Source organism: Canis lupus, chromosome 6 (genome assembly GCF_011100685.1).
Source record: "Canis lupus familiaris isolate Mischka breed German Shepherd chromosome 6, alternate assembly UU_Cfam_GSD_1.0, whole genome shotgun sequence".
Lineage (NCBI taxonomy): Eukaryota > Metazoa > Chordata > Mammalia > Carnivora > Canidae > Canis > Canis lupus.
The window spans coordinates 63,461,326-63,688,463 of record NC_049227.1 but is presented as its reverse complement, the minus strand read 5'-3'; the positions used below and the strand labels follow the sequence as shown (position 1 = coordinate 63,688,463).

The 227,138-nt window shown below is 42.6% G+C and overlaps 4 protein-coding genes, 3 long non-coding RNA genes and 1 other non-coding gene across 21 annotated transcripts; 3 read left to right on the top strand and 5 right to left on the bottom strand.

Annotated features, from left to right (window-relative positions):
• The first annotated feature begins 24,305 nt into the window (after nt 1-24,305).
• Nucleotides 24,306-31,605, top strand: LOC111096423. Its single transcript, XR_005361336.1, has 3 exons — nt 24,306-24,589; nt 30,387-30,573; nt 31,457-31,605. It is a non-coding gene; the product is annotated as an uncharacterized LOC111096423 (long non-coding RNA).
• LPAR3 (lysophosphatidic acid receptor 3) lies at nt 31,074-109,469 on the bottom strand. Of its 5 annotated transcripts, none has more exons than XM_038541540.1 (3): nt 109,448-109,469; nt 83,893-84,664; nt 31,074-32,859 (listed from the first exon to the last, which is right to left on the bottom strand). In XM_038541540.1, exons 2-3 carry the CDS (start codon nt 84,641-84,643, stop codon nt 32,531-32,533), a joined length of 1,080 nt encoding a protein of 359 aa, XP_038397468.1. In that variant the 5' UTR covers nt 84,644-84,664; nt 109,448-109,469; the 3' UTR covers nt 31,074-32,530. The 5 variants fall into 5 exon arrangements, with proteins under 5 accessions (XP_038397468.1, XP_038397465.1, XP_038397470.1 ...); XM_038541537.1 differs by lacking the exon at nt 109,448-109,469 and adding an exon at nt 108,734-108,862; XM_038541542.1 differs by lacking the exon at nt 109,448-109,469 and adding an exon at nt 108,734-108,862 and having other exon boundaries at nt 83,908-84,664.
• On the top strand, nt 53,909-59,819 carry LOC119872283. The gene is made up of 3 exons (XR_005361338.1): nt 53,909-54,159; nt 56,998-57,166; nt 59,704-59,819. It is a non-coding gene; the product is annotated as an uncharacterized LOC119872283 (long non-coding RNA).
• LOC111096424 lies at nt 63,289-69,663 on the bottom strand. The gene is made up of 4 exons (XR_005361337.1): nt 69,072-69,663; nt 68,174-68,282; nt 67,743-67,942; nt 63,289-63,887 (listed from the first exon to the last, which is right to left on the bottom strand). It is a non-coding gene; the product is annotated as an uncharacterized LOC111096424 (long non-coding RNA).
• LOC102151293 (mitochondrial carrier homolog 2-like) lies at nt 69,905-70,942 on the top strand. Its single transcript, XM_038541543.1, is given in 2 exon segments — nt 69,905-70,319; nt 70,322-70,942. Coding segments are annotated over 2 exon segments (951 nt in total). The 3' UTR covers nt 70,858-70,942.
• Nucleotides 80,110-80,213, bottom strand: LOC119872388. Its single transcript, XR_005361485.1, has one exon. It is a non-coding gene; the product is annotated as a U6 spliceosomal RNA (small nuclear RNA).
• Nucleotides 109,470-136,481: 27,012 nt separating the features above from the next.
• On the bottom strand, nt 136,482-188,086 carry MCOLN2 (mucolipin TRP cation channel 2). 4 transcript variants are annotated; one of them, XM_038541520.1, is made up of 14 exons: nt 187,860-188,086; nt 172,204-172,363; nt 165,812-165,985; nt 163,652-163,805; nt 160,301-160,376; nt 160,099-160,195; nt 158,142-158,241; nt 152,656-152,768; nt 151,151-151,300; nt 149,305-149,406; nt 149,076-149,198; nt 141,375-141,581; nt 139,899-140,020; nt 136,482-137,320 (listed from the first exon to the last, which is right to left on the bottom strand). In XM_038541520.1, exons 1-14 carry the CDS (start codon nt 187,934-187,936, stop codon nt 137,284-137,286), a joined length of 1,692 nt encoding a protein of 563 aa, XP_038397448.1. In that variant the 5' UTR covers nt 187,937-188,086; the 3' UTR covers nt 136,482-137,283. The 4 variants fall into 4 exon arrangements, with proteins under 4 accessions (XP_038397448.1, XP_038397451.1, XP_038397450.1 ...); XM_038541523.1 differs by lacking the exon at nt 187,860-188,086 and adding an exon at nt 187,361-187,460; XM_038541522.1 differs by lacking the exon at nt 187,860-188,086 and adding an exon at nt 187,178-187,407.
• A 3,124-nt stretch (nt 188,087-191,210) lies between these two features.
• Nucleotides 191,211-221,218, bottom strand: MCOLN3 (mucolipin TRP cation channel 3). Of its 7 annotated transcripts, none has more exons than XM_038541512.1 (13): nt 220,946-221,217; nt 216,722-216,951; nt 212,784-212,960; nt 208,351-208,504; nt 206,232-206,316; nt 206,054-206,150; nt 201,995-202,094; nt 198,467-198,579; nt 198,234-198,383; nt 195,564-195,665; nt 195,332-195,454; nt 194,262-194,468; nt 191,211-192,374 (listed from the first exon to the last, which is right to left on the bottom strand). In XM_038541512.1, the coding sequence occupies exons 2-13, from the start codon at nt 216,947-216,949 to the stop codon at nt 192,240-192,242; spliced, it is 1,671 nt and encodes a 556-aa protein (XP_038397440.1). In that variant the 5' UTR covers nt 216,950-216,951; nt 220,946-221,217; the 3' UTR covers nt 191,211-192,239. The 7 variants fall into 7 exon arrangements, with proteins under 7 accessions (XP_038397440.1, XP_038397441.1, XP_038397446.1 ...); XM_038541513.1 differs by having other exon boundaries at nt 220,980-221,217; XM_038541518.1 differs by having other exon boundaries at nt 212,793-212,960; nt 220,946-221,216.
• Between the last annotated feature and the right edge of the window lie 5,920 nt (nt 221,219-227,138).

Here is a 227,138-nt window from a genome sequence, read left to right as displayed (position 1 = left end):
GGAAACACAGGAAGAGCCTGGGTACAGAGGTCAATTCCTGTCTCCTAGATGTGAGAAGTCTGGATGCTATAAAATTGCCCTGGAGTTTATCCATGCTCCAATGGTAGTTCTTTGTGTTGGCTCTTCTGTCTTGGGGAGGCAGATCAAGGTCATTGAAGGATATCCCACCAGGCAGAAGTAGCACTGATAGCACCCTGAGTCAAGATGCATGGGAAACCATCTCAATATACACATTTTAAAATTAAGAAGCTCAAAATGACCCCCAAATACAAATATATCTATGGGTAGCTATAGATCTGATTAGTGGTTAAGATATGGATTTTGGGTCAATCTCTTTGAGTTCAGATCATGGCTCAGTCACTTACTAGCTATGTGACCTTAAGTGACTTAATTGCCATTTCTGTACCTTTAGTTTACCCTTTGTAAAAGTTGTACATGTAAAGATGAAAGCTGAAAAAGGTAAAATGGGAAATAGCAGCACCTACCCCAGGATTATTGTGAAATTTATTAAGCAAATGGCTACACACACACACACACACACACACACAAAGTCCCTGACAAATGAAGCAACATTTAAATGTTGGCTATTAGTAGAAAGAAGGGACCGATTTAGGGGTGGTAAATGGGGAAATTCCAGGCCATGAGAAAGATGCTATCACTTAATTATCCAGGGAATGGCATGCCCTAGGAAAAGCGGTCCAAAATGTGCCAGAAAAGGCAGCTCCATGGCCAAAGATGTGTGGTGACTCTTGGTTGGGTGGGGATGAAAGCAATGCTCCGTGCCGTTCCAGGCACAGAGAGGAGGAGGGATGTTAAGTGTACGCTGCATTGTCGTTAATTAATTTCTCAAGGGCTGCAGTAATCAGGAGGCTCATTAATGTGTTTCAGGCTGCCTTTCATTTAGAGAACCAACGAGTAGTAAATGTAAATGTGGTGTGCTTAGAAACCTTAGAAATCATTCAGTGCTGTAGTAGGAGGGGGGAACCCCTACTAATGTCTCTAAGGAAAAGGAAAAAAAACCCACAAGAGTTTCTTTAATCACATGAAAGAGGAGCAATTCTAACTGAACAGCAGCAGAGGCTCCCTGTGGCTTTTCAAAATATTATCATTTGGACCTGGTTGTCCCTCTGCTCTTGTACCATGTTTAAAGATGCCATGCTCTATCCATATTTATATTCTCCCCAGCAGGGTGCCAAATCCTGACAGGCAGACCTAGGGGCCAGGGCTTGGCAGGGTCCTGGCAAAGGAGCTGTCCTGAGCTCATGGGGATGTGCAGCACAAAAAGTCCCCAAAGGCCCCAACTACTGGAGGCTTGGCTGCTGAATCACGTTGAGGGCACAGGTTGGTGGCTTCTCTAATTGTTCAAGGCCAACCTCAAGGCTACATGAGCCCCCTTCACTCTAATCTTGACCTCCCCTGAGGAGATTCTTGAAACTATGCCAATTCCTGCTCTGAGAAGTGAGCAAATTTCAGAGGATCCCTTTCATGGACCTGGACCTCTTCTTCCCTAGCTCTTCCCATTAAATAAAGTGCTTAGAACAATGCCCTGCTCATAGTAAGCCCTCTCTAAGTGTTTATTATTCTCACTGTGATTCTTATTAACTGCTGGCAGACAGTGGGCCACAGTTTTGGGGGGTTCTGTCCTTCCAGTGTTCCACACTGGGTTTCCTGACAATAATTGCAACACAGGTTGTCCAACTGGGACCAGTCAGCCATAGCACCTAAGATTTTGACACAGACCTCCATCCTTCTTCTTTCTTCATCCTCATGTTTGATCCACTTAGGTCAGTGACACCTACTCTCATTTTTACTCTCCCCCACTATAGGGAAGGGGGCTGGGCCTAGATCTGCATACCCCCTTTCAAGTAGGTCATGCCTCCAGGGGGCATGGAGGTTAGCCCACAGGAGGCAGAGGTTGACAAGTGATATGTGACAGACCACACTCTTCTCTGGGGAAAGCAAACATCCAGTCACTTCCTACCCCCCACCTTTCCCACGGAACTTTGAATATAAACCCTCAAATGGGACCCCAACCAACCTTTCGTCTGAAGTTCAGTTCAACATCTGTTGAGTACCTACTATGTGCCAAGTTTTATGCCAAGTGCTACTACCCTTAGGGAACATAGAGTCTAGGGATTAGGTCACACCCAGAAACACAACTTCAATAAATGGAAGCACAGAGGAGGGCATGTAACTCAATCCTGGCTTCCTGGAGGATATGCGGCCTGATTTGAACTTTAAGGACAAGAGTCTGAAGCAAACAGGTGATGTGCTCAGTTTTACAACTTATTTGCTCCTGACTATACTACCCAAGAGGGAGCCTTTTGAGAACACTAACAAATCAAGCTATAAAGATCATAATTTTATACTCTTGTATTCCAAGGTATGTTTGAGCCATATTAGATCCAAGTTGCTTCTTTATTAAACTAATTTGACAATGGGGAACACCTGGGTGGCTCAGTCGGCTAAGCATCTGCCTTCAGTTCAGGTCAAGGTCTCAGGGTCATGGGATGGGTCCCTGCATCACATTGGGCACCCTGCTTAGTGGGGAGTCTGCTTCTGCCTCTCCCTCTGGCCCTTCCCTGCTCTCGTGCTCTCTCTCTCTCTCTCTCACTCTCACATGCTCTTTCAAATCTTAAAAAAACAAAACAAAACAAAACAAAAAACCCTAATTTGATAATGGATATCTAATCTTGATACTGGGTCTAAAATTTATAGGGTGAAATTATCAATCTCTACCTTAGTTCCTAATCTGTAAATACAGCTTTAAACTTCTCTCCGAAATGCTTTCTCTTCCATGAAGCTTTCTTATAAACAAGGGTTTGTTGCTACCTTCTGCCCTTAGCCCCCTACAATGCAATGTCACAATTGGGAACATGTCCCAGCACATTGGAGTACATAATCATATTTGTACACTGATGGGTCTATATCACAATTATGGCCTACTGGATCAGCTTCTCAGATGCAACATGCATCATGTTATAAGATAAAGAGGAATCTTAGTTCCAGGCTTTGACACAAATTGGTAAGGCTAAAGTTCAGTGTTTACTGTAACATCTAGGTTTTTGTTTTTTTTTTTAATTTTATTTATTTATCCATGAAAGACATAGAGAGAGGCAGAGACACAGGCAGAGGGAGAAGCAGGATCCCTGGGGGAGCCTGATATGGGACTCAATCCCAGGACCCTGAGATCATGACCTGAACCAAAGGCAGATGCTCCAGCCCCTGAACCACCCAGGTGCCCCCGTAACACCTAGTTTTAAACCTGAATCATGTTTCACTCTTAAAGATTTTTAATGATTTTTCTAAAAATGAAATAAAGTAATGAGTAAAGTGCTTACAAATGTTCTACCTATAGTAAACCCTCAGTAATGTCGCCTGTGTTCATCATTACCAGAGGAAGTTCTGTTGAGGATTCAAGTCATTTACACCTCTGGAAGTGGACAGAAATTGATCTATTATGAGAAATGAGTTTGGCATTTTCTTAATGGTCTCTCTGAACTCTCTTAAAGTTCTTTAATGTTTTGTGTTTATGTCTGCACCCCCTACTTAGACTAAAAGGAGTTTGAGGGCAGTGATCTTCTTAGATTTCTATTTTATTTCCCTCACAGCACTTAGCACCATTCCTCGCATACAGCAGATGTTTAGTAAATATATCTAGATGCACTGATTGGCTAGATGAATACAAGGCTGTATAAATGAATATTAAAGTGTTAATTACCACAATAGTTGGCATCATGTGTGCCATAGTCCTTCTTTTTGCCACTGCTTTGAAGTTCAGAAAAATGAGTAGGAGGAGGGTCCATAGGCTATGTGGCTGACCAGTTCACATACCTCAGCGTATCACTGTCTCTTCCTCACACTATACACTGTCCCTGCAAAACTGACCATCTCTGACCTCCCGGCTCAAAGGCACCAAATGTGGCATTGGGTTATTGCACTAAAGGTGCAAATGACTTCTTCAAAGTTCAGGAGAAATACTGGAGAGGTGGCCTGCTTCCTAGGTCACCGCAGCAAGCTGGGGCAAACTGGGTTGGCTCCATCCTCCCTTTCAAATAATAGGCCATTCAGTCTTAAGGAGAGAAATGAATCAGCAACCCCAGGGCCATTCGAGCGGCCCAACAGCTGCCAGCTGGACAGCCCATTTCAAACAACCAATTAGTATGAGCACCGCAAGTTGATTTGAGCAAATCCAGGCAGCTCTCCGTGCAAAAACTAGAAGGGCCCACATGTCTGTGTGGAAAATGAAGTTGTTTCACCTTCCCTGGCACTGTTCCACTCCAAGGAACAAGCTTTATTTCTCTCAAAACTTGGCTTCCCTTGACTTGCCAGATGAAAAATGATGTGAAGTTATTGAAATCATCTGCTAAGGGAAATGAATCCAAGCTCAGTGAAAGAGGTTTTGCTGCTTTTTCAAAGCACATCAGTCAGTCTGTCTTATAAGCAAAATAGAATGTTGCTACCGGGTAAGGACAGTAATTACTTCAATTAGCAATTGTATTCGATGTAGAAGGTAATGAGGAATAAAGCTGCTGGACCCAGCCCAATGACTCATTATATATGTTTCTTTTTCCTGTTCTAAGGTAGCAAATGAACAGAGTGAATTCAGCTGTGGGATGACAGAGGCTTCCGCCAATGTGGACTGACTCCTAATTCATCATTTGCTGCCTGATGAAGAGGCAGCACAAGCCTGGAGAATACACAGATATGAGATGCCAAAGGTGTCTGGTCCACCTCTGATCTAATACTGCCTTTGTTGCACAGTGACCCTTGTGGACAATGGCAAACCATGAAGTGGTATGGTGGTTAGTGAAACAAGAATTTGCTGATACTTTTAACTCTATTGCTGAAATGAAGTAATGAAATCTGAAGGATCTAGAGTAGTTTTATTCAACGTCATCTTAGACTATTCTTTTGATTTTAAATATATGCACTCCTGGAATGGGAGGAAGGAAAAGAGAGGGAGTGGGAGACAGAGTGACAGCAGGGCCACCTTGTTCTGGGAGGACTTTGACCAAACTGGGTTAATGTGGCAGAAAAGACTGAGGCAGCTGAGAAGCTTTCTGCAAATGTAGCACATTTGAAGTTTCTGCTTTGATTAGTGCCTCTCTGTGTTATCTGAGAAGTCTATCATGAAAGCAAAAACTGACAGTACTTCAAGGAGGTAATTGACAATTCCTTGATTAGAGTGAGAGATTTAACACATATTTCTTAGTAACTGATAGATCAAACAGCCAAAAATATTCAGCAAAGTTATAAAGATTTTGAACAATATAATTAACAAGTTCGATGTAACGGACTTATATAGAGAGCACTGCACTCAACCACTGGAGAATACACTTTCTTTCCCAGATCACATATTACATTTATGAAACTGATGATGAATTAGGACATAATATCAAATCTCAACAATTTCAAAGAATCAGTATAAGATTGCATCACCATTAAGCTAGAAATCAGTAAAACTTGTATCTTAAAAGCCTCTATACATTTAGAAATTTAAAAGCACAATTAAAATTCAGAGGCAGAAAGCAGGTTGTGGGTGCCAGGGGCTAGGAGGAGAGAGGAACGGAGTGGGACTACTTAATGGGTATGGGGTTTTCTCTGGGGGTAATGAAAATATGTTGGAACTAGACAGAGGTGGTAGTTACACAATATTGTGTGATAAATTGTACACTTTAATATGGTTAACTTTATATGAATTTCCACCTCAATAAAAAAATGCTCATACCTCTGTGTTTAAATCCTAATCTATGGGAGGCCTGGGTGGCTCAGGGCATGATCCTGGAGTCCTGGGATAGAGTCCCACATCAGGTTAGAACCTGCTTCTCCCTCTGCCTGTGTCTCTGCCTCTCTCTGTGTCTCTCATGAATAAATAAATAAAATCTTTAAAAAAAATAAATTCTAACCTATGGATATATGGGTGTGTACAGTTTGTGAAACTTTTTCAAGCTAGTGTATTTTTCTTTATTGTATGTATATGTTTACATTTTCTATATTATGCTTCAAAAAAGAACTTCAAAATAAAAAACATCAACTAGAAGAAGTCATAAAGTATGAAAAATAAGAACTGCACGACACTTCACTCAAAATTTACAGAATGTACTGAACTCATTCAGATCAAGGGAAATAAGCTGCAATAGAGAATGATGATTTGTCCAAAGTACACATAAAATAATTTATAGCTTTAAATATTTCTTTGGAACAGGGAGAAAAGTTTAAAATTAATAAGATGAGCATCAAATGTAAGAAAGGAGAAACAAAATAACAGAATATTCCCAAAGAACGTAAAAAGGAAATAATACCGTTAAACAAAACAGAAACAAAAATGGTATAAACAAAGCCAAAGACTTGGTGTCTAAAGAGACTAACCCCTACAAAGATTGAATAAGGAAATAAAAAATATATACAGAGAGAAGGCACACATAATATTAGAAATAAAAGAGAATAATACACAAGAATCACAAATATAATAGGAACATAGAAAAATGCCAATAAGTTTCAAAATGTACATTTTAGATGGAAAACTTCCTAGAAAGATATATTTACCAAAACTGACCAAAAAAGAAATAGAAAGCCTGCATAATCGGCAGTAAAAATCTTCCTATGAAAGAAATCCTAGGCTTTGAGAGTTGTTTTTTAAAAAATATTTTAGGGGATCCCTGGGTGGCGCAGCGGTTTGGCGCCTGCCTTTGGCCCAGGGCGCGATCCTGGAGACCCGGGATCGAATCCCACGTCGGGCTCCCGGTGCATGGAGCCTGCTTCTCCCTCTGCCTATGTCTCTGCCTCTCTCTCTCTCTCTCTGTGTGTGACTATCATAAATAAATAAAAATTAAAAAAAAAATTTTATTTATTTATTCATGAGAGACACACGGAAAGAGAAAGAAAGAGAGAGAGAGAGAGAGAGAGAGAGAGAGAGAGGGGGGCACAGACACAGGCAGAGGGAGAAACAGGGAGCCTGACGTGGGACTGGATCCCGGGTTTCCAGATCAGGCCCTGGACTGAAGGTGGTGCTAAACTGCTGAGCCACCGGGGTGCCATACTTTGAGAGTTTTATTTGTGAGTTCTAGAAGACATTTCAATTTAGCCTCAGATTATAAACAGTATGTTAAATAAGAAGGATTCATAGAATGCAATCAAGAAAGTTACTACATTCTGTCTCCTACTGTCCCTTTAAATCGTCTCAGTGAAGGTAATCCTTCCTCTGCCATTGGATGAAAACTCAGGCTAGCCTTCTGACTTTTAAGGTTATTACTGAGTAACAGAAATGCCTATAATAACTTATAGACATAAACCCAGATTCAAATTAGTAACTTAAAATGTCCAGTACAATATGAGATAGGCTTTCAATTTAAAAGTTAGGACTTCTCTTCCCCCAGCTCAGGCTTGTGGCAGACTCACCACCTGTCTTGGGGGAAGGAAATGGAGTCAGCTTCTTCTCTTTTCCTCTCTCCCCTTTTCAATCACACACATACCACCACCACCACCACCTCGTCTTAAGTCAGAGTTCAATCAAGAAACTGAAAATAAGGACACCTGGGTGGCTCAGTGGTTGAGCGTCTGCCTTTGGCTCAGGTCGTGATCCCAAGGTCCTGGGATCAAGTCCCACACTGGGTTCTCCACAGGGAGCCTGCTTCTCCTTCTGCCTATGTCTCTGCCTCTCTCTGTGTGTCTCTCATGAATAAATAAATAAAATCTAAAAAAGAAAAAAGAAATTGAAAATATACCAGTGATTTGAGAAAAAAATAATGTAAAACATTAACTAAATTGAAGTTACTAACCAGGAGACTGATGAGACAAGAACATTCTAGCAGAAGCTACCATCCCCAGGGCTGAGGAAATAAAGATGTTAAAATTCTCGAAATTTCAAACCATAGACAAGGGACCCTACAGACCTGAAACTCTGGATCTTGAGGAGGAAGTGATGCTTGGCTGGTGCTGGTGTGTGTGAACTCAGAGGAAGGAGCTCATAAGGCTGGACCCAAACTCTGAAGAGGATGTAACCCTCTTTCAGGATGAAGGAGTGGATGTGATGAGATTGACCTTACAAGTCTTGTTGAAACTGTAAATTGGACTGGCTGCTGCTATGGAGGGAATGGCCCTTGATGGGGTGAAGAAGTTGTGCTAGGGTGATACTCAGAGGGACCAGGCAGGAAGGAAAGCAGGGAGGAACACACTGCTTCCACTCTTCCCGCCTCCTGGTCTCCCTCCAGCTCTTTGACTGTCAGAGCCCATCAGAAACAGCTGGCGAAGCAGAAATGTGGTTTGCAGGATTGTGGCCCTAGCATCACAGAGAATAAAAGGGCTGGACTTTTAATAAATGACACACCCTATTCACTCACTGCTTTTCTGATCTTCTCCAGCTTGGGAAGATTGAGAAGGAAGGGGATGGAAAGTTATTACTTAATTGGTACTATTATTAGAATGCTTTGCTCTCTCTGGAACTGCTGGGTATTTGAATCTGATTCTTTCTCTCTTGGAGGGCTTTCATGTGAACTTTGGAAAACCTATTTTCTTACCCCATCACTGCTGATTTCCTTTGATCTAAATGAATATACTGTATTCTGGGAGTTGCTCATTAACCTCCATTTAATGCCCAAATAAGCAGCATCCAGCTTCCCCTGTAATGAAACCTGTTTACCTCTCCAACTGATCCAACACGACTTGAGACAATATCAGATGACCCTGTGCCAGCTCCTTTGTATGCATCTGGCTGTATGTGAGCCAAAGAAACACACGGTTTCTTTGCCCAGGCAAATTTGGGGAATGCAGATTGACTCAAGCCAGGAGCACCTTTCTCTCACACAATCACCAAAGCAGCTAGCCTGCCCTGTTATTGCCTTTTATGTTTCAGGTGAGAGCCAGACACAAGTCCACTAGACTTGCCTAGTTGCAGAGGACTAAGAGGAAACTACTGAATCCCTCCTTAGCTGTCTCACTTCATAGCAGTAAAGTTTACCAAAGAAATCTTCTTGCAAAATTTCCATCACATTCCCTCTGTCAAGCCATTTACATGCTTGAAAGGATGAAGAGTTGTTAATGTCAAGGAACTAATTCCTAGATGTATCTTTAAAAGGCTATCTTGGCCTATCATCTCACTTTGGAAGTTTGTATCTTGAATCTTGGTGCTTCAGTCAAAACTTAACTGAACAGCCTCTTGTACCAATCTTTTTTTTTTTTTTTTAAGATTTTAATTTTTTTCATGAGATACACAGAGATAGCGACAGATATACAGGTAGAGACATCGGCAGAGGGAATAGCCGGTTCCCCACAGGGAACTCAATTAAGGACTTGATCCCAGGGCAGCCCAGGTGGCTCAGCAGTTTAGCACCTGCCTTCGGCCCAGGGCGTGATCCTGGAGACCTGGGATCAAGTCCCACGTTGAGCTCCCTGCATGGAGCCTACTTCTCCCTCTGCCTGAGTCTCTGCCTCTTTCTCTCTGTCTCTCTCATGAATAAATAAAATCTTTAAAAAAAAAAAAAAAAAAAGGACTCAATCCCAGGACCCTGAGATCACACCCTGACTGGAAGGCAGATGCTCACCCACTGAGCCACTCAAGGGTCCCCTCCTGTAGCAATCTTAAATTCTTCCAATTCATCTTATGAGATTAGTATAACACTGATCCTAAAATCAAACAAAACAGAACTAGAAAGGAAAATTGCAGGTTAAATTACCAATCTAGCAGAGTATAAAAAATATCATACTAAGTTGGGTTTATCCTGGGAACGCAAAGTTGGGCTCACATTATAAAAATAATTTAATTCATTACATTAACAGATCAGATAAGGAAAACCACCTGATAATCTCAGTAAAAGCAGAAGAAACATTTGAGTAAAAGCAACCTAATTTGTGATAGAAATTCTGAAGATTATACTTAAGAAGGTAACTTTTTAACAAGATAAAAGCCAAAAACAAACACTTAAGGCAAATATTCTCCCCAGTAAAACTTACAAGTCTTCCTTTTAAAATTAGGAACAAGTTAAGGATGCCCAATGTCAATATTATATTCAACATCATTCTAGTTTCATGAGTAAAATGTAAAAAAGAAAAAATAAAAGGTCTACAAATTGGAAAAGGACTAAAATAATTAGCATTAGCAGATTGGTATGATTGCCCATAGGGAATATTCAAAAGAATCTATAGTCAAATTATTAGAATTGAGAAGATAATTTAGTAAAGTGGCTAACTATACAAAAATAATTGCATTTCCATACAATAGCCATAAAAACACAGTAACAGAATTTTTAAAGATACTATTATGGTGGATAGAAAACTATAATAAAATAAAATAAAATAAAATAAAATAAAATAAAATAAAATAAAAGGCAAGACTTTATGGAGAAAAACTTTACTGCAATACGTTAAAGAAGATATAAAGTAATAGATATACCATGTTCATAGGTAGAGAGACTCAATATGTCAACTCTCCCTCAAATTCAATGTAATTAAAATCCATTTCTCAACAGTTTATCACAGATCTTATTAATCTGATTCCAAAATCTGCACAGAAAAGCAAAAGCCCATGAATAGCCAAGATACTCAGATATTCTTGAGGAGTAAGAACAAGGGGTGTGTGTAAGATGGGGGGGCCCTGCCAAACGGTGAGGTTGATAAATTTATTTAAATACGACAATGTGATATTGGGACAGGGATAGACAAACAGACCAAAGGAAAGAATGGTGAGCCCAGAAATGGACTCATAAATATATGATGATGACTGATCTACTGGCACAATAGAGCAGCTGGCAGAGGTAGAGGGGATGGCAGGAAATGAAGTGTTTAATAGTATGGGAACAAGAGTTTATCCATATTGGTAAAAAAATGATATTGGATTCCTCCCTCACGGCATATATAAAATAAAGTCCAGGTGAAATGAAGACTTAAATATGAAGAGAAAAGCCTTAAAAATTCATGTGTCAATACAGAAAAATATTTCTAACTTTTGGTAAGGAAATATTTTCTAAAGAAGACCCAGAAAATGCAAACCATAAAGGAGAAGATTGATAAATGAAAAGCTTTTCAAAGAAGAGGAAACATGAGTGGCCAATCATTATACAAAATGTAGTTTAATTTCATTAGTAATCAGGAAAAGCAAAATGAAATCACAATGAGAGATATTTTTACACCTACCAACTGGTACAAATATAAAGTCCAACAATTTTAAGCCATACTATGAGATCTCCTAAACAGTTACAATGGGTGATAGATACAATCACTTTGGAAAACACTTCTGACATGTCTAGTATAGCTGAGACAGCACATCTCCTATGACTCCCAGAAACATGCCTTAGAAGAACTTCTGCATATGAGCACCAGGTGATACATTTGAAGCAGCACTGTTTATATTAACAAAAAACTGAACACAACTCAAAGGAGAATAGATGAATCAACTGTAGTGTATTCATAAAATGGTTGTAAGAGTAAAAATGAATCAACTACATAACTGAATTTTCAGAAACAGAGTGTTGAGAGGAAAGGAATACATGATATATGGTATTTTAATAAAACAAGCAAAAGTAACATTTTGTTGGAAAACAAGCAAAGTAATATTTTGTTTAGGGATATATATATTAAACTATAAACTGTAGCAAAGGTATGATAAAACCAAGGTTAAAAGCAATGGTTATCTGTCAGGGAAGGGCCATGGGGCTGTGATTGACAAGATAGTGTGAGATAAAATTAGGTGGGGTCAGGTAACTGTGAATTTAAATAATGAATAATGTTTTTAGTATAACTATACCCCCAGATATCTCATGGAACATACTTATACTAAAAATTATTATTTACCTGAAATTTAAAATTATCTGGGTGTGTTTTGTTGTTGTTGCTTGTTTTTGGCTAAATCTGGCAATCCTACTCACAGGGAGATTCGGTGATATTTATAACATACTATTTCTTAGGTTGTGTACTAGGGTCATGCTTGCTCATTTTATTGTTTGGTTTTTTAAAAGCAGACACCAAAATTGAATACATGTCTGCCACTGTTTATAATTCCACTTGGAGGATCCAAAGCTTTTGCTAAAGGACCAGCAATACCAAGACTCAAGTGTCAGGTGCTGGCCCTCCATGACCACCTGAGGATACACCAAATTTCTTGTGGCTAGCCTTTCTCCTTACTGCTCTCCATGTTCCTGTTAGGTATAATTTCACCTCCTCCTACAACTAGATAGGGCTTTCTGACTCAGTTAGGTAGAGTATCCCACCATCTTCCTTCCACAAAGTCTGTAAGTGTGGAGTGTTATGCAATGCATGACCCACTTTAAGCTCATGTTCCAAGCAATAAAAGATTTTTTAACCATCAAAGGGTCTTATTATCTCCCCAGTTCCTCAAAGAAAACATCAGAAGAGAGATCACAAAGAACATCCAGATTAAAGAGGCTATTAGTTGCAAAATCACTTGCCTAGTCCCATGGGGAAAAGCTTACTGGAGGGAGAAGAACCTTCCACAGAATTTAATTGATGAAGACTCAACATATAAAGACTCTTCTAGAAGCAAGTACATAAGCAAAGCATAAAGACCACAAAGAATACTAAGGACCCCCAAACAAGAGTAGAACATTCCAGCACAGCACAAATAGCAAGGAGGGGGGATGGTGCTCAAGACATACAGAAGAGGTTCCAACCAGATGTGACATTAATGAGCCCTAGGATCGTGAGCAGCTGTTCGGCTCACTGGTGTATTCCCAGTGCTTACACCAAAGACTGGCACGGAGTTGTCCTCCATAAATGTTTGTGGGTGGAATACATGAATGCATAATGAATGAAAGAAGTAGCAAGGGGAGTGTTAAAGATTATTATCAGATATGTAGAAAGGAGGAATTTAAAAAAGTCATAGCAGAATCTGCTGATTCTCCTATATTTCTTGCCCAGGCAGACCTCAGAGATATTGCAGATTTGGTTTCAGTCCACAGCAATAAAACAAATACTGCAATAAAGCAAGTCAGATAATTTTTTTGGTTTTCCAGTGCATACAAAAGTTATTTTTTACACTATACTATAGTCTACTAAATGTGCAATAGCATTATGTCTAAAACAAAAATGTGATTTCTTCATTAAAAAATACTTTATTGCTAAAAAAGTATGCTAACCATCAACTGAGCTTTCAGTGAGTCATAATCACTGATCACAGACCACCATAATGAGGAAAGTAATAAAGAAAACATTTGAAATACTGTGAGATTCACCAAAATGTGACACTAAGACACAAAGGGAGCAAATACTGTTGGAAAAATAGTGCTGATAGACTTGCTCAACACAGGGTTGTCACAAACCATCATTCACTTTGTAAACAAAAAAACCCCAAAGAATCTGTGATGTGCAATAAAGCAAAGTACAATAAAATGAGGTACACCTGTATACAGGTATGTAAGCTCTTTATTGCTCTCAATAAAGGATTCATAAAACCTGAATAAAAGATCTCTGGTTGAAACCCACATATCTATTACAGTCAAGAACCTGGTATCCAGAGTAGTCAGAACCAAAAAAGTAGCTCTCAAAAAAACTCCACCTTAACTAGGTTTGTTCCTGCCTGGCTTTGCTCAGTCACCCTGACACCACGGTTTTATACATCTTTGGTTCCTTCTGGCTGACCTTCATGACAGCCAAACTTCTGCTACTTTTACTACTGCCATAAGGTACTGATATGCTGGCCTTCTCCATCAGTTCTTACATCTAACCACTCCTGCACTAAACATTTATAAAGCATGCACCAGGTGCTGCACAAAGCCCTCAAGATTGAGAGGTAGTATTTAGTGCACATTACTAAGGTAGGCACCGTGTTAAGAACATTGCTTAGATGATCTAACTTGCAGCCCTAAGTAGTAGGTACTATTATCCTCTTTTATAGATGAGGAAACTGAGGTAAGACATGGTCTATGGCTTCAAGAGGGAAGACAAACATTTACAATCCACCATTCTGAGGATTTTCCAAAATGCCATTGGAACACAGTGGGTATGGGACCTGAGATGCTATCTATTGCTGCATAACTGTATCATTACCCAGTTAGCAGTTTAAAACAACACATACTTATTTTCTCACACTGTGAAATCAGGGTCCAGGCATGGTGTAGCTGGATCCTCTGCTTCCAGGTCTCTCATCTGAAAACTTCCAGCTCCTTGTGGGCTGTCAGGCTGAGGGCCGCAGTTTCTTGATGGCTGTCAGCTACTGGCTGCCCACAATTGTTGCCAGTTGCCCTCTCCGAGGGGAAGCTCATAACATGCAGCCTGCTTCTTCAAAGCCAGCAAAGGAAAGCCTCTCCTAGCAAAAGGGATATTTTAGTCTTATGTAACCATCAGGAAAGGACATCCTACCACCTTTGCTGACGTATGTTGGTTAAAATCAAGTCACAGGTCTGGCCATACTCGGGGCGGAAAGGGTTACAGAGGGATGTGAATACAGGCAATGGGAAGCACAGGAACAGCTCTAGAGCCTGTCCGCCTTCCTTTCTTCTTCATCAACTCAGGTTAGCTGCCCCTCCTGTCTGCCTTCAGAGCTAGCACAGCTGCCACACACTGCTGTGCATTCATCCGACTGCAACCTGAAAGGCACCCTGCCCCACCTAGGGTTCTGCAGTGCACAGTTTGCATGATGATATACAGCAGCCCTGCCACTTCCATTCTAGTGTTTATAACACTGCATTATGATTATGTTTATATTTTTCCCTCTCTTCGCTATACTAAAGGCTCCTTGAAGTCAGAGACTAAAACTTTTATTTTTCTATGTCCAGTACAGTAAGTGCCAAAAAAGGGTTTGTCAAGTAAATGGAAGAGAGATGGTGGCACAACTAGCTGACTTGGGGTAGCCAGGAAGAGGCATTGGGAAGACTTCGCAGAGAAGGCACATGTATGCTCTTCCTCATCGTGCAGCTAGAGCTGGACACTGAACTCCTTTAAAGAGACTTCAGGAACAATTTCCAGTGAGATATAATAATAAAAAAAAAATCTTGGTTTACTGTGCTCTGCTTTCCTGCTGAGTAATCTCCATGGAGATAAAAACAAAAACACCCAGCTGATTCAACCCAGTAAAAACCAGTGTTCTTATTCTCATAATATGGTAGTGGGCGACAGCAAGTAGAATGTTTCCTATTTTTCTGGAACTGGCAAGTAGAGCCCAGAGCAGAGAAAGAGTGCTAAGCTTTCTGCAGTCCAAATAAGGACAGCATCCAGCACAGGGGAACACCTCTCTGTAGGGCAACGCCAGCCACGTGCTCCTCTCTACCGCTCTGCTTCCCCCACTGTCCCCTACAAGCCCCTAGAGCACCCTGAGAGCTTTGAAGTGAACAGAAGATGGGAGTGAACAGAACTAAAGATAGTCTTAAAATGGTTATACGTTTAAGATCATAATCCTCTCTCATTTTCTTCATTTAAAATAATTTGTTTCTTTATGGTTTCCATGTTACAGTTCTTCGGTCATCTACTATAATTATTCTGACTACTGATAATAATAAAGTGAAGACCAACACCATGTATTCCAGGTCAGGAAAGCACCTGCAGAGTGCTCTACCATTCGGATCTGACCGATGGCCCAACATGGAAGCAAATGGAAATTAGGATCAGCAGCTGCACATAAGGAAACCAATGACACATGCAGCAATGAATGAGAATTTAAGTACTAAACCCAAAAATAGCTACCATTTCAAAATGATCATTCTATGGTTTTCTCTGTGGGGACAGAGCTGGTCCCTCAAATTAAACTAATAAAGAGGGCAGCCCCGGGTGGCCCAGCGGTTTAGCGCTGCCTTCAGCCCAGGGCGTGATCCTGGAGACCCGGGATCGAGTCCCACATCATGCTTCTTGCGTGGAGCCTGCTTCTCCCTCTGCCTGTGTTGTGTCTCTGCCTCTTTCTCTCTCTGTGTCTCTCATGAATAAATAAATAAAATCTTTTAAAAAAACTATACTAATAAAGAAAGACAAAATCAAAAGCTTGCCTGAATGCCACACTCACTGCACTGTCTTGGGGAGGAGAGGCAGGGATGAGCGGAGCTGAGCTTTGATGGAACTCACATTATCTGTTCAGTCACTAGAGGCCTTTGGACCTGATGTTCCTCCGCGTGTCAAGGAACGCTTTGACTCAGAACAAAGGCACCCACCAGCGAAGTTCATGGCCTTCTGCTGTTCCCACCAGAGCACAGATCACCTTCACACTGTCCGGACACTGATCACTCCTGCTGACTGCCTCCCCTGGCCCTGTTCCTGAAGGATGACATAGTTAGAAAGTTTCTTTTATGTTGCTTCTATTAAATGTGAGCTTTTTGGTGCCTTCGAGTGGTTCAGTGGCAATAAAAACTATTCAGAGGTTAATGTTGTTTTTAAAAATTAATATTCAATCTATTAAAGTTACAGATTAAAAAAACTAATTTTTCCTGAAGCTTTTAAGCTCTGCATCAAATCTTACTGTTCTTTGTATATTATATATAGCCTGTCATATATTTTTAAACTACGTTAAAGGCATTTGAATAATATGTGATCCTACTTCTAAGCTAATACCTTCAAGCAATTTAAATTGCATTTATAAATAAATGCATTCTATTTTTTGTATTACTTCAATGTTTTGATTGAACTAACACAACTTCCTGAGTACTCAAACAACAAAGAACACTAATAAGTTAAACTTATAAGGAGGGCTAACCTTAACTTATTTTAAATATTGCAATATTGTAGATATAAACAATAAAAGTATAACTTAAAAATCTAAGGCAATTATTCATACATTATAACTTGAAGCTTAAATTCTGTTCATTTTAATATTAGGTCAAGCCGTCCTAAACATTACAGGCACATGAAATACTAAATAAATGCTTCTCCTTCACACAAAATATTAATACAAAACAAGTTGACTTCCTTAAACACATCCGTACTAAAATCTAAGCACTGGGGGCAGCCTGGGTGGCTCAGTGGTTTAGTGCCTGCCTTCAGCCCAGGGCGTGATCCTGGAGACCTGGGATTGAGTCCCACCATGGAACCTGCTTCTCCCTCTGCCTGTGTCTCTGCCTCTCTCTCTCTCTCTCATGAATAAATAAATAAAATCTTAAAAAAAAAAATCTAAGCACTGTACTGGTTCCCTAGGGCTGCTGTGACAAATTACCACAAACTGGGTGGCTTAAACAGCAGAAGTTCATTATCTCTCAGTCTGGAGACTGGAAGTCTGAAATCAAGGTGTCAGCAGGCCCCTGCTCCCTCTGGAGACTTGAGTGGAGAATCCCTCCTTGCCCTTTCCAGTTTGGGTGGCTCCAAGCATTCCTTATCTTCCTTGGCTTGTGGGAGCCAAACCACTCCAAGCTCTGCTTCTGTCCTCGCATTACCTTCTCTGTATGCCTCCTCTTCTGTCTCTCATAAGGACATTTGTCACTGGATTTAGGGACCATGGGGGATGATCTTATTTTAAAATCTTTACTTTTATTGCATCTGCAAAGATCCTTTTTCCAAAGAAGGGAACATACACAGGTTCCAGGGATTTGGATGTGGACATATTTTTCAACCCACTCTACCCACAAAGGGGGCCTGAAATTCCAGTGAATCATGGTAACACTCAGAGGTGGGAGCTGAGTGCCTTTTTGGTAGCAACACTGCTGGGACATACTAGTTCTATTTATAGCAGCACTATCAGTGCCTTTCAGAGGAGATTCTCATAGTTACAGCTCTGAGTTCACATTCTGCTTTACTGGATTTCTTTTTGGGGAGGGGAAGGGGGTTATCTTTCTTTATTTAAATTCAATTAGCCAATATATAGTACCTTTGTTTCAGATGTAGAGTTCAAGAATTCATCCATTATGTATAACACCCAGCACTCATCACACATCACGTGACCTCCTTAATGCCCATCACCCGTACCCCATCCCCCTGCCCTCCTCCTCTCCAGCAATCCTCAGTTTGTTTCCTATAGTTAAACGTCTCTTATGGTTCTTCTCCCTCTCTGATGACTTCCCATTCCCTTTTCCTCCCTTCCCCTATGATCCCCTGTGGTTTCTCATATTCCATATAAGAATGAAACCGTATGATAATGGTCCTTCTCTGACTTATTTCATTCAGCATAGTGCACTCCAGTTCTATCCACATTGATGTAAATGGTATTTATCCTTTCTGATGGCTAAGCGATATCCCAGTGTGTGTGTGTGTGTGTGTGTATACAAACAAAGTCTGTATCCATTCATCTGTCAATGGACATCTCAGCTTTTTCCAGTTTGGCTATTTGGACATTACTGCTATAAACACTGAAGTGCAGGTGCCCCTTCAGATCAATAAATTTGTATCTTTTGGATAAATACACAGTAGTACAATTGCTGGGTCACAGAGTAGCTCTATTTTTAACTGCTTGAGGAACCTCCATACTGTTTTCCAGAGTGGCTGCACCAGCTTGCATTCCCACTAACAGTGTACAGGGTTCCTCTTTCTCCTCATCCTCACCAAAATTTGTTGTTTCCTGTCTTGTTAATTTTAGCCATTCTGACTGGTGTGAGATGGTATCTCATTTGTGGTTTTGATTTCCCTGATGCCAAGTGATGTGAGCATTTTTTCATGTATCCATTGGCCATTTGTATGTCTTCTTTGGAGAAGTGTCTATTTATGTCTTCTACCCATTTCTTGACTGGATTATTAGTTTTTTGGGTGTTGAGTTACAGATCTTGGATACTAGCCTTTTATCTGATATGTCATTTGCAAATACCTTCTCCCATTCTGTAGGTTGCCTTTTAGTTTTGTTGACTGTTTCCTTTGCTGTGAACAAGCTGTATATACTGTTGAAGTTCCAATAGTTCATTTTTGCTTTTGTTTCCTTTGCCTTTGGAGATATGTTTAGCCAGAAGGTGCTGTTGCCAAGGTTGAAGTGGTTGCTGCCTGTGTTTTCCCCTAGAATTTTAATGGATTCCTCTCACATTTAGGTCTTTTATCCATTTTGAATTTATCTTTGTATATGGTGTAAGAAAATGGTCCAGTTTCATTTTCTACACGTGGCTGTCCAATTTTCCCAACACCATTTGTTGAAGAGACTGTCCTTTTTCCATTGGATAGCCTTTCCTGCTTTGACAAAGATTAGTTGACCGGAGAGTTGAGGGTCCATTTCTGGTTATTGGATTTCTTTATGTCCTCACAGAATTCTGTACTAACTTCCTCCCACCTGGACTGTGTACTTTATTTGAATAGGTTTTACATTTATTGACTCTTAACATGTATAAATATATTGTATAGTTATTTCTAAACATGTTTGTACTTGACAGAATCCTGGATTCTTTTCACATCTTTCCAAACTATTAAAATCATAAACATCTAGGGATATTAGAACATAATAACTGAATTTCTGGTTCTGCCCAGCAGAACAATTTCAAACAACTGGTTAGGGATTCTGTTAGGACTTTGAACAAACTGTTGAAAAATGAATCTCAAAAAATTCAATAGTAGGTCTTTATTTAAAGGAGGTGGTATGTAGAGTGGTAAAGAAACTCTTCTGTATATAAACTTAAGGCTTAGGAAAACTCCTTAGACTTTTTGAGTCGGTATACCCGTTTATAAAACATTGGTAACATCATTCCAAGTTACTTCATTGGGTTGTAAGGACTAAAAGAGTTGGTGCACGTAGAGTACTTTCCATAGCGCCCAGTTTTATAACAAGCACACAAAAAGTGTTAGTGATTTGAATACTAGAAGAGTGTTTCCATATTTCCTTAGGGACTATTTGAACACAAATTTGGTATAGATAGAAATATTCCCTAAAAGGAGGTTCGCTCCTTCCTGCATATTTTATATTTATTTTTATTTAGGGAGCACCTACTATTTGCTAGGCATTGTTCTAAGTGCTTGGGATGATGACTGAAGAAAACAGGCATCAATCCCTGTTTCATGGAGCTTAAATTCTAGTTGAGGGAGCCTTATAGAAAGTGAAAAGTAGGGCAGCTTGGGTGGCTCAGCAGTTTAGTGCCGCCTTCAGTCCAGGGCCTGATCTCAGAGACCTGGGATTGAGTCCCACGTTGGGCTCCCTGCATGGACCTTGCTTCTCCCTCTGCCTGTGTCTCTGCCTCTCCCAGCCCCCCCACCCCCCCGCTGTCTCTCATGAATAAATAAAATAAATAAAATCTTTAAAAAAAACAAAACAAACAACATCAAAAAGAAAGTGAAAAGTACTGTGGAAAGAATGGAGCAGAGGAAGAGGGCAGGACGGTGCCAGGAGCAGGGTAGGTTGAAATCTAGATAGGGTGGTCAGGATTTCGTGGGGAAGGAGGCACTGGAGTAAAGACCCGAGGAAGGTGAGGGAGTAAGCCATATGCAGATATATGGGAGACAGCACTGCAGGTGGAGGAAGCAACTGTGCAAAGGCCTTGAGGTGGGAGTACCTCTGACATGTTCAAGGACAAGCAAGACAACAATATAACAGGAGTGCTGTGAGACAAGGGGAGGGTAAAAGGGAAAAGGCAGAGAGATGACAGGACAAGATAATGAAGGTCACTGGCATCACTTTAATAAGATAGGAGGCCATCACAAGGCCAAGAGCAGAGGGTTGACAATTTGACCTGAATTTTAAAAGGATCACCCTGGCTACAGTGTGAATAGACAGTAGGAGGGGAAGGGTAAAAGCAGGGAGACCAATCAGAGGGTACGTAGGAATCCAAACAAGAGACAAAAGTAGCTCATACCAGAACACAGTCCTGGAAGTGGTGAGAAGTGGTCAGATTTTGCTTTTATGCTGAAAAGCACTATTTGTAGATATATATAGGATGTGGGAAGTGAGGAAAAAAGAAGTGAAGGAAAAAAAAAAAAAAAGAAGTGAAGGAAGATGCTAAGATGTTTGACCTGAGCGACCTGAAGGACTGTATTACCATCAACTGAGATGGGCAGAGCAAGTTTGGGGTGAGAGGGAACAACTACTAGACATGGAAGGGGAATTATCTACATGAGTTTAAAGTTTGAAAGAGACAGAGAGGTCCTGGGTAGAGACGTACAATTGAGAGTTCCCAGCATCTAGATTTGATGATACGACCAAGAGAGAAGGTAGAAGGAAAAGAGAACTGGACCAGTGGCAGTCCCTGCCAGGATTAAGATGCCAGGGAGAAAAGTGAAACTAGCAAAAGAGACTGAGAAGGGACAATGAAGAAAATGTGCGGCCTTGGAGGCCAAGGAGCTGTGTCCTCCATGGTGCTAGCAACTGTATTTAACTTTGGGAATGTCCTCTCTGTGATGACAGGGAGCCCCTTCGGGTTACATCTGTTGTAGCACCCTCCCCACCCCACCCCACCCCCCCAGTTTCCTCTGCCTCTTTCTCTCTAGCTAAACATCTTTTGCCTTTCTGCACAGACTTTTCTATAAGGAAATCAGATAGATTTCAAGGATTAAAAAAATTAAAAAGGAAATAAAAAATCAAGAAATACACCTCAGGATAGCAACGATAATTTTTTTAAAGTATGCCTATAACTTATTCACATAATCTACATAAAATAGACAAATCACATGCAAATACCCTTGCAGTCATTGGTTCTTAGGAAGATTTCTGTTGATCCCACAGCTATAGTGAATTTTAGACCATACCTTGCAAGCTGTACAAAGGCAATCCAAATGGCATTCTCAATAGCCATAAGTATGGTCACACATTTTGGACAGTGGGGGCAACTTCTGAGTATTAGTCCCTTTCTTGTCCCATGAATATGTACTGAAAGAACCTCAGTCACTAGAGTAAGCTGTTTTTGAACTCAGGGTCCATTTTATTTCCCCTGGCATTTTTCTCAATACCCAGCACACTGTCTGGCTCACGGTAAATACTCTATAAAAGTTTGCTCAGGGAATGAATGAATAATGCCTGCTACCATTGATGAATGACTTGAACCAAACAGACTTTCTTGGTTGGAAACTTGAAACACAGACAAGGATAGCAATTATACTTAGAAGTTGGCTTTTTTGTTGAATTTACGGCATTTTTAAAAATTGGACCATTTATATTTCTTGCCCCGCCACCCCCTGTGCCATAACATAAAAAATTTCAAATTGTAGACATGCAGACTTTCTACCCCAGGAAAAGACACTTTCCACCTTGTTTGAACCACATATATTTCTAAGAAGAATACTAGGCAGAAAGAGAGTGGACTTAGCTTTTTAATCAGCAGCACTGCTGAGGACAGATGTTATTCTATTTTTCATCTCTCTCTCTCTCTCTCTCTCTAGCTACCATTTCAGGAACTATGATTTTCCATATTCTTAAAGTGAAAAAAGTCGCTGATGGAGGGCAAGCAAACCAATGTCATCACTGAATATACCACACAAGTGCATATGAGAAGCTGTATCACAGGCCAAAAGGGGCATAAAACAGAGTTAGCCTGCAAACCAATCAAAAGGATCATTTCCATGAGCAGCCACCTTATTAGATGCATAATCAACAGTCTACCTAGGGCCTCTTTCCATGGGAAGAATCGAGGAGATAAAGATTCATTTTGTCAGAGTGTTCTAGTTTTTCATGTGATTCTTTGCTGTCTCCAGAACTTTTTTTTCAGCACTCAAACAGACAGCTATAAAATTGATTGGCTTGAAAGCCAAATAAAATAAAACACAGTAGCCTACTTTATCATTTACTACTAGCTATTTATTATGAGCAGTGCTGTGTTGGGATATCGACCCTGAGATTAAAGCTAGAGAAATATAGATTCTGAGATTCTGTGGACACATAAACCTCCCCAGCCATGGTGACAGATGATAATGAGATTATACTCAGAGGCCATCTTTTATCTCAATGGAGCCCAACAGCTATCATTTTTTAAAAATAATGAATTGTACAAACAATGCAGGGAACATTTGCCCAGCAGTCCTGCAATGCAGCTTCCACGAGCCCCAAGTACATTGGCAGGCTGCCCAGCTGTCCAGCCACTGAAGACAGACACTCCCCCAGTTCATTTATTTGCTGGTTAGTGGAATCATTTGCTCTCTTATTCACTTCAACCTGGCCACAGGAGGCATCCTCCTCCCTGGATATTCCTTGTATTCACCACGTTCTTTCTTGCCCTCCTGGCCTTTTTTTCTGGAGTCTTCCTCCAGCTGAGAAAGCCCTCTTACGTGTCCAAAATCAAAACCCACTTCCTCCTTGAACACACGGCTTTAGTTTCACATCTTTCAAAAAACCTTCAGCAAAAACTTTAGAGCAAATTGGTCCAGATTCAGACCCTACTTACTAGCAGGGTTGCTGAGGGCAACTCACATCCCGGTCTGCTCCAGGTTATTTACTGTGGAGCAGAGGTTAAAAATTCTTATCTCCCAGGTCCTTCCCTAATTCCTACCTCATGCAAGATTAAGCACGTGAGGTGCACCCCACTTCTCACCAGAGTATGCACTCACTCCACCTTAGCTTCCCCTCTTGGGCTCCCTTTCTCAGTTCAATTTTCAGCCCACTCTTGGTAATTAAACAGACGCTGAATTTTTCACAGCAGGATGTCCCTGGATCTCAGGCTCTTCTGCGAACCTTCCCTTCACCTTCTTGCTTTAATCCGTGGTTCTGAAAGCCTGGCTGAGCGTGGCAATCACTTCAGATACCCGCCCTGGTTGAGCCCAAGCCCCAGAGGTTCTGATTTAATTGGCTGGGACGGAGCCCGGACGTGGCCTGACAGGGAATTCAGGTCTCTGTCTGCACCATGACTGCAGCCAGGCAGCTAGACAGGCGGAAGGGAAGCATGAACTGTCTGAATGGTCTTGGATCGGTGCCCGCGAGCCTCGCGAGGCGGGCCTGGGTGTGGCAGTCCGACTGAGGTCCCCGGTCCACTCACCCTCGCGCTCTCCTGGACGCGACTTCTCACTTCCTCTTCCCCCTTCAGCCCCTCAACTCCTCTCCCCTTATCACCACCCTCTGCTAACGGTCAGGTCCGCAGCCCTCACCGATAAGACAGGAGGAGCGCCGGGCACACCGCAGCAGCACATCCGCCGACGCCCCGGGCCTGCCCTGCCTGGTCTCCTCTCGCTGTGCTCGGGAAATGTCCCTGTTGCTGCGAAAGACAGGAGTGTCCACTCAGACCCTGGAGCTCCCTCCTTCCAGCAATCGTCACCACAACTCTCCTGAATCATCACTTATTCCCTCTTCACTGGATCATTCCCACCAGTAACCACATGCTGTAATAATTCCCGTGTAAAAATAAGCAACCTTCCCCCCCCATCCCCCCCGTTACTGCACATGCCCCTCCAGCTACAGGTCCCTTTTTAGGAAAGAAAACAAGGTAAAACTAACTAGTCCTCGCTGGCCTCCAGTCCCTTCCTCCCGGCGCCGCTCCGGCTTCCTGCGGGCAGGCTTCACCCCGCGGCTGCGCGGCACCAGCGGGCTCGAGGCGCCAAGTCACCGGCCCACGCTCAGGCCCCCGGCGGCACGGGTCCTGCTCCTGCTCCTGCTCCTGCTCCTGCTCCTCCATCGCCGGAGCTCCTCTGCCTTCTTAACTCTCTTCCGCGACCGCCACCGCAAGCCCCCAGGAGTCAGATCTCCGCCTACGCTCCCCGGCCACGGGCTCCAGCCTAACCCCGCGGCTTCACGCGCCCTTCAGGTCCTGTGTGTGACCCCGAGATCAAGCTCTCCGGCCCGACAGCGCTCGGCCCAGCCAGCTCCTCCCTGACATCACCTGGCTCTGTCCCTGCAACGTCAAAGGTCACACTGCCGCTGAATTCCGGGAACCCCCCCCCCCCCGAAATCTTGGGCTCCTACCAAGGTCTCCATCTCCGCGAGAAGTTCTACTGTTGGAGGCTGTTGGTAGCGGTGCTCCTCGGGCCCAACACCCCGTTCGCGGCTCCGCGGGGTGGCAGCCGGAGGGCCGGCCCTGGGCACTGGCTGTCGCCGCCTGAGGCTCTGTCCGTGGCCCCGCGGGGGGGGGGGGGGGGACCCGGCTCCCAGGCCCGCAGGGCCCTCGGCTCGCCCGGCTCGCCCGGCTCGCCGCCCACGTCGTGTGGGAGAGTGAAAGCCGCCGCTCTGGGGCCCCACGGAGCATGCGCGTGCTCGTGCTCTGGCCTCTGACCCTTGACCCGCGGCCCCGTCGGCCCTCCGGAGGCCCGGATGTCCCGCTCCTGGGGCCCAAGCTGCCAGCACCGCTTTCGACGTTCAACCAAGATATTGGTCAAAAAAGAGAGAGAGAGAGAGAGAGAGAGAGAGAGAAAGGAATAGAGAAAGAAAAAGAAAAAGAGAAATAAAGAGAAGAAAAGAAAAAGAAAAAGAAAGAAAGAGAAGGAAATAAGGAAAGAGAAGAAAGAAGAAAGAAAGCCTCCCTAAGCCAAAGACGCCAGCCCGAAACGAAAGAAAAGAAAAGAAAGCCGCCCGGCTTCCAGCGAACCACCGATTCAAGGGCTGAAGCCGCCGCCTCGCCCTCGCCTGGCCCCTCCGGCCCGCCCTCCCCCCCCTGGCTCCCGCCCGCTCCGCCCCCCCCCGTGCCCGCCCCTCCCGCACCGCCCCTCCCGCCCCCGCCCGCCCGCCCGCCCCCCACCCCGCCCGAGCCCGCCCCGCTCCCGCCCGCCAGAAAAAGCCGCATCCCTCCGCGCCCGCGCGGCCCGCCGACGAAAGAAGAAGAAAAAGAGAAGCTCCGAGAAAAAGCCCGACGAGAAAAAGAAAAGAAAGAGAGAAAGAAAGAAAAAAGGAATTCTCCATTTGTACGTTTGTAGTAGTCCAAGCCCAAGCCTTAGAAGTCTCTTTAGGACACGACTCTCACTACCACGTCCAATCCATCAGCAAATCCTCCGTTGTACGCGTCTTTCAATACCACTAGCTGAACCACAGCCATAATTAAAATTTGCTGAACAGCGTTCCATCCGTAACAATAAGCACACACACAGAGCGCCCCAGCACTGTGTTAAATGCCTGACATAACTTATTTATTGTCCATAACAAGCCTGTGCTGGGTGGAATTGCCCAAAGAGGACCTGGCCCAAAGTCCCATAGCTAGTGAGTGAAAAAGCTGAGATACCTAAGCAATAGGATTCCAAGTCCACGTGCTGGACTACAATGCTTTACATTGATCGCGGTGCTTGGGTAATTGCATTGTGTAGAAGTTTCCAGTGCTATACATGTTGTTTTGACCACCTTTGTGTACAAAGCCTTTTCCTCATTTAGAACCATTCTCAGAAGTTGAATTGCTCAAAAGAGCATAAACATTCTTAATCCCTAAAGTGGCTAACCTATTATCAATGAACATTGGCTTTTTGAAATCTGAAGTCATATGCAGTTACTAAGGGCTGTTTTCTGAGTAGAGAAGAAAATCTAACGTTGAACGTTAGCTAAGTTTGACCCTTGATTTAATCACCGTGTATCTTACATATTCGTTCAATCTTGTGGTCTTCAGTTTCCCTATTTGTAAATTCAAGATAATCCCTACATTACAACTTCCTCACAGAGATGCTTTTATCAGGCTCTAATTTCTGTAAAAAGAAGAAATTTTAGTGTTTTTTCTCCCCAGCAAACTATAAACTCTGAAACTTAGATCTATGACTGTTCTACTCCAGAAAGGGGTTGATCTGTTGCATCTTTTAGACCATGAAACACTGAATTCTGACTTTAAATGGCTTTGCAAATCTGAATTTTACACCGACCTTGGCTCACTTCTTATTGTTTCAAGATCCTCTTCTACACACTATCTGGACCTGAAGGAAAGATTGAATGGCGCTATATTTGTCATGATTGTATATCAACTGTGACACACATATTTTATTTCTCATGTTCTAATCTTAACTTTGATATCATAGGTTTGGATAATGAATAGCCAATAATAAGCTTTTATGTCCTTTTTGTTTTTTTTTTTTTTCATCTTATTCCCACTCAGTCTTTGGAAGATCCATATGCTAAAATGTGGAACCTGTAAATTATATGTACCAACACTTTATTTTTTACAAAATTTTCACCCCTTTTTCCAGAACTAACTGTATCTTCTACCCTCAGTCAAGAAAAACTAAAAGACACGTATTTGAGAAAGGGGAAATTCTCAGAAGCCAAGAAGTCCTTTCTCCTTTCATTTTCCTTTCTCCATGTGCTGAATTGGCTATTTGCAGTTGGTTGTATTGCTGATCTTTTCTATCTCTCCTGAATCTGAAAGGTTGGAAGCCTGGGAACCATATTTCTCAGAATACGAAGCCAGCAAATATCCCAGTCTAGAGTCTGGCAGTGCCAGACAACTATGAGAGATGAGGAAGGCAGAGGGAAGCCGGAGCCGTATTCTTCCTCTAGCAACAGATCTGAGATTTTGTTGTGGCCTCTGGGTGTCCTGTCACAAATGGTTTGCCTCAGGAGGCAGTTTCCAAAAGTTCCTGACCAGTGTGGCAATATATCCCAGAAAGTTAGCTGCAAACCTGAGAGCCAATTATGGGCTCTCCTTCCTTACCTTTGCTCCTCTAGCCTTTCCAACTGTTTTATAAGTGCCCAATTGCCTATTTTAAACACCTTCCTGCTTCGAGTACCCAGAATGGTTTCAGTTTTCCTAACTGAAGCCTGGTTGATGTGTACCATCTCCCAGTTTATATAAACCCATAATCAGGCATTTACCTAAAAGAAACACAAGTCTGATTTAGATTACCAGTAACAGATCACTAACCCATAAATTGTAAACGGATTTTAACCAAAAAGTAGCCCCTTTACGTGATTTCTTTTTCTACTACTAGGTCTTGGGGAATTCTATATCAAGAATTACACCACAGAGGCCAGATCTAAAAAACATAATACCAGTATCACCAATGTTTCAAAGTGATACCTTGAGGATGACTACATCCATTCATGCCCCTCCTTAATATTTTCAAATATTTTATTTGTTCCTTAGCACCTAGGGAATGTTCAAAGTTTTGGTTAAATGTAAAAATAAGTGTGGAGTTTCTATTTGCCTTGGAGTAAACAGTTCACACACTTCACATTTAAGTTCACTTTAGCACACATAAACAGGTCATCAAGTCTCTTAGGTTCCCATTTTGATGAGCAATTCAATTTTATTCCAGAAATCCTTTCCCCCTGTATTGATGATGGATTTATAACTACACATTTCAGAGCTACTTTAATCTCATGGATTTTATTTTTTAGAGATTTATTTATTTGAGAGAGCACATGCATGAATGGGGGGGACAGGGGGAGAGGCAGAGAATCTCAAGCTGACTCCCCACTGAGCAGGGAGCTGGATGTGGGGATTGATCCCAGCACCCCGAGATCAAAACCTGACTTGATATCAAGAGTCAGATGCTTAACTAACTGGGCCACCCAGGCGCCCCTCATAGATTTTAGATGGTCTTCCTAGTGTACACTAAAGCTTGAGAACCACTTTTTTTTATTTGAGAGAGAGAGCTAGCGAGCGCATGCATGAGCTTGGGGGGAGGGGCAGAGGGAGAGGGTAAAGCAGGCTCCCCGCTGAGCAGGGAGCCTGATGCAGGGCTCAATCCCAGGATCCTGCTGAGATCATGACCTGAGCTGAAGGCAGATGCTTAACCAACTGAACCACCCAGGCTCCCCAACCTTCAGAACCATTGTAAAAAGTGAAAACAGAGCTCTTTCTCTTTGAAATCCCTACAAAAGGAGTGTAATCCAGAGAATCCAAAGACTTAGGGTTCTTTCCAGGATTCCTATGTGGGAGGTGGATGTATAGAATCACAGAATTTTGGGAGCCCTACATTTAGTAGGCCAGTGATCATATCTAGGGTTTTATTGACAATTTAGGGCAGAATAGAAATTGGAACCCAGGTATTCTGAATTTCGATTTACTGTTTTAAGATGGATGTCATGTACATTTGTGTGAGTGGTGAACTGAACAACTCTAGGTATGCCAATCATACTGTGGACATGCATATATATTAGTATAGTTTTCTGATACATAGTAGTAAAGTTCTAACGAAATTAATGTATCAGATGATTTTCCAATAGATGCAAGCTGATTATCTTGAGGAAAGGAGAGTATTTTCTAATGTGCACAAAGATAAAACCTGGGCTTGTGACAGGTGGCCTCCCCCCTTTCACTTTTTCAATATAACCGTGTGACTAATATGGAATGTGCAGGCTCTAAACTCAGTAACAAATACAACACAGATGGTTTATGGAAATTAGAATTGTTCAAACTTGAAGTTGCTGATACAGAAAAAATTTATGAAGTTTTGCTGTACAAAACTGCAACTCTCTAAAAAGCTGGCAAGATTTGCACACTCCAAGATTGGCTGACCCAGTGAATTGCAAACCGTGTTCATGGATTGGCATGCAAAGGTACTGCATTGTATCCATAGCACAATGTGACTCACATTCTTACTGATGTCCACTGGAATCTTCACATGTGATTTTGGTAACCATTTTACTATCATTTGCACTAGAAACCTTTAGTTCACAAATTATATCTGATAAAACGCTCTGAATTCCTAATCATTGCCATTAATAGTTTACCATCTGCTAATTTGGGAGAAAGCACACTCTAAAAAGTACTGGAGAGAATGCTGTAAAAATATAATACACCATTAGGGCCCCCAAAAAAACCCAACCCCCAGAATCTCCCACCCTGACATTATTCCTCTGTGAAAACTAGTCTTAAATCATGAATATTTTCAATTAAGTGATGTGTTCAAGAGAGCCTCACTCACAAAATGCAGCTTCCCTTACTTTAAAAATCTGTCATGTTTTTTTAAGTGATTCTAACCCCATGCCTATGCCTGAAAGACAATGTATAAAACTGGAAGGAGCCCTAGGGGTTTCCAATTTAATATCACAGTTAGCAGTCCGCCAAGGAGATATAATTCTGAGGTAAGTATCCCAGAGGTCAGATCTGTGTTTGCAAGTTTTGGATTCTTTTTGGTACACAGTGAGATGGATCATGATGTAGAACAAGACTTTGGTTGTTTTTACTCTCGGTTCTAATAGGGCTAAGTCACCTTCACGGGTGTCTTCACAGGCTTACCTTCGTTATGGCTATTCAATCAATTAAAAGCATTCTTCTCCCCCATCGCAAATGATTAAAGGATTAATGGGCTCATAATACAAAACACTCTCAACCTCATGAAATTACTGACCTGGGACATGGCACGCCCTGTCGTACGTGGGGTGGTGCCAGCAGATGAACAGAGCTATACCGCCTGTTCCCAGGTCTCCCCCATGGCCCACCAGCTAATATTGATGCTGCTGACTTCACCCAGTCCTGGACCCTAGGCCTTCTGACCATGGGCTGTGCAGATGCTCAGGATGTCTGGGGAAACAGGGGCAGCGAAATTTCTAAATTTTGATTATCGGTATGTACAAAACGCATCAAAAGGCTGATTGTGAGGGTAATCAGAGCTCTGTTAGAGGCTTACATTTATTCTCTGATTTAGTACTGTTTGTATTTGGAGTTCCACAGTGGGGGCCATGATCATTTCAGGGCTCAGTGCTTGTAAAGATCACATGATGGCCCCAAGTCTACCACTCACTTAAAAAAAAAAAATTCAACAATGTATTTCCAAAAATTCTTTCCTTCCAGGCAGGCAGTTTTCACAAAGAAGCAGACTCTGTCACCAGCACAGATATATGAGAACACCTCGGGCGGTGCCACAAATCCAAGAAAATTAAATCTTGTTTGGCTCGGGAGTAGCCCATGCCTTGAGTCAAGGGTTGGTCTGAAAAGGTCTAGATCGAATTTTTAGAACCATCACCTCAATGACTTGAAGGTAAGTTTGGGGTCCTAGGATTTGAGGGAAAATATTCTTTCTTCATCTTTTCTCCAACTAAGAGATGGGTTTGCCATGCTCTGGGCAAGTCCTGTGACCCCAGCCACTTGTCATTTCCAAATATACACAACTTCTCTACTCTTACACCATCTCTGAGATATGTGTGCACACATAAAAACAAAAGCTATATATTTCCATCACAAATTTCCACACTTGGATCCCCTCCAGACACTATTCTGAATACAAAATTCTGCTGCAGGGTACTAAAAATGGTTCTTACCTCAAAATAAAACCTTTAAAGATCCCTTAGTAGCTATTCAGGGACTGGAATTCAATTTCAATCCTCCACCCTTTGGCCAGCTGTAGATTCAAAATGCTTACATAAAACATTGCAAGTATGTACTTCATGGCAAACCTGATTTTTCTTCTGCAATAGAAATGTGTGTTATACTTACCACAGACTATATTTTTACTTAGAAAATACACAAAGCAATAATGCATTCAACAAGAGGGAACAAATTATTTTATTTTATTTTATCAGGAACTTTGACATAAGCTTCAGATAGACCCACTTACTACATGGAGTTTGTGAAATCTACACCTTCAAATCATAATACTCTCTATTTTAGGCCATTCCATCTAAAAAGCATGACTTCTCAAATCCTTTTATTCCAAGTAGTTCTTGCACATAAATGTTACATCACAATAGCAAAAAAAATGTAAACTTCTTTTGCAAACTACATAAATAGTATAATAACTGCCTTGAAGTTATTCTTATTTTAAAATCAGAATATATTCTAAATGCTTTACATAAAAACTTTGGTCAGTAGCCTATGTGTATGAAACTTTTTTTTTTACTGACTTGCCTTTCATGTTTACTTAGGTCTTTGACAGAGATGATTTTTAAATAGGACTCAGATCAAAATTCATTCCATACGGAAGACAAGTACCGGAAATATGTCGATAACTCTGGGCAAAATATGAAATGTGACAATTATTCCACATACTAAGTCTGACAAGCCACCAGTGATATGGAGGTAAGTGAAAATAAGGACTCAAGTCAAGCTCATATGTGATCCTATATGAAAGGAATTCAGCCCACTTATCAATATACCTTCTACTCTGCTCTGTGTCTGTTTGCAAATGAGTCACTTCTTTTTCTTTTCTTTTAGAGCATGACAGGTCATTTCTACAGCTATAGTCCTAGACTGAAAGTCTAGGTGGCCAGTGAATTTACTTCACCATCACTGTCCTTGAGGTCTTTAAATACAAATTAGAAATGTATAAACATACAGGAGTGTATACACACCCATGCACACTTAAGACGACCACTTTAAGGCCTTTTTTGTGTGTGTGTGCTGCTTCAAGAGAAGTTTCTAACATGTACCTGTTTTTGTTATTTAAGTAAATCTTGCTCAGAATGTTCTTTCAGCTAAAAACCAAGTCAAATCTGGAGTCCTTACTGATTTGCTATTCTGAGATTCCTATGGAACAACTAGCTACTGGCCATGGTTTCTTTGAGGAAACAAATATCATAGCTGAAGCATTTTCAAAATTTTAAATGCATGCAGAAAGAACTACATAGGCTTTCCAAGCAGCTATATCAAGTGGCTCAAGTAACATTATTATTTATCTTGGCCTAAGGCCCTTTATCAACATCCTTTTAAAACACAAAGAGAATGGCTACAAGATGGTGACAGGGCCCAGAATGGTCCTCCAAGCAGTTCCAAGGACATCACTGAGGATTCCACTGTGCTGTCTCTCTCTTTTGTGCATTTTCTCCAAATGCACTGTGTCCCCTCTTTACTGCTCATGCTTTGAAATTATGTAATTTTAAAAAATCTACCAGTGATTCATTTAGACCTGAAATAACACTGTAGGTGGGTGTAGTTAGAGACAGGTAGCCATTCTTAACAGCTCCTCTCCCAGAGGAGGCCCTGGTAGGCACACCCACAGTTTAGGAACTGCTCTTGTTGCAGACTGTGCCTTGGCTGATACTGTCTTCCTTATACTGGCTGCCTGTGTCGCTCCGGCTGAGGATGGTGGAGGTGATGCGGGAGGGGCGTCTCTCTGAGTTCTTCTCCTGAGAGAAGCAGCAGATCATCTTCTTCATGGTGCTGTACATGTCCTCATCTTTGTAGGAGTAGATGATGGGGTTCATGACTGAGTTCAGCAGTGCCAGCAGCAGGAACCACCTTTTCACATGCTGCACACCACACTGCGTGCAGTTCAGGCCGTCGAGCAGCAGAACGACCAGGCCTGGGGTCCAGCACACGACGAAGGCCCCTGCGGGGAGAGAAAAGGAAGCGGGCTGCTCAGTTAGGTTTCCTCTTGCCCTGCTTTCAGTCAGTGGCAACAATGACCTTGAGGATTTGTTTTTTGTTTTGTTTTTTGAGGATTTGTTTTGACAACTGCAAAGCCCACTTACATCCATCCTCTGAGCACTTGAGTCCTGGGCTCGTTAGGGGTGAACAGCTGGCCACCTCCTTGACTGTTCTCTGTGTTCTATTTCAGCTCCTTACCTGCTTTCCCAGGACTCGTAATTAGGGGCTCACATTTACCTCATGTTTACTAAGCACTCCACATCCCTCATCTCTGTCAGCTCTCTAATCCACACTGGGAGGCTCCTGCAGTCATCACCCATGGTTGGCAGATGAGAAAACCAAGGGCAAATGCCAGGAGTGCGTGTGGGAAGGCCTTACACCATCAACCCTACACTCCGCTGTGCTACAACTCAGATGTTCTAAATGTTTTGCTGACAATAAGACCCATGGCATCTATAGCATTCTCCTGGTCTCTTAGCTAAGTCACCTGCTCACACATTTCACTCTATAAATCCATGTTGATGCTGAGGAAGCCCTGTATTCTTTTTGACATATTCATAGGCCATCTGCTTGATTCTCTGCTCTCAATTTTTTGTTCCTGTTGGTTGTTGTCAGAAATAAATCTTTCTGTTTAATGATGAGATAGAGATGTGCTTGTAGCAGGTCTATTTATTTAGCACAATTTTAGCACCAACTGCACATGAAGGGTAGTCTCTTCTGAGTCACCAGACATCTGATCATGCCTAGCTTACCACTAAAGCTTTCTGACACATTTTTCCTAAAATATGAGACATAGGTTCAATATTCCCCTATTCTATCACCATCACCTTGGATAACAGTGATAGCTCACATTTATACAATGCTTACTATGAGCCAGGCACTAGTGTAAATGCTTTCCTTTACTAACTCATAGAACCACACTAAGAAGTAGGCATCCCCAGAAAAAGGGGGCACAAGAAAGTGAGGTAACTTGTTCACCATTGAACAGCTGGTAAGAAACATCTAATTTGGAGTGTTGGCAGTCTTTCTCCAGAGGCTGTGCTCTTGGCCATGATATAGGTGACCTGTCTCTATAATGTGATATGGTTTCTTTCCTCCAAAGTCCTTATCATGTCTAAGCAACCTTGCTTATCCATTCCATAAACATTCATCATGAGCTTACGACGTACCAGGAATGCACTAGACAGTAAATGAGGCGAACTATGCACTCCAAGAACTAAGTGCTAGTGGGGAGATAGAATAAACAAGCAAGTCTATAAATCACATCACCAACTAGTTATTCTTATTGGTTAGAATTAGTCCTGGACAGTATTCCTCTTGTCCCTTCGCCTTTATTCTGAGAGATATAATAATAAGCAAGTCAAATCAAGAATTATAAAAAAGGCCATGTGAGGCTGTAAAATGCCATGTGCCTCAGGGTCAGACAGGTGTGCCCAGCTCCTCACTTTGAGCTACACAAATGAGGCAAATCACTGCATTTCTCTGAGCTCCCATTTCCTTGTTTTATTACTATCACTTTTTTAGGTTTTATTTATTCATTGGAGAGAGATAGAAAAAGAGAGAGAGAGCATGAACATGAGTGGGGAGAGGGGCAGAAAGAGAGGGACAAGCAGACTCCCCACTGAGTAGGGATCCTGACACAGGGCTCCATCCCAGGACCCTGAGATCATGATCTGAGCCAAAGCTCAACTGACTGAGCCACCCAAGCACCACCCTCATTTCTCACTTATGAAATAAAGATAACAATCCCGACTCTGGATGGTTGTGAGGGGTCAGAAGTAATGAAAGTGATGCCATTCCTTGAGTTGGGTTCACTAATTAGTGGTTATCATGAGATGTTCTGTCAAAGACATCGGTCAAAATTAGATGTTTAGGAGTTATCAGGAGGGTTTAATTCTCCATTTCATAATTACAGCTCATCAATGGTTCCCTTTTCACCCCTTTCTGTATTATTTTTGGTCCAGCTGGCCTATATGAATAAAGAACTTGGAGATAAGAGGTCAGAGATTGGGTCCTAACCTACACTTACTGTACAACTCTGGCAGACCCATGTCATCTGTCTGGGGTTCGGCTTCCTAAACTATAAATTGAGGACTTTAGGAAAGTTCTGGGTTTTTCCAATTTGGGGCTAGGACACCTTAGTGTGTATGCAGTCAATTTAATGGGTTTGGACAAGTCTGGGGATTTTTAAATGCAAGAATGGAATGGAATAGCTCAGAGTATATTGCATAGACCAAAGGAAGTTTTGTTTCCTGCAATTTTTGTTTCAGTTTTATACACTATGTTTATGTGTGTATTGGTTATGAAGTAAACTATTATTTCTTACTGTTGGGCTTTGCCAAAAGTTTGGAAAACACTAGTTTAGATAAACTTGAAGGCCCCATCTGGGTCCAGTGGTCTATATTTCCCTTAACAGTAACACTTTTGTTCTCTGCTCTTCCCGAGGGAGGGTTACTATGTTGTCAAGAGGCAAGAACTAAACAAGCCAGACATCAAAAGCTGTTGCTGCCAATTTTGATGCGAAAACTCCTTTCTGTGTGAAATTGCATGATTCCAAAGAAATCCCGGTGGGAGAGTTCCAACGTCCTTGTGTTAATGAGGAAAATATCGATTAACTTTATACTTTGTTAAATATGCATGTCAAAATTTAATAGAGTATATAACTTCCAAATTAATGGAAGGGGAAGGATGGAACCAAAGGAAAGGAAAACAAGATCTCAATATTAAAAAAAGGAGAAAAAAATAAAAATAAAAAATAAAAAATAAAAAAAGGAGTTTGGGGGGAGAGTCAAACATAGGAAAGTAGAACAAATAAAGAACAAAAGAAGATACTGGAAATGAATCCAAATGCACTGAAAGTCAAGCCCAATGTTAATGTGGTATCATTTTTTAAAAACAGGTGAATATAAACAATTTGATGTCTAACATTACATCCATATGTGGTAAAACCATAAGGAAAAGCAAGACTATTAACATGAAATTTATGATACAGTCATTTCTCCAGGAGAAAGGGTCACTGGGGCAGGGCCACATAGGTGATGCTGAAGATATTAGAGATGTTCTATTATGTTGGGTGGCAGGTACACAGGAATTTTTAATGTTTTTTTTTAATTATTTTAAGTGTTATTCTTTTTTTATTTTTAAAGATTTTATTTGTTTGTTTATTTATTTATTACATTTTTTTTAAATTGGAGTTCAATTTGCCAACATATAGCATAACACCCAGTGCTCATCCCATCAAGTGCCCCCCTCAGTGCCCGTCACCCAGTCACCCCCACCCCCCACCCACCTCCCTTTCCACCACCCCTTGTTCGTTTCCCAGAGTTAGGAGTCTCTCATGTTCTCTAAGTGTTATTCTTTATACCATACACATGTCTTATATAATTTTCTCTGAATGATGTATCTCACACATACACATGTCAAAAAAGGATAAAATTGCCACTATGCTTTCCTAAAAACTTTTTTAAATCAATTTTTTTTTCAAATCATAAAAGTGTTTTTTCCCACCCAGCACAAAACTGTTTTATATTAGTCAGGGGATCCAAACACTCTAAATAAAGTCTCCAAACTGATGTCTTCCTTGTCACAATGCAATTCATGTATATTTCCCCTTTGCACTGAACTACATAATTCATTCAGTCAACACTTGACAAACTTCTCATTGAGCAATGATTATATGCCAGACACCATTCTAAGAATTTTATATGAATTAACCATTTAATTTTCATGGCAATCCTACTAGTATTATTATGAACACTACCTCATAAAAATACTGATGCAACTCTCTTTTTAAACCTGAGGAAGGTGAAACACAGAGAAGCAAGGTAATATGCTCAAAGCCACAGAGCCAGGATTTGAACCCAGATTTGATACCCTGGATTTGATACCCTGGCACCAGAGTCTGTGTTCCTGTCCACATGTGAGGCTATTCAGCAATGGACACAGAATCTTACCAAAGTGAGTGATGGGGGAGGGAGAAGGGTACTTTTGGTCCTTAAATTCCCATTTATGGTCTGTCACATACCATGAAGCTGTGTGTATATAACAATTAAGTCATTCTTTGGTTTGTTAGCATAAAGATTTTATGTCAGGAAGGGAAGGGAAGGGGGAAGAGGGAAGGAAAGGGAAGAAATTAGGAAGAGGGAAGGGAAGGGGAGGGGAAAGAGGAAGGGGGAAGGAAGGGAAGAAGAAAAGAAAGAAGGGAAGGGAGGAAAGAAAGGAGAAAGAATTCCAACAAAAATATATGCTAGTATTAGGAGTAAGAAGAAACAAAAATCTGCTGACCTTTTCTTTATACTGTTTCCAAGAACAACAGAAGGCAAGTCTTCTTTCACAAAGCAGCCCAGACACCCTGCACTGCCAGAGAGCCCGGCCTCAGGCATGCTGTCTCAGGTGCTGGCTGCACACCGGGCAGTAACCCTGGTAAATACCCCACTTCCTGACTCCTCCACCTGGCAGTCAGCCTCTCCCACCCAACACATCTCAGCACAGATATGAGGTTTATCTAATACTTCATTCTTCGGGGGTTTTACTGTATGTGGGCAGCTAGAGATGAGGCCCCCAAAACAATTTAAAAGGAGAAGAACATGTCAGGAATGGTCTTGGCCTGGGGAATCTGTAATCTTGGAGAAATTCTTTGAGATTGCAGGGGATGCCATAAACAAACAGATAGGCAACTGGCCTAGTTCTTAAAAAGGGGGCAGATGATAGATCCTGCGAAATATATATGAGTCAGTCCCCTACCACGTTCCAAAGGTTTTGGAGGAAAATACCTAATGTAAATATTTTTTGAGTATTTAGATTCCATGTTCAGACCATGCAGCTGGGAATAAGCAGAGTTTTCAAAGAGAGGTCATGACAAGTCCTAATCACTTTTTAAAAAAAAAATCAGGCATTCATAAATACAAGTGGATCCAAGGTGTCTATTTGGCAACCAGTGGAAAAAAATCAAGTATGTTCCCCTTGGAGAAGAAAAGGCTTAGGAAAGACATGATGTGCTAACTACCTCAAAAGCCTGAAAGATCATCATGTAGAAAGAGGATGCGCAGACTTGTCCTGGGCTATTCTAGAAGGTCAGTCTAAAACAGCAGAAAAAGTACAAAGAGAAAAAATTTGGATGTAAGAGTTCTTCCTAAGTAAATGAAGCTATTTGGGAGGGGAACTGGTTGTTGAGTGGGCAGAGAGCCTCCCATCAGCGGAACACTTCCTTTGCCTGGATCTTCCTGAGATATGCAAAAGGAAGGCATTTTTCCTAAATGAGATACAGGGTTAAGTGGTTTCTAAACTCTTTTCCAAGTAGAAAATTGCTACGTTCTACAAAATTATGAATTTCAACTCTTCATAAGATTCAAGCAAATTTGACTTGTTTGTTTTCCGGACACAATTATCCGACAGTATGGCTAAAAACTGATGGAGATGAATACTTTGAGCTAGCTGTTCCCAAACCTGGCTGGTCATCTGAATTACCAGGGGCACTTTTGTAATAATGCAGATCCCCAGGGCGCATGGGTGGCTCAGTCAATCATCTCTGCCTTGAGCCAAGGTCATGATCTCAGGGTTGGGATGGAGCCCCGCCTCAGGCTCCCCACTCAGTAGGGAGAGGCCTGCTTCTCTCTCTCCCTTCCCCCTGCTTGTGGGCACGCACTCACTCTCATTCTCTCTCATAAATAAACAAAATTAAAAAAATAATAATGCAAATCCCCTGATCTCACATCAGACCCAATAGTTAAAACCTCTGGTAAGGAGTGCACGTCCTCCTCTGGCCTTTGTTGGCTCTCTGGTTTGCCCTGCCAGGAATGCCTTCCTGTCTCCTAATCTAAGGTCTACTTTTCTTTCTAAGCTTAGCTCAAATTCTGCTTCCTCTACTGGACCTCTCCCATCATCCAACCCACAGCAATCACTCCTTCCTCTCAACTCCCAGGGCACTCTCCACCTATAACATCATGTGCCCCCAAGCGCATTACCTGCTTAATTCGCTCTCACATCTGCCAAGAGCTCTGGGCCAGGAAGCGTGTTCGGGGCTTTAGATGCACTGGTCATTTAAAACTCATAGCCCTGTGAGGTTGCCCCTCTTACAATAATCCCAATCTTACACACAGTGATTTGAAGTTTAGAAGTAGGTCAAGAATTTGTCTTGGGCCCAGAAGCCAACTAGTAGAAGAGTCATAATTTGAACCCAGACCTGACTGGACTCCTCCATCAAACTCTTGAGCACCAGGCTAAACTGGAGATAGTTTTTAATACCTATATCCTCTCTCTCAGGCCTGTTATAAGCTCCCTAAGCATGTGGGCTGTACCTCATAACCAGTCTGTATCCTCAGAATGAAGTATGGAGCCCCACACACCATAGCAGAGATGAGGCAGTTGAAGGTACGTGAGATTTAATAAGAGGCCTCACAGGGCCAGGTACCGCACTAGTTGCAGCATCTGCTCTTGTGAACAGCATCTGGTTCTGCCCCTCAGGCGCTGACAGGCACAGAACGTGGGTACAATGTGTCATGATTCTGCCTGTCATCAAGGAAAGTCTCAGGTGAAGTGACAGCCAGGTGAGCTAAGTGTTGATGGTTAAGACCAGCCATGCAGAGGTGAGAAACAACATGATACATGGGGGTAATTCCAAATAGTTCAGGATGGTTTTAACCTGGAGAGGTGACTGAAGAAGTATAGTGAAGTCTGAGAGATGACATGGGCCAGACCCACGTTGCCTGTTCATTATCACTTTCGTACCATACCCCCCACCCTCATACACACACACACACACACACACACCCAGGCATCTCTGAGCAAGGGTCCTGTGGGCAGCACTCAGGAGTCTGAATTTATTATAAAGATCAGACCCCATAAGCCTTTGCCCTCAGGTGTCCATTCTATATAATGAATTAACTTCTCTCCCAAGCATCTAGAATGGTATGAGTCATATAGCATTCTTGAGAAGATTAAGAAATATTTCTATGTTCCATGGTTCATGAGAGAATCCCATTGAGAAAGGCTAGATCAGAGGTTTTTCAGACTCAATTGCAAGTCATTAGTGAGCTGTGAAATCAATTTAGTGGGTGGCAACCAGCAATTTTCTAAAAGATGAAATAGAACAGAACAGAAAACATCAGAGTGCATCAAATATAGTAAGAGTATGTTTCATGAAACTTGTTTCAGTTACACACAAAAATGTGGGTGTGCACTGGGCCATGATATAGAATGTACATCATTTCTTATTGTGGGTCCTGATTTTAAAAGAAAAAAGCATAAGCCATGTCTATAGATGAGTGGTTTTTCAAATCAGGTTTTTAAAAAGTAGAGAAACACTTCCCAAAGGAAATCTCTTGTTAAAGTTCAAAATCCAAGCTTCTCTGACTAAAAGAAAGAGATGGAGAGCAGGGGGTGAGGAGAAGTTGAGTAAAGCCCTTCGCAGCAGAATCCATGCTCCTCTTTACACTACAACCCCCACTCCACATGTGAATATGCACTGGGGCTCCCTGGGGAGCCCCAATGACCGTTGTTTAAAACTGCTATGGACTCTGTCTCTCATGAATAAATAAAATAAAATCTTTAAAAAATTTTTTTAAAAACTGCTATGGAATGGTAGCTTTTTGAAGGTTTTTAATGGGGCATGGATAAGTCTTTTCCTTAATATTCTTTTTTTTATTTAAGTTCAACTTAGTTAACCTATACTGTATTATTAGTTTCAGGGGTAGAATTTAGTGATTCATCAGTTGCATGTAACACCCAGTGCTCATCACATCATGTGCCCTCCTTAATGCCCATCACCCAGTTACCCTATCCTCCACCCCTCTCCCCTCCAGCAACCCTCAGTTGGTTTCCTATAGTTAAGAGTCTCCTATGGTTTGCCTCTCTCTCTGTTTTCATCTTAGTTTCTTTTTCCTTCCCTTCTCCATCTTCATCTGTTTTGTTTCTTAGATTACATACATATAAGTGAAGTCATACGGTACTTGTATTCCTCTGCTTGACTTGTTTTGCTAATACACTAGTTCCATCCACATCATTGCAAATGGCAAGATTTCATTCTTTTTGATGCCTGAGTAATGTTCCATGTATGTATGTATGTATGTGTGTGTGTGTGTGTGTGTGTGTATATATATATGTATATATATACACACACACACCCTCTTTATCCATTCCTCTGTTGATGGACATCTGGGCTCTTTCCATAGTTTGGCTATTGTGGACACTGCTGCTATAAATGGAGTGCAGGTGTCCCTTTGAATCACTATATTTGTATCCTTTGGATAAATACCTAGTAATGCAATTTCTAGGTCATAGGCCAGCTCTATTTTTAGCTTCTTGAGGAACCTCCATACTGTTTTCCAGAGTGCTTGCACTAGTCTGCATCCCCAGTGTACAAGGGTTCCCCTTACTCTGCATCCTCACCAATCTCTGTTGTTTCCTGAGTTGTTACTTTCAGCCATTCTGACCAGTGTGAGGTGATATCTCATTGTGGTTTTGATTTGTATTTCCCTAATGCTAAGTGATGTTGGGCATTTTTTCATGTGTCTGTTAGCCATTTCTATGTCTTCTTTGGAGAAATGTCTGTTCATGTCTTCTGCCCATTTCTTGACTGGATTTTGTGTTTTTTGGGTGTTGAGTTTGATAAGGCTTTATAGATTTTGGATACTATCCCTTTATCTGCTATGTCATTTGCAAATATCTCTCCCCAGGAATATGACAGGGATGTCTCCTCTTACCAATATTGTTCAACATAGTACTGGAAATCCTAGCCTCAGCAATCAGACAGCAAAAAGAAATAAAAGGCATCTAAATTGGCAAAGAAGTCACATTTTCACTCTTTGCAGATGACATGATACTTGATATAGAAAACCCAAAAGATTCCACCAGGGCATCTGGGTGGCTTAGCTGGTTAAGCGTCTGCCTTCGGCTGCCTTCAATATCTTTGAGTCCTGAGATCAAGCCCCATATTAGGCTCCCTGTTCACTGGGTAGTCTGCTTCTCTCTCTGCTTCCCCCCATCCCCGGCTTGTGCTCTCTCTCTCAAATAAATTTAAAAAAGAAGATTCCACCAAAAAGTTGTTAGAACTGATACAGGAATTCAGCAAAGTGGCAGGATATAAAATCAATGCACAGAAGTCAGCTGCATTTCCATACACTAACAATCAAGCAGAAGAAAGAGAAATCAAGGAATAGATCCCATTTACAATTATACCAAAACCCATATCTAGGAATAAACCTAATCGAAGAATAAACCTAACCTAAAGGATGTGTACTCTGAAAACTATAGAACACTTGTAAGTATTGTATTTTAGAGCAAAATTTTCAATGCTCAGAACAGACTAGAGGTAAGTGGAGCTTGAAGTCTGCTCCCACGTGCATCAGAACCACTGGGGGTGGGTAGTCAGGAGCTCTTTAAAATTCAGGTTTCTAGGCCCCACCTAGATCTACCAAGTCAGAAACTGATGAAAGTAAGATCTAAGCATCTCCAGAGTAAGCTAGCTCCCTGGGGAATGCTTTAGTATAGCAAAGCATGAAAACCACTGGCCTAGGTAGGGAGACTCAACTGAGGACTGGCCAAAATTCAGGTGAGAATGATAAGGGTGAAAAGAGCAGTGGTGGTAGAGATGGACAGAAATAGATGGTAAAGAGGAAGAGACTGAAGGACTTGATAGGAACTGGCTGTGGCAACTGAGGGAGAGGAAAGAATCCAGGGTGAGTTGCATGTGGTTCTGATAACCAAGCAGAGAGGCAGCAGAAGGAACAGGTTTAGAAGGAGAGTGTTTGGTTTTCACCATTCGATAAGGAGAGTACCTATGGTTCCTCAAGCCAGAGACGTGTAGAAGGCAGCCTGCACTCTGAGAGCTCCAAATTGAAATGTTGACTTGGGAGTTACCAGCAGTAGGTGGGCACTTTGGCCATATGTCGTCCTTCCATTAATAAATATTTACTCAGCAATCACATACCATGTGCCAGCTCCTAAGAGTGGATATTTTCATGATAATTACATTTGGATAACAAATCTCATTTCCTTCTATTGCCAAGTGACAGGTCAGTTACATTGACAAGAAGCAATTAGGTTTTATTTTAATGAGGCACTATGTTCTTTCAGTACCTGTTTAAGAGACTCACTAATTGTCCAATTAGACTACAAATGAGCTTTCCTCTGGTAATTAAATAAACTAGTTTCAGTGCTATACTCAAAAACCAGTACCATGAGTTCAATGTTAATTTTTAAAGCATAGTGAATCATATACTAGAATATGCAATTACAGTGCTGAAATGATATTTAATGACTCCAATTTAAGGTAATCAGAAATATCAAATTAAGGAATGTCTAACGTTTTGGAAGATAGAATTACAAATTAAAATATTGGTGACAAGTTAAATAAAAGATCTTTTCAAGTCTCTAATCAATATTATGTTAGACAGTCTATAACAGCCCTCTTCTCTTATTTGGAAGTTTTCGAAAATATCTCAAAAATCCCCTGGCTAATACTTCATCTCCACAATATATAGGAAACTAGAAAGAAGAACACCAATCCATCTGGAAGAAGGGCCTCTCACTGGAATGTAATTAAGATAGTTCAGCATTCTTTAGGTTTTGGTGACAGGATATACAAAAGATGAAGACTTCAAGGTATGTGACACCTATTCTTCAGGACTCATATTTTTTTTCTATTCCACTAGTCAGACTTGTACCCATATTTTCATCTATTTAAAAATTCACACATGCAATTAAAAAAAATCCTGACATGCGAGTGGCACATAAATAAAACATCTATAACAATAAAAGCAATCACTCACACAGAATAGTCACACTTTGGCACATGGACTACTCATTTCATCAAACAGGAGGATATATTTTAAATATGTTCACTCTGTTATTCCTTGTTTTTTGTCCAGGAAAAAGTGGCAGGGCACAGGCAATAATGCTAACCTAGTAAGCCACAGGGCTGTCTGATTTACTAAAATAGAAAATTACAACTCTACATAAAAATCAGGTCGTGAACCTCATCTGAGGAAAGCTCTCTTATCTGAAAAGAAATTTTAAAAGTAAAATTTTAAACTAAAAAGTTATTCTTGATCAGCAACGTTATATTGTGCAAGTCACATACTAACAGAATATTTAAATGGCAATCCTCTCATGATAGCAAAGAATTTGTTCAATAATTTCAAAATAACACTTTCAGATGTGGTTTGCATTTAAATTCGTATTTGTTTACCCACAGTGCTTCAGAAATCCAATAATTCAGAAAATAGATTGTCACATATGTGAAAGGAATGAAAACATACACTTTTAGGAAACCTGACTTATTTTTACTACAGAAAGCAAGAAAACACTGAGACACTTCAAATAGAAGATGAGCAGTTAAGCATTCCACAAATGATTCATTTAACACTATTGTCACGTCTGTTGGGTCTTTTGACTCTAACAACTGGTTTTAGGCACTTGTTTTAAATTTGTGGCCAGCTTTGGAATTGAAAATCTCAGTGCCAAGGGGTTATGAGATAAAATATAAAGGAGTGGCATAGCAGCTAGAACCACAGCCCAAGACCTAATTCTAGTGTTTAACTCTGGGCAACAGCTGGAAATCATAAGCTGAATAAGTAAGGGAACACCATCTCCACCTCCAGATTCCTCTTTGAGCATAATATGTATGGACCAATAATACCTCAGTACCTCACTAACTATTACACCAAGGGCTCTTCAGCATCTAAGAAAAGGTGTGAGGTCAGCTGCATGTATTGGCAGAGTAACAGCTCTTTGCTTGGTATAATTTTAAAGATGGACAGATTCCAACTAGTCTGCCCAAGGATCTGAAATTCTTGCTGGAGTCACTTCCTTTGGATTAGGAAGGTCTCTGTTGCACCCTACCTAAAAATGTAAACATATTAAGCCATAGGCATATAATATTTTATGACATAAACTGTCACTGGCACAGAGCAGGGTTCTGAGGGGATATTAAAGGGATATCTTTTTTTTTTTTAAAGATTCTATTTATTTATTCATGAGAGAGAGAGAGAGAGAGAGAGAAAGGCAGAGGCAGAGGCAGAGGCAGAAGCAGGCTCCATGCAGGGAGCCCAATGTGGGACTCGATCCGGGGACCGCAGGATCACGCCCTGAGCCAAAGGCAGATGCTCAACCACTGAGCCACCCAGGCGTCCCTAAAGGGGTATCTTTGATGAGGTTGAAAAATTTCAAAAGGGCTGCATAATATGGGACACTGTACGGGAAAGTTGATTTGAATAGAATACAAGATTCTGGACACTCAGATGGCACAAAACACCACTTCTGAGCTCAGAGGAAGGGAACGGAAATTGACCTACAGAAAGCTGGACCTGGAGGAGCAAGAGCATGTTATAGCTTAGGAACTACAATGTCTTCACACAAGAGCTATCACCTCCCATCCCATGCCCCTGGGCACCATTATTTATCCACCACACCACCTGTAGCTGGATCCACATTCACCTCAAATCCTTCATAGCACAGCTCCAAACATCCTCTAGCAATCAGATGGAATTTGCCCTTGAGGTGAAACCCACCTAACCATCCCTGTTCTGGTGAACAGAGCATAGGCCGGAGATCAAGCAGACACTGAGGGGACCATGGGCAAATCCATTCACCTTCTTGGGCCTCCCACCATTTTCTAAGCTATGGGATGAGCATGATGATACTGACCTGACAGGAATTTTGTAAGAATTTAATAAGATAATACACGGAATGTCCAACACAGAAAACCCTCAGAAAATGTTAGTTCTGACTGCCCAGATAGGGTTATTTCCCCTGCTGTGCCTCCTAAGGCAATTCATAAACACATCCTGTAGGATACTTCAGTTGTTGTTGTGTATCTGCATGTGCATGTACACACACACACACACACACACACAATTTATTACATGTGGTCCCAATTCTGCATGCATTTGGCTGCCCTCCTAGGCTGACATCCTCAGGAAGACCCCTTTTGTATCTTATTCAACTTGGGTTACCCAGTGCTTAGCCAAGCACCATAAACATAGTAGGTACTTAATAAAAGCTTGTTAAATGAAAGGATATCAATTCGAATCCAGACCCAGGAGTACGCTTTTTAAAAGGTCATTATGTTTCTCTGCTGCCAATTTCTTCATCTGTCCATTAATGAGACTGGACCAGAATGATCTGCAAGGTTCCCTTTGGCTCTCACATTTGATGATTCTGGGTTTCACTCAGAGCTTCCTTCAGTCATGGCCAATGAATAGTCCAAGTAGGCAAACATGGATGCTCTCTATGGTGCCAAGTGTGAGAGAGAATTCTGTGGTAAATTTAAGATGCACGTTACGTGATTCTAGCAGAAACTGCTGAGTGGGGTCACCCAGAATGCTCTCAGATACCAATATGTATTCAGTTAATACACAGTGAGCATTTGTTAAGTATCACACACTATGCTAATGACTAGGAATAGCAAGTCAAAGGAGACAGAGGAGTAAATGACCACTGCAGGGTATGCATGAGATACCTGTTAGGGCATATTGCCTAATGGTATTCACAAGAGTTGAACTTACCATTCTCTAAGTGTCACCATGGATTGAGTTTTTAAAAGGATACAAATGTAGGGGCACCTGGGTGGCTCAGTTGGTTGAACATCTGACTCTGAGTTTCAGCTCAGGTCGTGATCTCCCCATGGTGAGGCTGAGCCCTGGGGATGGGCTCTGCTCAGTGGGGAGTCTGCTTTAGATTCTCCCCTTCTCCTTCTGCCCCTCCTCCCACTACAAATGTTAGGAATACCTTATGGCAGTATTGGTATTATTACATTGTTTTCAATATAAAAAATATTTTTGATATATTAAAAACAATATTGTTAAAAAATTGAAATAACTGAAAATAATAGATATAAACAATCACAGTACTGAAAACAATATTGATGTAGAAGATGCTTATAATATATTGTTGAATTTACGTAAAACATAGTTTATAAGACACTATAAATATAGTATTAATCCATTCTGATTAAAAAGAACAAGTTAAGAGGCACCTTGATTGCTCAGTTGGTTGAGCATCTGACTTGATCTTGGCTCAGGTCATGATCTCAGGGTCATAAAATTGGGCCCTGCATCAGGCTCCAAGGTCAGAGAGGAGACTGCTTGAGATTCTCTTTCTCCCTCTGCCCATTACCTTGCTTGCACTTATGCTCTCTCTTTCAAAATATTTTTTTAAAAAAGAACAAGATGCATTGTGCATATACATGTGTGTGCTTAGAAAAGACCACAAAATATACAGTATTATCCAAATACCCCAGCAAATATAATCTCTAGGCAGCATAAGCCAGGTGCTATTTCTTCTTCCCTACCTCTCTCATTATTGTCTTTCGTTTTTTGCTAGGAGCATACCTTTTTTTTTTTTTTTTTTTTTTTTTACATATATAATATAATAAGCTCTCACTAAAGCTAGCTTTGTTTCTGTTTTGGGAACAAATATATCTGCACACACTCAATTTCTACTGCAAGAAATGCGATAAGACTGAGTTTATGCAGTTGAGAAATAAGAATGTCAAGACTGCCTCTCCCAACAAATTTTTTAATGGGTGTTTTACTCCAAGTTACCCACCGATAGTTTACTAAATAGGTAAATGCATAGTAAGAGTATGAGAAAATCATTAAATGGTAAAACCATGTTATAACCCTTGAAGTAGAACCAATAAAAATCAATTGTGTAAAATGTGAGGTTTGTTGTTGCAATGTTAATTAAAAAACATTTTCTATTAGTTGTACATTAATCACAAGGTAAAGAAAGGAAGATATGCTATACTATACACTGAGACAAAAGGTCACAAATGATCACTTCCCCCTCCAAGAGCACACATCATCCAACAAAAACTTATTAAGCCCCAAAGGAGCCAATGATAGCACAGGTTACCCAGGACACAAGATAAACAAGATGGACACGATCTCTTTCCCAGTTCTTGACTTCATCAGCTCCTCACAGTTTAGTACCCTTTGGAGAGGCCTTCCTTTGTGCCACCACATAAAGTAGTGCCCAGCCCAGTCATTCCCTAAAATATCATCCTGCTTGATTTTCTTGTCACTCTCTGCACTTATCTTGTTGATTAGTTAGCTGGTTGACTGACTGACTTACTAATTGCCTATCATCCCGGTTGGAAAGTAAATATGAAGGGGGGGGGGGATCTTTGCCCATTTTATTTACCTACAAACACTTCTATGTAAATGGTACTTTCTAGTTCCCTTCTGTAAGTTCTGATTCTAGGGAGTCTGGAGTGGGGGCCCAAGGATCCGAATGTTCAAAAAAATACTCCAAGGGATTCTCATGCTCAGGGCAAATGTGCAAAGTGCTAGCTTTTATACAAACCCAGGTTTTAACTCTCATCCACAGTTCAGAAGTCTGATGACCATATCTGTTTCCATCCCGCTGACAAAATGGTTTCTTGGGGATCCTTCTATTGGAAAGGAAAAGTCTTCAATTCTAATATACTCTGTAGACTCGTGGGAAATATAATTTGGTAATACTGAATGGCCTAGGTCTATAGGAGCTTATGAAAAACCATTATTGGTCAGGCTTATACTCAAGAAAAAAACTGTTGGTGAAGTACAACCTGACTACTTAAACTTACTAAGGGATCAGCTATGCCATCAGAAAAAGAAAAAGCAGTATTCGGAAACATACTCCTAGTTTGCAATAACCAAATTTGCAAAGTTTGATAGAAGGGAAAGGAATATGAGGAAATGGGTAGCTTACGCACATAGCAAAGTAAGCCTGGAGGACATAAATAGAATATGTGCAAAAGGGAACAGGGTGGCTTGGTGGTTGAGCGTCTGCCTTCAGCTCAGGGCATGGTCCCGAGATTGAGTCCTGTATCGGGCCCCCCTTGGGGAACCTGTTTCTCTCTCAGCCTGTGTCTCTGTTTCTCTGTGCCTCTCATGAATAAATAAAATCTTAAAATAAAAGAATATGTGTAAAAGATAACGATGGAAGGAAAGATGGACACTGCGAGACATACTTAAAGATGCTATTAAGGTATCCTGTGAGAACCTGGAAATGGGAGGAAAAAAGCTTGCTCTTTCAGTTAAGACCTAAGCCACTTAAAGAGATACAATGGTCCTTGGGTCTGTAGTACCTTCACTGAAATCTGACTGAAGGTGATAACATCTCAGAAGAAAGAATGCCACTGTAGCCCGGGATCTCTAGAAGTACCATAGGAAACTCCCAGAAGAAAAGTTCTTGGCCAGTGTGTCCATTCTTATGGCTGGGCAGTCTCTAATGTTCTGATTCTGCAAAAAGGCAACTTCTGATTGTAACTGAACTTGCCAGGTATTGACTATCTTAACCCCTTGGTAATTAACGGAGAGAGCAGGCCAAAGGGAATAAGGGAAGGAAGCAAATCAGTAGTGACACCTATGCTTTATTCACATTTTGCCTCTGTCACCTTTACTGCCTGGTGACCTCCTTTGCCTTTATTCTTTCAAGTCCAGCTCATTTGTCACTGCTCTTCACAGCTTTCCCCAGATGCTGCCCCCAGGCTGAATCAGATGTTCCCCAGTCCACGTTTCTGTGGCACTCTCCTAATGCTTACTGTCAAATCAGACACTGTGAGTGGCTTGTCCCTCTATGGCCAGCTAGGCTGAGAGCACCTGAAGGGTAAAAATGCTGCCACAGTCCCCTTGGATTCCCAACTGGCTGGGACTGGGTGCTTGGTAGGTGCTCAAATTTCAAGAAAGCAGGCAAGGAAAGCTAGAATGTCACAGACAGGAAACACAAGAGAAAATGAAATATTCTCTCATGTGAGTTTTCACCCGAATGGCTCATCCTCATGTATTGGTTTCAGATAGAACATTTCTCAGGCAGTCGGACCTGATCCCATTTCTGTGCCATCAAGGAAAGCGCGAAGTGCTGCAGGAGACCCACCTTATGAATTTACTCAATAGCCTGTTCTCAAACTGTGCAAGCTGCTTGGCTGAAATTCAAAATACCCGTTGTCAGGAGCATAACTGATATTTGAGTCACTCAAAAAAAGCCCATTTCGCCCCTAGTCGTTGATTACTTTATAGGCAATTCTAGGCCAACTGTGAGTTGATTTGCAATGATGTTTTATTGATTCATTCTCGACCAGTTATATCCTTTTTACCCTTGCTAATGTGTGAAATAATTTTCCAACAGTCTCCACCCAAACTGTGAGCCTCGCCCTGCCTAAGGCCCCGCCAATTCCTACAAAGGGCGTTAGAGGTACATCTCTGTTTCTTCTGGCTATTTCTTCAAAGCCCCCTCTGTCCTTTCCCAGAATTCCAATGCCTCTTACACCTCTGTATTTGAAAATAAACTACATTAAACCTTAAAACACACAGTTGCTTACTCTATTTACCCTGTAAAATGCAAGGTACATGTACATATGCATATACATGCACACTTTATATACACTTACTTTTTATTACATATAAATATTTAACTCAGAGTTGATAAAGCATTGGTAAAAATTTCCTTTAGAGAAAGACTGAACATTCCAGGCCCTTGAGTAGGAACACCATTCTCTTTTAAGACATTGTTTCTACAGAAAATTAGATTGAACTTCGTTTATATCACTTTATCCTGGAAAGCAAGCAGCAAACTTAAATGTGAGGACTGTCTGTGCTAACAGTGCAATATTACCTAACCAACCATCACATTCCCCTATGGGCAAGATGACCATGGTTCCAATCTGAGCCGCTAATCATAAATATGCTTCCTTCCCACCGAAGAACTCCTATACAAAATGCTAATGTGTTTTTTCCTTTCTTGTATCTTCCAGCAATCATTAACACATTTATTAATCTCAGCAATAAGTGTTGGGCAAATAAGATGCAGTTCCTGACCTTAAAGTGTTTGCTCTCTAGTAGGACAGAAAGGGCACACACACCAAAATAAATCACCGTTAAGGCAGTAAATGACACATAGCAAATGAATGGAAAGGGGGAATAATACAGGAACTCAGAGAAGAAATCTCCACATGTTGGGGTGACTGAAGACCTGATGGAGAGAACAGGGTTTGAGGGAGATCATGAAGGAAATGCAGGAATTACTAGAGAGGAGGAACACTCTCAACTTGTCCCCCAAGCCACCAGCTAGATGCCTAACATATGAATATACCCAACACCTCTGAGATCAGGTGCTGTAATAAGAGAGCTGAAACAACTCGCAGTGCACATCTCACCCAGTGGAACTGTAAATCATGTTATCACAGGTACCTAGGAAGCCAAAGACTCCTCTTCTGAATTGGAATGGTTTATTATAATCTAGAACAGAAGAGTCTGCGTCTCGTCCTTGTAGTCCATGTTTTTCCACATTTGGGTTAATCAAACTCATATAAACCACATTGCATCATTGTTTGAAAGAATCCTCTGTTTAAAAAGTTACTTTTACTATCCTACTAATCAAATGAGATTAGTAAGTCAGAATGTGTAAACAACAAATAATTTGTAAATTGTTTCTTTTAATATTTTATTTATTTGAGAGAGAGAAAGAGAGAGCAGAGAGAGCGAGCATGAAAGGTGGGGAGAGGCAGAGGGTAAGGGAGAGGCAGACTCCCCACTGAGCAGGGAGCCCCACGTGGGGCTTGATCCCAGGACCCTGGGATCATGACCTGAGATGAAGGCAGACATTTGACTGACTGAGCCACCCAGGTTCCCCTAATTTATAAATTGTAATCAGTGAAGAAGAAACTTATCTAAATCATATAAATACAGATGCTAAGAAAGGTCATTCAAAGTTTAAAGGACTCCTTGAATCAGAGCATCTCTTTACAAACCAGTCAAACACCCTAAATCCATTAAAGGGCAAATAAAGAAGTCTGGGATACTGTCTCACTTAAACTGTGGAACTAAAGACATCATGATAGTCACATAACAAAAAGCTCATCTTCTCACCCCTTTAGCCATCCCCAGGAAAGCATTAAATGCTTCTTCCCCTTTCAGCATACACCTTTTTACTTTCCTGAAACAAATGTGTCTATTATTGTGTACAATGACTACTTCGGTATTTTTACCTGATGACATACATATGCTGAAGGATTTACTAGTTAGGTAAACTTGGACGATTTACTTAAACTCTTAAGCCTCACTGCCTCATCTGTAAAGCAGAGGCAATAAAATCTCCCTCATGGAATTGGTGAGGCCCAAGTGAAAGAATGGATGAACACAAGGCATTTCATTGCAGCATTTAGCACAGGGTCATTAACATGATCATCACGTCATGTCTCTCATTGCTCCAGGAAAGATTTTTTGTGATCTCATATTTGGAAAATCTACAATGGCATTGGTGAGAGGGGCAATATGGCATTGTGCTTTCACAGCTTGGCCTCTAGAGCCAGACTGCTGGGTTCAAATCCAAGACCCACCACTTGCTTTTAGGTACCCTTGGGCACTTTCTATGAAACCACTTTAACCTACTTTAGCTCCCTTACCTGTAACATGGAGGCAATAAGAATACCCTCCTCCTGGGGTTGCTGTACGGGCCAAATGACTGATTATTCATAAAGTATATATATCAGTGCTTGGCATGGAGTAAGACTTCATATGTTAGCCATTCCTGTGCTGACCATGCTCTCCAGGTTGAAAGATGGTCAGAATCAAACTCAAGAGTCTCAAAAAGGGGGGAAAAATCCTAAGGTACCAGGGTTACATAAGATGTAGGAATGTTCTATTGTTCCCTGAGTAATCAGAGGATTTTAAAATTAAGTCTTTTAGAACACAGCTGTACAAAAGGGGGAACCAAGTGAAAAAGATGAATGGCAGAGGTAGCTGGCTGAGCTCTATCTCTTCCACATTTTTCTACTAGAGCACCAGCAACACTGCAAATATTTGTTTTCATTCTCATGCCCATGTTCTCTACTAGACCAGGTATACCTCAAGGACTAGCGCTACAATCAGCCAATTTACTTTTCTATCCCCAGTTCTTAGCATAGTGCCTGATATAAAGCAGGCACTTAATATTTATTAATGAGTGGATGATCAGATAAGTGAATATAAGAATGATCTAAAGATACATATAGATATTTGCCCAAGTTTAAGAAGACCTTTTTCTCTTTTAAATTTTTTTACCTGGGCATAGTTGTCACAAAATACTACATTTGTTTCATGTATACAGTAGTCATTCTAAAATCAAAGACAAGAAGCAGCAAGTGCTGGTGAGGGTGTGGAGAAAAAGGAACCCTTCTGCACTGCTGGTGGGAAAGTAAATCGGTGCAGCCACTGTGGAAAACAGTAAGGAGGTTCCTTAAGAAGGCTTTTTAATACTAACAGAGCCAAATTTGACTGTTGGGATCACTTGGAGGGAGCCAAGAGCATGGAAGAAGATAAATGAGCAGGAGTAGCACTCCTATAACCTGGAACCTCAATTTCACAGTTTCTAGTTTTTATTGTATGGAGCTTTTATTATGAATCATCTTGTCTGCTTGCCAATTCTAATTAGCCCATCCTGAGCTAATAGATTGCACAGGGCCTTTGGCAAGATGGTTTTGTTTTCTGCAAATGATACACACCCATGCAATTAAAGTAGTTAATGCTAGTGCCTACTTCAAATGAGATCGAGTTATCTTCCCGTACTCATGAAAAAATCTGATCACTAGGTAAATCCAATAAAAATTTTTTGTGGAGTCACAGACTTGCAAGAATTCTTAAAGTTTGCCTATCTATCCTATGCTGTGAAAGAATCCCTAAGTAACACCAGACATCACCTAATACCTGTGTAACACTGCCAACAAGAGGGAGCTCTCCTCACTGCACTAGGCAGCCAGCTCTACTAGAGATAGCTTGAATTTTTATAAAATTCTTCCGATAGGGAGTTCAAATATCCTTTTTGTAACTTTTACTTCTTTTTTAATTTTTAAAAATTTTTTTTGTAATTTTTACTCTTGACCCTAGTTTTAATTTCCAAACCCTCCGAAATGTAATTTATTTTCCAGGTAACAATTCTTAAAATGTTTTTAAGATAACTGTTATGTTGCCTTTCTTCTTCTTTTCTTCTTCTTTTCCTCTTTTTTCCTCCTCTTCCTACTCCTCCTCCTTCTTTTTTTTTTTTTTTTTAGTGACACTTCCCCAGTTCCTTCATCTGTCCTGGATCCTTTGAAACCCCAGATGCTGACTACACTGACAATATTCCTTTCAAAATGTGATGTCCAAAACCAGTCCTTGTGGTGTCTCCATGGATTTAACCTGTATCCAGGGAAAACAGGACAATTTCTTCTCTAACTGGATCTTTCATGTTCGATTAGTATGCCTATGATCACATTTCCCTTTGGGCAGCCACACAGCATGACATCCTCTACACAACAGCACTGCTGGTCAGTAAAACCCTTGGGTCTTTTTCTTTTTTGTCCAAACATGCACTGTTTTTAAAGGAGGTCTGCCTCACTTTTATGGTTGCAATGTGTGCATTGGTGTGTTTTATTTAAATCTAATGACCAGATCTATTCTTGTAAAATGCTCTTCCTGTTTTCTTTGGTGTATCATTCTACTCTGTTGACAGCTGTTTAAATCTAGAATCTCTTCCCTAACATATTAGCTATTCTTTCCTCTTTTTGCCATGTATGCAAGCAATGTCCTTCACATCTTCTCTAAGTCATTGTTATTTTTCTGGTGAAATACAGACCATATATTTAGTGCAAGAGTATAGTGCAAGAATCTTGGCAGTCCTTGAGGTTCTTGCCAGGCTGATATCAATCCTGTCTTTAATCACCAGGCTTCAGATGTAATTGCTCTTACTGGTGAATCACTTGACTGTTCTACCACCCTGCCCACAGTTCTTGATAACCAGAATATTATGTCCAATTATCAAATGTCTTCTTGACAGCCACATACATTCCATCCACAGCATTCTCTTTATCTATTCACCTGACAACCTTATCACAAAATGTAAATTGGGTTAATTTGTTATTTATGTGGTATCTTCTGAACATTGCTTTTTTTTTTAATTTTTTATGATAGTCACAGAGAGAGAGAGAGAGAGAGGGAGGCAGAGACACAGGCAGAGGGAGAAGCAGGCTCCATGCACTGAGCGCCCGACGTGGGATTCGATCCCGGGTCTCCAGGATCGCGCCCTGGGCCAAAGGCAGGCGCTAAACCACTGCGCCACCCAACACTGCTTTTTTTAAACTTAAAAATCCATTCTGCAATTTGCTGGCCATATGATTCTTCATCAAACATAAAAATAGTTATGCAATATAAATTCATGACTTATTTTCTGACTTTATACAAAATTGCTCATATTTATAAAATATTTTTAAAAATCTCCAACCATGATCCGAAAATGAAATTTAAAGTTCTGATGTTCACAACTGCTGTATTTTTTTTCACATATCCATTGTGTCCTGGGAAAGAATAATAACATTTCATTTTCAATCACCATAATAGCTTATATGGTACTTTAGGAAATTAGGACAAACTCTTAATACTACATGTCTCAAAATTAGCCACTTCTGTGCTTTCTAATGGTTTCATTTTATAGATGAAAAAACTGAGACACAGATAGGTTAAGTAAACCTTATTAGCAAACAATACAATTAAGACTGATGTAGTCTGCAAATTAAAATATCTATACTCTGAAGAAAAAGGTAATTCCATCACTGAAAGAAAAACACTTCCTTTATCCATCATTAAGTTTAAAAACTCACTTTTTACAGCCCTTCAGTTATTTAAAGACAGAAAACGCCCCTAGGCTGATTCCATATAGTCAACACCTGTGCTCCCTGCAGGTTCTGAGTTAGTTTGGAGCCAGCAAAGAGAATCTGGGGTCCTTTCCCATTCTAGAAAAAAAACCAAGGTGACATTAACTCTGATGGAGTCAACAGAAGGTATATGAAATGCCAGACTCAGGCAGGAGTTTCTCATCATAAAACATGGAAATATGGTCCATTAGTAAAGTCTTTATTACATATATATTACAGACACACGCACACACACATACACACCCCTCATATCAGTGTATTGCCACAGAATACACTGTGAAAAGTAAGGCTGAAATGCTACCGATGGTAAGGAGACATGGAGATAGGAGGGCAGTGAGGCTTTACATACCCCCTCTTTGCTGGGCTACAGTAAAATCAAAGGGTAGAAACGTACATTCTTATTTGTACAAGAACTAGACAGATGAAAAGAATATTATTTAGAGCTACAGGAAAAATGATTCAGAAGTGGTATCCTTACAATATACAGAATTTGGTCCTATCATGTCTACTTGTGAAATACTATGCTGGGATGGATGCACTGGATGGCCACTAAGGTTCCAGCTTGTATGATATGATGGATTTTTAGAAATCTCCCTTGAACACCAGAGCTCTGAAAATCACAGGTCTAGCACATATTGGGGCATAAAGAGCACCAGGCTAACTCCTGGAGAAACAAGTTGCTACTCACCAGGGCAGACCCTGGAGGCTAGAGGACAAGGTAGGGATGCTTGGAGCAAAAGGTATTTGAAGATGGGGATCACTATTGCCAGCAGACCTATGCCAACAGTCTGGTTATCAGCCTCTCTGCATGAATGCTAAGAAATCTGTGTTTGACCCAGTATTGATGCTGGGTCCACCACGAATTCCTTCATAGATCACCTTCTTTCACTGTAAACTCTACGATCTTTCATGATCCCATTCTCAATGATTCCAGAATCTGCATTCTTATATATAGGTTATATGCTCTGAGTTACAGGTAGCAGGATCACTTTCCTCTCAACTGTCCAGGCCAGAAAGTTGGGTGTCATCTTTGATTTGCCCCCTCTCATGGAACACATGGCAACAGTCACCAAGTACTGCTGCTTCTATATCATTAATGTCACTCTCATCCATTCATTTATTTCCAACCATCCTATCTGTCCCTTACATCAAATCACCATCATCTCTAGCTTGGATTAATTTAACAGCCTTCCTGCCTCCAGTCTTTACCCTCCCTAATTCATTCTCCAAAATGTGGTCAGCAATCTGTATCTAAAGCAATTCTGCTGAAGTTGTCTCCCTGCTTGAAGTCTTCAGGACAAGCCCAAGTCCACAGCCTGACAGCTCCTTCAGGACCTCACCTTGATTGACCCGCCAGCCTCCTTGCTCCTCTGACCCATTATTCTGTACTCTGTGTTAATTGCAGCACCCTGAGCTGGCATGCCATCCTTTATTTCTGGGTCTTTGTCCTTGCAGCTTCTTTGGCCTTCAACATGCTTTACAGATCCTCAACCCAGTTCTTCACATAACTCCACAGCTTCCAGTGCTTGGCTTAATAAAAATCGCAGCTGACACTCAACAAGAGGCATCTCTTCTAAGCATTTTTATACATTAAGTTATTTAATCCTCACATCAACTCTTTGAGGTAAGTATTATCATGTTCTCCTTTTAGAGACCAGCTGGCATTATCTCTCAAAGCTGGGTTATGTGCTTCCAAGTGCTCCCAGAGCCCCCTGTGTTTATCATAAGACTTACTATTATACATTTTCCCAATTTTCTGCACTGTAGACTACAGGTCCTAAAGGAAAAAGACAAGTCTGGTTTTTAGTGGTCTCCTAGATGAAGCTTAATAAATGTCTGCTGAACTAATAAATGGATGACAATAATATGGTATACAGGTAGAACCAAGTGGTTGCATCCAAATCTCAGCTCTTCCAATTACTGTGTGACCTTGAGAAAATTATTTAACCATTTTGCCTAGAATGGGAATAATAACACATGCTTCATATGAGAGTTAAATAAGTTAATATCTGTAGAGTGCTTCGATGAGTTTCTGGCATACATAATGATTATACAAAGTGTTTGCCATTATTAGCATTCATGTTAATGAAAGAACGAAAACTACCTGTGAGATGGAATATCATTAGCCCAATTTTATAGGAGCTAAGATCAAGTGACGATCCTCAAATATATATTGGTTCTAAAATTAAATATCATCATCCAAGGATTTGTTACAATACACCCAATACATAGCTGAAGGATTCCTTACAAAATATCCCATCAGGAGACTTTTAAGAAACAGTGACCATGATGACAGATGAGTGAGTAAGCTCCTTACTAACGCCCAAGAGGAAATGATCCAGAATTTTCAGAGCACACCGCTTACTCGTATAAAAGGTGTACAGCTACATGTAAGGGCCAAAGTTAGAAGACAGTTACAAGGAAATGTTTCCTAAGACTAACAGGACCATCTCAGATTTGTGGGAATGTTTAGGACTCAAGCAGCTCTGTTTTATAGAGAAAATTTCCTGCACGAAATACTGACAGTGAAAAAAACTTGCATCCCCAGACCTTGACAGGGGATTTAGTTGTGTGCTCTTAAAAGCAAAGCAGATGTCTTTTCAAAATTTAAAAAAAAAAATCTGTCTAAGAAAAGATATAACCAAAGGAGTAAACACTGTGACAGGGTTTTGTAGAGTTAATTAAGCACCACATTAGGAACATTGTCTTTGCTCAGAGGGTACTGAAATGAAGACCCCATTGCTGGAAACAGGTGGCTAGTTGTCACCGAAGGAGATAACAGAGAACAGTTTTATTCAGAGCTGACCCTTTGCTTTGGCCCTCAAGTCCCTAACCCATTTAAATGCTCACAGGAATTTCCTCCTGAACAAACAGCAACCAGAACTTTTACTCCAACCTTATCCTTTGGTTCTCACAGTAATCCATCCTTTGGCAAATGATTGACAATGAAAATAATAAAGTATTCATTGAGGTTCATATCTTTTCTTTCTAAATCACATGTCAAAAATGAATTCCTGAAACTCCATTTCCCACTTCTGTGATAGAGATTAAACCCTATTTAAAAAACAGCAAAATCATGAGAATTTTTATTTGCCTAAGAGGTTTGCAAGAACCACCAAAGGCACCTCATGACAAATAGTTTTACTCATTAATTTTTTAAATTTTGAGACAAGATCTCATTATGACTAAAAATCTGAGAAGCCCTGGATTTTGCTGAAGAGGAATTTGTACTTTAGAGGAAAAGTAAAATGGATGAAGCCACCATGAGATTCTAGAAAATTCTCAATGGCTCTGTCATTCTCCAAGCTTATACCTCTACACTTTGATGTCATTTGGTGTGCATGGCTTTATGTTTTGGGATTAAAACAGATGCCAACAAGTCAAGATTCCCTCTTTTCTGGCGACTGCTTCTAGCTCCACATCCCTATCTATCTTTGTCTCTTAGTATTTAAGTATCACATTCCTTGTCTCTAACTCTGTCTCTGTCTGTTTCTCTTTGTCTGTCTCTCTGTCATAAATAAGTATCTCCAGCTACATCGCTATACAGGTGAAGCTCCAGGCATGTCTGATTCCACTCCTGACCACAGTTAGTTCCTTTAAAGCATCAGATCTACAATGGACCAATTACAATTCCCGTCCTAGACTGCAGCTTCTGGTCAGATGTGAATGGTCTAAGGGTTGGCATGGGATTCTCGGCTAGGCCAGCTGAATCCCCTCCCAGAAAATGTATAAATGCAAGAAAGACACAAACCTTGGTGTATACACTGAGGAACTACTGGCTGCCATGTTTTGTGCAATATAAACAGAAGTAGCAGGGGGAAATGGGGAAGAAAAGCAGTTTTCAGAGGGAGCTAAGAATAAAATAAGCACAAAGGAGAAACAATGATGAAAACATGAATATACTTTCCTGGATAGCACAGGGCTTTCCAGCCTCTGGTCCCAGGCTGTATCTTAGGTGTGGTGATTTACACACCCTTGGGTTCACTTTTGTTCTTTTTCACTTAAGTGACCAGAGTTGGTTCCTGTTTTTATAATCAAAAGGATAGTTAATACAGGACTAGAACTCCAAAGTTAGGTATAGGGCCTCCAACTAAAATACAGAGTTTCTTCCAGATAGGTCATAGCCACCACTAACAGATCAATCTTTTGCTGTAATTTTAGAGTCTTGGACAAAAGAAGTTCAGTCCATGGTCAAAAGCCAAAAAGTTCCCAGAGAGTTTAAAAAAAGGAAAAATAAAATCCATAATGTATGGGCTACACAAGCGCTTTTAATGATGTAAGTGAATTAGTAGAAATCATCTTCCTTACATTTCCTTTAGCTTTATAACTTAGAGCTTTGAAGAGATATATTAAAGAAATACACTGAAGTAGATTAGTTTTCATTTTGATAAAATGAAAGTATTTGTGCAGATTATAAACCTCATCAGTCTGTTTATTAAAAATTGTCTTAAAAAAATGATCTGTTAAAGTACTTATGAGTCAGCACATTTTTTCTTTATGTAGGTAAATGAGGGTAGATTCGGGAGTTTCTTTTAGAAGCAGAAGATAATAATAACAGCCCTATGTTTGAATTTCAAGTTCAATATCGCATTTGGCATGGATTTCAAAGTCTTCCAGGGGTGTTGTTTTGTTCACAAGGAGGTTTTTCTTGTTTGAGCCCTCTTGCATAAGACTCTTGGAGGAGAGCAAAGAAAAAAAGATTCACTACATGTTGAGACATGAAGAAATTAGTGTACAGGAAACTTAGTAAAGCACCAAGAAGCAGTGCTTCAGCCTCTGTAAGCTGAACAGCAAGGCAATTTCATCCTCTCTGTGAAAGATGAGGTCAAAAAAAAAGGGGACGAAGGAAAGGAAACTCCCATCTTGGTCTTTATGCTGCAGAAACCACATCAAGCCTGATGGGTGACAGGGCTGAGCCCAACGTTCAATGCCTCTAGAGGAAGCTCCAGCCTGCAGAAAATTCTAACTTTCTCCAACCTCACATTTAAAACTGCCCTCTTTCTTTCATCATGTCCTCTGTCCCCCTGCACACAGCTATTCCTCAACACTCTGGCCTCTGCTCTCAGCTGACACTGGGGTGTCTGAGTTGGGAGGGAAGGTGGAGGGTGATCCATCCTCAGACACAGGAGTAACTTCCCAGGGCCTGGTGAGCAGAAGCTTCTCTCTGTGACTACCTTCCAACAAACTTCGTTTTAAATGATGACTTTCCCCTCCAGTTGTGTTAAAACACATTTAATAGCAAAGAGTTCTTAGGAAGCAAAGAAGTAAGAAGAAGGACCCAATCATGAGTGTGTAGGCCTAACCTTCTCACACTAGAGGTGCAGTGGGCCTGGTTCACATTTTTATCAGGTTCATAGAGGTGGTCTTCACGCTAGGGAGAAAGGCTGTGTACAGCTCCGTGTTTGCTGGCCATTGGCAGACACTTCAAAGGCTTTCAGGGGTTAAATTCTAGTCAACACTAATGGCACCACCCTCTAAAGAGATGTAAGGCAGTTCACCAGTTCATTCATTTGAACATGGCCTTCTACAAAGATAGTTGTATCCTCTTATGGCAGATCAAGTCAGTGAGGCTTTGAGGCCACAGAATCTGCCAAATCGCTCCTCTCTCAGGGCTTCTGCTCTTCCCGTTGCCAGACCTGCCCACATGGAACTGTCCCCTGTCATTACTGAGCTCAGCCCTCATTGTACTTGGTTTCTATGCAGTTGGCATGTCAGCAGAGAAACTTCTAGGACCACCCAGCCTAAAGTACCCTACGCTTCCCCTATCTCTACCTTGCCACTCTTTATCCCTTCCATCTGCTTTATTTTTCATCAGAGACTTTAACTTTACTTGACATTATATTCTAATTTATCTGTTTATAGTTCACCCACATGAGAATGTAAGCTCATGAAGGCAGGCGCTTCATCCTGTTCATCAGTCAATTCCCAAAACCTAAACAGGGCCTGGCCCATAACAACCCTCAGTAAACACTATTTGAATGAATGAATAGGAATGGAAGCCAAATATCTAAATATCTAGCTTGACATATGCTCATATGCTCATGCCCCTGTCAGCTTTCATTTACTCCTCTGTGCTTGCTGTGCTTGGTTTGCTGACAAGACTTGATAGATGGGAGAGCTCCACCCTTTCAAATGTCTTATGCTAAAGCACAAATGCTTCATTTAAAGGTATGTGAGTTATAAAAACCTGGTGTTGACAGAAAGCAATGGAGAAACACTGCACTGTTTGCAAGAGTGTGGACTATGTAGAGGATGACTGAGAAATACCTGACAAAATTTTAAACGGGCATTCTCTTGACTAATTCTCAAACAAGATAGTCCACAAAAGTAGTTCACAAATGCTCAGATGTACCTTTAAAGGATGCTCAAAAAAAAATAAAAAATAAAAAAATAAAGGATGCTCATTGCAGCATTCTTTTTGAGGGTAAAAAATCAGAACAGCCCACAAAATATCAATAATTTGGTGTGGCATGCTGTGTAATCTTATATACTCGCTGAAGAGAGTTAGATATGTTGGTACTGATGTGAAAAGAATCCAAGATATATTTATTGTCAAGTGAAAAAAGCAAGCTGTGAACTATTATAAATATTAACAGGACATTTCTATACAAAAATCATTATTATGTGTGTGTGAGGAGTGCACACACACACACAGTTTTATTATTTGCAGGGAATGGGTCTACAAGATGACACATCAAACTGTTAACAGTGGTTCTGACCTTTCTAGAGAGAGGGTGACTTCCACTTTCTAAATCATAAATTTCTATAATGTGTAGAATTTGGCAACCAGCAAGGACTACATTCATAATAACAAAATAATAAAGGCTTTAAACATATTTAAATTCTGGAGCCAAGGCACTCTAATATTTATAAAACTATTTACACTCTGAGCTCTAGTCTCGACGTCCAGATTAACAAGTTTTGTCACCTCTCTGAGCTTTATTTATTCCTGAGCCATAAAATGAGGCTAGGAATTTCTGTCCTGTCTGCCGCTTGGGGTTATTGGGTGGCTAAATCAAACTCACAGGGTGAGTTCTGAAAACATTTTGAAATTACTAAGTCGATTCAAGAAGCCATTGTGTATATTTTTGTTGAAGCTTCTTGTTAGCAGTGTATTTCATTTACTCCTAAGAATATACTCTGGAACAGATTTGTGTTAGGACTTTCCTTTTTAAAGATTTTATTTATTTATTCATGAGAGACACACAGAGAGAGGCAGAGACATAGGGAGAGGGAGAAGCAGGATCCATGTAGGGAGCCCAATTCAGGACTTGAACTCAGGACCCCAGGATCACCACCTGAGAAGCTCAACCACTGAACTGCCCAGGTGCCCCTATGTTAAGATTTTTACAGGTGAGGAAACAGATGGAAAGAAATGAAATTTCTCCCTCAGATCGTAGAATTAGAACCCAAGGCCAACTATAACCTTCATGCCATCCCAGGTATTACCCAGAGAGAAGGCAAAGGACAAGGCCCTGCAAAGCATGGTCCCTCCCAGATGCAAGGGGCTGGGCCCTCCTCAGGAGCAGGATCAGATACCCTTAGAGCCATAAAATGAAATAAAACTGCAGTGAAAAAGCAGCATGCTTCTTATCCTTCAAATGTGTTGATCCAAGGCTAATTAATCCCTTTAATTATGCTCAAATAAAGGCTTTTATGCACCCCCAGACCATAGTAGTTTCAGAAAATCCTCTTCAGAATAAATAGTCAAGATTTTTAAAGAAAAGAAGAGAAAACGTAGGCTTTGCTAAAACAAACATGCCTTTACTTGGAGGAAAAATGAAACTTTTAGAAAAAAGCAGGAGCAGTAATTCTACCCCACGGTGGAAAAGGACACTTCCTCCACTGGGAAGTCTCTAAAGGGTGGCTTGTTATGGCAAAGCTACCGTTATATACAAACAAGAGGGCAGGACGACATGTCCTACAAGTCCCACGCAGCCTCGATCCTAAAGGTTGTTACTCTTGCCAAGGCTTCAAATAAGAGGGTTCATTTGTAAATAAGGTGGGTGCGCTCCAAATCCCTAGGCCTTAGGCAAGCAAATTTTAGCTCAACATCACAAAGTTCTGTCAATCCCCCAGCCCAGGCATGGGTCTAGCAATAAAATAAATTCAAGACAGTAAGTTTATTGATCAAAAAAGAGCATCAAAAAGCATCATCCCTGGATACATGTTCCTGTTTTACAAAAAAAGGGGGGGGGTTTACATTGCTCCCAGGTATTATTTTTTTAAATAATAATAATTATTATTCTCTCTTCCTTGGGAGGACATCCAGAGGTGCTTCACAACAGTAAAAGACTGTCTTCTCGAAGACTTCTTGGCTTACTGCTCGAGTCCTGCTATGTGCACTGCACGGAGCAAATAAAGACAAATGAGATGCAGCAGTCCCTGCCCCAAAGAGGGTCACCTAACACAGAGAATTAAGGTTAGAAAAGCTTTCTTTGAAAGTTCCAGTTCTATCAGAGAATCTCAAAACACAATGTGAGTCCCATGCAATTTTTATTTCCAAGATATGACTGCAACAGCTTTCTGTGCCCAGTTCCACCCGATACTGAAGATGTGCTGCGCTAACTTGTCAACTTGGTCCCCAGGTTAATGTTAGAAGTCCTGCCTGCCCTCTCGGTCCTTTATAGCTACTTCTCTGTCTCAGAACCTCCCTCACCGCCTACAGTACTACCGGGAAGGGAAAAGACGGTAAGGGGAGGGAGGAAGGAAGGGGACAGGAAGGGGGGAAGGAAGAAGGAAGGAAGAGGGAAGGGGAGGGAGGAGGAAGGAGGAAGGGAAGGAAAGAAGGGAGGAAGGGGGGAAGGAAGAAGGAGAGAGCAGAGGACAGGATGGAAGAAAGAAGAGGGGAGGAAGGGAGGAAGGAGGAAGAAGAAGGAAAGAAAATAATACGAAATCGAACAGAAACCCGAACATATCCCCTCCCTTCCACTCCCTTACGTCTTCCGCCTACTTACCTTCCTTTCCTTCTTCCTTCTTCCTTCCTTCCTTCCTTCCTTCCTTCCTTCCTTCCTTCCTTCCTTCCTTCCATGCCTTTCTCACATGAAGTGTTCTCTAAAACATTTCTGGGCACCATTTCATTTCATGCTTCCTCGGGAGTGCAATAATATTGGAAGCACAGTTTGCAGGTCATTGTGAGAGGTCAGCAAGAAGTCCCCTGGTGTTAATAGCTTGAGTAATATTGTTTTCTCCTTCAGACCACACCATTAAATTGTTTTCATTACCCACAAAGGGATTGTTTGTGTCAGAACAAATGAGATTTGATACAAATGCAAACTGGCTAATTTCAACCTAACAAAATAGTTTACTCCTAGTAACTAAAAGAACAAGGCAGGGACAAAAATTTGTTATATTTCTTGATGGTGTACAGGCAGGAGATTAGACATGTATTAAATAGATGAGTTCCCTCAAAGCAAATTATGCAGCTCCTGTGTGCTACCTGGAACTTTTGAGGGACTACAATTTATTCTCCTAGAGATTTGGAGTTAGGGGATATATTCCAAACTTATTGAAAAGATGATATTTTATGTTCTCTAAGAATATCAGAGATTCTGCTCTGGGTCTATTTTATTGAACTTCTGTTTATAAACCTTTTTTTTTTCTCTCTCTCTTTCCATCATCCAAATGTAAAGCTCTGAAGCTGGGTTCATCCTTTTGCTGCTCCCCTCATGCCTCCCCTTCCTGAGGTATCTGTCTTTTTAATGTCTTTTAAATCTATTTTTCCTGTCTTCTCACTACCATCATAGTAACTCTTGCCTGTGAAGCATTTCTGCATGGGACCCAGGTGGTTTCTTCCAGACATGCAGGTCAGGGCTTTCCACTCAAGTAGAAACTGGTCTGTGTGTGCAGAAGGGGAGGGAGAGCTTGCATATGGGTTGCAAACATTGCTCGGGTGATCCTGATATAATGCCTCACACCACCCTCCCCAAATTTCATTTCTATAATAAATTGGGCCCTCTTTCAGCAGCCCCTACAACCAAGCCCTGGGAGGCAGCCCACCTCTGGGCAGGAGAAATCTGAGGAGCCCCCAGCCTCAGTCTGACCATATCCCTGGTCTCTGCTTTACACTCTAGTCCCACTAATTATGGCTCCATGGTAACATGACTGGTATTCCAGGTCTGCTGAGACTGGGCCTCTCCCTGACTCCTGCAGCCCTCCAGACGATGCAGCAACCCAACCAGGTCCCTGGTTGGGCTCAGGTCAATGACCAGCTCCCCATTACCTGCGGTCGAGTTCCCTTGACTTCCAACTACTGATTTTGAGGTGGCTTCCTGCACCTGGTTGTTGGGGGAAGTGGCATTGTTGCCCTTGGCTCTCCTGCCTGGATCCTGGCCCCTCCCTGGTAGCTCCTGGAACTATTCCAAGGTACTGCTAACCATGCTGTCATCTAGGATCCACCACTTTACCCTGATCTGATCTGCCTCCCTCAGGACTGCCTTAAAAAGCAGGCACAGGGGATCCCTGGGTGGCGCAGTGGTTTAGCGCCTGCCTTTGGCCCAGGGTGCGATCCTGGAGACCCGGGATCGAATCCCACGTCGGGCTCCCGGTGCATGGAGCCTGCTTCTCCTTCTGCCTGTGTCTCTGCCTCTCTCTCTCTCTGTGTGTGTGTGTGTGTGTGTGTGTGACTATAAGAAAGAAAAGAAAGAAAAGAAAAAAGAAAAGAAAAGAAAAGAAAAGAAAAGAAAAGAAAAAGAAAGAAAGAGAAAGAAAGCAAGCAGGCACAGGCCTCTGTGAGCCTGCTCAAAACCAGCCAGCTTCTTGCTCCACCACATCAACCAACAGCCTCGGCCCCAGCCTCGTGGCGGCCCCAGCCTTTCACCGGCCACACAACTTGGACAGTGGCAACTCGAAGGAGACAAATGCCTTCCATCCAAATGTGGCAGCTCCCACTTGCATTACTTTCTGTCATCACCTTGTGACCCTTTCCTGGTCTGGAGGTGTTGGAGAAGCTCTACTCAGGGGCCAAGGGACCAGTGGGCCACTTGTCCCTTCAGGTCTCCAGGCATCTATGCCAAGTGAATGCCCAGAGAGCTCTCTAGAAAACTCATCAGGAGGATCCCAGGGATGCCAGAGACCATCCTCTCCAATGGAGACATAAGTGTGTGAGCTCTGCATCCAACCTTTCCCATTCACTGGATAAAGGGTTGTCTCAGCCTACTGCCTCCTCATTGATAACTACAGAACATGCATGAATATACTCCGGTATGTTTTCAAGGGACCTTAAGAGAATAAGGCCTCTCTTACTGAACTTCATCAGATCCTAGTATACTCTGTTTTCTATTGCCCAAGGCTTCCCTGGCTCATGAGCCCCATGCACCCTGGCTCAGCTGTGCTCTCTGAACATCTAGTGCCTGGTCATAACCAGTCTCTGAAGGATCCACGATGGTTGCTCTCACCTGAGACCCTGAAGCCTCTTAAGGTCCCCAGGTCCCCAGAGGCTAGCCTGTGGTGCTTCAGAGGGACTGAAGAGCCAAGTCCCAGAGAACTTCTCAAACCAGAGAGCCCCACCTTTCTGTGTGAATCCTGAAGGCCATAGCCCCTCTACCCCACAAACACTGAGATTCCTTAGGCTGAGCCCAACTACCTAGTGAACTCTCCTATGTTATCTCCCCTTCCTAAACTTAAAGGAATTCAAGAAAGCCCTCTACTTAAGAACTTCCAGGCTGCCTCTACAGGACCCCCAGGCTAGCCCTGTCCACCCCCCCCACCCCCCCACCGACCACCCTGCCATGAGAGAAGTCCAAAATTCAATGGCTGGTCCTTGGCACTGTCTCTCTCTGACCATATCCGGAGAGACTTCCCCAGTCAGAAGGGTCTACATGATCCCTTATTAAACAGAGGCCAGGGATCCCTGGGTGGTGCAGCAGTTTAGCGCCTGCCTTTGGCCCAGGGCACGATCCTGGAGACCCGGGATCGAGTCCCACGTCGGGCTCCCGGTGCATGGAGCCTGCTTCTCCCTCTGCCTGTGTCTCTGCCTCTCTCTCTCTCTCTCTGTGACTATCATAAATAAATAAATAAATAAATAAATAAATAAATAAACAAACAAACAAACAAACAAACAAACAGAGGCCAGCAAAGAAGTATCAGGAAGCCTAAAGATTCTCTAGGCTAAGCTGTCTTAAAGCAAAGGAACAATATTTTCCTTCCGAGTTAGAGTAAATGGAGGACAGTCCACTAATACCCCATAAATTAGCACTAACCTTTTGTAGGACCACTTCTATGTCCTTCTGAGGGTCCATTCCATGCCACTGCAGAGATGGGAGTTTTAGCTTCCAAGCTACAAGGATTCAATTAGAGCCAACAATTCTGCTATGCAACCTCAGCAACTTCAGGAGGGCCCCAGCCACAGTGGGCAGCACTGACCTCCACTCAGAGGGCTTCACAAGATTGCTCTGTGTCCCTGGAGTGATAGCGGGACATCCAAGTGGCCATGAGGATCCCAGGAGCTTTGCTACAGGTTTTCCAATCTAAGTAAACTCAGTATAACTCCTCCTGAGCCAAGAACCTTCAACAGAACATCAGGCCTAACTACAAGGAATCCCAGGACCCAAGAGCTTGGAACACATCCCGGGAAGGATAACACTGATGTTCCCAGGAGGAATTGTTCATGTCACACACAAAAAGTACTGACCTTTCATATGAGGCCGATTTGTGGTATTCTCTAGGCGAGCCCAGTCATGAGGGAGACTGTTCTGGATACAGTACTTACAAGTCTTGTCTTGGGGACCCAGCTAGGAAGACTGAGAACAGATACAGGACAGGAACAGATGGGTCTTTGCCTCCCTGGTGAGTCTAGTTCTGAAAGCCCAGTCATGCATGAGCTGTATGTGGGAGCTCCTGGGATCGTCTCAGTCACACAGGCCCCATGTACCCCCGTCAGTGCTCGAGGCTGGTAAGAAGCCTCACTCTAGAAATAGGCATCAGCTCTGAAGAAGACAAGGATGCTTCTAAGAAAGTGCTTCTCACAATTGAAGAGAAGGCTCGTGAGACAACACACATGGCTGGCCCTTGTTATCATGGAAGAGGATAAATTCAATGAGACCTGAGTCTCCGCAAGTGGTCCTAGGATAGTTAGGGCTGGGAGGTTATACTCAGCAGCCACGGCCAGTCTCATGGGCAGGTGGCCTGCACAGTCACATGGAGCCTGAGCTCACCAGGGCCCTGAGTTCCATTTCAAGATCTACTGTCACTATCCTGAAATCCTCAGTAAGTTTACCTTTGAATTTACTGTTTATAAGTGAAATCTGATAGGACAGCAGAGCATGAGTGTGAGCGAAGATGTCCAGAAGAAAGGAGTTTTAGATCATAGTGCCTTTAGCAGCACTTTTTTTCCTGCCTTCTTTTAAGGGGCCCATGAATTGTGCAGCCAGTCCTGTCAGCAGACCTGATATAACAGCTTCCCCAGTAACCAGCTAACCCTGGAAGGAGGGAATTAAAAACATAATAACCGTGTATTCTCTGGCATTATCTCCACCTCTAATCCCATTTCTACCAAAGAAATCTCCTTTTATACCTTAAGAGTCACTCACTTAAGGTTTACATGGTACCCGCTTCAAACTCCCCCAGCTCAAAAAGACCATTGGTAAGAGCTAGACATCAGGGGCCTACATTCCAGAAAGCAGATCATGTCATGATATCACAGGGTAAGAAGGATCCCAGGGGCAGTAGGACCATCCCTGTGATCATGACCAAGACAAGGACAGAGGCTGGGGCAGCTGCTCAGTTCCTGTCTCAGGCTCCATTTGGTTAATATGTTTGTTAGCTCATTACATAAACAATAAAGGTTTGTTGAGTAACTGCTGTGTGCCAGGTACTACAGAGATGAAGTAGGACAGACACAGTCCTGTCCTTGATAAGCTCAGTCTAGTAAGAGATACAGGCACTTAGCAAATAAATTATAATAGAATGGGCCAAGTGCTTTTATACACATCAATAGTATGCTACAGAAGCCCTGGATAATTAACTTTGGAAGAGTCAGAGTATTACAGAGAAAGATCTTAAAAGATAGATAGGGAGCTTGTCACACTAAGAATACCCAAGAAGGGCACCTGGCTGGCTCGGCTGATAGAGCACACTACTCTTGATCCCAGGATCATGGGTTTGAGCTCCATGTTGAATGTAGAGATTACTTTAAAAAATATTTTTTAGGGATCCCTGGGTGGCGCAGCGGTTTAGCGCCTGCCTTTGGCCCAGGGCACGATCCTGGAGACCTGGGATTGAATCCCACGTCGGGCTCCCGGTGCATGGAGCCTGCTTCTCCCTCTGCCTGTGTCTCTGCCTCTCTCTCTCTCTCTCTCTGTGTGTGTGACTATCATAAATAAATAAAAATTTAAAAAAATATTTTTTAAAAGGAGGTGCCATCATGGCAGACGCAGCCAGTCAGGTGCTCCTGGGCTCTGGCCTCACCATCCTGTCCCAGCCGCTAATGTACGTGAAGGTGCTCATCCAGGTGGGATACGAGCCTCTTCCTCTAACAACAGGATGAAATATTTTTGGGCGGCAAGTATGTCAGCTTCCTGGCCTGTTTTGTTATGCTCGGCACATTGCGAGCATCGATGGGGAGCATGGGTTGTTCACAGGCTTAACTCCAAGACTGTGTACAGGTGTCCTTGGAACTGTGATCCATGGTAAAGTTTTATAGCATTACTAGCAATGTGACAAGGCCGAGGATTTAGGCTCTGGAAATGTACAGAAAGAAGTCTCACACACACACACACACACACACACATACACAAAAGAAGTCACACCTTCCTTCAACCAAGTTATCAAGGAGACAACTCAGAAATGATGGCCCATTCTGCTGCTACCCTCATCATACATCCCTTCCACGTGATCACACTGAGATCTATGGTATAATCCATTGGCAGAGAATCCAAGTACTATGGACCTTATGACTCCATAGTAACCAACTATAGAGAAGAGGGCATCCTAGGATTTTTTGCGGGTCTTACTCCTCACCTCCTAGGTGACATCATTTCTTTGTGGCTCTGTAACTCACTGGCCTACCTCGTCAATACCTATGCACTGGACAGTGGGGTTTCTACCATGAGTGAGATGAAGAGTTATTCCCAAACTGTCACAGGATTTTTTGCCAGTATGTTGACCTATCCCTTTGTGTTTGTCTCTAATCTTATGGCTGTCAACAACTGGGGGCTTGCTGGTGGATCCCCTCCTTACTCCCCAATATATACTTCTTGGATAGATTGCTGGTACATGCTACAAAAAGAGGGAAATATGAGCTGAGGAAATAGTTTGTTTTTCTGGAAGGTTCCCTTTGGGAAGACTTATTGTTGTGACCTGAGAATGTTAATTTGAAGATGTGCGGCAGGGACAGTGACATTTCTATAGTCCCAGATGCACAGAATTATGGGAGAGAATGTTGATTTCTATACAGTGTGGCGTGCTTTTTTTTTAATAAGCATTTAATCTTGGGAAAATGAAAAAAAATAAAATAAAAAATAAAAAATATTTTTAAAAGATTAAAAAAAACCTACCACTCACATTAAAACAAAAAAAAAAAAACAAAAAATGATTACCCAAGAGGAGCTTCAAGCAGACCCTGCACGCCTGCAGAATGGTGAAAAGCTTAGCACAGCAGAAGCCCGGACTGTGTGGGAGGAGGGATGTTTAGAGAAGAAAGTTGGGACCAGAATTGTGCAAGTGGCCTCATAATTCCTGCTCAGTAATTTGGGCTTTATCTAGAATGAATTAAGGGCCAAGAAAAGATTAGATAGCGTTCATTGTGTTTTTTAGGATGGTGCTCCGATGGTGGTATGTAGGAAGGCCTGCAGCAGGAAAAGCTGGGAGGAGGGAATCCAGAAATGACAATAAGCAACAGAATGATGAGGTTTAGTCCAAGGGGATGTGGTAAGATCTGAGACACCACTCAAGTACATATGGTGACTAACTGGGTATAGATGGTGAGCAAGATGGCCGTACCAAGTGTTCCAGGTCGGAAGACAAGGCAGATGGGACCTCTGCTGTAGACATGGCAATACGGCCCACGGAGCAGGTTCAGAGGAGAAGATAAAGCTTGTCATGCCTGCAGGGCATCTGGGTGTGTGTACCCAAACCATAGCTGGACAGATTTGGATCTCATGAGAGAGGCTGAAGATGGAGACATGGCTTTGAGCAGCATTCACAGAGGGGCATCGGTCCATGCCACAGGAGGACGGTCATCTTTAGAGAACCTGGGCGGGCCACAGGGGATGGGAACAAAGGGCATTTCAGGGATGTCAAGAGACAGAAGAAGGAACTGAAGGGGGAAGAAATCATCACAGGGTGGCATGAAGCAGGCAGCTGTGCAACAGGGAGCTCAAGTCTGATCACTAGAAATGGCAGGAAGGAGGGCAATGGTGGCTTCATCAACACAAACTTAATGGGGCAGAGCTAGCTTACCATGGCTTGGGGGATTAAGAAAAGAGGATAAGAGATGGAAGAAGAGAGACAGAACAGGAGTGAGAAAGGGGACATAAGGCCATGGGCTATATTTTTTAATGGTCAAATACACAGCGGAGCAAGAATAATGAGACTAGGCCCTTGGGGAGGCTGGAAATCACGGGCTATCAGAGAAAGCTAGAAAAAGATGGAGGCCTTTGCAGGATTGGCTAAGAAGGTGGAGGGAGGGCTAATGGGGGCATCACATCACAGAATTTCTATCTTCGTGGTTAGAAGGAATAAAGGAAGGAGGGGTCAGCTGGGAGTTGAGAAATGGCAAAGCTCAAAAGGCTTTAAGAAATCTTAGTCTCCAGGATGAATTTCTACCCCTGAATCTTAGTTTCCGGGTTGGAGCTCTGTTTCCTGTTTCCAAATTTCCCTGCCCTTGGCCTTCTGCTTCTTCGATCTCTCCCTCTTGCCAGATCTCTGCAAGCTCGTGCTCCACTGGCCTGCTGGGCTTCCCTGGCTGCTCCTCCTGGCCCATGTAGACTTGGTCTCTGCTGACAGCTCTACCTTCCTGCTCTAGAAGGGGCCAGCTCTGCCTTCTCTGTGGCATGTGAGTAGCTCATGCCACCCACTGAGCCTTGGGTCAATTCCAGCAATCTCTTAAATGATCTCCCCTTCTTCACCTGTTCTCTATCTTTCTAAAATTCTGCATTTAGCAACTCTCACTTTCCTCCCAACCCATTAATGCCCTCAAGACCACACGGTCCCTCCGTTGCCAGATGAAGCAGTTTAGCATGGCCATAGACCTATTTAATTCAACCTATAGAGTCTTTTTAACAAAAGTTCAATCTGTCCAGGCAGCCACAGGTGCCACCCCTCTGTATTGCCTTATAAGGCCAAACCCAACCCAGGCATCAATGTCATCTGCCCGGCCTCTGTAGACATTTGACAATGAAATCCATACCATCTTAGGATTCAAGTCCTTCCATCCTCTGACTCCTATATGCCTCTAAAACCAAACTGTCATTATTATGCGATACCCTTATTCCAGAAATTGGGCTACTCTGTCCCCCTTCCTATTCCTGGCCCCTGTATGGTCTCCCTGGATATACGTGAGCCTGTCTTCCATCCTGCCATTCCTATCTGCAAAGCTTTGCCTTCTCTTCCCTACCTGTCATATTGAGATCTGGCTCATATCCTGCCTCTTCAAGGAAGCTTCCAAAGACCATCCAAACCCACAGCGTTTTTTTTGTTTTGTTTTGTTTTTGTTTTTTTTTTGCCGGACCCCCTCACTTGGCTCTTCTGTATATTTATTTGTTCCTTCAGTTATCCTATTAGGGTTTTTTTTTTTTTTGTAACTTTCTTATTTTCTCAGATCAGCCTATAAATAGGGTTCCCTTTAAGTCTTATGTACAAAAAGCCAACAGAGCAGATCTGCCTCTGCGTGATCTATTTCGTACATGACCCAACCAATGATTCATAAACCTTGGTCATCTCCTGACAACCATAAAACTTTAGAGCAAACACAGATTTGTAGTGCTTTTAGGGCAGAGGCCACGTCTTACAGTATAGTACACTGCCTAAAACCCAATAGGTACCCAATAAATGTTTATCGTGAGAAAATGTAAAAACCAGAAATCTCTTCCTGTTCAGAAAATCAAAAGGATAAAACAGGCCCTGTGTTGAGCCGTGAACTCTCTGACTTGATGAAAACAAACAACTCTTAGTATATGTCACAGTCACTTAGCCATCCAAGGAGAGGTATATTTCACCAAGGCAAGGAGGGAGACCCGACAGAAAGAGCAGGAACTAGGAAGCCCAGAGCTCTGGCCACAATACCAGCAATGATTTACTAGTGAACTTGGACAAACTTCTCAACAGATACTGATTCATCAAGGTATTCTTCAAGGTAACAGGATCTTTCCTTCTCACCCTCTGCTGTTATGCCAACAATCCGGCGTGAGGGGCAATTGTCAGAGCAGGGTGAAGGTGCTCTGCTCCTGTGGTGTTCCCCCCACCAATACTTCTGGTTCACCTGCCCTCTATCCCAGCTTCTATGTTGATGCCTAGGCCTGACAGGCCCTGATTCCAGAAAACACCTTTACTCCTAATTCCTACCCAACCCGTTTGCTTTAGCTACCCACTGAATGCAGCAGCCCCCAGCTGAAATTATAACAACACAAACGATGTTGGCATGGATTTGATAAAATTCTACCATGGATCAGCACATACCATGCTATTCCAGGTGTGAGCCCACTGGTGTGACCTGCATAACCAACAATGACCACATACCCCTCTGGCAGAAATCGAGGCCTTAAGAGAAGGCATTACTGACTTCTGGAAGTTTAAACCTTCCAGGAGGCTGGATGGATGCAGGCATGAGCACTGGATGTAGCTGGTTAATGCAACGTCTCTGTGAAGCGAAATAAGCCAGACAGAAAGACAAACACGTATGGTATCACTTACATGTGGAATCATAAAGGAAAAAAGGATAAATAAAGCCAATTTCATAGAAACAGAGAATATAATGGTGGTTGCCAGGGAGAAGAGGGAATAGGGAGACATAGGTCAAAGAGTACAAATAGTTAGTTATAAGAATTGTTAAGTTCTGAGGATCTAATGTACAGTGTGATGATCATAGTTTATAAAACAGTATTGCATACTTGAAAGTTACTGAGAATAGATCTGAAGCATTCGTACTGAAAGAATGAAATAGAGAGAGAGAGAAGGAAAGAAGCAAAGCAAAGGAAGTAAAAGGAGAGAAAGAAAGAAGGAAAGAGGGATCCCTGGGTGGCGCAGCGGTTTAGCGCCTGCCTTTGGCCCAGGGCGCGATCCTGGAGACCCAGGATCGAATCCCACGTCGGGCTCCCGGTGCATGGAGCCTGCTTGTCCCTCTGCCTGTGTCTCTGCCTCTCTCTTTCTCTCTGTGTGACTATCATAAATAAATAAATTAAAAAAAAGAAAGAAAGAAAGAAAAAAGGGAAAGAGAGAGAGAAAGAAAGGATCTAAGGAGATGGATATATAAATTTTCTCAATCTTGATAATTATTCCACATTTATATATATAACGTCATCATGTCAGATACTTTAAACATACCCAGCTACATTTGTCAATTATTCTTCAATAAAGTTGGAGGAAAACAGAGAGCTAGAACTTGAGCCGTGTTTCTGTACCTCACACTTGGGAAATATTCAGTAATTGTTTGTTCCAGCAGAAGAGGAAGGTTTCAGGTTTCAAAAAAAAAAAAAAAAGGCCAGAAAAACAGTTCTGAAGAAGGAAGTGTGATAGGGGAATAAAAGAATTGAGTCGTAGTTAGTGTAACAGAACTGAAGGGGTATGTGGAAGGAATGGAAGAAAGAAGGCAGGGTAGGGACTATACTAGAAATGCGAACAAGGATTCGGAAAAAGGACTTCTGAGCTGAGTGCAGAGGGAGGCATCCAAGGCAGCGAAGCGGGGGGCGGGGGGTGAGAACCAAGAGCCAGATAGACTGGCCGGTAGACAAGTGCTGGTAGACAAGCACCCACACAGGCAGAGGCAGGGGCAGAGGCAGAGGGAACACACAGACTCCCAGAGTGTGGACAGGGTGTGACATCAGGCAGTGGGGTCTTCTCCGTCCCCACGCCCCCCCTCGGGACAGAGAGGGGGTACAGACAGTATCACCATACGGTGGGAGCCACGAGAGCCAGGGAGCACTCCCAGTTCGCCTGGACACGTGCCTCTCTCCCCAAAGACACCTGTTGCGATGCCATGAAGCACGTGGCTCCGCGACAAAGGTGCTCCTTGACTGGCTGGTCTTCAAACAGAAGCCTGAACAGCCCCGGACTCAATGCATAAGTACTGGTGCCTGGATGGCTTGCCTCTGAAAAGAATTAGTCATTCTCCGCCTGATAGGACTGCACAGCGACAAGAGAGCCCCTACGTGCCAACAATCTGATCATTTCAGCATTTCTTAAGGCAAAGCTTTAACTTTTTTTTTTTTTTAAGCAGATATCTGATAACTCAGGCATGCAAAGCACTGAACACTGGAAGCAGGTTTCTGCCATGGAGAAGCCACTACAAGGCTTCTGAAGCTGCAAACAAATCTGGATAATTTCCTGGGATTCTGTTAGCATTTCTCAACTCCTGGTTTCTGTGTGTGCTTGTGTGTGTGCTTGTGTGTGTGTGTGTGTGTGCATGTACACTTTTTTTTTTTTAATGGAACAAGGGCATTTCATTGATTAAATCCATAAATCCTATCAAAAGGCCTAGGTTCTGGTCTCAGCTGTTTTTGGACACAGAGCAAACTTCCTAACCCTGGTTTAGGTGGTAACAGTATTTGACTAACAAGGCATCCTGGTAGGATTCATTAGCAAGGTGGGACAGTTTCTTAGGAGGAATGCTTTCTAGATTACACCTAAGATGTCGGTGCTGTGGTACGGGATTCTTATTAAGCTACCACTTAATGGTCAGGGTCTCACTTATAATGTTTTATTTATAAATGTTGCAAAAGTGAAATGGATTATTAATGCAAAGATCATCTGTCAGACAGGAATCATTAACAGCATCTTGTGGTTGGGGTTGGCATTTACAGGCACTAGTAATGCAAACCCGGAGCCTTTCAGTTCCATGGTGGTCACATGTTCAGGTTGGCCTTGGTCTCCAGGAACTGAGCTGGTGCCCTTTGGCAGCATTTAGTTCACTGCCAGGCAGCCCACCCAGGCAACTTCCTCCTGACTGTCTGGCCACATTACAAAATCCGCCACCATGATGGCACCGACAGTAGGCCTCTGGCCTCCCCCTCCACACTACCTGTGACATCACTGGAAATAATGGGGCACTCTGCTTAAACGCAGGGCCATGCTCTCCAGTCAAACCAAAGCCTATGAAGAGTAGCCAATATTTACTTAGCACATACTATGTGCCAAGTGCTACATACGCTAGGCACTTGTATGTGCATTATCTTATTGCATCCTCAAAACCTTGCCATGCCAGAGGTACTGATATTACCCTCATGTGTAAGAAACTAACTCACAGAGTGTTGAGTTAATTACTTAGGGTCACATAGCTTGGAAGTGGCAAAGCTGGGATTTAAATCTGTTCCCTCCTGATTCCAAAGCCCCTGATCTTGCCAACTACATCTTGCATAAAGTTTCACAAGTGTGCAGCTGTCATTCCCCAAGAGATGTGTTGTCATAATTGTCACTACCATATGGCAAAATCTTTAGAACAAATCAAGAGTGAACTAAATGCTGAGAGTTCAAGTGGCCTTGCAGAAATAACTAGAAATCAAGGGGATTGCAAGTTATAAACCTCATTAGTAGGGTCAATGTTGTTCTATCCCTATCACTTATGTGAAGCTGCTCATTAACCTTGAAGAGTGGGGTCTTGGAGCCAATCTGCCTGGATTCAAATCTCAGCACTGCTACTAATCTTAGACAAGGCACTGAACCTCTCTGGGCCTCAGTTTCCTCAACTGGCAATAATAACAGAACCTCCCTCGAAGAGCTAACATGAAGATTCAAAGAACATGCCAAGTGCTCAGAACCATGTGTAGCACACAGTGAATGTTAACTGTTATTATTTTTGCTAATATAGATGTCTGGGCAAGATGCTTAAGTCCACCCAAATTTCCTTATCTACAAAACAGATCTGTGTAGCATTGTTATGAAGGATAAGTGAAATGAAATTCCCAAAGCATGTAACACGTAGATTTCCTACTGGTAGGCATTCAAAAAATGTTGATTTGATCTCCTCTTCCCAAGACAGCACTACCACTCACACTCTTCTAAGACCTCAGTTTCCCATATTACAAAACAGGAGACACATCCATTTCTCGATCACCATCCACCTCACAGGCATGTCACAGCCAGATCCTGCCAAAGGCCAAGCTGGATATGAGGAAACCCGGTTTCTACTTTCATTCCAGCTTTTGAAAAGCCACTTAACTTCCCCAAACCTCAATGTCCTCATTCATTCACTCATTCTATTATAATCTCAACAAATATGTTCCAGACAGCATGCTACATGTTAGACATGCAAAGAGACAAACAAGGCCCAATCTCTGACTCTCAAGCATGCACACTCTAGTTTAAAATGAAGGCATGTAACAATTAAGTGGATTGATTGAAGTATGAACAAAATAGAGAAGTGGCCGAAAAGACATACTAAGCAGATTTACCCAGGTAGGGCAAGCAAAGATTCAGGGGAGACAGGCCCTTGAGTTGGGTCTTACAAGATGAATGGGAGTTTCCCAGACAGAACAAGGGGCATTCCACCATTTGCAAGGCTTAGAGATGCCAAACACAAAACCATAAATAACTATAGCTGAGTGTAGGGCGTATCTAAGGGAGCGGCAGGAAAATAGAATAATATCTTTCCCACTTATCTTGCCGGATTTCCCAAGATGGAATGAGAACATGTATTAAAACACTGAACAAGACATAGTGTTGCAGAAACGTCATGTACGCTTATTATTAGTACTCTGGCAAGGCTCAGGATGGACTTAATTTTCACCCATTTCCTTCCAGTGTGAGAACTCCCAGCACTGTTTCTTTACCACCACTTTGCCTCTTTCCTCTCTCTCCTGAGAGAAAGCAAAGAGGATTTAACACTAACCTAAGTGCAGAGGTGGGAGGGAGAAATGACAAGAGAAACATCCAGTTCGTTTCAATTGCCACAAGCCTTTTAAAGGTCCCTTAACCATAATGTTTCTCATATTTTAAAAGATTTCAGTCATCATTGGCCAGAAAAGAAACTTTGACCCTAAGACCATGGCTTTTCAAATATACTTGACCACAAGGCTGTTAAGAAATACATTTTATATATTACAATCCTGTACACACACAGAAGGTGTTAGTTACAATCTCCTAATTGATTCATTACTTGCCCGTGGGTCATAACCTGAGGTTTGAAAACCACCCTCTAAGAGATGAGAAAGTTTATGGAAGATTTTTCATGAAAGACTTCAAGAGTAGACTTCAAGGTTCACAAATCCTCTTGGCCTTTTTTTCTTTTGCCTTTCAAGACATTGCAAAGTAGGAGAAAATATCCAGCCCATTTCCTAGGAAACAGAACATCACTGTGTGCACAGTTGACATGGTCTATTGTCTGCCAATAAATGAAAAGCTTTTCCACGAGGGGCTTCTTGTGCACTCGTTTGGTTGCTAAGGCTGATTAGGCTTGTTAACAAGCAGGGTTTCAAAATACAGGACTCTCTCTTAGGCAGGGCCTTGGTGCCTTATAGAAAGCAGCAGCATATGTCTCCAATGTCTTTTCCATGAGAACACTCAAAAATGCAACTTCTTCCATGTAAAGAGCTCATCACACATCATGACTCAGAAACGAGCAAGCATTCTGCCTCAAGGCTGCTAAAATGGGAACACAATGCCTAGATGCCTTTCCACTCACAGACAGATTTAAGATTCACACCACCACCATCACCACTACCACCTCCCTCAACAAGGAAAATAATCTGCTCCCTGTTCAGCTCTGTATGTTTCATGTGCAACCAAAATACTAAAGCTGGAAAGAACCATAAAGGTCTCCCCCTCTCCTGCCAAAGAGGATGACCAACTAAACTTTCCTGGCTCATGACTGAGGGTTTTGTTTTTTTTTTTTAACTTAAATTCAATTAATTAACATGTAATGTATCATTTGTCTCAGAGGTAGAGGTCAGTGATTCATCAATCTTATATAACACTCATTGCTCATTCCATCATGTCCCCTCCTTAATGTCCACCCCCTAGTTAGCCCATCCTCTCACCCCCCTCCCCTCCAGCAACCCTCAGTTTGTTTCCTATGATTAAGAGTCTCTGGGCAGCCCGGGTGGCTCAGTGGTTTAGCACCGCCTTCGGCCTGGGGCATGATCCTGGAGACCCAAGATCGAGTCCCACGTCGGGCTCCCTGCATGGAGCCTGCTTGTCTCAGCCTCTCTCTCTCTCCTGTGTGTTCTCATGAATAAATAAATAAAATCTTAAAAAAAAAAAAAAAGAGTCTCTTATGGTTTGTCTCCCTCTCTGATTTCATCTTGCTTTTCCCTCTCTTCCCCTATGATCCTGTTTTGTTTCTTAAACTCCACATATGAGTGAGATCATATGATAATTCTTTCTCTGATTGACTTATTTTACTTAGCATACTACCCTCTAGTTTCATCCATGTCATTGCAAATGGCAACACTTCTTTTTTTTTTTTTTTTTGATGGCTGAAAGAATATGGAACACTTCACAAATCTGCATGTCATCCTTGCACAGAGGCCATACTAATCCTTCTCTGTACCATTTCAATTTGAGTATATGTGCTGCTGACGCAAGCTACTTTCTGTTGTACCACAACATGCATCTGCAAGGGCCTTCCTTGTGGTACTACTCAAGCGTAGATGGTTCTTCTGTCACTTCTGATTTTGACATTTCTCTTACTTAAAATATCTTCCCCTCTTGTGCATTCAAATCTCACCCATCCTTCCAGATCACATCACAAGTCCTCCTAGAAGCTATCCCCAAACTCCACCTGTCCATCTCATCTTTCTTCTCTGAAATAACACTCAGCTCAATGAATTCATGCAACTCTTTGCTTTAGATACTGTTTAAGAGACAGTTAATACATATTTATTGGCTGAAATTTTAATCTTAACCTTTCCTACAACATATATATCAATGGCAGAAAACCATTTAATCATTTAAAGCAGAAAGCTTTAAATCCATTGACTAGACTGTATTCCTGAATTCCTAAAGCTTTCTGCTTTAAATGACTAAATCAGGTAATCATTACAGAAATAAGTTTTAAAGTATTAATCTGCACATACATAGAACCAGTAACTACAATGATGGTAGGGTCAGCACTTTCAAGTTTTCGAAGATACTATCACTTGGGAAACACTTGTGTTAGGCAGCTGAATTCTTACATGCATCACACTGAGCAACTGATGGGCTTCTTCCCTAAGGAGATACTATGGTACATCTTTTCATGGAAAAAGATTCTGTGCTTTGATACACAGTCGAGACACTGAATGAATTCTGTGTTGACTTTGGTTACTTATTGTCATCATAGGATCACTGGATTTTATGACTCAAATGATGACATTTAACCAGGAGAAGGTGAGCTAATAATGTGCTTCACATCATTCTTGTAGGAAACGATAGATTTGGGGCTAAAATCATATCTTCTATAATCCAAAGAAATCAGGTTCTGGAAGTCTAAAAGCCTCATACCACCCAGCTCTTCAGTTTCATTTCCTCTGTCCTCAGACTTCTCATTTTCCACCAAATCCCTCTGTCTCACCACTTAGGAAGTTCGCCAGGTCCTCGCCATCAAGCTGTCTTCCCACCCTTAACCAGTTCCTCCACATTGTTGCATCTCAGCACCACAACTTCTCTTATCCTACTTAGTAATTCCGTTTTTACCCCCTTATCCAATCACACCTGCCCAAACCACATTGCTCCTGTATTTTACCCTTCTGTAACCATTCCAGACAAAGTTACATTCAAAGCTAAAGCTAGTGACCATGACAATCCTGCAGAGTCTCCCCACCTAGGGTTCCAGAAGCCTTTTCTATCTCACCTTGCATATAATATATAATATGCTGCAAGGAAAAAGTTTTCTCTTTCATCAGGCAGGTAGTTTCTCAAGACACACAGCCAAACAATGATGCTTACAATTCAAGATGGGAAAATAGCAAATCCATTGACAATACCAATAAATACTGAATGTCGTTCTTTACCAAAAACATCAACATCCTGTTTAGTTTGAGTAGAAAATTGAGAAATGTGACCCCTGCGTCCTTTTCTTACTCTCAGCCTGTATTCTTGTCAAGGGGCTAAATGAAGACTGACATCGTCACAGCAGAAGATGGGACAAAGAGGAAACTAGTAAACAGTCCAAGTAAGTCAAAACTAGCTGTGGAGTATTGTACAAAACACGTGGGTTCTGAAGGCCAACTGCATAGTGAGTGTTGGTGCCACTATTCATCCATCACTGAGCAGCCCTGGGCATACTGCTTTGCTCACTTTCTTCATCTGGTAAATGAGGGTAAAGGCAGCACCCATATCACAAAACTGGCATGAAGATTGAGTAGATCAATATCTATAAAATGCTTAGAACAATGCTTGACACCTAGTAAGTACTATATAAATATTTGTCAACTAAAACAAATCCTCAGTTTGAAATCATTTTAAAATCATGCTCTGGGTCTGCTGACTTCCACATCTTACTAGCAATTCCAGGACCTGGAGATAACATGATGGCTCCCATGCCACACCACATATTCCCTGCATCTTCTAATATGACTTGCTACCCAAGAACTCCTCCACGTTGGGACGTGACAGGAACGTATCTGGGACTTCTCTCAATAACAGTCCCCACTACTGTAGCAGCTACCACTGCACATGGTAAGAAACAGCCTCTCTGACTTAGAAGACAAGGCCTGTGAACCCACACAGCACCAATTCCACCTGTAACCCAGGCTGGAATTGGGGGAATGCCTCCCAGAGAGGAAACAAAACAAAGGGAAAACTTTTTGCACCAAATACATCCTCTGGGGACAGGGACTGCAGGGCAAAGCAAAAGTCCTCAGAGGTTTTCACACTTGCTGTCCTAAGGCCTCTCATCCCTTTCTTCATTTTGTTCTGATCAGGCTCTTGGCTATACCAAATTTGATCTCCTCAAAGTCACCCAAAAACTACTAGTTTGCTAAGTTAAGCCCAGTAAGACCTCATTTAACTCCACCTCCCAAGTGCGTTAACATTGCTGATACTCTCTTTCCTTCATGGCTCTCTTTTCATAGCTTCTAGGCCACCATATTCTCCTGCATTTTCTGGCTCTTTTGCTGGTTGTTCCTTGCCTTCCTACCTTCCTCACACTGCAGTGCCCCAAGGCTTATTCTTTGGTTGTCTTCTCTACATTCAGCAACCACATTCACCTCACCATAGTGAGCTTATCTAGTCTTGAGGTTTAAAAAACCATTTCTTAAAAAAAATAAAAAATAAAAAAAAAAAAACATTTCTTCCCCCACTGACTCTCAGTGATTCTCCAGTCTAGACTGTATTCCTGAATTCCTGATTCAATCACTCACTCAGATGTCTAATACAATTGTAAACTTAGTTTGTCCACATCCAAACTCCTGATCTTCCCCACAAACCTCTCCCGCCTCCCCATCTGGGTGAATAACCCTCACCACCTTCCCTCCTTCTCTCACCTTGCTTTATACATTACCCGTCAGCAAATCCTATCACCCTGACCTTTAAAAAATATCCAGGATTCAACCATACCACACTACCTCCCAACTGCCCTCTGGGCCCAGTCACAATCACCACTCTGAGGACTGAAATATCCTCTTCAGCAATTTTCTTGCCTTTGCCCTTACCCCTCACAAAACGGCAGCCAGAGAGATACCATTAAAATGCAGGTCCAATCATGTTTACTCCCTTGTTCAAAACCTTCTCATGGTTTCTTCTCTCACTTGGAAAAACCCAAAGTCCTTGTGACAACTACACAGCCCGACATGATCTGAGTGGCCTGTACCTCCCATCACCCCTCTGACCTCCCATCTTCCCACTCTCCCCACTCATTCTATTCCAGCCACACTGGCCTCCTTGCTGTTCCAGGCTCCTAGGTTACTGCATCTCCTGCCTGGTGCCCTTCCCCAGGCACACATGGCTTGCTTCCTCACCACCTTCACATCTGCTCAAAAGTCATCTTCTAGCTGAAGCTAGAATCACAGACTAGACCTGCTTAGCCTCCTCATCTTCCTTCCCTGCTTTATTTTTTCCCCCTGAGACTCCTCAGCATATTATTTTATAAATGTTATATTAAAATGTATTATAAAATTATTTAGAATACTTCTGTTGTCTTCCCCCTAGTAGGTATGAGCTCCAAGCAGGTTGGGGATTTATGACTGCTCTTGTTCACTACGGCATTCCTACAGCCTAGTGAGCACCTTGCATACTCTAGGCTCTCGATAAATATTTGCTGAATAAATGGGAAGAATGACTCACTTGGTTCCTCCTTACCTAAGACAGTCATCACCGTCTTCATTAGCTTCATGGGTGCCCTCCGGCGGCTGATGGACCCACTTGTATGTGGAGACAAAACATTGGTTTTCCTCTTGACATACATGTAGATCCGCAGGTACACCACAACCATGATGAAGAAGGCCACAAGGTTGGACACAGTCCAGAAAATGAGGTAACTCCTGCTGTAAATGGGGGCCAGGGAAGAACAGGCAGAGATGTCACAGAGGCAGTTCCAGCCCAGCGTGGGGACTGCCCCCATAAAGATGGCAATGGCCCAGACAAACAAAATGAGCAGTGTCACCCTCTTCTTCGTCAGGTTGCTGTGGACCCGCATCCTCATGATTGACATGTGCCTCTCCACAGCAATAACCAACAGGTTGGTCAGAGAGGCAGTCAGGCTAGTGTCCAGGAGCCCCTGGCGGAGAAACCAGCGGTTGACAGTCAAAGTTTTTGAAACGGGGCCAGTGTTAAACATCAGGAATACATAGGCAATTCCAGCAAAGAAATCCGCAGCAGCTAGGTTAGCCAACAGGTAGTAGAAGGGGAAATGAAACTTTCTGTTTTTGATCACTGCTGCGATGACTAGAGAATTCGAAAAAAAAATGAACAGGCAGAAAAATGATCCAACGCACAGAACGATCACCAGCTTCGTTCCTGTCCACTCATCGGCAGTGTCTGTGTTGCTCCTATTATAAAAAAAGTCCATCCGCTTATCATAGTAACACTCATTCATTGTGGAGAAGAACTGAACATCCTAGAAAGAGATTTAAAGAAGAAACAAACATCACTCTTTGCAAATCCAATCACTTAAACCAACCCCCAATTGCCACTGCTAAGGCTCTGTTCTGGCCAACTCCAGTTAATCCTTCAGAACCCGGGGTAAACGTCCCCTGCTTTCGGATTCTAGCCCCTGACCCCTTATCACAGCATTTATCTTGCCTCAATAATTGTCTGTTTCCCAGACTAGGCGCAAGCACAGGGAGGGAGGGCCGATGAATCTTTTGTTCACCATTATAATCCCAAGACCCATCTGCCCTGGCTGCTTCATGATGGTACCTGCTGAATGGCTGGCTGGCTGACTGAATGATCATGGATCAGCATGGATCAAATATTTTGAGCCCTTCAATATCCATTCTGCATCAGTAATAACTACAGCACAGCGCATTAATGCTTTCTCCTGGTGGCTTCCAGCTCATTCCTTATTTATGGGTTTTGTTCATTAGGCAGGGGCAAGTTGGTAATGATGGGCACATTCTCCTCGAGATAATGAGTGTTGAGTTACTCTTCACATGACCAAATGGATTCCCCAAGAGATCAATTTTCTATCACCTCTGATTCCACTCCTCATCCTCTTTCTGCCATCTTTTGGTTTCAAGCTATATGACAACGCTCACTTATTTAGCATGTGATGCAGGGCTGAAGACCTTGTTCTCAATACTCCTCCATACTTTTTTGGTTCACTTTTTCCTTATTGCCCTAATCCAAATTGTATCACTGGTGAATCTGCTTCCTGGATTTTCCAACACAATCACTTTAAGTCAGGTTCCTTCCCTGGGCCTTCAACATGGCAGGTGGTAGAAGAACAGGGCTCTGTGGACGAGACTGAGCTCTGGTGTCCGGGCAGACATCCAAACATACCTGCCAAGTGAGAACAAGTCCTTGGGACACATGTCTAAAAGGAGACCCCAAACCGGGGTATCAGGCAGACAGAGAAGGCACTCATCTCAGGACAAGATCTCTTGGACATCAAAACTAAGGGATTCTGGCCAAGGAAGGGATGGGAGGGGCTCTAAGGATGCCTCTCCATCTGTGCTTGGTGGATAGACCACGTGTTCTGCCTTGGAGGGTCTGGCCACAGCTATGAAGGGTCCAGTCAAAGGGGACTGGAGCCAAAAGCCAGGAAATTTAGAGGGAGAATGACCATGGGCTCCCTTTCAGGGAATGAGGCTGCAATTGATTCACTTGGGAACCAGAGATCCAGTAGGGCCAGGTGCTGAGCAGTCCACTGTTTGGAATGAAGTGGCTCTAACAGGGAAAGCTTAATAGAAATCCCCAGCTTTTAAGGTTCTCATAAATTCTGCAGTCTAATACCATACCCAGAATCAGGATAAACAGATCAAATATCGATTGGAGTAGCACAAAATACAAATGTATCTTAGACAACGTTTTTTTTTTTTATTATTTTAATGGTGTGATGATACTTTTAAATGAATTAGATACATAACTCTCAGCCATACAAATGGAAGAAGGTAAAATATAATTTTATAAGCTTACAATAAACAAACCAGGAGTGGTCTCAAGAGACAAATGGCTCTAGTGCCTTTCAATTACAAGGGAGGGACTCAATTTTAATGACAAAACAAAAATTACTCTCTTTGGCAGACGTTCACCAATGTTTAACTGCCAACAGCAGACAAATCCATGTAACAGGCCAATAGATCTATGCTATATCATGGTCATTTTCCCAAATTAAAAAATAGATATTTAATTTTAATAGCTTCATAATGTTCCAGTATATGATCATAACATGCTTTACTTAACTAATCCCTAAATGTTGGATATTTCAGTTGCCTCCAATATTTAGCTTCTATAAGCAAGGGCTTTGTTCTTGTGCACTAATCTTTACATACTTGGCCAATTATTTGCTTAGAATTAATCCATAGATTTCAAGTTACTGAAGTAAAGAATATGAATTTATTTAAAGATTTCTGATACATATTGTCAAAAGGCCCTTAAGACAGGTCATATTTCTAAGCCCACCGCCAGCATAAAAATTTGAATAGAAGACACTAACCTAATGAAATTCAATTTAAATAAACAAGGAGAACATTTAGCTTTCAATAGGGTTGAAAGTATATAGAAATTCAAGACAAACAATCCAACAGCCACATGAAAAATTTTCATGGTGCAATTATTATGTATCCTTTCATTAATAAATACTTCAAGTATTTTATTTTGCCATCTACTCTGGATAGCTAAGAGAAACATATTTCTAATTTATGTTATCCTTGACTAACTCATCAGCAGTATCAATTAATATGTCAGAAAGATGTTGAAATGAAGATACTACCAAAAAACCTTTAAATTTTTCTGATTTCCTTTTGAAGGATTTGTAACATTTTTGTTTTGTTCATAAATTTGGTGGAATTTGTAATTGTATGATACCCTAAAACCTCAATGACTTTTACTAGAAAAATCTCCCCCCCCCCATCAAAATCCAACTCTCCCCCATCAAAATTCAAATGGCACATTCTTAGACATATTTTAACCAAAAAATCATCCTGAGACTGAGAAGTAGTTCTGTCTTCCAAAGTTTGAGAAACCACAGAAAAAACATAATCAACCAGAACACCCACCAAGCAGCTCCCTATCTCAAAGCCTCAAATCCCACTTTTGGGAGAAATGGACAATGAGAACAAATGGGGAACCTGTGAAAAAGATCCCACAGGATGGAATATTGTACAGCCATTGAAAATCATATTTAACATGAAGTTGTGGTAATATGAGAAAAAGCACATGCCATTATTTTAATTATAAATTATATATGTATGTATCCATATATATAAATATATACATGCACATATTTCTTGAGTACCTTTTAAAAATATAGAAAAAAAGGGAAAAACTCTTAAAGTGTAAATACTTAATTAAAGATGGTGGAATTGGGGATCATTTAAAAAATTCTTTCCAATTTTTTCTCTGTTCCACATTTTCTGTAATAAATAAATAAACAGACTTTAAATGCTAGTTTAAAATTCTCTCCTAGGAGCACACATTCTACTTAATATATTCCACTTCTTTGACAAATACAGCTCCAAAAAATCAAAATTAATGTTCAAAGGAAAAGCCTCAAGGATTCACTATGTTCATTATTACTATTCTCACCAGCACAGCACATTTTAGAGTTTTTCAGTGATAATGACAATAAAATGGTTTTCTACTTAAAATTTCATCTAACTGTAAACCCTTACACATTGACAACCATAATCAAATCAGGACGTCACTTTACCCAACTCTCCTGTGAAACATTTCCTAACGCAATCACCCCAGAACTTCAAAAATGAATAACTGGCAGTTTTGTGAATTAGTACTTTTGATTTTTTTTCTTTCCCTGCCATATTCTGCCAAGCTTGCTGACACTCTCCAGTACTAATGACAGGTCACCATACTTTCTTAGCTGGAAATTACCAAAATTTTAGTGAGCTTATAACGAACAATCAATGTATCGTCTTTTAACTCTCTCAAACTTGAAAATATGATTCTGTGATCCCAACCTAAATAAACATCTCCTCCACAGAGATACCTTCTCCAACCAATCCAAAGTAACTACAGAAACCTGTTTATCTTCGCCAGAGCACCTATCATTTGTTACGTGTTTTGTTTTTATGCATATTCCATCCCCCATCACTAGACTGTTCTGCTCCAGTATGGCAGGGACCTTGCCTCTTAAGATCATGTCCATAGCATCAGCATTTGTGGAAAAAATGAATGAATCTCCATCCTACACTACTTCTTCACCCGCTAAAATGAGTTCACTTGAACATCTTGGCGGACTTACACATCACCAAGAATGTCAGTAAGAGAACTGCTTGACTTAACTGTGCTTTTGGGTTAGTTACTTAATACCTCTACTTCACTATTACTATCCTTAAGTGCTAGTATTTGAGTGATTACTTTGTGCCTGGTGGCTCATCTCTTTTAACCCTCCCAACAGTGATGTAAATACTATTATACCAACTTTGCAGATGAGGAAACTGAAGTGCCCTTCCTGAAGATCATACAACTAGTAAGAGAAGACCCTGGATTCTGTTCTGGAAGCTGTGCTCCCAGGCCCCCATGCTTATGCACAACATTATGCTTTCTCTCCATGGGCAAACAAAACACCAGACGGACCAAGAACTACAGTCATATTTATAATAATTAGAGAATTACCAGAACAGAATGATCTAATCAAAACACATTCAAAGACTGTCTTGCAGTATATAAAAATTGGACCTTTATAAGTAGCCTTTAGGATTTCTTTCTTTTTAAGATTTATTTGAGAGAGAGGGAGCGTGTGCACACACCCACACCCACAAGAAGGCGAGGACCAGTGGGAGAAGGAGAGACAGAATCTCAAGCAGGTTCCCCACTGAGCAGGGAGCTAGACACAGAGCCTGATCTCATGACCCTGAGATCACGACCTGAGCCAAAACCAAGAATCTGACACTCAACTGAGGAAGCCACCCAGGTGCCCCTAGGGTTTCTTTGTTTTGTTTTAATAGCCCCGAGAAGGACAGAAGAGGCAATTTTCTGAAAATATGTTTTCAAATTTCATGGTGAGTAGTCCCAGAATATGGTCAATTTCAAGATTAATGTTGCTAAACTAATTCTGCCAAAAGCCAAGCAGATTTTTTTCTATTCTTTTTCCTTTCTTTTCTTCTTCTTTTTTTTATACCAAAGGTTTAGAGGATTTGGCTAGTTGTGACCCAAAAACAAAAGATGTTAAACTCTGGAGCTATTACCACAACTTCAAACTTGAGTAATTTAAGACTTCATAAAATGATGGTTTAGAAAGTCTATATGTGGAATCCAAATGAAAACTTCATGAGCAAAGCTTTCATTTGGACTCTCCTAAACTTGATTCTCTGAAAAAATGTTCAGCCAGCCCATAATGTGGAAACAATTATGAAAATTAAGACATTTGAAAACCACTCAAGCAGCTTTTATTTCTAGCTACATCTCACCCGATATGGCGCTGCTGGCCTTTTAGCTGGCTTTCAATAATGCTCCCTTCTGCCTCCTAAGATGAAACGAGGTACATCATGGATGAGGTCAGTGGGTGCTGTGCATATTTTCTTCTCCCAGGGCCTGCAAATGTAGAACAGTTCTCTCCTCTGGAAACCCCAGCCAGGTGGGAGTCAGAGGTTAGGTCAGTTGGTGTGCCAACAGCCAGAAGAGAGACCATTCCTGCATAAGCAATCATATCTGCTCACTGAATTCTTTTCAATAATTCATGTTAATGGAAAAATCAGGATAGCATGGGAGATTTCAATCCACATATGATCCCTGAGCTTCATTTTAGTCATTAGTTTGAAAAGTCTTTAGACTTGCTATGCTCTCTGCTCAGAAGCCTCTTCGCCCAGATGTCCACAGGCTCACTTCCCCACTTCATTCCTGCTCAAATGTCACTGCATCAGAGATCCTTCCTCTGCCATTCTGTAAAAGAGCACCTCACACCCCCTGCTGCATTCCACCCCCTGTCCTGCTGGCTTTTTCTTTGCAGCATTTCTCACTCCCTGAAACTACTTATCGGGGTTATGGTCTGTTCCCACGTGTTATGAAGTTAGGGACCTTGTGCTGTTATGGTGCATCCCCAGTACACTGAACAATGCCCAGCACATAGTAGGCAGTCTGCAAGGGCTGGTTAAATGTAGAACTATATGAAGTCCTTGTGCACACATGCCTACATGCCCCTAACTGTTTACTCAAACTGAGCATTATTACTTTCTTCTCCAGCATACTCTCTAATTTGGATCTCACAACTCTCTCATTTCCCTCCACAGACCTGGCTCCAAGCCCTGCTGGCTGAGAGGTGTGAGGAGTGGAGTTTACCACCCTTGCACAGGGTGGTCTGAAGGGCAGTCCCATAGAAGAGAACTCTCCCTTGTGTGACACTATGACTCCTCTTTAAATATAACTTCAGAAGAGAAGGGGACCCAGTGGCCAAAGCTAGAACAATTTGAGTAACAAAATAAAACAGCAATGGACTATATACCAAATGTATAAAATAAACATCCTTAATGCATACTGATGTAAGTAAACAATGGAGTAAAATAACAAAAAGAGAAAGAAGAGAGAAATTTCCCATGCAGAATTCCAAATAAATTATATAGACATTCTACTCAAAAAGAGGGGAACATAATTTCTCCCAGAGAGCAGTAGGGAAAGGGAAAGGGGGCCTGGTAAGGAGGGTCACATCTCAAATGGAGAAACTTGACAAATGACTTTAGTGAGGTGACCAAGGTCAACAACAACAGTGGTAAGTCATGTTGCCAATCTGTAATCTTGATGTATGTTAAGAATGGCACTCTACTCTGTGATCTTCCTTCCCCAAACCCACAACCACAGTCTCATCATGAGAAAAACCTCAGACAATTCCCTTTTGGGTGACATTCTGCAAAATTCCTGACCAGGACTCCTCAAAAAAACCGTCAAGGTCAAGAAAAACGAAGAGAGTCTGAGAAACTGTCAGCTAAGAGGAACCTACAGAGACACAACATCTAAATATAATATGTATCCTGGATCCTAAAACAGAAAAGGGGCATTGGGTAAAAACAAGGAAAATCTGAATAAAATGCAGACTTTAGTTAATAATACTGTATCCGTATCAGTTCACTAATTATATATAACAAATGTACCACACTGATGAAGATGTAAATAATAGGGGAAACTGCAAGTGGGAGTACAAGTGTAACGTGGAAACTCTATACTATCTGCTCGATGTTTCTGTAAATATAAAACCACTCTATAAATAAATACATACTAAAATAGATTTTAGAAAGAGAGGAGAGAATGTTACCAACTTCACTATACTTCAATAATTTAAAGATAAATGAGGCTCACATGTTTCCTAAACGGTTGCTATACTATTAGGATAAAACACACAGAGAAGAGGCCATTTGTTTGAGGTTTAATTTAAATGGATATTGTCTACGAGTGCTGGAAGCCTCTGTTACCATTGGATAATGCTAATGTGTTTACTTAGGGGTGCCTGTTAAGTGTACAAATCTGATACCCTATCTTCGTACCCTAGATCACTTCTCTCAGGAAAGCTAAACTTAGCTCTGCTAAAGTTTTGCCACTCTGTCTCTCAAGAAGGAATGGTAAAAAAAAAAAAAAAAAAAAGGAGGGAATGGTAAAGTCGGGCATACAAAGTTGTTCTTTCCCTCCCTCCCTCCCTCCCTCCCTCCCTCCCTCCCTCCCTCCCTCCCTTCCTCCCTTCCTCCCTTCCTTCCTTCCTTCCTTCCCTCCTTCCCTCCTTCCCTTCCTTCCTATTTCTTTATTTAAGAGAGACACAGAGAGAGAGGCAGAGGCCCAGGCAGAGGGAGAAGCAGACTCCCCGTGGGGAGCCTGATGTGGGGCTTGATCCTGGGACCCCAGGATCACGCCCTGAGCCGAAGGCCTATGCTCAACTGCTGAGCCACCCAGGTGCCCCTGTACAAAGTTGTTCTGATGGAGATCCTGGAGATCCTCCGGCTCCACTCAGCGACAAGATTTCCACAAGGCACAGCCAGTGCTTCTACTCGTAGGCCAGTTCCCAGGCAGCGGCCACCCAGAGGAGGGGCCTGCACACGGGGTGCACTTGGGAGATGACAAACATCCGTGCCTCCAGTGCTACTCAGCCGGGAGGTGGTGACCCGCGGGGGAGGACAGGCAGCTGGAGCTTCGCAGGATGCACAGGTCACAGGGCCACTGCCCGTGGATGAGCCCGTTAGGTCGGGAGGCCCGCCTGCCCTGTGTCAGCTGGCTCAGCCCTCAGCCCTCAGCCGCAGCCTTCTCTGTCCCCTTGGAGTGGGCGGGCTGGTGAGGGGCCGCGGGATATACACACTGCTCCTACCCTACGACTTGTTTAATAAACAACTGCGAGCAAATGCATTGTTCCCCAGATGTCACTGGTGACCGAAGTCTTGTCTTAAACCTCTTGGTTAAACAGGAAGGCAAACTGGAAAGCATACAGAACCAAACCAAGGAGACACAGGTTTTATAGGGTCAGTCCACTCCCTGGCTTAACCTATCCACATATAATGTAAATATTTGTGTTTGCTTCATCTGTTATGCAATTTTCATCTCATCTAATTCACGAGGCTAAAAAGATGACAGATACACTTTGTTCTTTGCCCCTCTCAAAAGTAAAGCTGCTAATCACTAATGCTTAATGTCTACACGTCCAATAACTACAGATGTTTTGTTATAGAGCATAAACGTTAGACCATTACGCCACCGTAGGCTTTGCTGTATTGAAGGAGGCAAGTGCCAAAATTTAAAGCGTGGACATTTACGGCTGAGAAAGATATTCTTCTTGTACGAAGAACTTTACCACTGTGATAATATATTTTAAGAAACCTCAAAGTTCCTGTTTACAGCAAATACTTTCCACAAGGAGAAAATTACGTTTCTTTATATGTAAAATCTACAGACAGACAAAATTTCAGGTCCAAACCATTTGTCTTAACCTAACCATAGTACTCTATTCCCTTGCTTGGTCCATTTCATGACCCTGTCCCAGCCCTAAATAGCATATTCAAGAGTCTTCTTGCTCTATATGGCTTGTTCCAAATCTTCTCCCCACCGTTACCAGCGACGGGTTCAATAGTGACCTGCAGTGACCCCTCCATGCTTCTGGAGACCACAGCAGCTCAGGTTAGTGCCTGACTAAATCCTAAAATTCTGCAGAGAAAGGAAAATCGTATTTCCAAAGCGTGTGGCTATAACAGGAAAGGGTTGTTTTAATCAAGGCTTCAGAGGTTCTAAAGGAGAGCACTGCTACCGCTAAACCAACGAGTCCCAGGGTCTCCTGCAGGAGTTCTAGGCCTTGGTCAGGAAGCAGCACTCATCACTAAAGTGGGGAGGCTCACCGCGCCCCCCCACCCTACCTCCCCTCTGCCCTCTCCTACCCCGCACCTGCCTGGCAGTGAAAGAGCAATGTCTGTGCAAAGGTGGCTGGTCATGGAAATGTATATAAAAGGCATCTGAGTGCTGTGCCTGACTCATCCACCCGCCCCTCCAGCTCCCCTCTCCATCCTTCTTCTTTGCTCCCTACCCTGCAAGAGATCGAGATCGAGACCGCATCAGGGGGCTTTCCTGCCAGTGGGAGGGACAGCAAGAGATGGTGGGAGGCCCGAGGCTGAGGCTGAGACACTGACTGGCCTGGCTCCCTCCCCGCTGGCTCGCTGTGGACTGGCCCGGCTAGCTCCTGTCAGCCAGCCTCTCCACACAGGCAGCCTCACCTCCTCCCTCCCCTCGGCTTTCAGGTTCAGGGGTGTTAACTGCCCCTTGCTCCCTCCAGTTCTTGGCTGATGCTGCACCATCTCTTGTTGGCTTCCATGAACTCTGCCCCCTGCCCCCCCTACCAAGGTACCATGCCCCCCTGCTCCAATTACCAGTTTGACTGTATCATCTGTTTCTCGTGGGACACTGATAATACACATCATTTCAAGTACACTGTAATACAACAGAAAGTATTATTTTCGAGGTTTTAATGTTCTGGGTTTCCTTAAATCTTTTAGTGATATCTAGTACACTTTAACATTTCTTGGTTGTGGGGGCACCTGGGTGGTTCAGTGGTTGAGCATCTGCCTTTGGCTCAGGGCATGATCCCAGGGTCCTGGGATCGAGTCCTACATCCAGGCTCCCACAGGAGCCTACTACTCCCTCTTCCTATGTCTCTGTATCTCTCATGAATAAATAAATAAAATCTTTCTAAAAAATTTCTTGGTTGTGAATATAATAACTCCCAGAGGAGGAATAAATCATATTCCTGAGGCCATGGACCAGTATCATAATTCTTTTGCTGCCCTCAGCATCCCCTTACCTGTACCAGAACCCTACTAAATTTCTCTACATCTAGTAAGTGATTTAATAAATGAGTGATCTATACCCATGGTGATAGGGGTTATATAAAATACAGGGGATGGCACTGGATTCCAACAGATCCTTGCATATTGGAGTCTACGTCACTGACGTCCTTCAGTGTAATCCAGGATTGGTCCCAACTTGATCTGTGTTGCTGGTCTTAGACACCATGGAAATACATGACATGGATTTAAGGGTTAAGTTGGGCCTAAGGTTAGCCAGGTTTGAAACCAGGGGTTACAGCAAAGGAATCAATAGTCTTTTCCGTATACTGCCTGTGAGGAGGGCAGGGGGGAGGGTAATGACAAACTGAGCCGAGGGGGCACCACAGCCTGATGTGAACCAAAAGCAAGGCAGACATACTACAAGGGCTACACGTTGCTGGGCACCATCGATCCATCCTCCGGTGGCATGTCCAGTGGTGGGGCCAGCTGTGGGGAATCCTGCATCAGTGCTGTTCTCCCAGAAGCTCTGCAGCCTGCAGCCTCCCTGGAGATGCTGCAATGGCAGATGATCTTTGGACTCTGGGGACACGAGCCTGACATAGTCCCTGAATAAGCAAAGAAGCTTGGGGGCTCAAAGCACGGGGTGGGGGTGTCTCAGGAATACGCTTGTCCCTATACCAATAATAGCTTCACCTTATCCTAGCCTTCCTCACCTCTGCTCTTCCACCTGCTACCTCCAATAGGAATACAAACAAGCTTGGGGGAGATCAGAGGCAATCCTTGACTCTGGAACTTAGACAAATCGATACAACTGGAACTTTCCTACAAGTATACACTGATTTTGCTGAACTGACTTTTGGTTCACTGAATTCAGACTCTATTTTAGTCACTGTTGGGGAGAGCTCCCCGGAGGTCGGAGGTCACACTGTAGGAGTGTCCTCTACCCCAGGGTCAGCCTTTCCCACCAGACTGTGAGCTTCTCAAGGGCTAGCACAGTTTCTTACATTTGTGCCCCTGATGCCCAGTAGAGTTAGATACACAATAAATATTTGGCTCATGTGTTGGTTAGTTTCAGCCAGCCAGTGGGAAGCAGAGGAGGTGGAGAGTTGATCACATTATGCTGAATAAGGCTTGGGTGATACATGAGTAAAAAGAAAGTGTAGGCTATCCTCTCAAGAAATTTGGCTGAGAAACACTAGGCACCTCTTCTATGGCATTCGACATGCTTTATTACATATTTATTTATCTTGACATCACTTCCAAACCTATTGTGAGCAGAGCTGGTGTCCTGTCTCCCTGCTCTTTTTGAGGCACAAACAAGTCCTTGCTTGTAATGAGCACAAAATTAAAATGTGTTCCATTTTATCAAGTAATTCCCAAATCCTCTGTTTCCAATCCTCTTTTCCTTCGGTTCACTGTGGAGGTTGACAAAGAGTTATTTCCTTCCTGAAACTCCCCACCTAAGCCCTTGGGCCTCTCTTCTTTCCTGGTGTTTCCCCATCATCCTCAATATCTCTGCAGTGTACACATTCCTAGACTTGTTCTCAGCCTCCTCTTTTCCTCCCTTTAAACTTTCTCCCACCAGAACTACTATTGCTTAAATTATTACCTCTATGTGATGACTCCTGAATAGCTATCCCAAGCCCATGCCTCTCACAACCCCTCTCTCTCATGCTAAGCTCCCACACTGCCTTCAAGATAAATAAGAAGAAAGTCACCCTAAAGATAGCACATGTAGTTTGGAACTCTCAACTTCCCTCATTTCAGCTCTTGGAGATAATAAGACCACAATAAAAAATAAAATTACAAGTTTGAACACCAGATTTTTAATGTAGAGAGCTAGAAATGATGGTTGGTCTCAGGCCTCACTCCTTGTTTGTAGAATGGCATTCAAAAGTTGCCAGAGCGGTTTGGAATGGGACAGGCTTTTGTCCCAATCATGCTGGCCTGGACCTCGTGTTCTCTCTCCTCTGGGTGTTTTGCTCAGGCTCAGGGTAGACTAGTAGAGACCCTTTCCCCGATGTGCCGCTGGGTCCTGACTACTGTTGGTGTTCCAGGGTCTCAAGCCACTCCTGCTCCAGCATGCTGGATATGCCCTTGCAGATTCTAACTCAGCTCCAAACCCAGCAGATGCTTGCTGGGCTTTCCAGAGAGAATGGTTCTCCGCCTCTTCTCCAGGGAACTCCCCCTCATTAACCTTACCAGCAGCAGGCCTCTGACCCTCGGGCTGCAAAGAAAGACTGGCAGGACCTTGGACTCCATTTCCTAAGAAGTCCTGTTCTACCTGGTATGACACTGAACTCATTCTGCTAACTCATTTGCCCTTAGCTTTATACCGTCCTGCAACTTATGATTATTTTTTTATATCTATATTTAGCTTCATGTTCTATGGCGCAGACTCCTGATTATTTCCCACTTGTAACAAACTCCATTCCCCAGCCTCCTTGCAGCTAGGCGGGCCACATGACTAAGCTTCTGCAACCGAATGTGAACATAAATGAAGCATGCTACTTCCAGGTTAGTCCTAAAACGTGTGGTGTGTGCTCCTCCCTGCTCTTTCCCTTTCCTGCAAGTTAGAATACAGATGGGAGGCCTGTGATTCAGCATTAAGCGTTCAGACCAGGGCGGAGCCCTAGAGAAGCATGATTCAACACCTTCCATGGACAAGTTTCTGTCAATGGGGAGGTAGGTACAGAAATTGCAAATAAACACCTAGAGCTGTTTACAGCACTCTGATGCTGCTGTCAACGACAAAGTGCACGACCAGTGGAGTATAAACCACAGCTACTGGTCTTTGCAATACTGGAAATAAAGAAAACCCATCTCTAAACAGAGTCTGAGGAGCACTGCCCTAGTGGATGGCAGAAAAACAAGACAAAAGGGGCCCTTAGAATGCAAACCACTCACCTCGGTGCTGTCCACAAGACAGAAAAATAAACAGCTACCTTCTTCAAGCCAGTATGTTTTGAGAACTCTGCCCAAGAAGCCTGCAGTTGTAGGTGAAGGTGCTAGAATCAAACACAATGTGAACACGCACTGGCTGCCCCTTCCTCACAGCTTTGAGCAAAGCATTACAAGAAAGAGATGAGATCAGGCAAGAAGCGTCTGTAAGCTTGGAAGCCAAGGTGTAGAGGGGCAGATGGCATCCAGAAACTGGGAGACAGATTAGAAATGTTAACTTCTCTGTGACCCCAAAGAGCAGAGGGTGGTGTGGCCACCCTCAGACTTTCCTGAAGGCCTCCCAAGAAGATGCTGCACTGAAGCAAAGGAAGACAGGCCTCTAGTAGAGCAGAGCCAAGGTGCGCCTTCCTGCCCACGTCCATGCTTTAGGGGACCTGGCAGCAGAGATCAATGAAAAGGGAAGACAGAGGTGGGCTGAGCACAGAAGTCGGGAGGTCAGGCAAGCTTCAGAACGTGGTCCCCCACAGAACGTGGACACGGTAACTGCTGGGTGGAACTGACTAGAAGCAAACAGACCGGGAGGCCTAGGAACTCCTTAAGGTATCAGGTTGCTGTGGAAGCCACAGCTGGGCCTGGAAAGGTCCCTGTTCCCTCTCCCGCAAGAGCACACCCTCTCCCACACCCATTTCAGATATGGCCACAGAGAGTGGTGGATGGGGAGACCTTCACAGGAACCAAAGTCAAGGTCAGGGTGCTGGTGAGGTGCCTCCCGGGGAGGAGAAGTGGGGCCAGCCGCAGAATTACTCCCCTACCAGGGCAGAGAGGTTTCAGTTCCTGCCCAGCACGGCTTCATGATCGTTATTTTTATGCACCCGTGCAGCTGCAGGTCTCCTGTCCTGCTGATGGGAGTTTGTTTTATTTCAATGCAGTTCTCTCATTTCTACTCCTCCATCACGGAGCAGATGCTGGCCAGTCCGCATGAAGCAAGGAAGGAACGCTTCAGCACTGGCATGTAACACAGAGGTCACAGAGCAAAAGGCTACACCTGTGGAATCTGGTAAACGCAACCCTGTCAAGGAAAGCATGGGAGGCCACGACACAGGAGGGACAGGGTCACCAGTGCCAGGGACCAGAGAGGCTCTGGCATCGGCTGGACGTAAGTCAGACGTAGACTGGTCACACTCAGCAACGACTCTGACCTGATGCACTGCTGACCCAGCTGGAGCCTTTGCCTCTCTCTACACATAAGGCACCATAGCTACAACGGCTGTATGGGACTGCCCAAGGGTTAAAGCAGAGCAATGTTTACAGGGTGAGGAGCAAGATGCTTAGCCCAGAGGAACTAATAAATGGTACACAGTACTTCCCAAGGAAGCTGGGGAACTCAAAATTTCTAAACAATCAATAGAATATACAACTGGCATTCTGGAAGTTTAACTGTTCATGCTCTGACACCTCAATTTAACAAAGAGTGATGATATAGTCATCCTATACCTACCCTAGAAGAACTACAGTCCAGGAACGAATCTCCCCCTGCCCGAGGATGGGCCCAGTGCCACATGACTAAGCTTAAGGCACTGCCACTTCCTTCTGCTGCCGCTTGACACAAAGCAGGGAGGCAGCAGTGGGGTAGGGGGCGTAGGAGGGAAAGCAGAGGCTACATGGCACAGTAGAAGAACACAGACTTCAGGTCTGGGTTCAAATACTAGGAGATAAGCAGGTGAGCTGAATGGTTAAAGAGCGTGGCTCCCACAGCAAACATCAGACCCTGCAGTTAGAAACTGAGTTTTTCCTCTAGGACCAGGGACAAGTCAACGATGCCCACTCTGGCCACTTCTATTCAACATAGTACTGCAAGTCCCAGCCAGGGTAATTAGGCAAGGCAAAGATATAAATGGCATCCACATGTGAAAAGAAGGAGTAAAACTGCGTCCGTTCACAGGTGACATGATCTTATATAGAGAAAACCCTAAAGGTTGCACAAAAAAAAACCCTAATAAACGAATTCAGTAAAGTTGCAGGACACAAAATTAACGTACAAAAATCAGTTGCATGTCCACACACTAATGATGAACAATTTAAAAAGGAAATTAAAAACACAATCCCAGGGATCCCTGGGTGGTGCAGCGGTTTAGTGTCTGCCTTTGGCCCAGGGCGCGATCCTGGAGATGCGGGATCGAATCCCATGTCGGGCTCCCGGTGCATGGAGCCTACTTCTCCCTCTGCCTGTGTCTCTGCCTCTCTCGCTCTCTCACTGTGTGCCTATCATAAAAATAAAAAAATTAAAAAAAACCACAATCCCATTTACAATAGCATCAAAGTAGAGTAAAAAATACTGAGAAACAAGCTTAACCAAAGAGGCAAAAGACTTGCACACTGAGAACTATAGCATATCACTGAAAGAAACTAAAGGAGATGCAAGTAAATGAAAAGACACGCTATGTTAGTGCATAAAAAGACTCAATATTGTCAAAACATCCATACTAGTCAAAGTGATTTAAAGATTCAGAGCTATCGGGGATCCCCAGATGGCTCAGCAGTTTGGCTCCTGCCTTTGGCCCAAGGCGTGGTCCTGGAGTCCCAGGATCGAGTCCCATGTCAGGATCCCTGCCTGGAGCCTGCTTCTTTCTCTACCTCTCTCTCTCTCTCTCTCTCTCACTCTCTCTGTCACTCATGAATATATATATAAAATCTTAAAAAAAAAAAAAGATTCAGAGCTATCCCTGTCAAAATCTCCATAGCACTTTTTAAAAAAATCCTAAGATGCATATAGAACACAAAGGATTCCAAAGAGCGGGAACAATCTGGAGAAAGAATGACAAATTTGGAGGCTACATACTTCCTGATTTCAAGACATATGACAAAGCTACAGTAATTAAAACAGTATGGTACTGGCAAAAGGACAGACATAGGGACCAACAGAATAGAGAACCCAGAAATAAATCCACTTGTAGACGGTCAACTGATCTTCAGCAAGGATGCCAAGAATGCACAGTGGGGAAAGGACATCTCTTCCACAAATGCTGTTGGTGAAACTGGATATGCACATGCAAAGGAGCACGGCCTCGAGCTACATGGCCTGAGTCGAGGCCTTGCTTACTAGCAAGTTATTCAACCTCTGTGTGCCTCAATTGCCTCATCTACAAAATAAGAATAATAATACTATCTTCTCCCTAAGACTATTGGAAGATTTAAATCTGACATTCCTTTTCAGTTTTTATCAATAGGGTCTTGGGAAAGTTACTTTCCCTCTTTGAGCTTTAATTTCCTCTGCTATAAAAGGGAGACAAGCTCTAACTTGTTGGGTTGCTGGGTAATTAGGACAAAATAAATGAAATAGCCAATGTAGAGACTTCAGCCTGCTTCCAAGTTCAGAGGAGTCGAAAGACTCCAGTCAACTTCAAGGCAAGCCTGTTCCCAACAGGCCGAGAAGGGGAATCTCAACAGAGGTTTCTGGGAAGGGGGGAGACCAGAAGAAGAAACCCCTCCCTCAGACTGGGTGGGTCACCAGCATAACACCCTCTAGGCTAAGGCTTTCTCTCCTCTACCACCCTGTCCGGAGTCACGAGCTGGTGTTTCCCATCACCACTGACAACATTTAGATGAGTATGTGTAAGAGGAGCTTAGCTAGCTGGGTTGAAGAATTCTAAGTACATTACCATGCTTACTCTAGGCCACTCTGTCTGGATCTTAGATTAATCCATCTAAACACATTCATTGACATACCACTGAACAGTGTTCAAAGTGAGTTCCCATCTCTTTTCCCATTTGATCACACGGTGAGACAGGCAAATAGAGCATTCTCCATGTTACGGAGAAGAAAACTAAAACTGGGACAGCCTGCTTCACTCTCACCAGGGCTCAGCCTTCCGGCCCAGGGCTCTGGGGGGCCACACTGACCATGGGAACCCTTTTTCCGTACTTAATTCTATGCCCCATGAGAAATGAAATACGCAGATTTATTCTCCATAATGACATTAATGCCTTTTCCAAGCATTTACTGATTCCCGAAGAAATATAATAGGATTATGGTAAATGCCAATAAAACTTGTAAGTGTATCTCTACTTAGAAGTTTTGACAAAAGTTTATGGGAATAAGTCCATATAATCCAATGAAAGTGACAGAATAAAACTCTAAATACCCAACAGAAAGTATCAAAGATTACTCCGTTTGCCTGCTTCAGAGAAAGTCCAGAAGAGCAAGCAGTCAGGTTTATCTCTAACGCACTGAACAATATAACTTAAGAACCACCTTCTCCTAAAGCATCTTACTCTCCCCATCAACAGAACAGTGTACCTGTTGAGCTAGACCACAGAATTCAATTACCTGACTTAAAAGAAAAGACTGGAAATTAACTCAGCAAGACTAATAATGCCTGAGCCTTGCTGCCATTCCTTTTCTTTTCCTTCTTGGATAGTCATGGAATTCCCATACATGAAAAGTTACGAATACAAAAAGGATGAGTTCCACTGGTCCTGTCATGGTGAATGCTACCCCTCCACGGATTCCTTTCATCCCTGTCTAGTTAACATTTCCTCGGTTTCATTAAATGCAGGAGAAAGAGATGTGCAAACATGTATAAAGATGTAAAATGCCCTCAGGAAGTTTGTAATCTAGAGCCGTGGGTGCTCAACCAGGGCTAATCCTCCATACACCCCTGCCCCAGGACATCTCACAATATCTGGAGACGTGTGTTGGACACAGCTGGGGGCGCTACTGGCATCTGGTGGGTAGAGGTACACATGCTACAAGGTTCAGGACAGCCCCCACCACACAGAATTCTGCAGCCCCCAAATGTTAGTGGTACCCAGGCTGAGAAACCCTGATCTAAAGGGTGAGATGAGAACTAGAAGCAGTCATAGTGCTGCGAGGTGAATATGGTGTGAGCTATAACAGAGACAAAAGTGAAGTGCTATGAGGTTGATGTTTAAACAGTTGACTGGACCTCAGTGTTGGCAAGGATACAGTGACAACGGTATCCACAGACCACACCTTGAGGATGTACAGTGACACAACCTGGGGGACAGCCATGTGGGAAGATGTATCAAAAGCTTTAAGAATGTATATATACTATTTTCATCTTGGCTTTCTTTCCATTCCCACCTTCCCTTCTCCTCCTTTGCCTTCTCTTTCTTCCCTCCCCAGAACTGAGGGGTCAGCTTGTAAGTGAGAAAAAAGTATGATGAGGGGCAGTTTGGGGGAGGTGCACTGAGGCATGGGCTGTGGTCGGGGTGCCAGTGAGGTTGGTGCCAGTGAGGTTGGTGAGCAAAGGGAGCATCACGTTAGAAGGCACATGATGTCAAACTGTCCCACCACTGGAATATTGGCCTTGAGCATCTGGCTATGTTGGTGTCTACCACATTTCCTCACCTCAAATTCACTATTTTTCCCTTTGAAATTTGTTGGTGGTTGTGGGGAAGCACTCTGAGGTTATGTTGATAGTCTGTTCTACAGAGAGGCATGGGTGAGCAGGCCTGATAGATGAGGACAAGAAGCAGTGTGGAGAGAGCCAGAGGAGGCAGGATGGCCTTTGTGGTTAGGAGATGGGCTACCATGAGTAAAACAGTGTAAAAATAAGTAAAATATTAAGTAAAAATATTAAAGGTAATGGGTTACAATCTTCCTACTGCCAGGAAAGGTATGTACAAAGACAATCCTGGGTGTTGGATTAGAGTTGGAGCTATTTGTTTTGAATTCATGATTTTATGAGACATAGGCTAATATAGAAAAATTTATGACAACTACGTGTGTATACATACACATGCACATATACATACATTGCCTACCTCTGTGCCCTGAGGGGTCTAAAGCATGACACTCCAGAAACAATAAGAACATCAACCTTCCATATCTTTGTGATACTATCCTTTACCAAAAGGGGCACTGACTAGGTCAGGGAAAGTACAACGTAAGCCTAGAATATCTTGTGGTGCCAGAAACTTTTCAAATGCTTAGTGTGGGAAGCCTAAGTGACTTAGAGGTTGAGTGTCTGGCTTCAGCTCAGGGTGTGATCCTAGGACCTGGGATCGAGTCCCACATTGGGCTCCTTTCAGGAAGCCTCCTTCTCTCTCTGCCTGTGTCTTTACCTCTCTCTCTCTCTCTGTGTCTCTCATTAATAAATAAATATTTTTTTAAAAATGCTCAATGAATAACAGGATATCAAAAGGACACAGGAACCAGTTTAGAGGGACTTCCACTGGCCAAATGAGGTCAATTTGAGCATCAAAATAAATAATGACAGTAACAGATTTCAAATTTTGGATACAAAGGGAATCCATGAATACTTCCTAATATAAATGAATAAACACAGAAGGGAGAACAAAAGTTCTTCCTTATAGTATAATGCCAATGAACAAACATAGAAGGAGGGCTGGAAATAAAAAATCACCATGTGGCAACCTCCAGAGAGGTGGCTGATTCAGGCAGAAGTCATCGATGAATGGTACAGGTGGTAGGTGGAAGTTTAATGAGGAACAGGCTGTTAACCTCAGAGTGCTTCCCCACAACCACCAACAAATTTCAAAGGGAAAAATGGTGAATCTGAGGTGAGGAGATTTGGCAGCCACCACCATAACCGTGCTCAAGGCCAATATTCCAGTGGTGGGACAGTTTCATATCGTGTACTTTCTAACTCGATGCACCAAGACGAGCTGAGTACCACCAAGGACACATGACCTGCATCCGATACTGAAGAAACATCTGCTAGACCCTGGTGGATAATCAGCCTACAGAGTGTGTAAGACCTGTACAGCTGTAAGGACCTCGGGAACAGAGTAAGTCTGAGCAACTATTCCAGAAAGGACGGGACAAAACGATGTAACATGGAAAAGCAAGAAAAGAGATATCTGGGGGGAGGGGGGTGACTGATGAAATATGAATGGGTTCTGTAGACTGGATGGCAGAGAGTAGTACCAATGTCAATTCCCTGATTTGGTGGTACGACGGTTACTTGTATGTCAACATAACTGAGTGAAGAGATGCACAGACAGCTGGTAAAATATCTGGGTGTGTCCCTGAGGGCGTTTCTGGAAAAGATTAGCATTTGAACTGATAAACTCTGTAAAGAAGATAACCCTGACCAATGAGTGGGTGTCATCTTCCACAGAGATCCTGAAGAGAACAAAGAAGTGAAAGAAGGTCAAGTTTGTGCTGTTGCTTGAACATACATCCTCTTCTGTCCTTGGACAACAGTGCTTCCAGTTCTCGGGTTCTTCAGACTCTCACTGAATTACGTGACCAGCTTTCCTGGTTCTCCGGCTTGCAGATGGCACATGATGGGACTTCTCAGCCTCCATGACCCTATGAGCCAATTCCAATAATACACACACTCACGTATATCTATATATATCCTGCTGGTTCTGTTTCTTTGGAGAACCCTGACTCATCCAAATGCCATGGGGGTATAGAAAAAGGTTATACTTATTTTCAGTTTAGTTCAGGGGAAGGGCCCCCATTCAAAGGACTAACCTATTAAAAATCAACCAGGGCAGGAGGCAAAATGAGTCAGTGGGTTCTCTACCTCAACTCTTGTTTTGGTCTTCAACAACTAGCTTTGCCAAGAGCTTAACTTTGGATTTCTCTAGCTCCTTGGGGAGTGAATGCCTCTGACTTGACTCCACTGCCCACCTTGGACTTCTATGGTCCGAGTCTATCTGCAGGCAGCTCTGGAATTTCTGTAGAGGAGGGGCTTTGGGGCAGCCTATCTGTAAAGGGAGACCAGGGAAACCTTAAGGCTTCATTTACAAAGCAAGCCCACTGCTTTTGTTTAGACTGCATGTTCGTTTGGAGGGACAAACCGGTGGCACTTATGGAGGGGCTAAAGTACCCTCCAACCCAGAGCTGCCACCTGCCAAGCCATCCCTGATGATACCACAGAATCTGCACGGGGCTAAGTTAGGGCCAAGGCTAGCAGCCCCTCAGCCTAATGTCCCAGAGAATAATCAAGACACCGGACTGTTGATGAGTAATTGGGGGGGGGGGGTGCTGCCTAACACCCTTAGGAAGGAGCGGAGCAGGCTGTACTGGGCAGGTTGTTTTCCAGAGTGACACCCAGTCTGGCCCAGCCTAAGGCGTATGAATGATTCATATCTGAGGTGGGGAGGCAAGGTCCATGGGAGCTGGGTGATGTCAGGGGTCACAGGCAAGGGAGGAATTCAAGGCAAGAGGCACAGAGGACGGGATAACAGGGGTCAGGTACTGCAGAGGCAGGGGCAGCAGATGCAGAGGGAAGAGGAAAAAGGAGAAAGACCTCAGCCTGGGGGTGGGGCGGGGTCAAAGAGGGGCAGGTGCAACCGGGAAATCCGAACCTTCCACTCATTGGGCACCACTCTCCCAGCTCAGCAGGCAGGGCCGGCAGAGAGCAAGCATCATTCAGACTCAATTAAATAATTACCTTAATTGTCTGCAGTATGGAAATGCAAGGAGCTGGACTCATGCTTTGCAGAGTGAACCTTAAAGACCCAAGTTAGCAAGAAGGCACAGGCCAGTGAGGACGGCATCAGGCACCCCAATTCAACGTCCAGCAATTGCATTACCGTGCTCTTCTGACTCACTGGCTGGCTGGCCTAACCGGCTATGTTTTTGTCCACTAAGAACTGAGATGAGCAGACAGGACAGGTGATTCTAAGAGGGAATTACAGTTCCTTCGGAACTTTGTCCTGTGCCATGGAATCACGTATCAGGAAGTCATCTCAGTCCTGAAACTTGTATTCCTCATAGAGCAGTTTCTCACCCTCTGGCAGGATTTCCTCCATGAAGTCCCCTTCAATGAGAGGGCAGGAGAGGGGGTGCAGAGGGACCGCAGTAGTGTGCATGTAGCACATCCAACATCCAGACCTTACCACCTCCAGGTGGCCTGCCTGGGGTGTCCCCCACCTGTAGGCCCTGTCTCAGTAATTCACATGTTTATGCAGTCCTCACTGGGTGCCAGGCTCTTTCACACAGACGACTGACCTAACGGCACCCACCAGCACAAGCATGTAGGCAGGAAAGGGATTATCACCCCTGTTATTTTAAATGGCAAAACTGATTCAAGGACAACAAGTGATTTACTTTGTCATAAGACCTCACAAAAGTGAGACAGGGACTGGAACCCAGACCCCTGTACTCCAACTGCCTAACTCAGTCCTGTCAAAGCCCAAACTCTCAGGGCTTCTGCGCCCCTCACCTCCACATCTCCCATCCATGGCAGGACTGAGTTCCAGGGGACTCCTCCCCATCCACACAGAATCCAGGATGAGGAACAATGGATCAGCAAGGCCAAAGAGGAGGAGGCTCAGTCCCTGCAGGAGGAATGATGGAGGGAAGAACAGGAAGGGGGAGGACCAGCAAGGAAAGTAGGTGGAACACCTCTAGGTCACCGACAGCGTGGGAATCTACACTTGCACTCTCACCAGAGCAATGTACATTTGCACCCATGTTTACAGAAATACCAACATTTTAATGTTTATCTTGGAGGAAAGGATGGCAACCAGGTAAGGAGTACTTCCTGTGTATCAGAGACTCTGCTAAGTGCTTTGTCTTCTAGAATCTTCATTTTTACAGGCAAGGAAATTAAGGCTTAGAGAAGTGAAGCAAGTATCCACGGTCACAAAGCCTGGCCTGGAACAAAGGCTGGTCTGACTGTAAAGCCCTGCTCTTTCCCTTACACCACATTAACAACGTCCTGGGCCCAGGCTCTGCCATTTTGAAACTTGCAATCAAACTTAACCACTCTGTTGGGTATAATCACAGGCCAGAAAAGCGTTCTGAGCTAATGTATACTCCAAGGAGAACGGCTAATAGGTAATTTGAGTTATAGTAATTCCCACTCGAGTTACACTGATTCCCCTGCCCCAGCCCAAAGAAATAAGAGGCTGGACTTAAGTCATGGTGCATTTCTGCCCCTCATCAAAAAGATGGAGAACTTGGGGGAGAAGCAGCCAGCTTAGAAAAGAAGATGTGTCATCTATAGTTAAATCAAAGCTATAAAGTTTGGAATGCTAAAGATAAAAAAAAAAGAAAAAAAAGACAAGAAAAAGATGCCCAAATGATCTACTTTCCTAGTCCTATGGTAGTGACAATCAATTAAGTCATGTCCAAATGGTGAAATGTCCAGATCTAACACATCCTCGAACACGCTACTGGGTCCATACAGTCTCAAGGCACAAGAGGCAACTCTGGAAGCTTATCTCAAGTACATAAACCTCACCGGCAGGATTTGTTTTCTGGCCTTTCCAGAATGGTCCAGTTTGTTTAGACAAGCATGATGTTAACAGAGCCAAGGTTGTGTGTTTCTGACTGTATGACTTCTGGTTGGAAAGGAGGAAAAATCCATTGGCTGGATTCAAGACCACACAAAATTGGATCCAAAGTCTCAGGGGAAGCCGGGTTAGCAACTCCTGACAGTTCACCGGAAAATGGAACAACTCTCCTTAGCAACAGAAAAGTCAATGCATTAATGCAGTGCATGGACTCCTAGCGCCTGGTAAAGAAGGGACCTTCTGTGTGTAACTGCCACTTACTTTAATACTCCGACTTATTTAAAAGACAAAAACAAAAAACAAGTAGGAACCGTGAGAAGCTTCGCGGCCTTCGCCTTCTAAAGTCGGGCTCCAAGACCAGGCAACACGCTGGTCAGCAAGGGAGCGAGGAGGGAGAAATGCGTTGCACGAACCGTGACAAATGATGGGAACCCATTTCGTGGAAATTACTCAGTTAAAAATTGCTCTTGAGGGTCGTTTTAATGATTACCCCAATAAGACCAAATTGTTTCCAATATTCACAGCCACTACTCGAATCACAAGTCGAGAAACCTCCAAGCAATTTCAGGTAGTCGCAACTCGCCGGGGGCGAGCAATACAGTGACTCTGCCCCGGGGCCCAGCGCGTCCGCCCGCGCGCCTTGGCGAGGGCCTCGCGGGGACCTCCGCTCACTCGCAAAGCGCCCCCCTTCCCCCCCCCCTCCCCAGTGTTACCAGTTGGTTAGCAATAACTATTTCTGGAATCTTCATGCCTTGCAGACTTGGAGCTTTTCCCTGACACACCGTCGCACCGGGCGCAAGTGGAGGTCGAAAAAAATGTTCCTGCCCGGGCTCCACGGGGGCATCGCCGTTCAGCCCCGACGGCGGGGGCCGAGCGCGAGCAGCACCTGTGCAGAGGCCCCGCCCGCGCCGCAGCCCGGCGGCCTCGCACCCCCAGACCCAGGAGCGGCGCGCCAGATGCGCCCCCGGGAGAGTCCCGTCCCAGGTGCCAGGGGAGCTCGGCGCCCGGCCGGACGCCAGGGGACCCTGCAGAGCCGCGGGCCCGGCCGGCCGAGGTGCGCCCCCGCCGCCCCCCACCCCGCGCGCCCCGGGCCCCTCCCCGCGCGCGGCGCCCGCACTCACCGCTGTCGCTCGCCCGCCGCCGAGCCCGGGAGCGCGGCCCCTGCGGCTGCCGCATGCCCTCGGGGCCGAGCGCGACCAGGCGACCGGGGTCGGGCTCCGGCCGGGCGCGGGCAGCCGCGGAGGACGAGGCGGGCGGTCCTCTGGGCGGCCTCGGCGCCGCGCCCGCAGCCCCGGGAAAGTTTGGCGGCGCGAGGGGTGGCCCCGCCCCGCCCCGCCCCGCCCCGGGCGCCCGAGCGTTCCCACGCGGGAGCGCCCCCCGCCGGCGAGCGCCGAGCGCAGGCTGGTCCCCGGGAGCCGGTCCCCGCGAGCGCCCGCCCGCCAGCCCGCCGGGTAGGAGCCCACCTGGGAGCGCGGGAGCACAGCGCTGAGCCGCTCTCCCCCCCCCCCCCACCCCCGCCCGCTCCCCTGGGAGACGTTTCTCTGCAGCGGCTGCGGGTTCGTGCACCCGGCTTCCCGCCAGGCCACATGCCTGCTCTAAAACTTGCACCCCAGAGCCACCCCGGGGTGCACGCAGCCCCCAGAGGCCCAGATGTTCACGACTTTCCTGGCCTGGAGCCTTTCCTGGTCACCTTTCTGTTGCAACAGGAAATAAAATGAAATAAAAAAAAAACACTTAAGAGTTCTCGAAAGAGGCTTCTTAAGTAAGCTCCTGGGGTAAATAGTCCTGGATACTTTGTTTTTCAAAGCTGAGGTATAAAGCCTCCCCTGACCCACCTTTGGTAAAGAAAGATGCAAAGTAAAACAATGTCCTCAAGACTGTGTCCTCTCAGAGCTCTGCAAGGCAAAATGAAATCACAGGTGTGCTGCAAGTTGGACCTTCCCGGTGATCTCAGGGAGAGGGGGAGGGGGAGGTGAGGGAGGGCCTTCCCACTCACGCTTCAAAACCTCGGGAAACACGGGGAGCCCGTGCCCAGATGCCTTCCTCTAGCCCTTGGCCATTCATTCGGTCCTTGTTCATTCAACGTTGATGCTGGGACCTCCTGTGTGTCAACCAGGACACATATCCCAGGACACAGCCTGTATGGTAACCCGGCCCCGACCATCCAAGAAATCCTGCTTGCTCTGAAGATGGTAGTGTAATAACGTTTGATTCCTGGTGGGATGGACCTCATCCCAGAGGGCATGACATCCTGCTACACCTCAAACTCCCACAGGCTCTGGCTAAATTGTGACTGACACGTGCCAATTACTGTTGCTTCACCTGGGTGTTCAGAAAATTCCTGTGGTGTCTTACAGATGAATGGTATAGGGAGGGCTACAACTTGCAAAGCTAGTGCTAAAGAAAGATCATGTTTACTGGAACAAGGAAAAACGTGGCAGATGATGTATGAGAACGAGGTCAGGGGAGTGAACTCCCAACAGCCCAGCGCTGAAAGGGCGACCTGGAATTCCCAGCACCGGCACTTAGCAAATGCTAACCTGCCGTGGTGCATTGAGTAAGTTTTTGTAACTGTAAACTGGCAACTGTAGATACCAGTTAAAGCCTTCTTTTGCTGGAAATTCTTTCCAGGTTCCAAACAACTTGTTAGCAAAGGCACTGGGGAAACATATTGTGTCGTAACTTGGGAACTTCCTGAACTTGAGTGTTGCAAAAGAGAACAGGGATTCCTTAAAGACCGACGTGATTACCTTTAATGCATGAGTCCTAAGCAAAGGAGAACGGAGAAGGGGATACGGTGAGCTGGGCTGCAAAAGGAGACACCTTCTAGCTAGATGCTCTTTTAACAAATACGGGTCCGAGCTGAGGTGAAGGCAAGAAAGTGAGCCAGAAAAGAAATGCAGAGGGAAAGAGGCAGGGAGGACATTCAGCTTACAGACCTATGGGCAGGAACAGGACAAAAGGGGACAGGAGGCAATGGACAAGTCAAAAAGAAAGATGTGGCCCCAAATTCTCATTTTTGGAAGGAAGCTTCCAATGGGATTATCCACCAGAACCTTGTTTAAGTCCTTGTAAAGTCTGTGATGTCTCACTTCTCTACCAAAACGTCTTTATTAGTAAAACTAAAATGAACAACAAAAGTGACCAACACTAAGGCTGAGGGTATACTTTGCCTTAAAGATCACCAGATGGAAAGTCATTCTGAACTTTTTCAACAGAATCCGCTGATCAGCTATGTTCTGAGTGTTGTTTTGTGTTCCAGAAGATACAAAAATATGTAACATTGTTTCTAGAAAGGGGCAGAAAGGGGCATTCCAGGGGGCTTGATGGAGAGGAATTGTAATGGCTGGAGGAGCAATTAGATCCTTGGAGAACATGTGTCCACCAGCATCTACTGGGCAGGGAATAAATGCTGCAAAATAAATATCTGAACAAAACTAAAACGCAGCCTGCCACCTTCTATAGTGGGAAGCAATCCAGGCCTTAGGCAAGACTGCTCGCTCTCAGGATTTAAGGAAAGAGGCCCATGTTCCTCTGCCCCCTACTTGTTTCGGACCTCTGATCACATGCACAGGAATGCATAGTGGTTGTTCGCAACTTTGGGAAGTTCATTCTCAGGAACACATTTTTGTCACATTTTAACATCTCTCAATTGAGGTGTGTTTTACCATCACTGTCAGCCAGGCGGCACTTGTGATTTAATTGCCACCAGCTGGGTGTATGCATCATATTTTGAAGACTGGATGTCAGCTGTTGGAAGAAGTCCCAGAGCAGAGAGTGGGGCACGTTTTTAAAATACGCTGCATCCAAATGCTTCTGATGCATTCAGGCCAAGGACCACACAGAGTCAAAAAGTGACTCCAAAGAATGAGGAAGTTGAGGAATGAATACGTTAGCCAGGATTTTTGCTTCTTCTTTCTGGATACACAAGAATAGAATGTAAGCTAATTGTATTTTGAAAAAACTCCAGAAAACCCTTTCAATAATTATAAAATAAAAGGTATAAGAAAAGCACTGGTAAGGTGATAAGAAAGCACTGTGTTTAATTGGCATCATTTTCCCTCTTAGTATCACATAAAATAATGGTGTACATTATAATTTATGAGACCTTGGGTATGATGGACTACAATACACCAAGAACCCATACCATTTGTTCATATCATTTGACCGAGCAACTTCATATCCAGAAAGTTATCCTAAAGAGACCATTGGAGGCACACAAAGATTTTAATACAAATATAAACATTTCAGTATTATTTATACAACTGAAATGTTAAAAACACCCTAAAAGTCTAAACTGAAAGACCAGTAAGAAGTTGATCAAATGAATTACCATACATTTATAGGCTGAATGTTATCCAGCCTTAATAATTATGTTCTCAAAGAATATATAATGACATAGGAACATACTCATCATTTCATATTAAATTTTTTCAATGTGTCTATTTTATTTGAATCTTATTTTTGTTTTATTTAAGCAAAATTCGGATAACATGAAGTGAAGCATTTTGAAGTGGATAAATAATTCAGTGGCATTTAGTATATTCATACTGTTATGCAACCACCATGTCTATGTAGTCCCCAAACATGCCTGTCACCCCAAAAAGAAACCCCATACCCATTATATTTCATATTAAATTTTCATAAAAAGTAGAATACAAGCTATTTAAATAAATGTTTTCAAAAAAAGAAAAGAAATGTTTTCTTTTTTTTTTTTTGAAAACACGTGTTTGTCTACATAAAAGAAAAACTACCACAAATAAATATCCCTATCTGTTAACTGTAGATGTTATGGGCAGGCCAGATTATGCACATTCTTATTTTTTATATGCTTTGCTATATTTTTGAAGTTTTCTGCCATGAACATGTAGTATAACATTTGTAACCCAAATTTTCTAAAAATACTACTTTAAGTGCTAAATTCTTATATATAAATAGTCACATAGATCATGCCTTTTCAAACATAAATAACTATAAACAAGAAAAGTGTACCATCAAATTAAGATGTGAGGTTTTGTTCAATTTTATATGGTCCAAGAAACCAGAATCTAAGGGGAAAGGATTAGCTTCTTATTTTGCTCATTTTCTGCTTCACTCATTTTTGTGGGGATTCACTGCAATATGGATTTCTCTCACCTGTGAGTTTGGCTAATGAGCTACCACAGGCAAAACACTGCAGTTCTCGAAGGAAAGGTCCCAAGCAAAAGCTAGAAAGCTAGCACTGTAAGTCCTTTCCCAAGATGACCTTGGGAAATGGTCATCTACCACCATCAAGGAAAAGTGTTCTTTATTCGCTCAGGATAACAACACCCTAAATCTCTCCTCCCCCAAGCAGGCTTCATTTTAGCAACCACTTCACTTTCTTTACAATTATGATGAAATTGCATTTGGAGATAATAATTGAAGTTTTCTTTAACTCCTTCACCTTATCGCCCCTCTGACCCCTGAACATTCATTGTTCCTGGGATCATTTAATAGGGGAAGACACAAAACAACATGTCTTCAGAGGAAAACAAACAAACAAACAAACCAAACAAACCTGAAAGAATAAAAGAAATCAGTTCTCAGCTCCTGGGTTCCTAAATAGATTTCCTTAAACTCATAGCAGAAAAGATAAACACCAAGGTTTGTGATCTGTAAAAGATGTGTTCTTGGGAGTTTCAAAGGGCTATATGCTGAAAGAAGTTTAACATAAACTCCCTCACCCCCAAACAATCAACTGGAAGAAAACAGATGGGAGAACCAGACCACCCTCCCCGAAGACAAGATAAGGTTTCCTGACTGGGGAGAAGAATTTGAGCTGGATGAGAAGCAACACTGAGAGCCCTGGGCAGAGGTTTCTGACCCCTCATAATCCATCGGGCTAAGTTGTTATAGCAAAAGAGATCCTCCCTTGAGTTAGCAACCCAGGGATAATGGGGTATATCGTATTAATTAAAAACAGAAGCTCCCCAGGGGAGAATTATACCTTTCTGCCTGCCCATTTGCCCTGCTTTGGCCAATGAAGTACAAGCTGTACTACCCGCACAAAGTTCTCTGTATTCTCTTTTCCTCTCCCCTGATACCAGCAGGGTCGCAGAGAGAGGCAGCTCCATCAGCCTGGATGCAAGAGGGAGGAGGGCATGGAGCAGCTGACCTGACCACGGCTGGCCTGAGAATGACACCCAAGGAAGGGATAAACCTTTACCCATCTAAGCTGCTGAGATTTGGGGGGCCTCTGTCACCAAAGCCTAGTCTGACTCCCACAAATACAGAGTACCATGCCTGCCATCCATCTGAGGCTTGGAGAGGAACCATTCCTACGTGTGCACTCCATGCCACCGTGATAGGGGAACAGCGATACTGCCGTGGTGACATGGCACAGCTAAACGCAGGAGGAACTGATCCACTCTCACTGTGTTTTCTGCGGGTGACCAAAGCCCAACAGCACTGAAGTCAGTTCCTCGCAGAGAAGTACCTAAAGGGAAATATTGGCAGCGGATGCAGCCGGGAAAGGGGTCAGTGTGATTAGGAGGAGGGGGGATCACTTCTCAAAAGGACTTGGTGATGATGCAGGTTCTCATTACCTCTTCGCCCTACCCCAACATCTGAACACTGCCGAGTCCTTTCAGAACTCAGATCCCACAACAGGGGGAAGAAATGGGAGGGACAGAAGCCTAAGAATAAACTTCAAATAACCAAGACCACTGACTTGGTCTCAGTTTACCTAGAAAGCAACATGATGAAATTCTGTCAGTGATAGAAATAGTAGGTTCAAGATAGAATTTAGATTCACTTTTAGAAAAATAGTTATATGTTTTCCTGCAAAGTTTGCAGCCTGAGAAATGTGTATACACTACACTGGGACACCTTTAAGAGGGCATCGTGGAGGTTGCATATATTCAATAATGTGGGGTGCTGAGGGTACACTTAGACAAGGCTGAAGCCTTTGTGTGGACAATGGTAACCCCTTGTATAGTAGTAAGCTAACTTCTCCCAAACCTGATGCTCAGGCTATAACTAGGTATTTGCCTAGCCTGAGGCAGGTGCCAAGAACCTGCTATTAGCAACACTTTCAGCTGCACAAATATTTATTCTGGTAAACCTGATAAAGAAAAGGGAAATAATTGTAAATACATTTTGTTAGAATTTTCTGCATTCTATGCACTAAACTTTTTTCCTTGTTTTGCAAAAGAAAGCTGTAATATGACACCAACATTCTCATATCCAGGATTGACTTTTTCAATTGGATTTGATAAATACTAGCCAGATTAATATTTAATGTTCTTGTATAACTTGAGTAATAACATAGTTGACTAAGACACAAATGCACTGTAAAAACAACCTGAACTGTTAACCTTCAGTCCATTTAAAATAGAGGACTGATTCATTTATTTATTTTTTTTAATTTATTTTTTATTGGTGTTCAATTTACTAACATACAGAATAACCCCCAGTGCCCGTCACCCATTCACTCCCACCCCCCGCCCTCCTCCCCTTCTACCACCCCTAGTTCGTTTCCCAGAGTTAGCAGTCTTTATGTTCTGTCTCCCTTTCTGATATTTCCCACACATTTCTTCTCCCTTCCCTTATATTCCCTTTCACTATTATTTATATTCCCCAAATGAATGAGAACATAGACTGATTCATTTAAAATGGAATATCAAGAGCTAAGAAGTTTGAGTCTGCTTTTTAATGTGATAAAGTTTGAAACTAGAAATGTAATCCAAAATACAGTATAAAATCAAACATAAAAGAAAATAGGATTTTATAAATTTTCAAAGAAGCACTTAATAATAATTGTATCAAGTAAATTTATACTTGGCTTTCAATCATTAATAAATGTTTTACTTACAAATAAGAAAATGTCATGATAAATTATTTTGCTATAGTAGAAGATTTTCTTTCTAGGAGGCTTACATCTTAATTTTTATTACTGGGATATGAATTTCATTATATTGTTTTATGGTAGGACTGGATATAGTGGAGACAAATAACAATAGGGGAAGTATGAATATTAGTAAGGAGAATAATGGTTCATGTATGTAGGAATAAATATTAATTAAAAAGTTGTGAAAACCAAAAAGATAAAAATATGACATGGTATAAGACTTTATCATAGAAGACTTTATTCATTAAAATATCTATACTTCTAAAACTTGCTGTCAGGTTCAAAAACTTTAGTATGCTCCATCATATTTATGAGTTACACAATCTTGGCCAGTTTCAGTTAGTCTCTACAGCTCTAAATGGAATAAAGTTACCTACTCCAAATGTAGTGAAAATTAAAAAGAAATCCTATACTGTAGTATTTTTAAGATGAGTTTATTATTAAAAAGAAACTGTTATTTTATGATAATAAAAGGGTCAAGTTGGGGATCCCTGGGTAGCTCAGTGGTTTAGTGCCTGCCTTTGGCCCAGGGTGTAATCCTGGAGTCCCAGGATTGAGTCCCACATCAGGCTCCCTGCATGGAGCCTGCTTCTCCCTCTGCCTGTGTCTCTGCCTCTCTCATTCTCTCTCTCTCTCTCATGAATAAATAAATAAAATCTTAAAAAAAAAAAAGGGTCAAGTCATCACATAACAGACCTTCACAATACATGAAATAAAAATTAACGTAACTAAAAGGAGAAATAGACAAATCCACATTCATAGTTGGAGACTATATACTGTACTGTTTCTTAGTATTTATAAAATAGGCAGACAAAAAATTAGGCTATAGATGATTTGAACAACTATCAGCCAACTTGACCCTGACCTAATTGGCATTTATGAAGCGCTATGGGTATAATGCTATAAAATAGCACTGTAAAATACCCATGTCTTTAAGTCTACATGTTACAGTCACAAGATAGACCAGATTCTGAATCATAAAACAAGTTTCAGTAAATCTAAGAGGACTGAAATTATTCTCTGGCCAAAAGGGTAATAAATTAGAAGCCAAAAACAAACAGATGTCTAGAAAATCCCCAAATATCTGAAAACTAAGTAATATACCTAACAATAACCTATGAGTTAAAGAAGAAATCACAAGATAACTTAGAAAATATTTTGAATTGAATGATACTGAAAACATTATGTATCAAAATTTAGGGGCTGCTGCCAAAGCAGTACTTAGAGGGATGTTTATAGCTTTTAATGCTGATATTAGAAAGAAATGGAGTTTAAAAATTAACAATCTAAACTTCTACCCCAAGAAGCTAGAAAAAGAAGAGCAAATTAAATCTAAAATAGAGAAAGGAAATAATTTTTTTAAAAAAACAATGGGAACAATGGCAAAGAAAACAAAAACAAGAAAATCAAGGACACTAAAAATTGAGCAGTTATAAGGATTAATGTAATTGATAAGCCTATTGTAGATTGGTCTAGATAAGAAAGAAGAAAGCCACAAAGTAATAATATCAAGAATGAAAGAGAGACATAACTATCAATTGTACACATATCAAAAACAGAATAAAATAATATGAGAACAACTTTATGCTGACAAATTTGACAACTTATGATAAAAAGGACAAATCCCTTAGGAAACATGACTTATCAAACAGACAGAAAAGGCCACAGAAAATTGGTAGCATTATGCCCAGCAAAGCAATTGAATATGTTTTTAAAAGACCTTCTCACAAACAAAACTGCAGGTTCAGTAGTTTCACTGGTGAATTCTATCAAATATTTAAGAAGAAAATAGTATTGATTTTATAGAAACTTTCTGAGAACATAGAGGAGGAGGGAAAGCTTCCTTATCTATTTTGTGAAGCCTGAATGGCTTTAACAGCAAAACCTGACAAGAAGACTACAAGAAAAGGGAAGGACCAATACCATTTGTGAAAATATAAAAGAGGGGATCCCTGGGTGGCTCAGTGGTTTAGCGCCTGCCTTTGGCCCAGGGCATGATCCTGGAGTCCCGGGATCGAGTCCCACGTCAGGCTCCTGGCATGGAGTCTGCTTCTCCCTCTTCCTGTGTCTCTGCCTCTCTCTCTCTCTCTCTCTCTCTATGTCTATCATAAATAATAAATAAATAAAGTATTTTTAAAAAAAGAAAAAGAAAATATAAAAGAAACCCCCAAAAATAATTAGCTAATCAAATCTGGCAACATATACAGATAATATAGTATGGCTAAGTGAAATTTATCTCATTAATGTAAGGTTGATTCAGCATTTTAAAAATCGAAGTAATTCCCCATATTAACAGAATAGGAAAAAAAAAACATGATCATTTCAATTAATGCAAAAAAATGCACATGACAAAATTTAATATCCATTTATGATGAAAAAAATACTCTTGGGGCACATGGGTGGTTTAGTGGGTTAAGCATCTGCCTTCAGTCAGGTCATGATCCCAGAGTGCCGGGATCGAGCCCCACATCAGACTCCCTGCTCAGTGGGGAGTCTGCTTCTTCTTCTGTCCCTCACCTTGTTCATGTGCTCTCTCTCTCTTTCTCAAATAAATAAATAAAATCCTTTTAAAAAAATACTCTTAGCACATAAATAAAATAGATTTTCCCACTGTAATAAAGAGCATCTACAAAAAACCTACTGCTGACATCATACTAACTGGCAAAATGTTAAATACTTCAACCCTTAGATTGGGAACAAAGAAAGAATGCTCATTTTCACTAGTTCTGGTCGAAATTGTACAGGAAATTCTAGCTGTGCAAAAAGGAAATTAAACAATATAAAAGGCCATCCAGTTTAGAAATACATGGAGCACTATACCATGTTGCTGGGTTCCCCAATTCAATCTGTATATTCAAAGCTATCTCAACTAAAATCCTACTAGGCTTTTTTTTTTTTTTTTTTTGTAGAAGTTGAAAAGCTGATTCTTACTTTATATGAGAAAGCAAAGGACCTGAAATGGCCAAAACAATTTTGAAAAGGAAGATCAAAGTTGGAGGACTTACACTATTTCATTTCAAGAGTATAAAATTACAGTAATCAAAACAGCATGATATTGATGCAGGGTTAGATAAGTAGGTCAGTGGGACAGAATAGAGTCCAGAAACAGGCCACCACACACATGGTGAATTGATTTTCAACAAGAGCCAAGGTAGTTCAGTGGAGAAAGTATAGTCTTTCAACAAATGGCACTAGAACAACTAGATATCTATGTGGAAAGAAAATGAACCTCAACCTCAGTCTAATGCCAAAAGGTATTTCAAAACGAATCACAAACCTACCCATAAAAGCTACAATTATAAAGCTAGAAGAAATTATAGGAGACTATAATGATATAAGTAAACATTTATTATCCAGGAAACAAAGAGCAGTAACAGAAAAGAAAAAAATTAACATATTGAACTTCAAATTATCACTTCCCCTCAAAAAGACATCATTAAGAAGATGAAAATATAATTCATAGACTGGGAAAAAGTATTTGCCCCACAAGTATTTGACTAAGGGCTGGTATCTAGAATACACAAAAATCTCCTACAAATCAATAATTAAAAAAAATTTAACACTGAGGGGGGCACTTGACGGGATGAGCACTGGGTGTTATTCTGTATGTTGATGAACACCAATAAAAAATAAATTTATTTTAAAATAAATAAATAAATAAATAAAATTTAAACGTGGGCACACTCACTACTAGAACAAATACTTCACAGAAGTATATATATGAAGTGGCTAAAAAGCACTTGAAAAGATAATCAAAAGTCATCAGCAAAACACAAATTAACCCTGCTATGAGATACCAATGCACACTCAATAATGACTAATGTAAAAAGACTCAATAATGACTAATGTAAAAAGACTAAAATACCAAATATTGACAAAAAGTGAGTCAACTGAAAGTCTCATATATTGCCAATTGGAGTTGAAAGTGGTTTGACCATTTTGAAAACCATTTGGCTGTTTCTTATGTGTTTAAACATACACCTGCTCTGTGATTCAGCAATTGCGATTGTAATTATTGACTCAAGAGAAATAAGAACACAGGTCCACAAAAAGACTTGTATAGTGGTACTCAGAGCAGTTATATTTGCAATAGCTAAAAACTAGAAATTGCACAGTCTATCAACAGATGGATGGATACATTTTTGTATGACTACTCAATGGAATGCTACATGAAAATTAAAAATAATAATAATCAACTATTGAAATAGCAACAGCCGAGAAGAATATCAAAAGCATTAGATTGCATGAATGATCCCAGACATTATATATGATTCTATTGCATTAAGTTCTAAAACAAACAAAACCATGGTGCGGTGACAGAAATCAGAGTTGCAGGATTCACTGGAAAGGACCCCAAGTGAACTTCCTGGGGGTAAAATGTTCTATATCCTGATTTCTCAAAAATCGATAGTCTTCACATTGAAAATCTGTATTAATTATGACTCTATATATGGATATATTTTTAAATTTCCATACCATAATTTTTAAGTTAATAAAAAAATGATCCTAATAAGTTGCTTTAATGGTTGCCTCTCCTTTTCAGATTTGACTGAAGCTCCGAATGCCCAGAACAAAATAGATACCAGATTTGTGTTCTAAGATGACCGTCTAGACTGAAGCTGTACAACATACCAATGACTATAAAACTGTTTCTTCCAACACTGGCAGTCTGTCCCCTCCAATCTACAAAAAGGGTGAAAATGGAAGAGGCCAAGTCCGGGGATTTCTTTGAAAAATGGTACTGAGATACTGAAATGTTCTCTCTCCCTCAATTCCAGGTAAAGGACCAAGCTGCTTCCCCCTCATCTCAAGCAAATGAGAACACCATTCAGTGAACTTGACATATATGCCCTGGAACCTCAAGCTGTGGTCCCCAGACCAGCAGCATGGACATCATCACCTGGACAGCTTGTGAAAAATGCAGAAGCTCAACCCCAAGCCAGACTCACTGAACCGGAGTCTGCATTTCAACAGTATTTGCCAGGGGACTCGTATGTGCATGAAAGGTCGAGAGACACTATCTTAGAATTTGGGTGAGTACGTGGACAAGAATAAGGAGCTGTGCCCAAGTCACCTTGTGGGCAGCACAGAGAAGCAAAGAGGACCACACGAGAAGCGCAATGCACTTTCACCCATGGTGGCACAGAGGTGTTAAGTATTTCCATGAATCAAACAAGATCCACACAATGTGCTGTCAGTGTGAGGCTGGTTTGAAGGGGATTTTGCTGCAGAGGCCTCAGAGAGAACAAAGTGGTCCATGGGGGTACACTGTGAGGTCTCCGGGACCAAGACTGGGAAAGTAAGCAGTTGGCTACAAGGAAGGCTTTGCCCCCTCATGGAAATTGCAGCTATATTTTCCTAAGGGTTTTAGGAGGCAAGGAGCTTGGGAAGTGAATAATCTCTGAGAAACCCAGAAGAATGTCCTGTGAGAGAAAGAAACCACTATTAAATATTTACTATCCAGAGAGTCCCAAAACCAGACCAGATAGCACCAGCAACATAAGAATGCCCACTTACCTCTATTCCTTCTGACTAGATCCTGAGAGGTGAGACATTAAGACAATTAAGTAGAGGGGCACAGAACAGAAAAAAAGAAACCAAAGACCACCCGGTTTCTCTCTCCTACATCAAGCTTCTTAGCTGGAAAAACTCAAGCTTTAGAAGGAGAGAAATTTTAACTTTTTTTTTTTTTTTAACTTTTTTAAAAAAAGATTTATTTATTTAATCATGATAGGAGATAGAGAGAGGGGTAGAGACACAGGCAGAGGGAGAAGCAGGCTCCATGCCGGGACGCCGACGCGGTACTCGATCCCGGGACTCCAGGATCACGCCCTGGGCCAAAGGCAGGTGCTAAACCACTGAGCCATCCAGGGATTCCCACACACACACACACCTTTTTTTGAGAAATTTTAACTTTAAATGAAATTCAGAAATCTAATTACTATACCAGGTAGGACATCACAATTCCTGAAATAAGGCTCTTCTTGCTTCTAAAAGTAATCACAAGATGCCTAATTATCTATAATGAGAACATTTATGCAACTTGCCTAAGATTTCACCCAAAAGGCAAGAAAACATCCAGATTATATATCAGATTTAAATAGGTCTTTGGGGAAAGATTAAATTTATACTCTGTTCACATTACTGAGTCCAGATTACATAAGAAATTGAAAATATAGGGGCATGTGGGTGGCTCAGTCAGTTAAGCCTCTACCTTCGGCTCAGGTCATGATCTCAGGGTCCTAGGGTGGAGCCCCATGTCCAGATCCCTGCTGAGCAGGGAGTCTACTTCTCCCTCTCCCTCTATTCCTCCCTCCTGCTCATGCCCTCTCACTTTTTCAAATAAATAAATAAATAAATAAATAAATAAATAAATAAATAAATAAATAAATAAATCTATCTTAAAAAAAAAAAGAAAAGAAAACCAAAAGGGACTTCTAGAAATGAAAAACTGAGTCATTGTAATAAAAATAAACCTCGACAAATTAAATGTTCACAATGGGGAGTATATAAACTGAAAATTTGTGTCCCTCCACCTCCCAGATTCATATGTTGAAACCTAATTTCTGATATGATGATATTTGGAGGTGGGGCTTTTAGGAGGTGATTAGGTCATGAGGGTGGAGGCCTAATAAAAAGAGGCCCCAGAGGACTCCCTTGCCTCTTTCATCAAATAAGGTTATAAGAAGAAGATGGCTGTCTGTGGACCAGGAAGTGGGCCCTCACCAGACACTGAATCTGCTGACACATTGATCTTGGATTTCCTAGCCTCCAGAATTACAAGAAATAAATTTCTGTTGCTTATATGCCACAAAACCCCACATAAATAAATGAACAAACAAACAAAAAAACCCATAAACCCTCAATGAACCAAATAAACCAAAACTTAAAGGCAGCTAAAGAGAGAATTAATGAACTGAAAGATATATCTCAAGAAGCTCATTAGACTATAGCAGAAAGAGAAAGAAGGATTAAAAACATGAAAGAGAGATTAAGAGATGAAGGAATGAAAAGAAGGAGAAAATGAGAAGGTTCACCATGCTTCTTTTCTTTTTTAAAGATTCTAATTTTTAAGAGATTTTATTTTTATTTATTTGACACAGAGCGTGAGAGAGCGAGAGTATGAGCAGGGGGCAGGGCAGAAGGAAACACAGGCTCCCCACTGGCAGGGAGCCCAATGCAGGATTTGATCCCAGGACACTGAGATCATGACCTGAACCAAAGGCAGACACTTAACCAACTGAGCCATGCATATGCCCCTAAAAATTCTATTTTTTAAATACACTCTACACTCAACACGGGGCTCAAACTTACAACCCCGAGATCAAGATTTGTATGCTCCACCAACTAAACCAGGAGGTGCCTCTCAACATGCTTCTAATCAGAGTGTCAAAAATCAAGACAAGACAGAATGGGCAGAAGAAAACAATATGAAAAAAAAACAAATAAAACCAACTAATGATTCAGTAGTTTTCAGAATTGAGGAAAGACATGAATTTTTTGATTCAAGAACTACAACTACACTCTACACTCTACACTCAACACGGGGCTCAAACTTACAACCCCGAGATCAAGATTTGTATGCTCCACCAACTAAACCAGCAGGTGCCTCTCAACATGCTTCTAATCAGAGTGTCAAAAATCAAGACAAGACAGAATGGGCAGAAGAAAACAATATGAAAAAAAACAAATAAAACCAACTAATGATTCAGTAGTTTTCAGAATTGAGGAAAGACATGAATTTTTTGATTCAAGAACTACAACTGCCTCAAACAATTAAATTTTAAAACACACACACAATGAAGTATTAAAGATGAACAAACCTTAAAAGCAACAACGAGAAAAGACAGGTTACTTAGACTGATCACACTTCTCAACAACAATAAAGACCAGGAGAAAATGGAATTCCATTACCAAAGTGTTGAGGGAAAAGAGGGGCAACCAAGGATTTAATGTCCAGCTAAAGAATTACTGAAAATTGAGGGTGAAATAAAAACATTTTTCAGAAGACAGAGCCTTAATTAAAAAAAAAAAAAAAACTACCAAAGAAAGAAGGAAATTGAATCCAGAAAGAAGAAGTGGTCTGCAAAAAGTATTTTTACTAAGGTAAGTGGTAAAACCATGAGTGAATCTGAGGAAACACTGTATGTACCAGACAGTAAGTAAAAATAACAATTACTGAGGAAAGAAAGATGGAAAAAGGAACTATCATACTAGACAAGAAAAACACGTAAGACAGAATAAATGGAGAATGAAGGTGATCTGGGAAAAAAAGATTCAAAATTGAGGCAGTTGTAGTTCTTGAAGAGTAGCAGAGATCTTTTGATTAGCTTTAGATTTTTCTAAGTCAGGTGAAAAGTCGAAAAGTTAAGAGTACATACTGAAAGAAACGAAGTGAAAGTGAATCAAGGTAAACTCCATTTAACTCAACAGAAGGAAAGATGGGGGAGGTGAGAAACAAGAAAAAAAAGTATAATTTCTGGAAACATTAGGATTATAGAAATAAGTCCAAATATGTCCATTATCACAACAATGTAAGCAAAACAAAACAACTCAATTGAAATGGAGAGATTGTAATGGACTCAACAAATTCAGTTACACACCGTGTGAATGAGATATATTTAAGTCATAATGACAGGGAATAAGCAAATACTAACTTAAAAAAAAAGAGTAAGAGAGTAAGCAAATACTAACTAAAAAGAAAGTAAGAGAATAGCAAATACTAACTAAAAAGAAAGCCTGTGTGACTATTAATATCAAATGAAAGAGACTTTAAGGCAAAAAGTGTTAATTTGGCATAAAGAAAATCACCATATATACAAAAGAAATAATTCTCCAAGGAGCTTCTTTGCTAAAAAGCAAAGTTTTGTCTGGAAAACTGTGTTCTCACCACTTCCACTGCAACTTTTATAGAAGTATTCCTACTGGGAAAAAATAAAGACATCTTCTTATCTAATCTCCCAAATAAATCAGATCTAAATTACTGAGTCTGGTTCCTTTCTCTCTCCTTTTTAATGAACCCCATGGCAATCTAAAAGGTTTAAAGTCACTTAAATTTTTCAGCAATGTCAGAGGAAAAGTATTCATGTTGAGTGCTCATATTATTTTATTTACTAAATCCTTATTGTGAAGAGCAGCAGAAAGAATTATAGATTTAAGTGAGGGTTCTCAGCCGGTTGGAAACACTGACTCCAGCGTATTAGCAATTATATTAAATATTAAATATTATAAAAGAAATGAAAATTTCTAGGCAAAACAGTAAGTAATTTCAAAAATTGAGTTCCTCTTATGCCAAGTTTCAGATACATTTTTTATAATGCATGGGCATTTCAATTAATGTTATTTTGTTTTTCTGTGAAAGAATATAATTTCCCCATATACAAAATAGGGACGATAAAACTTGCTCTACCTGGTATAGGGTTATTGTGAAGATAAAACTAAATAATACATGGGAAAGCCCTTTGCAAACCTTCCAGTATTATGCAAATGTAAGAGATTATTATGAATCCATGGTCCTGTGATGGATTGTTAGTTTTATTTTTATTTTTTTTTAATTTTTATTTATTTATGATAGTCACAGAGAGAGAGAGAGAGGCAGAGACATAGGCAGAGGGAGAAGCAGGCTCCATGCACCGGGAGCCCGACGTGGGATTTGATCCCGGGTCTCCAGGATCGCGCCCTGGGCCAAAGGCAGGTGCCAAACCGCTGCGCCACCCAGGGATCCCGGATTGTTAGTTTTAGAAAGCTTTGCCCATCCTTTCTTGAACATGCCTATAAAATCTCAATTTTTTATTATCATGCTTTGTCTAATCTTCAAGAGTAAAACTATTCTCATTTCTCTATTTACACAAATATTAGCAAATCACGCCCCAGTAAAACAGCTGTTCACCTTTCTTTGCTGGACACACACACACACACACACACACACACACACACACACAGTTATGTATACATCCCCAAGCAAGGAAAACTTGTTTCTTTATTAGTGTGAAGAAATGTTTTTTCTTATTAATGGGTTCTGTAGCTCTTGTCAGCCTGGCTAGAATATCTTACTATGCCTTCTTACACTTCATTACTCTTAGGTAACCCCAAATTCTTGAGGTAGATAACATGAGTCTGGCAAGAAAAAAAATGCAGTCAAAGTCAAAAAGCGGTAATAAGGCTGAGGAGACAGTAGAGAGGATATGGCTGTGTTCCCACCAAAGGCCATGCGTGGCCTTCTCCTTCTAGAATCTGAGGATCCACACAAAGGCATCTGCAGAAAGACTAAGTGCTGTGGAGGTAGGCAGATCTGTCAGAAATTGGGGTGAAGAGAGGCGAGTTATGTCATCTCTCCAAGCTTCCATTTTCAAAAAGGGGGTAGGAGGTCTATTGAGATATAGAGGAGGGGTGAGGGAGCCTGCCAAGCAGGGTCCTCAGGCTGGGCCGCTCCTACACTGCAGGGGCTTCCTCCTTCATGATCGGCCTTAACTACCTAATCTCCGCCCACAGTTTCTTGTCCTTCTTCAGGGTGTCAATCAACTTAGAAGTGATGAGACAACTCTACTGTCTTTGTAGGCAGCCCTTTCGCCATGGCTTCTCAACGCGGGATCCCCGCAGCTGCCAGGGCGGGCCTACCACCAGGACACTTTCCCAGGTCACTGCCGGGGAAAGCCTGGGCAACTGAGCCACTGCCTTGTATCAGAAAACTCTCTGCGCCCCACCTGCCACTCGGGATGGCAGCCTCTTCACCCACCAGGGATGAGTAAACCAGGCCCAAATCTCCGTCTTACCACCTCATTTCAAGCGTCTTTTTCAGTAGCACCGTGTATTACTTCAGACCCTTCCAGAGGCAGATTGCCAAGAAGGGAGTAGAAATGCAAGAGGATTTGTGAGGCAGCTCCTGTGAGGGGAAAGGGGGAGCCACCCTGTGGGGGCCAAGAGGGCTGTGATGCTGTAGTGAGGGTCTGACCCTGTGAAGGAGGGAGGAAAAAGGAGAGTTGTCAGGTAGGAGAGTCTGAGATGGACCCAGCCAAGCTGATGGGGAGTCCACCAGAGGGTCCCCTGTGTAGCAGAGATGAGCCTGCTTTAGGACCACTGCTGTACCCCCTCACTGGCCAGGTAATCCATGCGTCTCCAGGCAGGTGGAGGCAGGTGGAGGCAGGTTCTGAGCAGAGCATGGCAGCAGAGGCTGCTGCCATTAGGCTCCTCACAGCAGGAGAGCCAGGCCATGATTTTTGTGGCCACCACAATGATGGAGAGACCAGACAACATCTCACTGGGCAACCAAAATAAATATCCCCCATGAGGTACAGACCAATGTCATGTGCCTCTGGATATGATACCCGGAGGAAGACACCTCAGTGCTTCTGTGGAATGTCCCCCAAACATGCATAGCCTAGTCATGAGGAAGCATCAAACCAATCCACATGGAGGGGCTATGTATAGACACTAACTCGGAGTTTTAAAAAATCTCAGGACCGTGAAAGACAAAGAAAGGCTGAGGAAGTTCCCCAATGAAAGGAAACTCAGGAGGCTCAGGAGTGACCCTGCATTGGATCCTGTACCAGAGGGGAAAGAATGCCAGCAGGAACACCAGTGGGACATTGATGCAATTAGATTATGCGCTGCAAGATTTGCTAAGAGCATTGTATCGATGCTAAATTTCCTAAATTTGATCATGTACTGGGATTCTATTAGAGGCTATGGTTGATAGGAAGTACCTACGGATGTAGTAAGGTATAAGGCACATATGCAGCCTTCTCTCAAATGGTTCAGAAAAATAAATTATATACACTAGAAGTACAGAGAACATGAAGGACATTTTCTGAAAGGTACACGGATTGAGTTGCACGTACGACTGCTGACTTCATCAATGGCCAAATTCTGCACCGAGACACGAGAAGCACATGAGTGATAGTAAAAGCACGTTATTAACACTGGCTCTCCTGGCTTCTGGCCAGTGAGACGAAACACATGCTGAGTCGAAGTTTTATGGGGTGGCTCTCATTATCCAGTCACAACTATGTGTGATTCATTATTGCACTTGCCAGGAACTCCACCCCACTGTCTGCAATGACCTGTCTTATTTTCATTTTCTTTTTTTTTAAAGGAGCCTATGAGATAAGATTCTAAACATGGGCATAGTGACTTTGGTCCATTAGTCAGTGTTACCACACTGGTTTCCCTAAAGCGGGTGGGAGGGAGCGGATGGTCAGTCTGCCAGCATACATCCTCAGCTATGTAAATTCAAAGGCAGATAGTAGATTAAGAAGGACATACTCAGACATTTGAGATGTCCCGATCAAGCTTTGATTTTCACAATCCTTACACACACACACACACACAGGCTTATAATCTTAGGTTTTACCTCCACTCACCAATGTGTCCAACTTGTCCTTTTCAAAGCTTGCTTACACCCGTTATCTCCTAGACATGACATCAACCTTGTGAACTGGCCAGCTCTGAAGATGTGCTGCTTCGGCCTATGGCCCAGCTCTGGTGTTACTGTCGTGTGACGTTGAACAAGTTACTTTTCCTCCTTGTAGTCTCAATTTTATTATCATCCCTGTGTTAGATAAGAGCTCTGAGGCTTGGAGAGGCTCGGCAAATGGTCAGAGCTGGGTACTGCTATGGAGCTTTCGACTCCCCTACAAAGATACAGATTATTTTCCATTAGCACCGGTGTTGTGTGAGTTCAAGGAATGTTTCCCAAAGGAGGGGTTGTTTAAAACTAAAAATCATATTTCTCACCAAGGAGGTGAAACTTAACCTTCGCCATTCAATTCTATTTAGCAAGCACTACTTATCAGGCAGGCAGCAGAGGAGGATGGGAGAGGGGTTGGGGTCAGAAGCTTCAGATTTGAAGCCAGCCTCTGCCACCAACTCCATGCTCAGTTTTCTCTTTAGTAAAATGAAAATTCGGATACGTGAGGTCTAAGTTTGTGGGGACGAGTGGCAATACTACATGTACATGGTAGGCATTCAACCAAAATAGCTGTTTAAATATATGCTATTTCTGTGCGCTTGCTACTTGCTACTTGCCAGGAACCCTGTAATGCACACGAAACATGGAGACTCAGAAGATATAGTCCCTGCCATCAGGGGCTCACCCTCTTGGAATTTGTTGTGCTTCCTCATTTAGCAAGGACACTAACCAGGTGCCCCTTTTGTTTACATTCTTAATTCTCTGAAGTTTTTTCATTTTTATGTAGTAAATCTATCCGATTTTTCTTTTACGGTTTACTGATCGCCTAACACCCAGAAAGCCCTTCCCTACTTCTTGTGTCAGATCAATATTCATCTATATTTGTTTCTAGTTCTTTTACAGACTGTCTGCACTTTTAAATCTTTAATCCACTTGGAATCTACATGGTGGTACTACTTGGCTACAAGGTGGTAAGGTGCTGAAGAGTCATCTTTTGAATACACATTCCTGATAATACTGGTTGGTGATCCTGGTAGTTCATTTGGTTTGTACCCATTTCTGTCTCCATGACTTACCCGCTGAGCCGCCTGCCATGAATGTGAATTGCCACTCTTTGAAAGTCCAAGGGGGAAAGATGTATATCAATGGGTTTAATCCCATTTAGATGCTTCATTTTTAAGGCAGCACAATACATGTCAATTCTTTTATCTCAATCATATAAATGCGGAAGCTTAAACAGAATGTTCTATAGAAGGGTTAAAGGTCAGAGCCTCGCTAAGCCTAGAGAAAAGTGTGAGAGAAGTAAAGTTATGTCATCACAGTATTAGCCAGAGCCACTCACACCAATGCTTCCCTCACCTGCCGGTCAACTCTTCCCCTTATGGTCATCTTTTCCAGATGGACTATGGAACCATTTATGCCAGGGGAAAAAAATTCTAGTGGAAGAATCATCACTGATTTACTCATCCCTTCCTCAGTCTGTTACTTTGGTTCCTTAAAAGCTGTTCCAGGAACATGACCTACTCAGGAAAGGATATGGGAAACGATCTCCATGTTAGTTTGGCTGGCAGCTCAAATGCACCTTCCCCAAAGATCCGACTTGGCTGGGTGGCCTCACCGTCCAAGGATGATGGTGGACATGGCAGTTCCCCCACAGAGTGTCTTGCTGGCCGGCCAGGGTCACAGCATGGGTGTGGATCACCGCAAGGCCATGGTCTGGTCCTCTGGGCATGTAGCCTGTACCAGCTGCCACTGCACCCCTAGGAGCCACATCGGCTCCCTGCTCCAAGGTCAGCCTGCGGAGCTTCAATAGCTCTCCCTCCACTGATGCCCAGCTGGGCTCCTCTGGCCTCCTGCTTTGGGGGATAAGGAAACTCCTAATGGGGTTTCCTACCACCCTGCTGCCTCACATATTCTACAAGTTATTATTATTATTATATTAAAAGATTATTTATTCATGAGAGACACAGAGAGAGGCAGAGACACAGGCAGAGGGAGAAGCAGGCTCCATGCAGGGAGCCCAACACGGGACTCGATCCCAGGACCCCAGGACCACGCCCTGGGCCAAAGGCAGATGCTCGACCACTAAGCCACCGAGGCGCCCCATATTCCACTTGTTAAGGAAGTGTTAGGAGTTTACGACCCGCCATACTCATGGAGTTGGTTTACTAGAGTCAGGGAGAGCTTGCACGGAGCTATCACTGGGGCTGGTCTCAGAACAAACCGCCGCCCTTCCCTGCAGGGCTCTGGAAGGAAATAGGCAGGTCAGCTCCATGTGTCCTCGGGCCTTTGTACAACTCCATGCTCTCTTCATTGGTGAGGTGGGGCCCATGCCACCCTCTCTGCCCACCCCCTCCACCGCCACTGGTCTCAAGAATACTCATCCTCTAACCTGACCTCATTCACTACCACCCCCCAAATCAAGGCAGTGCGGGTGGGCACAACACAGTCCTCTCTCCCGGTCCCTTAGCCAGGTCACCTCTCCATCCCCTGATCCTCGACCTCTGCACACACTGCCCCCATCCAAGGGAGGCATAGAGGCAATGCCCCTGCTAGCACATACCTGGGATACCCTCCTTTCTCAGGGGGCCCTGCTTGGTTCTGAACCCTTGTGGTCCCACACCCAAACCTTGACGGTGGCCGTGGATGGAATCATCATAAACGTCTCTGCGCAATCTGTAAGCTTCAGGTTCTAGATGGAAGCCTGGCTTTGTTGGCGGTTACACCCACGTGTATTGCCACTTTTATAGGCACAAACTGTGGCTGGCCTTAAGGTCATAGGACTCCAGAGTGCATGTGTGTGTGAATGTGTGTGTGTGTGTGTGTGTGTGTAGGGAAGGTGGGGCCAGATGAAGCAGAAACAGAAAGTCTTGGCTAAGCTACTTCTAATATGTGGGCAGGAGAAATGCCCGTGTGATAGAAATATGCCTTCAAGCCATTCATCCTAATAAATGTATTTCTCCAGGGACACCTGGGGGCTCAGCAGTTGAACGTCTGCTTTCGGCCCAGGGTCCTGGGATCAAGTCCCGCATTGGGCTCCCCACGGGGATCCTGCTTCTCCCTTCGCCTGTGTCTCTGCCTCTCTCTCTGTGTCTCTCATGAATGAACGAGTAAAATCTTTTTTAAAAATGTACCTCTCCATAACAGGAGTTAGGAAAACAGACCCTCCTCTCTAAGTGCATAGTCCAAATGCACGAACTCCTGAGAAAATGACAGGGTAGTTAGCAGAAAAGTCTTTGAGAAAGAAAAAATGTGCACACAGATAAATAAAACATATCCATGAAATCTGGTATATTCCTTAGAGACAGATTTCAGGCAAAATTCTCCCTGTGTTTGTTATTGTGTTTAATTACAGGGAAATGGCACCACTGTTTTGTTGTTTTAATCCGGATGAGTGCGGCAGCGTTGCAACTGGTTCCCCGCTTGTCTCACCGTCCTCCTCGCTTCTGCCTTTTCTGGTCATGCCGCTCCCTGGGCACTTACAGCCCCTGTGGCCTTCCTGTCACTTCTCTGGTCTTGGCTTCTATTACTTTTCTCAATATATAACCTATATTCTAGCCATCCCAAAACAGTTTTTGTAACTGGCTGGGTTCTCTCTCCTATCCATGCCTTGGGCCTACCACCTGCAAGACTCACAGAGTTGTTTTTTTTTTTTTTTTTTTAAGATTTTATTTATTTATTCATGAGAGACACAGAGAGAGAGGCAGAGACACAGGCAGAGGGAGAAGCAGGCTCCACCCAGGGAGCCTGAAGTGGGACTTGATCCCGGGACTCCAGGATCACACACTGGGCCAAAGGCAGGCGCTAAACCACTGAGCCGCCCAGGGATCCCCACGGAGTTGGTTTTACCCAGAAAGCCCCACTCCTACCCCACACCATGGCCAAGCACAATGTATTATTCAAGTCTCAGTTCCAACATTGTCTGGTTGTCCTTAAGAGGCCTTACCTTATACTTTAGGCAGACAGGAGCTATGGCCATTCCGTTCTCATATAGCACTTGGGGTGACCTTATCCTTGCTTTGTACACTGTTGTCTTTCCCACTAGACTCCAAAGTTCTTGGGGCCAGAGATCATGGCATTCGTTCTTGCATCCTTAGTACCTAGCACAGGATTGGAAATCCGACAAATACGCATTGAATTAATGGTCTTCAATAGCATCCCCTCCATTTGCCATCTACACATCATGCTTTTACCCTGTGTTTCCCCCAAATTAATGGTGCTTATCACTTCCCCTGCCTAACTTGTCATCTAGGAAACTTCCACACTTATTAGCCAAGTCTACCTCTCAAACTCCCAGCTGGAGAAAATTAAATATTGATAACAGCTCCCTGATTTCCCCCCAAAGGCAACCAAGAGCTAAGACCCAACTCATTGTCTCGCTATCATAGATAACACACGCAGGATGGCATGAACACGCGGTGCTAGGTCCAAATGGTGCTATTAATAGTCTCTCTTCCAGTAGACCCAGCATGGCAGGCTCACAAGTGAGGATGTAAATTCACTTTGTCAAAGCAAACATTCCTCTTGGGGGACATCTGCTCAACCTCGAGGAGAGAGTAATGACCACAGCCCACAGGCAGCGGGGGATGAGTAATTTACTGCTGCTAGGCAATTAGTGTTGCTAGAAAAAAAAAATTGCTTTCATTTAAAATTCTCTTTAAACCATATGTATCATGGCTCATGGGATAATTTATGTATCATTAGAAACTAAGAAACATACATCACCCTAATAAATTGTCTCTCCCATTCACCAGAGCCAATAGCTCCCTGGGGTCTTTAAGAAGTCAGAGTTTTGCTGTCCTTGTTATACAAGATGGTGTGGAAATGTTGTATGTGACTCATTTAGCTTCTCATTCACTCCCTGGTTCTCTGGCAGAGACAGATAGCAAGAGAGACATTTGCCACCATTTTCACCCACTGGTTTGGAGCAGCATTTGCTGTAAGTGAGCCCACAGGTAGGACAGCCATGAGTTGTACTGCTTTCCCTAACAACTTGAATGTCTATTTTGAGATTTGGTTCATCTTGATGTCTTCCCAGTGCTGATATGTTATTTTCTCCAACACACAGCATGTTTGACAATTCTATAGCTTCTCATTCAAAGACAGGCCCTTCATTCTAACAGCAAATGGCTGCAAAGAGCTTGGAGAGAGCATCTGATTGTCTTGTGGAGCAGGTCCCACTGGACTTTGCTGAGCCAGCTCAGAGGTCACACGATAACTGGGCGAACATGCTTGAATTTAGAGGACGAACCGCCCCAAGCTACCTGTCAAGGGAAAAACATAGAATGGAAAGTAAGAAAATGAGCATGGAGGGGGAGAAGGTGCACAGCCCAGTAGCCAACCTGCCAGTGAACTCCGGTTCACTCTTTCTGTTAAATTTCGATTGTTTTAAAGACAAAGTACAATGCTAGGTTCCTTAGCCTTTTCTTAAAAGGCCACACTTTAATCACTGAAATCATCACTGAATAACAGTCCTATCATGAGAATTTGCTGCATGACTTGTGGGGCCCCCCCATTCAAAAAATATTAAGAATTGCAAGAGTGTGAGGGCAAAGCATTAAATCCAGGGGTCCTTTGTGAATGCATAGGTCACACAGCCATAAAACTGCATGGCATCGATATCAAGCTTCTCTGGTAGAAAGAATGGGAAAGCAGAGGTGTTCCACACTGGCTCCAACTCAGGGCATCACATTCCTCTCCTGTGCCTATAGCACCTAAAGTGCCTAATATCTGAACCCCATGCTCAGGGGTTCATCTGGGAGGTCCTCAGCCCCTCTGTCCCACCACAGCTGCTTCCTGTATGTCTTACGAGGAATGTGAACTTCTGGATTCGGTAGACAAACTCAGTGTTATGGTTGAGATGTTCAAGCTTGAAGTGAGGGGTAGCAAAATAAAATCTGCTTGAGTTCTGTGAAAATAAAGGTGGAAATGATGAATAGTACAGTGCGATCTGGTCATCCAAAGTTACTAAAATCCACGGTGGTCACAGGGGAATTCTTCAGATACCTGGAATCATTATCTTCAAACACCACAGATGTTTGCAGTGGCGGGAGCAGCCAAGGCCAAGAGCACAGCAGCAGTTCACTGAACATACTGCCCCAGTGTCTCCAGGGCTCCTGCCCATGGCTGATAGTGCTGGGCCCCTTCTACAGGGAGGCCCTCAGGCACTAGAGGGTGACCGGCTACTTGTCCCTAGAGCAAAAGGCTGGGCTGCTGTGCTTCTCCTAAACCTGAGATGCTGAGCCAGGCAGCCCTCCCACCGTTGTTAGGATAGGATTGGGAGCAGTGACTAGAATCTCCTGAAGAGCTCCTCCGGAGTACCTTCTCTCACCCTCTTGCCTTTGCTGCCCTATGTCCACAAGGGCCTAGAAGCAAGCTAACCTCTACTTTGTTGGCACCTTCTGAAAAATGTGGTTAGGATAGTGGCTTCCTAGCAGAGGATGGAAGGGTTCACTCAGAGTGAAGGACTGGGGTTTGTGATGGCTCTTGCACCTCAGCGACCTTAACCCTCCCATCAGGAGGACCACTCTGCCCCTAATGTAAGGGCGTCCGTTCCACTTCTGCACTGTCAGTGTGACTTTCTGACAGCTGACTTGATCGTTGCCTCCAGCACAGGACTGGATGTGGGATATTTACACACTGGAAGTCCTAACCAGAACAAAGTCCACCAAAAGTGTGGGGTGAGCCCAATACAAAATAAAGATCTTCCTGGTCAGCCCAGGCAAACAGATCTGCACATTTATAGACCGTGCTAGAAAAGCACCTTAAAGATCTAACATTTACCATACACTTGGGAGTCATACCCTGTGCTGGGCACTTCACATTTGACTTGTTTAATCCTCACGGTCCCCACTGTACAGGTTGAAGACACTGGGGCCATGCATCATCTTTCCGAGGAGACTCAGTAGGAGGAGGACAATAGCCCATGCAGAAGGGCTGCAGATGAAACATCGTAACATCTTCACTCTTCCCTGGTCCTGGGGAACCTACTTAGAAATGTGGTGAAAAAGTCAAAAGGGAAAAAAGACTTAGGTTTCAATTTGATGCCAGGTTTGCCTGGGTTCTCTGACTCACATGTGACTCCCACAGTTCACTGAGGTTATCACCATCATTTAGAAGCACAGAGTAATGGGCCCAGGGCCACAGAGGTACAGGGTGAGCTTGAACTTTAACTCGAGTCTGTCCAGATGGTGTCCACACCCATGCTCTTTCCTCCTACCCCAGGTCAACAAGCTCAAGGGTGTTGCGTCTGGCTGTGAGTGTGTCCCTGCAAGCGGACGAGGAACATCCTCAAGAGTTGGAGATCCCAGGATGACACTGGCAGAACCAGAAAGAACACGTCTCCCACTTTTCAAGGAGAGCCTCCCAACTCTCCAAGTGGAGCTCTAGGTGGGAGAGAGAGCCCTGGGTAGGAGTTCAAGGTGAACTCTCCAAGTGGAGGCCTAGGTGGGAGACAAAATGGTTCGTCCCAGATGTGTCTATTAGCAGAGCTATGAGAGCAACATTGTTCAATAAAACCCAAACAGATAATACAGTTGGTATGATGACAATTGTTTAAAATTATCAAAATGAGAGAAAACAATGCTTCCATGGATAGAGGGTAACCTTGAAAAAGACTTTTCTTCCTGAAAGGGTTTTGTTCAGCTGGAGGGAAAAGAAATAAAAGGAAACATGAAAGCCAATAAAAGAAAAACCTGAGCATGGAAGACCATCATTAATCTTCTATTCAAATGGCAGTCACAGCTGCAGATTACAGAAAGGCTTTAATAGAAGTTCTATTCAGAGACAAACCAAATACTGGGGCAAGGGATCTAATTGCATACCTGATTCTGGAGCCTTGGGAATGACCCTAGAACAACCAGTTAAATGGTCCTTAGTTTAAAAGTTGAATATAACTCTTGACATTTTTTTTTTGTAAGAAGTTAACTAAAATGGGGTGCATGGGTGGCTCAGTCAGTTAAGTATCTGCCTTTGGCTTGGGTGGTGGTCTCGGGGTCCTAGGATGGAGCCCTGTGTCGGTCACCCTGCTGAACAGGGAGTCCACCCCTCCCCCACTTCTGGCTCATGCTCTCTCTCTCTCTCAAAATCTTAAAAAAAAGAGAAGTTAATTAAAATTATCATTTTAGCAAAGTATTCTGTGTAGACATGAGTCACTCACTTATTAATGCTAATGGTATTAAGTGAATGATTTTCCTGGCCTAGATTTGGTATCGGCAAATGAAGAAAGTAGGGGGGACAAGGAAAGGGGTATGAGAAAGGAAATCTGACAGGGGGTTGGCAGGAGGGGGCAGGGAAAAAAGAGGGAGAGGCTTGGGATGAGGGTCCTGCTTAATTCAAATTCTCTTCTCTAATAAATTTAAAATAGTTGACCCCTGAAAGATAGCTCAAGTATGAAATAAATCCATGCATGAAGTGATCTTAAGACATTATCATAAATATTTATTGAATACCTTCTACATATTAGCCCTCCTTCACTGCCTTTAAGAAAGTGAGATACCCCTTTTGGAGACCAGATAGTCAAAAGAGATGTGATCTGAATTTCGCGCTAAGTTAATATTAAGAAATATTATACTAAAAAAATAGCAGTAACTCCTTTGTGATAAAAAATAAATTTATTTAGGAAAAAAATACCATTTTTCCTTGCTTGACAAGGGTAAATCACCACCATAGTGGAGTTCAACTGTTAAAAGGAGTGACCACTGCTACAGTTCATTTCCACATGTCATGTGTGCACAATCAACAATTAGCACAAATGACAACATGTCCAAATGATTCTGCTTCCAATTTATCTCACTGAACATGCCAACAGCTGCTTCCTGTCATGCTGAAACAAACAAACACACACACAGGCCCAGAAATGTCCACTACAAGAGGTCTTTTTGTTGGTTTAAGTGTATTCTTTAAAAGGCTTAATAGTTCTCCAGCTTGGAATTTTTAATTTATTATTGCAACCAAGTTCATTTCTGTGCATACCATGAATTTACAAATGTCTTCTAGTCCAAGAACCACTTTTAAAACAAATCCTTATTGGATGATAAACACACAACTTTCAACGCATGACTTTAGGTGCCATTGTTTTTGCACACTCTGAAATGTGACATTTTTTTCCATCCCAGCATTGCGATGTCATAAATTAAAGTCCAATGCAGAATTTCATTGTCACTGCTCTATTGCACCAATGCTCAGTAGTTGACTCTGGTCTATTCTTCATCATCCAAGTTTATAAGAGGAACTTTGGAACTTCAGTTGTGTTCAACCAGGTGACAGTCCTCTTTCCCTCTCCACAAATAAATAAGTTGGGAGTTTTGGAACTGCTGGTCCAAGTTGTTTGGGGTCCCTCTGCATTGTCACTGGGTAAAGAGGCCTGACGCCCGATTATCTTTAGCAGAAGGATTTTAGTTGACAAGTGTCAAGTGGTCATCACTTCCTTTCCTGTGTCAGAAAGGGGGAGGATGAAAGAGAAAACAATGATTTCAAAATCTTTGAAATGGAATAGGAATACTCTATGTTCTAGGCATGTACAGGTTCTAGGCGTGCTGAGTGCCACATATAAGAAGAAGAAAAGTTAAGAAGGGCAATGCACATCATTTTTTATTTGAGTGGATGCTTTTGGCAATTCTGAGGAGCTGTCCTTGTCCTGGGACCCTAAATCCCCTACATTGGCAAAGCCTCACTCGATGGCTACAATGGATTGTCCCCTTCGCTGCAGTGGAGAAGGGGAAAGGTTAACTCTGCAGCTGTCCAGCCAAGTAGATCTTTCCAAAGAATCACACCATAGTAGAACTAGAAGAGGCTTCAGAGATTGTATGTTGCAGCCTGTGGCACTGAAAGGACCAGAAGGTTAAGGAGAGGTCACGGGACACATTCAGTAACTGGTAGGATCCAAAACAGAAACCTAGGTGTTCTGATGATCAGGCTAGAAGCTCTGTCAATAATTTGAAGGAGAATTAGTCTGTGCTGGTTCCTGGACTGCTTAATTAAAAAAGAATGACCACCATCTGTGTTCTGCAGGAGGTGGAGCTGTGAGAGTTAGTGCTGTCAGTCATGGGCACCAGCCAGGAGGCCCAGACACCAATATCTGTGATGCCCTTACTCCCTAGTTTCCCTCAGTGAGGGCTTTCTCCAATATTTACTCTCCGTTGATGGCCTTCCTCAATTTATACCATTCTTAGGTTCCTAGCCTTTAAACACAATCAGGCATAGTGAGTTCTTGATGGAGTCAAAGCCATCACTTATTCTCAGTACAATCCATTTCCTGCATCAGTCCCATGAGCTTCATTTAGCCTTAGCAGGGTCCATCCAAATCTGCCTGGGATCCAGGCCTTGATCTGATGACTCAACTAAAACTGTTCTAGCTGACTTCACCCATGATCATCTCTGGTAACAGACACTTCTGTTTTTATTTTTGATATCCTCTTTGTTGAAAACTTTCAACATTCTTCAGTTGACTTCCTTGGTAGACTCCCTCCTTGCATTTAATTCTTTCATTCAAAATGATAAGCAGACCCTCCTCTGAACTAGCATCTTTTCAATGGCCCCTAGCACACCATAGAGTGACTGCTGACACTGCTACTTGTTCTCATCTCCCAGACTCAATCTGATCAAGAACTTTTCTCTTCTATCCCCTAAACCTTCTACTAGTTCCATATGGCTACACAAGAAAACATTTAACAAACCTCCTGTGGCTTTTTGTGGTGCACACTGAGGTCCAAAAACCAAACACCAAAGACTGGTGACTTCCCAGAATTCACCATTACATTCTCTGATGAATGCTTTTCTTTACAGTTAAATACACATTAGAAAAAGCAGCTTTGCGAGAATTCCTTATATAAGGTGTCTCTTAGGAAGCAGCTGCCTATTAGGAGAATTAGTTTCCCTTTATCCCAGCTTCTATGGCAACAGTTTAATGCTCTGAGAGGAAGAAATGTGATTTTTAAAAACCTCACTTTTCTCAGAAGACCTCATTTTATATTTACCAGACATTCTTTGGAAATGCTCAATCATATCATTTCAAAATCCCAAGATGCGGTATGAATTGATTAACAGAAAATACATCCTGTGGTTTTTAAGCAGCAATTAGGCTCCTCCATCTTCCTTCAGGAATTTGGTTTAGAGAATTCTCAAAAAACATGGGTAGGGGATATTTTTAGCCAACAACCCCACCTCCAATTTCACGTGAAAACAAATATGGGTACAATTAAGAAAGCTATCCTCATGTGACCCCCATTCTAGTCCCCAGAACACTATGCAGATGCTTTGCCCCTGAGGTATAGACCATTTGCATAAGTGTCCTGAACATGAGCAAAGTGCCATTGGTCAATGCAGGCTACTGATGTGTGTTCCCAACCAGGGCTACACACAGCCTCCTCTTGAGCAAGTTTCCTGCTTTGCTCAAGAAAGGTTATTTCCGGGCAGCCCCAGTGGCACAGTGGTTTAGCGCTGCCTGCAGCCCAGGGTGTGATCCTGGAGACCCGGAATCGAGTCCCACATCGGGCTCCCTGCATGGAGCCTGCTTCTTCCTCTGCCTGTGTCTCTGCCTCTCTCTCTCTCTCTCTCTCTCTCTCTCTCTGTGTGTGTGTGTGTGTGTATCTACGAATAAATAAATAAAATCTTAAAAAAAAAAAAAGGTTATTTCCCCAAATATTGCAGAAAGGGAAAAGGCCTTTGACGTTCCCAGAGCACCACCTCTAAGAATAACGAGAGTTTGGACCTCTTTCTTGGCCACCTCAGAATTCACCTTCTTGACTTTCGGGATATCACTCATGCCTTCTCATCAGAGTCTCATAACATTCCCAAGAGATTTCAACCATGTCACATAGCTTTCTACCCTGTTTTATAAGAAACAATTCATTTCTGAAGCCAGTTTCAGTGGGAGGAAAAATGAAAGACGAAGTATTTCCCACAATAAGCTGATTTCTGAGTGTAGAGTAAACCTTGGAAGAACTCTTTGTCCAGGCCACTGAGAAGCTCACCTCAGGAGCATGGAGACCTGGTTAAACACAATACCTACCTCCTTAGGCAGCAGACACAGGACAAGAAGCCTGAGGACTCTTTCTGATACTTCTCTTTGCTACTACATTCCTTCAGGAATTCCTGAAGATCCGTTTCAGGAAACCCATTCTGTTGGTATTTCTGTAAAAAGTACACAATGTTGTTACCTTACTTAGAGAGCATGAGAAATTGTTCCCTCTGTCAACACATCAAACCCACCTTTGCTAAAATAAAACTCTCCCACGTTGCTAGCTCAGATCCAAGAACTGATATTAGCAGCGATGCATCAATCTGTCAGTCCCAGAAAGCCAAGCCAGGGCCACCATGGGAACAGAAACAATCTAAAAATCCCAGAAAGCAAGCCATGGCTGGGCAGGGGAGGCGTGCAATAATAAAGGGAATGAAGGAAAGAGTCATAAGCCAAAATTTTTATTGCTAGTTTTAAGAGCAGATAAGACTTCCCCTTTCCCTACTGCCAATGTAGACTCTACAGGGAAGCAATCCCCAGTTCCTCTACTTTTATAGAAGCTGGTCACCTAGTGCATCAGAAAGCAGCAGGTTCTTCCCGACAGATACAAACACCCTGAGATCCGCTCACTCATGCTCACTGAGGTCATCCAGGCTTGGCCCACTCACAGTGCCACTGCCACATCAAAGACAGGAACCCACAGGGTAAGAGAGTGTAGCTCCTGTCTCCATGCCCACCCTGCTACAAGAGCCAACCACCCATTCCCACATGAGCGCTCATCTCCCCATTGACAAACAAAGTCCCCAGGAGCATTTCCAATGGATGGTCTTCTTCTGAATTAACCTGAAAAGGGCTTAAGAAGAGGGCAAAACCCCAAGACACCCTTGGTTGTTCAGACACTGGTCTCAAAACAGGATTTTCCAAGCAGGACCATCTGGTGTGGAGCTGACACCACATAGGCAGCACAGAACTTCCTTCGAGCTACAAATCAGTTCAATAGATCCAGTCTGAAAGGATATGGAATTCACAGCTCAGGGAGGAAGGAAGTGAAGCAACCCCCAAAGCCTTACCTTTCATAATTTCAAGGAAACCTATACCACACAAATGGCTAGGTCATCCCGTGTATAGGTGTGCTCATTTCTGGACAGGCTGTCAAGGTGGCAGTCACCCCTTCTCACTGAAGCTTATTCAAAGCTTAAGCTCCAGGACAGGCAGGCACACCTGTCACTGCTGAGGCTGACAGCCCAACTACCTGACTTACCAGGCTCAGCCCATACTGACCCATGTCCTTTCTCTTTTCCAACACACTTCCAAACCAGTCCACAGTCCACCCTGGTCGGGGTGACAGGGACAATGCCCTAAATGCATATTTAAAATTAACCACCAACACCTAAAAAAGTTTCTTTCCTAAAAAAACCCTCAAAATCAAAATAAAATTGTACTATTTTAAGTAAAAAGCATACTCTTCTCCCGTGTTCCAAACCACACAGAATTTGCTGTTGTTTTTTGGCAGGAAATATTACTTACCTTAATGGTGTCATAAGAGTCTGTAATAAGTGCAATGAACAGACTGAGGATCATATATATAAAAAGACTGATGAAGGAGTATAAGTACAGGCGACTGAACAGCCACACCAGGACGCTCTTCTGCTGGATTTCAGCAAAGGTCGCAAACATGTCGTCGCCATTGACCAGAGAGAACAGACATTCAGCAACTGTGTTCAGATCTTCAAACTGTGGGGAGGAGGGGGAACCAAAATTAGCTTTTAAGAGGTATTATCCAAAAAGAAGCAGAGAAGTATCTAGTTAGCTTATTTAGTTGTGGTTGTTGTTGTTACTATTAAGTAACACTCGTTTTATTTATTTATTTTTTTGAATATTTTATTTATTTGAGAGAAAGAGAGCACAGCAGTGGGTGGGCAGAGGGAGAAACAGATTCTCTGCTGAGCAGAGAACCCGACACGGGGCTTGATCCCAGAACCCTGAGATCATGACCTGAGCAAAGGGAGATACCTCACCAATTGAGCCACCCAGGTGCCTGTAATGTTCATTTTAAAACATCCAGAATATACCATAATAAGAAAACATTATTCAAAACTCTCCTTGGGGTGCCTGGGTGGCTCAGGTGGTTTAGGGTCTGACTGTTGATTTTGGCTCACACTTAGAAAGCCTTTATACAACAGACCATCTCTCGGATGTCAAATTTAACTATTTCTCTCGGCGAGACATCCCTTTAATACTTGTTATTATAAAAGACAATGTAATAAACATTTCTTAGCACAATGTTTTTTCCTGTTATTGGGTCTAATCAGCCAAACTGCTTTCTGAAAGAACAGTCGGGGCTGTATTCTACAACCAGCAGAGAGAGAAGAGGCTGAGACGTAGCACAGGCTCAAGAAAGTTTTGCTACGTGGAGGGTTTCACCTTAGTCCTTCCAACCATGGGCCTGGGTAATTTTAACACATTAAAAACTAAAGATTACAAAGGGTGGGAAAGTGTCAAATGATGAAGGATCACAGCTCGTGCCTTCGAGGGGCTTCCATGCTAACGGTGGACAGGCCATAATCAAGATACCACATAACACACACCACATAACGCCCTGTGGTAGAGCTAGGGTAAGGAGAGCAACCCTCAGAACTAGGGCCTGAAGGCTGAGTAGTTCGCTAGTGAGAGGAGAAAGGGGAGGATCCGCTCAGCGAACTCAGGAGAAATGCAGAGTCCAGCCTGGGAAGTGGCCGGACAGGTGTGTCTATGCCTGCTGCAAAGGCCTCCTGTGCGCTTCTACACACTTCACACTAATACAGGCCCTGACTTGAAACCAGTAAAACCTTCACTCAGAAAAGTGACATAATGTGATCTGTGTTTGTTAAAGGCAATCCCAGCGCTCAGAAGATCTAGAATGAGAAAAGCCTAGGGGCAGGGAGACCTCGAGAGGTGTGTGCAGGAGCCTGGTTGGCAAGGAATCCAGGAGAGACTGGGGAGAGGGGGAAGCAGAGATGAAGATAAGCCTGGAAGGGACAGACACCTGGGGGACTCAGTTTTCAACGAGCCAAGTCTGAGGTGCCAGGGAGAAATGCCGCTAGTAGGAGGTTAGTGGGAGGCTCCAGGGGCTGAGCGTGCGCAGCGTGGAATCACTGGAATCCCACAGGCAGCCATCCTGCCTTAAGTGGTTGACCAGTGGCTGCCATGGCAACTCACAAACAGCAGGTGCTTAATAAATGGACATCTCGAGGGCCAGAGGGTTCAACATTAGTGGAATGTAAAATAATGACCTAATAGGCAAAAGACAATGCAGTTTTCTTCTTCTTTTTTTTTTACATTTTATTTATTTATTTGACACAGAGAGATGGGGGCGGGGTGCGGGTAGCACAAGCAGCAGGAGCGTCAGGCAGAGGCAGAGGGAGAAGCGGACTCAATTGAGCAGGGAGTGGGACTCCGGCTAGATTCTAGGACCCCTGGGATGATGACCTGAGCTGAAGGCAGAGGCTCCGACAATGCAGTTTTCAAACACAGAGGGGGCAAGTTAGTGTAGAGTTTTGAACCAAATTCTGTCCTTACTTAGCACGAGGGGCACATGTCCACTGAGTCCGTGTGGCTCTGGGGGTAGCCCTGGCCCTGACAAACGCCTACAAGAACTCCTCCACTCACAGGTCGTAAGGTACAACCTCCCACCCCCTAATCCGGGAACCAGCCTTTCCCTTGAAATCCCCAATTTCTGTCACTGACTTCAGTCTCCTATCAAAGAAGCATTTACTCCAAAATAATCAAGTACTTAAAACTACACATCGAATTGATTAGCCTTCCCCGCTCTTCCCTCTTTGAAGGGCTGTTTGCTCCTCTGATGTTTTCCTGATCCACTCTGATGTCAACTTTACACCTGGATTGCTATGGAAACCTCCAAGCAAGTCTTCCTTATTCCAGCCTCTTTGTCCTGCAGTCCAAACCTTATTAAATCTAAACTTCATAGAACACATGGCCTTCAGGTTATTTCTCTTGCTTACGGATATACACAAAGGTAGGATGCAAAGTAAAAATCCAAACCAAGAAAGTTGGGGTAAGTTTCTGCTTCACGTGGCCTCTTTTCCTGCTCCTCAGAGTCGATGTTGCATTCTGTGCCTGTCTGCACCCACACACCAGGCCCCCATCTTTCTCTTTCCCTTAGGATGTGTTCTCTTCGCCTGATGGGATGTCCTTCTCCCCCCGCCTATGCCCTCCGCATCCCTGTGTCCCATTAAGCCAATGTGGAAAGGCGATTTCAAGGTCTACTTCAAGACAGACTGTCCTGGCAGTTCTAGCCCCTTCCCTGTTCTCTGCATCACTCGGAACCACAGTCAGCCACTAGCTTGTCTTCTAGTTGGTTTTATACGCTTCTCCAAACCCCAGCAAAGTAATATACACCATGTCCTAACTCCCTGTTCCATGACTGAATGCACAGGGTAAAGCCTGTAACAGTATACTGATGTAGCCCAAACAAAGGTCATGCCCATGCCTTTACCGCATCAGCAACAGCTCTGAAAACCTCTAAAGTTGCTCTCCGCAGAGATCTGGAGGGAACGTCCACTTGAGCAAATCACTTAACAATATGCAGATTATTTAACAGTAAGACAGGCAGTTCCCAGAGCAAATATTTTCCATCCCAACTAGCCTTTGGACAATGAAATCAAGGCTGGTTTCTATGGACATGAATTACGACTCTGCCGGCACCATTAATAATTCTTTTGGAAGCCGGTCAATTCCTTTCTCTAGTTTCAAGAACCCGTAACAGTCTGTGCCTCACTAAAACTGCAAATAGCCAGTTGGTGGGTACATATCAAATCTCTTCCTTATTCTCTTCTGCAGTTACTCAGAATCATCCTAGATATCATATCTGCCTCATTGGTAATGTTGTTCACAACCGTCACGCCTCCCTCTCCTCTATGCACATGAGATTTATTTTAACCCACCAAAAATATGAAAGAGACCCAATAAACTAAGTGGTACACACCTTGCCATTCTGTACCTCAAGAAGAGGCCCTGAGCCACACAGTCAGTTTCGGTGGCCAAAATCCACAGTGGAAGTGAACTTTAATAATACCCAAGGTAAGGAGAATAAGATCCTCAGGTGCTTCTGGTCTTGAAGGACTACATTTATAGGGAATTGCATTGGTTCCTATGAGGTTGTAAGCCGGTGGCGCAGAGGTTTAGCACCACCTGCAGCCCAGGGTGTGATCCTGGAGACCCTGGATCGAGTCCCACGTCAGGCTCTCTGTATGATGCCTGCTACTTCCTCTGCCTGTGTCTCTGCCTCTCTCTCTCTCTGTCTCTATGAATAAATAAATAAAATCTTTAAAAAAAAAAAAAAAAAGCAGATACTATTGTCTCTCTGGGTTTTATTCATTAAAAAATTTGCTGAGCCTCTACCATATTCTACTCATCATGTTGGGCATGGGGAATGCAAAGAGCAACGAGCCGTAGTCACTGCCCTCGAAGACCTCAGTCTAGAAGAACCTGACAATATTTGGCGTACAGTAGACATTTAGTAAGCATTAAATGGTTTTTTCCATAAAGAGTGTCCCTAGGTTCTATGGAACCACAGTAAGAACGTGAGCATTTGTTCTGCAAAATGATCACTTTGTGATTGAGCCACAGAGAACTTTCATTTGAATGAAAACACAACCGACAGTGGCGTATTATGGAGAATGACATAAAAACTTGCTTCAAGAGCTGGTCCTGAGAACCTCATGCAACATTCAAGGGAAACATTTTAAGTGGCTAACAGTTGTTTTGAATAAGAGAGGAGCTTGGCTTTTAAAAAAAGAAGCCTTGAAAGCTCAACGATGTCCTGTGGGCCCTGCTGAGCTTCCACGCAGGGTGTCAGCAGAGTCCAACCATTTTTCCATGGCTTGGCCTTCTCATTTGTAAAATGAGGACAAGGTGAAGACTGATTTATCCTTCACAGTGAAAAAGTCCTCTGGAAATGTAAGGGCCACATCAGAATAATGTTCTTCCAAACCTCATCTTGAATTATTAAACATCAACGGTCTCTAGTCCTCGCTGCCCAGACATTTTGAGAGGGCGCTGTGCCCAAGCCCATTAGCGCTGGAATCAACGTTGGCAGGACACTTGTACCCTTACTGCTTTTCAGTTGAGCTACTGAAATCCAATGTCTGACAGGAAACTAGGGAGCTAAAATATGGGAGTCCTACTGCCAAGCGAACCGCAGCGTGAATCTAGTTTTCCTGATACCTCCTCTCAGAGTGGTTCTGCTTGTTTGTTTAAAGGAAGAGTTAGCTTCCCACACCCAAGGGCGCTGTATTTTAGAAATCCTAGAAAATGCTTGCTGTGGTGCCCAGCTTCTCAAGGCTTCAGGTAATTCGAAAGGTCTTCTGATTCAACAGATGCTGACAGAGAATCTAAACATTCTGACGGTTTGGATCAATTTGCGGGGGAAGGGGTGCAAGGGCCAGTAAACATTTTAAACTTCAGATTGAAAGAAGAAGAAGAAGAAGAAGAAGAAGAAGAAGAAGAAGAAGAAGAAGAAGAAGAAGCAGCAGCAGCAGCAGCAGCAGCAGCAGCAGCAAAATAGAGAAGAAAAGCACAAAAGTCCAGAACCAGACTGAAGGTTTTCTCCCTCCACTGACAAATGCATTCACTGGATTGATTCAAGTATGCATTTCCCCAATATGAGAGTCCGGCTAGAGATGAAAGGTAGATGCCATAAACAGACCTGCCACGCAACCCTAGAGACAGCCCTTGTCCCTCTGCTCTTCTGGGGGAGAAATGGAAGGCTGGCATTAAGTGGGAGGTACAAATCAAGAGGTGCAATGTACACCATGGCAGCCACTAGCTACATGTGACTATTGAGTCCCTGATACATGGCAGCTAGTCCAGGGTGACATGTGCTATCAGGATAAAATACACATTAGATTTCAAAGTACTAAAAAAAAAAAAAAATGTAGATTATTTCAATGTTTTATATTGAGTACATGCTAAAGAAATCTATTCATATTTCGGATATACTGGATTAAACAAATACATAATTAAAATCACCTCATCTGTTCCTTTTTTAAATGTGGCTACTAGAAAATTGGAAAGTACACATGTGGCTCTCATTTGTAGCTCTCATGTTTTTATTGGATAGCACTTGTCCAGAGCATCCCAATCTCACTGGGATTCTTAAAAAAGGGCAGAACCAAACATACGAAAACACACTCGGACTCACAAAATAAATAACATCATTTTCTCCAAGGTTGACACGTTGAGAGAAATAAAACTGGTTAGTGGATCTCCTCTCACAGTTGATCTATTCATAGGTCAAACTAAATGCTCTTTTGTAATAATCTGTTTTAGGTAATACCAAGAAAATCCCTGCAGGCTATCGGTCAAAGCACATGTTTTGGGGCAGACAAATCTGGGTTTGAATCTTATCTCTGCTCTTTACTAGCTGGGTAGCCTCGGGGAAAATTAACATATTAAGAACCCTATTTTTGGTAAAAGAAATAGAATATTTCCCCTCAGGACTGCTGGGAGGGTTGACAGAGCAAGAGGTAAAGAACTTAGATTATTTAGTTCTATACTTAGAACTATATTAATTAGCATATAATGCTATATTAATTAGCATACAATGCTTAGATTATATAGTTTTATATAGTTCTATGCTTAGAACTATATTAATTAGCATATAATGCTCGAGAATGGTAGCTAGGTTAGTAAAATTCAAGCAACATTATCTGAGCACCTTCCAGAATAATGATGGAGTAGGAGAGAGGAAGTGCAAAGGAGACAGAAGCCTCATCCTGAGGCCTTGGAGCCGGGAATTGAGGCAGAAACTCTTAGTTAGGCTCAGTGTTCATTCCACACAGTGCAACACTGCCCTCCAGTGACAAAAATGTGGAGACGCATTCAGAGCAGGAGGCAACATCAGGAAGAAAAATGTAAATTTTCCTCAGCACTAAGACAGTAAATTCTCCAGATCAGAGATTATATCAAAGAACAATTTTACTCATGAGTCACCTTTAACGCAGTGGCATGGAATTGGAAGAGCAATAAGATTATCAAGATTTACTATTAACCCAGGGATTGTCACTTTGTTAATTATACAGTTTCTCAAACAGGAATTCTCTTTGGACACGTTCAGTATAACACTTGCAGAGGAGAAACGTGTGTGTGTGTGTGTGTGTGTGTGTGTGTGTGTGTGTGTGTAATTTTATTATGCAAACACAGGAAGCTGGAGCTTTGTGGACCGCTCGCTTCTTGTGAGCAGTTTGCAAACCAGATTTGATCATGTTTTGTTTAATGCAACTGTCAAGGTCAAAACCTAAGGCTGAGCTGTCCTACAAGCTCCAACATAATCCTTTGCATTTTTGCCTCTTTCCTCCTCGCAGAGAACCTAAGCCAAGATAAGAGTCCCCTGGGCTACCGAGATGAAATAAGAGCAGACAGTTAGTACCTAACACATGAGCATCACGTAATAGCTGTTACCATTGTTCACCGTGTTGTTTCCGTTGTTCCAACTGACAGAGGCCCGTGGATGAAAACTGATAAGATGCAATAATTCCTTTCACTTTTTTTTTTTTGGTTTGAAGACAAGGCCTACCTAATTATTTCCTGAGGCATCATCTATCGATCAAATTTATCATGTTTAAACAAGAACATCTGGAAGTGACTTCGATGTCCCTGAGATGCTGCTGCTGACCAAAGCCCAGCGACAGTTGAGAATTCAGATACTGATCTTTCATAAGGTAGTAAGATGACCCTGCAATCAACCACCTGCAAAGCCAACAGGTGTTATCACTTTAATCACAGACCTAAGATGGTCATTCTGGGCTGTCTCTGTCACCTTCACTCCTCTCAGTTAATGGGGATGAAAACCCTAACCCTTTAAGTTAGAAGGATATTATAATAATTTGCTCCCACTTCATTTTCATTTGTATTATACTGATCTCATGTCCAAACATTTCTCATCTGATGATCGGCTGGGTGAGTATGCGACGCCCCCACCCACCCACCCCAGAAGCCAGTCCAAGACAACTAGGAAATGTAACTCTGGTTACCGTCCTACAGTTCTTGTTTCAATATTCTGAAGTCACTTCAATATCCTGAAAAGGGAAAGAAAACCGACGCAAAGATACATCTTACTGGCGTCGAGGGTACATACTAGAGCAAAGCAGGAAAGCAGGGCAGTGCAGGGACCCACTTGTAAGGGTCCCGAGTGCCTAATTTGCAGAGGGAAGAATGAGGGCTACACACCTTGTCATGATATGGTCCTAAGACAATCCAGCCACAGAACGTGTAGCCCAGATAGATCATACCAGCACAGGCGCAGAAGCGCAGAACCTTGGGCAGTGAGGCTTGCATCGTTAAAATGAGCACCTGAAATAAAGACCAGCAGAATGGGGGTAATTAAAAAGTAGCCAAGTAGGACCCAAAGAAGAAATGAGTCTCCATCCCAGTGCCCAACCCAATGCCACATCCTTACATTATATGCTTGGAAGTACCCCAGGTATCTGATGACGCCAACCCAGACAAAGAGCGTAGACGTTCCGAGCAAAATGCTGCACAGATCGTAATTTGTGAGATTCTAAGGAATGGAAAAAATAGATGTGAGTAAAAACATTCCACTCCACTCCCCTTACTAGCCTCATTTTAAATTGACTGGAAAAGAATAGACGGCCTGCCTCTCTATAGGTGCCACTAAGAGCTGTAAACTGAAGAAGAAAAATAGCCCAATTCCAAATGTGTTTCTCATTTCCTCTTAGTATTTGAAGTGATTAAACTGAGTTTCTGTTCAAACAATATCCTAAAGTAGAAATTGCCTTTACTACTGACCTAGGCAATTAAAGAGTATAAAGTAATGGTGCTTGTTAAATATCAAATAATACCAAGCAGTTAGTTTTGAAAGAAAGCTCCAACCTGATTTGTTAAGCCAGTTACCGCTCTCAAGGACTTCTGGGTCTCATTGAGGAGACAAACACACAAACACAGTTATAACGCAATATGCTAAGTACAACGAGAGCCACAACGCCCAGCTCGTCACCTAGGGCTTTCCATGGCATGACTCTAAAATGGAGGTGGGCCTGGACGACAGGCTGGGCAGGGGTACTGTAGGTCGATGGACAAAAGCTACACAGAGGCACAAGGCCAAGAGCGGGCAGGATGTCCTAGAGATGAGTACTGATGGGTTTGGGAGAGCTAGGACGGGGAGGGAAGCAGAACAAGATGATGAGGACTGGGATCCCTGGGTGGCGCAGCGGTTTGGCGCTTGCCTTTGGCTCAGGGCGCGATCCTGGAGACCCGGGATTGAATCCCACATCGGGCTCCCGATTCATGGAGCCTGCTTTTCTCTCTGCCTGTGTCTCTGCCTCTCTCTCTCTCTCTCTGTGTGTGACTATCATAAATAAATTAAAAAAAAAAATTAAAAAAAAAAAAAAAAGATGATGAGGACTGCAGAGGCCATGCTGAAGGGAGATGGCTTCATCCCAGTGGGCCCATGAGGCAGAGGGTTTAGATACTTCAAGAAAATGAGTCTGACAGTGGTGTGGATGGACCTGAGGAATATAAGAGAGAACACAGGAAAGCCAATGAGGAGACTGTTGCAGCAGTGCAGCCCAGAGAGGAAGATAGGCTGAAGAAAGCCAGAGTAGTGAGAGCAGAGAGGAGGGAGACACTGTGCGTGGTTAGGAGGTAAAGGTGGTGATGACGCCAACCCAGACAAAGAGCATAGACGTTCCGAGCACAGATCATAATTTGTGAGATTTTAAGGAATGAAAAAAATAGACGTGAGTAAAACATTCCACTCCACTGACAGCATGGAGGGGAGGACGGCCAGGTGAAGGAGTTGTCGTTGAGCAGTCATGAGATTAAATCAATGAACAACAAGAGAGCGTCAGATGCCTGGTGACCACTCAATACTCCCACCCTCACTCCCCTCTGAGAGCACCCATCAGTCCCCGAGGGTCACCACTGGCTCCTGACATGATTGGTTCATGGGTCAGCTGCTTTTTCTGCAACTAAAAAAAAAAAAAAAAAAAAAAAAAGAAGAAGCCCACCCAAACAGTCAATCTTCTCAAACTTCAGTTCCTGATCTAAAGATGCTGCTGAGTCTCCTGGGGGATGCTCATAGGAATATCATCTGCCACAGGACAATGGCTTTCTCACTTTCCTTTGATGGGGAATGAAGTCAGAGGAAGCTTCAGTTATACAGATGTGAGAAAAGAGAAAACATGAGACTCAAAGTAGCCTCTGTAAGGATTTTATACCTCAAAGTGCCTGGGGTCACCCAGAAGAACAGAAAGAACAGAGGATTCAAATGGGATGCCCCTCACCTTTGCTTTAATTTCCATTTTTAATATGGATCCAATTATGGTCATTAGGTCGCTGATAATCACCAGGACATACCATCCATTGATGAACTCCCACTGGTCGGTGTTACACACACGTCGCTTATACTTCTCCAGGAAGAAATTTAGAAATCTCTGTGGCAAACATTTTAAAAAGCATTTCTTACAAACCACTCACTGCCCTCTGGAAGGAGAAGACAAGCGCAAAACAGTGCTGTCGCCTGTAAAATGATACGACATTACCTTTCCCAACTTGATAGATCCACTTTGAGGGTGGGGACTAGAGCCCCTATTTCCTCTCATAATCGAGTGTAGCTATAAGTGAGGATTCCAGTACCTGCTAAATTAACGTGACCATCAAATGCTTATGCTCTAACACCAAGAGACTCTTGTCATAACAGGTAACACCTAGTACATTCCCAGTATTTTACCTATTATCAACTCTCAATCTGACAACCCTATGAACAGGCCAATCTTCAGAAAGGCTAACCATGAATTGGGTGCTCCCAACAATGAGAGCCAGTGGCCTCAATGGTGCCCCCTAACTTTGGCAGACCCAGGACTCTGACCTTGGGTTCAGAATATCAAGAGGCCTGGGGGAAAGGTAAGAGAAGTGGATATTTACAAAATAAGACAACAGGGGATCCCTGGGTGGCGCAGCGGTTTGGCGCCTGCCTTTGGCCCAGGGCGCCATCCTGGAGACCCGGGATCGAATCCCACATCGGGCTCCCGGTGCATGGAGCCTGCTTCTCCCTCTGCCTATGTCTCTGCATCTCTCTCTCTGTCTGTGACTATCATAAATAAATTTAAAAAAATTTTAACAAAATAAGACAACAAAGGTCAAGAATAAGAAAAACAGGATGTAGACTATTTTCTTGCTCCACAAATGGTATCCAGAACTGATGACTTCCTATTTCCTCTGACCCCAGTCTGCATTTTTACCCACATGCCACAAACCAGAAAAAGATTTGTGGGAAGCTGAAGTATATGTTCAAAAGAACTCTGAAGGTAAAAAGGTAAAAAGAAACTCAGGAGAGAATTTTTAAACTATTTTTAAAAATAGAATAAAGTGTTTTATGCTTCATTATAACTCATTTACCATGCCTCCCTGTCAAAATGAACTCTGATTTGGAGACAAAAGATGAAACCTACACATGCTATTACTCTGTTCTTAAGATCAACTCCTGAATTTAAAAGGATCTCGTACTGGAAACATTCAAAAGCTTGAGAGTTCACCACTGTGCACTTGTGCCTAGGAGCTCAGTTTTAAGCAGGATAATTATCTGATCCCGCCTGACATGCCAGGAGCCTTTACTCACCTTCTACACCTCAGGTTGATTAATACCTAGAAGGGAGGGCAATCATTCAAAGGCATCTAATCTAATTGAGAGCTCTAGAAAGGGCAGGATGACCCAACGTCAAGGGTCCACTGTCTGGACAAATAGGACAGAAGCCAAGAAGGGAGGGAGAATATTGGAACGCACGCTTACCTTGCGTAACCTGAGAGCTAGAACAATGGATCTTGTGCACAGAATAAGAGATGCCAAGCAAATCACAATGACAAATGCATCAAACACCAGGACATACTGAGTATTTTTCTGAACTGAGGAACAAAAACAGAATTCAAACGTTAAACGCACCTTACTTAGGAAAAATTAAAAAAAAAATGGCAGTCTGAAAAGAAGTTCAAATGAGAAATACTTAATCATCAGAAACAAATCACACTGCATTCATTCAGAAGTCTTTAAACAGGGTAAAACGTTCTCTGACGTTAAGGATTGCACACATAAAAATATTACGCGCTCTGCTAAATGTACTAAAAATATTTCCTATAGGCTAGAGCTCAACAGACAGTGGTCTACTTGGGCTCTATTCAAAAGAGGCAAAACTGACAAACTCTTGGGTTTGTCTTTTTCATAAAAGCACAAACATCAAGTTCTCCATTAATGAGGGAGCAATTTAAAACACTACTCCTCAGAATCCCCATTCCTGCTTCTCAGCCTTACTGTGTAAGTTCTTTACCAGCAAATAAGTCCAATTCAGTTAGCTTCTTCTGCACGTGGTGAAAAGAACCTCTTGGAATGGAAGTAAATCAAATTTTTGGCGTGGAATACCCAGGAGCATGGGGGCGTGGGGTGGTGGGAAGGTAATGGAGGAAGATGCACCGGTAGCCCCAGCTTCTCCGGGACCTGAGGGGAGCATTCCCAATGCCTGGCCCCCTGCCCATTCCTGCAGCTTCATCACCTGCCATTCCTCTCCCCACCTTCTCTACCTTGAGGCCATACTGTTCTTCCTCCATCCCTGCTCCTATAAGGTTTGCTTGCTCTCTTGCCTCAGGGACCTTGCAAGTGCTGATCGCTCTGCCCAGAGCAGGGCCCTCCCCATCGTGCAAGTTAGATGTTTCTTTTTCAGCCTCGGGTTTCAGATGAAATGTTTTCCTCCTCAGAACTCCCTGAATTCCCATCTTTATTAGCCCCCTCCTATACTCTTTCATCGCACTCTCCGCAAGTACACACACCCAGAGCTCCTTTTATCCTTCTCTGTTTGATGGCCACTGACCCTGTAATTACATCTTCTAAGGGCACAGCAAGGCGCAGAGAGACGGTGCAAAACAAGAAAGACATAGTCTGGGGAGCAGAATGAGCTGGCCTGAATCTCAGCTCTGCACTCAGAAGCTGTGGGGCCTTGGGGAAGCTGCCTCAGATTCCTCATCTAAAAAAGGGGTGGGGGGAAACCCACTCTATCATAGGGCTGTAATAAGAATTACACAAGTTCATATGTGAAAGCACCTGGAACAGCCCAGGGAAGGAACAGCATTGCCAGCGGTTCCTACTGTACATCACTTGAGGTCTGTCTTCTCCAGTAAGTGACCGACCCTAGGAAGTGGGGACTGTGTGTGTTTGCCCAACACTACAGTGACTGTGCTTTCATAATGCTTCAGTGTGCTTCCAGATGAATGCAGAGACTCCCGCAGAACATGAGAAGGCTACCAAATAATCCAAATTAGAACCCGTGAAGGTGTGAGCTCAGTTACAGGCAGAGGGAGAGAAGGCATGGAGCCGTGACAGCCCGACAATCTACCTGGTTTCCAGAGGGACCTAAGCAATAAGAGAAGGAGCATCCAAGAACTACTCCTGGTTTTCTGTCTTGGGTTAACTGAGCTCAGTCTGGACATTCACGACAAGAGAGGATGATTTGGTGGTAGTTAAAAGCCATGGGTGTGGACCCAGCCACTGAGAGAGACCACTGAGAGGTCCTGAGAGGGAAACACAGACTGGGAAGGACAAGGAGAGGGGCAGCAATGTGGGGAATTGTGAGAAGAGCTGAGCTCAGGATGTAGACTGGGAAGGGCCATTGGAGACAGCATGGGTCTGAAGACAGGTTACCTTTGGTGGGGTGCCCGGGAGGGATTAGAAAGCGGGGCACTCCCCAGTGACACCTCTGCAAAAGAGGCATTTAACAGAAAGACCAAGTGTCCATGGGTTTAATAATGCAAAGGTGTGAGCTACAATGGCAGGTGGGTCTGAGGGCAAAGCAGCTCATCCGTGGGTTATGAGCACAGTTGGATAGTAAATGTAATTCACTGAGAGAATTATTTAGCGTTACTAAGCTTTAGAGGCCTCCACTACAAAATAGGGGAAGCAACTGTCCCTACTGCATGGGCTGTCAGGAAATCAGGTGAAATAATCCAGATCGAGTGCTTGTTGAACAGGACCTAGCACTTAATTTAGTTATAGCCATTTTATAATTATGAAGTTTAAGTTACCTAGAGATAACATCTGATGGGTAGGTAAGAAATCAACTCAACCAGAACCCAAGACTGACTGACTATCCACCTATCTGCCTACCTACTTACCTACCTATCTAGCCATGAAATGAGGCAGAGGGAATCGGTACAGTTCTTGGGAAGATAGGACCGAAAACCTTATGAAATGCAAGGACAACATCTAGTACGTTCCTTTCTGACATACAACCAGAACAAAACCTCTATGATTATTTGTACCGTGTCTTATATACGAATGGGGAAACGGAGGCCCATATCTGAAAAAGTAAATAGTCCCTCCTAACAGAGAAACCAGTGTCATATTCTGGTTGTGCTGTTGTTGTTGTTGTTGTTTATCATATTAGCTTCGGACACACTTTTATATTTTTAATTTTTAAATTTATTTTATTTTAATTCCAGTTAGTGAGCACACTATGAGTTCCAGGTGTACCATAGAATGATTCAGTAATTTCATCCATCACTCGGTACTCACCATGACAAATGCCCTCCTCAATCCTCATCACCTGTTTCACCCATTTTCCTACTCCCCTCCCCTCTGGTAACCATCAGTTTGTTCTCTAAAGGTAAGAATCTGTTCCTTGGGGTGCCTAGGCAGCATAGTCAGTTAAGTGTCCAACTCTTCATTTGTCGGACCCTTGGTTTCAACTCAAGTCATGTCTCAGGGTCATAAGATTGAGCCCCGTGTTGGGCTCCATGTTCAACGTGGAGTCAGCTTAGGACTCTCCCTTCCACCTCATTCTCTCTCTCTCTAAAATAAATAAGTTTTTTTTTTTTAAGAGTCTGTTTCTTGGTTTGTCTCTTATATTCTGTTTTAATTTGATCTATTGAGAAGACAAAGTTGGTGTGCTACAAAAAGTATTTTATGAACGTTGCAATCACTTTCTTACTTCTACTGAATCTATATTTAGCTCCACAGGAACATTTATTATACTTTGGTTATAAAGCACTAATCCAGAGAGATGCTCTGCCAACATGGTTAGGGAACCCTACACACCACCCACTCTCTCAGAGGTCCTGAGAAGTCCTGCATGCGCTGCCACGCTGCCCACCTGAGGGACTCTAACCCAGGGCTTCCTCTGCCGACTAAACCCCCTTTCCCCTGTGACACTTGGGAAACCACTCGCCAGTGGGGAATTTTGCTCCTCATGCCCAACTTGCTATGTTTATAAAATCCAGTTAAAAGTGAAGATTAGTGGCAAACTTAGGATAAGTATTAGAAGTCATAAAAGGCAACATGAAGTTTGTATGTGAAAATGGACACTCATCATTCTTCCTGAGATAACATAGGTAATGACAAGAGGAAGAGAAAGTGTATAGACCTGAAGGGTTAAGTGTACAGGGTTAAGTGTACAGACTTGAAGGAGCCTCAGAACTTTCTGGAAATAGCACAAAGTTCCCACCAGATGTCACCCTCGCCTTTTTCCCACTTCCTCCAAAGCCAGAGCAATCAATCATTCCACCAGACAGCACCCATAGACAGAAGGGAAAAAATCCACTTCACAAGCTGGTTTCCAAACTTCAGCTTCTTAAGGGTTTCAGCACATCATTCATAATTCATATTCTCCTAGTAACACAATCTGGTTTCTTAGGACACAGCTCTGGGAGAAACAGAAATGTTAGTATTTCTACTCAGAGGTCTGTGATGTCTGTGTTTCTCCTCCCTGGCCACAGAAGGGAGCCAGAGCTCTGATCTTCTGAGTACAGGCAAGGAAAGCTCCGAACATTGGACCAGCCCCGTGGGAGGAAGAAAACCATATTCTGACAACAGGTTTGACCCACTAACTCATTCGGTCAGAATGACTGTTCCAAACCACATTTCCTGTACAGCACACAAAGGTTAGCTTTTCTCACATTAAATAGCTGAACCTATACTCGGACTTGGCAAGTATGCATCTGATCTGTGCGCTTCTGTGGAGACAGTGCGTCTGCTGGGAAATAGAAACCACTTTCAAACAGAAGGAAACTAAAACTGCCTATGCTGATCAGAGCCTTGAGTCAGTTAATGGAAATACTGAAACCAATCCTTTAGACTCTTCAAGATGTATTATATAACTGAACAGCAATGGGCCACAAACAAATCTAGATTAAAATAAATCTAAAATAGTTTTAAAACTACAGGTATTTTACATTTTACATTTGGACAAAGGCAAATTCAACAAAATTTGTAAATCAAAAAATACTGACAATCCGGGGTGCCCGCATGGTTCGGTCAGTTAGGTGTCTGGCTCTTGATTTCCACTCAGGTCATGATCTCAGGGTCGTGGGATCAAGCCCCGCTCCATGTTCAGCATGGAGCTGGCTTGGGATTCTCTCTCTCTCTCTCTCTCTCTCTTTCTCTCCCTCTACCCCTCCTCCAACTTGCTCACACTTTCTCCCTATTTCAAATATATAGATACATTTTTAAGAAAAGAAATATGACAATCCATTATTAACACCATCACAACCCCCTCAGTGAGAAGTGCTGCATAGCCCATTTTAAACTGTGGCTGAAGAGGGGTTTTCTGAGTAACAACTCAGTACACTACCCAGTGTTTGTCCAGGCTGCTCTCTGAGCTCTGAGGCCTTAATCTCTGTCCATTGTCAAAGGCTTGGCTCAAAGCACACTTTCTCCAAAAATCACTGCTAGATTTTATTTCTCACTCGGTCCCAAAGTTAACCTTTGCTTGCTTTATTCACATCCCTTTCTATCTCCACCGCTTAGATTTCACAGGCATGTCAGTCTCTCTCACTAAGGCATTTTCTTTCTCTTTCCATAGAGCTTTGTGGTTACTATGTGCCAACTCTTATTTTCAGTGCTTTTCTTGACTTACTAATTCATTTACTAATCAACATCTTGGAAGGTAGATACCATCACCCTCATTTTATAGAGAAATGTACTAAGAAGTAGAGAGGTTAAGTAATCTGTCCAAGATCACAGGCACAGTAAACAGAACCAAGACCCAAACCCAGGCAGTCTGGCTCCAGAAACTTAGCTCCTAAGACTGGGAACACTGCCTCTCCCAAGAGGTGTGTAATCAACACCTGCTGAAATTGAACAAAAAGGCAGAGCTTTAGGATATGCTGTACAGAACTGAATGCTCAAGAGTTTTCTGGAGCTCTTTCTTCCCATCACCATTTAAACATCCCAAGTCCCAAAATAAAGGGTTAAAAATCACCCATAATCCATGACAGGCAAGTAGGTAACATACTTACTAGATCCAGATATGTTCAAGTCTTTACATTCTTCAATTTTAGCATCACTGTCAAAATAAATTTTGATCTTGCCACTGTGAGCTTTATTGTCAAAGGTAATCTGGAGACACAAATGTATGGAAAGGTTACCACCCCACAGAACGGGCACCCTGGATCAACTCTGCTTAAAATATCACTGGCATCCAAACAGCATACTGAGTCAAAACTAATTATACTGATGAAAATGTCCACATCACATGATTCCTTCACAAGCTTCTATTATTAATGAAAAAATGTGATCCAAAGGGTGAATATGTAAAGTTCTACTGAATCATGTTTGGGTGCAGAGAAACCTCAGAGCAAAACAAGTAATCAGTCCTAGGAACAAAACCAAGATTCACCAATCTTTGACAAGAGAACACATTTATTATACTGAATGGAATTTAAAAGCATTTGCTTCATTTTATTCCTCTGGGTACAAAAACCTAGGTCTTCCCTAGGCTAGAAATTATTTTTCTGTTTGCTTCAAATGCTACCTATAATACTTTCAGAAGTGACAAAGATTGCTCCCAGGCTGCAGGCTGAATTTAAGATTTCCAGGTAGCCTCATTCTTCCACATTATGTTTCAGTCATTTAGTTTACAAGTGACATATGCGGAGATCTGAGAGCTTGAGAGAAGTGTTTGTGGGGCTTCCATAGCGGAGAATGAGGCCTTGAGTGTGCCAGGGTTAGTGGAGGTGTGCTCACAGGTCCTAGGTAGGGCAATGGAGCCAACAAGTTTAATTCTCAAGCCTCTGGTTTGGTCAGAGTGATATTCTTGGATTACACAGAGTGTGGCTTATGTGTAAAGATGCTCGGGCACTTGTGGATTCAATACAGATCACCTACGCATTCAGCTTAGCAAGCTCTTTGCTTTAGGTAAACACATTTTATAATGTGTTTTGTAATATGGAGGTTACCCCAGGGAGGCTAATCATGCTTTCCTCTGCCAGAGACGTTCTTCCTCACTGCATGTCAAGATTTATCATTACTTTTATTTCTTTCTTTGCTTGTTTTCCAGTCTCGCTCTTCCACTAGGCTGTAAGCTTCCTGAGAACCACTGCACCTCTATAGGAGGCAATGTCTGGTGCATAGGAGGGACTCATCACATATTGACTGACTGTTGTTGAATGAGGCACTCTTCTGAGTTGCTGAAAGCTGGTCACATACAACTTCAGCTCAGCATTCAGTTTTGCCCCTCAATAAACATGAGGAAGGGAGTGAGGGCCAGAGAGAAAGCATGAAACTCCATGAGACGAGAAGGCTGGTTACTCTCCCCACAGAAGTGAACATTCTCTTCTACTGCACATGCCTCCTCCCAAACCACAAGAAGCAACAAGTAATCCTTTGCAGACTGGCCTTCAGATCAAGGAAGCAGTTTCTGCCGGGAGGTTTGAAAACATCTGCGACAACGGTTGCAAAGACCTTCCTTTGAAAGTAGGAAAAACATCATAGACACTTAGAACACCTGTCATAGACTTTTCTTCTAATGTGTTAGGGGAGTAAAAGGCCAAAGGCAATTTTGAAAAGTCCTCTTTGCAGCCCAGAAATCTGGTTTTAAGAAGTTGGAAAGGGAGCAGCCCCGGTGGCTCAGCGGTTTAGTGCCGCCTTCGGCCCAGGGTGTGATCCTGGAGACCTGGGATCAAGTCCCACGTTCTGCCTGTGTCTCTGCTTCTCTCTCTCTCTCTCTCTCTTTCTCTCTCTCATGAATAAATAAAATCTTAAAAAAAAAAAAAAAAAAAAAAAAGAAGTTGGAAAGGGCTTGCTCCATTTTCCAAAGTAATGGTCTCTGGATCGACAATGCTAGAAAGTGTCATTAAGCCGCTTCAAACACAACTGCATCTAACACATCTACGTAGGCTGGTGTGTTTTATACTTGGCATCTGCAACAGTAGAGAAAAATAATAAAAACCAGCTGTAGTAAGACAAGACACTTGCCGTATTCTGAAAGACGTAACAGTCTGGTAACTCTCGGGAATGAATTGTCTGTAGGTCGATGCCTTTGAGGCGAAAGGAAATTTCAACTTCTAAGAGCCTGAATAAAAAACATGACAAGGTATAAACTGTCAGCGTCTTCCTATCCTCCTCTGTTTTCCCCCATCCCTGTCTCCTGGGAAATTAAACTTAAAAACGTATTTACCGGTAAAATTCCAGTCTGAAGAATGACAAGTTCTTCCAGTCCTGAGGGTCCTTGGAGAGGTCTAAGTGAACACAATCTAGGGCAATGAAACAACAAGAAGGATTGTTTCAGGCAACAATCAGATGCTAAAAAGCAGTGGTACAGGTGTGCTGAGAAGCAGGACACTTAAAAGTTCCAAAGTATCTTCCCACAAGATCCAGATTCATTGTAACGAGATCAGTGACTTGACAGGGAAGGACCTGGAGATGCCACGATCACAGTTAACATCACCAGGAATGGGATAAACAGACATCATGCACCTCCTGAAATAACGTACCACTTGTGTGGTATTCCTGCCCAAAATACGTAACCTCAATCAAGTCATAAACAAGACACAGGAAAACCTGAGTGAGGAACACTCTACTCTTTTAAAATGTCAAGGTCATTAAAAAAAAAAAAAAAAGGCTAAGGAATTTTATTTTGCTCCAGATTAAAGGAGATTAAACTGACCTGACAATTAAATGCATTATGTGATCTTGGACCAGGGAGGTGGCAAGGAGTGCATGGAGGGGGCATGGAGTGGGGCAGGGAGGTGGCAGTCCGGGCAGGCAGTTTTCTTTTTCTATAAAGAACAGGACAATGGATGAAAGGTGAATTGGGTTTGTAAGTTACAGTACTGTATCCATGTTCCTTCATGCTTTTAAGCACTGTATGGTGGTTTTGTAGGAGAATGTTCCTATTTGGGGGAAATGTACACTGAAGTATTTAGAGGTCAAGAGACATTATTCCTGCACTTTATTCTCATACATTTCAGGAGAAATATTTATACATTGGAAAAATTATAAAAAAAAATGTGGTAAAATGTTAGCCTTTGGAAAATTTAGATGAAGGGTAGACAAGGAAAGCGTTGTGCTATTTTGCAACTTTTCTGTTAAGTCTGATGCTTTTTCAAAATTAAAAAAAAAAGGAAGAAATTGAGGTTTTGTTCAAGTAAAAACAAATTACGAGGTGTAAACTATAAAATCATTCCAAGAGCCTCACATAAAAATAGTCTCTTCGTTGGGTAGTTCAACACCTTGGCAGGAAACAGGCTAGAAACAGTGAATGGCTTTCAAGGTCACAGAGCCCTGACACAGAACTGGTGGGAAGCCAGCCTGGGCTGACTCTCGCCCACACTGTGGCTGCCCCTTCGTGCTGCCTTTGAAACCGAAAAGTCAGGGCCTAGGGCAGTGCCTAGTACTCAGGAGGTGTTCGAGAAAATTGGTAGACTTGATAGCCAATTCTTTAAATGTCTTCTCCCACTGGGCCTGGAGCAGCAAAGACCTCCCGTCACTACATCGGTACATGACCTTGGCTTAACCACCTAGCGACTGAGCATCAACTTCCTCAACTGTAAAGTAAAAGCCAAACTGATGATATTTAGGGTCCTTCTACCTCTCACACTCTTATTTGAAGACAAAGTAAAAGAAAATAAAACTTTTACATTTATTTAAGTGGCTATATTCTGAAAAGAGAAGGAACATATTCAAAATCTGTGTTACAGAAAAAGAAACACAATTAGAATGATAGCCATCTAAATGTTGTAAAGACATTTTAAAAAGCAGGATTTATAACAGTTCCCCCAATGAGGATAACCTCTAAAGCTATAGGTCTTAGAGGCATGAAATGCCCACAGCATGATTTAAGGGAAACCCTTAGCTTGATCTACACAATCGGTCATGCAAAGACTGTGCAATGAATAGAGACCCACCAAGGAAGCAGGCATGGAGGGGGATGGCTGCATTTACACACTAAAGGATGACCCTCTCAATGGTAAAGATGATGCAAAAGTCACAGAGAGATAATCTAGAACAGCATCTGCTCATTCACCTACATAAACTCTAATGCTTCACCAATGAAGTCCAGCTCAATTCCTATTCCTATAGGAATAGGCAGCTGCAGGCTGCCTCCAATATATCTGAAAAAAGAAGGTCTAAGATCCAGTATCAAGTATTTTAAGAATATTCTTTACATCTCTTGAGTAGATAGATATGTCAAAAGGTTCTCTTTGACAAATTATATTTCATAAGTCAAAAATACAATTAACTTGCTAAAATAGTCTTTCTTAAAATAAAGTAAAATTCATAACCAACTTCTGCTTTGGTGAAAATTATTCCATATTCTGATAGAAGGAAAACAGACAAGGACACCACTGCACAGGAGTCAGGTAATAAATTCCACTCTCTGGCACTGCCAGTCCTAGTCCTGCCTACGTAGCCACTGACACTGACTTTGACCATGTCTCTTTCACTCATCTTCCAAGAAAAATCAACTGAGGAAAACAACATAAGAATCACTGGAAAATAGTTGTAAGATGCATCTAATTAAGTCACACAGGACAAGGGGTATTTCAAGGCTGTTGGCCACAGCACCAGGCTGCTGATACTTAGATGACTAAAAGAAACCTGAGGCTTCTCATGGTGCTTGGCTGATGGGCTGCTGGTTTCAGAGTCAAGAGCATGGGACACATTTACTCACTAAGAGATTCTCAATAGGCAGCCTGTGGAAACAGACCCAGAACCTCTGTTTTACAGATGTATTCTTCTATTATTTTAACAAAGCATCTTTAAATTGAATGTTAGAAAATATGGTCAAACGAACTATGCAATGCTCTCTTCTTAATAAAACCATCCCACATGGATACTAGAACCCCTGCTCCTGAACTGTTTCTTGAGGAGTCATGACTCATTAGTCTTCACAGTTCATAACCCCAGTATATAAAACAGGAAGTGCCTTGGGCATGCTAGTTATACACCAGAGATTTGCTAAATGAATGACAAAACTTCCAGAGCCTTAAGTCAACTAGTTTGCACTTACATATAATGTGTTTTCAAATTCTTAACAGAGTTGCACAAGAGAATTCTACTTGATTAGATACTAACTTCTTGCTAAGCAACCTCCTAAAAGAGAAAATGAATTGCTAAGTACAATTCATCTTTGAAGAGCATTAATGTAGTTAACTCTTGCATTAATAGCAAGAGTACCAAGCATTTCAACATACATTATTTCATATATAATTAGACTCTTTTTTTTCCCCCCCAAAGCCTAATTGCTTCCTCATGGAGGGACAAACCTCAACAAACAGGAAACACCTGTACATTTACCTCAACCCCCCAAAGTCTTGAGTTATACCAAGACGTTCTACAATGTTCCCTGGTCCTATCATGGTAGACCCACAGTTCCCTGAGAGAAAAGCCTTTGCAGGCATATGTTCAACCTCAATTAAGTTAGCTGTCACAGAAGCAAAATCATTCTATTTGGGTTGTCAGCACATGAAGGGATGTTTGCTCTTACCACAGAAGATGATAAAGGCATATAATGAAAGTGCATTACCTACTTCAATGTCGCTGTCAATGTTCAGCGTGTCATTAGAAGGAAACATGGCCCCTTTCTTATAATGCTGCTTACAGACTTTCAAGCCAGTTCTATTGTCTTCATTTTCTCCGTAACTGAGTGTCCCCAGGGATATGTTCTTTAGATGATGATACTATTCAAAATAGTTAAATAAAAATCGTATGAGCTTTTAAGAGTTTCATCAGAAGTTACAGCGTAAGGGGCACCTGCGTGGCTCAGTGGTTAAACGTCTGCCTTCAGCTCAGGTTGTGGTCCCAGGGTCCTGGAATCGAGTCCCACATGAGGCTCCCCTCAGACAGCCTGCTTCTCCCTCTGCCTATAGCTCTGCCTCTCTCTCTGTCTCTCTCATGAATAAATAAAATCTTTTTTTTTAAATAAATAAAATCTTAAAAAAAAAGAAGTTACAGCATATGGAATACACTTATAGCTATTTTAAACTTTGTGTCAGATCCCTCAATAGAACTTACCCGTGTAATATACCACAAGGTAATTTTCTCATGGGTGGGCAGGAAACACACTGCCTCACGGAACTTGGAACTACAGTAGACGACGTGCTAACAGACACTCCCACCTGTCTAACCTCACAGCAGACTACTGTCTCCTGGCTCCAAGCACCACCTTCCAAGGCCACACTGGTCCCCAGCTGGCTCCTGGAGCTTGCCTGGCACATTCCCACCGGGGCCTTTGCTGCACCCCCTGCCTGGAACCCCATGTTCCATCTGCTAGGTTCACTCCTTCAGGTCTTGAGTCAAATATTACCACTTCAGTGAGGCCTTCCCTTACTATCCAGTGCAAGTTGCAAGCATCCATCACCAGTGCACAGGCTCCACCAGGCACTGCCAGTCTCCTCCCCAGCTTTATTTCATGGCAGCCATCACTGTCAGACACACCACTGAAGACTCAAGCTGTCCATACCTCACAGCTCACACTAATACAACTGGTATTTACTTACATAAACATGACTTTACCATTCGCCTATCTGCACTAACAGGGCTAAGAGGGCTTTACTAACTCCCACTTTCATTAACATGACTTTACTATTCCAGGAAACTTTTTTTTTTTTTTTTTTTGAGAGAGAGGGAGTTGGGGGGTGGAATCCTAAGCAGGCTCCACGCTTATTGCAGAGCCCAAATGGGGCTGGATCTCATGACCCTGAGATGAGATCATGACCTAAGCAGAAAATCAAGAGCTGGACACAACCAACTGAGCCCCTATTCTAGGAAACTTCTGCCCAGGAACATAACAGTTACAAATAACTCTATTGTTCATTTCAGGAACACCCACAACAACTGATTTAGACAATCAGTCTGGAGATTTAGTCTAATAAATCCAAGACTCTTTGAAACCAAGCCCATCTCCCCACAAACCCTCACCTTGCTGTGTCCACCAATACAAAACTATGATATCATATCTTTACCCAATTCTAATTGAGCTCCCCTCATGCTGAGAGACCAGTCTACCTTACACTTCAAAGTCGGTATTGGACTGTGCCCTTTTCACCCAAGGAACTAATAAGAATGGTCAAGGGAGCATCTCCCTTACCTCTGTAAGTAATAAGCTCAGTTTTTCTTATTAACACGTTTTCTTGGTGGTGTTTTGAGGGAGCTAGCATTCAATGCTATACATTTCACTTTTTTTCATTGGTCTGGTTCTCATCCCTAGAATGAAGTTCTATGGGAACAAGGCTTTTGTCCATTTTATTCATGATGCATTCCCAGTATCTAGAATAATACCTCATATATAGTAGGCACCCAAATATTTATTGAATGAATGAGAAAAGAAAAAATATGAATAACAATTTCCCTCCCCTAAATGCTTTCTTCAGGCCTATCAGTGTGGTTTATCAATACTTACTTAGATACGAGTATATCATACCCTACTCCATATTCCTAATATTCAGCTAGGTTTATTAATGCTAAGACATCAAAATTGAGACTCTGCAATCTTAGATTTGATATCTCATTCATCAAACTTTCTGAGAGTATAAATCCACTCTCGGCTGTTTGAACTTGGGTAATCTCCCAAAAGTAGTGGGTATAAAGGGATATATAAATACAAATCTTTAAGAAAAAACTTAATTAGGCAAAATAGGCTAAAACAACAAAGTCAAGTGTCAATCATTCATAACAAAACACTTGCCTGATTGATAGCAAAAAAGATGCTCTCATAGGCATCCTCTTGAGTATAGACACTGCAACTATAGTCATCTTCATCCGTGCCAGAGTATCCTTTTAAAAACAAGTGCTTAAAAGCAACAGTGTTCTCTTCTTTGAAAGCAACTACCATCTGGTTACTTAAACCAAAACGAACAAGCTAGAAAAGAAAATCAAATACGAAGATGTGAATTTTACCATTTACCAGGGCAGGCAAATGCATTCATGTTATCATCAACTCCTGCCTATAAATATCAGCAAGTGTTTACTAACCACATTAATGTCAAAATACAAGTCCCAGAAAAGAATACACTCATTAAGCTACATAGGCAAGTCAAAATAGCGTAAAATTAGAGGAAATTATCACTCCCAGGGACTACCAACCTTACTGATCTTGAATGAAGGAGGAGAAATCCAAATCAGTGAAGTCGGAATCCATTTATTGTATATTTGGATTTCAAGTTAATTGCTTTAAAAACTGATGTACTCAATAAAGTAATGTCATTTTTTGTTGATTAACATTTAGAAATTGTAATTATTTTTTAAAATCACAACGAGGTTTTATATGTGACTTTTAAGAATGTTTTTGAAAAGTGGACTATATAATACTTACTCTACCTGAGAGGTAATAGTTGTCAAAGAAATTCAATTATTCCAGCTCTGCAAGAAGTCTTATATAAGATTTACACCTTAGAGATCTCGCTGCAAGATCTATAGCATCAAAGCACCAGAAAAAATAGCAGGGTTTGCTTTACCCCTCTGAGTTCAAACCCATTCACTGTCTGCATGCACCCATCTTCTTGTGACAAAACTCCTACTTTTTCTCCCTTACGCTGTATCCTCGTCCAAGATTTGGCACCAAGGGCTCTCTTCACTAGGGGGCAATGTATTCATTCTGCCCATTTTGGAATCCAATATGGGGGAAAAATTAGCAGGCACTAAATTTTACCAACCCCCCCGCCCCGGGAAATTACACACACACCAACAATCTTTCACTCTCTTTCTCTCTCTCTCTCATGCACACATGCACATGTGTGCACCCACACACATGAATGGCGGAAGACAAGTCAAACCTTTATAAGCCCTGTCCCACACACCCCTCCCCATCTGCCTACTTTATCTCATCTACTTTAAAAGACAATAAAAGTCCAAAAATCTTGCCGCAGATCTTCATCCCACTAGGTCCCTAAAGCAATTTGGGACTCTTGTTTCTTCATGTGTGAAATCAGCAAGTCCAACTAGATGACTGTGGCATATCTGCTATTTGCTGTCACTCCACGGTTGGATATGAGAGACTGCAGGGCACTGAACCAGACATCAACTAAACGAACTTTTCAGATGAAAACACATTAATCTGCATATGCAAATATATATACTACTTTCTAGTGATTTATATTTTTAGCTTTCTTGTCTGACTTTTTGAAAAGGCTGAATAATTAAAAATAATAGCTACCATTTTTCAGCAACTATTATACTCCAGGTGCTTACTAAACTGCATTACAAGCACCATCTCCATTACTAAAACTCTAAGGTGAGGTCACTACGGTTATCTCCACTTTACACATGTGAAAACTGAGATTTAGCCCCATTTAATTGCCCTAAGTCATGTAGCTAGAATGAAAGTCAGGTCTAACTCCAAAGTCACTTTATTGTGCTATAACAATTTCCCTCTCTTGGAGAATCTGCCTTTGGGACTCTTCTTATAGAAAAGAATTTAGATGCTAGCTTTCCAGAATTGCAACTACTGTTTGAGAATGTACTTAATTGACACTCCTTAGCATCTGAGCCTCACCAGGTCACATTCCCCAAATACCAAGCCAAAGGATTGAGCAACTGTTAAAACCCAGCTAGTCTAAGACAACTATCAGATAAGAAACCACACATCATCTAACCTGTGCTAGAAATCAAGCAACTGGAAGCTAAAGGTTTTTCTAAGCACATAACATCTTTCAATGGTGCCTGTAGATGCCAGAAAAGGTCATGTTGTTTTTTGAAAGCCGAAAGTAAACCAGGGAATTAATACATACATAATTGTTTCAAGGTCCTGTAAAATACTGATACACAAATGAAAAAAAAAAAAAACAAAAACAAAAACTGGTATACATGCATGTGAATTAAGTTCTTCAATCAAAGTCTTCTGAGTGCTTACTCTGTCCTGGGCTGGGATATGATGTGGGCAAGATCAAGTTGCATGGTGTTGAATAACAGCTCTTATCTACTGAGTGCCAGGGACTATGCCTAAAATTTACAATTTTTTAAAAATATAATTCATAATACCCTATGAAGGGGATATTCACTGGACTCCACAAAGACAGGAATTTTCCCCCCATTACTCAGGAACTGGAATAGTGTCTATCACAATGCCAGAGTCAAATACTAAATCTGTTGATGAATATAGTCCCATTTTATACATGTGCAACCTGAAGTCAGGGAACTTATTCAGGTTGAAACAGCTAGAAAGTGTCAGTGTGAGGTCCATTTAGATTACATATCCCTTCTCTTGACCACCTGGCCACACTATCTCTCAAACAGAGATGCTGTCAACTTAAATCTAGAAGCGGGGATAGTCGACCCATTCCTCCCACACTCAAACTTGAACTAAAACACACACACATACACACACACACAATCTGAATGAGGAATGGATATCTTGACCAAGAAAGTAGCATTTTAACTACTGATATTTTAAGCTACCATCTATTTAACTTAAAACCCAAAGCTCATCAACTCAACCTGGAGAATGACAACATGAAGGTGTAAACTCTGCTTGGAACCACCCCCATCTGGCATCAGGAAGAGGAAATTTACTCCATTCCATTATTCATAGAACAAGCTGGGATCCCTGGGTGGCGCAGCGGTTTGGCGCCTGCCTTTGGCCCAGGGCGCGATCCTGGAGACCCGGGATCGAATCCCACATCAGGCTCCCGGTGCATGGAGCCTGCTTCTCCCTCTGCCTGTGTCTCTGCCTCTCTCTCTCTCTCTATCTGTGTGACTGTCATAAATAAATAAATAAAAAAAAAAAAAAAAAAAAAAAAAAAAAGAACAAGCTGAGATCCAGCATCATCAGGTCAGGGTTGGGATTTTCAAAGTATATGTTAGTAGAGAAGAGAAACCCTAGGGAGGAGATCATAAATGCCCTTCCTGCGATGGCAGAACCAAACACTCTCTATGGAGCGAGAGAAAGGAGATGATGGGTTTGGTCAAATGGGTGACAGAAAAATGTACTCCTGCCCCACTAACTAGATCTTAAGATTTACCGACTATGATATGATAGAAAAATAGTGAAGTGCGGCCTGGCAAAGATTGTGAAGGTAAGACCTGATTATGAAATCGGTGTAGGAGAAAATATTCTGTACCAGGTAAAAACAGGATCCTGTCAAAATAATGTACAAAGAATCTGAGAAGGAAAGAGTAGAATTGGCAAAAGAATGTGGACACCTCTCTCAAAATTATACATTACTGCAGAACGCAGAGTAGGAATGTCTTTTTTTTTTTTAAAGTTTCCTCCTCATCAACCCTGATAAAATGCCACCTATCCCATTAGACTTGGGAATGGAGTGCTAAGAGACAGAAAAAGAGAGGGAGGTACAAGTGGTATTCAAAGGAAGGAAAGGTATTCAAGAAATCTGCTCCAATTAGATATCACCCATGTAGCAAAACTTATTAGAATGGTCCTCCAGCAGAATAAGAGTTTAATCCCTCTCAACTTTGCTAGGGGAGACAAGGTACATCTACACGTAAAGTAAATGATCATTTCTCAAGAATAGTCTATTAAAAGCAGTGACATAGAAAGCAACAGATACTAGCGTACCCAGGAAAACCACGCGGTGAGTGGTCAGGCAAGACTGTAGGGGGAGTTCCAGTGGCATCTGCAAGATGATAGAGAAAAAGAATCGCTCTGGACTTGGTGTTACAGACAGGGCAGGGATGAGAATCACTGGGTGCATCCAGCTGGCTGGGATCTAGGGAGGAAACAGTAGCTGAAGACCCATTGGAAAGGCAAGTCCAGGGATCCCTGGGTGGCACAGCGGTTTGGTGCCTGCCTTTGGCCCAGGGCTGGATCCTGGAGACCCAGGATCGAATCCCGCATCAGGCTCCCGGTGCCTGGAGCCTGCTTCTCCCTCCGCCTGTGTCTTTGCCCCTCCCCCCCCGTGACTATCATAAATAAATAAATAAATAAATAAATAAATAAATGAATGAATGAATGATAGGCAAGTCCAAGGAGACTGTGGGAATCTGAATTTCAAGCTACACAGTCAAGATTCTCTTCTGTGGGAAAAATGGGTACCACAAAATATTCTGAGCAGGAGAGTAATCCAATGAAAGCATTCTAAGAAAAATTCATTTGATATTAGCACTGAAGGCACTGGTATGTATGTGGATAAGGGAGGTAGGCATCAGACAAAGTCTGGAAGGAGCCTAGTTAACTTGTCTGTATTCCCAAGACTGCAAAATGAGGACAGGACTCCTGTCTAGTATAAAACCAATCTGAGAATCAGAGACTCTAGAGCCAGACCAGAGGGCTCCAATCCGACTCTACCCCTTATCAACTGAATGGCCATAAGCAAATTATGTATTCTCTTTGGCCCCGTTTCCTCATCCACAAGAGGGGAGCAAAAACTGACCCATCACACAGGGTTGCTCTGAGGATGAAATGAATGAACATGCAAAAGGCACCTGTGCCTTGCATATGGCAAATGCTACGGCACATGTTATGCTACATCTCAGCTGCAGTGATGCATTCCCAGCTGTATTCCCAGCAGAATACACAGCAGGGAGGAGCTTCATACATATTTGAAATGAATGAGATAAGAGTCTGAGCTAGAGAGAGAAGATAGTGAGTATGGCAAAACATAAGCAGACAGTTTTGTAGGAAGAATCCACAAGATTTAGTAGACATCAGGACAAAGAAGGTAAGTCAAAATCACGATGTTTTATGCCTAGATAAGGTGGAGTTATAGTAACATTAATAGATCAAGAAGCAAGCTGAATGAAAGCTGGTTTGGCCAGAGAAGAAATTGGAAAACAATTAAAATTAACCAAATGATAAAGTGGACATCATTTCTCCGCCTTCCAAGTAATACTAACCATGTACCTACTTTATAGGATGCCAAAATTAAAACTTCAAAGCCAAGAATTAAAATGAAAATATTTTTATTTTATTTTTTTAAATGAAAAAACCCAGGCATGCACATTTAACAGGAGCCCTGTATCTCAACTTTATTGGTTTTTTTTTTTCCAACTTTGTTGTTTCTTTTAAAGCAACTTGGTCACCCTAAATCTTGGTGTACTGGAAAGCATAACATACAATGAAAAGATCTCTTTATGATCAGAGTAAAGATGTAACTTCAGTTACAACAGGAACCTCCTCTCATTTCTAAAACTATACAAAAGTATTTGTAGAAAGGTATTTATTTTTGTGTTCCAGAAATAACATCTTTACATTGATATCAGAATGATTATTCGCCAAAGGAGCCAAATACCCCAAATCGGTAGTGTCTTTAAAAGGGCACACGTTTCAAGTGTAGTTACCTACAGAGGAACCTCCCTGAAACTGGTTCAAAGCCACAGTCTCAAAAACTAGATGACAACTCTGATGGCTGTTGTGATACGGGGATAAAGTCTTGACAATATGAAATTCAACAAAAGATCCCAATGTATGGGGATCCCTGGGTGGCGCAGCGGTTTGGCGCCTGCCTTTGGCCCAGGGCGCGATCCTGGAGACCCGGGATCGAATCCCGCGTCGGGCTCCCGGTGCATGGAGCCTGCTTCTCCCTCTGCCTATGTCTCTGCCTCTCTCTCTGTGTGCGACTATCATAAAAAAAAAAAAAAAAAAAAAAAAAAAAAAAAAAAAAAAAAAAAAAAGATCCCAATGTAGCCCTTGTATGCTCCTAATAAGCCCAATGGTAAGTATTTACTTACCGCCTTAGCTACTGCTACAAGGGAAACAGCATTGTCAAGACTCAAGTCAAAACAGTCAAAAATGCATTTTCAAAAGTGTATTTGAATAAAGATGAGAAATTTCAAGAACATAATCACTTGGGATTGAACAGCTCTTGCCAGGCTATGTGTTTTATTCAGATATAGAACTCTACCCCCCCCCCATATCAAACTCCTATTATATACAGACCTATATATACTATTTATCTCTATTTACAGAACCTGTGGAAAGATGACCTCATAATCCCTTACTAAAACAAGGTCATTATCGAAACTGAACTTCAACCTACCATCACCCTCCAGAGTCAACATAAATTTACAGTTTTATGAAGTTGAGTGTGGACTTTTCAGAGCAAAAGTCAAGAGTGGGAAAATGAAAACAGTTTCATCTTGGGGTAAGGAAAAAAAACAAAGAAACAAACTGACAATATGAATTACCTGTGTGGTAACCATGACTATCTTCAAAATCTGCAATCCCAGCTTCCATGGAATCTGGTGTCTGGCTCGGTATTTTTCACAAGGGTTCATGAAGTAAAACTTCAGGTCTTCCCTCAGACATTCTTCTTTCACGTCAGAATCAAGATGAGCCATTGCATTTCTGCCACAGAAGACCAATTTTTAAATAAACAGAATATCTCGTTCATCAGAGAGTTTCTGAATAAAACTTCCTATTCATGTTCTTTATCCATTCTTACAAGCAAAATTCGGTCTCCAACCAGTGACCTCTTTTTCTCTTTAGAAATCTGAAAATTATTCAGGACCCTTTATCACTTGCCTTTCCACATATTCATTTAGTTCCAAAGGGCCATTGTCAAAAAAAATTTTTTTTTTTATGATAGTCACACAGAGAGAGAGAGAGAGAGAGAGAGAGGGAGGCAGAGACACAGGCAGAGGGAGAAGCAGGCTCCATGCACCGGGAGCCCGATGTGGGATTCGATCCCGGGTCTCCAGGATCGCGCCCTGGGCCAAAGGCAGGCGCCAAACCGCTGCGCCACCCAGGGATCCCACATTGTCAAAATTTTTAAGAATAAGATTTTATTTGCAAGACTCATCATCCTACATCTTAACATATGGAATTCACCTGTCACTGGAATATTGTTAATATTCAATAACAAAAACTAGATGAGATACTTTTATGATACACCAGATATGAAATCATAGAAACTTGAATTAAATTGCTATGAAAACAGAGAATCCATGTTCTATAATGTACTGAATGATTATGTCCCTTTTTTATAATATAACAATGATAATAAGGTTCAAAATGCAAATACCTTCAGGAAGTCAAAATAGTATCTATTTATGCCTAGTCAAATATTTGTGTCGCTTTACAATGGTAAAGTTTGCCTTTACTATTTTGAGGGGTCTGGACTCAGGAATGGGCATGTGATGCAAGCTAGGCCAAAAAGAAGCAATGAGCTGTGGTCCCAAGACTGATAATATCTGTTGGGAGAAATGTCCTACTAAGTCATCACCAAATTGGAGTGTGCAAAACAATCCATTGGTAGTACAGAAAATATTAGTATTTCTATTTTATTCTTTATGTTTTCTTAGAAATGAATTTTATACTTTAATTTTTTATTTTAAGTAAACTCTATGTCCAACAGGGGGCTCAGACTTACTACACCAAGATCAAGGGTTGCATACTCTACTGCCTGAGCCAGCCAGATGCCCCTATTGTATTCTTTATCTTAATAAAAGAAACTGAACTCTACTAATTATTAATATAACATATAGAATAACAGTGGTATATAATCACACATAATTTATAAATAAATATACACACATTGAGAACATGCACTTAACTTGTATCATTGGATACATAATCAACAAAGTTTGGAGACCACAGACTTAAAGCAAAGGCTGTAAGTCTCGAGTTTGTGGAAGTCACCTTGCCATCATAAAAGAACATGCAGAGAGTGGAACTAACACAGAGATAGAAGATAGACCCTAAGCTTAATGACAATACTTGAGTTCCTGGATCCAGCTGTGCCTGAAGCCATTTGTGCCAAGACTTGCAGTGTGAGCTAATAAATACTACTTGGGGCTTATGCTAGTTTAAATTAGTCTTCTGTTTCTTACAATAGGAAGTGTCTTGATGATAAATTTAATGAATAAATTTTACTAAGTTCAGCCAATCATTCAAGGTATCCATTTCTAGGGAAGTTTCATTAATTGGGGGTCATTTGGGGGCATCGTTTCACCTGAAATATCTAAATGACCTACGTTTATACTGACTTCAGATCTACATTATCTACCCTAACAAGTTTCAAAGAAGACTAAGGGGGGTGACAGTGCCTGCCTGGCTCGTTAGTAGAGCATGCAATGCTTGATCTCAGGGTCATGAGTTCAAGCCCCATGTTGGGTGGAGCCTACATGCATACATACATACATACATACATAAGAAGACTAAAAGGGAAAGACTATTTTAAGACTATTTAAGACTTATACTTAGTTAATAATTTTCTATCTTTAAATTGATTTTTAGATCTCCTATTTCCAGAATTAGTAGGCTAGGTTATTTAGAATTTTCCTGCTGGGAGGAAAGAAGGAAGGAAGGAAAGAAGGAAGGAAGGAAGAAGGGGAAAGGAAAGAGAAAGGAAAGGGGAGAAAGAGGGCAGTTAGAAAGAAAGGGAAAGAAAAAGAAAAGAAAGAAGACAGATGCTGGATAAACGTATACATCTTTTGGGGGCAGGTAGAGAAAGTACCTGAGGAGTGAAAAATAGACCAAGATGTCCTAGAGCTCTAATGCACCATATAGTGAATATATACAATAATGTTGTATTATAAACATCAAACTTGCTAAGAAACTAGATCTTAATTATTCCCACCTCGAAAAAGAAATGGTAATCCTGTGAGGTGACAGAGGAGTTAACTATTGCTACAGAGGCCATCCTATTATAATATATAAATGTATCAACTCAACATGCTGCACACCTTAAATTTGTACAATGTTATACGTCAGATATATTCCAGTTAAAAAAAACTTATAATAAAGATGTTTTTAAGAACACTTAGGGCAGCCTGAGTGGCTCAGCGGTTTAGCACCGCCTTCAGCCAGGGGCCTGAACCTGGAGACCCGGGATCAAGTCCCGTGTCAGGCTCCCTGCATGGAGCCTGCTTCTCCCTCTGCCTGTCTCTCTTTCTCTCTCTCTCTCTCTCTCTCTCTCTCTCTCTCTCTGGGTCTCTCATAAATAAATAAAGAAAAAAAAAAAAAAAAAAAGAACACTTAAAAATTTAAGAGTAAGGAACTCCCAGTCTAGTCTTGGGGGGATCCTGGAGGAGTGGGGGCCCATTGCCATTCATGTCCAGTTAAGCTTCAGTCTGCAGCCCCAGGAAGGGGGAATGAGAGAGCCAGGACTCAAGGCCCGAAGCCCACCCAAGATCTGACAGAAGATCCTCCTCAAATTTAGATGGGAGTTCCAAAGAGCCACCCTCTTGGAAAAAGTACTATGCATCAAAACTCCTGTCCCCAAACTCAGAGGACTACAGAGAAGGCCAGAGCAGTTTAGATCAAAGAAGAGACAAAGAAAATTTAAAAATAGGCCCATCCTGAGAAATGATGCTCGTGACACATTCCTTAGAGCCTCACACCCCAACAAGCCAGAGAAATCAAACCAAGAACTAGCTTGGTTCAGGGGGTTCCCGACTGACAACAGCTCTTCGTCTCCTAGCGAACTCACAGACCTCTCCCGAGGTTCATCCTAGCACTCGGGCACTCTAACGAGTAACCTGAAGAACCTACTGATCACCAAGCATGTGAGGAAGCCCAGTAACGTGGAGCAGTCACTTAGAAGCAGGGCCTAGAAACAGGGCCGGGTATATGGGAATCCAACATGGGTTGAAGACCATCAGGCTCAGCATATTAAAAGGCAAGAAGAGGGAAAGATATCTAGAAGAAATATCTATAATTTGCGAAAAACAAAAAATTCGTTTAGAAATGAAAAGTCAGTGACCATGTCAGTCTCTTCTCAAAAGAATGAGGAGACCCTTGAAATGTGCTCACTGCATCCAGGCTACTTAGGTCTGGGTGGGATCAGCCACCCTCCTGAGTGCCGTGCTGAGGCTGAGCTGGGGGCTCAGGACCCGAACACCAGGGCCTCCCCGAATCACAGATGCTTAGCATCCGGTAGGAGAGAGACTCGTGAGTGCATGTTCCCATGTTACCTGAGAGCTCAGCGAATGCTCTCCCCGAGTGCCAAGAGCACTGTGGAAACAGGCCTGACTCTGACAGAGGGGCTCACTGAGTCAGAGGGGAAACCTCACCATAAGCACAGGGGGGACGTGCCATGGGGGCACCTGACAATAAGCATCAAGGATGGCACTTCCCAGAAGAACGTGCTCTCTTGGCTGTGCCTGACAGCAACATCCTCCAACGTGAACCTTCAGAACCCCGAGAACATGCCAGAAGAATTCGTCGTGGGCATGTTTGAGCAGTACTAAATTTAGTTAACCACCATCACTTTAGCAGACCCGTGTTGCTAATGTAGTCATCCTGATGACTTATGGTATTTTTTCCATTTAATAAGAGGAAAAAGCCATCTGAAAAGTTGTGATAGAACCCTCAAAACATGGCATGGAAACTCCTGCCTTAGCCTCTAGTGTGAGAAAAACCATATGGAAGAAAGAAGAGATGGTTTTCTTGAAAACAGTGGTGTGAAGCAGGGCATTAGGTCAAATACTTAGTGAACAGCTTGCGAGCCCAGCTCTGCCAGAGACATTCTTCTGCCTTCCAGGAGCTCAATCCAGTGGAAAAGAGAGAGATGAATACATAAAGGTACGATAAAATGTGTTCCGTGCTATAATTGAAATATGCATCGAGCACCCCAGGAACAGAGAGAAGACAGTGCCCCAACTGCTTCAGATGGCTTCAAATAATTCTTTCAGGTGCTGGTTTCTTTGACTATATGTCCACTATGTGTTCAAAAAAGGGTAACTAATGTTAACATTACTGTAAGAAACCTTATTAAGATAATTCATAGATGAAAAAAAAAATCTCAGAGATAACAAATACCAGGTCGCTTATTCTGTTCAATTATTTACAGAAGTCTATCCATACAGAAGTTTTTCCATTTATAGAACAGCTGCAATACTTCTAGCACTGTAAAGGAAAAACAGAAAAATGGAAAAGCTAGTATGAAAAACTTTCCCCTGAAGAATACAGGACCCACCGGGTAAAATATAGTACTAATCAAATGTAATCAATAGAAATACAGAAAAAAAAAAAAAACCTAATGTGAATAATAAAGTTATGTAATAAGATGGCTGTTTTTTTTTTAAAGATTTTATTTATTTATTCATGAGAGACAAAGAGAGAGAGAGAGAGAGAGAGAGAGAGAGAGAGGCAGAGACACAGGCAGAGGGAGAAGCAGGCTCCATGCAGGGAGCCCGACATGGGACTTGATCCCAGGTCTCCAGGATCATGCCCTGGACTGAAGGCGGCACTAAACTGCTGAGCCACCAGGGCTGTCCAAGATGGCTATTTTTAATAAGTCCAACTTAAGTTTAGAAATAACATATGGGGCATCTGGGTGGCTCATTCAGTTGAGCATTCTGACTTTTGATTTTGGCTCCAGTCATGGTCTCAGGGCTGTGAGATCACGCCTCACATTGGGCTCTGTGCTCAGCAGTCAGTGTATGTGAGATTTCTCTCTCCCTCTCCTTCTGCCCCTCCTCCCCTCTAAAACAAATACATCTTTACCAAAAAATAAAATAATAATAATAATAATAATATCTAAAGTTTGGAAGAAAAGGTAATGAAATTTTGGTTCAAGAATTCTGGAATCTTGGGGCACCTAGGTGGCTCAGTGGTTGAGCATTTGCCTTCAGCTTAGGCTGTGATCCCAAGGTCCTGGGATCGAGTCCCACATCAACCTCCCCACAGGGAGCCTGCTTCTCCCTCTGCTTGTGTCTCTGCCTCTCTCTCTGTGTCTCTCATGAATAAACAAAGAAAATCTTTTAAAAAATTCTGGAATCTTAAGGATAATGTAAATGCTTAAGTTTTCTAAAATTACTTTTCTGAGGGCTCTTTCTTGTCCCCCTCTTCCCAATTTGTAGATCTACCCTATTTCCCTGGTCAGTGAAGGGTATTAAAATACACACACACACACACAAACAATTAAAAAAATACACACACACACAACTGGACGTCCTATAACAAAAATACAAGGGTGTGAAACAAACAAACTGCAAAATGAAAAAGGAGAAAAACTAAAAAAAAAGGGGGGGGGGCAAGAATATCCCACAACTAAAACATCCCTGCATTTGACACATATTCATCCCACACCCTCCTGTGCTGAGCACCAGGCTGGGTGTTTGGCACAGGAGGCCTGAAGTTGCAATCACAACTTTATAAGCAAGACTTAAGTCAGCAGGAAAAACACTGCAAGTTCTATCACAAATGATGAAAATCATCAACAGGTTGAGAAAAGGGCAGAGAGGGGCTAACTCATAACACAATTCGGGGCAGGGGAAGAGAAATTGCACCACAAAACAATGAAGGAAGAGAAATCGATGAGGATCTAAATCTGACCGATCAACTGCAGCATAGTCGTGAAATTGAAATGTCACAAAATAAGTAAGAATAATCATGACTCATGAATTATTTATGTTTCACTAAACTATAGGAAGTGCATGATGATCTGGATTATATAAGCTTAATAAACAGCACTGCTAAAGACCAAAACATCAGAGCGGAAAAAGCACAGTATTAGTGAGCATAAAAACAAGATCTGGAATAGAACAGAAATTCACCCCCATACCATGGACTAAATAAAAGGTAGAGATGCTGGAATGGAAAAGTAAATAGGACTCAGGAAAGAGAGAAGCCTGAGCCTTACTACTACCAGGAGAAGTCAGAAAGGAAGCACATCAAAGCTACTTTAGATTATGAGAAAACCTACTCTTCCCTCAGATAATCAGGACTGTGTCATGTCAGCTCATTTTAAGGCTATCATGTGACCAAGGGCAATTCCAACTTTAACAAATCCATGACTAAGAAAGTCTATGAAAGCTTGATGTTTTTTAAAAAAAAAAAAACACAAAAGAAAAACAAGTTACCAGCAATTCTTAATCTCACAGGGGTCATCACCCTCTACGGGAACCTGTGAAGGCTTCTGACCTTTGCCTCAGAAAAATGTGTGCACCAGTCTCAATGATGGTACCTTGTTCCTATTAGCACAATCAGCTCAGCAAATAAGCTAACCAGCCCAGAGTGCTAGGTTTTCAGCCTGCATGACCCTTGCCCTACTCAACAAGAGGCATGAAAGACTGTTTTCTACCACTGGCCTCCCAAGAGGGGTGTGTGTGTGTGTGTGTGTGTGTGTGCGTGCGTGCAAGGGGGTATGTAAGACCATTCACTGGTACGTGAGAAGAAAAGGTTAGGCCTTTCAACTGTACTAACTTAGCAGAGAGAGAAGTTACGGTTTCCAAGGTTTAATATAGGGATTATTATCTATTATACCTAAGCTGCCTTCACGTGGTCAGAATGCCGGATGCCTGTGTTCCACGTAGGTGCGCAACGTATCGTTGGGGGGGTAAAAAGCAAGTGCCCAAAGTAGTGACTTGATGGTGATGGCCTCACTGATTTTCAGCATAGTCCTACCACTAAAGGTTTATATGGGCCCATTTGAGCATTTTCGGAGTACACAATCCAGTTTGATCAACCCTCACAAGGTGGGCAACGGGCGTGAAGATTCTTTCAAAAAATGAGACTCACTGTTAACTAAGTTAACATCAAGAAAATGGAAATGTTAATATTCTCCTAGTGTAAACTTTGTTTGCCATGAGTTTTAAAACGATGCCAAGCAGATCTGATCTGAAAAGCACTTGGAATAAAGAAACATTTATCAAGAAAACTATTTAAAATACTGGCTAAATCTGCGATTGCTAATCTGTTCCTAAGTATTATGTGTTGTACCCTGAGTTATTAGGTAAGGACAATATGAAATCAGAACGCTGTAAAGTCACTGCATTTAGCAATTCATTTTAATATCCTTATCTATCTCATCCTTTTCTTGATAAAGATTTTATTTATTTGAGAGAGAGATAGCAAGGGAGAGAGCACAAGCCAGGGTCAGTGGGCAGCGGGAGAGAGAGGTAGGCTTTATGCTGAGGCCTGGAGCACAATGTGGGGCTTGATCCCAGGACCCTGGACTCATGACCTGAGCCGAAGGCAGATGCTTAACCAACTGAGCCACCCAGGCATCCCCCATCTCACCCTTTAATATATCCATTTAATATGTCAGTTAAGCATCCGGCTCTTGATTTTGGCTCAAGTCATGATCTCAGGGTTGTGAGCTCGAGCTGGGCATTGAGTCTGCTTAGGATTCTCTCTCTCCCTCTGCCCCTCCGTCCCTTAAAAAAAAAGTATTTCACCATCTATAGTATAAAGCATTTTATGTGTTTTATAGTATATATAGTTCTACATATAATACATAAATATACATTCAGAGCCAGTGGATCTTCTTTTAATTGATGCGGTCAGTTATCAAACATGTTTGGGACTACTTCTCTAGTGTTTCAGAGCTCCAACCACACCTTAGATGTGGTTGTTCTTTTGTTCTCCCCACTGACATTATGAACTCCTTAGCTTGGGAGAAATTGGTGTTTGTTTCCCCAGCTCCCGCCAGATAGCACTGCTTAGGTATCTTGTACTGATGCAGTGGTGCTAGAACAGAAGGGTTTTCCTAATCCAAAATTCTCTCTTACTAGCCCCAGAGGACAGGGAGCTTCAGGGAACTCTCATCTGCGGAGCTCTGCATCACCTGGTCCCACCTACGTCCCCAAAGTCATCTTTTTCTCCTCACACTTAATCATGTACATAATTTTAAAGGAACTATAACAAAGCCCACATCTGATTTTCACTCTTTAGAGGCAACTTCTTTCATGGTTTTCTTTAGATATTTACTTTAGTATTTCTAAACAATGCCATCCCACTACTTATTCCTCTTTCAGATATTACCAATTTATATCCTCCCCTAGAAAAGATGATTTTAGCTCTTATATCTGGAACCCCATCAGCAAACATACACATTTCACCTCCCCACTCATAATCTCAATAAAATTTTAATAAAACTTCTGGATAATTAGCATTCAGAATTTACTAAGTAAATAGCAAATACTTTTCACAGGCCACTAGTACACTGTGATTTTACTTTTTTTTTTTTTTTTTTTTAATAGGCCCGGGTGCCTGGTGTCTCAGTCCACCTTCAGCTTGGGTTGGGTTATGATCCCTGGGTTCTGGGATCGAGCCCCTCATGGGACTCCCTGCTCAGCAGGGAGCCTGCTTCTCCCTCTCCCTTTGCCTGCCACTCCCATGCTTGTGCTCTCCTCTGTCAAATAAGTAAATAAAGTCTTTAAAAAGTTATATATAGGGGATCCCTGGGTGGCTCAGCAGTTTGGTGCCTGCCTTTGGCCCAGGGCACGATCCTGGAGTCAGGGGTCGAGTCCTGCATCAGGCTCCTGGCATGGAGCCTGCTTCTCCCTCTGCCTATGTCTCTGCCTCTCTCTCTCTCCGTCTCTCTCTCTCTATCATAAATAAATAAATCTTTAAAAAAAAGTTATATATATACATATATGAATTTATAAATTAAAGTAGGCTGTATGCCCAACATGGGGTTTGAACTAACAATCCTTGAGATTGAGTGGCATGCTCTCCTGACTGAGCCAGCCAGGTGCCACCACCCCCCCCCCAACTTTTTCTTATTGTTTCTTCTAAAAAGAAGGTTTGGGCGTTAATTGCCTTTTTCCCTATTTGCTTAGTTTTCAACATACCAACCAGGTCTCTCTCAGCAAACTGGCTGAACCTCCCAGCTCCGTTCAATACAGTCAAACAAGTGGGGCAACTTGTCAACCTCTTCCTTCGCCTCATTCCTGGAGCCTCATCCTCCGGCTCCATCCAACCTGCTTCCTAATTCCTATTTGGGGCCATCGATTTGGGAATTGCCTTCACCTGCTTCCCAAATTGGATTCCACATCTCCTGGAATTCCTTTGCTCCCTCATTTTTATGGAGAGTTTCCATCAATTCCTTCCTGTGGCAGGAAGCCTGGAAGGTAAATTTTGAGACACTGCTGGTTGCCCCCCCAGTATCCATTCCTCCCCATTCTTAACTTGTTGAGCGTGGGGAATATATATAATATATTAACACCCAAGAATAGGATAATTCAATATAAGCTCTGGCCTGGATCGCAGGGCCACTGTCTACAGACTTGGCTGAACACTGAGGCCCGCCGAGTGCTAGAAAACCACTGAAGCCCATCTTTCCACCTACAGAGATTCTGGCCTCCTTAGTGTGGGTGCAGCCTGGACATCAGGGCTTTTAAAAAGCTCCCAGGTTATTCTAATGTGCACCCAGTTTGACATCCTCTACCTTAGAGATTACCTGTTCCCATCTCCTTATCGTATGAATGAGGCAACGAAGGACCCTCAGATTACAACCTGCCCCCAAAGAATCCAATTTACTGACCCCCTCAGGTATTTCTTCCTGATACAGGAATTAAATATTTCTTTTTTTTTTTTTTTGGAATTAAGTATTTCTTAAGGAGTAATGGCCTGTAAGATAATCAGGAATGCAGAAAAAGACGTTATGTTTGAATAAACTAGTATTTCAGAAATAATTTCACTTAGAGATGTGTGATATTTAGCAGACAGTAGCATCCTAGTCCATAAATTCGGGAGACTTCTAAATGGTCATGTTATCAAAATGAGAAGGAAAAAACAAGTAAAGCCATCTAATGGAACAAATCCAACATTTACTTTCCTCAGAGTCTATCTGTGCTTCGGATTCTCTAGAGCACACGTCTGGTTTCCATATGTTGCACCCCAATGGGACCCTCAGAGTGAACCCTGTCCTGCAGCAGATTCCCATAGGGACTTCTCAGGCTACAGTTTAGTGGCTTGGCAGCATTTGACACAGCTGACCACTACATTCCTCGGACAACCTCTTCTCTCTGCTTCTAGGACACCTCTCTTCCCTGGTTTTTCTGCCTACCTCACTGGGCATTTCCCAGTCTCCTTTGCTGGCTCCTCTTCCATCCAATTTCAGGTGCCAGAGTGTCTCAGGACACAGCCGAGGGATCTTCCATCCTCAGTCCTCCCTTCTAGAAGACTTTGCCCAGTCCTGTGGCTTTAAATACTACCCACATGATGTGGACTTTCACATTTGCCACTCCAGCAAATCTCTCTCTTGAACAGACTCCCTTATCCAACCTCTTCCTTGAAACTCCACCCTCATGTCTAATAAATTTCTCAACCAGCTCCCCACCCGTCTCTCCACCCAACTACTCAAGGCAGGGATAGCACACATTTATCTACATGTTTCAGCTGTAATCACTCCCTCCACCAGTGATTCTCCACCTTGGCTGCACAGTAGAAGCACTTGGGGATTTTTAAAAGGTTTCAGTGTCGAGTACCTGGGTGGGTGAGTGGTTGAGCATCTGCCTTTGGCTCAGGTTGTAATCCTGGGGTAGAGTCTCACACCAGGCTCCCTGTAGGGAGCCTGCTTCTCCCTCTGCCTGTGTCTCTGCCTCTCTCTGTATGTGTCTCTCATGAATAAATAAAAATAAAATCTTAAAAAAAAAAAGTTTCCAGTGCCTGGCTTCCAGCCCCTAGACAATCCGATTTAATTGGTGCCCAGTTATGAGCTGAGCATCAAGATTTCTGATAAGCTTTTCAGGTGATTCTAATATGCAGTAAAGTGTAGGAATTTGAGCTCCAGAGCCATACTTTGATTCCTTCCTTTTCCTCAATTCTCACATCCATCGATCAAGTCCTCCTCTTTCCAAAAATGTCAACATTAATATCTGTATGCAAACATCTTAAAAGTCTGGAAGTGCATAAACCAGAAAAAAAAAATCTTGGTAATCTCTTAAAATCGTGTTATATGTAATCTGAATTTTCTTCTTTAAGTTTTCCACGTTTTCTTGATTTTTGGTGATTGACAAATGGATTCTTGAGTTATCATTTTAAGTTAAAATAAGCTATGTCCAAAAGGATCTAATAATCCCTATCAGGTAATCCAATGTTTCCCTGCCCAACATTTGTGCGGAAGGGAGATAGTGACCTGAGCCAAAGGCAGATACTCAATCACTGAGCCATCCAGGTGCCCCTGAACTTCAGTATTTCTACAGCAATGGTCATGCTGGCCTGGGGGGAATGTCACAAGGCAATCTGGCAGATGGAAGACTTTAGAACAATCCCAACAACCCACACTGGATTTTTTTCTTCTACTCCAATTTCTACAATGAACTGATTTTGTCATGATTTGCTGAATTGCTGAGAGTGGGAGAGGAGGAGGGAGGGAGAGAGGGGGAGGGGGAGAGAGAAAAAGAGAGAGGTTGAGAGAGACAGATGGAGATCCAGACAGCTGAGGCTCTGGGGTAGTTAGGCCCCAATTAAAGGAAGTCAAGGAGGAAAAAAAAAAGAAGAAGAAGAGAAAGTCAGAGAGAGAAACTAGTTACATTCTAAGCATAGCTCTCAGAACAGAAATGATGTGCTCATTCTAATCCTGAGAAGCACTGAGAAGACAGATTGTAGAGCTTTTCATTTTTCACTAGAGCTACTGATAAAAGATGTGCATGCTACAACTTTCAGGAATTTCCCTAGAGATGCCTGAACCATGCCACCCAGTTCCTATAAAATCATCTCCTGTCACCACTTTGCTGCTTCTGGCCAGCAGGAGAGCAGAACCAGGGCTGCATATCCTAAAAGTGCTTGTTCTGAAAAAGTCACACTCCCTTTGAAAACACATCCTGACCAATCAGCTCTCTAGGTCAGAGAGAAATAAAGCAAAACTCCATTTCTCAGCAATACAGGATTCCAAGAGCAGTGAAAGCTGGAGAAGAGGGGGTGCGCAGGTGGTTCAGTTGGTTAAGTATCTGTTGATTTTTGGTTCAGGTCATGATCTCAGGGTTGTGAGATCTAGCCCCAGACTGGGCTCCACTCTGGGCATGGAGCCTGCTTAAGATTCTCTCTCCCTCTCCCTCTGCCCCTCTCTCTCTCTCTCTCTCTCTCTCTCTCTCAATCTCTCTCTCTTAAAAAAAATTTAAATTAAATTAAAAAAGTAAAGCTGGAGAAGACTGGAATTATAGCATTCCTTACACATTGCTTTCAGTAACATTTCAAGAAGTGCCCAATTTACCAGGGTCATGTTGATGACCATACCTAAGGAAAAGTAAAATTAAAAGTCACAAAACCATAATTAATCAATTTCTCCTCAAGCCACTGAATGAGTTTACCTTATTTTCAGTCAAGCCCACCTCAGTGTTAGCTGGGGAATCCCTAGATTCACCCTATCTCTACAAACTCCCTCTAGTTGCTATAGGTGACAGGATTTTCTTTTAAGCTCACCACTTAGACTATGGGTCTTCTGGAATGATAGCAAGGACAATTTTTCAGAATCTTTAACTTCACTAGTCACTAATTATTGCCTAACAGATGTTTTAGGCTGAAACACCAGCTGTATTCAAGGGGAAATCCCAAAAGACAACCTTCAAAGGAGAAGAAAGGAAGCCATCCCCCAACTGAGGGGACAGTCCTATGGGCACCCCTGCCTCACCAAAGCTGTCTCATCACACCAGGGGTAAAGAAGGCAGAGACCCAAGTACAGAAAGCCCAGCAAGAGGCAGGCTAAGGAAAATGGAAAGAATCCACCCCCCCCCCCCAGACGATTGGCAAAGCAAACAAACAAGTACACAAACCAAAACCTGGCTTTAAACATTTGACCTGGGCAGCTCGGGTGGCTCAGCGGTTTAGCGCCGCCTATAGCCCAGGGCCTGATCCTGGAGACCCAGGATCGAGTCCTATGCCGGGCTCCCTGCATGGAGCCTGCTTCTCCCTCTGCCTGTGTCTCTGCCTCTCTCTGTGTGTCTCTCATGAATAAATAAAATCTTTTAAATAAAATAAAATAAAATAAAAAAATACACATTTGACCTTGAAAAGAATATTGCAGTTGAGTAAAAAAGAATGGAGTCTGGAAATAAAAAGTCTTTTCTCTATGAAGCCCACAACACGTGATGTGAGAGTTCCCCCAAGGGTGATCTCATTCTGCAGAACTGACACATGGAACCCAGACTCCTGGCCTCAGCTAAGAACAACCCAGCCTCAGGGAAAATCCCACTTCTAACTTTCCTGGCCAGAAGGGCTTCTTTTGGCAACTAATTTTACTTTGAAAATTGTAGCCACAAGAAATCACCTGTTTTCCCACTAAGTTTTGAGAATTGTCTTATCCTGGGTTTCACTTCACTAACGGAGCCTGGGCCTGAAGAGCTCAGCTTGTGAATAGGACCATTGCTGACTTTCAGTTCTCTATCCTCTGCCACTCTGTTCGAAATCTGTCTCCCTACCCTGCTCATGAAGACATTTTATAGTTGTTATTCTCTTGTTAAAAACCACACTTTTGATGTGCTCCTCCTTGCTAGGAGAGAGCATGGCCTCCTCAAACACTTCATCAGGATTTACCGATTTTTAAGTGCAGGAGATTAAATAAAATCAGCACCATTAAGTTGACCCCTGCATGGGAATAGTCAGGGGAAGAGTGGGAAAGGTATTTTTAAAGGGTCCACACCACAGAACCTGGTTTATGGGAGCTTTGCTACAGGAGAGGGGCAAGCTTACAGTAATGGGAGTTCGACTCAAAGTATGAAGAGGAAAATGAGCTGAAATCTTGAGACTGATGACTCAAAAGGAAGAAGCTACTGGATTCCCCCAAACTTGGGCTGTTTAGTTAGCACATCAGAGAGGCGGTGAGCAGTTCCTAAAATGATGTGAAGCCCACATCCCACCCCTGCGGAGAACAATGTGGTCGGTTGGTCCCTTCAACATAAAACATCAGAAGCCCTGTCCTGACATCCGGACAACCTCTCCCACCTCTCTAAGGACCCCTTCTGTTTCCTGCTGGCACTGCACAACCAGACACACACACACACACACACACACACACACACACATTTCAAATCAGAATCCTTTCAAAAGTTATTTGTGTGCGCAGCGGCGGATGTGTCCAGAGCTGTAAGAGTGGGAGCCTCTGGAGACACTGGATATGACGCAAATGGTTAAGTCCTGAAGGAAACAGGCGAAGAAAAATGCTGCTTTAAGTAAAGATTTAAGAAATACAAAGATTATATACACCACACCTGCCATAAGCACAAGCCTGTTCATCAGTCCAAGCAGAGCACACTAGGTAAAGCCAGAGTCCATTTGCTCCCCAGCTCTTAGAGCTCAGGCAGATGGAAGAAATACGCAGCTTCTGCTCATCTGCCCCATTAAAACCAGGCATCCAGCATTAAGAGAGATGGTCATCTGGGTGCAACATTCATCAAGGTATCCAGTTGCCAAGAAAGTCGTACCAAAGTTACATCCTCTAACCCAAAACTGGCCTTTCCAACGTCTAAAACAAACGTATGCCACACTTGCCTGGAAATAAATGCTTATCAGGACAGTCACCAGAGAGATCAGGGAGGCCCTCCTCTTGGGCCGTGGCTCTCCCTTGCCGGCGCCAAGTCCGCTTAGGATAGTGCCGTGTCTACGCCACCCTAGGAAGGTGTGGGCCGCCCCGTGTTCCGTGAGCGGGAGGGGAGCCCCGGGGAGCGCGCTCACCCCGGCCGGCGGCGCAGCGGGCGGCAGCCGGAGCAGGTGGGCCGCGCAGCATCCTCGGGGGAGCTGGGGTGCACCGCACCGCAGCCCCGCACCTGAGCGGGAGGCCCGGGTGTTCCGGGAGGCCGCTACCGGCAGGCGGGGCCCGGGACCAGGGTCTCTCCGGAGCGTCGGCGCCTCCCGGGTCGGCCTGGGCCCCGCGGCTCCGGCGTCCGCTCCCGGGCCGTGCTCCGCCTTCGAAACCTTGCGCGGCTTTGGCTCGGGGCTCGGGGCTCGGGCCGGGGCCCTCCCGGGGCTGGAGCGAGGCCAGGGCGCGGCCGTGCACCCGGGCGGAGAGGAGGGGGCGGGGGGGGGGCCCCGAGCCGCCACCTCGGACTGGGGAGCGCGCGGGGAGCGCCTCGGGCGGGCCGCTCGGAGCCCCGGGGCCGTGCGAGACGGAGGAGGACCCCGGGGGGCAAGCAGCCCGGGGCGGGGGCGGAGCCGAGCGCCCCGGGGTACCCACCTGCCGCGGGGCCCCCAGGACGGGCCGGAGGCTCCGCTCCACGCCGGCAGGTGCAGGGCCTCCAGGCCGGGGCGCATGCCGCGGGCCCCGAGCGCCAGGAGGGGCGTGGAGGGTGGACGGCTGTACCCGCCTCGGCCCCGACGTGCCGGCCCCAGGCCCCTGCGCTCGGCTCTGGGGGGCGCCGGGAGCTGGGGCGCCGGGTGTCTGCCGCGAGGTCTGGCTGCGGAGAAGCGGCCTCGGCCTCCAGGGAGCCGGCGGCGCGGGGCGCCCTCCACACTGCCCCCGGGCGGCGGGGCCGCGCGCTCGCTGCGCTGCGGGCTCCTGCCGGGCGCCCTCCGGGGTTTCTCCACCACTGCGCAGTCCTGTCTCCGGTTCCGTTCTGAGGCATCCAGGGCACAGGGCCGCGCTGGGGGCTGTGGCCACCGGCCCTCGGGGATCCCCGGTTTAGCTCAGCGGTTTAGCGCCGCCTTCAGCCCGGGGCGTGACCCTGGAGACCGGGGATCGAGTCCCAGGTCGGGCTCCCTGCATGGAGCCTGCCTCTCTCTCTCTCTCATAAATAAAATCTTAAAAAAAAAAAGAAGAAAGAAGAAGAAAGAAAGAAGAAGAAAGGAGAAGAAGAAAAGAAGAAGGACACGGTCCTCTCCCCCACGGTCCTCTCCCCCAGGACTTCGCGTGACCCGGCAAGTTCATCCGGATCAGTTCGTTCACTGGAGCGTGTTTGCATTCTGGAGCGTGGGATCACAAAACTGTGACAAGCGTCAGGGTTCAGAGACGTGAAGCGCTCTGGACGCACGAGGACCAGAAAACAGACCTCGCCTCCGGCTGGAGCCGGGAAGCTGGAGCCGCCCCAGCGCGGGGAGCGCGGTGCACCTGCTGCAGCCCCTGCCCTTCCCTCCCAGAGCTCCCGCCTGCGGGAGCCCAGGCAGGATTCTTGGAGCGGAGGGTCTCGGCACGTGCCCACATGTCACGTTCAGCTGCGGGTGATGCTCACTTGGCAGCCTGCACCCGGCGACAGCCTCTTTTGTGCGGAGTCCTGTTTCTCTTTCCACGCGGTAGCAGCGCCAGTCCCGAGTTCCAGGCGATTTGGCTCAGCAAGCATTTAAAAGGTTTCTGGAGTTCGCTAGCTCAAAGGATACCCTGCTGGGTAATTATTTTAATATGTGTCTGCAGGTTGAGGTAATTGGACAGAATGATGTAAATAGATATACATACTTGACCTTTTGAAAGTCACTTTTAAGGCAAAAATGCCTTATTTTAGAGTCCTTTTCATTAGAGGTGCCCACTGGGTGAGGACACCCCGGGTTTGGAAGATCCCGTTTGCATAGTACAGTCCCCACAGTGACAGGTGGGTGCAAGGGTGGTTTGGTTAGGTTCCTTTTTAGAAAGCGGAGAGGAAACTGTCCAGGGCTCTTCTTGTGGGGAGGATGTGGATTCCGTGAAAAAGACACGGAATTGGCTTGATTGGAAAGTGTTAGAGGAAGTATATGGAAAGCAAGACATATTTTATGTATATTGTGTAAATATGTACATATATATGTGTATATATATATATATGTATATATGTATACACACAGTTTTTACACTAAGGAATTTCCAAGCCTTTTTAATTCAAAGAAAAACTGCCATGAAGGAACTACCCTATTAACCTCAAAATGCTAGGACTCTACTAGGGACAACAATCCCTTTAGAAGGGGACTGTAAACTGGGATAACTTCTTTTTGTATCAACCAACTACTCATTGTAAGTGTTTTCTAAAACTTCAGTATTTCTACTGGATAACTTATCAGTGGGTAGTTAAAAAGAAAATTCGTTGTTAACTGTGCGTTTTTTAAGACTGTTTACCACGTGCGAGGGCCCCGTACTTCAAGGGGCCAGGAGTAACCTTGAGTTCCCACTAGGTAGGAAGGTTGATTTACATGTTATCTCATTGAACACTCAGCACTCTGTGTACTGTCATCTCCTTTTGAAATGTGGAAAATGAGTTCAGAGAGGTTTAGGTTACTGCCCTGAGGTCATCCACACAATTTGTAGTAGATCCAAGATTTCTATTCAGGTCTTTGAGTTTCCAAAGCCTTTATTCTCACCACACTGCTGCTACACAGACAGACACATAATTAACAGTTAGTGATCTTGAATTGTTTTCCTAATCTGGAGAAGTTTCCTAGTTTCACAAAGCGGAGAAGAGATACATGTACATCAATAGCTGTAATTGGTGATAGATTATTGATTGGTATCAAGGTATTATTTTAAAAATAAACAGTAAGTAAATTCTTTTTATATAGATTTATTTATTTATTTATTTATTTATTAATGAATGAATGAATGAATGAATGAATGAGAGACACAGGGAGAGAAGCAGAGGCAGAGAGAGAAGCAGGATCCCTGAATGGAGCCTGATGCAGGACTTAATCCCAGGACCTAAGCCAAAGGAGACGCTCAACCACTGAGCCACCCAGGCACCCCAACAGTAAGTAAATACTTATCAAACACCCAGGCCATCCAGAAATTGCACTACTGAGTATCCCAAAGATACAAATGTAGTGATTCGAAGGGGTACCTGTACCCCAATGTTTATAGCAGCAATGTCCACCATAGCCAAACTATGGAAAGAGCCCAGATGTCCATTAGCAGATGAATGGATAAAGAGGATATGGTATACACACACACACACACACACACACACACACACACACACACAATGGAGTACTACTCAGCCATCTAAAAAAAAAAAAGAAATTTTGCCATTTGCAACAACATGGATGGAACTAGAGGATATTATGCTAAGTGAAAGAAGTCAATCAGAGAAATACAATTATCATACTATCTCACTTATATGTGGAACTTAAGACACAAAACAGAAGATCATAGGGGAAGAGAGGAAAAAATAAAACAAGATGAAATCAGAGAGGGAGACAAATCATAAGAGACTCTTAATCATAGGAAACAAACTGAGGGATGCTGGAGGGGAAGGGGTAGGGTAACCGGGTGATGGACATTAAGGAGGGCCAGTGATGTAATGAGCACTGGGTATTATATAAGACTGATGAATCACTGAACTCTACCTCTGAAACTAGTAATACATTATATGTTAATTAATTGAATTTAAATAAAAAGATAAACACTGTAGAGGGAGTAGTAGTTACAATGGAGAACTCCAAGTATCTCAAATTTCAATGTGCAAATGAAACACCAGCTTATACTCATTGTAAAACCTCACATTTCAGCATTGGGAGTCATTTTTATGATTGACTTTCTGTTAAATAATAAGACTTCAGTGTCTCAAAGCTATATTCATTTAACCTTTAAAACAAAAAATTAACAAACCAGTTTCCTTTATAAAAAAAAAAAAGATTGCTTTGAGAAAACCTTTATTGCACACCATTGAATTCATGTTTTGCACACAAAACAAAGATACATGTTGTAAAAATCCCTGAAATTCTAATCAGCAGTATCCAGGGGTGGAGACTTTGTTTCTGTGTCTTTTGAAGGCATATATTTCCCATTTATTTTTACGTTTGAGCAGTATTGTTTTTCAAAATGTTTTTAATGTGAGTTTTCGAACCTCTCCCCCAAAATCACAGTTCCTGATCCTAAAACACTCTTCTGTGAGATTGAATGTGCTGTGAGGGGCACAGTACATCAGAGAGTTTTTGCAAGGCCATGCAAACACTAAAATAATCCCTGTAGAACTGAATATGCCTTTGGTATGCACTCTAATTTTTATACATATATAGGGTACTCTTTAACTCCGTATTTTAACACTGAAGGAGAGAAAACTTATACATGAATACTAAAAAACTTGATCCTTTCTGGAACTAAAAGCGGCATCGCGTAACAGTTGCCCTTCAGGACCAAATCTTAGACTGTTTGCTGGTAATAGTTGTCTCTTTCTTACTCTGCCCTTTAAGAGAAGATTTTAAAATACAATGATTACTGATACACAGCAACCACATCCCCCCTCTCTCTCAGAGACGAACCCCAGAGAGTGGTCAAGATCAGGGTTGGTGAATTGTGTGAAGTCAGACCAGGCATTGTTCTCCCCTGATGATACAATCAACCCAGTCAGGATAGCTAGATGCAAGAGGATAGGAGCTGAAGAAGGGGATGGAGAACATATCCTAAAACTATGGCAAAATAAACAAGATATAAGAATCCAATAGCTTCTCTCATCAAAGCTAGTTTAAAAAAAATCCAACATAAAGCTGCAAAAGACATTAAACGTTGCTTTTAAGAGTATAAATAGTTCTTGATCAATTACAGCTATCAGTTGCTCAAAGTAATGGTCTTTAAACATACAACACCTGATCTTAAAATATCCATATAGCTTCCCAACTCAGCTATATTGTATATTTCCCTCCAGAGCACAGATTAATCTGATGGCTACTTTTTACAACAGCAGAATATAGATATTGGAGTGTCATCTTCTAATCTGTATTTTCCAGAATTGGGTAGATCTTTGCACTCTGATATAAATGTACGAAGTTCAGTCTCTGGAAAGCCATCTTGTTGGTAATGCTACATGGAAGAATAAGGGGGATAAAAATGCTCTCATGAATAAGTCCCTTGAAAACAGTTTTATTCCAAATTCAATATTTGGCAAGGGAGGGGGATCTTTCTAGGGGGATAGTTCAGTCACTGCCAAGTATTTTCAGGGAGATATTACCTCTAGAGCCATTCTTCGGTCTAGCTAAGGAAAAGTGGGTCTAGAATTCTGCAGTGTCCTCAGAGGCTCTTTTGTGGGTCTGGTTCAACCCAAAATGAGTCTCAGCTGTCTTTCCAGCTCAGAAATCCAGCTGGAATCCAGCCTGCACATCATTTTGAAGTCTCCCTTTCAGACAGACAGGTGTATTTAAGGGCCTGTATTAGCATCACTTTGGGGGTCTAAGATCTCTAGAACATGCCCTGACCAGAGAGGATCTGCCATCACTTGCCCACCTGACAGGTGCTCTGAGCTCATGGAAAGAGGTAAACAACTAAACAGTGAGTCTCAGACTTGTATCATCAAGACATGTCGACTCATATTACTATTCTTTGAGACCTAAGATATCACCCTTAAATAACATGTAGTTCTCTGCATGCAAAGCTAAAGGCAGTGAATTTTTAGAGCACAGTGGGGAGGGATCTGGACAGGTACTACAACCTTTCCCAGTGGCTTTGGTGACTCTAAGCACACATCTGCCAAGCAAGTACTGAGGACGGTTGGTTCTAAAAATCTAATTCAGTAAAGCTTTTATTTATTTATTTATTCATGAGAGACACAGAGAGAGACACAGGCTGAGGGAGAAGCAGGCTCCACACAGGGAGCCCTCTAATTCAGTAAAAATGAAGTCATGGTCCTCGCTTCATAAGCAAGGTATTCATAATTATCAACTCATAACCCATCAACTTCTGCCAACCTTCACTTTGTCCCTAGGACCATTTGTATGACATCATGTTTCATCAGCCCTCTCACCCAGAAAGTCCGCAAGTGGAAGTGTCTATGCTAATAGTATACCTAATAGCATAAAGTTATTAGAAACTTAAATATATATGGATATTTACCCTGCCTTTCCATATTTCAAAGGGCTCAAACTGAGTTTTAAAATATCCCATCTAAGTGACAGTTTTTCAAATCATGTTTCTGACATGTATAAAGCATACCCGGCTAGTACATGATATATCAATCCCTTCACTCTTCTAGAGACCAGGCCTCTGGGATGGTCCCAGACAGGGCCTTGCAAAGAGTATGGGTTCAGTCATAGCATGCTCCAAACTAAGAGTTCAATTTTTCTCTATGAAAATTAGATTTAAAAAATAAAATTTTGAAATGCCATATATTTTGTTCACCCGATGCCTACTGATTTTTAGAAGTCTTTTTTTTTTTTTTTTTTTTTTTAAGTTTTAAGTAATCTCTACACCCAACATGGGCTTAAACTCATGACCCTAAGATCAAGAGTCGCAGGCTTTCCTGACTGAGTCAGCAAGGCACCCCTGGTCTTTATAATTCTAATAAAATTTTAGAAGTTTGTTTGAAAAATCTTACTTGTTGAGAGACAAAACTCTCAACATTCTACAAATTCTAATTCTTCATTTCTGTGTCTCAGTATCTAAAATTGAAGTCTGGGACGCCTGGATGACTCAGCGGTTGAGCATCTGCCTTGGGCTCAGGTCCTGATCCCATGATCCAGGTTCGAGTCCCACATTGGACTCCCTGCATGGAGCCTGCTTCTCCCTCTGCCTCTGTCTCTGTGTTTCTCATGAATAAATAAATAAAATCTTTAAAAAAAATAAAATTGAAGTCTTTCTTTTCTACCCTGAAAAAATGAACATTCTATCAGTTCTCTTCCCTCTAGGTACCCTATTTTATTGCCATTCTACAAGTTCTGGGAAAATGCTGCTACTTACGGCTCTTTATGAACTTACCTTAATTGTTTCATACGTATCAGTGATCAGTGCGATGAAAAGACTTAAAATCATATATATAAAGAGGCTGATGAATGAGTAGAGATAAATTCTGCTAAACAGCCAGACCAAGTAACTTTTTTGTTGCATTTTTGCAAATGTGGCAAACATATCATCTCCATTTATCAGAGAGAAAAGGCACTCAGAGACCATGTTCAGAGAACGGAACTAGAAAAGGAAAAGAGAAAAAGTTCACTTTTTTCCATGTAGCTTTCCAGTGGAGGTTTTGTTCATGACATCATAAAATAATGGGACCAGATATCTCAAGTTGCTGCTGCAAACTATGTAGTTAATCTCACGTAACTATAAGCATTTGCTGTGTGGTATACACAACCTCTATAACATCTACTATTTTTCCTGGAATGACCAGCTCCTTCTTGAGGCTCCCCTTAATGGGACAGCTTGAATTGAAGCAGAAGGGGCTAGGCTGCACCTTAAGTGCTTTTCTGAGTCAAGTCTTACCGCCCACTTGACCTACATAGAAAGAGATCCTAGAAAAACCTCTGAACCCTTCTAGAAACACTAGAGATACCCAAGTCCTAAGCATGCATGTTCATACTTCTTATTTGAAAGTTCATTCCATTTAGGGTAATGGCATTACAATCAAGACTATAACTCTGTTAACAAAATTTTCAAATATTTCTTCAAGTTTCTCCCTATACTACCTTTTTTAATAAGGTCACACTTCCAAGTCTTGCCTAAATAGCCTACTCTAATATATATTGATGAATCTAGTCTTGACCTCATTGGTGGAAATAACTAACTAACTAACTAACTAACTAACTAACTAACTAACCAAAGACATAATTATCTGATACATTCCAGGAGAGGAGGTGAGGTAGTTGAGTGAATCAATTATTCTCTCAAGTTGGTCACACCTTACCAGTTTATAAACATGGCACCAGATAATACTACCTTCGACATTTTCAGACTGAGTCACAAAATAGAAGGAGTTCATTTTAAAGGGCTAACAAGCCCCTGGCACTAATGTAGGAGCTTAATAGTAACAGGAAAAAGTTGTTTATTGGTACCTTATCATGGTACGGCCCCAGCACAATCCATCCACAGAAGCAATAGCCTAAATAAATCATAGCGGCACAGCAACAGAACCTGATGACACTGGGCAGTGCTGCCTGCAGGGTCAGAATAAGGAGCTAGGAAAGGAAGAGAGGCCATTAGAATCCACTTGTTCCTCAGCCAAAGCAGTGCACTAACTCAGAAAGATAGGAATGGCAACAGCGTGGCGATCCGTGGAATCCTTACATTGTACTTCTGAAAGAAGCCGAGGTATCGAATAACTCCAAGCCACACAAGCATGGTGGAAGTCCCAAGAAGTATGCTACAAACATCATAACTTGTTAGACTCTAAAACAGAGCGGGGCAGGGGAGGAAAAGAGATTATTTAACAGAATTCATTTGGGCAAAAAATATTTTGGGGGTTGATATGAATCAGGCACATTGTTCTAGGTGCTGAGAACAAATACGTGAATAAAGAGACAAGATTTCCTTCCCCCATGAAGCTGCATTCTAGTGTATGTGGGGAAAAGTAATAGAAATAAATTAATAAAACCCTCAATACCTCAGCTGATGGTAAGTGTTGAGAAAATCCAGGGAAGGGGAGAAAGAATGGCTATTGGGCTGCATTTTAAATAGGGCTGGTCAGGAAGGTCTCACTAAAAAGGTGATATTTGAACAAAGACCTGAGGGCAGTGAGGGAGCAAGCCAAGCAAAAATCTAGGAGAGGAGTGAGTGTTCCAGGCACAGAGACTAGCTAGTGCAAAGGCCCCACAGTAGGAGGGTGCCTGGCAAGATAGGGAGGCAGGCTGGAGTGAGCAAGCAGGGCAGAGTAGAGTCATAGATGTAAGGGGGTAGGTAGTTTAGGGCCTCATGGGTAATTTAACAACTTTGCATTTCAATCTGATAGGCTGGGGAGATTTGAAAGCTCTGAACAGGAGTGATATGATCCCATTTGGGCTGCTATGGTTTAAGAGCAGATTGTCAGAAGAGTGAGAAGGCTGTTGCAATAATATAGATAAGAGCTGATGGTGGCTAGAACCAGCCTGGTCATGGTGAAGGCAAAGAGGCGATTTTTGAAGATAGATTGCTAGGATTTCCTCTTGGATTAGATGGAGGGGAGATGGGATTAGTGAAAGAGAAGAGTCACGGATGCATCTATGGCTTTTGTCTTGAGCTACTGAAAAGAGTTGCCATTAACTGAAATCAGAAACGGAGACTTTATGAAGAAGCAGGTTTGGGCCATAGAGGTGGAAATTTGGGGGGTTCTGTGTTAGGTATGTTAAATTTGAGGAGCCAAGTAGACATCAAATGAAGATGTGGAATCAACAGTAGGATATTTGAGATCAGAGTTCAGGGAAGAATTCTAACCTAGAGATATAGATTTAGAAATCAATGAAATAAAAATCAATGGTAGAGAGCTACTAGTTAAAGCCATGGGACAGGATGAGATCACCCAGATAGTGGCAGGAAAGAGAATATGTGCAAGCACTGCACCTTCAGGCATTGTCACTTCAGTCTGTTGGAGAGGTGGGAAGGAGCCAGCAAAGAGAGTCAGAATACCAGCCTGTGATGTAGGAGGGAAACCGGGTGACAGCCCAGTGAAAAAGTGCATCATCAAAAAGGGAGTGCTCGCAGTGTTAAAATGTGCTGATAGGTCAAGATGAGGATAAATAATGGATTATTTAACTTAGCAGCACTGGTGGTCATTGGAAGGAACATTTTTCTGCAGAGTGGCAGGGCAGCCTGACTGGAACAGATATTATAGAGAATGGGAGGAGCAGAATTAGAAACAAGATTAACAACTCTTTTGAGGTCTTTTGCTATATGAAGGGGAGCCAAAAAAAATAGGGAAGTAGCTAGTTGGAAACTAGGTTGAGATTTTTGTCTCTTAAAAAGAAGAAAGAACATGCTAATGGGAAGGGTGCTGTAGAGAACCGATGCTGGTAGGTAGATAAATGAAGTGGGAGGTAGTGGAATTTCTATTTTTTTCTTGTTTTTTTGTGAAATAGAAAGAAGGTCATCAGTGAACAGTGAGGATGGGGCAGGGGTTTTAGAGTTTTCAGAAAAGAAAAAAATATGAAAAATATAAATTTGAATAAGGTTAGTTTGAACAATATAGGGTTGTGGGTTTTTGTTTTTTTCATTTGATTTTTGCTTTGGAGGTACAACTGATTTCTAGGCTAAGTTAATCCTAATTTAAAATGGAAAACCAAAAATAAAAAATAAATAAAATTAAAATAAAATAATAAAATAAAATAAAATAAAATAAAATAAAATAAAATGGAAAACCTTGGGGGGGCACCTGGGTGGCTCAGTTGGTTAAATATCTGCCTTTGGCCCAGGTCATGATCTCAGGGTCCTGGAATCAAGTCCTGCATCTGGCTCCTTGCTCAATAGGGAGTCTGCTTCTCACTCTACCCTCCCTTCTCTCTCTTTCATGAATGAATGAATGAATGAATGAATGAATGAATAAACTCTTTAAAAAATGGAAAACCTTATAGCCTATCAATGGGCAAAGTAAGAAAAGGGCAGCAACTGCAAGCACTCAAATAGTAGTAGGTGGGTTTCACTTTCACTCCCAGTCCTACTTTTTTTGTTGTTGTTGAAGATTCTAGCATTTCTTGTGAAACCTTAGTTTCCATGGGGTAAGAATTCACTGGCCCACTCCCAGAGCTCAGATTCAGTCAGTCTAACACGGAGCATTTTTACCAGATCCCCAAATGATTCTGACACGGAGGCTTGTGTGCCTAAAGAATCATGAAGAGATTTCCTGACAAGATTTAAGAGACTGCTACTGATTTGAAGTTTACTCAACATAACGTTTGAAAGAAACCATTTACTCTGCAAATTCTCACATTCTGGAAAAATATTAGTGCAAATCTGATACTAATCATGGTATAAATGGAAAAAATTTACCTTAGCTTGAATTTCCATTTTCAGAATTGATCCAATAATTGTCAACATGTCACTAATAATAATCATAATGTACCATCCATTGACAAATTCCATTCGATCAGAAACAGAAACTTCCTTCTTATAATGGAGGAGGAAAAAATTGACAAATTCCTTTAGAGAAAAGAGGGGAGGCACAGTGAATTTCTCTGTCAATCACAGTGGCCGAAGCATTTCTAGAGGGCGAGAAGCCCTACCTGTTGAAGCTGAAGTCCTCTAATTACAGATCGAAGGCACAGGGTTAGTGAAGCCAAGCATGTCAGAATAACAAAGGCATCAAAGATCATCATGTAGTGAGTGTTCTTCTGAACTGGAAGGAAAGAGCATTACCTGCTTATGCAGCGGAACATCAATATGGTGACCTCTACTTCTTTTATTTTCTTTCATTTATTTTAACTGCTGCATTACATACCACAGTACAGATATTTAACATTTACAAGGACACTCAGATTGTAATCTGTTTTTTCTGCTACAACAATTTTCCAAATCCTCTCTATGCACAGGTGCACATGATTCTTTAGGCAAATGAATATATAAAGGTGGAATTGTTGGGGTAAGGCATATACATAATTCTGAAAAGAAATCCTAAGAAATTGTCCTCTGAAAAGATCGTACCAGTGTACACACTGACACATAACTCCACATCTTCTCCACTGTTGGAAATTAACAATCTTTTATTTTTGGCAATCAAAAGACTAAATCCTATTCCCAATGATTTGAAATGCCATCCGTATCAGCTGCCAAATTACTGTATGTATTCAAGTACCATATTTTACCCTTTTGATGTTTTTGTGTGTTTTAATGCCTAAGACAAATAACTCTCATTGCTCTTTTCTGGAATTTTTGTTGGATGTTCTTGCTTAGTTTTTCATATATTCTTTAGGATCAGATGTTAAATTCCAATAAAAATCCTACTGGTAATTTTTTGGGGGGGACTCATGTTAAATGTATAAATTAGGGGAGAATTGGCATATACATAATGTAGAATCTCTTGTTCAAAAAATATGATGAGCCATTCCACTGATTCAGGCCTTTCTGCATCCTTTAGAAACATTTTCAAATTTTATCGGAACCCTTCACTTTGCTTTTTGGAATAATTTAGATAGTTCAGACATTCTTTCTGCAAAAACAACTGGTAAGTGTTCCCCATGAGTATTTTTTTTTTTAATCTTTATTTTTTTTATTTTTTATTTTTTTTTATTTATTTATGATAGTCACACAGAGAGAGAGAGAGAGGCAGAGACACAGGCAGAGGGAGAAGCAGGCTCCATGCACCGGGAGCCCGACGTGGGATTCGATCCCGGGTCTCCAGGATCACGCCCTGGGCCAAAGGCAGGCGCCAAACCGCTGCGCCACCCAGGGATCCCTCCCCATGAGTATTTAAAGAAAGTTAAAACTCCTTCTTTTAGGGGCACCTGGGTGGCCCAGTTGGTTAAGCATCTGCCTTCAGCTTAGGTCCTGATCCTGGGATTGAACCCCCTATCTCTGCTCAGTGGAGAGCCAGCCTCTCCCTCTACCTGCCACTCCCCCTGCTTATGCTCCCTCTCCCTCTGTCAAATAAATAAAATCTTGTCTTAAAAATTCCTTCTTTTAAAAACTACTACAACCATCAATAATAGATCTTTAATTATCAGCCTATGGTATTTTGTTCTTAATACAGTTAGCCTTCCTGCACATTTTACTAAAATATACTATCTGGGTGTAAAATATTTATTAAGAGCCCACTGTGTGTCAGGTGTTTTTCTAGATGTTGAGAATACTCAGTCTATAGCTGAATGCATACCAAGTGGTGACCAAGATAGAACCCCGACTTTGTGGAACTTCTATTCTATTGCAGTGCGACATGCAGGGAGGTAAACAAGTAAATGAACACAATGCTTTCAGACAGGAGTAAGTGATATGAAGAAAATAAAGCATAATAACTAACAGGTATTGCTATGCCACACATAGTCCTAAGCACTTTATATGTATTGATGCATTTGATCCTCACAACAACGCCAATAAAGGGGTGTGTGTGATTATCCCCCACTTGGCAGGTGAGAAAATGATGCACAAAGAGGTCACAGAAACTTGCCCAAGGTTCCATAGCCAGTAAGTGGCAGAGTCAGGATTCAACCCTTTGCAGTCTGTCTCCAGCATCTGTCACTCTGTATTAGTGGTTCTTGGCATCCCTTGGGAACTGTTGGAAATGCACACTCTCTAGCCCGACCCTAGATCCACTGAATCAGAAACCACATTTTCACAAGCTCTCTCGAATGACACTGAAGTTCAAGAACCACTGGTGTAAGTGAGAGAGGCTGGTGTAGGGGAATGGGGAGAAGAGGCTCATTTAGAAGGCACTGTAAGCTGCAGCCGGTCTCAGATGAGACCTGAGTGACAAGGCGGAGCCACCCACGTAGAGATTCCGGAGAATTTCAAGCACAAAGTGCTAGCCACCATGATTAGAGCCAGGTGAAGAAGGTGAGCAGAGGTCTCCGCTGTCATGTGCTGTGCTACAGAGCTTGTCTTTGTTTGACAAGGTAGACTGATAAAAAGATAAGCACTTAAGACTATAGTTCTATAGTTCAAAACTCTATAATGAAGCATTCCATTAATATTGGCCAAAGGGCATGTAATTGTTACCAAAATGTCTATATCTACTTTAGAAAAACTTAAAAACTAAGAAACATTTGAGAGAAAGCCTGAGTGCCAGGTACCTTCATATGCTCTCATTTTCTCTATTCTAAAGTTTGTGGAGGAGTATTGCAATGGTTACAGATGATATAACAGGCTTGTCTTTCAAATAAACAATTTTATAGTTGAAGTGAAATTTGTGATTCAAGAGCCTCATATATTTGAAGTTACCTAATAGTGAAAAAAAAAAAAAAACCACACCAGAATGAAGAAGTTTAATTTCATTTCTCCTTACTATCTCATTACCACTTCTGAACTTTGTGAATCCACGAACAGGAAGCCGTAAGGCAATGATTTTCTAAGTATTGCATGGAAAAGGATGACCTGCACAATCCTAGGTCCCACCCCAGACCTGTGGACTGCCTTGCCTTGATTCTTCTGCTCACTAGAATCCAAGAACCCCTGACTTAGTCCAGTATAACATACCAAAGGAGCTAGAAAATGAGACAGATACATTCTTTTCCAGTCAATTTTCTCCAGTTCAGCCCCAAAATTCTCAATGGTACTTAGACTATAGCTGAATGCATGTCCATATCCATATTTCCAAGAATGGGCACTTTCCTCATTCCTAAATATAAATATAATGTGCGGGATGCTTCAAGGTGAGCCTGACTTCTCCCTGGCTGTAATGACTACTGGCACCAAGATTTACTTCTAAGCCTTAGGTTCTTAGTTTGTGTAAATAGGGATGCTGCTTATCTCGAGGAAATTTTAAAAGTATTAAAATGTAGGGGGAAGTTCTTATGCAGTAAGCACTCAATAAATATTACTTTGGGCATATGTGATTTTTTTTTCCTGGGGGGTCGTGTGCACTTTTTGGTAAGAACTGGGCCAGTGAGGGCACATGTAGAGGTCAGTAAAAGTCATTTCAATTACTAATAACTTATGAATTGCCTGGAACACCAGATCCCTACAATGAGTTGATCTATTTGCAGAGAATTAGGAACTTGAGAATGCTCCAATTCTTTCATTTGTTGCTCCACATATCCCAGTAATTTAATAGCTCTTTTATTTAGTAACCATTTTCAAAACTAGTAAAATTCACCACTTACTTGATCCCGATACATGCCAGTCTTTACATTCTCTGATGGAAATATCATTATCTAAACTTATCTTAATTCTTCCACTATGGGCCTTATTGTCAAATGTTATCTGTGAAGAACAGGAAAAGTGTCAAAAACACAGCTATAGTTTTTAAAGTCAAGACGTCTCTATATATTAATTAGGAAACAAATCTTTTAAGGTGAACGGATACCCACCCAGATTCTCATCTCAGACTCTCATCCCTGAGCTGATGCTAATTCTGTTCAACTTGGGAAATGCCCTTTATTTCTCTGTGAAATGAGGAAGTTGAACAAGATCTTCGGTTGAGATCTTTTAGTCTCTAATATCCTATATTTCTAGGACAGTATTCCAGCTCTGGACAACTCATAAAACAAGAGATCTCTCTCCTCTTTACCTCTAGATGTCCTCTTGGTATGAACAAGAGCTGATACAAGTATGCTTTTCCCCACCACCCAGGGACTCAGCTGGCGATAGTTCGTCAGTGCTGTTATAATTCTTACTAAGACAGAGGTTCATTATCTCAGGCTTGGAACATTTCAGATGGAGGTTTTCATTCTGGACCCAGATTTCTCTTTTTTTTTTTTTTTTAAGATTTTATTTATTTATTCATGAGAGACAGAGAGAGAGAGAGAAGCAGAGACACAGGTAGAGGGAGAAGCAGGCTACATGCAGGAAGCCGGACCCGGGTCTCGATCCCGGGACCCCAGGATCACGCCCTGGGCCGAAGGTGGTGCTAAACCACTGAGCCACCCAGGGATTCCCTGGACCTAGATTTCTTAGTCACTCTAGTACCATATATAAAAAAGGATGTGGTGCCAGGGAGTCAACAGCTGTGTCTTGCTTCAAGGATCACCACTTCAGGACATCAGGCACCCAGCAGGACAAAGCCACACCAGAACAACTTTCATATTCCTACTGTCTCCCCCTTCTAGCTCTCTCCACTTTCCCCTTATCGGGATAGGGAAAGCAAGGAGATAAGTTTTGGTTTTGTTCAGCTTGTTTTTAGTGCCTCCTCTCTCAAGTCCTAAAGGAAAAACATCCTTTCAAAAGTCTGCCATTTAGGGGCACCTGGGTGGCTCAGGCAGTTAAGCAGTTAAGCATCTGCCTTTAGCTCAGGTCATGTCCCCGGGGTCCAGGGACTGAGCCCCTGCTGGGCTCCCTGCTCAACAGAGAGCCTGCTTCTACCTCTCCCTCGGCTGTTCCCCCACTTGTGCTCTCTCTCTCAAAAAAAAAAACAAAAAAGTCTGTCATTTAAATGAGTTTTACTGAAGCTTCTTCATGTGGGGTAACCAGACATGCCTGCAGATATAAATTTTCAAATAAATTTGGTGAGTCTGATCACTCCGTTTCTCATGTTGGACTGTAAGCATCTTTCCTTGACAAGCAACTTAAAGTGTTGTCAGTGTCGCATACCTCCACAGCTGCTGGAGGACCCAGCCCATGGCCTCACAAAGGAAAGATGCTTCATATTATTTGAATGAGTCAGAAATCTTTGCCAAGGAGAACCCATACTTTTCCCCACACAGTCTCTGGGCTTTACAAATAGTAGGTGCTCACTAAATATCTGCTGAGTAAATACACTTTGGCTCAATGTCAATCACATCTCAGGAGGGCTCCAAAGAAGTTCAATTCTTTAAACAAAGAAGAAAAAATAATGGATGGGATTAAGAACAGATTAGATAGCACAGAAAAAAGCAAGACTTAACTCTATGTTGTCTAGAGAAAGAAACCCACTTTAAACATAAGACACAAATACCTTAATATCAAAAGAGTGGGGAACACTACTTAAAAGAAAGCTGGGGTAGTTATATTAAAGTCAAACAAAGTAGATTTTAGAGCAAAGAATATTCCTGGCATAAAAAGTACCATTTCATAATGATGTAAGAGTTAGTTCCTCAAACGAACACAAGAATCCTAGATGTTTATATACCTAATAGTTTCAAAATATATGATGCAAGAATATGTTAAACCGCTGTGAATGAATGTTAATGCATTATTTTTACATGATGAATCCAAATTACAGGCACACCCAGGAAAGTTTCATAAATAGCTGTTATATACCAGGTACTAAGGGAGGTCCTTTATATATTTCATATATATGAAGTATATTAGATAGGTAGACAAATAACAGATAGATGTCTTCACAACTTTGTTAGGTAGGTGGGCATTAATTCTGTTTTAACAAATGAGAAAACTGGAACTCAAACCAATTAAGTAATTTGCCTAAAGTTATAAGCTACTAACTGGTGAACGAGATTAAAATCTAGGCTTGCCTGATTCCAAAGCCCCTGCATTTTAAATCAGCATATAGTGCCCCAGTTCATGTTTACTTATAACCATAAAGTTATAAGTAAACATGAACTATTATTAAACCACCCTCTAGGGCATCAGTTCTACTATAGTTCTGTGAGACACAACACTAAATCCACAATGCACAGGCATAGCTTGGGTTGAATCTGCAATAACAGGAAAAACAGAACAGCTGCATGCAGCTAACAGGCCAGGTTGCTCTCATCACTGTACTGAGTCATGGGAAGGGGCCTACATTTTACAAATGTTTCATTTATTCATCCCACAAGTATTTGAGTCATCTACTATGTGCTTTGAGGGATGCAGAGATTAGTAAAATGATTCCTGCCTTCCAGGAGCTTTCAATCTAGTAGAGTTGATGATAAAAGCCTAGAAATGCACAAAACAAAAGAGAAGGTGGGTGAGCCTACATAAAATATAAAAACAAAACCAAAGGGGGATCCCTGGGTGGCTCAGTGGTTTGGCGCCTGCCTTTGGCCCAGGGCGCAATCCCGGAGTCCCGGAATCGAGTCCCACATCGGGCTCTCGGCATGGAGCCTGCTTCTCCCTCCTCCTGTGTCTCTGCCTCTCTCTCTCTCTCTCTCTCTCTCTCTCTCTCATAAATAAATAAATAAATCTTAAAAAAAAAATAAAATATAAAAATAAAACCCTGAAGTTCAGAGCATAGTATGTGTTCCTATCTGAAGCATCACAAAAAGAATCCACAAAGAGGAGATCAGTTGAACTGAGCCTTGAGAATGATAAAACTTCTGAAAGGTGACTCTCAGTTTGAGAGTGGTACAGGGGGTGGTAAGGGAGAGGAGGGACAAGAGAGAAGACTGTGGACAGTGGCTCACTTTTTTTAAAAATCAAGTAATATTGAAAACTCATAACTTCCTGACTAATATTAGGATCAAAATTTGTAGCCTAATACAAAATAGTCTTATAGTATTAGTGTTTTTTCCTGTTAAATGATATGAATAATTATTAATTATACTATATTCTGAAACTTTTTTAACCTCAACCTCTGAAAACTCGATTTCTCATAGCCAATTAGTTGAATATCATGAACGTAGCTCTGGTACGAAGTACTGCCGAAGCAACAGCAATCTGGACCGTATGAAGGCAAGTTGTATCAAATGCAGTTCCACATATGCCCCACTCAGCATTGGATTACTGACCCTGAGCCTAATGAGGTGATCAACTCACAAGAGAGGCATCCTGTGCTCTCTAGAGAGCATTAATAGTTCCACGTGCCACTGGAATATAGAGAACAAAGATGCGACAGCGTGTGCTGAAGGGGGAGGAGCCAGAGCATCCAGACACAGCCCACGGAAGGTACTGCAAACAATAACCCACAGGCCGCACACCCCTGCAGTGAGGAGCCTCAGCAGCAAGAACTCTTGGCAATGACCGTAAGCCGACAGCCACAGACTGGTAAGGGCCAACTATAGAGAACCCAGAAGCCTCTGCTCCTTTATATTTGAACACCTCCCCTGTGCCAGGCACTGAACAAGGCATAGGCCCTGCCCTCCCAGAACCTACACTGAGGTACAGAGGATAATTAACAAGTAAACGAGGTACCATCACGAAATAAAGGCAGCTATACCAACGCTTCCTCTCTGCACACTCAAGTGCAGACATCCCATACATTTGACCATGCTTTAATACAGGTAGATGAAGCGTGTAACTAAGTCAAACAATTTTTCTTCAAAAATTCAGGGACTGGAACCAAATTCAGCCCAGCCCACACTTACAGTGAGAGTAAAGTCATAACAGTCAGGGAGCTCGTGATGCCGAATGGTCTGCAGATTAATGGCCTTCAGCTTAAACTGCAGGTCCACCGTGAGGAGTCTAGGGGACAGGGGAGGCTTTAGTGCAGCGGAAACCTATGCGCACAGACACAGAGGTTGCCCTCCCACCTGCCTCCCTCACCTGTGAAAGTCCAGCGTTAAGTTGAGTTTATTTTCTTCCAGTGTTCCGACGTGGAAAGGCTCAGCTGGCTCTACAGAGAAACACTCTGCCATGGAAAGGAGCACAATGTCACGCACAGAGCCTAAAATAAAGAAGTGACCTGCATCTTGAAAGGATAGAGCATTTAAGACTAGATATTCCGATTCTACTATTCTTCTGAATTCAGATTTAAAAGCTAAACGTCGGTACCACTTGGTTACAATGAGTTGTTTCTTTTTTAAATTTTAATTCGGGGGCACCTGGGTGGCTCAGCTCTTGAGCATCTGCCTTTGGCTCAGGGCGTGATCCCAGGGTTCGGGATCGAGTCTCACGTTGGGCTCCCTGCATGGAGCCTGCTTCCCCCTCTGCCTATGTCCCTGCCTCTCTCCCTCTGTTGCTCATGAATGAATAAATAAAATCTTTTTAAAAAATTTTAAAAAGGCTCTTAGAAGCAATTTGGGTGAAGAATTCTGAGTTGCTTCTTTTAAAAAAGAAAAAAATAAAAATAAATTTTAATTTGATTAGCCAACATCTAATACATCATTAGTTTCAGATGTAGAGTTCAGTAATTCATCCATTGGGTGTAACACTCAGGGCTCATCTCAACACATGCCCTCCTTAATGCCCATCCCCCTGTCACCCCACCCCCACCCTCATCCCCCACCCACCTCCCTCCAGCAACACTCAGTTTCTTTCCCAGAGTGAAGAGTCTCTGATGGTTTGTCTTCCTCTCATTTCTTCCCAGTTTTCCCTCCTTTCCCCATGGTCCTCTGCACTGTTTCTTATATTCAAACATATGAGTGAAACCATGTAATTGTCTTTCTCTGACTGAATGAGTCATTTATTTTTAAGACACAAGTGGCTACAGCATTTCTGGAGTGGGTAAGGGGTAGGAGACCTGAACTCTCACATTAGTCTTCTATAGAATGCTATCTTCCTCCCTGCCTCTGTGAGCCTAAACTTTGAGTCCCTTCTCTCTTTTTTGTATCCTAAGCATAAATGTGAAGCACTTGTAGTACCTAAGATAAAATTTTCTGAATTTAAGGGACCTATTTTTTTAAATATTATTTCTCCTTAAGCACTTAAAAAAAAGGAAGACAGTATTTTAGAAGATTTCACTAATTTGTACTGTAACCCTTTACTATCCTCCTCCAAAGAATGTCCCAGCGACTATTGTGAAAAGCATTTGAACATTTAACTTTTAACTTAAAGACTTAAGCTAATTTAATCTCAGGGTTGTGAGTTTAAAAGCCCTGCACTGGGCTCCACTCTGGGTATGGAACCTACTTAAAAAAAATAAATAAATAAATAAATAATATATATATATATATATATATATATATATATATATATATATATATATATATAAAATAAGCCATTCTATTCTAAGTCCTGGTTCTGGTTCCTTCTCGAACCAACCATCAGAGATACTAAGTAGTTGGGACACCTGGTGGCTCAGCGGTTGAGCGCCTGCCTTCGGCCCAGGGCATGATCCTGGAGTCCCAGGATGGAGTCCTACATCAGGCTCCCTTGCATGGAGCCTGCTTCTCCTTCTGCCTATGTCACTGCCTCTCTCTCTCTGTCTCTCATGAGTAAATAAATGAAATCTTAAAAAATAAACAAATAAATGATTAAAAAAAGATTTTAAGTAGAGATGAGCAGTTGAGGGGAGGGAGTTTTATATGCATGACGAATTTGCAGGTACAATGTTTTGTAAGGTAAGTGTACTTAACTGGCTTATCCAGTGCAAGAGGCAGTGGAACACAGAGGCTAAGAATATAGTGCCTAAGAGCACAGATAGCCTGGGTCAAATTTCAGCACCACCTCTCACTAGCTCCATCTGGACCATATCACTTAACTCTGAGCCATACTTTACTCTTCTATAAAATGAGGATAATAACATATTTTGCCTTATTGGTTTGTTCTTGTTGCTTTTTAAAATCATAAGTCACAGTACCCAACACATAATAAATCCTACATAGTTTCTTGCTATGACCTAATAGCACTGACCACATGAACATTTTCAGAGATGAAATTGCTGATTTTAAGTGTGAATCAAGGAGTTAAAAAATAGAAGCTCTAGTCTTTTGAAGAACATCACCAGTTTCAATCTCTGGATCAATGTCGAAGGTATCATTTCCAGGACAGATGTTTCCCTGCTTGTAGAAGTGCTGACAGATTGCCATAGCAGACTGTTCCGTCCCCTTGTTCTCATAAGCATGATTCCCAACCGAGGTATTGCGTAGAAGCAAGTACTTCAACGGAAAAGAGAAACAAAATGGGATGGGAACACCAGCCAGACAGAAATGAAGCCACGATTTTACTCACCCCTCCTGTGAAATGGGCAGGTTCCAACCTGCGTCCTAGGTGGAGACATTCACATTCACAGTGATACACAGAGCACAGGACATGATCATGGGCACCAGGACAGCAGCCAGCCAAGAGTACTTCCAAACTAGAGTTCTGGGCTTGGGTCTCATTTTTATGAGCGTGGGCAAGTCACAAGTTTTCTGAACCTCTGGTCTCTTGTCTACAAAATTAAAGGCTTACAGCACATCATCTCTGTGGATCTTTCCTTCTTTAAAGAACTATGTTTAGGAACTGATTTTTACGTTCAGTGTGAATACGAACTTTATCTCTGAACTATTTCTTGTAAGGTCAGGGTTCTGCTTTGCTGCTGTAATATAGGAAAGGGCAAGTATAGGAAGCTAACATGCAAAATAACTCCCCCCAAAAACCTGTTTCTTCTTTATCCTTGCAAGAACACAGTTTAGTCACTTCCACAGCAATATTCCCTTGTCCCAGGGAGTCCTCTAAATAAAATAAAATGTGATTTTACAAATGAGGATCTTATGGTACTTAGGAATAATCATCAACCTAAAACTCTGAATGGATTTCTGTAGAAAAAAAGTGTTTCATGGCTTACCATGAACAATGCTGTTTGGCACAATTAGTGATACAAAGATAAGTATCCATCTTTTGGAATTAACAATTTAATGGGATGGATACAGAGATAAATAATCCTATGAAACAATGCATGTGAAACATGCTAAATTAAATGAAATAAATCATTTATAATCTGAGCCTTATGGGATAGATGCTGAGCTAGGCCTCATCCAGCCCACCAAGAGCAGCATTTTATCACATCTGAGGCATGGTTCTCATTTAACGTAGCCTGCCCATGTGTTTGATGCAGCCTAGTGCTTTCCCAGGATACTTTTCCACTTGACTTCTGGGACACAGTATCAGTCTCCTCTGCTGAATCCTGCTCCCGCCAAACTCTACGTCTCAGAATGCCCTTGGATTTGATCCTCGACTTCTTCATCCACATTCTCTCCATAAGTGATCTCAATCAGTCCCGTGTTGAAACATTATCTGTATGCTGATGGCTTCCAAATTTACATCTCCTGACCTTTCCACTGAATTCCACTGGGTAGCACTCTGCCTGCAGGACACCTCTGGTGTCTAAGAGATATCTCAAACATAAATGTGTCAACAGAAAAACTAGCTCCTTCCATGAAAATGCCCTTTTTAATCAGTGACTCCATAAGCCTCTCCGCTTTGCAGGCTAAAGCTTAGGAATGATGATCCTTTAGCCTCTTTCTCTCATACTCCACTTCTGGTCCATCAGAAAATTGTGCATTACTTTCAAATTATACCCCAAATCTGCCTCTCATCACCTTCACTGCTCTCACCCTTGTCCACACCCCCTCATCTCTCACCCTGACAAGCTGAATCTCTTCAGTGGTCTTCCTGCCTGCCATCTGCCTTTCACCACAGTCTAGTCTCCATATGGAACTCATGAGACTGTTACAGAAATAAGTGAAATTAATGCATGTAATGCCCTTAGGACAGCGATACCCAAAACACAAAACTGTTCTATCCTCTGTTCATGCTACCCCTTCTCCCTGGAGGGCTCCTCCCTGAGATGGCTACAGCATACCTCCCCACACTCTGGTCTGCCCTGTCCACCTGTCATTTACCAGAGAGTCCTCTCCTGACCACCTCCATTCATTTACTCTGCCTGCTTTTTTTTTTTTAATATAGTATACTTATAACCAACTGACAAATAATATCCTTGTTTATTATCTTATATACTGCTTATCTCTCCCTATTAAAATATGATTTCCTCGACTTGTCTATTTGGTCACTAGTACCCATGCACCAAAAACAGTATCTGAGGGGTCTCTGGGTGGCTCAGGTGGCTGAGTATCTGATTCTTGATTTCAGCTCAGGTCATAATCTCTGGATTTGGGGATTGAACCCCATGTTGGGGCTCACCAGAGTCTGCTTGTCTCCTCCCTCTGCCCTCCCTCCGCTCACACAAACACACACACACTCTCTCAAATAAATAAATCTTTAAAAAACAAAACCCAATATCTGATACACAACAGATACTAAACATTTGGAGAATAAATACTAGCCTTTGCTAATGTATATTGAAGTCTCTCCCCTACTGAAAGCCCTCCCATGGCTTCCAGTCTCTTTCAGAATAAATTTCAAAGCTTCTTTCCAGGGCCTAAAAAGCCCTGAGAGACCAGACCTAGCCCAGCCATACTCACCTCCTTTGTTCTTCCTCAAGCATACCTATCATTTTCTGGCTTCGAGAACCTTTGCTGTTGCTACTCCTTCAGCCTGGTATATTCTTCCCCAGACTTCCACGCCTCAGAGAGGCCTTTTCTGACCACCTGAAGGCAATTGTTAATGCCCTTATGCTACTTAATTTTACTTCATAGCACTCATCAGTATCTGAAACCAAATGATTTTGATTGAACTTGTTAAAATCCATTTCCTGCATTAGAATGTAAATTCCACAGGACAAGGAACTTATCAAGGCCACTGTTCCAACCCCAGCAGTTAAAACAGTAGGAGGCATAGAATAGGTATTCAAATGTTTGTCAAATTTATGATAAGGTAAAAATTATTATAATGCAATAGTTGCTCCTCATTATTAGAACTGACCAATTCACAGTGACATGATAAACTCCTAGGACAGGATATATAATTACAGCACTAAGCTCTCTGTTAGCACTGGGACTGGGGGAAGGGGCCAGAAATCTATGGTAATAAAAGGAAGCTGCATAAGTTGTTAAGCAGCATTATGTCCTACATGTAGGGGGTGAGTAGTATAACAGTGGAGATACTCGGTTTTGAGGGTTTTATTCTCTATTCAAGGAAATAAGTGTATTAAGCCTTGCTAAAGCTACTCAGAGACAAATTGGTAGATTTATATTGGGGGTGGGAAGGTAAACAGTCCATTAAATGAAAAAGAAGGTAAAAGATCTTGAATGTGGTAAGGTCCCAAGTAGAACAGTGTGCCTGCAATGGTGCGTGATGAGAAGTAAAGCTGGAAAGACAGGCAGGGGTCATGAAGTAGAGTCATACGAGTATGAGGTCCCTAGCCCTTCTGAGTGCCCACTATTTTTGAAGCAATCCTCACAGGAATTGTATTGTAAAGATACAAACCTCCTGACCACAGAAATTGTATGTCTTAAACTTTCTAAGATCTTGAAACATAAAAGATCTAAGGTGCAAGGGGACTGCAGGTAACTTGCTAACATTTTTTGGCTATGACCAAACTTCCTTGCTGACCTAATAAGACTCTTTATGGAGGTCTGTGTAAGAGCTAGATGGTCAGGGGCAAGTGCAGGACTGTGTCCAACTACAGGGCAGCCCTGGAGCTTGAGTCACAGGACTCTGGGACAGGAATGTGGAACTATGGCTGGAAGGCAGGTGACCTGTGGGACTGATCAATGGGGCCCCCAAGTGGCTGTGGCCTCCAGGGGCTTTAATCAGGCTGCGTGTCTGTCCTCACTTGCCTCTGCAGCTCTGCCTTGACAGAGAAATTTTTCACACAGATCCATTGTTCTGTTTAGTAACTTACACAGTTTACTTCTATTACTGTAGATTTCTGGCCAGTTTACACAATCCTAGTGTTAACAGAAAGCCTTGGTGCCACAAACAGATATGTCATTCTAGCAATTTACTATCTCACAGTGCAGATTATCTCTAGATAATGAAGAACTGTAATTACACTATAATTTTTATTTGGGGGGGGGCAGTGAATCAATATTACAATAAAATCATTGTCATGTCTGACACAAAGCCCTTATTTTTTAAATGAATTTTCAGGTCTTAGTTGCTATATGTGCTCTGCAAAGTTAATATTCTCATTATTTGTTAAGGGCCCCTGAAAGTATAAACTCCCAAGACTTAATGGCTACTAACAACCAAGGCCATGGTTAATAATTTTAAATCTTTGAGGCATTCATGCCAACCCCTAGCTCTGATTTTTTTAATTAAGTCTTTAAAGTTTCTGTCTCTCTGTTAATAAACAAAAGCTTTTCTCAATTTCTAGGTTCACAGTTTGATGGTGATATTTTTTAAAAATTATTTTACAATGGTTTTATGCATATCATTTATACATATCACCACAGAAACGTTCACCCTTCTATGATAGAATGTCAGTTTCTATTGTGTACATGGCTAACAATTTCCCTGTCTGTTCTTTCTCCCAAGTAAGAATGCACATACTTGATTTACCTGGTTCACTGCAAAGATGATCTGATCATATACATCACGTTGTGTGTACACTGCATATGTGTCATCCATTCGGTCCATATATCCTTTTAAGAAGAGGTGTTTGAATGCTATAGTGTTTTCTTCCTTGAAAGCTACAACCATCTGGTTACTTAGCCCAAAAAAGACCAGCTTAAAAGAAAAAAGGAAAAGGGAGCGACAAAAACAAGAAAATAAAAGGTCAATTTATTTATTCAAGAGTCAATGTCTAATTAATCCTGAATATTCAACAGAAATTAAACTTTTGGTAGCTGTAAATTAATTTAGCCTTGAGGATAAGGTAGGCTTTTAGTTTTCAAATGAAAGAAAAAGTGGTTTTGCACATTTTCACGTACGATCTTACTTAATGCTGCTGTCCCCATCAAAAGCAAGCTTTAGCTCAGAGACGTCCTCCTTTAGAAGTTTATTTTTTTTAAAGATTGTATTTATTTATTCATGAGAGACACATAGAGAGAGAGGGAGAGACACAGGCAGAGGGAGAAGCAGGCCCCATGCAGGGAGCCTGATGTGGGACTTGATCCCTGGACTCCAGGATCACACCCTGGACCGAAGGCAGGCGCCAAACCACTGAGCCACCCAGGGATCCCCTCCTTTAGGAGTTTAGAGAAGCAAGGTCACTGTACCTAAAGAAATGGAAAGGTTTCCTTAAGAAAGAAACAATGAGAGGGCACTGGAATGATGGTATGAGCACTGGGTGTTATATGTTGGCAAATTAAATTTAAATAAAATATGTTTTTAAAAAACCATATTGGGAGATCACAGGTATGATATCAATAAAAAAGAAAGAAAGAAAGAAAGAAAGAAAGAAAGAAAGAAAGAAAGAAAGAAGAAAGAAGAAAGAGAAAGAAAGAAAGAAAACCCCTGAAGTACGTGCATAACTCAGGTGGGGACATTTAAGGAGCACAGGAAAGAGGCTAAAAAGGTAGAGTGGAACTTCGCACTTGAGGGGGATGGGTACTGAGGATCCCAGGACAATCCAACTGAAGGAACAGCAAGAAAAAAAAGTCAGCAGAAAAGCTGGAGGCAGATGGTGCAGAGTTCTTCTACAGCAAGTAGAGGATTTTTTAAAAATATTTTATTTATTTATTCATGAGAGACACTTAGAGAAAGGCAGAGACATAGGCAGAGGGAGAAGCAAGCGCTTTGCAAGGAGCCTGATGCAGGACTTGATCCCAGGACACTGGGATAATGACCTGAGCCAAAGGCAGATGCTCAACCACTGAGTCACCCAGGTGCCCCAAGTAGAAGATTTTTTTAAATGAATTGTGCAGGACACCAAGAAGGTTTTGAAGCAGGTGTACAAGCAATATAAGAAATGTCTGGGATCCCTGGGTGGCGCAGCGGTTTGGCGCCTGCCTTTGGCCCAGGGCGTGATCCTGGAGACCCGGGATCGAATCCCACATCGGGCTCCCAGTGCATGGAGCCTGCTTCTCCTTCTGCCTGTGTCTCTGCCTCTCTGTCTCTCTCTGTGTGACTATCATGAATAAATAAATAAAATCTTTAAAAAAAAAAAAAAAGAAATGTCTTAAATAAATCTAAGTCCTCTTATCAAATCACTATAGTTAATTGTCAGTTACCAAAACTGTGACAATAAGACCAAAAATAAAAACATTCTTTCAACTGATCTCTAAATTAAAGGATATTAACATAATATATCCTTACTATCTGGGATTGACCCCAGAGTTTTACATGAAACTCGGTTATTCATGTACAAAAAAGTTGTTTAACTGCTACACTGTCATATTAACATCAGCGCTTTCCATCACACCTGAAACTTTACTCCAAGTTTCTCTTTCACCTTCTCTTTCCTTCGAAATCATCTCAATCTCTTGCTCTCTTGCTCCCTCCTTCTCTCTCCCACACACTCTTGCTCTCACTTTCTTTTTGACACACACACACACACACACACACACACACTGTAAGTTTAGAACATACACTCTGACTTGGATCCCAGAGTGAGGCAGGGTGTATTTTATACGGAAAAGGGAAACAACACTGAGCACCTATGTGCCATACCAGGAATTTCCTTCATACTAATCCCATTTTATAGATAGGCACATAAACGCCCAGAGAAATTAAATAATTTTTTCAAGTCACATCACTACCAAGTGTATAGTCAAAATCTGAACCCAAGTCTAACAGACTGAATCCAAGTTCTAGCCACACTATCATGCTACACAAAGTTGTCTAGAGTCTGACTGGAGCAAAATAGAGCACAAAAATCTCTTCTCTTTTCACCTCTCCTTGTGATGTATATGCCCTGCACCCCACACATGTCAGTGCTCCCCATCTAACTGGACTTCTATCTCTGAAGAGCCTCTTTAAGCCAAGTATCCTATATAAATCCCAGTAAGATGATGGCCAAGGATTTTACATCTAATGAAGCTGATGACAAAAAGCCTCCAGAAAATTCCCAAAGACCAATTATCGATGAGTTCCCCCCTACATGCCGGCACTGAGCTGGGTCCCAAGGATGCAGTGCAGAAGCAATGGTCCCTGACCTCAAGGGATACCCATGGCAAAGAGAAAACCCCTGTAACCCAGAGACTGTGCCAGGCTGTGGGGAAAGGGAACATTTAGGAGGGTGCCCATCATTGCAGACATCTTTCTTTTTGCTCCTGCAGACATAAAATCTCCAAATGAACAGGAAGTCTACCTTCTTCCCTCTGAGAAGAGGGTACCTGTCACCAAGTGACACTTCTTTGCTCAGTTACAAAGTCTTTATGTAGTATTTGTTTGGCTGTTCTAATACAGATTAAAGAAACACCACAATTAAGAAACATCACCCGGGGCACCTGGGTGGCTCACTTGGGTGAGAGACAGACTCTTGGTTTCAGCTCAAGTCATGATCTCAGGGTTGTGGGATCAAGCCCTCTGTTGGGCTCCATGCTTGGTGTTGAGTCTGCTTGAGATTCCCTCGCGCTCTCTCTCTCTGTCCCCTCCCCCCCCAATAAATCTTTTTAAAGAAAGAAAGAAAAGAAAAACCCTCAGAGAGCATACGACTCTTGATCTCGGGGTTGTAAATTCAAGTCCCATGTTGGGTGTAGAGATCACTTAAAAATAATATCTTTAAAAAAAGAAAAACCCTCAGTTCCTTTTAAGAATGTACCTAAATGCACTAACAGCCTTAATATCTTAAACCATTGGTCACTTTTCCTCCTGACCACTCTAGGAAACAGAGGATGGTTAGATAAATTTAGGAGTAATTAAGAACACAGGTCTTAGAATAAAATCTGAATTGAATCCCAGCTCCATTCTTCTTTATTTTACCTCATTAAGCCTCAGTATTCTCATCTGTAAAATGGGATAATTACTCTCACCAGTAGGAAAATATATCTTCACAAGAGTAAATCACAATCAGTATTGATAAAGAAAAAATGTCAAGGAAATGAGATTCAAACTCTCCTAAAATGAAGTCTCATAACATTTCACTACCTATGCCACTCCTTTATAGTTAACTCCACATTTTCCCACTATAGGGCTATGAGAATCCAAGCACTCGCCTCAACAGAAACCTTTAAAGTTTCTGAAGAGAGAGAAATTTCCGGGAAACTAGGAAGGAAAAGAATCCTCTGGTTGGGCAACCACTAGTTTTCATGGCTGATTTAGAAACCTTCAGCTTCTTTATTAAAAAGCAAATATTAAAATTTTCTTTTCCTAAAAACTGATTCTATTATGCAACTAAAATAGTTAAGGAAAGATAAGAAGGGGGAAAAAAGGGGAAAACCCCAGTCTTCTTTCACAAACACTGCAGAGAGAGGGGTTTAAGATTGTGTGTTTCCTTATTTATTGATCTCCATTATACATACAGTTCAGAGTTAGAAAAAACAACTGTCCTTACTCCTCTGTTACTAAAAGAGGTCTTCGCTAAACTGGCGATTTGAGATGCTTACCTGGATAGTCACCATTGCAATTTTTAGAATTTGTATGGCAAGCTTCCATGGTTTTCTACCTCGAGCCCAGAACTTTTCACAAGGATTCATGAAAAAAAATTTGAGTTTTCGCCTCATCTGGTCTTCTAACAGAAGCTCCTCAGAGGGCGATGTGTGCTGGCTAAAAGTGCAACGATTTTCCTCTTCATGAGAGCTGCAGCTACTTATAACAACCGTAGGATTTGCCATCTCTAGGGGGAGAAAAAAAAGATTGTTTACATTCTGTAACTAAAGGCACTAATCTTTATTCTTTGCTATAGTAGGATAGTTGAAGAAGCCCAAACAAAAGATCTGGTTTCAAATACACCATTGTTCTAAATTGCACTTTAGATGTTTATAGAATCGACTAGAGTGTAACATGTCCTGTTTCTTTTTGTTTCAGTTACTAAGTAAATTTTCGCTCAGTTGACAGTTATTGAATTCATGGGCTGCTTCTACTGGTAGAGGAATATCTGGACATTTAGATAGCAGGTATACACCCTGTGCCTCCTTCAGTAACAGATACAGTTAGAGCAGGGTGACCTGAAAGCTTATGGAAGAGTTTTAGAAGGTAGGTAGCCTCCGAAATTATAGGCAAAATTTTGTATATATGAAGATATGGCCATTTTTCCTGCAGCGATACTTAAAGTTTCATCAGATTATCAAAATAAGTTTAAAACCGCTGAGTTTGGGGCGCCTGGGTGGTTCAGTCGGTTAAGCACCTGCCTTCAGCTCAGGGCATTATCCCAGGGTCCTAGGATCCAGTGCCCGCCCCCCCCTTGGGCTCCCTGATCAGTGAGGAGTCTGCGTTCCCTCTGCCCCTCCCCCTGCTTATGCTCTCTAATAAAGTCTTAAAAAAAAAAAAAAAACACTGAGTTAAAGGTAGCAAGGTGTGGTGTAGGGAACTAAGGCCATGTTTAGTATGTAATCCTGGTTCTAGGGCTTGACACTTCTGTGACCCTAGGCAAGTCACTCGGCCTCTCTGAGCCTCAGCTTTTTCTTCTGCAAAAGGGTAATAACAATACCTATCCTCATATGATTCTTATTAAATAAAAATGCAAATAAAGCCCTTGCACAGAGTTCAACACTGAGCACGCAGCCTCACTCCCCCTATAGCCTTAACAGCCAAGTCAGCTTCCTAAACAGGAAACAAGATTCCTAAGGGGCAGTGGAGGCTCAGGAAACTTAACTGCTCCCCAAAGGGGAATGCAGAAGCTCAATTTAAGTCCAAATCCCAATCACTCGTATTTGATTTTTATTGAAGGCCTAATATTATGTAGTACATTTTGCTTTTCAAAGTACCTCCTATCCACTATTTCTTTTGTCTCTTTGAAGATAGGGCTATTTTTATTGCCTTTGTAGTCCAAAATGACAAAGATGTCACTCCAGAAGTGGGGACCTACCTTGGATTTTCATTCAGATTACTTAATATTATGGAAACCTGTTCAAAATAGAATACCCCAAACCACCCGGGAGAGTCGAGATCTTCCACACAGAACAGAAAGGCCGGCTCCATGAGAGATTTTTACAGTGACTTCTACTCAGAAATCAAGGTGGGGGTTGGAGGGAGTCAAACTATAGTAATAGAGCATCTAACAAGTCTCTGTTTAGGTATCACACTGCTTTCCAAACACAGAATCCCACTTTTGGTTCTGATTCAACCATTCTTAGCAAACCCGACATCTCCAAATAATAGATAAAAGTTATTAGCCATCAAAACTAGCTATGGGGTAAGTCTTTACAATCTTAATTAGTGAAAAGATTAACAAGGGCAGTGCTGAGTCAGCCAAGCATAAAACAGTTCACACCGGCATAAAAAATAGCATCTGCCGTATCTTCAAAATGAATAAATTACGATAGAACTCCTTCAAGTACGGTTGTTACGTCTTAAAGTGCAAAGTATGAGGCAAAGACGTAAGGGAGGGAAAAAAAGCTATCAATTCCTTAGGCTTTCCATTCAAGAACATTTTATTTCCTTCTTCAAAAGGCAGCATTTAAAGATTTAAACGGGATTTTAAAACCGTAAATCAAAACTTGCACATGAATACCATCAGCAGTAGCGAGGCTGGTAATAATAAAGCCTGTTGGGAAATTAAGGATTGGAGGACCCAGAAGCTCTTTCTCTTTTGATACAAGGAAAAAGTAAGGTGGAAACAAACAAGGCACAACGTGTAACAGTAACCCCAGGAGCAGAGAGGGCGCGATCCAGCACCGGGCGTCAGGTTGCCCCAGAGGCCGGCGTTTCGTTCACAAGGTCGCGCCACTACACTTGCTGCAAACGTAGCTTGGCCGAGGCACAGAGGAGACGCCTCGGGGCGCGCACCTTACAAAACTGCCAAGTGGGGGCGCCCGGGGGGCTCAGCGGTCGAGCACCTGCCTTCGGCCCAGGGCGTGACACCGGGTCCCGGGATCGGGTCCCGCGTCGGGCTCCCAGCACGGAGCCCGCTTCTCCCTCCGCCTGTGGCTCCTCCGCTCTCTGTGTCTCTCGTGAATAAATAAAATCCTTTTTAAAAAACCCTGCAAAGGGTCAGGCCGCGCGCCGCGGAAGGAGCGCCGACCCCCCCCCCCACCGCCCCGCAAGGGGCCCCGCGGGGGGAGGAAGCCGGGGAAGGTGCGTGAAGAGAAAGACCTCACAGGGACCGAGTGAGTGAAGTTCTCCAGAAGCGCTCTCTCACTTCACCAGACACCAAAGTCTTTTCTTTCCTTCCCTCCCTCCTTTCTTCCTCTTCTTAAGATTTGTTTGTTGAGAGACGGAGCCCGCAGATGCAGGGGGGACGCGGACCGTCCGGCTGGGCGGGGAGCCCCCGGGACTCGATCCCGCGCCGCGGGGAGCCGGCCTCCCGCGAGGGCGGACGCTTAAGCGCCTGGGCCCCAAGAGCCCCTTCCCGTCTGCCTTGCACCAGCTCCCACACCGACCCCCCGATCCCCGAGGCGCGGGTCTGCCCGCGGGGGGGTGCGCGGTCCGCCTCCGCCCGCCCAGGCCCCGGCTGCGGCCCCGTTTCCTCCCCCCGCCCCCCGGGGGCCCCTGGAGCCCAGAGGCTGGCTGCGCAGGGACGCGCTCGGCCCCCGGGTCTTCCCCCGCGCCGGGGGGCCGCGGGCCGCTTCTTGCGCTCGCCCCCCCCCCTCCCCGGACTCAGGCTTCGCGGGGGCCTCGCGCCGGGCGGGGGGGGCCGCTGAGCCTCCGGGCCGCGCCGCCGGGGCGCCCCCCGCCCGGACCCCCGCCGCGGCCCCCGCCGCCCGAGCGTCCATCCGCCCCGCCCGGACCCCCGGACCCCCGCCGCCCCAGCGCACACCCGCTCTGACCCCCCCCGCCCCCGCCCCCGCCGGGCCCCCGCCGCCCGAGCGTCCATCCGCCCCGCCCGGACCCGCACCCCCCGGGCCCCAGCCCGGCCCCCGCCGCCCGAGGGCCCCGACCTTGCGCCGACGGCGGGGCGGGCGCGGAGCCCACGCGCTGCAGCTCGCACCCCGCCGGCCCCCGGGGCCCCTCCATGGCGCCGACGCCCGGGGCCCCGACCCTCCCGCTGCGCGTGGCCGACGGCTCGCCTCATCGCCGTCCCCCCGCACCCGCGGGCGCCGTTCCCTCGACACCTGATGCCGCGGGCGGCGCCGGGCTCGACTCCCTGCGGCGGGCGCGGGTCCTCTCGGCCGCAGGGGGCGCGGCAGCCCGGCCGCTCCCGGAGCCCCGGACCGGCTCAGCCCCGTCGCGCGCGGGTCCCGCGGCCGCCAGCTGCCGCCGGTGACATCCTCCCCGCTCGGCCCCGCGGCTCGGGAGCCGCTCCGCTTCGCGCCCACTCCCTTCCCCGCCCTTCCTGGGTGGGCCCCCGGCGCCGCGCGCGTCCCTGAGCCCCGTCACGCCCCTCCCTGCTCCCACAAACAGGCCGCACAGCCCGGCTCGGGTTTCGCGGCGCTCGGGGTGCAGGTGCGGGGGGTGCAGGTGCGGGGGTGCAGGCGGCCCGGCCGCGGGGGTGCAGGTGCGGGGCTGCAGGTGCGGGGGTGCAGGCGGCCCGGCCGCGGGGGGTGCAGGTGTGGGGGTGCAGGCGGCCCGGCCGCGGGGGTGCAGGTGCGGGGGTGCAGGTGCGGGGATGCAGGTGCGGGGGGTGCAGGTGCGGGGGTGCTGGTGCGGGGGGTGCAGGTGCGGGGGTGTGGGCGGCCCGGCCGCGGGGGCCTGCGCGCAGTCCATTCCTTGGCCCGCGTCGGGGGAATCACCCAGTGCAAGACTCTTCAAACCGGAGCCTCATACGTGCTCTAGGCCTTGGGCTTTGCAGGACTGCGTGCAGACTGTTCTCTGGAAGCCTCTAGGCCGCGCGCTGGGACAGGAAGCCCTGGGAAGCTCTCAGAAGGAATGTGGCCGGACAGACTTGAGGTCGTGACAAGGACTGTCTGCGTGGCCAAACATTAGCTAGGCTGCTAACAGCCCTCCTGGCTTATTTCTGTATTTGCTTCTCAAATCCAGTTGTAGCAAGAGCCCTGCTAAGTCAGACTAACCAAAACGCGCCCCCCCCCCCCCCCCTCGCACACACACATCCTCAATATCCGATGGCCCTCAACGAGTGACTAGGTCGTTTCCCCGCCCCCAGGTGAAGTCAGATCCGCCTGGGCTGTTTTCAGCAAGAATCCTGCTAGGTGGGTTTAGCCAAAACGACCTTGTTGCTTTCTCCTGGTAGTGATTTCCCATTCACTGCCCCCCCCCCCCCCCATCAGATTCCACTTGCCCACGTGGTAGTAGGAGTTGCGCCTCGTCTCCCCCCCCATCATAAAGTCCTATTGCAGTGGTCCCTAGAACTCTCTGGACGGCCCTAAATAAAGCCCGCCTTACCATCCTTACCAAGTGTCATCCATTCTTTTTTTCCTTAAGAGTACATCTCCCACTATGACCTTTTTCTTCATGAATTCTTTTTAAAAATTAAACCTGAGCTTACTGCTTGTCAGAAATAGATCAAAACTTTGATTAATTTTAATTACAGCCACTTCCGGCTTGTTGTAATTGCTTTTTAAGTTACTGGGGGTGGGAGTGGGGGGCACGGTTAAGTTTGTAAAGGTCACTGAATACCCATAACAGGCAAGGCCTCAAAACGATATCAAGAGCTATCAGATCTTTTATAAAACCTTTTAAAAATCCTAAACCAGTTTGCATGGATAATTAATAAATAGAAATATCTTTTCTTGCAGTGGGGCACAAGAATTTTATGCTGTTCATAAACCCGGATCCCAGGTGCTGTGAACATGGTAGATATTAAAAAGTGGGCAATTGGCAGGCACACTTGGTTCTCAAGTGTAATTTGGAAAATATAATTTAATCTCTAATGCCCACATGCTTCCACATGATTTAACACTACTTCCTTAGTAAAGTCCTTAGGACAGTGGGAGTTTGAAATGCTTGATTGTTCAGGAACAATCTGAACTTTAGAGAGGTTCACAGGCATAAATGGTGGCCCTCACTTAACCCTAGATGGAGCTGAGGTAAGTAAACTGAAGAATAGAAAATGGAGTCTAATGAATGGGGGCCCAACCCTTTCATTCCATTTACTGACTGTGGGGAATTACTGAGCCTCTCCACCTCCCTATTTCCTTCTGTGTTTAATCTGTCCAATGAAAGGAATGATAGAATTTTAATTAATAGTATACATGTAAAGCACCCAATACTGTGCCTGGCATATTTCATGTGCTTGTAAATATTGATTTTTTTTTTTTAATTTTTGGAAGATCTAAATTAATGAAAAAATCAACCATGTTCCTAGATCGTAAGAGTCAATATTGTTAATATATCAGTTCTCACCAAATTCATTTATACTTTCAACTCAATTTCAGTCAAAAGTCCAGAAAGCTCTTTTGTAGAAATTGACAAGCTGATTCTAAAATGAATATGTAAATGCAAAAAGCCAAGAATAACCAAAGCATTTTTTAAAAATAAGGACAAATTTGGAGAATGTACCTTACCTGATTTCAAGACTTATTATAAAGCTATATAAGGAAGACAGTTTGGTATTCATGAAAAGAGACTTAAAAAATATATATAGACAATGGAACAGAGAATCCAGATATACATATATATGGTCAATTTATGTTTTCCCCTTTTTCTCTTTTGCTTTTTTTTAATATGAAATTAATATTTCACTTATTTGGTAATTGGTTATGTCTTTCTTTTTTCGGTATTGAGGTACTGTTGACACACAATGTTATAATAGTTTCTGGTGTATAATATAATGATTGTATTTCTTGTAAAACTTGTTATTTCTTGAAATACCATACTATCCAGAGGATTAGCACAATGTACTCTATGTATATAAACATATTAATGTTATTTTATTTGCAAGATGTACTCACTAGCAAGACCAGGAACACACACTTATAACATGGCAACAATAACAAGCAAGATTGACTAGATCTAAACTGGTGCTTTCTAATGTGCTCCTGTCATGCTCTCCAGAAATGTTGACCTTAATCTTTGACTCAGCATGTCAGCATTTCCTGTCTTCCTTTAGACTTGACGTCAGTATATTCCTTTGAGCCAATAATATTATTATGTTGACTATTAAGGTTTAATTTTCCTCTCTACGTTATTTTGTCATCTTTGTCAAAAATCAATAGGTGGTACATAGAGATAAAAAGTACAGCATAGGGAAAAGTTGATAATATTGTAATAACATTGTATGCTCTTAAAGATCTTATGGTCTAGAAGACAATTTTTTAATTTTAAGAAAATTAAAAAAAAGAAAAGCACAAAAAATAACTAAAATACAGCTCCCAAATACAACAAATTTTACATGTCATTTGATTTATTTCCAGTCTTTTTATTATGAGAAATAAAACATTATAAAGTTAACCATCCCTTCCCAAAAGTAACCTTCTGTCATGAATTGGTATAAATCATCATAAGTTGTTTATTTGTGATATTTTCTCACATATGTGTATCCATAATAAATAGAAATAATTTGTGCATATTTTTATTCACAAAGATGGCATTATTTTGTAGTCTTCAATGTTTAACTCACCATTTTGATTCTGAGCTATATCCAAGCAAGTTTGTTTACTTCGGCAGCTTTATGGTAATTTATTAACTAAAGCAAGACACTATGCATTTTCCTACTGAGGGACATTTAAGTAATTTCTATCCTTTGCCTTTACAAAGAAATTCTGCAGTAAACATCCATGAAGCATTCCCTCATACACATATGTAGGAGTTGCTCTAGGGTAAATATCCAAGAGTAGAATTGCTAGATTATAGGCTATTTACATTTTTAGTTTCCATAGGTGCTTCCAAATTACTCTCCAAAGCGGTTGTTCCAAATCATTTATTGAATATATATAGTGTATCTTCTATTTCCCAGGCAGAGATTCAGGCATTGGAGACGCAGCTCTGCCCTTGCAGAGTTTACATTTTAGTGGACAAAGCCAGTCAATGACCATAATAAGTAAATTATAGAGTATGTTAGAAGGTAATCAGTGCTGTGGGGGAAAAAAAATAAGTCAGAGGGGGCACCTGGCTGGCTCAGTCAGTTAAGTGCTAGACTCTTAGTTTTAGCTCAGGTCCTGGGATATCACAACTACCCCCTCACGACCCCCATCCCCCTCACTGACACACAAACACCATGGGCTCTGTGCTCAGTGCAGAGTCTGCTTGAGATTCTCTCCCTTGCCCTCTGACCCTCCCCCACCACAAATAAATAAAATCTTCACAAAAAAAATTAAAAAATAATCAGAGAGCAGAGAATGAGGAATGTTGAGAAGATGCCATTTTAAATAGTGTGGAGATAGACCTCACTGAGAAGTTAACATTTTAGCAAAGACTGAAAAGTTATCTGCGTTAAGTATTCCAGCAGAGGGAACAGCCAATGTAAAGCAGCCCAGTACCTGGTACGTTTAGGTAACCCCAAGGAGGCCAGTGTGTCTGCAGCAGCGTGAGCCCCAGGAAGGAATGGTAGGAAATGAGGCCAGGAACGGGCTGGGTTATGCTGGACCACAACCATAGGCCATTGTAAAGACTTTGGCTTTCATGTAGAGTGAAATGGGAGCCACTGGAGGGTTTTAAACACAGGACTGGCATGATTTGTCTTCTCTTTTGAAAGTGTATCCCTAAAAAAAAGAAAACAAAAACCAGGAATATTCATTGAATCATATATAAAATATAAAACACAACCTTAATGTACAATTGTGAATTCTTAAATACATTTTTTAAAATTCTTAAATACGTTAAGGTAGATATAATGAAATATTATACAGCTATTAAAAATTAGGTTTTAGAAAAAAAAAATAAAAGTGTATCCCTCTGGCTGCAATGTTAAATATATCCCAAAGGGTAAAAAATAAAAGCAAAAGAGTCAAGGACGACTCCTAGATTTCTGTCTGAGTGACCGTAAAGTTGGAATTGCCATCAGCTGAGGTGAAGCCCACTGCAGGATGAGCAGGCTGGCGGGGAGCATCAGTAGTTCTTTGTGAACGTGTGCTTCAGACGTCTACTAAGTGCTTCTCAAACTGTCAGAGGCTACGGAATTTGGTTTTGTTTCCATTTCTCTCACAGGCTGATACTTTCATAATACACAACACAAATAAATTACTAGAAAATGAAATAAAGACATTTAAAATATAAACTTCAATTTTGTTCATATGTAACATAGTTATTCCATCAAATTGCTCTGACGTTTTTAAGAACTTTTAATTTCTGTACTTTTGTTGCAGATGGGTAAAAACTTTTGGTGGATTAGTAACAAATATTTCCTGGCTGGCTGTGATCTTAGGGGCCACACTTTAGATAACCGTATATTAGACATTCAAGTAGAAATGTCTAGTAGAATGTTGAATATTCAGATCTCCCTTTAATCACCACCAAAGGGCAGAGTCAATGTCTGTAAATTGAATGGAATTTAAGATCAATTCTGATGCAACAACTATTCATTGAGAATGTACCACATTCTCACTATGCTGGCCTTTTTTTTTTTTTTTAGATTTTTTTTTGAAATTTTTTTAAATTTATTTATGATAGTCACACACAGAGAGAGAGAGAGAGAGAGAGAGGCAGAGACATAGGCAGAGGGAGAAGCAGGCTCCATGCACCTGGAGCCCGACGTGGGATTCGATCCCGGGTCTCCAGGATCGCGCCCTGGGCCAAAGGCAGGCGCCAAACCGCTGCGCCACCCAGGGATCCCATATGCTGGCCTTTTTATGGCAGTGCTAAGGGGGACAGATTTAGATCTGTGGGCAACCTGGATAGACTAATAATTTGGTGTCCCTTCATACTAATAATATTCGTTAAAAATTTATTCATCATATACCTAATAGAAATATGACAAAACTGATTTCTGTTAACAAACATGCATACTTTTTCTTTACATTTGAAATAATTTATTAACACAATTTTCCAAACTAAACAGCTTATGGAGAACATATTAAACTGTTCAAAATTTAAACATTCAAACTGGCTGAACTCAGAGCTGGAAGCACTGCCTTTTGGTTAAACCTTGTGACTCATACCAAGTGACAAAAATATTCAACCTAGATTTTTAGATCAGAAGCTGTCTACTTGGTGGAGAGGAATCAATTTTCTTCCTCTCTTGGTATGGAAAGCTGGACTAACTGACAACCTATTTATAATTCACTGGTGTGAAGTTTCATGTCTTTGCAGAAATGGCCCTTATGGTAGCAATGTGGTTGCTCTCGATATTTATCTGGCTTGGCTCTGAGGAAAGCATTGTCATCCCAGATTTTGCAGATGTACAACTGAGATATAGAGTGTTTAATAGCTTGCCTGATGTCTCTTATCCAGAAAGTACCAAATTTAGGCTTCCAATACAATTTTCTAACTTTAGAGACAGTATTATTTGAATGATTCCACTTTTAAAAATATTTAAGTGTCCTAATAGTAATAATCATTACACACCTAGAACTGTTATTTCACTGACTCTTGATGCCCATTAATATTGTAGGACTTTCACCACCAAAGACTCTCCCACCACCATCTCTTTCTGGATGCAGAGAATGGAGTTTTTCTGGGTATAAAGAATGGAGTCTCCTCTTTGCTTACAGATAAGACCACTCTGCTACCACATGGCCCCATATTTTTCTCCTCACCTCCTGCATTTGTCCTTCTAGGGACATCAGCTGCCCACAGGCAACTCTGATGAGGGCAGGAGTGGGAGTAGTAATCCTCTTTAGTCCCAGTTAGACTCAAGCTATTCTGTGTAGATGTCATCAGAAATACCCATCTCCTCACTTAAGTGTTGTACAGATTTCAATTTCTTATTGAAGTTTCAGTTCTTTTTTTTCCCCCCTAAAATTGCCACAATTGGTCCTCTCCTCTAAAAAGTAAAGCTTTGTCCCCAGGTCAGTTTTTTCTGTTTTCTCATTTCTGAAGCTGAGTATCCTTCTAGGATGCTCCTCAGTTCCTCATGCAATAGGTTGTGAT

What these genes read in the sequence shown, in the direction of transcription:
- LPAR3 (XM_038541540.1), bottom strand. Translation starts at nt 84,643, where the DNA reads ATGAATGAGTGTTACTATGATAAGCGGATGGACTTTTTTTATAATAGG. An exon ending in CTTAGGTAAGGAGGAACCAA is followed by an intron (nt 32,860 to 83,892) that starts GTGAGTCATTCT and finishes CTCTCCCCGCAG; the next exon opens with GGGCCTTCGTCGTGTGCTGG.
- MCOLN2 (XM_038541520.1), bottom strand. Translation starts at nt 187,936, where the DNA reads ATGCGCCCCGGCCTGGAGGCCCTGCACCTGCCGGCGTGGAGCGGAGCC. An exon ending in GGTACTTCCAAGCATATAAT is followed by an intron (nt 149,199 to 149,304) that starts GTAAGGATGTGG and finishes TCTTTATTTCAG; the next exon opens with GTGCTCATTTTAACGATGCA. An exon ending in TGTGTCTGCTGCCTAAGGAG is followed by an intron (nt 137,321 to 139,898) that starts GTAGGTATTGTG and finishes TTTCTGACACAG; the next exon opens with GAAAGGAAGTGATGACCACT.
- MCOLN3 (XM_038541512.1), bottom strand. Translation starts at nt 216,949, where the DNA reads ATGGCAAATCCTACGGTTGTTATAAGTAGCTGCAGCTCTCATGAAGAG. An exon ending in TGATCCAGAGATTGAAACTG is followed by an intron (nt 206,317 to 208,350) that starts GTGATGTTCTTC and finishes TTTCCATGGCAG; the next exon opens with AGTGTTTCTCTGTAGAGCCA. An exon ending in CTGGCATGTATCGGGATCAA is followed by an intron (nt 198,580 to 201,994) that starts GTAAGTGGTGAA and finishes CTTTCCTTCCAG; the next exon opens with TTCAGAAGAACACTCACTAC.